The 288,358-nt window shown below is 41.8% G+C and overlaps 2 protein-coding genes across 2 annotated transcripts; one reads left to right on the top strand and one right to left on the bottom strand.

The window, feature by feature from the left end:
• Window positions 1-91,424: 91,424 nt before the first annotated feature.
• On the top strand, window positions 91,425-117,416 carry ENO4 (enolase 4). The gene is made up of 14 exons (XM_061162742.1): window positions 91,425-91,591; window positions 96,366-96,494; window positions 97,372-97,562; window positions 99,750-99,895; window positions 102,056-102,225; window positions 102,331-102,462; window positions 104,130-104,183; window positions 107,910-107,966; window positions 109,207-109,374; window positions 111,450-111,575; window positions 112,913-113,108; window positions 114,506-114,573; window positions 115,127-115,244; window positions 117,295-117,416. The coding sequence occupies exons 1-14, from the start codon at window positions 91,427-91,429 to the stop codon at window positions 117,414-117,416; spliced, it is 1,842 nt and encodes a 613-aa protein (XP_061018725.1). The 5' UTR covers window positions 91,425-91,426.
• Window positions 117,417-120,272: 2,856 nt separating this feature from the next.
• SHTN1 (shootin 1) lies at window positions 120,273-223,589 on the bottom strand. The gene is made up of 17 exons (XM_061162740.1): window positions 223,317-223,589; window positions 206,318-206,370; window positions 194,115-194,175; window positions 186,933-187,027; window positions 181,671-181,839; window positions 179,565-179,662; window positions 177,546-177,627; window positions 174,126-174,220; window positions 167,929-168,075; window positions 164,976-165,129; window positions 163,090-163,192; window positions 158,560-158,642; window positions 151,701-151,810; window positions 148,373-148,426; window positions 142,915-143,035; window positions 138,383-138,575; window positions 120,273-122,341 (listed from the first exon to the last, which is right to left on the bottom strand). The coding sequence occupies exons 1-17, from the start codon at window positions 223,372-223,374 to the stop codon at window positions 122,131-122,133; spliced, it is 1,887 nt and encodes a 628-aa protein (XP_061018723.1). The 5' UTR covers window positions 223,375-223,589; the 3' UTR covers window positions 120,273-122,130.
• Window positions 223,590-288,358: the final 64,769 nt, after the last annotated feature.

Below are 288,358 nucleotides of genomic sequence, written 5' to 3' on the forward strand. Positions count from 1 at the left end.
TAGTTAACCTCTCAGAGCCTCAGTATTTTTATCTGTGAAATGGGTATGGCAGGAGAACCCACTTCCTAAGACTGAAGAGGACTAGATGAGATGATGCATTTAATATGTTTCACTTGGAGTCTGGCACATGATAAGCAGTCCAGTAAATATTAGATATTATTAAATCAGAAGATTTTTAAAAAGTGGACAATGGCCAGTTGGGCAGGGCAGTGGGCAGTTAGGAGCATACGGAAGGGGGCTCCCAGAGTAGAGACCAGTGTCTTCCCCCAGAGAACTCTCTCCCTACCAAGGTAGCTTGCTTGCTGAGACTATGCCCCACTAGCTCAGAGGCAGACCCAAGAGATGATCTGGAGGCCAGGAGTATGTAGCACCCAAATGCGGGCAAGAGGAAGGGTTGAGGCAGCTGTTAGGGTGATAACCTGGACAATCAGGCTCAGGATGAAGAGTGGAAGGGCTGCCACTGGCCCTGCATCTTCCCCTTTAGACTCATATGTCCCCTTTTCACAAAGGTGGCCAGGCTGAGTCTCCTTGAGTTAGAATACGAGAGGGCAAGGGCAGCCCCCAGCCCTCTGTCCACTGAACATCAGTGTCACATGGACACATGCCTGTGTAGTGATGCCAGAAAGAGCTTTCTATTAAACAGGGTTCTGACTGAGGCTCTCTTGTGCTCAAAATCATGCTGGGCTCCCCTCTTCTATAGGAAAAAAACCCTAACTCTTGAGAGAGACATTCAACACCTTTCACCATAGGGAGCCCAAACTTCCCCTTCAGTAGCCTCTTTCCCAAAAGACTTTCCTCCACCAGCCTTCCTCGGCCATGGTCACAAGCTGCCTCTATCTCTATGTTTGGTACCCCTTTCACTTCCCTCCTCCACCTGCACGTATCCAGACATCCTTCAAGGTCCCAGTCCAAAGCCATCAGTCCAAGGAAAGCTAGGACACTGCCCCCATCCCCAGGCTCCCGTGGTATTCTACATACGCACACCTCTCCTTTTTCTCCTCCATCTACACTGTCTGCTGGGCTTCCCCGGTCACTCAGTGGTAAAGAATCCGCTTGCAATGCAGGAGACTCAGATTTGATCCCTCAGTCAGAAAGATCCCCTGGAGAAGGAAATGGCAACCCACTCCAGTATTCTTGCCTAGGAAATCTCATGGACAGAGGAGCCTGGCGGGCTACAGTCTATGGGGTCGCAGAGTCCGACACTGTCCGCTGCCCACGAAGCTCAGCACTCAGGAGGCTCCTCTGTTTACCTCCTGACTCCCACCTCCACACACAGGGCTGCACCTTCCTCCAGGGTTCCAGACCTCCTGAGGGTCTCCCCAGGGTGTCTCCAGGCCCTTCCCACTCAACCAAAGCCCAACTCATCCTCTGCTGCCTCCCTCCCGGGTGCTGGGGCTCAGTAAAGGCAGCACCACCCACCAGTCGCCAAGCCACACACCTGGGCATCAGTTTTCACGGCTCCCTCTGCATCCAGCCAAGTCTGTTTGGTCTCCAAGTCAAGTGTTGCCTAGTTGACCTCGGAAATCTCCTCTCTGTCCTCATGGCCACCTCCTAGTCCAGGACCCATCATTTCTCACTGTCTATGGGCCTGCAGGGCCCCCTCGCTGGTCGGAACCCTAGCTCCTGTCCTGCTCCCTCAGTCCATTCTGCAGGAATCCGGTTTGCCCTGCTCACCTCTCCAGCTCCATTTTTTCTCCTGTGACTTCTTTCAATCCCTCCCACTCACCCCTGCCTCTCTTATGCTAGGATTTTCTTGTTGTTCAGTTGCTAAGTCGTGTCCGACTCTTTGTGACCCCAGGAAGTGCAGCACGCCAGGCTTCCCTGCCCTTCACTATCTCCTAGAGTTTGCTCAAACCCATGCCCTTTGAGTCGGTGATGCCATCTCATCCCCTGTCACCTCCTTCTCCTGCCTTCAATCCTTCCCAGCATCAGGGTCTTTTCCAATGAGCAACCTGTCTGAACCCAGAGAGCACCCTCTCTTTATTAAAGCAGCTTGTTTGCTGAGACAACGACCTGTCAGAAGCAGCGGGCAGCCCCCAGTTCCCAGCCTCCTGTCACCTGCTGTGGAAAGGCCTTGGGCGCCATCTGCCCTCTCTGCTGACCCCCAGCTGCAGTGACAGCTGTGAGGAAGATGGCCGATGACATGCAGGCCCACGCTGTGTGCAGAGAGCGGACTGTTTTGATTTTCAGGGAGCGTGAAAGGCAAGGCACACGCTGCCTTGGGCTTGCCCTCGTGGCTTTAATAATCATCACGGTAATCAGGAATCGCCCTGGTGAGCCCACTTAGCAAGCCAGGTGCTGGGCTGGTCTACATGCACCACCTCACCTAACCGTGGAGGTGGCCCTCGCCGTTTTCCAGGAGGACATGGAAGCATACAAAGGCTGAAGCACCTGCTCGGCTTCCTCAGGCCGTGAGCAGAAAAGCTGGATTCAAGGCCAAGTCCGGCTTTTTTTTTTTTTTTTTTATGTGAACCATTTTAAAAGTCTTTATTGAACTTGTTACAATACTGCTTTATGTTGTGGTTGTTTTGGCCCTGAGGCATGTGGGCTCTTTGCTCCCCAGCCAGGGATGGAACCTGCACCCCCTGCATTGGAAGGTGAAGTCTTAACCACTGGACCACCAGGTCCATCTCTTGTCACCGGACACCAGGAAGGTCTCCCTCTGTCCTCCCTTGACGCCCATGGTCTCTTCCCCAACAGCTGCCAGAACGAGAGCCATCACCCTTCTGTTGCCACTAGAGCCGACAGGAACTGACCTCCCAACACCTCTTGACTCTCACTCCTTCAGCTCTCTCTTCCCTCAAACCAAAACACACACGCCACCCATCTGAACACCCCAAATCTGGCCCCCCCTCAGGGCCTCTGCTCTCCTTGGTCACATTCCCCAAGAGAGTCACAGGCCCTGCTCCCTCAGTGACTTTGGGGGAACTGCCACCTTCCCAGCCCATTCCATGTAAGCAGCTGCCTCCTCCCGACTAGGAGGGAAGGCAGCTCCATGAAGACAGGATGTTGAACCGAGGTGCTCACCTCTGTATCCCAGTGCCCAGAGCAGGGCCTGGCGTGGTGAGCACTCAACAAATTCTCGACGGTAGATGGACTGACTCAGTCAGTGAAGCCAGGCGGAGCCTGGCTGGAAGGACCAAGCCCACCTTTGGGATGTTACGCTGACTCCTGGGGGCTTTCCCAGACATTTCAGAGCATGTCCAGATTTATGAGAGGTTACTTGGCTGCATGGAGCCCCTTGGACTGCAAGGAGATCAAACCAGTCCATCCTAAAGGAAATCAACCCTGAATATTCACTGGAAGGACTGATGCTGAAGCTGAAACTCCAATACTCTGGTCACCTGACTCGAAGAGTTGACTCATTGGAAAAGACCCTGATGCTGGGAAAGACTGAGGGCAGGAACATAAGGGTGTGACAGAGGATGAGACGGTGGGATGGCATCAGTAACTCAATGAACATGAGTTTGAGCAAATTCTGGGAGACAGTGAAGGGCAGGGAAGCCTGGTGTGCTGCAGTTCATGGGGTTGCAAAGAGTCAGACACAACTTAGTGACTAAACAATAACAATAACTCGGCAGCAAGTCCCATCCAGCTCCCCTCCCACAGCAGCCTCCATATGATTTATTCTCTACCCTCTGGGCCACTGGGGCAGTGATGATGCCCCCATTCTACCAATATCAATTTCAGGTCTCAGTTGTATACTTGAGTCCCAAAAAGAGACCCTGGCCAGAGCCAAGTTACCGCCTTCCAGCACCCTCATGCTGGTCACTCCAGCCATGTGGATCTGTCCTCAGATTTCCAAAAAGCCAATGTCTCCACCGGGAGCCCATTCTCCACTCATTTTGCTAGGCAAACCCCTCTCCTCCTCCAGGTCTCAGCTTAGATGTCACTTCTTCCAGGAAGCCTTCCAAGACAGCATGAGGCCCTCCCCTGTCTTCTGCACCTGAATCCCCAAGCCTTCCTATCCTCACACTTGTCACAACTCAGGGCTCAGTATTATTGACTCATTGTATAGATGACAAAACCAAGGCCCAGAAAGGGCACCTCATTAAGAAGCTCCTGAGCTGAGACTATAACTCTGAGAGGAGAATTCAGGTTTTTCCAACTTCAGGCTGCCCATTTCCCCCTCCAGCTGCGGCAACCCAAGGCTATGTGGGTCATGCCTACTATTGGGGATAGGCCTTGTATCCCTCAGACTCTAGCATAGCGCCTGGAACAGACACTTCAAGACAGTTGAATCTTGAAGAAAAACAGCCTCAACTTCAGGCCCTCACCTTTCTCATCCTCTCCAAGATCCTTTTCACTCACCAACCCACAGACACCTCACACCCATAGCCTCCTTCTTTGTTCTTTGACTCAAACAAAGACATACCCTCCCTCCTTTAATATTAACTCATGCAAGTAGAAGCCGGAGCCCAGGGGCCCACCTAGCTAACCACTCCACCGGGCAGTCAGAATACCCTGTTTGCCACCTGCACCCACCACCCACTGTGAAAAGGACGTGACACGTGGGAAGGTGTGGTGTGGGTGGCTGAGGGTGGTGGCTGAGTGCTCCAGGCCCACCCAGCTGAGATAGGACTACAAAACATTTGCTGATGGATCCTGTCACAGAGGGTGCCGGTCCTATGGGCTTATGGGGATCCAGGACAGAGGATGTACAACTGGAGGAAGCAGAGTGGAGAAGAGCATTGTTCATAGGGGTCAGCCAGACCAGGGTCCAAATGTGGGCTGAGCCTCTCCCTGCCCACTTCAGGTGATCTGGGGACACACCTCCCTAAGTCTGTTTCTTCATCTGTAAAAATGCTGATAATCATCGGTAGGATAATTATGGGAGATAATACATGTAAAACATTCAGCATAGGTCCAGGCTACATCTGTTGCAGTCAATAGGAATTCTCATTATTTAATCTGCAAAGCTGAACTACAAAAAATGCCTCTTCTTTGTGTATCATAAATTATAGAATGGATCTAAGCAAAATTTTCTTGGCTTGCAAAGACATACAGAAGATTCGGGGGTGAGTGGCTTTTTTTTTTTTTTTTTTTAATGTTTATCCGAAAAAAAACAAAAAATTTTTTAAAGTTTGAGAAACACTGACACTCATCCAAATCTGAGCTTTTATGTGGGAAGTTTCCAGTAAAAAGCTGCTTTGGATTTTATGATATGCCACCAGAATTTTGTCTACAAGCTAAATATCCTAAAAGTGACTCCTTTATAACAAGAGCAAGAGTCAGATGAGCTAAGGCAACATAGAAACCCACAGGGAAAGCCTGGACATGTGTCAGGTTCTTGACCTCTGACCTTTAGTACATTTTAAAAATCCAGCCTCATAGTCGAATCACCATGTACAGTTTATACATCCTTTTCCCTTGGATTTCCATCCCATCTGGTGTGAATCAGTGCCTCCATTAACATTCCAAAACATACTTCACGTATACAATGTGGGCCGCTGCAAGACTCTTGCAGGAGAGAAATTCAAGGGCCAGAGGAAATGATTTCTCAAGATATTACAGTCACTCAAACCTGCAATGTAAACTTTAGAAATGCCAGCTCAGGTAATGAAGGGTTATCCAAATATTTTGGGTAAGTATTTTAAACAGGAGAACAAATGTCTGTGGTTACTCTCTCAGCAACATTCTCAGAACCGCTCAAACCCTGGTCCTGCAAACTCCTGGTTCATAATAAAATGGAACATTCGGGAAGACACATCCCAAGGGGGACAATGCACGGTGAAACAAGGCTCAGGGAAGGGAAATTGAAATGATGGCATGGCCAGGAGAGCTTTTGCAAGAGCTGCAAGGAAATATAGACTATTAGGGCCAGGTTTCCTGTTACAGAGAAAAACTACTTCTTTCATCTTCTCTAGCTCACATTCTAGTGCCTGGCTCACAGTAGGTGTACAACAAATATTTGTTGAAGAAATAAATAAATGGTCAAGTAAATAAAAAATGGAGTGGAAACTGGGGCTCTGAGATGCTAAATCTCTGGTTCAAAGTCACACAATTAGAGACAGAGCTGGGGCCAGACTCCAGCCCCCTGCCTCCAAGCTCAGCTCAACTGCCACCCCAACCTCGCCACCCCACCCTGGGTTCCCCTCTACAAAAGGCCCAGGGAATTCTCTGGTAGTCCAGTGGCTAACCACTGCACTTCCAATGCAAGGGGCCTGGGTTCAGTCCCTGGTGAGGAAACTAGATCCCACATGCCGCAAATAAGAGTTCACATGCTGCAAATAAAAGATCCTGCATGCCCCGACGAAGACTTGGTGCACCCAAATAAATAAATAAATTTTAAAAAGGCCCAGCAGGAAATGGTTCACTCTGATTGATTGGTCATGACGGACTGGGACTGTGGTAGAGGCACCAAGGCCCTTTCTGCTGCTGCTGCTGCTGCTGCTAAGTCGCTTCAGTCGTGTCCGACTCTGTGCGACCCCATAGACGGCACCCCACCGGGCTTCCCCGTCCCTGGGATTCTCCAGGCAAGAACACTGGAGTGGGTTGCCATTTCCTTCTCCAATGCAGGAAAGTGAAAAGTGAAAGTGAAGTCGCTCAGTCGTGTCCAACTCTTAGCGACACCGTGGACTGCAGCCCACCAGGCTCCTCCATCCATGGGATTTTCCAGGCAAGAGTACTGGAGTGGGGTGCCATTGCCTTCTCCTGAGGCCCTTTCTAGCTCTGTGCAAAGGAGTTCGGTAATGATTAACAGTGTCTGTCAGTGTGGATGATGATATCCATGCTTTGGTACCTTGACCCCAAGGATCCTGCCTCTCTAACTTTCTAGAATCCTGTAACAACGGGCAAAGAGCACTCTGCACAGTGCAAAGATAAATCTGAGCGCATCCAGCCACCTACAGTCTCAAATGCCAGGAAGAGCCCTGGAATAACCAAGTCTCCACTAATCATGGTGCTGCCTGGTCACCCACGATCCAGCAGCCGCCTATCCAGATGGCTCAACTCCATCCCAGGAGCATTTGCACTAGATAGAGGCAGGCTGGTGTGCCCCCTGGGTCTGCACAATCGTGCATTTTCTCCCTGGTGGCAGACTCATCATCACAGTATTTGCCTGGAAAAGGGACCTGAGAAGCACTGGGCTGAGAGGAAAGGAGATTCATCTTTGGTTCACCAAGTCCCTGAGCCGAGCCTCGATTTTCTCACCAGTGAAGTGGGGAGGTTATATTAGGTGACTTTTAAGTCTTTCCCAATAACCCTTGAGAAGATATCCTTCAGTTCTCAAAGCCGTGAAAATGTTAAGTCATTCAGGCATCTCCGACTCTTTGAGACCCCATGGACTGTAGCCTGCCAGCCTTCTCTCTCCATGGAATTCTCCAAGCAAGAATACTGGAGTGGATAGCCATCCAGGGGATCTTCCCAACCCAGGGATTGAACTGGGATCTCCTGCATTGCAGGAGGATTCTTTACCATCTAAGCCACCAGGGAGGCCCTCTGAAAGCCATAGACCTTCATTTACTCATTTCATAAATATTGATTGAGGTTTTACCACGTACCAGGTACTGTTTTAGGCCTGGAGAAAACACAACAGCCAAAATGTATACTCTTGGCCAGCGAGCGAGTCTCTTATCTTTATTTGGGTGAAAGGGTGCCACAAAACCCTTTTGGGAGAGTTGTGTCCCCAGAACCATGCCCAAATATTCACCCACACCCCTACCCTCATACAGCTTCAGGGTCTCAGCACCTTGAAGCTCAGCCAAGGTCCCTAGATGTCAGGTTAATAGCCAAACTCCAAAGCCTCTGCTGCCTAGCAACGAAACAAAACGGCAGCTCTTCTACAAGTGGGCTGTGTGGAGGAGGCTGCCTTGTCCGGGAAGCAGCCTGTGATGCCACTGGCTGGTGAGGGCTCTGGCATCAGACCAGCCTGGGTGATCCTGGGAAAGTTAGACCTTCTCAGAGCTTCCACCCCTCCCTGTAAAATGTAGACAGTGATGGCACCTCACATGGCAGGAAGATTGTTGGAGAGAGTGCAGTTGGGGACTCAAACAGTGCCTGGCTCAGAGCCAACATGCCCACCCCCCTCACACACCACCACCATCTCCAGGCAGCAGCTGGGGCTGACACAAGTGAAGCCATTGCTCCAACGCTGGCCCTTCCACCTGCACCTCCCTCTAGTCCCAGCTTCTGAGATTTGTTCATCCCCACTCCTTTCATTGGAGAATTCCAGATCCACATGGTTGAGATGGAATTTCGATCTGGACAAAGCTCCAGGCCAAGTGGGAACTGAGCACAGGTATCCTGACCCAAGTGAGGAGATGGAGAACAGGGAGGTGGTTGAGGCCTTTGGGGGTTCACAAAGAAACAAGCTGTGGCTATCAACTGTCTTAAGCCCTGTCTTCTTCTCCACATCTCCCTTCGGTTTTTACTTTCCCTTGGCCATTTTCCTGGTTAACAAGTGAGTGATGAGCGTCACTGCTCTGCACGGCCAGCATCAGCACACTGGCACAGACCACCTCTTTCCTCTCTCATCAGCTTTGGTCCCCCAGCCCTCCAGCCACTACTCTTGTGCTCCCTTCTGTTCATCTTCCTGAAGCCGTCTGACAGATGGCTGGGAAGTTTGTAGAGATCCACTTCTCGTCTGGCTGTATCCTCCCGCAAAGGGCTTCCCATTGGAATTATGGTCAAACCCAAACCTGTTTCCCGGGTATATGAGGCCCTGCAGATATGGCCTCACCCACCCTGCCAGCCTCATCTTGGTCACAGTCCTGTCCCATTCTCCCGTTCCTGGGCCTCTAAGCCCAGATGACACATTTGTGACAATTGGAACAAGGAGCCTCTTTCTCAAGACACTTGACTTCCAACTGCCGGAAAACCGGCATAATATCCTGACTTGGTCAAAATAACACACTTGTTTCATGTGCTGAAAAATACAGGGAAGAAAACATGCAGATCCACAACGTCTAGGATGTCCCTGGGATTTTTGATCTGGTCACAACCTGCCCAGCCTCCTGTGACCCTTTCAGCAGGCCTAGCTCTTCCTGCCTCACCCTCTGCTGACCTCTGCCCTCTCTCTGCCCCTGTTTTACATCATCTTACTGACTCGCCTTAAAGTTCAGCTCCTTGGAGAGGCCCTCCCTGGCCTCATCTGTTGCTCCATGTCTTATCACTCCACACCATTTCTCCCCAGCACACATATACTTTAAAGTCATTGTTTATTATGAGCCTGCTCCACTAGGCTATAATCACACTGTGGGCTGTAGTAATAATAAACATTTATTAAGCACTTGTTTTGTGCTAGACCCTGCCAGGCACTTTACTTCTATAGCCCCATTCAAACTTCACCGTAATGCAGAAGAAGGAACTATACTATGATTGTCCCCATTTTACAAACATGGAAACTGAGGCATACCCTGTTACCCAGGGGTAAGTAGCAGAGTCAGAATTCGTACCTGAGCAGACTGAGCTCAGTACAATACCAGGGTCTATCCTGAATCCCATGGAAAGTTGAACAGGGCAGTGTCCCCACACCTTGCCTGGCACCTGGCACCTAGCAGAGTTTCAAGAAATGCTGAATGAATGAACAAATCATCAAATGTGGAAGGCAGAATTATAGTTTACAAAGTACCCTCATATCTCGCTTGAATCATAAAGCACTCAGAAGGAGGCATCACTATTCTCAACATTTTTAAGATGAAAAAATTGATGGCCTGGTGAGATCAGGAGTAGCCTTCGCTGAGATTGTAATTCTAAGGGGCTGCTTTAAGCCATTCCTTTATTTTTGTGTTTTATTTTAAAACTGCATGTACACTTTGCATTCTATTCAATGATACATCTGCATTTGTTTTCTAAACAAAACTAAAATCTCAAATTTCTATTACTTGTTTTTAAAATGTCTTATTTCAAGCATCAACACAAGTAGAGAGACTGTTATAATGAACCCCCAAGTACCTATCACCCAAATTACTTAATTTTTAAAAATGAGCTCTTTGAGTGAAATGGACTGTCCCAGGAAGAAATCACAGTAGCTGTCATTTACAGTTTTATATAAACATGCTCATTTAATGTTCTCAGCCCTCCCGCTAAGAAGTATAAATTAACATCAGCCTCTATTTACAGATGGGGACATTGAGGGAAGTCAAGTCACGTGCCAAAAGTCTTGGAGCTAGAAGGGGCAGAGCCAGGAGTCACCCAGAACTGCCTAGCATTGCTTGGCAGTAAAGTACACGCTCTAAAACAAGTCAAGGAAATGGGTCCATCCCCTCTTTCTTTTAAAGTGTCCATTAAAACCTCACCATTTCCAAAAACATCCCACTGCCAATCAGTGAAGACACCTGGCTATCCATTTCTTTTCCTGCCTTCTTTCCTATTCGTTCTCTAGTTCCATCAGACACGTGCAGACCCCTCACGTGCTGGGATGCAAAGTCCAGCCAGACATGGACCCAGCCCTCTAGGAGCTCCGAGTATCAGTGGAAAGGAGAGAAACAGATAGGCACAACCAAAATTTAAGCAGACCTTGACTGGTACACAGGCATGCAAAATTTATCAGGAATATGCTCTGGGCCTCATCTACCCTCTGTCTCCTCCATCAGGGAGCAGGGCTCTGGAAGGCAGTGGGCAGAGAGCAGAGTGGTTAAGGGGTGTGGATTTGGGAGCTGGATTAATTCCTTGGACAGAGGAGTCTGGCAGGCTACAGTCCAAAGGGTTGCAAAGAGTCAGACATGACTGAGCACGCCCACATGCACTGGTTTGACTCCAGCTCCATCCTTTCCTAGCTGTGTGGCCCTGGGTAAGTCACCTATCCTCTCTAAGCAACTTGTAAAAGAGAATTGAAAAAACCACATACTCTTAAGCCACTGGAGCATGCATTAGATAATACTTAACCCAGTTTCTTCAACAAAGGAAGCTTTCCATCAATGTTGGCCATTACAACTGGCTTTTACTTAGAACCAGTTCCCAGTCATGAGTCACACCTTGCCTGAATGAGGCATCTTTCTAAAAGAGTATACACAGTTCCCAGTAGAATTTTTTTTTTTTTTTTAATCAGCCTCTCCTCAGAAAGTCTGCATATTTGGAAAATTAAAAAAAAAAAACAAAAAACTTCTCAGCCTTCCCTACTCAGCTGGCCAAGGATGTCAACCACTTGTGAGAAGAACAATCTGGTGGTCAGTGGAGCAAGGACAAGGATGCTGTGATGTTTCCCAGCCCAGCAATGGCCCACATCCGTGAATCCACAAGCAAACCTATGACCAGCAGGCCTGGGTGTCCAGAGCCAAAACCTCAGACTCAGGCCATCCTGGGTCCCATCCAGCCTCTCTCCAGGATCTCCTCCTTGGTTGATAAGGACCAAGAAGACTCCAGGATACCAGACACACGGTATGCACTTTGCCAGCAGAGGTCGTCACCATGAGACATGCGTCACCATGTCGCAATGAGACAGCACCAGACCTGGTCTCCGGACCCCCAGCTCCAAGAACCAGGGGCTGCACATATTTCCTGTGTGGCTTTGGGCAGGTCACCAAGCTCTCTGATATCCAGTCTCCCCAATTGTACAGCACATAAAAATCATCACTTCTATCTCATCCTGCCTGCCACAGACCTGGAATGGAATCCCAGTTTTGCCACTTCTGTGACCTTTGTTGCTCGAAGCCTTACTTTCACCATCTGTGAAATGGGTATAATGACTGCATCCACTCCTAGTGCTGCTGAGAAGATTAAATGAGGGCATGTGTGTAGAATGCTTGGCCCAGGGGCCGTGTGTGTGTGTGTGTGTGTGCTCAGTCCTCTGACTCTTTGCAACCCCATGGACTCTAGCCTGTCTACCATGGCAGAACGTATGTCCATCTCCATGAAATGTTCCAGGCAGGTATACTGGAGTGGATTGCCATTTCCTCCTCCAGGGGATCTTCCCGACCCAGGGGTCGAACCCGGGACTCCTGCACCTCCTGCATCGGCAGGCGAATTCTTTAGCTCTGTGTCACATGCGGGGGCTGCCACATAGGAAAAGTTTGGTGATAGAGAATGGATGCTCCAAGGTAAGGAATGCCTACCACACCGAGTTTCCCCATCACTTCCTTTGTGTGTTTGCTTATTTTACGCTGAGCACCAAGCCAACCATTTGGCTTGTGATACTTCATTTCACCTTCACAGGACAGCGGGCCTCATGCATAGGACTGGAACAGCCTTCCCGGGCAACACAGTGAGTCCACAGGTCAGCCTCTTTCTGCCACACCCCTACATGGGTCAGCTACATGCCATTCAGTCCCCACTGGCTACAGAGCCAGGGCTTAAAACTGTCTCACCGAAGGCCCTCCCAAGCTGGCAGGAGGTAGAAGGCAGAGAAGGAAGTAGGCTCCTCCCATAACAAGTCTGTCCCTGGATAGTCTCCACCCATAAAGTGAGGAGAAAATGTGCTGTCTTGAATCCCTAACTCTCCCTGAGGATGGAAAGTGCTAAGGTCTGAGTAAAAGTAAGAAGGTATTATCTATTTTACCTTCTAAAGAGTCTGTTATTTTCTTCATTTTCCATTTTGTCTTGTGTCCTGATAAGCTTCTATGTTCAGAGCAAGAGAAGAAGTTAAAGGAAAAAAAAACAAAAAACAAAACATCAAACCTAAAAAATTGTTTCTGCTTTTCAGAAACAAAACAAAGTGAGGTTAGTAGGGAAAAAAAGATGAGGAAATAGTTGGCATTACATGTGATCTAATAGGAGAGTCAGTGTGTATGATTATTAAAGTCCGAGAACTAAATATGCAAATATCACCAAGACATATCCCCAAGGAGAAAGCAAACAGCTAAACACATGGAAAGTTATCAATCTCATCAGTCATTTATACATGTATGTATATGGTTAAGGGCTTCCCAGGTGGTGCTAGTGGTAAAGAACGCTACTGCCAATGCAGGAGACATAAGAGACGCTGGTGCAATCCCTGGATGGGGAAGATCCCCTGGAGGAGGGCATAGCAACCCACTCCAGTATTCTTGCCTGGAGAGTCCCATGGACAGAGAGCCTGGGAGGCTGCAGTCCAAGGGGTCACAAAGACTCAGACACAACTGAACGACTCAGCATGCATGCATGTATATAGTTAAACACTTACTAAACATGGGGTAAATTATAAAACTGTGAACGAATAATATATATATATATATACACACACACACACACAATGATGAGATTATGTTAAAATCTATACTTTCATACAAACATACATACATAGTACCATCGTACACCAAGTAGGTTCATACTTTAGAAAATTATTATGGTAACATTAAAAACACTTCAATCAATTAATCTTCATAGAAATGTATTCTTCATCAAAAGAAAATAACTACTTTATCAACGCTCAGTCGCTCAGTCGTGTCCGACTCTTTGAAACCCCCTGGACTGTAGCCCGCCAGGCTCCTCTGTTTCATAGGATTTTCCAGGCAAGAATACTGGAGCAGGTTGCCATTTCCTCCTCCATGGGATCTTCCCAACCTAGGGATCCAGTCTGCATCTCCTGCAGCTCCTGCATTGGCAGGTGGATTCTTTATCACTGAACCACCTGGAAAACCCATATTTATCCGTGTATTTTTAAATTAAAGGAGTATAATTGAATGTATTTTTCATGCAAGGAGTACAATTGAATAAGATTACAAATATAAGGTGTAGCAACGTGGGACAATGTCACAATATAATATTAAGTGAAAAAGAGCATATATACGTAATGATTATAACCACTAAAATGATTCCTGAAAACAGACAGATCCTGGCATGCAGAAAAATCAAGCACTTTTATTAAGTGAATGGGTAGTGAGGGAGGCGTTAGTCCTTTTCAGATGTCCTTTATGGCTTTACCCTTCTTTCCTATCTCCCTCTTTCTCTAAATTCTGCCCTGAGACAGCCCTCCCTTCCTGGGAGGGGCGAGGAACCACACCCTGCCTCCATCTCTGCTCCAACCCTCGCCATTTGATTTGGTTCCTAAATAGTGTTGCTGTTTCTTGAAACTGCAGTTCTCAAAACAAGCTGACCGGAGGGTGTGTGAGTTCAGACAGCAAACAAGCTCCAGCAAATACTTCATTAGAGCCAACACATTCAACCTTGTGCTGGGGCCAAGGAATTTCACATCTGGACACGAAATGTCAGTTCGCACAAAAGGCCCTCTGAGGCCCCAGGAGTGAGCTCAGAATGCTGCCCTTCCCCGGCTCGCTGGCCGTGGTGCTGGAGGCCCCCAGGCAAGGGCCCTGCAGAGTGGGGGTTACTCTCCTCTGGCCCAAGGCTTATGGCCACCTCTCAGCTCGTTTTGAGTCACATGCCCCATTGGGAATCTGCTAAATGTTCAGAGTTTGCTAATCATTTTGAATTGTTCATAGATTTATATGTTGGGGGTTTATTCACTCATTCATTCACCCATTTGTGAACTAAAACAAGCATATATCGAAGACCTAGTATGTACCAGGCCTTGAGGATCCATACAACAGTGGGAAAACCTAGTCCCTGCCCTGGAGGAATCACAGTGTCTACAAGTAGATAGACAACAAGAAAATGCAATTTCTAATGAATATAGGTTGGGATAGCCTGGGTATAAAGTTATGCTAATATCAAAAGCTAATATTTACTAAGTGCTTATGAATGAGTTTCCAGGCTTGGTTCTAGACTCTCTATATTATTATTATTGGGGGTTATGTGGATTATTGTGGGTTATATGGATTATGTGCGTTATTGTGAATTATGTTTAATTCACTTACTCTCCCAGAAACCCTAGAGGAAGATACCAATATTATCTTATTACAAATGAGTACACTGGGGCACAAGAAAAATGCAATAACTTGTTCTAGGCTGTTTAAGACCTGGGACCCCAACAGTGCTCAGGCTGATAACCAAGCAGCCCCTGTCACTCTCTGATTCACTCCGGCGCAGAAGGGGCTGATCAGCCAATGGAAGGAGGTCCACAGGACTCCTCGGGCTCCTCCTGTGAGCAGATGCCTTGGGGTCCTGGATTACGCCTCGTTCCTGAGCTGGGTTAATAGTTGGAGCCTCCCTGGGAGAAGAAGTCCCCTGGGAGGAGGGCTGACCCTTCCGGGTTCTGAGTGGTGGGGAGAGGACCAGGCCCCAGACAGGAAACTTCTCACCTAGGGTCATGCTGAGTGCACCTGTGTGGACAGCCAGGCTCCTCTCCCTGGGGTGACCTGACCTCCCTCCAAACACCCCTTCTCTTCCACAGCACAGGGTGACTCCAGAATGAGACTCAGCAAGTCCACACATGCTGGATGAAGCTGTATAAATACACAGGTCACGTTAAGAGACAGAATGTTCTTTAGGCTGAAACTAGGAAGAAAGAATAGCAGCTAATAGAGGTCACAGGTTAAAACAGAGGCCTGAAGACCTCCCTGGTGATCCAATGATTAAGGCTTTGCCTTCTAGTGCGGGGGGTACAGGTTCAATCCCTGGTCAGGGAGCTAAGATTCCCACATACCTCTTGGCCAAAAAACAAAAGGAAAACAATATTGTAAAAAATTCAACAGGGACTTTACAAATGTTCCACATCAAAGAAAAAACTTAGAGAAATTTTTTAAAAAAGAGGCCTGGGTTAGGTACCTTACAGTGTGATTTTGGCATTTCTTGACATCTCAGATTCTACATCTCTAAAAGAAGGATAATAACCTGCTTTGTAGGAATGGTGTGAAGATTGAATGAGTTAATATACGTGCATAGAACAGGTGACTGGCACGCAGTAAGTGTCAACAAATGTCAGTTGCTATTGATTACAGATTGAATGGTCATGCTAGCATATCCACATATCCAGATAAATACAAATAATATAGGTCTACTCTCTCTACAACAACTACATGTGCATTGAAATCACTGGAAGAAAAAACACATTACTAGTGGTGATCTCTACATGCTGATTATGAGTGGTTTTTTTTTTCACATACATCTCCCACATTTTCAGCAGATAATATCTTTTTCTTTTAGAATCAGAATTAAATTAATAGATGACTCTTTAAAACTGAATCAGTAGAAGTGGGATAGGTGGGTTAGAAACAGAGGATGGGTTGGAAAAGCATGTCTCAGCGCTGGGTGCCTAACATGGCTCAACATGGTTCAAAATCGGCTCAAAATGACTAGATAAATGATATTAAATTGTAAGTGTGTATTGTCTTCCCCTCTCCTTGCTTTTAAAAGGATGCTTCTGTGTATGTACTTGGTATTGACGTTCTACGGTATTAATGGAGATAAAGGATAAATCATACACACACACATACACACAAAACTTGAGAAGCCAGAGACAAGCTGATGCATGTAGGAAAGAAAACTATAAATCTCACTGGAGTTAAAAAGAAAAAGAAGGGACTTCCCTGGTGGTCCAGTAGTTAAGAATCCACCTGCCAATGCAGGGAACACAGGTTTGATCCCTGGTCCAGGAACTGAGATCACACATGCTGCAGGGCAACTAAGCCTGTGCCACAACTACTGAGCCCACACCCTCGAGCCCATACTCTGAAACAAAAGAAGCCACAGCAATGAGAAGCCCACACAGTAGCCCCTGATCACTGCAACTCGAGAAAGCCTGCACACAGTAATGAGACGCAGCACAGCCAAAACGAAATAAATAATGAATAAATAAATACTTTTTTTAAGAAAAGGAAAGGAAAAAAACAGCCCCAATCTAAAAGGTAAAAGTGGAAAAAGAAAAAGAACAGACTCTAAGAAGGAAGTTTGCAGATCTGGAAAGGGAGGAGAGAAGATGTTGGAGGCGGCTGCCATGCATATGAGAAAATAAGAGTGGAGAGAGGCAGGCAAATATAACTGACCTTCTCTATATGCCAGACACTGCCGCTGGGCTCTGAATACACAAGCTCAGCTCTCTCTCTGAGTTTGTGATGCAGGATAAGCAACTGGCCCTTGCCCCGCCCCACTTTTCCATGCTGGGGGTCACCAGACCCCCAGAGATGCCCACATTCACTCCCCTTCAGCACCTCCTCAGGTCAGGCCCTTGCCATCTCTCTGGGGATTAAACTCTGTCAATGGGCTTCCAGCCTCTAGTCCCAATCCCTCCCTTGAAATCCATTTTCTATGCGACTGCCAAAATGTTTTTATTTCCCAAAATGCAAACCTGATCATGACTTGCCTCTATTTTAAATCTTTAAATCTTGATTTCCTCTTTACCCCTTACAGCAGAAGTCATAAGGCACTCGGGATCTGACCCCTCTTCCTCTACATCCTCTGCATCTCATATTCTCAAATGTTCACACTGTCTGAAAGACCCACCAGAGTCCTTTTTTTTTTCATTCTTATTTATTTATTTATTTTTTCCAGTGGGTTTTGTCATACATCAGAGTCCTCTTTTAAACTCAGCTGGCCCTCACCCTTCTTCCCTGGGTATCGCTCACCTTGCCCCCAACTCAGACAAAGCTAAGCCTTCCCTCTCTAGGGCATTTCTCTCTTTACATTCAGTGATTTGTGTGCATTTGCGCCTCATACTCAAATGCCACCAACTTAGGGACAGTAATGTATCCTGGTCACCTTTAGCATAGCTCTAGGCATGGGGTGGAGGCATAAAGAAGCTTTGTTGCTGATGGTGACAGAGATGACAGGGGACAGAAAGACACATCCTGCTGTTAGGAGGGGTGGCACTGCCAATTTAGTAATTCCACTTGAATTTATGCATGGTGGAAACTTGCTGATTTGAATGGATCTATTTTTTTCTATCTCATGGCATATGTGGACCAAGAAAAGTTAATGACCTTTCAGCAAATGAAATGTCCTCAAATGACACAATGAAACATTTTCCAACAAAATCACCATAAAGAAGAAAATCAAAATCTCCTGGAACACACCACCTAGAAGTAACCACTACTGACATTCCTCCAGTGGGCTCTTCAGAACTCTTTCCAAGTGTGTGTTACATATGTCTGTGTAGTGTTTTATGATCCAGTCTTTCCCTGCCCAAAGTACCCCAGCTTCCCAGAACCTGGGTGGAACTTCCCCCAGTTGAGTGGGGCCAAGGGACCTTCCATTTGGGGCTTTGGCCCTGGGCAAAGACATAGCTGGCCCCAGTCCCAACTTGGGGCCACCTCCAGGCCAGCACAAAAGGGGCATTTTTCTTTCCCTCGTGTACAGAGTGTGCTCCAGACTGAAAGCTTTTCTGGGTTATGAGATTCAACTCAATTAGAAAAGATCATTTGAGGTCTCCCAAGAAAGTCAGATGTAAAGACCGCACAGACTGAAGTTTTATTTTTGTCCAAAATAATCATGAATTATGAAAGCTGGGGGAACAGCTGCCTTTTGTGGAAGGAAAAAAAGAGTATGGGTAAGATCTACCCACTGATGGGACCATGAAAATGACTCTGAAAGGACCATTGAACTTTGGGAGGGACTCAGCAATGAGTCTCTCTCACTTCCTGGTATCCCCCAGTGGGGTGTTCATACAAGGAAATCTACGACTGGAGGATATGTGTGAGTTAATGTTAGGATTTGCTCAATGCCATGGCTGAGTCCCACAAGACTCATCAGATGTCCTCTGTTATGGCTGCCAAGGAAGTGATGAATTCCATTATAACCTACTTTGGGGGAAATCCATCAGTTGGCACCACCCTATGGAAGCCATAACTACATATGGATTTATAACTTGACCAAGTAATCTCACATCTAGGAATCTACCTACACAGATGAAACAATGACATAAAATTTGCAATTGGTATTATTTGCAATTGCAAAATAATGAAAACAACACAAATGATCTTCCTAGATTAGCTGAATAGAAACTATGGTAATCCATTGAAAGAAATTCTGTGCAGCCATAAAAATGAATGAAGAAAATACCTTTGAATTGACATGGAGCAATTTCCAGCATACATAGCATTAAGTAAAACAAGTAAAAGGGGTGTGCCAACTAAGCTTATTAGAGTAATTACTTCACATAAAAACATTAAATTATGTTGTACACCTTAAACATACACAATGTTATATGCTAATTATACCTCAATAAAGCTGTATGATGTTAGTCACTCAGTTGTGTCCGACTCTTTGTGACCCCATGGATTGTAGCCTGCCAGGCTCCTCTGTCCATGGGATTCTCCAGGCAAGAATACTGGAGTGGGTTGCCATGCCCTCCTCCAGGGGATCTTCCCGACCTAGGGATCAAATCTCGATCTCCCTCATGGCAGGCAGATTCTTCACCATCTGAACTACCAGGGAAGCCCCCAGACAGTGAGGTGCTTATGAGCAGTGCGGCTCCTGCCGTGACTCAGATCAGGAAACACCTCAATAAAACTGGGGGGGAAAAGATATTCAAATTTTATAAAAGTTGAAAGGGAAAAAGAAACATGCATGAAGAGAAGGACGTGTTAGCCAGATGTTAGCAAATGGGTCAGGAGATCCCCAGTAGCCAGTTTTTCCCAGATAGGTGATAGCGCCCCCTAGAGGACGGCCTTACAAGATAAAGTCTTCGTGTTCTCCAGGGTTAACAGTTGTTATAAGAGAGACTATTAGTGTCCCTGGAGAAGGCAATGGCACCCCACTCCAGGACTCTTGCCTGGAAAATCCCATGGACGGAGGAGCCTGGTAGGCTGCAGTCCATGGGGTCGCTAAGAGTCGGACACGACTGAGCGTCTTCACTTTCACTTTTCACTTTCATGCATTGGAGAAGGAAATGGCAACCCACTCCAGTGTTCTTGCCTGGAGAATCTCAGGGACTGCGGAGCCTGGTAGGCTGCCTGCCGGCTGTGGGGTCACACAGAGTCGGACACGACTGAAGTGACTTAGCAGCAGCAGCATTAGTGTCTCTACAGACAACCACATACACATGTATCTTCTCCATTTTCTCACCCAGTGGGAATACACTATACCCTGTTATGCACCTTTGGTTTTTTCTTCCTGCAACACAGTACTTGGATGTTGTTCCATGGCCTATAGAACGGCTGTGTTCCTTTTGGCAGCTGCTTGTCATTCCATTGCATGAACAGACCATAATTCACACAACCAGGTCCTGTATGAAGGGCACACACTCTGTCTCACGCTTTGGCTGTGTCCATCTCTCTTCTTTTCCCACCGTTCACCTCCTTACCTCCTTGCTCCACCCCTTGTCCACACCCAGAGTTGGGCTTGATCACTAATGTCCACTCTGAACATGTAAGGTGACCAACTTGTCCTGGTTTGCCTGGGACTGTCCTGGTTTGAAAAGCAAAGTCTTGCATCCCAGGAATTCCCCGTCCTGGGTAGACCAGGGTGGTCATTCACTCTACCTGGCAGCAAACTGGCTGCTGGTCTCAGGAGAAGGCAAACCGTGCTCCCGGCTAGAATTCACCCCACTCCATAAAACTCCTCCAGACACCTCTGTTGAGGCCCCAGCATCTAAAGACCTGTTAGTGAGAAAGGAACGCTTTCTGCCAGTCTACGTCTCCAGACAAGGCTGCCCTATCCCTGAGCCCCTCACCATGACTGCTCGACCCCCTTTCAGAGGCGTTCACATAAAAGTCCAAAGCTCCCCCAGAGGTTTGAATGCCTGGAAACGGCATAACAAATTAACCCAGATTGTCATTTCCTCCCTGAGATTCAATCAGCTTGGCCTGGCTCAGGGGAATCCCCTTGTTTTAATCATGTTTCTCTTCAAAATCATTCTTGCTAGGAGCAAGGGACACCATTCACGTATCTTTGGTTGAAATCATCTCTCACCTAGTCTTTCCTTGTAATTTAATAAGCTAGTAATTTTATTGTGTGACTCACTTTAAATAATATGCCAGAGACTTAAAAAGGAAAAGCAAATGTTGGCAAATGTGGGTCCCCAGGGAAATGCTAGGTTTGCCTCCACCAGTCATCCCCAGAAAGATCCATCAGGCTGACAGCCAACAGTGTACTGGGTGGGGAGTGAAGAGCAGCAGTGCCCCCAGGGACACCTGCCAAGATCTGCTCCAGATCTGTGACCCTGAGATGGACTTGGGTGGGGAGCAGGGGGCTGCCAGCCTCTGGGGCTGGGGGTGGTGCCCTGCCCAATGTGTCTGCTCCAGAGCCATCTCCTCATCTCATGATTGACCTGGAGGGAAAACGGGCCCAGGAGACAGGTCCTTGGAAGGAGGCTGCAGAGACAAGCAGAGGACAGGGGCCTGGGACCAGGTGGACCTCACAGGCTGGAAGGGGCTGGAGGGCTGCAGGGGAGGAGGCTGATGCTCTGACTGCTCCCTCACCCATGGTCCAGGTCCCGTGTCAGCATGCTTTCCCCACCAATGATGGCGGAAATCTGCCCCCAGGGGAGGGCTGACGGGCACTGCTCTTCCTGTCACCCTTATGTCCCAGGGCTCTGTGCCAGCCTGGGCTCAAGTCTGTTAAGGAAGTTGTGCTCAGCCAGCTCAAGGTTATTTCCTTCTCCTTCTGCCCTGTCCTGGGACAGCTTCTCTTGGCTTCATTTTCCTTGTTATCATTCTTCAGTCGCTAAGTCATGTCCGACTCTTTGCGACCCCAAGAACCGCAGCACGCCAGGCTTCCCTGTCCTTCTCCATCTCCCAGAGTTTGCACAAACTCATGCTCATTGAGTCAGTGACATTATCCAACCATCTCATCTTCTGCTGCCCTCTTCTCCTCTTGCCCTCAATCTTTCCCAGCATCTGGGTCTCTTCCAATGAGCCGGCTCTTCGCATCAGGTGGCCAGAGTGTTGGAGCTTCAGTTCAGCATCAGTCCTTCCAATGAATATTCAGGGTTGGTTTCCTTTAGGATGGACTGGTTTGATCTCTTTGCTGTCCCAGGGACTCTCAAGAGTCTTCTCTAGCACCACAATTGGAAATTTTCCTTAATCACCCGCTTTCAATAGGGGGTGACGACCTCTTCTAAACTCTTTTAACCCCAGTATCTGACAAGCGGTCCTGGGACAGTTTGGCAGTTCCTTAAAAAGTTAAGCTGAGAATTATCAAATGACCCAGCAGGCCTGCTTCTAGACGTACACTAAAAACGCATTTTCACACAATGAGTAGCATAGGAATGTTCATAGCAGCCCTACTCACAATAGTCAAGAGGTGAAAACAACCCAAATTCCATCAGTTGATGAATGGATAAATAAGATGTAGTTTATCTGTACAGTGGAATGTTATTCAGGAATAAAAAGGAATGAAGCCTGACATGAGCTACAGCATGTAGCTTGAAAATATATGCTAAGTGAAAGAAGCCAGACACCAAAGGATAAATATTGCATGATTCCATTTACATGAAATGCCCAGAGTAGGCAAATCCTTAGGAGAGAAAGCAGATTAATGACTGCCTGGAGCTGGGGGAGGGGCATAGGACTGGCTGCTAATAGATACCAGGTTTCTCTTCAGGATGATGGAAAGAAATGTTCTGGAATTAGACAGTGGTAATAACTGCACCACACAGAGAAAATTCTGAAATCCCACTGAACTGTATTACTTAAAACTGGTGAACTTTATGTTTTGTGAATTATGCCTGAATTTTCTTTAAGATTTGTTATTGCTTTTTTTGGCTGTGGTGGGTGTTTGCTGCTGCACATGGCCTTTCTCTAGTTGTGACGAGCAGGAGTTATTCTCTAGTCTCGGTACCCGGGCTTCTCATTGCAGCGCCTTCTCTAGTGTTGGAGCGCGGGTTCTAGAGCACAGGCTCAGTAGTTGTGGCACAAGAGTTTAGTTGCTCCCAAGCATGACGGATCTTCCTGGACCAGGGGGTCGAACTGAAGTCCCCTACATGGCAAGGCAGATTCTCAACCACTGGACCACCAGAAGTCCTCAATTTTTTTTTTTTTTTAAAGAAAGCAGTGCTCTGGGGTCACCCTGACTTTGACCCTTGCACTGCTCCATATTCCTGGCAAGCTTGTTCCTCTAAATGGTCTTGAAAGTCCCTGCACTGCCCTCTGCTTCCCACATGCAGGCTCTCCTCTGCACTGGCCCAACCTACAGATGTTGCCTAGTTCCTCCCTGCCCCAAACACCCCTGCTGCTGGGGAGCAGACAGATTTGGGGAGAATGAGAGGGTGACATCCAGCAGAGTGCAGAGACAAATCAGACCACACCACGTCTCTATCCCTGGAAGTCTCTTGGCCCAGCCTCCAGCAGGGCCTCCCCTCTCCCCAGACATCACTCCAGCCGCCCCCCAGCCCGCCTTTCTCCAGCCACCAATCTTCATAAAGGGCAGGCCCTCCATGCGGGACCATGAGGTGTAAGGTGTGGCCTCAGGGGTCACTTCTTTTAAAAGATCTTTTCTTCCTTCCCTGCTACAGCATTATCATCGGTCCCTTGCTCTGGCCCACGAAGCGGAGACTTTGAGGAAGTCAAGTCACCCAGCTACCAAAAGTAGGTATGAGTCTCCAGCATAGATACCTGGGGCCTCCCATGGTGGGGGCTGGGGCTTACAGGGGCCAAAGCACCAGGAACTTGCCCTCAGGAGCCATGTCTCCAGTCTGGCTGTTACTTATACTTGGAATGATGCTCTGGGTAAGATCTGTCCACCTTCCTCCCTTCTTCACTGATTTGCCTGGCTCGGGCCAGCTTCGAAATCAATCCTCCCATCTAAGCCCAAGACTTGGAAGCAATTCGTGGCGCTGAAACATGCTAATTAGGTTTAGGCAATAGAGCTCGATAAATTAGAGCAAAACAGCTATTGATTCAGTTATCGACTCTGCCAGAGATGCACAAAGCAGGGCTCCAAAGACAAAAGGAAGAGACACAAAGAAATCACCTAAGAAGCCCATTTACTCCCCAAAGGTTTGGTTTCATAGCAAATTTTTTAAAGAAAATGTTCTCTGGGGGAAGAAACAAACACAGGCCTCAGCTCCTTGATTTAAAATTCCTTCCATCTCAACTAGTCCCAACAGTGCCAGCTCACGGGGAGAAAGGCAAGGGAGAGAGTGGCCGCAGAGTCCTGAGGTCATTCAAGCCATTCCTCTGCCTCAGAGAGATGCTGAACTCAGACCTCCACCCCATCTCATTCAGAAAGAGGTGAACAAACAGGGAGGAGCCACTGCTTTTATTGTGTGGTTCTGTGCAGGTACTCAATCCTCAAAAGAGGCTGATGAACAAGGTGTGCGGTTATCCCCTCTTTGTGAAGGAGGAAACTGAGGCTCAGAGAGGTCAGTGACTAGTCCATGGTCACACGGCTGCCAAAAACCAAGTGAGGACCCCTGGCTCTCACATGGCTATTAAGAGTTTGGCTTACGTGGGCCCCGGTGAGCCCTCCTGGCGAAGCTCAAAGTACAACCTAGGATGAAGAGCTGCCTGCAGTACTGTCAACACAGGCAGCAGGAGCAGGTGGGACTGGGGTGGGGGGCGGTGAGTCCTGTCAAGAGACCACCCTGTGTGCCCGTGACAGCCAGCTCCCCGTGGACAGCCCTGGCTGGACCAGTCACAGGCCCTCTCCGGGTTTGTGAATTCATGAAGGAGGCAGAATGGCTCAAAGCCACGAGGCCCATGGCTGGGGGCGGGGTGGGGCGGCCGCAGGCAAGGGGGAGGGTGGAACAGGTGCCTGGGGCCAGGTGGGAGGAGCAGGTGGCAGAGAGAGATGGTGAGACCCCCCCGGGGCCCACCTCGGAGCCACAGTTGGCATGTTGGAGGGTCCCATTTTCCTAAAGGCCCGCCTGGCCCGCCCGGGTGTCGCCAGGTTTCTCCCCCTCCCCCTCGCTCTGTGTGCCCACTCCCCACCAGCCTCTGTTTTCCAGAACAAGCAGCGCTGCTCTGGCAACTGCCCTTCTCACCAACCTTCCCTGAATCTTCTTCAAACATCCCAGCAGCCTGAAAGCCTTTTCTAAGGACACTCAGGAATCTCTCTGGGTGAGATTTGCATTTTTAAAGGGAAGAACGCTCCCTCTCTGCACAGGCTCTGTGTATACTGGGAGAGGGGGCAGCTGAAAGCAGACCGGGGCCTTCTCAAGTGTGGTCAAGGGGCCTGTAAGCCAACCCAGGGCTCCTGGAAAGCAGGGCGTGCAAGGGGGAGTGGCGGGTGGATGCAGGCTCGGGACAGGTGGTCCAGGCTTGGGACAACCCAGAGACGCCCTTTCCTACAGGTCAAAGGCTACTGAAATTTGTCCCCCCAGGGGACCTGGCTGGGCCGCCCCACTGATATATTCTCAGCCGAGGCAGATTCATAGAGAAAATAAAACTAGATGCTCACTCGGAAGGCCTGCTCATCCAAGCAGGGGGGCAGGGTGGACAGAAGCCCTGATGGCCGTTTGGGACAGAGGCCCAGACCGGAAACTAGGGATGAGCCCTGCCGTCAGGTCAGTGTCAGGCCTGGTGGGGCCGGCATCCTCTGGAAGCTGAAATGGGAACTGATGGAAGAAAAAGGGTTTTAAGCTACGTGGGTCCCCGGCACAAAGTGTAGTCTGAATCATTTCCAGGGCCTAGACAGAGGGGCCACCAAGGGTATTTCCAGAAGGAGTGAATCCACAGGGGTGGGGCTGCAGTTTTGAAATCCGGGCACGGGGAATCCCGGCCGGCCCCACATGTTTGATGGGGGCTCTGGGGGAGGAATCCAATCGCGGGGAATCCCAGCCCGCCCAGCGTGTTTGACGGGGGTTCTGGGGGAGGGAGGAGAGAAGGAGACAGGCAGTTTCCCTCTGCAGTGGACGGTGGGCCCCTCCCAGTCAACGGAGCTTGTCACAGGGTCTGGGCCCCCAGGTTGGGAGGGTGATGATAGTGAAGGGAGACTGTCCCCGGGAGCCTGGGGGCCAGAAACACAGAGTTGAGAGGCCTGTGAGAACGGGGTGGTCCCTTCACATACACACTGATGCCAGCACTAGTCCAGGCAGCCGTTCCAGAGGCTGCAGCCCCACCCCCCGGCCATGCCCGTCATGCAGTTCCAGCTGCTTCTGTTGACTCCACGAGCTGTGAACCCACCCCCGTGGGCCCTCCGTCCTTCTCTCCTTTTCCTCTGCAGAGCCAACTCTCAGCAAGGCAACAGCAGAGCCACCCGGGCCCAGGGTATTTCCCCCACCTCTCTCAAGGCCAGGACAAACTCCTGGGCTCTATGTGAGGCCTTGCCAAGGCACGGAAGTTCATTCAGCTGAGCAGCTGCAGTGGTACAGAAGCAGGCCTCGCACACAAACAGCAAACAGCATGTTACTTCTCAAAACCTCAGCTCTGGCCGAGACACCCCCCCACCCCCATCCGGGCAAAACTAGCCCAGCAGGCCTGTGAAGGGTAGGAGACCTGGACACTGAGCCTTGTTCAGAGTCAGCCTGCATGCCTGCATTCTGGGCTCAGGCGTAGCTGACTCTTTGCGACCCCATGGACTGTAGCCTGCCAGGCTCCTCTGTCCATGGGATTTCCCAGGCAAGAATACGGGAGTGGGTTGTCAAGTCCTCCTCCAGAGGATCTTCCCGACCCAGGGATAGAACCTGCATCTCCTGCATTGGCAGGCAAATTCTTTACCATTGAGCCACTAGGGAAGCCCCTCAGAGCCAGTCTGGTAAGTGAGAGTTGCTTTCTCTGCTCCCAGTGGGTTCCTAGGAAGGGAGCTGGGACACCTCTCTCTGTCACTTCTAAACCTCGCCTTTGCTCCCTGTCCCTGCTTATAATAAATAAGTAAACCAAAAACCAACTCTGACCCACCTCCTTACACCCCATCTGAGCCCTCAGAGGGTACCTCAGCCAACAGTCATTAATTACAGCCTGAGAAATTGGTTCTTACTGACCCACTCTAGGAAGGAATTCAACTCAGCTAACAGTGATTAAGCTCTATCTGGACTCAGGCCCTGGATAAGGGCAAAGCTGCAAAACGGGCCAGCCTCAGGAATTTACAGTGCAAGGGATGAGGGTCACTATCATGGTGAAAGAGCAGAGGGCCAGGTTCTGGCAGACCTAACTGCAAAAGATGACTCTACCACCATTCAGCTGTGTGACCTTGGGCAGACGACTTACCCTCTCTGATCTGAGTGTCATTAGCTATGAAGTGGGGTGGGGGTGAGTGTGCAGAGAGAATGCTATGAGGATCCCAGAAGATACTGGCCCAAGACCTAGGTCAGTGGTTCTCAAAATGTGGTCCCAGCAGCATAAACATCACTTGGGAACTTACTAGAAATGCAAGCTTTGGCCCCACTGTATACCTACAGAACCAGAAACTCTGAGTGAGTCTCAGTCACTGTGCTTTCATCAGCTCCTGTCACAGCCTGAGACCCTGTGGGACAGGAAACATCAATGGTACCCTCCTTGGTCTCTCCTTGTTGGGATTTGCCTTTTGAAGCAGGGTCTTAGCAGGAAGATACTGGAGAGTGGGAATTAAGACGGAGATCTCTGTGTCCTCAGCCCCTGCCACCAGAAAACCCGGCGGAGGCCCCCATCTAATAAGCTCCTCCCTGGGGTCGGAGTCTCACCCACGTGGCACTGGTCTGGTTCCACGGGGCAGTTCACTCAGGCCTTGAGCTCCTTCTCCCCACTCCTCCAGCCCTGCCTCCTGGCCTGCTGCTTGGAGGCACTGCCCATGACCCAGGTCACTCTGATGCCCTGTCCTTCTCGCCTTCCTTCCCCAGGGGTCTCGGGTGACCCCACCCCCTTAGCCAGCTTTCCACCACTGATCCCCTCCAGGCTCCTCTCTCTTAACAGTTTCCTATCACCTACCAGCCACTCTGCCCACCCATGCTCCTTTTTTGGAGGACTCCAGCATTCCCCGCCCCCTTCCTCCCATCCTGTGGACTGATTGAGTGCTGATTCACCCTTCATCCATGTCCTCCAGAAAGTCTGGCAATGGTCCCCTAAGGGGCTGGGCCAGAAGCCAATAACAGTAATTGCTGCCATCAACAGTGTACTCATCACGGCCAAGAATGTGAAAGTCCTTCACATCAATATCTCCATGATCATCAAACCTGCAAAGGGCCCTTATGACCCCATTTTACAGATGAGTGAACTGAGGCTCAGAAGGGAAGTGACATCCCCAGGGACGCACAGTGTCACACAGCAAGCAAGAGGGAGGCGTAGGATTTGAACTCCCACCTATATTCCTAGAGAGACTCTCTATGGCTGAACTAAGCAGTTTATCGGAGAAGGAAATGGCAACCCATTCCAGTGTTCTTGCCTAGAGAATCCTGTGGACAGAGGAGCCTGGTGGGCTGCCGTCTATGGGGTCGCACAGAGTCCGACATAACTTAGCAGCAGCAGCGGCAGCAAGCAGTACATGTTCCAGAAATGGGAAATCTAACACTGACCGAGAAGCTGCTTCCTGTCTGTTTTGTATTAATTCACCCCTGCCCAGACCTTCAGGACAAGTCTGCTCCCCCAGTAGCCTCTTGACCTTGGACTTCCAGAGCGCCTGATGAGAGGTGCCAGCCTTCTGATCCCACCCTGGGCCACCTTGGGGATCCCCAGAGTCCCTCGGATGAGCCTTGACTCCCCTCCTATCTCACGATGGCCCCGGGCCATTTCCTTTGATTGTTCAGGGAAAGGCTGAGCCCTGAAGGCCAAAGCCCCGGGGGACACCAGGGTTCAGATTTCAATCCCTTCCTAGCCAGTCACTGACTGAGCAAAAAGCCTGGCCTTTCTGTAGCCTCATGGCCTCGTGTGGAGGGCAGAGCTGCGCGGCATGCGCCTCCTGGGCGGGTGGCTGTGTCTTTACCATGGTCCCTTCACAGAACCCTGAAGACAGACAGGCCTGGGGCACACTCCTCGTGTGCTGACTCTACCGAGGGCTGCAGGGTGGTCAGCCGGTGCCCTAGAGGACGTGGATGCGGCCTTAGGATAGTGCGGGGAGGGGCTGCGGGTGCACCCGCTGTCCTTGGGGTCCTCTCTGGCCTCCAGTGAGCTGTGCCATCCCACTATCCCTGTCCACCTGGCCTTTGAGTGCCCCCAGCACCCTCAGCTGCTAACCTGGGGCTCTGCTGCTGCTCCTGGCTCCCGAGTCCCCGTTCACGGTCCACCTGGCCCCTCCAGCCTCTGCCTGTCCCCCGTCATCCTCTCAGCATCTCTGTCCCTCCAGAGACACCTGAAGGCCCGAGCCTTCTGTAGGAGACACGCTGGTCTCAGGTGTGCACACCTGGGGCACCGCCTCGGGTTCATCTATTCAGATGCCTCTCCTCACCTCCGGGTTCTCTCAGAGCTCCTGAGTCTTGCTCCCCATCCCCAGGGGGGGAATTCCCACGCTGTATCTCAACCCGAGACCTCTCCTGGGCAGGGCACAATACTCTTCTCCTTGGCCTTCCTGTCCTCAGAGAGCTTCACTTTCATCGTATCCTGAATTCTTTCTATTTGTGGCTCATAGTGAAACCCTGTGATCAAAGCTCCTTGGAGATACTGATGCTTCATATTTAGAGGGAAGCTCTGGAATTTAGAAAATCTTTTTATCTCTTAACAAAGCCCAGCTTTCGAGACTATTGTTTTGCCAAGGAGGCAACACAAAATAAAAAAGTCGTCTTCGATTGTCAAAGCTGAGCGATGAATTTATCACTCTAGCAGAAACCTATCCGTTCCCCAAAGCACTTAAACTCATTGATTCAATGGATGCCACAGAGCATCAGGATTTAAGGGCAATTAAAAATATATCCGTTTTATTCCTTAAAATTATCTCCGAATACTATGTTTACAACTCTACAAATTCATACAACATGGACTTAATGTAATCTTATTAGTTAGAATTATAAACGATATTTAGTAATATATATATTTTTAACAGGTATCTTTAAGTGCGATGCAAGTGTAGCAATTTGGGGGTGCAATGCATAATATAAATTGCTTAATGACTGTAATAGGAACCTGGACTGGATTCAAGAATGGGAGATGTGGACAGCGTGGACTCGGTTCAAGTTTCCTTTCAATTTTATTTACTCCCAAAGCATCAAAGAAGCAATGCAAGGGATAAATGGAAGCCAAGAAAGCATCTGGGGGGATCACTGCCTGTCACATCATCTCCTCTAGTTGCCCTGTGACAGCCCAGCAGTGGTAGCCGCCCACCAGGCTTGGGTAGCCAGGGGCTGGGAGCTGCAGACCAGCTTTCACTTCGGTGGTCACCACGTGGCTGCCAAAGCCCTGCCGTGCGGCACTGCGCATGCTCCGCACTTCTAGGCCAGCACAGCAGTCTTTTCCATTTAAGCGGCCCCGGGCGCACTTTCTAGGGGCAGGTCCAGACAGGCCTGCCACCCTGACAAGTGGTCAAAAAGATCTGTATAGTAATAAAAGAAATAACTTGAAATCGTTGAATTAAAATAGTTCTTGCCTCTCTTTTCCAAACCCTCCATTTGGCAAACATTTAGAAGGTGTCCTCAGGTGGCCAGAGCCGCGGTGCAGGGGGTCTGTCCCTCCCCCATCCCTCTAATGCCCCACCATCACACCCTTCCTGGGAGCCCACCGCTCGGCTTCCGCCAGCCCAGTCCCGAAGGGGACACTTGCGGTCGGAGGGGATGCGCCCCCAAGCCAGCTGTCTCAAGGCTGATGTGCGGAGTGTGCAGATTCCCGCGCTGTAAAGACCCCACCTGGCCCAGTTAGCTGCCAACGTGATGTCACCGAGCGGTGGAGCTGGGAAAAGATGTGCGGTGATACAGTATTTCCATCACACAAGATACCTCCATAACATCAGCGCATGCGTGCGGACTAAGCCACTTCAGTCACGACTGATTCTTTGCGACCCTATGGACTGTAGCCCGCCAGGCTCCCCTGTCCATGGGGTTCTCCAGGCAAGGGCACTGGAGAGGGTTGTCATGCCCTCCTCCAAGGAATCTTCCTGACCCAGGGATGGAACCCGCGTCTCCTGAGGCTCCTGCCTGGCAGGCGGATTCTTTACCGCTGAGCCACCGGGGAAGTAAAGTAATTCCTATGGGCTGAACTCGTCTACCCTACTTTTGGCTCGACTAGAATCTATTCAGTTGTAATACTCTATCACTTATTTTTTAATAATAGCTGTTTCTCACAGCTGACCCCAAAAAATTCCTGAAAATGTAGCAGTCAACTCTCAGGAGCTGCTACGAGACGGCTCACCGGGCTGCCGCGGGCGTCACAGCAGGTTGGAAAGAAGGACGGGGCCCTGAGAGGAGACACAAGATGGTTCCTTGATATTTTCAAACCTTATAGCCTTAAATACGCACTTAATTTCACTAATGCAGAGAAGGATCTCCCCTCCAACCACCCCCGCCCCCTCGCCGCTCCAAGCACGCTCGCTAATGCGCGCGCGCGCACACACACACACACACACACACACTCATTCACATGCACTGACTCTTGTGCAAGGCAGTTAATTCCCAGAAGGATGACTGGACGTTGATGGACTAGTCTCACCAAAGCCTCTAGGCGGCGCTCTAATAGCAGCCCTTAGATGGCTCAGAGAAGGCTCTAGTTCTTCAAAGGCCTAGCACCCTCCAGAAACCAGTCAAAAGAAGCCGCACTCTGAAGTTTTGCGCTGTCATGTCAACATATGGACGAAAGAGTCTCCTGTATCGCCAATAATCCCCATAATGCAAGCCTGGCTTCAGCCAAAACTCACAGCAGAGTGGAAGGGTCCTTGGGCTCTTGGGTCACAGAGGTGCTGCATACGGATGGAGGTCAGTTCACTCCCTTCAAGTTCGGCCGCAAATCAGCCTTGTTAAAATGCTCAAACCAGCCACCGTCACTCGCGGTGGTTCATGGTTTCAGAGCCATTTCAGAGCCTTCCCTGCTGTTGCTTCTCTTTGCAACATCGCAATCACCAGCTCATGGATGAACCTCTGGGGGCTTACACACACCGGTGCCAGAGCAGCACACGTAGGTCTGCAGCACAGATACTTGGGGAGCGGGAGTAAGCTTGAGAAAACGTGGGCGAGAGAGACACCCTATTCCTGGAGCACATAGACAAGGGCTAGCCTGCCCTCCCGAACCTAGTCTACTGAGAGAAGCCAGACTCCTAATTAGAGAAGAGCAGGACCCAGAGTGAGCAGAAAGCACCAATTGGTTTTCACCCAAAGGGCCGGGATCCACGTCACCACAGGCCTGCGAAGCCTGGAGCACCGGGAAGAACAGGAATTCTTGCATGTCTGCAAAGCTATCACTCCATCTCCCCCACCCTCCCCACACACTTAACTTGTCTGAGAACGTGAAATTCGGCAGCTGACCTGTGGGAGGACAGTCTTCACCCCAGAGTCTCATTTTCAACCTTCCCTGTTTCATGGATCCTTTAGTTATCTGGGGAAACCTATGGATCCCTCCTCAGAATCTTGTTTTTAAATACATAAAATACATCACATAGGATTACAAAGAAATCAGTATTTGTCAGTATGATTATCAAAGGGACTTTCCTGGTGATTCAAACAGTAAAGAATTCGCATGCAATGCAGGAGACCAGGGTTCGATCCCTGGGTTGGGGAGATCCCCTGGAAAAGGGAATCCAATCCCCTCCAGTATTCATGCCTGGAGAATTCCATGGACAGAGAAGCCTGGCGGGCTACAGTCCATGGGGTCACAAACAGTCAGACAGGACTGAGCAGCTAACACTTTCACTTTTCACACATGATTATCAAAAGACATTTTAAAATGTTGTCATAGTAATTAGTATATGTGCTTCTTCATTAACATATTAACTACCAAAGACTTAGTAGATGTTTATAACAACTACCATCTTGAAGCAGATGTTTCAAATTATGTACAAAAAAAGTAACATGATGTAAACATACCTGTGATTTTTATGAGTGACAAGCCCCAGGCATTACTAGCACTGTTCGGTTTGTTGCCTGTGCTAAATTTCAGCTAGTGAAATGAAAGTCGCTCAGCCGTGTCTGACTCTTTGTGACTTCAGGGACTGTAGCCTGCCAAGGCTTCATGGAATTCTCCAGGCCAGAATACTGAGCAGGTAGCCCTTCCCTTCTCCAGGGGATCTTCCCAAACCAGGGATCAAACCCAGATCTCCCACACTGCAGGCAGATTCTTTACCAGCTGACACAAGGGAAGCCCAAGAATACTGGTTGGGAAGCCTATCCCTTCTCCAGCAGACCTTCCTGACCCAGGAATTGAACTGGGGTCTCCCACATTGCAGGCGGATTCTTTACCAACTGAGCTATGAGGTTAGTGAAAACGAGAGCATACATTTTTGTTGCCATCCCAATTCACTGACGCCTTGGCTTGTAGCCTCGTTAAGACCTCCTGCTCTGGGCTGCCCTGTGGCCCACTCTCTCCACTGCCCAGTCAGCGCCTCCGTGTCCCCATCAATTATTATTATGAAGGCTGAGCAGTCAGCCCTGAGTGACTTCACACGCACACGCTCAGATGCCCTCCTCACTCTGTAGTTTACCCTTCCTGGGAAAAAGATGCCTGTCGCTATGAAATGTCCCAGTAAAGGCTGACAGGGTGGCAGCAGGGATCACGTGGCAAGGGGGCCAAGGGGAGGCCAAGGGGACAGGCCTTCCCGTAGCCAGAGCCAGTGTTTGTCCTCAGGAAGTCCTTTCCTCGGCCCATTCATGGCGATTGCTCAATAGTTGCTGAAAGGATCAAATTCAAAGCACTCAGCTTCTCTCTGTCTTCCCCTCGCACCTCATCCGGGCTTTAATCAGCCTCCCTGCTGCCAGCCACACCGAGTGCCTCTGGGGCTGCCCCGGGCTCTGCCTCTCCAGGGGCTGCTTATGAGTCCTTGTCAAATCCAACTCAACAGAGAAAGGATTTCTTAAAACTCAAAATGTGCAAATCAGAAAAGAATCTCAACATATCACTATGATAAAATTAAGAACAGAACATTCATCAAAAGACACCATAGAGATGGAGAAGGCAGGCCACAGACAGGGAGACGGTATTTGTTTCACCTATGACTGCCAAAGGACTGGAAGCCAGGATGAATGAAATGCCTACAAATCAATTTTAAAGAGACGAAGCACTAAAAAAAAAAAAAAGAAAGAAATGGGGAATAACTGACTGGGCACTTCCCAAACCAGTCCACACAAAGGGTAAAGAGAGACATTTGCAGGGATGCTCAAGCCCAGACATAACTTGCAAATTATGGCAAAGCAAGGCCGTAATGAGATGCCAGGAGGTACCCTGACATCTTCCCTGTTTATTTATGGTTTATTGTCTTCCTCCTCCTATAGGAGTGTAGGTACCACTATAGCAGTAACTCCGTCTGCTTGTTCATTTCTGTTTCCAGTACCCAGAGTGGAGCCTGGACGCTGCAAGTGCTCAGTTAAGATTTGTTGAATAAATGGATGGATGAATGAATGACTGTCTAGCAGATATGCCTGGGGAGTCAGGTGTGGCTTGTGGCTGACGCCACTAAGGGTGTCCACCCAGCGCCCCTTTTAGCAGGAAATACCCCTCCCTCCACAAGGCTGCCCTTCGAGTCACCATATCCTTAGAACAGGGCCTATGTCTCTTGTCCTGGCTGATCAGCTGAGGAATGAGTCCCTGACTGAGCTGGGCCAGCACGTTCCTTCCTGGGACCTTTGAGTCAAAAAAAGGAGATAAACAGACGTCAACAGAGATGGACTCTCTCAGGTGCAGCTGAATCTGTCATGTCACAAAGGGTCAGGGGATGACACAGCCCCCAGAGCAGAGACCCAGGGAGGCCTGGGCCCTGGTGCTGTCCTCTCCAGGGCATCACGGAGCCCTTCTACCCTAATTACGTGTCCCCTGTCTCCTTACACTGATTTGAGAAGGGTTTGTTATAATCAGGAGCATCCTGGCCAATCCAGGACCACCAGCCAGTACCAGGCTCTGGATGCTGAATTCAGAGTAGGCATTTCCTGGCCTTTGAGAGATGTGTCCTGAAAACCCCTCTCCCTTGAACCCAGGCTCCGAGTACTGACTGGTAGCTCCCTGAAGAGTCTGCGCTCATATGTCCGTGGCTTTTATCTCAACAGAAGACAGCTCCCTCTCACCGTCAGTGCTTTCCCATCCCCACTGCCAGCTCTGGCTCAGCCCTGAGGCTCAGCTCAGTATCTGACCCCAGGAGACCCCAACGTGCCCCCAGCTGAGTCACCTGTACCCACCTCTGCACCGTGTCACCCCCATCCTCAGAGTCCCCATCACACGGCACAGCCTTCTGAGGGCAGGCACATTGGGAATTCCCACAAAGTCCATAAAGGTCCCCTTCCAGGGGGGTCTGGGCATGCCCCATACAGAAAGTAAAAGTGTTAGTCACTCAGTTGTGTCCGACTCTTTGTGACCCCCGTGGATTGTAGTCCGCCAGGCTCCTCTGTCCATGGAATTCTCCAGGAAAGAATACTGGAATAGGTAGTTATTCCCTTCTCCAGAGGATCTTCCTGACCCAGGGATTGAACCTGCATCTCCCGCCTCACATGGAGGACTGGGTTTTTCTGCAGGAGGACAGAGGGGATTCTGGAGCAGAGACTTGTAGCTGGTGGGGCACAAAGTTGGGTGCAGGTGTTGCTTCAGGTAGAAGACTCAAGGCCTGGGCACCATGGGGGGGGCGGCTGAGGAAGGACTGGAAGGACGATTCTAGACCTGGCCCTTAACCTGGGGCTGAGGAGGAGTCCCAGCGCCTGTGATCACCTGAACTGAGGCCAACAGACATGCACATTTTTTCTGGATAGAGAATCCAGTGCTTTTGTCAGAATCTCAAAGGGTTTGAGATCTAAGAAAGACCTAAATCACTGTTCTCAAAGGAAAATGCCCACCCTTATTTATAATTAAAGAAATGCACGTTTAAAACAATGAGATATTGTTCACCTATCATGGTGGCTTTCCTCCCTGCCTGCCCATTAAAATCTCCTGGGGAATTCTGTGCCAGTGCCCAGTCATCTGCTCCTGCCCACAAGGGTCCCCCCAACCTCAGACCGACACAAAACTGTCTGATTTGGATTTAATCGGTCTGGGATACAGCGCAGGCACTGGCATTTTAAGAAAGCTCCCCAGGTAACTCTGATCACAGTCAAGACTGAGAACCAGTGACCTGGCAGATTAGCCAAAGGCTCTCAATCAGGGATTGTAGCCCATGCATTGTGTGGGAGTCTCGACCAGTGCAAAAGGTCTTCGGAGAACAATCTGGCAATGAATGTGAACTTGACCAGTACCTGCACCCTCTGACCGGCCCGTTCCACTTTTAGGAATTGAGTCTACGGTAGATCTTGCTCCTGAGCTTACAGCTGTCCATACTAAACCATCACTGCCTGCAGCTCCTGAGAATAAAAGATTGGCAAGAGCCCAAACGTCCGCTAAGAGGGGCAGTTCCATCAAGCAGGGTGCATCCAGGCAATAGAATACTCTGCAGCCAGTGTGAAATACTCTGCAGCGCGCTGTGAACTGATGTGGGAGGATTTCCATCATTGCTGGTGAAAGCAAACCAGAAGCCAAGCTGGGGGTGTGGTTTGTGAACGCGGTCCACGCACATTTTCCATTTGCACAGGCACCCAGGCTGTCTGGGAGGGCGTACATTGCTAAAACCTCCTAGCAGTTACAGGGGAGAAAACCGGGCAGCTAGGATGGACGGAGGGGACACTTGGTTTTCACCTGCTTCCCCTCTTGTATTGTTTGAATTTTTGTCATGAATATGTACTGCTTTAAAAATATTTAGAAGGTGAAAGAGAGAAGGGAGGAGAAGGAGGGAAAAGAAAAAGAGGCAGCTGCTTGGCACGCAGACTAAGACGCCGGTGGCGCTGGTCAGAAAACGGGTGAGGGGGTGGCAGGCCCCCAGCTCCACATCAGCCTCAGCGTGTCCGTGTGGGTGCAGGTTCGGGGCGGGGGACCCTAAATCCCCCAGGCTGAAGTCAGGCCCTGGAGGCAGACATAGGGTAGGCCGGGGTGGATGTGGGGGGATTGACGGGGTAGAAGGGCTGTGGGGACGGCTTGGAGGGCGGTGCCACGATGATCTCTCCCTCGTGTGCCACCTCCACGCAACCCCGTTAAAGGAAAAATGGGTATCGTGGCGCAAACTGGAAGTCCCAGGACATACAGCTCATCTCTGCTCTGGTCACAGAGATGACATCCTGCAAAATTCTAGCGAGCAGCGGGAGGCGGCCATGCGCAAATGGTCTGCAAACACCGCCCTCTGGTGGTGTAGCCGATGAACTGCGATCAGGTCTACAATCGTGCGGCCTATGTGTTCCAAACTGGAGAAGGGAAAAAAGCACATGGAGAAGGGAAAAAAGCACAATTTAATTAAGTGAAAAGAAGTACTCAAAGAGAGAAGTACAGAACCAACCAACCAAACAAACAAACAAAACTCATGTTTTAAGCATAGTGCATGAACCAGCTACCAGTGAACTCTTCCCAAATATAAAATAGCTCCCCCAGCCAACAAATATATATTCAAATCTGCACAGCAATAATACTGTAAAGCCTTAAGGAGAAGAAACACTTGCAATCATTAGGTTGTGACCAATAACTCCTGTTAGCATTTTAGTGAGCATCTCTCCACGCTGTATGTAAATATACTCACACAGAGACATCCAAATTTACAACAATGGAAGGATGCAATAAATATTATTTTGTAGCCTGATTTTTTTCTCTCCACAATACATAGTGGACACCACAATAAATACAGGCACCTGATGCGAAGAACTGACTCATTGGAAAAGACCCTGATGCTGGGAAAGATTGAAGGCAGGAGGAGAAGGGGACGGCAGAGGATGAGATGGTTGGATGGCATCGCTGATTTGATGGACATGAATTTGAGCAAGCCCCTGGAGCTGGTGATGGACAGGGAAGCCTGGCGTCAGACACGACTCAGTGACTGAACTGAATCACCACTTTTAATGTTTTCAATTGTACACATTGAAAAAGTATACCCAGAAAGTATCACAAATGAAATATATGTGTATATATATTTATATATGAATCTTTTAATAATAGACTGAGTGAATTATGGTATATCCATCAGTGGAATACTATGCAGCTATTAATATAGTGTACTGATGTGGCTATGTGTCAAAGACAGTTCATATAATGAAATAAAGTTATATTGTAAGATAATATTTACAGAATTATTTGAATATTTATAAAATTTATGGAATAGCTACAGAACTACTTTAGTTTCAAAGAATATGTAGATATATGAATCTATAGCTATATTTCTATCTATCTCTATGTATATGTATATGACTATATCTGGCTTCCCTGGTGGCTCAGATGGTAACGAATCTGCCTGCAATGCAGAAGACCTGGGTTCAATCCCTAGGTCAGGAAAATCCCCTGGGATCTTCTCCAGTATTCTTTCCTGGAGAAGTCCATGGACAGAGGAGCCTGGCGGGCTACCATCCATAGGGTCCTACCCCTGAGGAGGAAATGTTGCTTGAAGGATACTATAGAAACAATCTTAGGAAATATGATTGGGAAGACAAAGGAGCTGTGAAATTTCTATCCTTCACTTTGTCTCTTCTGTATCGTATGATTTTAAAATATATTATCATCTTGATGATATTAGCCTGAATGCACCATGACTTATTTATATAATCCCCTATTGATGGACCTTTAGGTCCATGGTTTCCTACAAGGAACCATCCTGCGTATGAGGTACTCATTGTGCATTTCTCTGATTATTCCTCTGGGCCAATTCCTGGGTGTGGGGCTGCCTGGTCAGGTTTTAAACAAGTATCACTCCTGATATTTACTATCAACACATCACAGAGCAAATTTGACATGGCTGTCCTTGGCCTGATTGGGATTTTAAAGGCATGGTTCTCTGGCTACACTCTGTATCTCCAGAGGGTCTATTTTGCCAGACTATGGGTCAGGTTCACTGGCTTTTTTAGGCCCAGATGTCCCTCTTGATGCCCTGACTCCATATTTTGCTACAGCTCCACACCTTCTGTCATCCTTGTTCCCCTTTCCCCACAGCTGCCAGGGTGAGCCTTTCCTAGCAGACCCTGCTGTCATCCCCCAGGACTTTACTCCACACTGGCAATTAACCAAGGTTTGTACCATGGCCCCCGAGTGGCCCCTCTACCATATGACCCTTCCAACCTCATGTCTACCTCCTCCTCCTGTCCTTACTCTGCTCGGACTACACTGGCTGGCTTGCAGTCCCTGACGCCTCAAGCATACAGCAGCCCCAGGGCCTTTGCACTTGCTATTCCCACCGCTTGCTATAGCCATTTCCTAAATACCTTCAAGCCTCTCCCTCAATTTATTTATGTCTCAACTCACAGGTTGCCTTCTCAGAGAAGCCTTCCCAACTACCCTGCTTTAAAAGGCACCTCTCCCTTCCCTCCTTTGTCAGTTTTTTTTTTTCTTCCTAGCCCTGAGACTGTATTAGACATCTACCTGTTCACTTGCCTTTGGTGTTTCTGCTTCACTAAGTTATAAGCTGCGTGAGAGCAAGGAGCTGTCTTGCTATGTTCCCAGTACCCAGGACAGCACCAGGCCCATGTAGCTTCAGTGAGGATGTGTCATTTGAATAACGTATGCATGCATGCTAAGCTGCTTCAGTTGTGTCCAACTCTTTGTGACCTTATGGACTACACCCCACCAGGCTCCTCTGTCCCTGGGGATTCTCCAGGCAACAATACTGGAGTGGGTTGCCACGCCCTCGTCCAGGGAATCTTCCCCACCCAGAGTTCCAACCTGCGTCCCTTATGTCTCCTGCATTGGCAGACAAATTCTTTACCATAAGCACCACCTGGGAAGCCTGAGGTGAATGAATGAGAAGCTGATAACATGGAAAAGTGAAGTTTGAATAGCCTAGAGATGCCACCTCTCTCAACTGCTCCAGAATGAGGTCAGGTGTGTTTAAATCATCCTTTCAATCTCTGTAGAGCTTTATTAGGAAAATCTGACAGAACCTTTTTAGTGCAACCATTTGGGAGAAAAATTGCAAATGGGTTATTATTCAGGAAAAATACTTTCCCTCCAAACCAGAGCAGCACAGCTACCCCCACATACTTGCTCCTTCAGAGAAAAATAGAAAGGTTAATATTGCCCCATCAGAGGAAAGGAGCCAATTAGCTAGACTGTGATTCAGAAGAAGAATAGAGGTTAATTGCTTGGAGTCCACATGTCTCAAATGCCTAATGCTATATCATTATTTTTTAGCTACATATTATTCATTTCATACACTTAAGTATTCCACCTTATTACTAATTAGTAATTCCTTATCCTTAAATTTTACCCAATTCAGGCTGTCATCATAGAGCCCCCCGTTTTGCCCCAAGGTGTAACAAAATTGTGGAGAAAAAGCTGGCACCTCCTATTCATTCCCTGCCACCTCAGACTCCCACCAGTGTCCCCCACATTCCCCTCTCCTCTTTCACCACCCACTGGATCTCCTATCTCAGCTTCGGTTGGACCCCAGGTGTTCCTCTGCATCTTCCACATCCCCAGCACTGTTGTAAGCTATTGGGCAAGAGATATAAATTTTCACAGTTCAAGTGACCTTGTTCTTTCAGAAAGACCCACAACTTGGCACCTTGGAGATGTTAACTGATTGCTATTTCCTGGGACTGTAATAATAAAAGCAGCAATTATAATAATGATGAGAGGTATAAAATGCTTTTTGAACATTTTTATGTTGCCAGTGCTGTGCCGATGGATTTTATATGTGTGATTTTAATCCCTATGAAGCAATGTACATCCGTATACATGGGTCATCTGAGCAAATGAATGGACCAACCCCAACCCAGTTTCAGTTCTGCAGCTGCTCAGCCTGGGAGGGTGTGTGAGAATGTCCTCTTCTCTTTCAGTTTTCCTTTCTGTCACACGGGCTGTCTGAGGCCCCCACTCTCCTGTCCACTGTCCTGTTCCTGTCTCAGGTCTAGTCCCAGGTGCCTAGGGAGCCTTGAGAGCATCCCTCTCCCTTTCGACTAGTTTATCTGAGATTGCAACCATGCTCTTCCCATTTCCTTGTTGAACAGACATGGTTGATAACACACAGGATGAAAAATAAGCCACAGTCCCAGTCCAAACTTGGACTTGTTAGGTGGCAGAAATGCTGCTTTAGGAAATGACACCATTTCAGGGCTTGTTCCTGGAAGCAGAGCAGCATGATGAGGCATATGATGCGGGTGTCCTTTGTGGGGTAAAGATGCTTCTGATGAAATGAACTGGGGCATGGTCTCTCTTTTTCCCACACTGTTAGACTACAAGTCAATCAAGCTTACTAAAGGAAAAAAAAAAAAAAAAAAACAAGCAGGGAAAATGCACAGAAAACAGGAAGAACCATAGAGATTTGGAAAAGAACCAAACAGAATTTCTAGAACTGAAAGTTATTAGTTAGAACTTCTTGGATAAGAGAATCTTTAGTTAGATCTGAGGAAGCTATCCATTCAGAATACAGACCTGAAGAAATTATCCATGGAAGGACAAGAAATGGGAAAATATGAAAGGAGATTAAGAGACAGGGAGTATAGGATAAGAAGTTCTATAAGGAAAAGAGAGTGTGCAGAGGCAGCGTAAGAAGAGATAAGGGCTGAGAACATTGCAGCACAGATAAACACAGCCATCCCCTGGGTTCACAAAGCCCAGTAAAATCAAAGCAGGAAAAGCTAAAAGAAACCCATGCCCTGACACACCATAGGGAAACTGCTGAATACCAAAGACAAAAGGCAGATCTTAAATGCAGTCAGAAGGGAAACACAGAAGGTTTTCAAGAGAAAAACAGACCGAGGATTGATTGACTCCTTATCAGCACAAATGGGTTAGGAGAATGAAGTGATACATTCCATGTGCTGGGAGAAAGACAAGTGTCAACCTAGAATTCTATACCCACTGAAACTACATTTTAAGAACAAGGTGAAATATACACATTTCAAACCAACAAAAAACTAAGAGAATGTGCCACCCACAAAACTTAGTAAAGGAAACTCTAAAGAATGAATTTCAGGCAGAAGCAAAGTGATTCCAGTTTGAAGATCTAAGATGTAAGACGGAATGAAATGCAGAGAAATTTAAATGAATATTGACTGTATAACACAACAATGATAAAGTCTTGTGAAACTAAAGAAAAACAAATGGAATTAAAAGATACTACAACTCTAGTATGTAAATGAGGAGATGAGACAGGGACCAGGGAGGGTGAAATTAAAATGTCTTGAGCCTCTCTGTGTGGCACAGAGGGAAAGTAAAACTATTCATTATCTTTAGATTCTGATAAATTAAGTTGGCATATTGTAATTTCCAGGGTAACCCCTGATCTAATGGAAACAGTACATAACTTCCAACCTAGTAGAGGGGGAAAGCAAAATGAGAAAAAATACTTCAAAAGATAACAAGAAAAAGAGAGGAAAAGAAAAACAGCATAGAATGAGATGGTAGGTACAAATCCTAATGTATAATGACCACATTAAATGTAAAAGGGCCAGTGTTCATGGTAAAAGATAAAGATTCTTCAAAATTCAACCATTTGCTATTGGTTAACAGCAATATTCAACAAATATTGAGTCTCACAACAGAACTTAAAGGGAGAGATAGGGAGGAAGTAAAAGAGTGGGAAAAGATATACACGGTGAACAAACAGAACACTAGCAGAAACAATATATATTTGGGGCATAAAGCAAGTCCTAAAAAATTATAAAGGATTGAAAACATGCGGGTCACATCTGTTCAAAACTCTGATCTCAATTTACAACTCTGATCACAATTTGTAAACCAGAAATCAATAAAAAGATAAATATTTTTAAAAATCCACATGTTTGGTATTAAAAAACATATTTCTAAACAGCCTTTTCAGAGACTTCCCTGGTGGTCCAGTGGTTAAGACTCTGCCTACCATTGCAGGTTTGATCCCTTCAGAGAACTAAGATCCCATGGGCAGCAGGGTATGGCCAAAAAGTAAAAATAATTATAATAACCCTTTCTTTAAAGAAAAGATGATGATCAAAATTAAGAAAATATTTACAAACTAAACAATAAAGAAAATACTCCGTATCAAAACTTATGGGATATAGCTAGAGCAGTAAAGAAATTTATAGCCTTAAATAGCTCATACATTTTTTAAAAAAGAAGAAAGGCTGAAGACTAATGTACTAAGCATCCATTTTAGACACTGGGTGAAGAAAAGCAAAATAAACCCAATCATTCCTAAAGAAAGTCTCTATGGAGTACAGTCCACCCTCAAATCCAAAAATGCAAAATGGGCTTTATTCACCCATGGCTCCCTCCCACCCCCTCAGGGTCCTTTCCTCTAATGTAGTATTTCCCCAAACATGTTACACTTTCTGCTGGTGGTATGGAAGATGATTTTTTATAATATTCAGGCATATAGTTATTTCAGTTTTTTAGCATAGTTTCCTCCTACTTAAGAACATGTAGTGTAGATTTCCATTTATAGTAGGAAAATAAGATTTCTTTAAAAAATATATTCATTTAGTAAGAGGATTAAATTCAAAAGATAATGTTAAATAAATAATAGAATAATGTTATTTAGCAAAAAAAATCTCATTTCTAAAATGGGAATAATAATAGTTTCTGTTTTATCACATTGTTATGAGGATTAAATAAGTTATATACAATATAATACTTCAGGAATTAATATATCATTGTAAAGCTTTCTAGGGCTTCCCAGGTAGCGCAGTGCTATAGAATCTGCCTGCCAGTGCAGGAGACACAGGAGACTTGGGTCCCATGCCTGGGTGGGGAAGATCCCCTGAAGGAGGAAATGGCAACCCATTCTAGTATTCTTGCCTGAAAAATTCAACAGACACAGGAGCCTGGCAGGCTACGGTCCATGGGGTCACAAAGAGTCAGACAAAACTGAGCGTGCATGCATGCCAAAGCTTTCTAACAGTTGCTGGTACTTAATGAAAACTGTGTAAATATTAGTTATCATCATAATATTTATAGTAATTACTACTTGAATGATGAGAATCTGAAAACCATTAATCCCAGTGGCTCACTGGTAAAGAATCCACCTGCAATACAGGAGATGCAGGTTTGACTGGGTGGGGGAGATTCCTAGGAGAAGGAAATAGCAACCCACTCCAGTATTCTTGCCTGGGAAAGCCCATGAACAGAGGAGCCTGGCAGGCTACAGTCCGTGCGTTCACAAAAAGTTGGACATGACCTAGCGACTAAATAACAACGATCTGATAAGGCTCCAAAAGCCAACCTTGGACCAGTGACAAACTCTGCAGGGCAAAACAGAAAGTGAAGAACGCTGGTTTTCACAGTAACCCTGCCTCCTTCCAGGCCTCCCTGGTGCCTCAGATGGTAAATGATCTGCCCTTCAATGCGGGAGACCCGGGTTCGATCCCCTGGAGAATGGAGTGGCTACCCACTCCAGTATTCTTGCCCAGAAAATCCCACGGAGAGAGGAACCTGGTGGGGTGGCAACGAGTCGGACCCTCTCTCCCTGGCAGCGCTGGCCCCTGCTCTCACCATCCGCAGCAAAACCAAGGTGGCAGGAATGCTGACATTCACACCACGGGACTCAGGATGTTCCTCCTTGCCTAAAATCTTTGTGTACAGGAGTGAAAGCCTTTATCATGGGGAGGTAGAAAAGTCCAGCTATGGCCTTGCAGCATCCCAGTTGAGGATAAGGACAGATTTGGGGGTGGGCCTCCCCATCTCGGGGCATCTCCTAGAGGGACACCTTCAGCCCAGCCAACCTTCTGCCTGGGGTGGAGAACAGGGTCCCAGAGCCAAGGGCAATTGGCCTTCATGATTTGATGAGTGTGATGTCTTTGGGTGTTTGAGGGCTTTCTGCACCAGGAGAACTTCCCGACTGTTCTTTTCAAAATAACTGTATCGTTTCCCCTCCCTCTTCAAAGATGATTTGCAGAGATACCTGAGGCTTCTCCACTGCAATGATTTTATTTTCCCTGAACGACTGCTTCTGCAGCTTGGGGCCTATTCTTGAGGTCTAGGAAGGAAACCCCAGAGATGCGAAAGCCACTAGGGCAACTTGTATTCTATTTCCTATTTCCTCCCACAGGAGCAGGCTGACAGCACTGACTCTCCGAAGCCACCAGGGGGAGCTCCAGCTTTCTCGTTGGAGCCCAGGACCCCGCTGTCTGGCGTTCCTCGCTGTTCAGTAAGCAGAATGATTTGTGAGTAAGTGAAAGTCGCTCACCGTGTCCAGCTCTTTGCGACCCCATGGACTGTAGCCCGCCAGGCTCCTCTGTCCATGGAATTCTCCAGGCAAGGATACTGGAGTGGGTCACCTTTCCCTTCTCCAGGGAATCTTCCCAACCCAGGGATCGAATCCAGGTTTCCCGCATTGCAGGCAGATTCTTTAACAGCTGAGCCACAAGGGAAGCCCAAATGGCTTGTGGTACCCTAATAAACACAGGGGACGTGTCTGTGTCAACCCTATCTACTTCTACTTCTTGACTGTGCACAGAGCTGCCAGACCCTCGTTGAGGGATGCTACCTCGTTCGGGGCCCCTTAGGTGGTGGCCCCAAGGCCTTACAGTCTGATGGGGTTGGGGGTGGGTAGCGGAAGGATCCATGGAACCGGGGGTCGGGGTCGTTTGCGGAACCGAACCTGTGCTGTGAACTCTGCATTTGCATTTTGGGTAAGTGGCCAGTGTCACAGGGACACATACACCACATCACCCAGTGGAGGCGCTAAGGAAGGAAATCATCATCTCCCTGAAAGGGCTGGACCAGGGGAAAGCTTCCCAGAGGACCAACCAGCTAGAAGCCCAGGCAGAGGACACCCCAGCAGAGGGCACAGTCTATGCAGACATGGTGTTTGCGACTTAGAGCTGTTTTGATGTTTCTGGAGCGACAGTGGAAGAGGCAGGGGAGATAGGCTGGGCCTTCTAAGAGGCTAGAAACCTTGGCTGTCATGCGGTGGTGGTGAACCTTCCAGGGCTTTCTGCAGGGGAATGACGTGATCAGGCCACTCCTCTGCAGAGTGGAGGAGGAAGGGTCGGGGTGGGGGGACGCGGGCACTGGCAAGGGGAGGAGAGAAGAGGCAGGAAGCCTGGTATGGAGGCCACTGCAATGATTCAAAAGCTCGACTAATTTTTTTATGACACCAGGGTGACCAACCAGCCTGGCTGACGCAGAACTGAGGGGGTTTCCAGGGTTCCAGATTTCCCGTTTAAAGGTCCAGAAAGTCCTGGGTTAACTGGGACAAACTGGTCACCCCATTAGTCACTAGCCACTAATCAGCTGTCTCCCTCCCTCTTCTCACTTGTGATCACAGTCCAGACTGGCAAATCTCAGATGAGTTTTAGTAACAGAGCACCATCATTAGGGCTCCCCAGGTGGTGCTGGTGGTAAAGAACTCGCCTGCCAATGCAGAAGACGCGAGAAACTGGGTTTGATCCCTCTGGAGGGTAGCATGGCAACCTACTCCAGTATTTTTGCCTCGAGAATCCCATGATCAGAGGAGCCTGGCAGGCACAGTCCATGGGGTCACACAGTGTCGGAGTCGGACGTGGCTGAAGTAACTCAGCACACACACATGCACCATCTTTAAACAGAACCTCACATGGAATTCAGTATAGGAAATAGTGAAAGGCGGAGCCACTTGCGGTGAAGTGGGGGATGGGACTGGAGGGTGATTAGGGACCTGCCTGCCCTTTTCATCCAGGCCTGACTCACCTCCGCAAACCACAGCCTCAGGCCATCACTGACCTCCACATCAGAGGCGCCCCCCACCCCCACCCCCAGCTTTCTGACTCTACATTCATGTACTGAACTCAAAGCCCAACTGATCTCAGATCAGTGTTTTGATTCACTTGCAGACTCTACTGAAGACTAAAATTTAAACCTACTCTGAAACTGGTTAATCTCTTTGAACCGGAATGAAATCCATATTGTTTCCCTAGTTATTGTCATGGAATAAAATCCAGTCTGCTCATGAACTGACCTTTACCCAAACAGTCACATCCTTCTGCTTGAGTCCCAGCCGGACTCGTCCACGACCATCCTCTCCGGCCTGGACCTCGCTGGGCCTCATGCCACCCTGGGAGCCTGACTGCTCCCCCCCACAGCCTGATCACGGCCCTCACCTGTCTCCAAAGCTCCGTCTTCTCCCCCATCCTTACCCCACCCCCGCCAGAGTATCTAGGATGTCTCATTGTCCTGAATGTGAAGGCATCTGCCATTCCTGGCCACGGACTGGGCTGGGTTTGCCGTGACCCTCAGCCCAGGCCCTGGGGCACCTCGGAGGCTTGATGGGCCTTCATTCCTGACACAGCTCTCGATACCTCCTCCGCTCACCTCCCAACTGGCTCAGGGCCATCCCTTGAAAGCCAGGGCTTCTGTTGGCTCATCTACTAGACAGCATCTTTGGACCCAGCTGGCGGATTGAACATTGCATTTGGAAGCAGGAGATGTGAGTTCTGATTCTAGCTTCCCGTGTAATGCTGGATGGCCTGAGCAAACACACACACTCACACACATGCACTCATACCATGGGGTCTTTCCTCTCTTCTTACAAGGCCCGACTAAACGAAAAGGGGTCTAGAAACTCATTAGAGAGAACATCAAACCACTTAGCTTCCGGAAACCTCGTAACGCACTGCCCCACTCCCCAGAGGTGGCCTTGCCAAGCCCATACCCGCATAGTAATGATCTCTTCACTTCATTGTCTCTTCTCTAGACAGCAGACTCCATGAGGGCAAGGACTGACTTTTTCTCTCTGCCTCCAAGTGCTAAAAATGGAGTAAGTGTCCAGCACGTGTTTAATGAATGACTCTCTTTCATTCAGAACTATGTAATGAGAATTTATTATGGGCTGGGCACTGGTTTTAGGTGTCAGAAATACAACGGTGAACAGACAGTAAAAAAAAAAAAAAATCTCTCCCGACACAGCACTTAGATATCTCATGGGCAAATGGATATGTGGGTCGTGAAGGTTTCTTGTTGCTGTGGTTTTGTTTGCTTTGCTTTTTTTCTTCCCAACAGTATCCGTTAGGAAAACTGCTTCCTCCTACACTAATTCCATGCCTCCTTTCTAATACCCGCAATGGAAGAGGATGAAATAAGAACCCACTCCTCCTAGAAAATGAAAGCATGGGAGCTGATATCTGTGGGCGACTGGATTTTTGCTAACAGAGGGCTCCAGGGTAGAGCTATGTGTGGCTCTGGTTTGGTAGTAGCCAAGTACATTCTGCCAGCAACAAGCTGGTTTTAAAGGGAAAAAGTGTCTGTGGAAGCCCCAGCCCTCCCGCCCACTCACCCCCAGCTCTGAGAGCTGGTGACCCCCTCCCCTGCTCAGCCTGCTCCATCAGGGGGCTGCTCACTGACACTCGAGGGGATGTCACCCAGTTACAGGCCACCATCACAAAAGGGTTAGACTGGGCAAGTTCTACAGTCCTCTCCAGCTCCTAAGACCCCTCTGTGTCCTGAGAGCAGGGATCTTGGCTCAGCAGGAAGGCCTTGGGCTGACTCACGGGAACTGAGGTCAACTTTTAGGGAGGGAAGAGGAAGTTGTGAACTTCCCAGCACTGCCCAGCTTTGCAACAACCCCTCCTGCACCCCAGAGCCTTTCTCAATGTCTTTACTGCCAGCCGAGATCGAGAAATTCAAAAACGCCTTTGCAGTCCACCTCCAGGCCTGATTTCTTAGCTGGAGGTAATTCACAGAGGAAATTTACAAGTGCTTGGCACCTCGCCCCACACTCCAGGCTGCCCTGAATTAAGTGATGCCCAGCACCTACTAGGTCACACATTTGCTCCATTACTTCCTCTATTCAAATGGAAGCCCCCATGAAGACCCTGTTTGGAGACACAAGGCAAGACCACCATCAAAATATTCAGCCTTGAAAAATTCTCTTTTCGCTCCTAATGCACCAGAGCTGCAATGGTGGGTGAGGTGAAGAGGGGCATGACCAGAGCACAGATGCTTCCAAAGTCACATGCCCTTGCCTGGGACACTGCCCACCTACCATTTGCTCTGACTGTCTTTTTGTCTGTTTCAGAGAAAGACGAATCATGGTGAAACTCTACCAAATAAACAAGCTGTGTTTTAAAGTTTCTGTAAAATCTACAATTTTAGAAAGGCTTGATGTGGTTGACACTAAATTGATTTCAACACATGCTATTTCCGGTCTAATGTTGGGTTCTTTTCATCAAGAGCAAACGTCCTCAATAATGGCTTGATTCTAAGTGAATGGACTCTGTATAAATACATAGGAAGCACAGGCACTCACATTAATTTTCTTCCTTTTTTAAATAAAATGAGATGGCATGTTTTACTTCCCCGAAATTAATTTCCCATAGTTTTCTTATAAACTCATTAAAGGTTTTCAGAGCCGAATAATCACCTTGTAAACTGAAAATCCTCTTTGAGGCTTCCATTTTAGCTAGCAGCAGAAGCCTGGTGTTTGCCAAGGTCAGGAGGTCATCCTGGGAGTCAGAGTCCCTGTCCTGAGAGTGTTTGAGGGAAAGCTGGGTTGGGTAAAGTGAATTCCTAGCATCTGGTCACCTCACATTGAAAACTGGACAGCCTGCTTGCACTGGATCTAGATTCAAACATTCCCACCATCATAGTAACTCAAAAGAAGGATGGAACAACCACAAAAATAAATTGCACAGAGGAAAAAGTTTTCTTTCTTATAAACAAACCTAATATTAATATATGTTCGGTTTAAAATGTCTGTGGCAAATCTGTGTGTGTGTATGTGTGTGTGTGTGTACTCAGTAACTTGGTCATGTCTGAGTCTTTGTAACCCCATGGACTGTAGCCGGTCAGGCTCCTCTGTCCATTGGATTTCCCAGGCAAAAATACTGGAGCAGCTTGCCATTTCCTCCTCTTAGGAATCTTCCAAACCCAGAGGTCAAACCCAAGTCTCCTGCATCTCCCGCACTGGCAGGCAGATTATTTACCACTGGGCCACCTGCAAAGCCCAGCAAATCTATATATGAGATCAAATTTCATAAAACTATTCACCAAAAGAAAAAAAAAGGTGATGTAAAAACTGGTGAAATCCTAACAAGTCTTAGTTAATAGTATTGTACCAATGTCAATTTCATACTTCTGATAACTGACTATATACTATGGCTATGTAAGAGGCTATCTTTAGGGAAACTGGGTGAAGGGTATGCTGATCATACCAATTTTGTGCCAAAAAAAAAAAAAAGTACAATGAGTGGTTATACTATGTTGGCAATTTCTATGTCAAAACTAAAGCTTTTTAAAAATACATGGGCTGGGCAGAGTGGAACAGACACTTAGCCACACTGGTGACAGTGTACATAGTCTTCCAGAGAAGAATCTGGAAGAGTCCATCAGAATGCAAAATCTACTAACCTAGCAATGCCACTTCAAAGAATCCAACCTACAAAACTACTTGTACATGTTAATATAGAACATTCTTTGCAGCACTGTTGTAAAAAAAAGGGGGGGGGGAATTAAATCTCTGTGCAAACATAAAAAGAATAAGGCATCTTAACACAGAAATATCTACGGAGCACTGCTAAGTGCATGCAAAATTGTTTTAACCTTATAGCACAGAGATATCTGCAGTGACCACAAAAATGTGGTCCACAAAAATGTGGAAAATGTGAAAAATGTGACCACAAAATCATAGATATGGATAGAAAGATCCTGTTTACCTAAAATCTTATTTATGTGTGTATACACATTCTGGTTGTACAAGTATGGAGAATGTCTGAAATGATACACTCTAAACAGTTCACAGCGGTTGCTTCTGGGATGGAAAATTCTTCACTGGAATGGCAAGAGTCACCTTCACTTTGTTGGAAGTATTGGGTTGGCCAAATAAGTTTGTTCAGGTTTTTCTGTACTATCTTATAGAAAAACCCAAACGAAATTTTTTGGCCAACCCAATACATTACAAGGAAAGTGTGTTGCTTTTAGAATTGGAACAACAACAATAGAAACATAAAAGAAACAAATAAAATGGAGGCAAATTGGGAGGCCAGTGAAAGAGTACAAAAGCCTGAGTCTAGGAAAGGCTGACTTCAAAAGCCACAAGAAAGTGGTGGCTTAGCAAGAGTGACTGTAGCCCACCAGGCTCCTCTGTCCGTGAGATTCTCCAGGCAAGAACACTGGAGTAGGTTTCCATGCCCTCCTCCAAGGGATTTTCCCAACCCAGGGATCAAACCTGCATCTTTTGTCTCCTGCATTGGCAGCTGGGTTCTTTACCACTAGCTCCACCTGGGAAGCCCAGCCAAGGTGCTATGTACGCCCAAATTCTAACTACCTCTTTGAGTCACTCATCTCAAAGTTTCTCCTGAGTGAGGTGCTGCACACAATACTGTTTTTTCTTTTGTTAATCTTTTGTTGAGCTGCCTTGGGGGCTCAGTGGTAAAGAACCCACCCTGCCAATGCAAGAGATGTGGGTTCGATCCTTGGGTCGGGGAGATCCCCTGGAGAAGGAACTGGCAACCCGCTCCAGTATTCTTGCCTGGAGAACCCATGGACAGAGGAGCCTGGTGGGCTACCGTCCATGGAGTCGCAAAGAGTCGGACATGACTTAGCAACTGAACAACCAATCTTCCGTTGATCTAATTTAACGGGGCCCCAGATGGAGAACCTAGGAGGAATGAAGCAAAAGGTTTTTTTCCCTCCAATGCAATATCATCTCTTGGGAAGACAATGATCACACATGCAAAGATACAGGTACGCTTGCTCGGAGTTCATGGGGCAACGCAGTGCAGTGAGGAGAGTCTGCCACTGGCGATGGGAGGAGGCCCTTCAAGAAAGAGGATCCCACAGGCGTGTCTCAGCTATGCTTTTCTGGGTCAGCGTCTGATGCCCACACACACAAACAGGCCTGAGGGCACTCTAATGAAGCAGGAAAGCTGCCAGCAACAGTTCAATCACCCTCTGCTTTAGACCAAGGGTTCCAAGAAAACACCCACCACCTGCGGTGCCTCTTGTTGCTGGGACGTGTACTGTCTGTCCTGTGGGAGAGCCGTTCTCTGATGATACATCCCGTGTCAGCTGGAGATGACCGGAGTCTGAACCGTATTTCCGGAAACCAGCGGTTACCCGCTTTGAACAAAGCACATCTTTGTGCAAAAGGCATTCTCTTAAAGGAGCCAAAGGGGTGTGAGCTGGAAGGAGGGTGTCAACACCAAGTTTTCCCCTCGCCGCTTCTTTTCTCGGGTGACCAAGGCTCATTCCTAACCTGCTTCTTCCGAAGACGTCCCTTGTAAGTTTCTTCTCCAAGTCTGGGACATTTCTGCTTAAATCTTATGCCCTCCCCTTTTTGAGAATGACACAAGTAAGCCAGGATTAGGTTTCCTCGGTAAAAGACTCAGATCCCTAAGGACATCAAGCAAAGTGTGGAAGTCCCTGGACCACACACCTCCACCCTCTCCCTGGTGATTCACACGCTTGTGCAACCTCTTGTGCCTTCACTCCCGAAAAGAGACACACCAGCCTTCACCCATGCTTGGTTTCCCTCCCTCCCCCTTCCCTCTTTTCCTTCCTCTTCTCCACAGAAATGGGAAGCATGCATATTTCTTTTAAACCACGTATGACTCTTTTCTCCTCCAAACCATTCCCAGGACTGGCTTCCTGAAGATTTCCATTTCTTTGCTTGTCTGTTCATTGGTTTTGGCTATCATGGATGCTAGACTCATAAAACACCCGTGTGTTGAGTTCTGTCAGAGGTCCCAGGGGTAAGGAGGACTGAGGCTGGGTTTGCAGGAAGTTACTCAAGTCAGCCTGGGGCAGAAGGGGCACCGGACTGCTCCATCCTGGGATTTGAAGGGTTGAGCCTTGGAAGACCAAAGCTCAGGGGTGTCTGTATGCCCCGAATTTCCAGAAGGGGCTGGAGAGCCCATATCCTGCATGGGATCTGTTCTCCCCGAGTCTCTGCGATTCCCAGCTGACTGTACTGTGGTCTCACTACCCTCATCGCCCCGCTAGGGCTCCCCATTCCCCTCCCCACCTGCCCCTGCCCAGGTCCCAGCAAGACCCCTCCGCTGAGGCATCAGGCATGTTTGTGGGAAGAAATGTTCCCGAGTGTTCCCATGCAACCAAATCAAGTGTGTGTGTAGGTGTTCTGTGTTTTTACAAACTCTCCTCCTTGGTTGTTATAAGATTAAAACAATTTTCTCCTTCAGTAAATGCTTCCCTTCAAAATCACTGGAAGTACATAATTCACCAGCCCATTTGTGGCTTCTATTTTCTTGAGGCTGGGAGGAAATCATGATTGCAGACCCTGTTTCCTTCTAAGAGGCTAGGGCTGAGCAGGTGATGGACAGGAAGAAGTAATGTTTCAATGACAGCTCTGATCAATGTTTCATTTATTTTTGAAGTTCAGAAAAGATAGGTGAGCATCGCAGGTCTTCTGGGAAGGCAGGGATAGTAGGTTTGGAGGTAAATTACTCTCTTATCCTCAGTAAATTTAATGGACACTTTCATTAAAACTGCAGGGAATTTTAAGGTAGTTCTATTCCTATTTTAAAACTATAGTTGAGGATTTTTTTTTTTAATGCTTGGATCGTTTTTTGCTGCTGAGAAATCTAAACATTTTAGAGATAGGGTGCATTTTATTTTCTTTCACAGTGATGGGGAATCCACGCACACCTGAGGACACAGAAATATTACTTAAAATCATAATGGATTTCAAGGAAAAACATACACAAAGGGAGAAAATGAAAAAGCTGGCCCAGCAGATGTCAGGGGGCAGATACCAACTTGGGTTTGTCCTTGAAAAAAAATTCACCTGTCAATGATCAACGGTGCCAGTTTTGCCAGTGTGCGATTGAAAAAGCATTCCTGCTGACTGTAAAGGGCTCCTTTTACGTGACTGTTTACATAATTACACAGTGAAACATTGCAATCTTTCGGATTTAATACATGTTTTAACAAGCCCTTCAACTATGGTGTAGGCTTCTATAATCAAATCAAGTCTTTTCAATTAAAACACAATTAGAAAAGGTGTCATGGAGTCACTGTTACACTTTGCTGCATGAAAAGACTCAAGAATAGCTTGGCTGGAAATCTGAGCTGAGTTATTAAAGATGCCTGAGCTTAAAGGCCACGGTGGACCAGCAGGGAGGGCACCCTGGCTATGGGCCTTCAGTCCTGCAGAACAGACGCAGGTCCTCAGCCTTGGGCCTCTACTTTGTCATTAACTGATGGACTGTGGTGACCTAGAGAGCTTGTGGATGTCTGTGGCTCTGAGCTTGATGCCCAGGTGCCAGCAAGCATGTCATGGGCAGGAGGGAGATACCTCCTGCATGTCACAGGGTTACCAGAGAGATACCCACCTCACCCTGGCATTAGCTGCAGCATCATGGGATTCTAGAGGTAGAAATTATTCCGTTGCTGTTGTTTAGTCGCTAAGTGGTGTCCAACTCTTTTATGACCCCATGGACTGTAGCCTGCCAGGCTTCTCTGTCCATGGGACTTTCCAGGCAAGAATATTGGGGTGAGTTGCCATTTCCTACTCCAGGGGCCCCATGGACTGTAGCCTGCAAGGCTTCTCTGTCCATGGGACTTTCCGGGCAAGAATACTGGAGTGAGTTGCCATTTCCTCCTCCAGGGATCGAACCCGCGTCTCCTGCATTGGCCGGCAGATTCTCTACCATTGAGCCAAAGAAGTTATTTTAGGCATCACTTAATCTCACTGCTTCATGTAAAACAGGCTCTCAGAAGATCCAGACAGCCCTCGGTATCTATGAGTTCCACATCTGCAGATTCAACCGACCATATTTTCGCAATATGGAAAATATTTAGAAAAAAAATTTCAGAAAGCTCCAAAAAGCAAAATTTGAATTTGCTGCACAATAGCAACTACTTACATAGCATTTGCATTGTATTTACAACTATTTACATAGCATTTACATTGTATCAGGCATTATAAGTAATCTAGAGATGATTTAAAGTGTACATGAGCATGTACTTACTACACCATATTAGATAAGGGGCTTGAGCGTCTGCAAAGGTTGGTATCCTTAGGAGGGGGGTCTTGGAACCAACTCCCCCATGGATGCTAAGGGATGAATGGACATGATCTGTGCAAGGCCATAATGTTAGTCACTCTGTGAAACAAGGTAAGACTGTGCACCCTCCCCACCACCCCCCACTTAAGGATCATTATCTAGTTAGAGCAGATATGCAAAGGAGCTCACAGAGCTTAAGGGTAGCCTTCAGGAGAGATGGTTCAGTTCCAAACTGACCACTGGGTAACAGAAGTCAAGGTTGGTATGGTGGGTTGAATGGTGACCTGCCCCCCTCCCCCCACACACAGATACATATACATCAAATCCCTGGAACCTGTGAATGTTACCATATTCTGATAAAAGTGTCTTTGCAGATGAAGTTACAGATTGTGAGATGAGACCATCCTCAATTAACTGGGTGAGTCCTCATCCGATGATTTTGTTGTTCAATCTGACTCTTTGCAACCCTTTGGACTGCAGCACGCTTAATCCAATGACAAGTGTCTTTACAAGAGACGCATACAGGAGACACACAAGGAAAGACGATACGAAGACGGAGATAGGGATTGAAGTGATGCAGACATAAACCAAGGAACATCTGGAGCCACAGGAAGCCAAACAGGCAAGGAAGGATTCCTCCTGGAGCCTCTGGGGGTCCTGCAGACCTGCACACACCTCATGAGCTGGCAGTGCCCTCAACTCGCTGGTCACAGTTCCTCTCAGAGCAGCCCTCCCCAAGGGACTCTGGGTCCCAGGACTGGCTCCATCCTCACCCTGCAGGTGGAGGCCTGTCTAAGCCTGGCTGCTACTAGCCTTGCATGTATGTGTGCTCAGCTGCTTCCGTCATGTCTGACTCTTTGCGATCCTGTGGACTGTAGCCCCCCAGGCTCCTCTGTCCATGGGATCCCTTAGGCAAGAACACTGGAGTGGGTTGCCATTCCCTCCTCCAGGGGGTCTTCCTGACCCAGGGATCGAACCCAGGTCTCCTGCATTGCAGGTCGATTCTTTACCCGCTGAGCCACCCAGGAAACCCTAAAACTCTGCTCCTACCTTTGCAAACAGTCCCTTTATCAAAATGCCTTCAAGTTAATCAAGGTGAGCATGCTCTGTGTGCTACCAAGACCTTGTTTAATATGGTCTGTGGAAGCAGTGATACTTCTACATCCTTAGCAGTACAGTTATATAGGTCAGTGGATGATTACCATTCCTTTATGACACAGGGGTGGTGGGTGTGACTGTGCCACTCTGCCCGTGAGGCTCACAGAGATAAACTTAATTCATGACGGTTATGATACCAACGACAAATCTGCATGTCATGGTCATGAGCTGTTTCTTCTAGCATCACAATGGGCTTCTTTTGTTTTGTTTTCCCCCTGGTTTGGACTCTCACTTCCCTCATTAATTGTGAATCTCTCGGTTTACTCTCTAAGGTGAGGATTAAATGCTGAGCTCGTGGGAAGCACTCTTGAAATCTCTTGGCTAAAGCACCTGCTGCACTTCAAGCATTGTTCCCAGCAACCCACTCAGGCCCTCGCCCTGGTCTGCCTGCACCTCCGTGTACCTGACCTTTTGCCATTATAAACAGTATAAACACTATCAGTAGGTGTTAACCCTTCCTGATTGAGAAAGGGTTTGTTTTTGTTTTTTATCCTTCTATTGCCTCCCCTCCCCTTTTACGTCTGAAAGTAATGTTTCAAAACATCTCTTGCATTTATACATACTGTTTTTATAAGTACAACACTTTTTATAAGTACAACACTCTTACATTCATTATTTCAATTTGATAAAAATTAACAATGAGTGCCTCAGGGGACCTGAGGCAGAAGAATCAAATCCAGTGGTTCTCAAAGTGGGGCCTCCTGATCAACAACATCAACATTACATGAGTAATACAAAATTTCTCCAGACCGTCACAGTTCTTCAGGCACCCTACTAGATCTAATCTCTTGAATCCATTCATCACCTCCACTGTATAATCATAAGGGATTTAAGTCATACCTGAAAGGCCTAGTGGTTTTGCCTACTTTCTTCAATTTAAGCCTGAATTTTGCAATAAGGAGCTCATGGTCCGAGCCACAGTCAGCTCCCAGTCTTGTTTTTGCTGAATGTCTAGAGCTTCTCCGTCTTTGGCTGCAAGGAATACAATTAGTATGATTTTGGTATTGACCATCTGGTGATGTCCACGTGCCCAGCTGCTCTTGTGTTGTTGGAAAGGGTGTTTGTTATGACCAGTGCATTCTCTTGACGAAACCCTGTTAGTCTTTGCCCTGCTTCATTTTGTACTCCAAGGCCAAACTTGACTGTTACTCCAAGCATCTCTTGGTTTCCTACTTTTGCATTCCAATCCCCTATGATGAAAAAGACATCTTTTTTGGTGTTAGTTCCAGAAGGTCTTGTAGGTCTTCATAGAACCATTCAACTTCAGCTTCTCTGGCATTAGTGGTTGGGGCACAGACTTGGATTACTGTGATATTTAATGGTTTTCCTTGGACATGAACAGAGACCATTCTGTCATTTTTGAGACTGCATCCAAGTACTGTATTTTGAACTCTTGTTGAGTATGAGGGCTACTCCATTTCTTCTAAGGGATTCTTGCTCACAGTAATAGATATAATGATCATCTAAACTAAATTCACCCATTCCAGTCCATTTTAGTTCACTGATGCCTTAAATGTCGATGTTCAATCTTGCCATCTCCTGTTTGACCACATCTAATTTACCTTGATTCATGGACTCAACATTCCAGGTTTCCAGGCAATATTTTTCTTCACAGCATCAGACCTTCCTTTCACCACCAGACACATCCACCACTGAGCATTGTTTCTGCTTGGCTCAGCCTCTTCATTCCTTCTGGAGCTATTTCTCTGCTCTTCCCCAGTAGCATATTGGACACCTTCCAACCTGAGGGGCTCATCTTCTAGTGTCATATCTTTTTGCCCTTTTATACTGTTCAAGGGGTTCTTGTGGAAAGAATACTGGAGTGGTTTGCCATTCCCTTTTCCAGTGGACCGCATTTTATCAGAACTTTCCACCATGACCTGCCCATCTTGGGTGGCCTTGCATGGCATGGCTCATAGCTTCATTGAGTTCCTCAAGCCCCTTCACCATGACAAGGCTGTGAGCCATGGAGGAGATAAGTACAGGACTCTTACATTCATTATTTCAATTTGATAGAGTTAAAGATAGATACCTCAGGGACCTGGTTCTCAAAGTGGGGTCCCCTGGCCAGTAACATCAACATTATATTACTAATGCAAAATTCTTCATAGCTCCTGAGATTCTGGGCGTGAGGCTAGTTCTCTGTTTCTATAAGCTTTCCAGATTATCCTGAGACATGCTCAAGCTTGAGAACCACTACGCTAATCAAATTTCCTCTACAGCGGCTCCCTACTTAGATTTTAAAACTGAGACCCATGGTAATACAGTCAAAGTCATTCACTTACTCATTCAACAAGTATTCAACACTTATAAGGATTAGGGGTGCATAATAAAAAAGGCAAATGTGGCCCTGCCTCCATGGAGTTTACTTTCTATAAAGAACGAACAATGAAGATCACGATAGGTTGTGGTTAGTGCTGTGAGGAAAGCAAACATGGGGATAAGACTGAGGTTAACTGAGGAAAAGTTACACTGGATGAGGTGTTCAGGGAAGGCTTCCTGGAGGAGGTGATATTTGAGCTGAATTTTTAAGAATGAGCAGGAGGTGGCCACGGCAACAGAAGGAGGAGGCAACAGCTGACGCAGAAAGCTTGGAGTGAGAAAGTGTTTGGTCTCTTCCAGAAACAGAAACCCAGGTTTGGCTACAGCTTGGTGAGTGAGGAGAGGGGCTGATGAGGGGCCAGGCAGTGGATGCTACAAAGAGGCAGAGAAACAAGCAGAGCTTCGGTTGGCTTTATGAGAATGGAGGGACAGAAAGGGAGGGATCTGTGGGGGCCCGGTTTCTTCTGGAGAAGCAGGACAGATAAGTTAACCCAACACACTTCTCCCCTTGGAGACCCTTGCCAGCTTCTGAAACTGACAGAGGAGGCTGGAAAGCTAAAGCAGGAAGCTCTGAGATGCTGAGTGGAGTCTTGGGATGCCAAGACAATGAAGATTAAAGTGAAGGTCCTGCCATAGAGGAGGGGCCCTGGTGAATACCCTGGGCTCAGGTGTAGGGCTCCTAAAAGGCATCTGATTTACCAACAGGTAAACAGAGCAAGTCCCTAACAGGATTATAGCAACCAGCTTCCACTTTATTTGCCACAAAGAAAAGGGGCCCATCTGGAGAGTCTTCACATTTTTTTTTTTTTTTTTTTGTCTTCACGTTTGTATACATAATGTCTGCTATTCAATTAGAAATTACTGGAAATGTCTATTAACAGAAGCAAATGACCAAAATCTTAAAAAAACAAAACAAAACAATAGAAGCAGATCCTCAGGTAATCTAGGCACTGGAATTAGCAGACAAGGACTTTACAATGGTTACACTAGATATATTCAAGAACACAGATGAAAAAATGGAGGAAACAGGTGAAAAGATGGAGAATTTCATCAGAAAATTAAAATTTATTTTTAAAAGAATTAAATAGACATTGTAGAACTGAAAAAGACAGTAACTAAAATTTCCTAGCAATCCAACAGTTCAGACTCTGCACTTCCACTGCAGGGGGCATAGATTCAATCCCTGGTGGGGGAACAAAGCTCTCCTTTGCCTCATGATACACCTGTCCCCACAAAAAATAAATCAGTAGATGACTTGAAGGGTAGATTAGAGTCATCAGAAGAGAAGATCATGGATCTGAACATGTCAGTGGAAAATATTCAGACAGAAGGACAGAGGGGAAAATATTGGGAAATCCAAAAAAGATGATAAGAGACATATGGAAACACATAAAAAGGTCTAACAAAAAAGTGGAGTTCCCAAGATAGAAGGAAGCTATCCACTGGTGAGAGTCGATCTGGGGGACCCTTCCTTCTGTCCACTTGGCCTGGAGCCCTGCCTCCCAGTATCACCCTATCTTTGCCTCATAGCTCAGCAAGTAAAAGGGCACACTTCCTGTCTATAAGCACCTGCAAACAAAGATGAACTTTTTCCCATTTGATTTTGTACTAAACTCTGGCTAATATGGGCTTCAAAATGCTTGCTAGCTGGTACAGATCTCTGCTGGCAGAGACCCTGCACCCATCCAGATGACTCCCAGCTGTATCCTAATGGAAGGGCCAGACCAAGCTTTGGAATAACTGCTTAGTGTCAGTAGGGGAAGGACAGCTGGTCTACCACCAGATAGGGATGGCTGAGAGTACCATAAACCAGGGGTCCCCAGACTCTGGGATCTAATGCCTGATGACCTGAGATGGAGCTAATGTAATAATAATAGAAAAAAATTACACAAAAAATTTAATGTACTGAATCATCACAAAACCATCCCACCCCATGCCCCAGGTCCGTGGAAAAACTGTCTTCCACAAAACCAGTCCCTGGTGCCAAAAAATGTCGGGGACCACTGCCAAATTGGTATCCTAACTTTTGCCACCTTTGCTTTCCTGTTGAAATCTAATTCTCCTGTTCTCTACTGAGAAAAGGTGATTGGGTTACATATTTGCTTCTTGAGACTACATTATAGAGAGAGGGGAACAAATCGACCTCATCCAGAGCTGGGACTTAATTTCCTAAAACCCATCAGATGGAGAAGAAGCCTGTAAGGGATAGTCTTGCCTTCTCAATAAACCATGAAAAACTCTAAATTCCTTTCACAGTCCCTTGTCCTGAGAATATGCAGTTTCTTTATGCAGCTGGCTTTTGAACCCAAGTACAAGGCTTTAAGGAGCTTCCCAGGTGGCTCAGTAGTAAAGAAATCCACCTGTCAATGAAAGAGACGAAGGTTCGATCCCCGGGTCAGGAAGATCCCCTGAAGAAGGAAATGGCAACCCACTCCAGTATTCTTACCTGGGAAATCCCACGGACAGAGTAGCCTGATGGGCTACAGTCTATAGGGCCTCAAGAGTCAGATATGACCAAGCGACTAAACAGCAGCAGTGACACAGGTCTTTAAATGTTTCCCTATTCTGTTTTAATTATTAGCAGTTTCAACTTAAAAAAAAACAACACTATTTATTTATTTACTTGGCTGCATCGGGTCTTGATTTTGGCACGTAAGATCTTTGATTTTCACCACACAGGATCTTCAGTTGCCGCATGTGGGATCTAGTTCCCTGACCAGGATTCGAACCCAGGCCCCCCTGCATTAGGAGTACAAAGTCTTAGCCCTTGGACCACCAGGTAAGTCCCAGTAGTTTCAACTCTTTTCAGACTTTTGGGACCCTTGTGAACCCAGTAGCCAATGAATTAGCCATCCTCTGCCAACTCTGGGTCACCTGTAAATCTGGCCAGAGTAAGGGATTTCCCCCGCTTCAGATACAAAATACAAAAATAAAACAAACAAGCCATCAAACAAAAACCCTAGGAGAGGACTGGAAGATCAGCTTTATACAAGCTGAGTCAGTTGTCCAAAATAATGAAGGCATGGTCAGAATCTGCCATTTTCCTTTGGACAGCTCCCTTTGGACATAACCCTAAAGCTGCCAGTGATGAATTCTAACTTTTCAATTGTTCTGCCTGCTGCTCACCGTCTCCTGTGGACAATGCTGAAAACCAGAAAGCTCGTTTGTGGTTGGAAGGACTGCATTCCTAAGCGGTGCATGCATCTGACAAAGTTAACCCCATAGGATTCTCATTTTTGCTCCAGCTCTTCATTTCTACACTCTCCACAATGAAGGAGCTGGGCAATTTATATTAACAAATATTTATCAAGTATTTACCGTGTGCCAGGCACTGTGCTGGGCTCCTTAGGTTTATCATCTCGATCAAGCCTCTTATCCTCTTGGGTGGATATTGTTTTTTCATTTTAGGAAGGAGGAAACAGGGGTTTACAGAAGTTCAGTAACTTACATGCTGGTGACAGAGGCAGTGAGTGGCATGTCCAAAACTTGACTGCCATCTGACTGCACGGTCCTCATGCTTAACTCCATTGGTTTAACTTGCCTAGATGATCCCTGAAGCCCCTTCCAGCCCCAAGCATCTTTTCTGAAACCTCTGTATCTTCGGGTGCCCAAGAGAGGAAGAGCTCACTGTAAGACTGACTGTAAAATCCCCGAAACCATTGTTCTCCCTGTTTAGCTGGCATCTCCAGACACAGGAGGTGCCTGGCCCATCTCAGGCATCCCCGCTCTCGAAGTAGGGAATGTTGGCCACATGCCAGGCCAAACAATGCTCCAAATTACAGTTTGATCCATGCCCTCTTCACCTTTTCTCAGAGGCCTAGAGATTTCAGTAGCACTCAAATCATTTCCCTGAAGGAGCAAACAGAGGAAGCTTTTCTGCCAGCCTCCTGACTCAGGAGTGCACAGCTGATTTACCTGGAGTAATCAGAAGCATAAAAGGTAACATCTTGCTCCCATGAGAAAACTCTGATACCTGATTCAAATGGCCTGTGTGGTCAAGGTCTTCAGGAAAATCTGCTGCTCACAGAAATATTAAGTGGAGGGTCTCCCTTACTTTCCTGGTGATAAGTCTTTTTAATGAGAAATACCCAGCTTAAGGTTGCCTCAAGTCTTCAACAGAATTTTTGGTACATGGCTTAAAAGACTCCCGCTGATGCTGGAGCTTACAAAATACTTCCAACTACCCATTTGCTCAGTTTCTTTACTGTGACTGAGTTTTTGGTTTTTTATTTTTTCTAACGGCTGCTTTAAAACAATTCTCAAATGGGTCAGTGAGGGGAAAAAAATCCAGTCACCTGAAGAAAGCAGAATTGAATACTATTTCAGCCATTCAAGTCATGGCATCCATGTCTAATACCACTCCTCCATGTAAATATATTAGAAAAGGAAGTGACAACCCACTCCAGTATTCTTGCCTGGGAAATCAAGGAAGAAGAAGCCTGGTGGGCTATAATCCATGGGTGCAAAGAGCTGGACATGACTTAGTGACTAAACAACAAACAACATACATATATATGGCATCCCTATTTAAGATTGCTCCTCCATATGTATATGTAGAAGGAAATGACAATCCACTCCAGTATTCTAGATACATATAAATGTATGTATATCTCAACTGTACTGTAACATTGAAAATGAAAGCTATAGTTTGCCAGAATCATCTGGATTGCTAACTCTAAGCTGCATTCCAGAGTCAGGCAGGAATAAATAATTACTGGAAGCCATTCCCTGCCCCCACCACCCAGATCTGTTTATTTTATATTTAATATTTTTTTTTAAGAATTAACAAGGGAGAACTGCCATCTGTCATTACTGCCTAGGGATCTGGAATTGAAACCTCCATTGCTAATGGCTTGTGATTTCCCCCAGCTCTCTAAAAGCTTCAGAGATCTAATTTTTTCTAACGGAGGCTTTGTCTATAGTGAATGAAACCCTGGCTACGAAGTCGGCTCGGTTAAAACAATGGGAGTTACACAGACAATAGGAAAGAAGGTGCTGGCTTAGTGTGCTGAGTGGTAACCCCCACACAGTCGTCTGCGGTGATCTGAGCCCAGCTGCTCCTGACGCCGTCAAGTTCAGGGACAAGCTGGTCTTCTATTCACTGCTTCCGTGGCTCCAGCAGAGGAAATCCAGTGGGGGATATGGCATCCTCGTATCTACACGTAACAATTCTCTGTTTAAGATTTCTCTGGGCTCCACACTAACAATGTCAGGCTGCCAACAGAATGAAGAGAGGGGAAGAGTCGAAACCAGTGCGTGAATATTTCAGGCTCGTTTTCCCCTCCCTCTGCACCTCCTCCCCGCAAAAAAACTCCTGCCTCAAAAGTGTGAGTCATTCATGATAATCTGCAGAATATGAAGATGGTGCAAGATTGTCTCACCATTTTCCCTGGGGGAGTTGAAAGCAGTGGCATCAATTTCATCGCCCAGGTCAGACACCTGAAAGTCATCCTGACTTTCACAGCACATCCAATCAGGCACCGATTCCTGTTGTCCAACCTCCACAATGACCTTCTCATCTCCAGCTTCCTCTTCCCGCCCAGTGTCCCTGCCCTGGGCCTGGTTCTCACCGCCTCTCCCCTGAGCTACTGCATCAGCTCCATCTGGCCTCCCTGCCTCACCACATGCTGCCATGGTGGTGGTGATGGTTTAGTCACTAAGTCGGATCCAACTCTTGCAACCCTACGGACTGTAGCCCACCAGGCTCCTCTGTCCGTGGGATTTCCCAGGCAAGAATACTGGAGTGGGTTGCCATTTCCTTCTCCAGGGGATCTTCCCAACTCAGGGATCAAACCCAGGTCTCTGGCATTGCAGGTGGATTCTTTACTGACTTAGCCCCCAGGCAAGCCCCAAGCACTGCCATGGGTTTCTCTAAACATAAACAAACCCGATCACATCTGTCTTCTTAAGAGCTTGGGTGGTTCTCCCTGATCTATGGAATAAAGTCTCAACTCCTTGCCCTGGCAGATGAGCCCCATCCTGGTTGGGAATCTATGAGCTTTGCTGTCCCTCCTGGCCCCTTGAGGATTGAGAAATAGATGAGGGTCTGGGTTGAGGCAGGCCCACCTCTCAGGGGAAGCCCAGCTCATCCACTCAATCTTTACCCTGCTCAGCTGCTCGACACCAACCGTAACCGCAGTGACGTCAGGAAGAGGGACACAGACACATCTCCCAACGCTGCCCCGCTCCAAGGGGATGCCGCAGCCTGCCCCAGAACACAGAAAGGCCTGATGTTCCAGAGGGAAACAGCATCTGTCAGAGACGGGAAATGTCAGAGCAGGGAACCTGGCGGTTTGTGGTCTGTAAATCATGTTCATGGAGGGAATGTGAAAATCAAATTTCTCTTGATAGAAATTAAAAACAAAGAAAAATAATGGATGCCGAATGGTGGAGAGATTATTCCACCACATCCCAGAGCACTTCCCAGGAGGAGAATCACACCTGCCGGCACTCTGGGGTCTGCACCCTGCCCTGGTCTGTTAACCCTTTGCAGCCCTCAGCGCCCGGGGGTGCTCCCTTCCTGTCTCTGGGCCTCTCCAGTGCTCACAGCTTTCTGGAACAGAGTCACATAAAGGACCGCCCCTACCACCCGCCCGACTCAGGGACCCCTGATTTTTCCTCTTCTTAACAGCTGCAATTTGGGCAGCCCAGACCCTGCATCCTGAGTCTCTACGCTGCCAACAATGGCTATTCACTGGCTCCAATTTCACTTGCGCTTCCCAGCTCCAGATGGTAAAGAATCTGTCTGCAAAGCCAGAGACCCAGGTCTGATCCCTGGGTTGGGAAGATCCCCTGGAGAAGGCCCTGGGAACCCACTCCAGTATCTCCGCCTGGAGAATCCCATGGACTGAGGAGCTTGACAGGCTACAGTCCATGGGCTCACAAAGAGTCAGACATGACTGAGTGACTACCACCACCCGCAAATGTCTTTCATCCACCAGGGACCCTCCGACCTCCTCCTATGTACATGGCTCCACTTCCTCCTGGACATACCCATCTCCCGTCCCCAGCACACAGCGCAGAACCAATTCCCATCATGTGTGACCTACGATGTGAAGGGTGATCCAGAGAACAGTGACAACATGGGGGACATCATCATCTTAAATAATATATGTGTAGGAAATGTACCTCCTAAGGGAATTTGTATGTGATCAAACATGTTTAGGAATGATGAATATGTGTTTAAGTGGAAGAAATAGGTTGAACTGGATCAGTCATATTAAAATTAATCAAGTATGTGCAAGTTAGCAAAATGCAGAAAACTGAGGAAAATCAATACCGTTTCTGAATTTTGACAAACATCTTAGCACAGGAATATCAAAGAAGAAGAAACTCGTTTTGCCATTTTAGGGACCACAATAGAGACGGGAGGACCAGGGTGGAGCTGAGACGAGCCCAGAGGACAGTCGCTGGGATCACCTGGGGAGGGATGCAGCCTGCATCTCACCCTGCCCATCGTCTCCATCACTGCCATGGCCACGAAGACCACGAGTACACATCAGTTCTCAGTGCTCATCAGTCATGGCCAATCAGCACCACTTGCCATGGCGGCCTCTCCTCCTCCTAGGAGACCTTCATCATTCAGCTTCCAGGGCCCAAGCTTTTCCTCTCCTTCACTCGCACAGCATCTCCGACTTTTCCATTTCTTCTTTCTCTTCTCCACAAGCTCCAAATGTGGGAGTACCCAAGGCTTTAATCGGCAGACATGTCTTTTCCATCAACACTCCTTCTTTGAGGAAGTGTCTTCCATCTTGTTTTTTTCAGCCGTGCCACACAGTCTGTGAGATCTTAGCTCCCTGACCAAGGATCAAACCCATATCCCTTGCAGTGGAAGCGAAAAGTCCTAACCACTGGACCGCCAGGGAATTCCCTCTTCTATTTTCTCGGCTTTAACCCCCATCAATGTGTGAAAGCTCCCACCTTGATATTTCTAGCCCAAGGCCCCCCCCCCTCCACTTGCACGTGCAATAGGTAACTCTGACAAACAGGCCCCCTCCCCTTCCTCCAGTCATCTGGACCTCAGTAACTGCTAACTTCATCTTTCCAATTGATTGAATAAAAAATGCTGGCATCTTTTTTACTCATCTCTTTCACATCCTACATCCGGTTGCCAGAATCCCCAGATCTTACATTTCCCACTTCTCACCACCTCCACCCTGTTGTACTGACCCAAACCAGCACCGTCTCCCATCTATACCTCGAGACGGCTTCCTAACTGGTCTCACTGCCTAGCCTACTCCCCATCAAAGTCTCTTCTCAGCACAACCATTGGGATCCTTTAAAAACGTAAGTTAGATCATGCCATTCTACCACTCAAAACCCTTACTTCCTGTCTCAGAGGTCAAGCTGGCATCCCAGACCGTGCCCTGCGAGGCCCTCCCTGGCCTCACCTCCTAGCTATGAGGAGGCCTCACCTCCCTGCTGGACCTCTAACACTCAAGGCAACACCTACCTCAGGACCGTTGCACTAGCTGTTCCATCCACCCAGGATGCACCTCCCTCAGATATCCACATGGCTTGCTCACCCACCCTCCTCAGGTTGCTGCAAGTGTCCCCTTCTCTGTGAGGCCTCCATGGACTCCCTATTTTCACCTTGAACCCCATCATTCCCTACCTTCCATTCAGCTTTTTAAATTTTTTTAAATTTATTTAAAATTTTTATTTATTTATTTGGCTGAGCTAGGTCTTAGTTGTGGCACACGGGATCTCTGGTCTTCATTGTGGCAGGCAGGATCTTTTAGTGGTGCCATGAAAACTCTTAGTTTCAGCATGTGGGATCAAGTTCTCTGACCAGGGACCAAATCCACGCCCCCTGCATTGGGAGCATGAAGTCTTAGCCACTGGACCAACAGGGAAGTCCCTCCCCCCATTCATCTTTATTTTTCCTCTGTACCATTTATCATCTGATGTATTTGTCAAGATTTGTAAGCACACAAACAGACAGACACACACACACACCAGAATGTAGGCTCCACAAGGACAGGAATTTCCATGTCTTATTCACTGCTATATTTTCATGTCTAGGACAGATGCTAAATAAATATCTGTTGGCTGCTTTGCAGTTACACATTGGTTCATCTGTGTCACTTGCCATCTTGCCCACATAGGACCTCAGGGGACAGGATGACAAGTCACATCCTGCCATAGTACCCACAGTGGGACTTGATGGCACTGGACTGACCTGTCCACCTTTTCTGTGTCTGTTATATCTCAGGATTTCCAGAGCCTACCTGTGTGTGTGTAAGTCACCTCGTTATGTCCGACTCTTTGCAACCCCATGGACTATAGCCCGCCAGTCTCCTCTGTCCATGGAATTCTCCAGGCAAGAATACTGGACTGCATGGCCATTCCCTTTTCCAGGGGATCTTCCTGACCCAGGAATCAAACCTGGGTCTCCCGCATTGCAGGCAGATTCTTTACCATCTGAGCCACCAGGGAAGCCCCTAGTTTTCTGGGGCCTGGAAAAAAAAATGTGAGTAAAGGCTTATCGAATTAGTGAAATCCAGATAATTCAGCTCAAAGAGGAACCTGAATTAAATAAAATAACAAGAAACCACAGATGTGGGTTAAAAGATCCCTATTCATGTTCTTCCCATCCACTGGTGTTTGCTCAGGCAACTGCATCACTATGTCTAGCACACAGCAGCAGTATTTCACTGTGGGTACAGGAAGCTGTCCACCTAAGTTTACCAAGGATGTGGAGCTCCTGAGTTTCTGTCCACATTCACACTGGCTCCCACCACCATCCACACATGAACTTTCTCCATCATGAGCGGAGGGGGCTCAGGATAAGTTATCATATGCCTTGAGTTCTAGTCTTCCCTCCACACTTACCAGACTTAAGTATGACTTTACTCTCTGTGATTCTCTATTTCTTCATCTGAAGTTAATTCTTTTACAATAAGAATAACTGGCTTGTGAGTTTGGGAGAAAAGATTCAGGATTAGCCGTTAAAGGAGACGTATGGTCTATGAACATGTAGAAAGCCAAGATCACTAGGACCCACAGTGGACTCCTAGAGGGAAAGCTCTGTCAGATAAAACTGTTCCCTTCTTTGAAGGGATTATTAGACTGTACAAAAATGCAGCAGATCAAAGATTTATGAATTCAGTTGATAAGTTCAGGGGAGGCTGACCAGTGGATTGAATGCAAGACTACTGAGCCAGGTGTAAGGAAGTTGTTTCTACAATATATAAAGAGCACTTACAAATAAATAATAAAAAGATAACCCTCTGCTAAAATGGGCAGAGGATAAGAATAGGCGTTTTTCCAAAGAAATTTTATAAATGACCAATTAGCAAATGAGAAGATGCTATCATTAAGCATCCATGAAAAGCAAATCAAAACACAATGAAATATCACTTTACACACGGGAGAAAGACTATAATCAAAAAGACAGATTAACGGCTGTTGGCCAGGTTGTGGAGGAATAAGAACCCTCATACACTGCTGATTGAGATATAAAATGGTGCAGTGGCTTTGGGAAACAATCTGGCAGTATCTCAAAAAGTTAAACACAGAGTTACCATGACCCAGAAATTCCACTCTGAGGTATATACTCAAAGAAAGTAAAAAATGCATCTCCACAAAAACATGTATGTAAATGTTCACGTCAGCATCATTCACAACAACCAATAAGTGGAAACAACTCAAATGTCCATCAACTGACTAATGAATAAGCAAACTGTGGCTTCTCCATACAATGCAACACTACTGAGCAACAAAATGTAGTCAAGTACTGGCATATGCTATAATGTGGATGAACCTTAAAAACACTGCACTAAATGAAAAAAAAAAAAACGACAGCTACAAGATGCCACATTCTGTATGATTGCATTTATATGAAGTATCCAGAATAGGCAACTCTTAGCATCAGAAAACAGTTAGTGTTTCCCATCGTGGAGGTTTGGGGAGGGGGAATGGAGGAATGACTGCTATGGGAAAAGGAGATTCCTTTTGGGGTAATAAAAACGTTTTAAAATTGATCTGGTGATGGCTGTACAATTCCATGACACATTAAAAATCATTGAACTGTACCCTTTAAATGACAGAATTGTACGGTATGTGAATTGTAGCTCAATAAAATTTCTATTAAAGCAGGGGGCATATCAACAAACTGGATCTCAGAATGACAAAGGCTTAAAAATCACATTCCAGGAAGAAAAGCTGAAGACACTGGGGATAAAACAGAAGATGCTACAGTCAAATATTTAAGGGCTCAACGTGGAAAGGGAATTAGGTGCTCGGTGTGGTCTCCAAGCAGACTCTGCGCCTCCTTCTGGACTGTTCACTGCCTTCCCACCCCCAATATCTCCTACACATTTACAAGTCTCAGCCTAACTGTCACCTCCAAGGGACATTCCCCCAACTCTCCTCCCCCAATCATCTTTGCTGTGCACACCTGCTCATCACATGTTTATTTAACTACAGGGTTACAATCTGAAGAACTCACTGAATTACCAGCTCTATGAAGGGAGCATCTAGACTTCCAATCACCTTCATCTCCCCAGAATTTATCACTGTGCCTGGCATAGATTAATGCTTAATATGTGTTTATTAAATGGACAAACGAACAAGAAATATAACTATCAGAGACTACAAACAGACAGTCTGAGAGTCTGAGTTGAGAGAGTTGAGTCTAAAATTGATCTGGTGATGGCTGTACAATTCCATGATACACTAAAAATCATTGAACTGTACACTTTAAATGCGTGAATTGTGTGGTATGTGAGTTGTAGCTCAATAATATCATTATTAAAGTGGGGGGCATATCAACAAACTGGATCTCAGAATGACAAAAGACTGTAAAACCACATTTCAGGAAGAGAAGCTGAAGACACTGGGGGTAAAACAGAAGACGCTGCAGTCAAGGGAGAGTGGAGAGAGAGGGAGAACCTTCTGAAAGTCAGAGTTGCCAGCAGACTGGATAAGTTGCCCTAAGCACCTCTGCACCTCCCTTCATGGGAACTAGTCAAGCACGTGGGGGAGAGGCGTCAGGGAACAGAGTAATGCTCCAAAGAGATGGTTAGCTGGGATCTCCTTCCCTGCTGTTGGAAATCTCATACATAGTTCATGTGCTCCAGAAAGGTCATGAAAGGCAGATATGTGCATGCTTAGTCACTCAGTCGTGTCCAACTCTTTGTGATCCTATGGACTGCAGCCCACCAGGCTTCTCTGTCCATGAGGATTCTCCAGGCAAGAATACTGGAGTGGGTTGCCATGCCCTCCTCCAGGGGATCTTTCCATTCCAGGAATCAAACCAGGGTCTCCTGCTTTGCAGGAAGATTCTTTACCAGCTAAGCTACCAGAAAGAAAGTGAAGTCGCCCAGTTGTGTCCGACTCTTTGTAACCCCATGGACTGTAGCCTACTAGGCTTCTCTGTCCATGGGATTTTCCAGGCAAGAGTACTGGAGTGGGTTGCCATTTCCTTCTCCTGGGGATCTTCCCAACCTAGATTGAACCCAGGTCTCCCGCACTGCAGGCAGACACTTTACCATCTGAGCCACCAGGGAAGTCACTAAGCTACCAGGGAAAAAAGCTACCAGGGAAAGGCAGATAACAGAAGTAATTTGTCAGTTCAATCACCCATAAACTCTCTATCAAGCAGCAGCCACAGATAACAGTGCATCCTTCTAGATGGTGGTAATGCAGCATTTCACATGGACAAATACTGCTTTAGTTAATGAGAGATGATGAACATCTCACAACCTCTCACATAGCTCATGCTTATTGGATGCTTAATGGGTGTCGGGCACTCTGCTAAAAATTTCATGTGCATCTGATTCTCTTCAAACCCACTGAGGCAAATAGGTAGTATCATTCATAGTTCATGTCACAGATGGAGAAACTGGGGTGTAGAGAATCAGGTAACCTTCTCAAGATCACAGAACAGCACATGGCAAAGCCCATTCAGATCCCCTGGAACCTGAGTCCAGACTCCAGCAAAGATTCCACTGATGCCTGCTGAATGAACCACTGGATGAATGAATGAATGAGGGCTCAGCTTCCACCTGAGGAAGAACTGAGCTTTTCTTAACCAAGTGCTTTGTTCTTATCTCACACATGTTCTATATATATCTTAACATCACTCATCTCTATCTGGATCGCCCTATTCTAAGGCTAAAAATGAGGTCATTTAACAGCATTTCTTTGGCTCCAATTCCCACCTGCCACTGGAGGAGTCTTCCTCCAACTGAACTGAACTGAAGTCGCTCAGTCGTGTCTGATTCTTTGTGACCCCGTGGACTATAGCCTACCAGGCTTCTCCGTCTATGGAGTTTTCCAGGCAAGAGTACTGGAGTAGGTAGCCATTTCCTTCTCCAGGGGATCTTCCCAAACCAGGAATCGAACCCAGGTCTCCCGCATTGCAGGCAGACACTTTATCATCGGAGTCACCTGGGGAAGCCCCTAAGTCTTCCTCCAGGGGAGCCTCAAATACCTCCTTGGATGGGCCTCCTCGCTGTCTCCCAGGCTTCTGTCTCTCATGGAGCCGCTGCAGGGCCCTCACCACGGGAGGCAGAGCCACTCTGGGCCGCGGCCAGCCACGCCCCGCCCCTTGGCTGAAGCTGACCGGGCCCTGCGGCCGCGGCGATGCTGCTGCGTGCACTTGGGAGGTGTGGTGCCGCCTCCTGCTGGTACAGGCGCCGCGCGTGCTGATGCCACCGCCACCGCCAGTGCTGGTGCCACCGCCCCCACGCAAGTGCCACCAACACTGCCAGCGCCGGGCTCACCGCCTCTGCCGCCGCCGCCGCGTCACTGGAGCCGCCGCCGCCGCGTCGCCGGGTCATCACCGCGAGGAGCTGGCCCGGCGCCCCCCTGCTCTCAGAACGGGAGGTACACGGGACAGCGAGGGGCTTCTGTCGTCGTTCGCGCAAGCCTACAGGCAGGGCTATAGGCAGGTGAGGGACAGACTGCGTGACATCAAAGAAAAGAAAGTGAAGTCGCTCAGTCGTGTCTGACTCTTTGCAACCCCATGGACTGAAGCCCACCAGGCTCCTCCATCCATGGAATTTTCCAAGCAAGAGTACTGGAGTGGGTTGTCCTGTCCTTCTCCAGGGGGTCTTCCCGGGCCAGGGTCTCCTGTATTGCAGGCAGACGCTTTGCCGTCTGAGCCACCAGGGAAGCCCGAGTGACATCACGACAGACTCACAATGACCCTGTCCTCTGAGAGAGCATCACTCTGCCTGGGAGACGACCGGTTCCTCATGCAAACAGTTTCCTGGAAAACCCAACTCATGTTCCTGGTATCTCTGCATCCCACGGGGGAACAGTGGAAGCCAAGCTGGGACCTGCTGCAACCCCCTCCCCCTCCAGCTGCTGCGCAGAGGCTGAGACAAACGTTTGTGGCTCATCTTTCAAAATCCACAGGACCTCATTGGTATGCATCTGTGACCTCACTTTACCCTTGACTTGGCCCTGGTTCCCTTTCAGTCCTTTTTCTCGGGTGTATCATTCTTATTATTGTATTACACGTATGTCTAAAAAAGTCCCTTTTCAAGACAGGAGAGATTACAGAAGTGAAAAGAAATCAAATGAAGAGCAGGCATGAGAACTTGCATGCACATATTTGTAAAAGGAAAGCCCATTTCTAACTGTGGAGTGCTTCAGTGGGGAGTTCTTCCTGAAGAGTTCAAACAAGCAGAAACTCTTGGCCAAATGAATTTGTGCATGCATGTTCATTCACTCAGTCATGTCCAACTCTTTGTGACCCCATGGACCCCAGAGGCCCGCCAGGGTCCTCTGTCCATGGGATTTTCCAGGAAAGAATACTGGAGTGGGCTGCCATGCCCTCCTCCAGGGGATCTTCCCCATCCGGGGATCAAACCCGCAATTCCTGCATCTCCTTCATTGCAGGAAGATTCTCTATTGCTGAGTCACTGCAGAAGCCCAAATGACCTGGTAGTTCCATGTGAAAAACAGGGCTCTCTCAGGAAGCCTTACTGAACATGAAATACAGAACAATTGTTCATACCTTGTCCTCTGGAGACAGATATGAAGAACACTGCTGTGTGTGGCTGATCCCGGGCAAAGTTGGCCTTCAGGGCCCCAACCTCCTTGACCTTACAACACCTTCAGCCTAGAACTCTTTCCCTAAAAGAGCACCGAGGCTCTCGTTAAGCCCTGGGTAGACCACAAGAGACAATTCACGTCCCTGCCACGTGCTGGCCCTATGCTAAGTGCCACAACATCAGGTGATTTAATAAGAGTGTCACCACCCTCCAGGGCCTCAACATCCAGAGAGGAGAAAACTGAAACCACACACCCAGGCTTATCAGCATGGTGGCTACTTATAATGGGAGGCAGCGTAGATGGGTGGTTCTAGGTCAAGGGTGGGTAATGCGTGTGCTCCAGTCACACTGGCGGGACTGCTCCAGTCCTCTTTCAAGGCGTGTGACCTCAAACATGCACCTTGAGTGTCCTCATCAGTAGTGAGCACCCACCTACAACCGCAAAAGCACTTACACTTAGCTGGCAAACAGAAGGCCCTCAATAAAAGGGAACTTTTACCATGATTATACTACGAATGTGAGACTCTGCAGGGGGATACAAAAGAGAGAAAGGTCAGTCTAACATGGGGGTGTCAGGAGAAGCTTGATGGAGGAGGTGGCACGAGGAGTAGGTGGTTTGACAGGCAAACAAGAGGGAGAAAGGCATTCTAAGGATAAAGAAGAATCTGTTCAAAGGCCCTGAGGCATGCAACATCCTGAAATATCGATAGAACTGCCAGTACATCAGGACGACCAGAGTAAGGGTTTAAGGTCAAAGAAAACAATGGAAAAAAAAAAAATCAGATTTGCCTTTCAGAAAGGCTTAGGTAATATCTGTGCATGCTAAGTTGCTTCAGTTGTGTCTGACTCTCTGCAACCCCTTGGAGTGTAGCGCACCAGGCTCCTCTGTTCATGGGCAAGAATACTGGAGTGTGTTGCCATTTCCTTTTCCAGGGGATCTTCCTGACCCAGGGACTGAACTTGCATCTCTTATGTCTCCTGCATTGGCAGGTGGGTTCTTTACCACTAGTGCCACCTGGGAAGCCCCAGATACAGCTGAACATAATTCCAGTTTTCCAGGGTCACCACTGTAATGATCAGCTATCATGCATACAGTCGGGGGGGACTGTATGCCAGAGGACTTCTTGTAATTCACACGTTCTTTCCTCTATTGGCAAGTTCTCAAAAGTGTTTTCTCTGTTTCAGTTTTAGTAACTAATTGGCTTATTTTTCCATGCTGGTTTAGTTGCCTCAGAAGGTTTTCTTTACCATTAATATCCAACAGAATGATTTTTAAATGCTCATCTTCCTAACCACAAGGCCAGTCTTAAGTGGCCACCTCCTGAGCATTGGTAAGAGCCAGAGAGCAATCATTTGCCCTCAGAGTACACACCCAGCTGCAGCGGTCTTGCAGATCAGGACTTGAGACAGACGCAGATGCGGGAGGCAAAGCAGTGACAAGGGTCAGTACTGGGGCCAGAAGCAGAACCACACCCCAGGACAGAAGCGGTTCAAGCAAACACAGGAAGCTGCTGAAGAAGAGGAAAAAGAGCACGTGCTGTGGCACAAAATGGACAGACAAGATGCAAAGTGGGTTTTTAAGGGAATTTAGTGACAAAGGGGGCTTCCCTGATGGCTCAGATGGAAGAGAATTCACCTACAACGCAGGACACCCGGCTTTGATCCCTAGGTCGGGAAGATCCCCTGGAGGACGGCATGGCAACCCCCTCCAGTATTCTTGCCTGGAGAATTCCATGAACAGAGGAGCCTGGCAGGCTACAGTCCATGGAGGTTGCAGAGAGTCAGACATGACTGAGCGACTAACACTTTCACTTTTCCTTTTTTCAGTGACAAAGGTGGTCCCTGGAGGGGAAGTGTGAGACGTGCAACTAAACTGGTTGAAAACGTCTAGATTCATCTGCTCATTCACCATTCATGAGGTCAGCCTATTAGTCAAGTCTATTAATTCTCTTTGTTCAAATATGTCCTGGGTATTGAGAAAATAACTTGACACCACAGAACAGCATATGGTCTCCAACCAAAAAGAACCTGGGACAGCGGGAAGGGAGCTCAGTGCCATCCGGCACCTGATATATGCCAGATATCACCCACGGTGTGCTCGGTACACTGTCTCCTTTATTTTCACAACACTCCTTGATAAAACCAATAGACAGTCTGTTTTCTCTGGCCCTACTTTTCACTGTCCCACATTAGAGAAAACAGGGGCAGCAGGTGGAAAAGGCATCATTGTGTGAAGAAAGGAAGCTGTGAAATTAAAGTTTCAGACACCCATCACCTGAATCTCCCATCTCCTTCTTAGAACTGCAATCCTAGGGTCTGGGCTTTGATTTTCATAAGCATGGCTTTTTTCAGTTCACGTTTTTCCCTTTAACACAGCGCTGCTCCCAAAACCCCATCGTCTACCAGGTCTGCTAATAGGCTCAGTTAATGTGTGTGTGTGTGTGTGTGTGTGTGTGTGTGCACGCGCGTGCACACACGCTCAAGTGCTAGTAGGTCGAATTCAGGCACAAATCGGCCAGGGTGTCAACTCCAAACTCTAGACACTGATGTCCTATTACTGTTACTGGACTGCTTTTTTGTGTCATAGTTGCTGTAGCCCAGGGCTCCAGCACCAGTGGTATTTTGCTTGATTTAAGTTGTTAAAAAAAAAAAAAAAGAAAGAAAGAAAAAACAAAAAATAAGATAATCATATCACCCCATCATGTGGTATATCAACTTAGCACGTATTTCACGGTCAACTGAGAAATTCAAAGAGCACTGTAGAAACAATGAAAGTAAGCATGAGAAATAGCAGTATCTCTATCAGTCACTCTTTGCTTCTCAGTGATTTTTCACCTGAAAAATCAAACAATAAATTATTTATTCAGCTCCTACTATGTGCCAGGTTCTCTATATCCAGTGGAACATGTTAGGATTTTTCACTGTTGTCTTTTCTTCAGTGAAAGATTAAAGGCATTGATTAAAGCACTGATGCTTTAGCTGTTTTCTCCTCGAGGAATTTTATTATTACGAATGTCTTCAGAAGCTTAATGCTTTGATGGCTATGCAGAGCTTTCTGGGTCTTTTTCACTTTGTTTTCTCCTACTATTGTTTTTCACCTAAAACTTTTCTTTCCCTACCCTCCGATTTTTTAGGGAGAAAAAAAATCTAGCATCTGGGGTCTGAGACCACTTGAAATGTCTGGGCTGGGGATTGCTAATGACCTCCCAGAGATAACCCAAACTGCTGATTTAGCAAAGCCCATTCTTGACCTTGACACAAGACAAGACAGGCAAAGGGGAAGGACTTGGGAGGGAGCCCTGAAAGAAAAAGGATCATAGAAGCGCTCAAATCTCGCCAGGCCCCCTCCCCCATTCAGCAAACACCTGGCTGAGTTGGAAAACATGACCGGCCCAACCTTCCTATTGGCATCAATTGAAGCTGTCAGCTCTCGGCTTGTCACCAGTTGCACTGGGAGGCCCCGGGCAGCCACAAGAGCCCTAATTAGGCAGAAATGACACTTCTACAACTGACCTGCCAGGACCTTTGGCAAACCATTTAACATCATTAGTTAACATTTTTTAAAAGTGTGAATGTAAATGAACAGCCAGCAGCTTTCAATGGAGTTTGTCGGTGGCATCTCTCCCCCCTTCCCTGCTCACTCTTTCTCTTGTTACATGAATAGTCTGCTTGTTTTCTTCAGAATTGGGTGGGGTAGGGGGGGGTGTACTGGGGAAGAAGGAAGAAGAGGACCAGTCCTCTGAGAGGAGAGACGTGTTAAAGCATAAACAAGCTTGGATGAGGGGACAGACCATCTCTTCCTGCCTTAGCCTGGTGCTTGGAGAGCAGGGGGCCGGCATACACCAGGCAGGCCACATGGATGCCAAGTTCTGCTCCACAAGCCATGCTTGTGAGCGTGGACCCCGACCACCCTGGGCTTCGGGTAGGTGGGAAATGACTTCATGAGCCGGGTGCCTGAGATCCTCTTTCTCTCACACCTCTCACCACATGTTGGAATTCTGAACAAGCCACTCTGAGCAAGCCACGATTTAGCAAATACCTTAGGACGATGTGTGCACAGATGTACGAGTACCTCGTCCCTCTCTAAAGGAATGGCGTCCTGGGGGTGACCACTTCAGACGCGTTTGATACTTACACACATCAGCTCATTTCCTACCTGAAGCAGTCATCTCCCACCTGGAATCACACTTCATTTTGTTCTTTGCTGTACACCCACAGAATCTGTACACGCCAACACTCTCCATCTGTAGGAGGGGGAAGAGAGTTACACTGTGAACACATCACTTCCGGTGCCTCTAGGCTGCTCTCAAACTGTGCGCTCAGGGGGGCAGACAGGCTGAGAGGCAGCCCAGGGTAGAAGGGAAGCCACAGTTTGGGGGGGGGGGGACAGTTGCTGTGGGCCTTTGACTTACCACCTATTCCTTGTGTGGCCCTGGGCAAGGTGCTTTGCCCTGAATCTCAGATGTTTTCATCTGTAAGATAGAGATAAGGCCTTACTACTTCAAGTGAGGGGGAAAAAAACAACAACATGGAAATATCATGAGAACTGGAAAGTGGTGGGTGAAAGTAAGGAGTTCGGACGCTTAGGAGCTGCCAAAATCGAGGTTCTCATCTACCATTTATCTTGGAGATTTGAAATTGCCAGTCTGTCCTCTCGACTTCCAAGGCAGGTTCCACAAAGCCACAGCACCACCAGCTCCTCCCAGGTCTCTCCCTACCCCACCTCCACTCCTGCCTATTTTCAAAAGGGCTGCAAGTATCCAGTTAGCCCCAAAGTTATTGATTTTTTCCTTAAGACGTTATGGAAAAATCCCAACCAACTTTTGGGCCAACCCAGTACTACACAGAAAAGTGCATGGGTGCAAAACAAATGCGGCTATGTTAGCCACTTCCTCTCTCTGCTGGATCCTTAAACAGTACAAGAAGGGGAGCACGGTCTTGTTCATGTCTGGGTTTCCGAGGGCCCCAAGGACAGTGGTAGGTTCACAGTTGTTTGCTGTTTACTTCATCAAGTCGAGTCCAACTCTTTTGTCATCCCCGTGGACTGGGGCCTGCCAGGCTCCTCTGTCCATGGGACATGGCAGGCAAGAATACTGGAGTGGATTGCCATTTCCTCCTCCAGGGGATCTTCCTGACCGGGGGATCGAACCCACATTTCACCTCCTGCACTGAAGGCAGATTCTTGACGGCGAAGCCCTCTGGGAAGGTACTCAGAAGATGCACAAAAACCGTCTGCTAAGTTAAAACGCAATTGCCCTGTCCAGACCTGTGCTTAGGGCAGCCAGGATGCGTAAGCACAGCCAGGATGCGTGCGCTTTAGGAAAGCAGCAGAGACCTTCAGTGTGGAGAGCTTTACTTGTCCCTGAATTAAAGACGAGTAAAATCAAGCGGGCAGCAGGAGCGTGTGGTGGAGAATGCCTGTAAGTAGTCATGAGAGAGGAGCGAAAGAAAACAATCTTAGTTTTGGGGCGGAAAGCGAGAGAAAATATGGGGGGGAAATGTCCTTAATAACAGTAAATGGGAAAGGGAGAGAGCAGCTCGTCGTGATGGAGCATTTAGTGCTTTTAAGCTAAATACCTCAGCATATTAAGCAAATAGAGAAAAGCCGGCTAGTGGATGTCAGCAAATTGAACCGACGGGTGCGCAGGAAGCCAATAGGAGGTGGCTGGCGGTGACCCCTTTCCCCATCACGTGCCTGCTCCGCGCCGGCTTGTTTGGTGTTGCTTCGTCCCTCCAGCTGCGGAGCTTATTGAAAAGCTCTCGCTCCCTGCCTGGTTTTGGCACATTTTCTGCAGGTGCCTCCTACTGCGGCCACAATGGGCTGCTAGGGAGGTTTAGACCTGTCAACAGCGACCGGGGAGGGGGCGCGGGGGGTGGGGGTGGGGGGAAGCACGGCCATTGTCTTAAAGGGCCAGCGACATTGTGCGCCGCCGCTGCGGAGCCCGCAGCCCCGCACCTGCTAATGAGACGAGTCCTTTTCTCCCCGCTCTCTCTTTCTCTCTTTAATGATTTAACTTGATCGCTTTGGTTCCTTTATGGAAGGGGAATTGCTCCATTGATCATATAAAGTAATTGCCCGTAAAACATGGCTCTGCAACGACTGCTACTTCCCTGGCTGAAAATGTCACGGCAATTGAAAAGCTCTTAGCCCAGTTCAAGAATGGGGTTGCTCAAGAGAACAATCTTTGCATAGGTTCCCGCCCCCCCCGCCGCGCTGGCCTGTTGCGAAAGTTACAAGTTTTGGGTGCGCTAGGTGGATCTGTAGGACAATTTCCCTTCCCTGTAGCGAAGCATGATTTTGCCTGAGACTGTGGGACACGACCCAAACTGAGCTGAAATCAGCCTCACCCTGAATATTGGATGCATTCGTTCAAGCCCAAGAAACTGTTTTTCTGATTCACCCCTGGCTTTCTTTTTTCAGAAACCCTGAATTCCCGCGCGGGGGGGCGGGGTGGGGGGCACCGGGGGGTGTGATGCCCACGTGGGTCAAGCTGACTGAGGAGAGCATTCTTCCTCAGTTCCTGTCACCTAAGAAGACAATCTCTGTGTCTAGGGGTAGCAGGGGCCTTCGTTTGCAAAGAGGAATCGATTCTCTAATTGCTTAAGATTTGCTGATTTTTTCCAGAACTGTCACTTGGCGGCAGCAGTGACACATGTGGGAACGGGGACCACACACTTAAGGAGTTTTCATAAATAACTTTGTTAGTCATTGCCGCACCAATGTGAGGGAGTAATTCACCTGGGGAAAAATTACTTTGTCGTAGGCATGAAGCTGCCAGCGAAATAAACAGTGGTTAGTGATGGTTTCATTTTCCTCTGACAAGCGAAAGCTTAAGTTTATATCTGAATAAGACAGAGAGAGGGTTATTTGCTCCCAGCCACCTCCACCACCACCCCCCCCAGTTGGTGGGAAGCACCACTTGCTAATTTGGGAACCAAGCTTCAGGTGACTCACCTTCCAACTGGATGAGCCACGAATATTTTCTGTAGCTGATGACGGACAGAAGACATGCTTGTTATTGTACTTAAAAAAAAGGCAAAAACATCTGCCTGCTTACTTGAAAGAGTATAGGGAACTCGGCTATAAAAAGGTCATTTTAAAAGTATAAATCTGAAGAAAGTCATAGAACTTTTTACATCTAAACCCTCTAAAAGGTCGTGGTACAAGCTTCATAACTATAAACAACACTTTTTTTCTTGGAATTTTGGATTTTAGACTTTTAAATCTTTTAATATTGTCAGAATATACATGATACCAGGGCAATTACACATATTACACCAAAATACACTATATATATATAATAAAAGGTGTTTTCCCTTTATCTACGCATATGATGAAAATTTTAAAACTCTTTACATTTAAACCCATTAAATAAACTGATTCCTGCATAAGAAGAATTACGTTCAGAATCTTTCACCAGCAACAGGAATTTATTTTTCCTATGTGCTTATTATAAGGGAAGGTCTTTTTCTTTTTGGGGGGAGGGGGTCTGTAAAATGAGGGGGTGGAAGTTCTGCCAGGCTCTGTGATTTACTTATCTGTAAGAATGATTCCTATCATGGCAAATAGTGAGATGAACACTAAACACAATCACAGTTATTTCTAGCTGCTCTGCCTATTAGGCAGTCAAGACAAGAGGAAAAGTGGGTTTAGTTTTAAGTAAGCCCCTGAGGCCAAGACCAGGAGCACCTGAAGCATCAAGGCCAGACCCCAGACACCCTTGTAAAGCATAGCAGGAGCAGAATAGTGCTGGGAGGGTGGCGTTCGTGGTGGGGGCAGTGGGAGGGTGGCTGGCCTGCAGCTGATGCCCCTGCCCCGGTATCCTCTACGTGAACTCCTGGAGTGGGAGCCTGTATGGACACTGTTAACACTGGTTCACCATGTTTCTGGAGGGGGGAAGAGAAAGAATATTTGAAAAGGAAGAAAACAAGCCAAACCAGCGCATCATCAGGGAATGAATATCAAATCTGCCCGAAGCCAGGACTGGTTTCACTTTTGCATCTTCGCTGCAAGAGGTCTGCATAGAATTCCAAAGTTCAGAGACAAGAAAACGGGGCTGCACGTCCTATTACTCATGTAGATCTTCATAGCACATGTTAAACCACCTGACTTTACGAGGTAGAACTTAACCTTGGGATACATGTGTTTGAACTTCATACTAAAGAGAGTTTGTCGAGATGTTTGGCATGTGTTTGTTTGTTTGTTTTGCTTTTTGGTTTGGGGAGGGGTTGTTTCTTTTGTTTTTAGCTGTGCCATGCAGCTTCTGAGATCTTAGTTCCCCAACCAGGGACAGAACCTGGGCTTCTACAGTCAGGATGCAGAGTCCTAACCACTGGACTGCCAGGGAGTTCCCAGACTTGTGTTTAAAAAAAAGAAAAAAGAATGCATTTTAAAGTGCTACATCATCTCTATGTCCATGCACACCTATCCGATGAAAGGAGCACAGCTTACTGTTCTGAAAGGGAAGACCTAACATGCTTCATAATCAGATTCTGTAAACTTACTTTTGCAATGAAAGCCACAGGCTTCTCAGCCTGAGTCCTTTATTTACTCAGTGTTCACGGATTACATCCACTAAAAGTTAACGCACAGGAATGTTAAGACCCTTTGTGCTTGAATAAAAAGTTTACACCAAACAGGTAGGTAACAGTATCTGTTGAAATGTTTGTATTCTCTATATAAGGTATGCTTGCTTTCCAGTTAGAAAAGGATGTCAATTTGAAACTTGCTTTGTTGTTCCTGAATTAATATAGAACCATCAGCTAAGGAAAGAAAAAGATTTTACTCTTTTATCCCTTGGTCCAATGCATGGGATCATCCAGACAGACACTTCAGCTGCAGTTTTTCATGACCAAGTCAGACATCACAGAAGCTATACAAGCAGGGACTTCAATCCCCTCCCCCATGAAAAACTCAAGCCTACTTTTCTTGTGCCTTACAATTTCCTTGCTGCAAAGTTTCCTTCCTTTCAAAAGTCAGAAAGCACTAAATGCTCCCATACTGGTTTTCTCCAGTTTGTTTGATACAGGATCATGGCCCCTTTCCTCCCATCATATTCTTTCAGAGTTATAGCTTATTACAAAATATCTACTGGAAATACACACATTAGTCATCAACACAAGTATGATGGACCCACGGGACTAGTTCATTAAAAAAAAACAAAACTAAAATTTTATCTATGCATTTTGTCAAAAATGGATGAGATAGGATGGGGTGAGCTGTACAGTCCTAAAGTCTAAATTTGGAGAGCAAGGTGAGTTGCTCATAAACATAAAAATCATGTAGGCTGACTCAGAGGTGGCAGCTGAGCCTTTACCCCAGAGGGTACAGGCATGAGTGTGTGTGTGTGATGGTCTCTGGTCCACCAGCCAGGGTCTGGTTTTATGTCAAGTAGGGTAGTGTGTTTTTATCTTAGCATCAAGGCTGGGAAAAGAGTGTGAAAAGTTCGAGGCATCCCCTGGTGAGTCACAATCAAACCCAGGCAACGGACACAGGGGAAGGTAAAGTGGTTATCCTTCTAGTTAAGAGAAAAAACACACATGGTGATTCCTTTCGTTCTCATAGGACAAATAATACTTGGAGACAAAAAGTCTATTGCAAATATAAATGAAAAGAGAGCTTACACTTTTGAATCCTTCATTTTGATTGCATCTTTGCTTTTTTTAGGTTTGTAATTATCCCAAAAAAAGAAAACTAATTTTCTAACATTAGGCTTATGAGATATATACTGAAAAAATATTACTTGGATATCTGTATGTTTATATTTTTCTATCGATAGTCTTAGTTAAGAATTCAAAATGACTCTATTTTCAGTAAAGTAATACATGATACATAGGACAGTATTTATTCTAAGCTTATAAACTGATAAATACTTTACCTATTTCAAATATCATACATTAAAAGCTTTATTTTTGTTCTTATGCTATAAAACATACTCTTTGATTCTTACCCTACAAAAGACAGCCTTTGATTTTGTATGCTCAAAACCAGCACAGAAATTCTATTTTTCCCTTATATCCTATCGGCTTGGCTATAAAGAAAAGAAAGCAGTGATGATTAGGCAACCAAAGTTCAGGTCAAATCCACAAGTGAATAAAAATTCCAGTAAGTGCTGACATGGAATAATTTTACACCCAAAAAAAGGAAATCTGGTACTAGTTCTCTCAAACAGGGACTCTAATTTTAAAACTTTAGAGGTAGAAAAATTCCTTAGAAGGTGCAGACACCTACAGTTAACCGAGATGGCTCTTCTCTGTGAAATTCTCTGCCTCGTGAGTTCATTTCACAATCTTCTTCATTTTCAAATTCCCATAGAAGTCATACAAATATATGGCCATGAACTTTGGGAGAGACGGTTCCTTAGACAAGTTCAGGGACATATTAAGTCACTCTCTTGGTCATAAATCAACTCACATTCTTACAACAGTCTAACAGAAGCCTTTGAACAAGTGCAGCTCCTTCTGGGAGCCGAGGAGAGGGTGGACCCCGGATTACTCCCGATCCTGCTTTTGGCCGCATCTCTGCACACAAAAAGAAATGGACACCAGTGGGCACCCCGATACTTCTATTCCAAACCTTACTTTTGCCTCAACTACTTATTTCAAATGCAAATACCATCATACAAAATCACCCTAATACACCTCAGCTCTTTATTTCTGAGAATTACTGTGTTAGATTTTCTTGCATGTTTCTTTTCCTTCTTTCCCCGATTGTATAGCATTTAAAATAGACTTATGCTGACTATAGCCCAAGACAAAGATAGGCATCACTAATGATGTATTAAAATTCCTTCCATTTTAGAAATAATATTTTAATTTTTCACCATACTACGTCTCTCCTTCAAGTATTAATGGAAACAGTATTTGCTTTTCTGAAAAACTGATTCTGATGATTACTACTTTCCTTTCTATAATATCCTCCTAAGGTATTGAATGCACAATCACAAAATGTAATAATTGTATTACTTAATTAAAAATAGGATCCATTATCCTTTGCTAATAGACAACACAATTACATATTTTAAAAAAAAAAACTGTACAGGAATTTAACACATTAGATCTGCATTAGAGTCATTTGCAAGTGTCTCCTTAAATAACTTTGGAGACCAATGATAAAAATTTACATATGATTGTCATATATGAAAGAGATGTACTTACACCAACATTGAGGAATTTGCCTATTTTGTTCACTAAAAATTCATGGGAATTTACTCCCTCAAGTCACAATTCTTCAAGAAATAATTCTCATTGCATCTGTGCCGGTATTTTTTTTTTTTTAATATTCAAAGAACTTCTCAAATATGAGAAAAAAGGCAAATCAAGGAATAAAAAGAGAAAACAACATGAACAACAAACAATCCTACATTTTGCCAATAATAAATATAAAGAGTCAAATCCTAAATTTTTGATAAGTGAATTTTTCAGATCTCCCAAATAATTTTTTGAAGGTTTAACATTACCGTAAGACTCATGACCAGGCCTGTAGAAATCATCAATTACAAAGGAACAGACAGTCTTTTGATTTTGCTACTATGAAGTAATTCCTTTGAAGCAGATTAAAGTACATTTTCTAGGAAGCAAAAATTCCCTTCAGTTGGGTTCTTATGTTTAATTACAAAAGTCAAACAATTTATTAATATTAGCTCTCACTCAAGTGCAACAACAAAATAGGCAGGCTTACAACTCTGAGGAGCCAAGAGACAAACCCAATCAATATTTATGCCAGTAATAAGAGAAAACATTTTTAGCTATAATTTGATAAAACATCTAGCTGGTCCTCTTAACCAGGATTCCTCTCTTCTTTGCTGCCCTCTATGTGGAAAATACATTTAACTTTTTCTTTGTTCATAATAAATGCAATTACTATATTTATTTTGCCCCTTTCATATTAAGAAAAGTACAACTTAGAAAACCTGGCCTTTGTTGAATATTTTATATGCATTCATTTTGCTTTATGAGCCCCGTAATTATGTCACAAAAATACTCTTTAAGTTGTATCTATTTCTATAAAGTTAAAAAGTATCTATTTAAAAATGGCAAAATAGCTTGCTTAAAAGAATTTCTTTTGCCTGATTTTTTCCTTTTCTCCTTACAGTCTGAACTCTCTGGATTAATTGCCCTGTTTCCAGTTTCATTCTGCCTGTACAGAAATCATGTGTCTACACCCGGAAAAATACCAATTAAACTGCCGGCAGCAGCATCTCCAACAGGATCTTTTGGTCTTGTGTCAAAGCCCTTTGAACAAATGACCAGAAGGCTGAATCGAGAACAGCCTTTGACAGGATGCCAGTTTTGAACACTCACTTTATGACTATGACTCCCAGCTTCCTGCTACACTTGGGAAGCAAGAGAGAAATAACACATCAACTTTATAATTTTGTGAAAATGGTTAAGGTTTAAAGGCCACTAATATTGTTCTAATGCGGGGCGGGGGGGTCCCCTTATCATTTAATTCAATTCCATCTGAATTCCTGTACAAAGCTAATTGTAGGTTTTCAGACAATAGCACCAAACTGCAAAAAATGCTACATTTTCCTTTTCCTTAGTTTCTTTGGTAATAATGACATCATTTACTATGATTGGGGCACAGCAGGAAGATGGTCACATGGATTTTTAAATTTAAATCATAGCAATTCTGAAGAAATGACAATACTTGTCAATGGGGGGAAAAATGGGCTCAGAGAGGTTAAGTAACTTGTACAATGTCACACAGCTGGGAACTGGAAGAACCAGGACTTGAATCCATGGGGTCTGATTCAAGACCCACTACTTCCAGATCATCTTGACAGCATCCACTATCAACCTATTCCTGGGTTAAGCTGTAGTCATTCTCTTCATGACACAATCCATGAAGAAATCTTTTAGAGCAATGGTTCTCAACCTTGGCTGCACATTAATATCACATAAAAAAAAAATACCCATGCTTGGGTCCCATCGCTGGAGATTCCATTTTAAGGACCCAGGCATCAGTATTTTTCAATACTATAGCAGTGAATAAAACAGGTAATCCTTCTTGTGATACTTAATTCTAATGGTGCTAAAATTCTAGTAGAATCGAGTAGAATCCCTCGGTAATTCTAGTGGATAGCCCTGACTGAGAACCAGTGATCAAGAGATTACCACCTTTACCCAGGCTCCTTTCTCTAAGCTCAGTGAGAGGAACCCAACTGGCTTCTCTAGAGAGGATGGCTAAGAGTCTTGCAAAAGATGACATGAGGCATCAGAATCTGCCGGAAGGTTCTAGATTTGAGAGGCAGTAGAGCACAGTAAGAAATGTGTGGCACTGGTGTCAGCCAGACCTTGGTTCAAATTCCATCTCTACTCTTTATTCACTGTATACTCTTTATTAACTGTGTAACCTTGGGCCAATAACTTACCTTTCGTGACTGTTCTGCAGATTCAATGGGATGATACAAGGAAAGACCCAGGCATATAAAAGTGATCCATCAATGATAGTTGCTGTTGGTTTCTGTGGGTTTTGTTGTAGTTAGTACTATTACACTAGAAATGGCTATTGCCAGGAGGCATCAGTAATGAAAAAATTGAGTTAGGAAAAACATTTTTTATTAGTCAAATCATTCCTACTTTTATTACTTAGCATTTCATTTACAGCTATTTATATTGCAATTAGCTTGGCAATCATATTTCTCATTTATGACAACTGGGTGAGGAAGGGTTACATTATTACTCCCATTTTCTAGATGAGGAAAATGCAACATCTCCATCTATTCTGTCTCCAGCTCCTATGATTCTATGATTAAAGGCACCTGCAATCATGTTCATTAGTTCCCTATGAAAAATGATATTCCACACAGATGGGAACTGCAGGAAAGAAGAATTAACAAGCACTTGATAGCAACCCTGAAATAACATCTAAATAATCACTTTTGAAGATTAAAGTCATGGCAAACAGGTTCTAATTTATATAAAGGTGTTGGAAAGGACTAAGGAAAAATGAACAAATACATCTTTATTCATCCCCATTCATTTAAGAGATGTCTGACATAGCTTAGAAAATCTTTTTGAAATGCAGACTGAAAAATGGTTCCTCTACAAAGGATCTTCAATTAGCAGATAGGAACAGACTAACAAGTCCTGGTATTTTATCTTGACTCAGAGCTACACAAGTAGTACAGATCTGAGATGAAGAGAGCCAGTTCAGTGCTTCTCAATCAAGGTCCATAAGAAACCCGTGGACGTGGGCAAGTGGCCTGTAATTCCAAACGCACACCACCACCCCCCAACACTGAAGAATGGCTTGCCTGTAAATGTATTTTTGTCATATGTACAAAATTTCCATGAATGAGATACAAATGCCTCTAGAGGGACCACTGAATTCATAGACACTATGGCAATCACAGCCATTGTTACATGGGTTGTGGAGGAGGAGAGAGAGGGGGCTGTCTCAATTTGTTGTTGTTGTTTAAAAGGAGTCTTCATAATGAAAAAGGTTAGGAAACACTGATTTAGTTCAACCCTCTCATTTCATTCATGAGGTCCCAGAAGATCGTGGAGATTGCTGGGACTCCAACCTGAGTTTTCTAAATCATCCTTGTCCCACACTGTCCATCCTTTCCAATGAGGAAAATGTAACAATGGGGCAGTCGCCCCATTCTCTAAAAGAGGAGAGTATAGTTCTACCCTCTCTTGCTGGATATGTTCCAGAACGTTCTATATCACCTGAGCTTTTCCTTCCCTTCATTTCCCTCCCCTCATGTATTCCCCAGTTTACATCTTTAGGGTGAGCCGCACTCAATCTTTTTCAAGTTCTGATGCTCTCTAAGTGCCCTTGGACATTTAGTCTCAAGATGAAATGGAAATACAGTCACCAAGGAACTGACACAAGATGTGTTAAGTCTATAACATATGTATATGCATAAATGTATTTTACAGCTATAACCCTAATATTTCTAATATCTACGGAAAAGAAGAAAATTGGAATATTAATGAATAATAATTGTATTTACTCTGGATCTGTCAACACCAATAGGCTATTAAACCCTCAGCATACCAACTTTTCAAAATGCTTTCACATCTATTATTATTTCAGTTCAGTTTCCCAATGGTTCACTAGGATGTAAGGGCTACTGAAGTGCCAAGAGAACTTAAGTGGCACGAAGAGAAGAAATGTTACCCATTTTATTCACTGTGTTTCCCCCAGGGCCTAGAACAGTGCCTGACACATGGTAAGCATTAAATAAATATCAGCTGATTGAGTGAATGAGGGAAGCAAATAAGGAGGTAGATTTACTTACTTATTAAGCCTGCCTGTAGTTTTTATTTGAGAAGATGGAATGATCCATAAGGGAAGAACTGAATTCCTAAAAGGATCTTTAGTCTTCAATTCTCCTACAACATTTGATCTAATATCTTTCTCTCACATATTTTTAATGTAACGCCTCAAAGTGACAGAAGTGATACACTTATTTCAGGGAAATCAGATACTACCAATATATAAAAGAAAATAAAAGACCCCATCACCTAAGGATGACACAATTAACATGCAAATATATATGTTTTTAGTCTTTAACCCGTGCATATGTACACACACATCTAACAGAGTCCCCAGATTTTCGGCACTAGACTCTGGGATGTGCACCTTTTTCTTCTTTTTTGTTTTTCTCTAAGTCTTTTTCATTTGTTCCCCCTGTCCTAGATAACTTTATTCCTGAATATTTAGGTCCTGAGTTCAAGATGATTGGTTTCTCTTTTCCTTCCAGAGGATTTATCTATTCTTATTAAACTGTAAATTCTTTGCGGATGCCTTATCTGCATCATCAGTCCTCCATTTCCTCTGGAATACCCCAAGCTCCATACAGCTAAAACCAAATGCACCATGTTCCCTTCATCAAAACTAGATCACTCTCTCACTTACCACATTTCTGTCGACCAAAAAAGAATTCTACATGTTATCCTCTGGAGTCATCTTTGGTGCCCCAATCTTACATCCAACCACCCAGTGATTTTCATCCTCCCTTCCTATTACCTATCTCATCCTTCTCTTCCATTGCTACCATCACTGTTTAGGCTCTTACATCTATGTTTTTTGTTTTTTTTTTAATAACCACTCACCAAGCCTACCCACTGCTGCCAGTTAACCTCCTCCAACACCACTTCCATCTTGCCCAGTCTATATTTACAAGGTTGGGGGTCCTCCCCACTCTTACAGAATGGTATTCCAGTTTCTTCATGATCTCACCTCAGACTACTTTTCCATTCTTATTTCTCATTGTTCCTGAAAATAGAGGCTTTGCTCAAGCCAGCCTGGTGTACTCATTACTCACCCATTAACCACAAAACCTTTATGAGTTAAGTGTTTATTATGTGTAAAATACATCCATTCATTCAACACATTTACTGAGTATCTACCATGTCAGATAAAGTACTGACGCTGGAAATGCAATGGTGAACAATACAAAACAAGTCCCTGTCCTCAAAAAATTAATAGGCCAGTAGGTCATAGAGGGAAGGCTCTGAGACATCATGGTCCCAGCCCAGGATGCTTCCAATCTTCCAGTGAGACATCACACGAGTCAAGACATCCCTGAGGGCTGAACCCTGTGGCTCACACTGCAAGCAGGGAAGGAGTTCAGAAGGAAGGAAGGGCTGGCCACAGTGAGAGCTAAAGTGTGGGGCATGGCTGTTTTGAAGATGTGGGACTCAACAGGAATTAAAGGATGGGTGCATGAGAGAAGGGGGAGGCTTCCATCTAAAGAGATACGGGGAAAGGTGCATGGAGGAATGGGAACAGCAGCAACAGCAATAGCTTATCTGAATAAAAGTTCCCTCAACACCTATTCATGTTCTGTCCCTGTGGGAGGCCCAGGCTCTGCTGTACTTGTGAAGATGACTCAGACCTGGCTCCACCATGGAGGAATTTCCATCTACCAAGGACAAGGTAGGCCCATGATGATCAATCACAACCCAGAAAGTGAGATGTTCCATTAGCAGCAGTCCCCAACCTTTTTGCACCAGGGAGGGGTTTTGTGGAAGACAATTTTTTCAAGGACTGGAGGTGGGGGGGTGGTTTTGGGGTGATTCAAGCACATTACATTTATTGTGCACTTTGTTTCAATTATTACTATCTCAGCTCCACCCCAGATCATCAGGCATTAGATCCCAGAGGTTGAAGACTCCTGCATTAGAGAACTGGAGAAAACACCCACAGAATTCAGAAGGAGGTACACCTCTGGGTTCCTTAACAGTATTTATAGAATTTTTATATAAATTTATTTTTGTACAAATACCGACCTCTATTGAAAATAACTATCTTGTTTCAAAGTGTTTTCTCACTTTCTCATTTTATTCTGACTTGTGAGTTAGAATAGTTAAGATTAGTTAGTAGTTAGTAGCAGAGTAGTTAAGATTGTTTTCCAGATGAGCAAAAGTGCAGCATGAATGTTTTAAATGGTCCGCTTAGGCCAGGAACAAGGACAGAGGGGAACAAGGACATCGGGTCCATCTGAGCCCTTATCTGCAGCAGAAGAATCTAGAGCAAAGGACGCACATTAAGAAGCTGTGTAAGTGCACGGGACACCTGGCAGGTGTAATGAAGCCAAGCAGGCAGTCTGGATTTAAAAGGTGCAAGACGCAGGCAGCCTCTGAAGAAGGTTCTGAAGAAGGAACGTGACCCAATGACAGTTCTCCCTTCCTGCTTCTCCTACTCAAGACTTGCCTGTTAACACCTCCACCCTAGGCCGGCCCTTAAGTACATCCCAAATTGCGGGGGGGGGGGGGGGGGGGACGCACATTGTTCTTCCTTCTACGGTAAAATTTCACCCCACTAGTCTCCCAGAGGAGGGCGAGTAGCCGGATCTCTCCTGGAGATCGCGGTATCCACAGCCAGCACACTGCACGGCTCAGGGCAGGTAAACATCAGCCTAACGAATGAACTGCGCGGAGTCCTCCACAGCTTAGGGAAGGACACCCAGCGTTCTTACAACCTCCCCAGGAGACGGGGCCGGCACCCGCCGCCGCCCGGAGGAGCTCCCTGATCGCGAGGAACTTGGGAAAGTGGGGAAGGCCTGATGGCCCGAGTCCCAGGGCCACCTGAGAACTGGCGCTACCCAGGGTTCGAGTCCCCAGCTGGGAGCGGAGGGGCTAACCCTCTCTCACGTCTCCACAAAAAGCGCTTCGTGAGAGTGTTAACCGTTTAACCATCTGAAAACCGTCAAGGAAACACGTCCTGGAAAACCACGCCAGGAGGGCGCTTGTCTCAAGAGTAAATAAGCCCCAAACCCGGGGGGGGGGGGGTCAAAGCCTCAGGGAGAGGGAGGGAGGAGGGCGGAGGAGCCATTCGCGTCAGCCGCAAGCGGGAAGAACCCAAGGCAGGAAGCCTCGCGAGATCTGAGGTCGGGAATCTCGCTGCGTTGCCTAGCGACAGGGAGGACGCTCGCGGGCCCCCAGGCTAACCCCCGCTTGTAGTCTTAAATCTCCTACCATGGGGGAAGAAGGCGGCGGCCGCAGCTGTGGGACCACTAGGGAGCTGCAGAAGCTGAAGCAGCAGGCGATGGAGTATTACCGCGAGAACGACGTTCCGCGCAGGCTGGAAGAGCTGCTCAACTCCACCTTCTACCTCCAGCCTGCCGACGTCTACGGGCACCTGGTAGGGACCTGGGACCAGAACCCTCTTTCCTCCAGCCCCTCTCCCCCCGCCCCGCGCTGCGGCAACGCGGGGCGCTTGCGCCGCAGACTCGCGCACGCGCGCCGCCGCTGGGTCCCGGCTGGGTTGACGCGGCTCCGGAACCCTGAAGGAAAGAAGCGGAGCGGAAACCTGGCTAAAGGAATCTCGAGAGAGAAAGTGGTGGACTGGAAATTGCTGGAGGAAAGAGGGCTCTGGGCGGATTTGTTGCTACGGCGCGACAGCTCAGGGGCTGGCAGGCATCCTCACTACCTCTGGGCGGCTGCCAGTTATCTCCTTTAATCACAGCCCTTCATACCTCGTAGCTCAGTTTACCAACCTTCAGCGGCCTCCTTTTGACCACGGAGCGAACGCCTTTGGCTTTCGCTACAGCGTAGTCTTCAGCCCACCCTGGGGCCTCGTAACCAGCAGGCTCCCATCGCTGCCAAGTTTTTGTCGATTTCAAACCTCGGCTCCTTGGCTTGTGTGCCCTGCGTGCGCTCCGGGGATGCCTGTCCCACCTGACTACCTCGCACCTACACTTCAAATTCAGATCAAAGTCTTGCCCACTTCGCCCTGGACTGATCGTCCTGCAGCGGCCTTATAGCACCCCCTATTTTGTGTCGAAACCCTCCCCAGGCGGCTTGTGAGCTCCTGTGGAGAGGGGTGGGGTGGGGGTTCGCCTTCTCACATAGCTCCTCTGCTCAGCGCACCATCTGGCGCATATTTAGTCTTAAAGCCGTGGGCAGTTGAAACAAAGGCAGGCGTTTTCTCACTTCCAGACCCGTAAGTACAACCAACACCCACCTTCTGAAAGGTATGGTTGGAACTGGTAGGGATTCGCACTACAGTGAGGCAGAATGACATCACCAAGCAGAGTATGTAAGTGCAGTGAGGAAGCAATGTGTCTACAGGGTCCAAAATCACATCTTGTCGGGGCAGTTAATATAGGGGATGTTCCACAAATATTTGTTTTTATCGGTCTTGGCCGATACATCAACTCGGGGGAGGGGGGAGGAGAGGTGTTTATTGACGCACCTTGTGTTATGTGGTTCCTGTAATATCACTTCATCCCTAGGACCACGGTGAAGTAAACCTTGTGATTCCGTATTACAAATAAAGGAACCGTGGCCCGGTGAATTTAGATGGTTTCTCAAGGAACATTGTGAATGACAGAAATCAAACCAGGTCTGTGTCCCTAGTACCTAGCAGAGTCCATAGTGGACACTCACGATGAATGAGTGAATGCAACTCCCAATTCCATTCTCTTTCCACAGTCTCTTGCCAGGGGAATTCTTGAAAGTTAACTAGTCTAACTTCCTCATTTTAGGAAGACCCCAAGCTGTTGTCTCACAATGAATTAGTGCAGAAATTAAAACTGGAAACTTGGACTCTTGCCCCCAGTGTAATGCTCTTCCCAGTCTATTAGGCAACTAGGACTTCGGTTGGCACAGCTCTTTGGGAACTTATACGTCAGTTAGGGACAAGGGCCACTGATACATAAAATAACTGGAGTAATAGATAGGGTAATACAGAATTGTGTGCCAGACTGAGGAATAGATCACTGTGTGTTTGTTAAAGAAACTCAGGGGTGGGTAAGATCCCTGTGGGCTGTAGCATCTGGGAGTTTTGGCCTGGGCTTTGACGAATGTTCAGCAGTTGACATAAAGGCACCTCCATTTTCTCAATTGCTGCCCCAGTTCTGGCCCTCTTTATTCTCAGCTAGTCTCTCCCCCTCCCCCATCAAGTTCACCCCACTAATGCTGCCAGAGTAGTGTTCCTCATCCCATATCTGGCCATCATTCTCTCACTCAGAACTCCCTGTGGTTCCCTCTTGCACGCTTAGTAAGATCCAACACATTCCAGTGTGTGTGACTCACAGCACTCGCCCCTACCTTGGTACACAGGCTTATCTACGCTTCCTTCCCCTGCTCCTCTACATGGGCCCGCTGACTTTTTTTAAAATGTGAAGTTTCCCAATTCCCTCCCCTTTGCTTATCCTATTCCCCCTACCTAAAGTATCTACCCCTGTTGTCTGCCTGTTGAAATACTACACAACCTCCTGTGTCCAGCTCAAATGCCATTTCTTCCATGCTTCTCTTACATATTAGAGGAATTCAGGGATAGGAGAGATCCCTGTGGGCAATAGCAATACTATTTGCTCCTTCATAAAACTTATTAAGAGTTTGTGATTGGGAATCGGGCAGATTGGATTTGATCCTTAGCTCTGCTGCTTTGTAGCAGTAATGAACTGTTAAACTGATGGTCCCCAATGAACCACACCACCGGAATGAACAGTCTTATGGAAGTCCCTCCTATATTGACTGGGGTTGTGGCCTTATGACTTGCTTTGATCCATAGGACCTTGGCAAGTATGATGCAAACAGAGGTTTGGTAAGGGCTGGCATGATGTATTCTTGGAATACTCCCTCTTGGAAGTTAGTCATGCTGAAAGGAAATCCGATTGCCATGCTAGAGAGAGCAAAAGAGAGAGAGATCAGATCGTGTAGAGAGAGGTCCTAGCAGATGTGAGAGACCTCCCAGATATGCTGTGAGAAAGACAGATGGCCTGCCAGGCCCTGGATGTTCCAACCATCCTGGCTGAGACACTGCACATAAGAATGAAAGCATTTTGAGTACTCTGAACTGAGTCAAGCCTACAGATGACAATCTGTATAGGAGACCCCAGGCAAGATTAATCAAAGAATTGCCCAGTTAAACCCAGCCTAGATTGCAGAATCATGAGCAAGTAAATGGCTTGAGCCACTAAGTCTGTTACAAAGCAGTAAACATCGGTTATTTTAAGACATTGGTTAGTGAAGACATTGGTTATTTTATCTTGGACAGGTTTCCCTCTGGAATTCAGTATGCTCATCTGTGGAACTGAGGTGATACCACCTTGTAGAGTTGTTTTGAGAAGTTAATAATATAATGTATACAATGAGCCCAAGGTTGTGTTAGACAGGTTGTGTCTGGCCTTTATTAATGCATGCAGGATTCAAATTTTGTTCTTGTTCAGTTGCTAAGTCATTTCTAACTCTTTGCAGCCCCAAGGACTGCAGCATGCCAGGCTTCCCTGTCCTTCACCATCTCTTAGAGTTTGCCTAGACTCATGTCCATTGAGTCAGTGATGCCATCCAACCATCTCATCCTCTGTCACCCCCTTCTCCTCCTGCCCTCAATCTTTCCCAGCATCATGGTCTTTTCCAATGAGTCAACTTATGAAATCCCAAATATACCAGGCACTGTGGAATGTGATACAGTGATAAACAAGACCAAGTCACTCCTTTAAGGTACATATTAAACATTTTTTAAAAGTTCCATTTCCCTCCTTACACAAATATGTGGTACATTGTAGGTGCTCATTACTTGTTGAATTGAACTCACCAATACACAAAAGTTAAACTAGATAATATTTTTCTTCTCTGATTCTATTAACTTCATTTTGATACTTACTGTATACCTGGGCTTCCGAGGTGGCTCAGTGGTAAAGAATCTGCCTGCCACTGCCAGAGACTCAGGAGACTCCGGTTCGATCCTTGGGTCAGGAAGATTCCCCTGGAGGAGGAAATGGCAACCCACTGCAGTATTTCTGCCTGGGGAATCCCATGGGCAGAGAAGTCTCACAGGTACAGTCCATGGGGTGGCAAAGAGTTGGACACACTTAGCAACTGAGCACACATGCACACACAGGAATATACAAACTATCATCCTTAAAATGCATGGATGCTTGAAAATTGGCTTTTGCTTTAGTTCTGCTGGGCACCATCTCTGTGCCGGCACATTGCCGACGGATGTGAGATGACCAGTTAGGTAGGTTGTGGTCATTGGATGTTGAACTGAAAGATCAGAGGCCTGGTCTGCTATGTGGAAATAAAGAGTGAATACTGTCTGAAAAGAGGGTGAAGGGTGGGCCTTCTCTCACCCCTCTTCCTTCTCTCCCAGCCCTCTGCACAGGGGCACAGTCATGAATCTTTTAATTTTTATTTGTGTATCTATTTGGCTGCGCTGGGTCTTTGTGGTGGCATGTGGAATCTTTTTTTAGTTGCAGCATGTGGGATCTAGTTCCCTGACCAGGGATGCAACCTGTAGTACCTCCTGCATTGGGAGCTCAGAGTCTTAGCCCCTGGATCAGCAGGGAAGTCCCTTGAATCTTTTTACTCAGGCTCCTTGGGAGGATTTTCTCCCTCAGCTTCATTCTCTTTCTTCTGTTTCTTCTGTTTCTTGGATCAACTTCCAAATGACCTCTGCTCTTCCACATCAATGAAACCACTGTCACTTAGGTTCCAACAGTCCTCTTTGAACATGTAGTTCTATGCATGAACTGATGGTAAATGAAGTACAGCCTATGTATAAGTCTTCACCTTTTAAACTATTAGGTGCCTTGTTGGGAGGAATAATAATGAACCCACTTAAGGCTTCTTGGGTTTGAATGCATCGCAGTTTTCTAGAAGTCAATTGACTTCAGCATCTTGGATGGAAGGATAGGTTAGGGCTCATAAAGAATGAACCAGGACCTTTAAATAAAGACATGCCTGTGAGTTTCCGGTGAGAGTTCAATAGACAAATTACCCCATGTACCAGAGGCTAAATCCAAGTCTCTTTCTGTTTCCACAGAGCTGCTAGACTAATCCCAGAATGAGGACATTCACAGAGAGGTTTAGTAGAAACTAGAGTAAATGTGAAGGACCTTTCAGAGATAAATTAGATGTGGTATTTTTGTGTTTTTTTTTTTTTTTTATGTGTGTGTGTGTTGAAGGCAAACTGCTTTTCTAAACTTGCAAAACCTCCCACCATATGCAAAGTCGTGGGGAAAAATGTGCTGGATGGACTTGGGCTTCCAACGCTCCAAGTGGAAATATTCTGCACCATTCAAAATTTTCCCAAGGTAGGAAGCAACTTAAACCTGTTCTCTGTCTTGGCTCCACTGCATTTATTAGCATTTACTGTCTAAATAGTGGAAAATTAATGTTTCAAAATTCAGTGTCTGTGAACTACACATACAGTATTTGTAGGCAGTTATGAACACAAAGCATGAATCATACAATCTGCCATCATGGTTTATTATGTGCAGTGTTTGTACAGACCTGAAGGTGATGTGAAGATGGGGCAAAAATAGTTTTAAAACTCTGACACTGCTAATGTCATGAGCTCTATAATCTGCAGATAGGGTTATAGATTCATGTATAAAGATTTACGTAGATTTGGTGGCTCAGATGGTGAAAAATCTGCCTGCAGTGCAGGAGACATGGGTTGATTTCTGGGTTGGAAAGATCCCCTGGAGAAGGGAATGGCTACCCACTCCAGTATTCTGGCCTGGAGAATTCCATGGACAGAGGAGCCTGGCAGGCTACAGTCCATGGGTTTGCAGAGTCGGACACGACTAAGTGACTTTCACTCACTCACATAGAATTATACATATGTAGACTGACCTACATGAAGAAAAATTCATTGTTATCCATGAAAATAATTATGATTAAATCTGTATCCTTTTTGCTATTTTTGGGAGAGGGAGTGATAAAAATGAAGTTCATTGTAAGGTTTTTATAAGAGTATTTTAACAAGGTAATAATTTTAAACATTCCTTGAAGTCAGGTTCCACCATGTTTCGATAGCTATAAAAATATCTCAAAGAAAATTATAGATTCTCATTTTCTCTTTAAAATTGGTGATAAAATATCATGTACCTTAAAGTTGGATACATTCAATTTCCTATTTCCTGTGAAAGGCAGGGAAAATGTAGAGCACATTTATATTGTTTTCAGAACATATGTTCTGTGGTGATCTCAACTCACTTTGAAGTCCACGAGAACGCTTCACCTGAGCTAGCTGAAGCCAAGGAATTGGAAAGGTTGGATGCTGTCAGCACCGCAGTGCAGTGGGTCAACGAAACCATCACTGAGGAGCTCCAGGGCCTAGTGCCCTCCAACCAGGCTGAGGTGGATCAGGTGCTCAGGTAAGTATGAAACTTGGAAACATAAGTGCCCAGTATAATTATGTACCTATTTTCTTTCCATTTCACCTGCCAGTGAAACAGGTGTGTCCTATCTACAGGGTACAGTTGGGAAGTCAATTAGGGAACATATGCTAAAGCATCAACATGTAGCATAAAATCTTGTTTTTCTTCTGAAAACCCTGCTATTAAACTTTTAGTGTGTAAGGCCATATAAGGCCTTTTGGCCTCTTTTTATGCATAGGGCTTTCCTAGGATTCAGTGAAAGTTCCTCTGGAAAAGGATGAAGAATTCAGACATCGTCTATTCCCCCCTGTACATCCTCATGTGTGTCATCCCCATGAGCCTCTCTTATCCTTTTATATGACCCAGTGGGCAGTGCTTATGTTCTGATCTCCAAACACAGTCAAATATTCCAGGCCTTGCCCACAGGTTGACTCTAAAATGTGCAAACCAAGGAAGTATGGCTATGTGAGCATAGTTCACATAGCTAACCCAACCACGTGTGGGTTACCATTACTTTTCCTTTTGTGTGGATCAGTGCCACAATCCTCATGGCCAAAGAAGGTCAACTGGATTCTCTCTCTTTAAGTTTTATCATTTGCTTAATTGCGTGTAACTTCACATTTTAGTTTGCATCAGAGTTGTATCATGACCTTATAAAAAAACTTTTTTTGAATAGCTTTTTACAGGTTTTGAATGCTGTATAATTTTGTGTAACTTCTAGTTATGTCTTTTATAAATGGCATATGTGCGTGCATGTGCATGCACATGTATGTGCTCAGTTGTGTCTGACTCTTTATAACCCTATGGATTATAGCCCTCCAGTTTTTGAATGCTATTCCACTTCTTTGTGTGTGTTATTTGCTATTGACAGATCCTTAATTGTTTTCCTAATCTCTCAGTCATACCTTCTATTTCATTACATTCCTTTTTTTCCCGGAATTTTCCCTCCCAAATCTCCCAACTTGAGTTGTTCCTCTCTAGACCTACTACAGAGATGCCATAAGATATCCCTTCATTGTTCTCCTGTTTCCTGGATCCCATATCTTCCGCTTTCTTGAATTGTTGGATTACATCCTGTAAAAGTAAGGATGAAGGCTTCTCTCGTGGTACAGTGGATAAGAGTCCTCCTACCAATGCAGGAGAACACAAGTTTGATCCCTGGTCAGGGAAGATTCTACATGCTGCCGAGCAACTAAGTCCTGAGTCCAGGCCTGAGAGCCAAAACTAGTGAAGCCTGCCTGCCTAGAGCCTGTGCTCTGCAACAAGAGAAGCTACCGCAAGAAGCCCACACACTGCAACAAAGAATCACCCTCGCTTGCTGCAGCTAGAGAAAACACTGACCCAGGAATGAAGACCCAGCACAGCCAAAATAAATATATAATTTTTTTTTAAGTAAGGATGAGAAAAAAGTATTTGGGATATAAATTTTTGTAAGGGTATTCTTACATGTGTGAAAATGTTAGCATTTTGCCTTCATGTTTGACTGTTTAGCTGAGTATGGAATTATCCTTTGAAATCTGTTTCTTTCAGTACTTTATTTATTATTATTATTTTTTTATTATTATTTCTTTCAGTACTTTAAAGGCACAGCCCCACCAGCATCTGATGCAAATTTGATTCCCATATCTTTTTTTTTTTTTTTGGCTTGTAGTTTTTTTGCCTCTGGAAATTTTTAGCCTCTTTTTATTCCAGGGAGTTGAAATTTTATTTAGAGGTACCTAAGTTGGGGTTCTCAAAAATTTTTTAGCTGTTCATTTTAAGCACCCACCTCAAATTAAAAAAAAAAAGTCCTGCATATAGTGCTATATATTTCACTGTCTATCCTTGTCTCATTTTTTTGTCTGATGGTCATTTATTCAAAAAGAAAATCCAGTAGCCCTTAATCAAATTGTTTCTTCAAATTTTACCTTAAAAATAATAAACAGGGCTCAGATAATTTTTAAAATGAGCACCCGAAATCTTTAAACATTTATTTCCAGGCCAAAATGATTTTCAGTTCTTGAACACAGTTTTATAACAGTGTCATTTTTCAGTCCTGGAAATTGAAGCAGATTTGTTCTTAGGTAGCTTAAAAAGCAGAGTTAGCTACTGAAATATTTTAGGGTCAGCACTAAAACGTGACCAAAGTTACAAGCGATATTCCTAAATAATCTCATTATAAATCCATACTTTCTTGCCATTAAGGACATTCTTTGAAAATAAAGTACAAGAAGATAAGGAGAGAAAAGAATTGGAAAAGAACCTAAAAGACTCAACAGTGCTTTCACCCCAGCCACCACCACCCCCACCTCCTCCTCCACCTCCATCCAAGAAAAAAGGACAAAAGCAAGGTCAGTGGCTTATCATCTTGTAGAACCAACCATAAGTAACAAAGGTGGGGGAAGAAAGGCTGAAGCTTGGACTATCTTTTCAAGTTCAAGTCTCTCTGCTGCACACCTAGATTGGGTTCCCACCAGGTACCATCCATCCATCCTCCATGCCATTTCCTTGCTTGAAGCTACAATGTTAGGTCAGCACGGTTTTACCCCATCTTGCCCTCCATTTTTATTTGTAAGATAAAAAATTTTTTTTTTTTTAGGCTTAAAATGTTTATTTTAAAGGGCTTAATACAGACTCAAGGTTTTTTAATAAAACACACTGTATAATTTCAGTAAAGGAATATGAATTTATAAGGAATGCCAAATTTGTCATCCTGCTGCTCCACCTGTAGACCAACAGTGTTAGAATGGCAGGAGTTGAGGTGCATAAGTAGGTAGACATAAGAACTCTTCACTCATATATTATCTTTCATAACAGAAATATGTTTATAAGAATATGCAGTTGTCAAGAATACATTCAGGAATATATCATTTATGAAAATGTTGCTAATGATGATTTTCTTTTTTTTTTTAAATTTATTTATTTTTTCAGTGGGTTTTGTCATACATTGACATGACTCAGCAATAGATTTACATGTCGTAAGATAAAAAATATTTTTTACCCAGATGTAAGCACTTAGTAAACAAAGTACTCTGAACCGTACTTTGAACAGAGTACTCTGAACAGAGTATTCTGAACAGTACTCTCTGCCCAAGGCAGAGAGGGTGGGGAGTAACATGGAGACCTTGAACTGCTTCTCAAATTTCCCATTAGCTCATCAGAAAGCCACTCCATATTTTAAAAATTAATGGTGTCCTTTGATATGCATAACCAACATTTCTGCAGTCCCACATAACATATTAATGGAAACTGTCTTTGGAAGACCTTGCCATTTTAAGGCATATAATTGAAGTTATCATGGCCCTTTGCTCCATGCCTTCCAACATACTGTTCACCTCCGTTCCTCTAATATGTTAATTCCAGAGCTGCTGCTTGTGTTGTAACAGTGTTTTGTATGTCCATCCAGTTACAACATGCTCCTTGAAGGCATGAATCATACCTCATTCAATTTAGAACTGCCAGCTCCTAGCATGATGCTGGGAATAGACTAAATACCAGATGAGTGTGGATTCCATTGAGTAAAAAGCACCAGAACCATGGACCAAAGAGATCATGAAGACAAGGTCTCTTATTTCATAGATTCAGATGCTGAGGCCCAGACAGAGGAGGAGAGTTGCCCAAGGCAGAAGAATCATGTTAGACCAATCTTCTGGAAGGTGGGGATGGCCACTGCTGAATCATAGGTAGAGACCACCAGTGGATGTTCATTTGGTGGTTTCTTTTGACTAATAGAACTTGGAATGTAAGAAGGGAAGGAGTAGGAGGGAACCATAATTTGCTAAACATTTAATGTATGCTGGGTGCTTATACACCTGACTCCACTTACCTTACGTACCTGACTTAGGTCAGCAGCTGTGGAAATGCAGCGAACAGGAGGGGAACGAGAGATTTATTATGGACACTCTGGTGCCATAATTAGTCTGACTAATTATGACTAAGTGGCTGAGAATATATGAGGGTGAAAGATGGATGGGGATTCTGAGTGGATGGTTAGATCTGGAAGGAATTCCTCATAGAAAAAGGCATCTGCTTGGGGTTGGCAAGCAAGGTAACCAGTTAGATATACACATGAGATGTTCAACACAAAGGTGGGTATGCAGGAGCAATGGTGGAACACAGAAAAACAAAGGCTTTGGAATTCACAAGACTGTTCAGATGCTATCCTTAAATTCACGTTCTGCTGAATGTGGGGCAAGTCTTTGAGCCTAAGCCCTCATTTAGATGAGATAACAGTTTCTACCCTACATGACTGTGGAAGGAGTTAATACTGAATATTCTAAAATTTCTTCAGCAAAATCCATGGCTGAGGACATTTTGGATGTTAGAGAGTAGTGACATCAGACAGAAACTTCTCAGGGGTGGAAGTGGTGAATACATTCTTCCCAGCCTCAGTTTTTCATCCTTTCTTTATGCTTGGCCTTTGTAAGTAAAACATTGAAAAATACAGTTTTATCATAGTCACAATTTTGCTTTCTGGAAAGCAATCTTTTATCAATATTTTTTTTCTTCAGGAAGGATGGAGACTGCTGCAGAAAAACCAGTTATACCTGCAGAACCTCCTGAGGCTGTCCTCTGTGGCAGCATGGCCATAGGGGCTGTGTCACTGGCTGTTGCCAAAACCAGTGCCGTGCTGGACAATAATCCTCTCTACCTGAACATTGCATTATTGAAGCACCACCAGGTTAGTGCCCATTACACACCTTTACAAGAACCATGAGTGTCTCAATACGAATGAACCATGTTCCTCATTTCCTCTTGCTTCCCCTGCCCCACCGCCCCATTTTAGGAACAGCCAGAAAAGCTAACTATACCTCTTCTGATGGTGTCGCTGGTCAGCTGTGGGAAGTCATCACCTGGGAAGCTGAATTTGATGAAAGAAGTGATCTGTATACCCCATCCTGGATTAACAGCTAAACAAGTACCTTACATTATCTCAAACTACCTTTTCTTTAAAAAAAAAAAAATTCATCATTAGTGAGTTTTTAGTGGATGCCCCCAAGGCTTATGATACCAAGGGAAAAGGAATTAAATTAAAAATGAGAAAAAATATTTAGGAAATTAGGGAAGTGGGAAGAAAACAAGACCGCAAATGAAAGGGGACCACATTTAGACTACTTTGGATCTCTGACTCTTTATAACCTTGACTCATGCTAGAGGCTCACAGTTGAGTTTGGGCAAGCTCTGGGAGTTGGTGATGGACAGAGAAGCCTGGCGTGCTGCAGTCCATGGGGTCGCAAAGTGTTGGACACAACTGAGTGACTGAACTGAACTGAACTGAGAGGCTCACAGAGAAGCCTTGAGAGTGCTAGAAGGATGTTCTTTGGGACAACTGAGATATCTTTATTTACTAGTCTATGCACAATGGCGGCAACAAGAGGAAGCTGGCACTTTCCTAGGAGCCCTTCTGTTAAGTAGGAACTGCAGAGCCTAGCAGATTGCCTGGCATGCAAGAGAGGTTTAGTGCACGTTTATGGAATATGGAAGGAAGGAATCCTAAGTGGCATGTTTACTACTCAGAAGCCTGTTAATGTCTAACTGTTCTTCAGTGGCATAAATGAGTCAATATGCCTCTTTATATCTTCATGAAATATTCTGCCAATTAGGCATTAGGGAGAACTAAGCATTCGTGTTCTGTAGTGGATGTTTACAGGAAAAGGACAGGAAGCTCCGTCTCCTCTGGGCAACATAGTGACTGATATTTTATCCAACCTAGTGAAAATCATTTTTTTAAAAAATCTCAAGATGATTTCTTTATGATAAAGAATTCTTTTTATTTTTTTAAGGGGAATAGGCATTACCTCGCTTTTATCAGTTTTGAAAGACTCGGATTTATATCTGGCACACCATCTGTCAGATCCCGTGCAGATCGTGGCGCCAGGATCTTTCCTTCAGTTAATATCTGTTGTGCTATTTGGGTACCAGAGCATTTGGCATGCCATTCTTCATCTGTCTCTGTATGCAGATCCCACCGTCAGCAGAATACATCCTCCTCCTTTCTAAGTGACAGTGGATTTATACTAATTCAAACACTGCCATGCAGAAGCCCTTGATGACCTGTGACATGTGTTGCAAGAAGGTTGGTCAGGAGACCGTGAAAGAGAGTGAAGTTAACGTGACCCAACCAACTAAACCAGCCAGTTCTGAACAGTGAAGAGAGGATAACAAGGAAGAGCCTCTCATTCATTTTCACCCAAATAAAAATGGAGAGTTGAAGATTAGCATTTAATCCTCTGATATTGTAGGCCATATGTAATTCACTACCCAGGATGTCTTATCAATGACCCTACAAATATTCTGAGTCAGAAATATTCATGTGTGGTATAAGTGTTTATATTTAAAATTCTAGACTGCAGTTGTGGAGTGAAATGTGAAGTGAAAGTCGCTCAGTCATGTCCCACTCTTTGCAACCCCATGGAGTACAACAGCCCATGGAATTCTCCAGGCCAGAATACTGGAGTGGGTAGCCTTTCTCTAGGGGATCTTCCCAACCCAGGGATGGAACCCAGGTCTCCCACATTGTAGGCAGATTCTTTACCAGCTGAGCTATCAGGCAGTTGTGGAAGATCACAGTTCTTCTGCTTACAGGGTGTGGAGATGCTTCTGGAAATTCAGAAACACATCAACAAAGCAATTGAAATGGTATGTAAAGAGGATATATGGTATCTAATAACTGATGCTTATATACCTTTTGGTGTCAAAATTATAGTTCATTTTGCAATGTGATCAATATTGTTGCTACAGATAGGAAAACATACTCATTTTCTTTGGGTTTCCCCTATGATCCAAGCTCATATGTTCCCTCATTGGCTATGGGGCCAGTTTCTAATGGAACTTAATCATCTCATTTTGATCTCTGAGGCAGCTGGCTCTGTGCAAAGATTATGAGGGAAGGATCTGGCCCCTCGGATCGTGAGAGGCCGCGTGGTATGATGGTGCAGGCACAGTCACTTGTGCCTGCTCAGAATCCCAGTGCTGGGCAAACAAGTACCCTTGACCGAGAAGCCCGTGAGGGGGATGTCATAGAGGCTGGATGGGGGCAGCTATAGAGGCACCAAGTTATTCCATCATATTCTTTATTATTAATTTAAATTGGAAGACAATTGCTTTACAATGTTGTGTTGTGCCATTCAACAATGTGAATTAGCCGTAAGTATACATGTATTCCCTCCCTCTTGAGCCTCCCTCCCACCCCACCCTTCTAGGTTGTCACAGAGCGCCGGGTTGAGCTACCTGTGGTACACAGCAGCTTCCTATTAGCTATCTTACATATGGTCGTGTATATGTTTCAATGCTACCCTCCCAATTCGTTCCACCCTCTCCCTCCACTATGTCCACAAAGTGCCTCTCTCTCCATGGATGTATCAGGAATACATGTTCAGATGCAGGAGTGTTCTGACCAGGGTCATGCCCAGTGAGGTGGTGGGCTGAGGGTCCCGATCCTTGTCTTTCACTTTGGAATAATACTGCATTTATAGAGAAGCTGCAGAGTCAGTACAGAGAGTTCCCAAATACCTCCTCACCCCAGTTCCCCCCAGGGTTAACAGGATACATCACCGAAGCACATTTATCACAACTAGGAAACCAAAAGGCTAAGTTACTACTAACTGAACTCCAGACTTTATTCAAATTTCACTTGTTTTTCCACTAATGTCCTTCTGTTCCAGGACTCAATCCTGAGCCACAGTTACATAGTGCGAGGCTTCTAAACTACATGATTAGGAAGCACTGGCTGATCCTCTTGCAGGATGGGGGCCAAGATGCCATCTCAGTATGATGTGAAGGAACTTTGGCTCCAATGCGATCTTGCCAGCACTGAATCAGTAATGGGGGCAGGTGGCTGGGCCCATGCTCTGCAGTTGATCAGAATTGCTTTAAGCACCTGGCTGTCCACTCCAGTATCCTTGCCTGGAGAATCCCATGGTCAGAAGAGCCTGGCGGGCTGCAGTCCATGGGGGTCACAAAGAGTCGGACACCACTGAGTGACTAGCACTTTCACACATTCATACTGGAGCCAGTTTCCGGGGTGCTTTTCAGGAGGCCAACTTCCTTATGGGTGACCAGCCTACAGAGACTCAGACTTGATAAGTTAACCCTCACCTTGCCTTTTGCGTTGCCCCTTTACTAGCTGTGTGCCCTTGTGCCAATTATATAACCTCTCTGCCTCAGGCTCCTCGTCCACAAAATGGAAATGATACATTGTGAGGAGTAAACAAGCTGAATATAGGCAGTATGCTCAGAGTTGACACCGCCATGAGCAATGCGTAGAGGTGGTGGTTGTCAGAGGAGGTGGAGGAAATCCAACTTAGAATATTAGAAATTCAGGATATTTGAGCTTTCTGCAGTCACCCTGACTTTCAAATTTTTAATTATACAATTTTAATTATACAGTTTATTTTTAATTATACAAGTAGCTCATGAATGTTATAAAAATTCAAATACTGGTAGAGCTAGTACCCCCCACCCCACCCCTGTGCTAACTCCACCTACGTGGACCCCACACTCACTACCACCCTCAGTTCCAGTTCCATCTCTAGAGCTGACTACTGTTAAAAATTGAGTGTGGTCTTCTAGTCTTTGTTTTGTATTTGTACACACAGACACCACACATACAAGTATATAGCATGATTTATGTTTAAAATCATGTAAAATTCTGCACAAATCTCTGCAGATTGCTTTATTTCTTTACCCTTTTTATTTGTATTTATCTTTACTGATAATCTGGGAATTCTTTCTGTAATAAAGGCTTCAGTCCTTTCTACATGTGACATTAATACCTAATTTCTTCTACCACGTTGCCTGCCTTTTTAATTGTATTTTATGAAACCATAGAGATATTTTTCTTTTTCAGTTTTGACAAAGTAAAATGTATCACTGTGTTCTTCTAAGGCAGTGCTTCTTAGTGGGGAATGATTTTGCCCAAAGGGCAAAACGTTCTGGGTTGTCCCAGTTTGAGGCTCTCCTGGCATCTAGAACGCTGAGATCAGGGATGCTGGTACATATCCGACAGAGGATAGGCAGCCCTTCAAGCAGAGGATCACCCAGCCAAAGTATCAAGAGTGCCACAGCTGCAAAACGCTGCTTTACGACTTTTGTCCTTGCTCAGCTCTGGGCCACGGATATGCTGCTCTTTACCTGGCAGGTTTGGCACTCCCACATTCCCCCCCTCCCACCAGGTATCAGCTTCTTCCAGGTTCCCTTCCCCGACTTGCACAGGGAAGTCCCCTAGCTCTGCACTCCGCATCACACCGCCTTCCTCCTGGCTGTTACCTGCATCTCACCTGTCTGCCATCACTGGATCACAGCTTCCTGAGGCAGTGCCGTGTGTGTTTCACTGTCTCTTTTCTCTTGGCACATCACTTCGCTTCCTATATTATTTTTATTAATATCAACGGATAGAAAGTTCAGCTGACTCCATAGTGAAAGGAAGCAGGATAACTTCTGTCTTTGTGTATAACTGAGTATGAACCTTGTTGATTCTTGACAAACTTGCCCCCGCTTATAGAGCCAATAACTGCTGGGCATTAAAGTGTGTCATCTTTTTGTGGGGACGGCTGTGCTGGGTCTTTGTTCATTTTGCACGGGCTTTCTCTTGTGCTGAAGCTGAAGCTCCAATACTTTGGCCACCTGATGCAAAGAACTGACTCATTAGAAAAGACTAATGCTGGGAAATATTGAAGGCAGGAGGAGAAGGGGATGACGGAGGATGAGATGGTTCGATGGCATCACTGACTCATTGGACATGAGTTTGAGTAAGCTCTGGGAGTTGGTGATGGACAGGGAAGCCTGGCGTGCTGCAGTCCATGGGGTCGCAATGAGTCAGACACGACTGAGCAACTGAACTGAACTGAACTTGTTGTGGAGCACAGGTTCTAGCACATGGACTTCAGTAGTTATAGCATTTGGGCTCAGTAGTTCTGGCATATATGGGCTTAGCCATTTCATGTGAAATCTTACTGGACCAGGGATCGAGCCCATGTCCCCTGCATTGGCAGACAGGTTTCTGTCCTCTGCACCACCAGGGAAGTCCTAAAGTGCATCCTATGTCAATACTGTAAACCGTGGGAGCATCTCATTGGTAATTAGCTTTGCTTTTAATGTCACATGACATTACATACATCAGATCCAGCATGTACCTGATTTTGAGAGATTGTTTTAGGTTTATGAAGTTAAAGAGTGATTGGCATCACCCCTTCCCTGACTTACACAGTGTGTGTGTGAGCAGGAGAGAGAGAGAGAGAGAGAGACTCGCAGCGTGACCAGCTTGGCCCCAGAGCAGTCACCAGGTCAGAGGACCAAAAGCTCTGCTTGCTGCCACAGACGTGTCTGAAAATCCCCAGTGACATATCTTTATCTTCTGTCCCGCAGTCCCCTCCTCCAAAGCCAGAGATGAAAAAAAGTCATGATGGAGGCAAAAGAGGCCAAGTAAGTAAATGCATTTCCCACACTATATGACAGGTCATTTATTCCCCGCCCCCTCCCCTCTCCCACAGTCACTCTGTTCCAGGACCAGGCCTCACATAAACAGAAATTGCATGGTGATATGCCTTCAAAGGGACAATCTAGGCAGCCAGCCCCCAGAGCTGGAATATCATTCCGTCCCTGCCTCTCTGGCAACAGGCTGCCAGGCCACCACTGCCCGCAATCGTCTGGCCCACTGAAATCTCAGACTTTGACCTTTCCCCAAGGTCATCTGGGTCATCACACCTTCTTCCGCTGTTGTGCATCCTCTGTGCTGTGTCCTTTCAGCTGGAGTCTCCTGTCCTTTTTAAAATAAAACCTTTCTTGAAGAAGAGTTACATTTTTTTAACGGACATTTTTACAGTTGTGTGGCACTGTGCTTAGTCGGTCGTGTCCAACTCTTTGAGACCCCATGGACTAGCCTGCCAGGCTTCTCTGTCCATGCTGATTCTCCAGGCAAGAATACTGGAGTGAGTTGCCCTGCCCTCCTCCAGGGGATCTTCCCAACCCAGCAATTGAACCCAGGTCTCCTGCACTGCAGGTGGATTCTTTACTGTGTGAACCACCATAGAAGCCCTTTTAACAGTTCAGTTCAGTCATGTCTGACTCTTTGCAACCCCATGGACTGCAGCACGCCAGGATTCCCTGTCCATCATCAACTCCCGGACCCTACTCAAACTCATGTCCATTGCATTGGTGATGCCATCCAACCATCTCCCAGCATCAGGGTCTTTTCCAATGAGTCAGTTCTTCGCATCATGTGGCCTTTTAGCAGTTATATCCTTCTAAAGGAAAATGGACACAGGAAAGAGCAGGTCTAGAGGAAGAAGGCAGAGTCAGGGACAGGCAAGACAGACACTTATAGGGCCAGACTGAAGAGTCACCAGCCTGGTGGTCATGGCTCAGGTCAGCCCGTGTTCAATAGTAGAGCCGACAGAGAGAGGACATGGGCAACTAAAGAGAGAGGAGTGTGTTCCCAGGTCAAACTTGAAGACCTCGGGAGTAAGAAAACTATTCCGATACTGCAGAACACTCATCTGCCCAGAGGTCATGCAGACATGAGCGGGAACTAGGGACAGGGTGAATGGAGAGTCAGAGGACCTTGTGTTTGGAGAGCTGTGTCTGGTTATTAACTGCCAACCACCAGAAGCTCCAAGAGCCTTAGCGTGCTGTATTTACATGCGTGGTTTTCTTGATCCTGCAGCAGCAGATCACCGGCAAGATCTCCCATCTTGGCTGTTTAACCATTAATTACGACACTATAGAGCAGCCACTGCTCCTCATACAAGGAATCTGTGCAAACCTGGGGCTAGAATTGGGAACAAACCTGCATCTAGCCATCAACTGTGCTGCACATGAGCTGATGGACTATGTAAGTTTCCACTCCAGAGTTTGTGCCTTTTGTTTCGGTCCCATTATTTTTAAATTAGAACTCAAAAGAGGAACCTATCTGTTTATATTTCCAAACAAATTCTATTTTTTCAAGTAATATCATGGAAGGGTCCAAATATAAATGGAGTTGGGAAAGCCAAGTTAGCTAATGACCAGACAATGTGTTATGCTGTATTTAGTCACTTAGTTGCATCCAACTCTGTGGAGCCCCATGGACTGTAGCCCGCCAGGCTCCTCTGTCCATGGGGTTTCGCCTGGCAAGAACACTGGAGTGGGTTGCCATACCCTTCTCCAGGGGATCTTCACAACCCAGGGATCAAACCCAGGTCTCCCACATTGCAGGTGGATTCATTACCATCTAAGCCATAAGGGAAGCCTATAGTCTTTTTCTGACAGACAATAACATAGCCATATAACTTTAAATATTAACAGAAAATGTCATAATAATTAGAGAAATTCTGTAATAAAAGTGACTAAAATGGATTACTTATATTGAAATAAGAACTGCTGAAAAATAATTTAACAAATTGGTATGTTCTGCTGAGTACATTCATTTGGTTGATGAATGCTGAATTGGTCAAGCATAAAAAGTGAGTCAGTTGTAACTATGACTTGACAAGCTCTTCTAGACACATGGTTCTTGGAGTTTCTGCTGGTGACTCACTTTTTAAATGTAAAAAGTATTTTCAAGTTATTGAAGTTTTTGGAGAATAATTAGTAATGGTAATTAATGTCAAATTCAGGAGACATGACCAAATAGGATTCCACTTTAATTTGCAATTCTAATTTTTAACTTCAAAGGAAATCTTGAATAGTATATTAGAAACCTAAGTATCAGCTGACTTCTAAACTTTTTAGTTTGCTAAGGAAACTAAGCACAGAAAAGGATGTTTAACGTAATTTTCTATTCTTCACATAATGATTGGTTCCTAGGCATACCATTAAGAAAAATAATTGCATGTTTTCATCTACAACGTATACCATGAACTATGAATATACTGACTGCTAGCGCTAACTAGACTGGATATTTGTTGCATATATTCGGTAAAATGCATTAGCTAGATAGCAGATAATTCTTCTTATGTTAGTTCAAAGTCATTGAAAAAGTTAGTTCAAAGCATTTCCTCTCTGACAAGACAAGATTGTGTAAGTTTTGCAGTATAGAAACTAAGAGTTCTTAACCACTTTTTAACGTGAAAAAAGTACAGAATCTTTTCAATGATGAACTTCTTAGGAACCTGCTTAATTCTAAGGGAATCCATTCTGTTAGCAGCCACAGGAAGGCATTAGTATACCAGAGTCATTCTGGTGCACTCCACCTCCCTCCCCGTACCTAAAGGCCCCAGGTGCCACTGCTGGACACAGATTTGGACTGGACATAAGGGTGCTGTGTTTGCAGGCATCATACTAAATTCTCCTGGTCCGTTCACTCCTGTACTTAAGTACCTGGGGGCATTCCAGACTTCAGATGAACAGGCTACACTAGAATTCCACTTCCAAAACAATAGTTACTGCTAGAACATGCCTGCTTGCTTTCACTTAAGTCTCTTTACATTTCATATTGACTGTTCATATCTCAAAAGCCTAGCCCTGCTTTCAAATTTAAAATATTCACAGTAAAGGAAGTAAGCTAAATTCATTCACTGTGAGCTGAACAATGGTAGGTCTATTGAGTAGGCGGGTTTGCACTGCTATTCTGTTTATGAATTTATGTGACTGCCCATCTTCCAAGCTGCCAGGTATCTGGCATCACATCCTAAAACTGAAGTAAGGAATTACTCCTCCCCTACCCTGCAGGCAGTTGTTTTGTGCAGGTTTCATCTGAAGTCCGTGGGAAGAGATGTATGGGGCATCCAGAGAAATGCGGACTTGATTTTCTCAGGTGATATTTCACAGATATTTAAAGTAAACGGCACAGTTTTCTCGTGTGAGGGTGACCTGAAAACAACCCGAAGTCTTTTATATGAAATGAATGAAGATGAAGTTGAATTGCATCTTTAATGTTTGAAGAACTCATCATTTAGCCTATTTCAATATCTTCCTTACATTTATCAGAGTAAAGGAAAATATGAAGTGATGATGGGGACCTACAAAAATGCAGCTGAGATGGTTGACCTGTATGTGGATCTGATCAACAAGTTCCCTTCAATTATTGCCTTAATTGACCCTTTCAGGAAGGAGGTAACAGGATTCACCTTGAATTTTATAATAGAACAAAGTCTCATTCTTTTGGCTCTGTAGATTTGAAATGTAATTTGGGCTGGGATATTTTATTTGGACATTTATGAGAAAAGGCACTTACCAGGCAAATGACTAGCAGAAACAGAATTACCTAGGAGTGTGCCTATCTATGGAATAAAACATGTATCCCCCAGCACCTCAGAGTACCTGTGTGTTTACCAGCAGCCTAACTGATGCCTGCTGTGCTAACTGGTGCTTCAGTAGGTTAATCACACATCATTTCCAAGTGCTCATGGAAACGGAACTTCAACTCGGCCAAATGTTTTTTAACCTAAATTCAGTTAATACACATGTACAGAAGTTAAAAAAAAAAAAAAAACATATTTTTTTAAAAGATTTGAGATACTGGGGTTTTCTGACCTGTTTGCACTAGTGCATCTGACAAGGATTGTCTATGTGCCTACAACTGTCTTTTTTCCTAACCCACTTAAACTTCAAAACTTACATTTTTGATTTTATGAACTTGAAAAGCCATTAGATACAGTGAGCAGCTGTTCTCTTTAAGATAACTCAGCTATTACAATTTGAGGGACAGAAAGAGAGCTGGATCTTACTGGAGCCCCAGGATCTCTCAGTCCCATCTTTCCTTTCACAGCCTGGCTACATCCCAGCACTTGTGGAAGATGCTGAGCCCAGGTCTTTCATCCCACCAGACATATCTTCTGCTTCTTGTCCCCAGGCTCTGGCCATAGCTCTTTTTTTAATGTGATAAGATGCACCTGTATTGTCTGTCCTAGTGGGACAGGTGGACATCTAGTACAAGGGCTGGGAAGACTGTATATTACTATTTAGATGAGTATTTCATTTCATTTGGTGGTCTCACCAATTAAAAATAAGGGTGTTGGGAATGAGGGTCTACAGCCCTGCAGGCTCATTTCTTTCCATTGTCTTTTTCCCAGAAATAACATTAACATCCTCCAACCAGCCAGTCTTTAGCAGCATCGTGGATAACACAGTGGGTGGGAAGAGCCTGTGTTTGAGGGATGTCAGAATCAACGTGAAGAAGAGCATTTAATGTGTATTAACATTTTACTCACTAGATCTTTAAGCTCAAATTTAATCACTTTAGGTTTCTGTTCCACAAAGCCTATTAACTTGTGTGGCTGTGGTACAGGCAGCATTCAGCTGAAAAATGCAAAAAAACCAAAACTCCCCCTAAACCCCTAGCTTGTGTATCTCATAACGGTGTCTAACTTTGATTATCTACTGTATAATTCCTGTTGTTTTGTGATGCTGCTGCATACACTGTAATGACCAATTCTTAAATATCCACCCAGGACTCTGAACAGTGGGACAGCATCTATAATGCTCTTGGTTCCAGGTGTTACATAATTGCGGGCACCGCATCCCAAAGCATCTCTAAGCTGCTGGAGGAGGGCAACGTCAGCATCCTCAAATACAGTGGGCTGATCATAAGACACACCAACCAAACCACCATGTCGGACCTGGTGGAAATAACCAGCCTCATCCACGGTGAGTGGGAGCGCAGATCTGAAAGACTCACGGTGAACTTAAATACGCAGTGTATCAGGTGCTCAAAAGCCTGGAATCCATCTTGGAAGGAAAAACACCCCAGGCATTTGCGAGTGATTTGGTGCTCAACAGCAAAATGCATCTGACTAATGATTTAGTTCATAATGTTCTAACAACAGCCCCACCCAGGAGGTCGCCCCTTTCAGGGAGGGCTACCACAAACACGTGGCTGAGGCCGCTGTTCTCTCAGCTTCACAGGACACCACAGTGATTTTTTTTTTTTTTTTCAATCATTAGCCCACACTGGTTTTTTTTTTCAGTTCCTCAAAAGTTTCAACTGTAGTACTAACCACAGCTTGCTCAGTCGGGTTTGACTCTTTGTGATCCCAGGTTTCCCTGTCCTCCACTATCTCCCAGACATCAAACATGATGCCATCCATTGAGTCGATGATGCCGTCCAACCGTCTCATCCTGTTTCCCCCTTTTCCAGGGCATTCTCAGGAGTCTCGTTCACTTATGCGCAGGGCCTGAAACATGAGTATCGTGAGTGGATCTCAGGAACTATGCAGAAGGCTAGTCTCAGAGCTGGTGCAAGACTCAGAGGGAGACTGGGAGCCAGAGGCCTGGGCTCGTGGCAGAAGATGGAATGAAATGCATGTGGTCCCTTCACCTGCAGGCTTCCCCGGTCTAGGACCCAGGCAGGGTAGCTTGCAGGTGGTGGGAGAGACGCCCCAGGCCTGGCTTTTCCTCCTGGGCCTGGCACTCAGCAGACATTCTGTCCCATACTAGATCACTGCTGTAACTCCTGCCTGTAAGACACAAGACTGTCACCACAGGAAGAACTCTGGATTGCAGTCTTTGTAGGTTTTGGCAAATTTTAAGGGGTTTTGAGATCTTTAAAAGTGATTGATTAAGTACTATTAACACTGCTCTTCTAATAAGTCAACATTTAGAATGACAGTTTTCCTTTGAACAAAATTTTACATGAATTGTGAAATCTGTTATTTAGGCATATGATGCCCTTGTACTTACCATTTATTTTGACTCTAAGATGCATGTTTTTCTACATTGAACATGGATGATTTTGTCTTACAGCTGTGGTCTGAGAAATGTATCAATCTAACTTGAGCATTTTTCCTTTTTAGTGGTAATAATGGTGCCCCTTACAATCGAGGGCATCTTATATTTGATGAAACATAGAATTCAATTAGTATTTATCTACACAGATAAAATCAGGGTACTAGAAATGCAAATGTATGGGTTAGAATTCTCAGATGGTCAACAAATTGACTCTTCAGTTTTAAACCTCTGGCAAACTTTAAAGTTTTATTCTGGAGGCTTGTATCTGCTGATTAGATTCATACCATCTAAAATGAAAAGAATTCCTCTGCTTACAGGTAGGAAGCACATCGCTGTCTTTGGAAGCACAGAAGGAGAGTCGTCTGATGACAGCCTTGTCGATTTGGTAAGTGCTGAAAACTGGCCCGTTGCAGAATTGCCAAAACACTGCTTTTATCACAAAATGGCGTCTCAGAGAACGGTGGACTTTGGCAGACAAAGTCATGTAACCTTTTATGAAAGACTTGCTTCCTCCCAGACAGCTACCTTTTGCAAAGAGCTAATCTTTGAACTTGTAAAAAGAAGAAAAATTGAAGTCCTGGGAAAATGATGAGCATACTGAAATGACTGGGGTGTGCACTTGCAATCTTACCTCTTAAAATGAAGTGAGAAAGGCCAGAGTGTTCTTATATAAAAGTCAGCATGCTCACATGACTAGGAGAGCGTCTGATGTATAGTCACACTATCTCTGTACCTCTGACTCTTCTCGGCTTGTAAGCAGGCCGCTTTACTGATGTAAGAAGAGAAATTAACTTCAAGGCCGCTTTACACATATAAGATGAGAAACTGACTTGAGAGTAAACCAAAACAGCACACAGGGGCAGTGTCCCTTCTCCCTGAAGAGTTTACTTGAGCAAAATATGACTCGATTTAAAATAAGCTGTTCCCCATCCCTTTAGGCTGTTGGACTTGGCGTCCGGTTTATCAAGTTGGGAGGTCTTTCTCGTGGTGAACGGGTGACTAAGTACAACCGCCTCATTACTATAGAGGAAGAACTTGGCCAGAATGGAACACTGGGTATGTGCTGCTTTCTGCTTTGTTTTCCTTTAGCGATGAATAAGAGAACAAAGATTGGGAGAGGGAGGAATAGAAGTCTCTCAGCAGGAGGGCAGGGGAATCCAAGGACTATAAATAAGTGCTGACAAAACCAGGATGGCATTTGCCACAATGTGCATTGTTTTCTTAATGGATTATCTATTTACCTGAATGTTTAAAATTCTCGCCCTTTTTTTGATGGATAGGCTGTGTGATGCTTTTCAATACTTAATTGATTGGAATTTCCAAGCCTACCTTTTGTTATGGTCCAAATTATACTTAAGGTTTCTCTGCACAGCTCAGGAAAGTTAAAGACAGATGTTTCCCTGGTGGTTCTTGGCAACAATTTGTCCTACTTAAGTAGACAGCATGTTAATTTAATGTAGCTTGGAAAGACTACAGTCTCAAGAGAAATGAACCAGTCATTTATGACATAGAACTTTGTAAATCTGCATGGATAGAAGCAGCTTATGTACCAGCTACCTGGAGAGAAAACCCCCAACATGCGTTTTTACTGTTTATGTATTACTGTGATAGCCAAAAGCAAGCATGCAAAGATGTCTAAAGAGACCAATACCTGTCTTTGCAAAATTCTAAAACTATTGTATTTTAAAATGGAATTGCCAGACTGCAAAAAGGGATGTTATTTAAGTAGTGCTGACATACTTGTATACCATAAATCAGGGGTCCCCAACTTGCAGGATCTAATGTCTGATGATCTGAGGTGGATCTGATGTAATTAATAACGAAGTGCACAATAAATGTAATGCACTTGAATCATCCCAAAGCCATCCCCTCACCACCCTCCCCCCGGTTCATGGAAAAATTGTCCTCCATGAAACCAATCCCTGGTGCCAAAAAGGCTGCGGACTGACCACTGCCATAAATGTAACTCTGGATGAGATATATTATAGGGAGCATTGTGTAGTAGCAAGGAAGTCCTGCTTTGTGACTCAATATAGGCACTTTTTTCAGGGACCAACAGAAATAGTAACTATAAATGTGTCACATTATGTAATGACCTTGACACACATCCTAAGATTTATAGAAAAAAAAGATATAAGGGGGAGACTATGTCTCAGTCATGTAAGGACAGTCCAAAGTTTGTATTATTTAGTGTGTAACGTGAGGGCTTTTCTTTTTTTTTTCAAATGGGTAAAATTGTATGGCTCCTACCTATTGTCTGATTAATTTCTGTCATCCGGACTCGTGGAAGCTCTAGATTCCCTAAATGACCGATCACATTTCCAACCAGACTTCACCACAAGGGGAACAGCTGCTTCGGGGCATCAAAAAGAACTCTAGTGACCGGAGGCCCAGCTCCTCCCTGGTGACAGTGCCGGCCCGAGCATTCTGGAATGGATTAACAGATTAATGAGGATTTTGCTAACATTGACAGTGGTCAATACACGTGAAGGGGGACAAAAAAAACTGGAAAAGCAAACCACTCCACTGAGAGGTTGTGTAGGAAATCTTGGCAAAAGCCCAGCCGTTAAAACACTGTTCCTGCCTATGGGGACCTGACTGCAACAGTCTGAGTCGACAGAGGTTGACGTTGGCATAGTTAGTTGGCAAAGGTTTGTCTCGTGCAGAGCACTGGCCTTCCCTCCAGTTCATCTTCCTCTTATCCTGTGCTGCTCAGCTTCTGCCCAAAGTCCGCTGTACACCAAACATTCCAGAATGTTGTCTAAGGATACAGTGCAAACTGAACAGAACAAGTGTATTGCAGCTAATGTATAACCAATGACAGGCCCACTTTTTGGCAGGTCTAGAATCCTTTCTAATGGTGGTGTGACACCTCTGGACAGTTCTGAAGCTGGTCTCCTCTAAATCCTGTAACAAAGAGAAAAACTGGAACCAGGGGCTTCCCTGCTGGTCCACTGGTTAAGACCCTGTGCTTCCAACGCAGGGGGCATGGGTCTGATCCCTGGTCAGGGAACTAAGATCCCACATGTCACATAACCAAAAAAAAAAAAAAAAAAAAAATCAGAGCCACTGAATTAGTAAACTTTATTGTTGTCATTTTTAACAGGCTTCAATGAAGAACACACATTTTTCTACTGGAATGAGGAAGCTGAAAAGGCTGGTGAGCTGCCCGAGGTCCCTGAGCCCATCTTCCCCACAGAAGTTGCAGAGGAACTTGCCAAACTTTGAGCGTCTGCCCACCAGGGTTGCATGCACCCCAGCTGACAGCCACACCACTCAGACTATTACACTGATAGACCTGGAGGATAGCTTCATTCTGCTTTTGCTCCAAAAACGTCACTAATTTGTGTGCTTTTTCTTCCTTTACGTTCACTGTTTGGTGAAAAACAGAGTATTTTGCTGGAAATTATACCTGCGAACCTGTCTTCCAGCTGTCACATTTCTGTGGGGACCCTGTTTGTACATGCTCATGCTCCGGTTCATGGAAAAACTGTCTTGCACATGTTTGTATATGTCCATTTGAGGGGGAGGGGTCAGGACCCAGTACAACAGTCCAATATTTTTGCTACCAACTCCACACTCAGTTCAAACATCTCATACTTCACTAGTCAGAACATCTCTAAAAACAAACATCTTTTACACTGGGAGCTTCCTCTGGTAGGAAGAGGTATACATCTTCTCTTTTTATCTTAAATATCCATGCTGGAAAGCATGCACACAGTTTTATAGCCAACTTGGGCAAAACTATGAGAGTTTCACGTATTGTTTTAAGAGCCAAACAGCTTCCTGTAACTTTCCTATACTCAAATCCCTTTTCTCTGATTCCCACCTCTTTCTAAATTTTAATTTTTCATCTATCATTTATATCTCTGGGGCATCTCCTTAGAGCCTTTTTGGAATGAGTATGAGTAAGTAAATGAGTATAAATTCAGTACACTGAATTTATTCATTCAGTGGATGAATACTCTTAAAGCCATTAAATGCATAATTATTTTTACTATAGCATCTAGTAGGTGATTAAAAATGATGCAGCTTATACATTGTCTTTTTTGAAAGCTGGTATTGGGGTGATAGAAGAGAGCCAAAACCAACCATATTCAAACACATGCCTGTAAACATAATAATATCCAATGGCTTTATAAGATTTAAATTCTTTGTTCAGTTACCTTGTTTTTCCTCAAAACTACATAAATTGCTATATACTGACCTGCGAGAAAGTTGGCTAAGTTTAGATTTCTGGTGTATTCTCTAAGTTTTTCTAAGCACACTGAGGACCTCTCCTTTTGAAGAGTACTAAGAGGGAGATGTCATGGTCTTACGGCAGAGCCAAGGCCTTACTCTAAAAGCAGTGACTTAAAATAGGCTCCATGGCAGATTCTTTCAAAGCACAAGGCAGGAGGATTGGTTGGTATCCCTCTTAAGTTGAGAGAGCTGTGTCACAGTGTGTGATTGTTGTTGCCTTTCCTGATTCTTAGCAATAAGCGATGGGTAAGTGTTCACATAGCCTCTGCACATGTACCCACACACACACACATACACACACACACATGAAATATGGGAGATCATGTGAGAGTATGCCCTGAAACTGTGATACAAATTATAACCGAATAAAGCCACAACAAAAATGTACAACTAAGTTAGTAACTGAATAACTAAATTAACCAAAGAGGTGATTTATTACCTCAACCAAGTCAACACTAATTTCAGTGCCAAGCACTGCCTATTCTCCTTTAACTCACTTGAGGACTGGGGTCACCAAATGGACATTAGCATTTCAAGCTTCTGAAAGTGATAAGCACTGTTTCTATTTATATATTTTCTCTCTCTCTACACACCTTACAGGACATATAAAAGATACAAAACATATATAAGATGTTGCATATAAAGAGATGAAAGAAAGTCATCATACCCCTTATAAGAAATGGCAGGGGGACTTGGGAATGCTAGTGCCCGGAAGAAACTTCAAATCCAAGTAAGGGCTGCTTGATGACCTTCCTAAGGTCAGTGATGATGATGAGATGTTTATCCATTATCCACAACTTATTGCCACATAAGCTGAAGCTGTTCCATGATGAAAATGATTAAATATGTATTGGAGTGGGTTGCCATTCCCTTCTCCAGGGGATCTTCCCAACCCAGGGATCAAACCTCATGCACTGCAGGCAGATTCTTACTATCCAGCCACCAGGGAATCCCCTAAACATGTATGGTGTGCATTTATAAAAATCATCCAAGCCTTGTTTTTAACATTCTGTGCTACAGACTATCATTTACCTGACAAATATCCTAAAAAATGGCCTGGAAGGATAACCAACAGTAATCTTTACCTGCCCTACTCCATTTCTAGCAGACATTTTACTGTTAACAAAAAGGTAAGGAAGGAGGAATTACTGGTGAGTAGTCTGAAGACAGTAAAGAATCTCCCTGCAATGTGGGAGACCTAGGTTTGATCCCTGAGTTGGGAACATCCTCTGGAGAAGGAAATGGCAACCCACTCCATTATTCTTGCCTGGGAAATCTCATGGACAGAGGAGCCTGGCAGGCTACAAGTCCACAGGGGTTGCAAAGAGTCAGACACAACAGAAGCTACCAACACAGAGAGTCAGAGCCAAAACGTCCACTGTTTTCACTCAGGCCAATCAAGGTTGCGTGGTTTTAGCCGTTAACGCCATAGGAATTTGCACAGGAATGAGCAAGTGCTGAAACCAGTGGAGGTGAGGAGTTTATGAGAGACTAGCTCAGCTACAGAAAGGTACTAGGATTAATTTTATCACAGTAACTTTAAATACTCTGTGATCATGGTGAAGGAATAAGCAGCTCAGAAAATGTAAGAACACTTTCAGAATACCAGTGACTAAATGTTGCCTGGTCCAGCTAACACATTTCACCAGATGGTTGACTCTTTACCCTGGAAAGGGGGTGTGATGAAAGATGGAATTACAAATGTACAGAATTTTATATTTCTAAATACCTTTAAGACACATGCTAGCAGACAATATACACAGGAATGGGAAAAGCAGGAAGAAACATAGCATAAAATTCCTCAAAAGAAATCATTTTGTGGATTATTAAAAACTACTAAACTTATCAAGTCTTATACAATTATTTTATTAAAGGATGTCAAGTGTGGGGAACTAAACCAAAAATATCAATAGCCACAAGTGACCTTTAGTGGGAAACTATTGGTGCTTTTTAATAAATGTGCTGAGGAGAGTTCAAATCACAGCATAACAGACCTTATTTTCAGTGAATTAATGCAGTTTGTAGTTTGTATATCATACAGCAGTATTGTTCAATCAGGGGAAGTCACAGTTGAAAAACATTACATTTTAATTCCCTATGAGTGAACGGGTAAGTAACTGTAAAAACATCACTGGAAGAAACATGGAAACAGCCAAGCCTAACGAACCTACAGAAAGATAATTATCTCCAAATTTAGGAACTACATTTACCTGCCTAACCACCTTTTCAAGCCTATGTTTAGCATACGTGCAAAAATAAAATACAACTACTGCAATTATTACTATCATTTTCTTCCGCCCTTAGGTGAGAAGCACCTGACAGCTTCATGCTGAGCTATGCTAACAAAACTAACCCTTTCACTTTAATAGTAAAATTACCATTACTGAATCATTGTCATAAGAAAATGCATTCAAGTACCTTACCACTTATTTTAAATAAACACCAATTTTGAAACAATCAACTTTGAAAAGCTGCATAAGTCTTTTTTTTAAAATCCCTGATTACATTTCTTTATTCACTGTGGTAGACTGAAGCATTGTATTTAATTTAGAGACTAACTACCACCTAATTTCCTTAAAAATAAAACAAAACAAAACAACAAACTTGTGTAATGTAAAACAGCAGTGAAGCAAGAAATTGTATGCTTGTCACTTATCTTCACTGTATATAAGAACTGTGATAAAATATGGTACTTGTGCCGCACGAGTACATGAGAAAACACAATTGACTCATAGCACTGAACACACTGTTTACCAAGATAATACTCTATTAAATTCAAGCTTTGGACTTCACCTCAATTCTGCATTCAGGTCACTAGAGCATTCCCTCCAAAGTCTTCGGGAGGCTTTGAACACAATCATCCCATAGTTAATAATGTGTGTAATTAACACTGAGTATGGGGCTTCCCTGGTGGCTCAGACGGTAAAGCGTCTGCCTGCAATGCAGGAGACCCAAGTTCGATCCCTGGGTCGGGAAGATCCCCTGGAGAAGGAAATGGCAACCCACTCTAGTACTCTTGCCTGGAAAATCCCATGGACAGAGGGGCCTGGTGGCCTACAGTCCATGGGGTTGCAAAGAGTCAGACATGACTGAGCGACTTCACTTCAGTGGGGCCAGATGCCTTGATGGGACTGCTAGCCTGACATTAGCTCCTGAAATTTTAAGCTTATCTCAGTATATCCTAGAAAGTAATTTGTATACCACAGTGCCTAACAATTTCCATGCTACTGAAGTTTCTCCATCAAAAAAAAAAAAAAAAAAAAAAGGGATCAGATATGCAAAACAAAAGCTTCTCTGGGTTTTTTTAAAAATCACCTTATTAAGCTAGTCAGTTCTGTTTATCCAATTATACACAAGTGCTGCAACCTTTCATCATTACATTTGATTAGCGGTACACACATTACCTAAGAAGATAACATCTGAATTTTTTGTTATCTTCTAAAAGAAGTCACATTTAATACAGTAATTAGAAAAAAATCTTATCCCTATGAACAAAAAAAAGCTACAAAGAATGTGTATTTTGCTAAATAGCTTACTTATATTTATAGGTGAACTACTTACAAAAGTGACATCAGAAAAGAACCTATATTCTGAATACAGTGACAAGAACAGAGTGTCTATAGCCCTTGCCAATACACCAAAACTAATCATGTGCTCATTGCAAAAGGACTTCCGAACATGCCAGCCTTCAGTTTATGGATCAGCAATTGGAGCTGTTGGTATCTCTCACTTTCTGTTTGTATCCTGGTTTAGTTTCACCTTCATCATCCTTGTGTTGAGCTGGATCTTTTTCAGCGACCTGGTCTTTGGTTTGGGGTTCGTGTGTGGAAACAGGATCTAAAACTACAACTGGTTTGGCTTGTTTTCCACTGCCAATGTATTGTTTCCTGTATCCAGTGTTACTGGGAGGCCTAGGGGGTGAACAGTTAAACAAACAAACAAAAAATTAAAAGCAGAGAGAGAAAACATTTATCTTTCCGTATTCCTGGATTTAGAGGAGCAAAAAACCCCAAAACATTCTAAGTCTAATCAACATGCAAAAAGTGGTCTTTGAGGTGCCAGCCATTTAAAAAAAAAAAGCTGTTAGATTACATATTAGGAACACAAGGCCAGAAGAAAGGCGGAAAAAGTCAGAGCAATTAACTGCGGAAGTGTTAAAAAGCCGAAGGCACCTACCTGCTTAATCGCACACTCTTCTCACAGAAGCTCAAAGCTCCCAGGTGCTCTGCACACCCCCCACTGCCCGCTGCCCCGGCTCCTGCCCCACCCTTGCTTAGCTGGAAGGAGGCAGGGAGCTCTTCCCTTGTGCCCAGGGTACTGGGGGTGCAGATTAGCTCTGAGGAGACGGCGTGGAGGACGGAAATAAATCACCACCAACCCCCATGGGCAGCTGAGAGATGTGCCAGCTGCTGCCATTTGCTGGCAGGAACGACTCTGGGCAGACCTGAGGAGGAATGAGGGAAGGAACCAGGGTGGATGGGAGAATCTAGAGAGTCAGTTGAAATGCCGAGTTACCACTTTTTCTAAAAAGGAGAGTCATATATGAGAAATTTCTTATTGAATTTCAAATGCAGTTTCTTTTTCCACTGCGGTTTCCTCTCTTCTCTTCTGATGTAAGAAGCTACTGATTCTCCAGCTAAATAGGCAATAATTTCCTTGTGGAAATGGAGATGTCCTGCAACGCTCTTCTCTTGCCACGTGTCAGGAGATTAGGCTGCGGGCACCTAGTCCTCTCAGAAGATAGGATAGGAGCAACCATCTGAAGGGGCTGGACTGCTGATCTGATGCCTGGAGGTTGAGGGGTGTGTTGCAGGCAAGGCAGAGGCTATTCAGACTTAGCTGGTCTTCCCGGTGGTTGCTAGAACGTTAACCATGACCCAGCACACCCCTGACCCGTGTCCACCTCTGGATGTCAGGATAAGTACTGACGAACTGCTGGCCAGGCCTCCCCACTGCTCTACTAGTCCCCCTGATGAGTTGATGTCTATTATTCCCTGACCCGTAGGTCAGACCTGCTGGTTGACACTCCCTTACTGCCTCATACTGCTCCCTTGTTGGACTTACCACAGTCACAGTTAAATAACCAGTTGTTAAATGTCTGTCTCTTTAAGTAAAATGTAAGCATCCACGAGTTGGACTGTTTAGCTTTGTTCATAGTTAAACGCCAGCACCCAGAGCAGACCCATTTGTGGAGCAAACAAATGAGAGAATACTAATGAACTACTGTGCGTGAAAGGCTCAGAATGAATGCTCAGAAACCAAGGCCTCTGTGTGAGCAGGTCTGGATACCTCTGTTGTACAACAAAAGCAAACAAGAACAAATGACCAACTGTTGAGACAAAGTGGCCTGCACGATACAGCCACAGGTAACAAAACTCCAACCCAGGGACCACAGTTTTACAACCTAGCACTATGAGATCTGTCCAAATGCTTGAAAACCGCTATAGGGCTTTCTAGTTATACTGTGTGACTTGATTATCATCAATAAGTAACTAGCATATAACTGTCTTCTTTGGAGGAGTAAAAGCAGAGAGATGACCAGGGGCCTGAGAGGAACGTTACACTGTAGTGAGGACAGATTCCTTTATTTTTGCCTGAATCTGGCAACACTCTTTTCATTAGCAGACACCTCTGACACTGCCCACCTACTCTGGCCAAAGATCCACTTCTTAAGATATCTGTGTTTTGGCAATCACCGTGGGATGAATTTATCCCAGTGGTATCTGGCTTGACCTTCTCTGACTCAGGGAACACCTGAAAGACCGAATCCACGGTCAGAGAAGCAGAACCACCGTGAATGGCATAAGGATTCATTATAGGTTAGACCTCAGGCAATGGAGAGAGCCAGTCAGGCAGTCTATGTGAGTCTGTGTATGATGCTGGGCCTGAAATCAGCAGGTTGTGCAGATGAGCAGCAGCAAGAAGCTGAGGATAAACAAGAGCCCCATCTCTCACAATCCCCAATCCTGATGATGCAGGTGAGCTTCAGGGTAAACCTGGAGCCCTTCCACATGGAATCACACATGCATCTGGCCCAAGATTTGGGGAAGCTAGAAGGGGAGAGGGAGGCAGCTGTGCCACATGCCAACTAGGTGACAATGTGCATGAGCAGTAAAAACACCTGCCCCACACACACTTTCAGAGCATTAAAAAAAAAAAAAAGACTATTAGTCACTTCCACTTTCTAAAGCTCGTGCCAATTTCTCTTGTGGCAAAGCCTAATCTAGAAACAAATGGGTAAGAGAATTCAAGGGAATTCTAGAAAAAGAAGTTTCAGTCTAGCTAAACTGTTATAGTCAAAGTCACATAAAATCTGCCAGTCAAGTCCCCAGTCTGGTTCCATGACACTGGGTCTAAGCCCATTGCAGATAAGCCAGACAGTCTGCTCGACACATGCAATGGAGGTATCCATCTCATTTCAGGTGAGCAATTTCCATCAATCCACACTGACCTTCATTCATCACTTTTGTAGAACTACCATGGGTGTTTTCATGCCCACGTGTGTCTGCAGGTGAAGGGGTGATGAACATACCCTAAAAATCCTTTCTTCATCAGCTGGAGGCTGAAAATTTCCAGGAAGTGCTCTTGGGACTCCACAACAGCAACAAATGATGTTGACTCAACTGGAAGCTCAGAAATTCTGTATGGACAGGCTGCAATTTTCCTGGAATTGTCTCAGTCGAGAGAACTGCTGTTCTTTCCTGAAGTAGGCTTCTTTCTCAATGACAGATTAATCTATTATTAAGTCACCTGTAGACTCCAATTTGAGAACTCCTTTGGTTATCACTGAACTTGGCACAGTGGAAAACTTCTCTGAATCTATGTGTTGAGAATCAGAATTAACTAGTTTCTGAAAGATAATGAACACTGGCTTGGAATTCCAAAGGGCTGAAGCTAAAAGGGACTATGGCAATCATCTAGTCCAACTGTTTCTTTTACAGATAAGGAAAAGGAGGTTTGGAGAGGGGAGGAGCAAGACCTAAAATTACACAGCTTATCGGTGGCAGAGCTAGGACAAGAATCAGAAGTTCCTATCTCTCCCAGTTTCTGATTCTCCCACAACATCACATAACTTTTTACCAAAGGCATCTTCTAGAAACACGATGATGATGCCACAGGCTAATTCTGATACGTTTACAGATTTTTTCTGAATCCTTGTTTTCATCTGCATCTTTCAGATCGATAAATATAAAATTCATCCCTTGGAGCTATCCCTTGTTTTGTTTTTTTCCTTTGTGACTTAAACCTAGCTCTTCCTGGTGTGACATCATTAAGTCTATCCCTGGTTCCCATGGGGGAGCTGCCCAGGGTTCCTTCTGGAATGAGGGGCCTCATTGTACCTCCAATCCCATCTTATGGAAAGAGCCAGAAAGCCCCCCTAGTGATGGTGCCCAGAACCCAGGCTCCTACTCTAGGCAGCAACAGTGGCAGGTTCTAGAAGGTTAAATCTGAGGCTTCTCCCCAAGGTGAAAAATCCCAGGTGCTCAAACACAATAATCCAATAGGAACTGCAGTATACCACTGTTTGGTTCAGTTTTCCTACTTTAATTTGTCTAAGAGCAATGATCCCAAATAAGGAATTAAAAGTCGGTATTCATAAAAAGTATGGCAGACCTTCTGTAAGATGCAAAATCTCCAAGCAAAGCTTAAATTTTAGAGCTGACATGAAGACTGGAATCATGGACTGTTCAGGCTGAGAGGGATTACTGACATGAACTAGTCCATCCTTCTCATTTATCAGGGGAAGACACCAAAGAATAGTGAGTTAAATGCTTGTGTGAGCACACAATTTGTTAATAGCAGATAAGGATTAACATTGTGGCATCTTGACTTCCTGTCAATTTTTTCTTTCTTACCACAACAAAGTAGCAGTGATTTTTTGATCCATTCAAATAGGTGTTTTTGTGAGTCATTTTCAATCATGTAAGTGCTATTCCAAGACAAAAAGAAAAACCAAAAAGCAAAATAAAAGCTAGGAGAAAATATACTAATCTATGCCACTCCATGAAGCCTAATGCCTAAGTATTGGGCAGGCCAAAAAATTCATTCGGGTTTTCCCATAACATCTTACAGAAAAACCCAAATGAATTTTTTGGCCAACTCAACACAACTTGGTCGCCCTTTCAGAAAGCAGTTACTTTTCCCCACCTGCAAGAGGGCCAGAAGGTGAGAACGGGGCAGATGGGGCCACTTGCTAGTAAAACGAAAAACCTGACTCCAGCTGATACCGGTACCAGAAGAATCAGAACAATTGCAAACGGTAATGCCCAAAATTGAACTTTATAATAAAGGGACTCTGATTTCTCAGACTGTGTTACAAGAGATGAAAGTGCAGCTTTCTAATTCTTAAAAAAGCACATCATTGTTTGCATTCAATGAAATTCCATTCAAAATCAACTTTCCATGTTCCAATTATATTCAACAACATTCTAGCTAACATTTCGGCTGCAATTCAAATTAACTAATGCCCCCAAAGAGCCCTAATAGACATGGTTCTGAGCTCAATTGAATACAATCAAAGCTCATGAAATGAAGGGGGGAAAATGCTTATTTCATGCAAATTTTGCATATCACTCAAGCTTAATTTTACTGATAATATAAAGGTGGGACATTTTGAACATTACAGTGAACGAAACTTTTAAGCGGTGAGAGTTATTTTATAAAATGCCACCTCTGAAAAGCTGATTGCCAAACAGTATAAAAACGGTTTGAGGCATAAATGCCAAGTTCATTTCTATTTCACTTCTGAGGTAACTATCTTTCAAATCGCAACAGCTGGACTATTTAACACAATCTGGTGAATCAAAGTATAGTTCTTCTCTGGTCTCCCAGTGGGACGCCTGCATTAGCTGGTGGCAGCCATCCAACAGATGACGCACAGCCGGACGGTCTGAACTCTGCTTCATTTACAATAAAAATGGATAAAGCCACAATCATATTTACCACCTTCAAGGACAGAAAACGGAAAGATTTAAATGTGTCTTTATAAAGTAGTTTCCTGGGAAAACTCCAAAGAGGAAGTCAGTTTTATATTTTCCCTTGTGTAAAAATAAGAAGTCTTGCTGCCCACCCGCCCCCCCCAAAGCCCAGCCCATCCCCAAGCCCTTTAATGAGTTGCTACAGCAGTCAACAGCAGTGGCATTGGAGCCAGAGGTAGTTTTGTTTCTCTTAGACGTCCTGTTTTTCAGGACATTTTAACACACTTGTTCAAAATTTCCCCAAATCGAGTTTCAAACAAGAGATGAAACTTTCTATATTATTGCTCATTCTACAACTTTTACATATCGTGAAGGTAGAATGAAACTAATTCCTTTTGGCTTTGTGTACTTTTTGAAACTGCATTTAAGCTCAAAGAATAAATTAGTTGGCCAATTTGGGTCAGCTTCTGTTTGAGGGGAAAATAGATACAGTTTTAAATTATGAAAAATAAATACTGTTAAGCAGCGGAATACCGCCATGCACGGTTGAAAATCTGCCATCACCTTCTGGATGCTGATTTGCCACCAGGATTAACAAGAATCCCTTTTTAACAGAGGTTAACAATGCCTGGGCAAAGACTTCTGTGTCCACGTTGAGCCACAGTTTCTTTGGTGGAGTAACTGCAGCATAGCTTCTCAACGCACAGGTTACCTCCCAGACCACAGTGAAAGCTATGAAGCCTTGTTCCAGTTCTTTTACTCCTCCAGTGTAAGCTGGGCTCTGCACATTTATGGATTCCAAATACACTGGCCCAGAGAGCCCAGGAAACCGGACCATTCTCACCAGCAAAATCAATGATAAAGCATGAGCTAAGACTGATTGTAGCTCAGGCAAAGATTCTTTTTTTAAATGTGTATGGTACTTTTGGGGGCTACTTATAAAGATTTTTGTAATTCTGTACAACTTTTAAGTCACCATGGAAAATTCACTGAGATCTCATCTATGAAATGTGAATGCTATCTAAAAAAGAAATTTTAAAGGACATAAAGTCTTCCACCAGAGTCACCATCTATAACATGGGCACCTCAAGAAAGCTGTCATGCACAAAATGTTTGTATTTTCATTCATGATTTTCAGAAAAATATTTTTAAATTTTAAGAGATTTTTCTTTAAATTTACTATATTAAATACTTTAAACTCTCTTTTAAGATGGTAAGTTGTGAAGAATTCAGTGTGCTACTTTTCATATAGTTATATGACATAATATATTTCAGATGAAAAGCATTTATTGGGTTTCAGAAGTTAAATCAATTTATCCTCAGATCTGAAACTACACTTAACTTTTAGCCAGAACTTCTATTTGGATAAATTTTAAGTCCCCACTACTCCACTATACAAAAATAAAAGGAAACACAAATACTGCAGAGACTACTGAAAGATGTTTAAAAAAAATGACAAAGCACCAAAAGCAATTTGGTTCTCCATGCCGAAAGGATATATTTTATGCTAAGTCTCTAAAAATCATAGGTGTTGGCAACTGGAGGCAAATGTTACAAGGCAATTCATTCTTTGAAAGAACTGAGAATTGCTCAGCAGCGTTTTTAACAGCTATTCTGAGATTTACTCAACAGAATTTTAACACTGGGTATAACAGAGCCTCAACAATTAATCTGGAAGCATTTGCTGTCTGTGGAGCAACCCAGAACACCTGTGAGACAAAACCAACAGGCGGGTCTTCTGGGCAGCCCACAGGAAAACTCCTACGGAGGGGGTTGGAAAAAGAGACTAAGTGAGGCAATCTCAACTTCCAGAACATCCAGTTGTTCTGCTAATTTTGTTGTTAAAACTTAATTGTCCATGCGCAGGCACACACGGAGAACCTTTGTCGCGGTGCTTAGCCGAGCAGAGCCGTTTCCTGCAGTGTCCGTACACAATTCAGGGGTACTAAGATTACAGTGGAGAGCACAGCAAATCCTTTAATTGTATAAGAGCATCAGATTAGGCAGTAACGTCCATGCAGTTCATTCTGCTAGCTAGTCTTCTCTTCTCAGAAACAAACATTTACTAAGTACACGGAAGGTGCCCTCCTTTCTCTGCTCCGCACCACACAAGCAAACACATGCACACTCACATACACAAAAGGAAAGAAAAGAGGTGGGCGGGAGGCGGATGGGAGTAACAGGAAAAAAAACAAACGCACTCTGTCCACCCCAAGGACTAAAAGAACTTGGCTCTATTCTATCTGAACAAAATGTTGACTCGAAAGAAATAGCTGTATAACCAACCAAGCTAAATTCCAGGTGAGATTTGAGACAATTTTATGCCAAGCTTCCCTAAAAGTAAGTTGAGAATCTTAATTTCTATTTGGCAACATATTTCAAAAGCTCAAATCTGCAGCTCCAATGCAAAAGAGCGATTTCATTTTTCTAAATCAGTTTCACACTGGAAATAATGGGGAAAAACCTGAAGAGAGACTACTTAAAAGCCAATCAATCTTTTAATTCAAACCCAGAAATGGTAATTAGATTTTCTTTTTCTTTCATAGAAACATTTGACTGATTATACTAACCATGAGACATCTAAAATTTATCTTTTATCAACTATACTTCGGTAGTCAGTTAATGGCTCAAACAAGATGAACTCTCACAAAAATAAATCTGTGTGGGGCCAAAAGTCACATGTATTTAGAGACACCATAGATCTAGAAATTAAATGCAAATTGAAATAAAAATGGCTTCACTGGAAACGGTCATTTTTCTATTGAAATTGAAGTCCTGTAATTGCTACATTGGTTTTTGTTTTTTTAAATTCTTCTATGGGGCACAATGTGACCTGTTTTGACCTCCCAAACAAAAAAGACAAGCTAGCTGCCTGTCTGATGGTTAAAAAGGAAATTTTAAAAAGCCTGATAAAGCTTAGAGTTCGGGGGAGATCTCGGGCTGAAGAGAAGCATGATGAATTAGAGAAATGTTAACTGGAAGGGTCTCTAGCAATTGTGGCTTAAAAGCATCTTTGAGAATGTCCAAGAGATGAGGATACAGCTACGACATCACTGCAAATCACAACAGTTACAACGGAAACTGGGTTCTCCCCTGTGAAACAAGGTTTTAGATATAACTGGATGAAATGAAAAATCATCCGTGAGGTTGACCACTTTGTTTAGTTGTAACTGTCAGGAGGATATTCACCTTTCTAGAAGAAATGAATAGAAAAAGTGAATACAGATGAATAAAGCTCAGTACAGACAAGTAAGGCCACTTCCAAGACTGTTCAGAGACAAAAAGGCAAGTTGGCGAGAATACAAGAAACTCCTGGGCCTCTGCCTGATTGTGCTGCAGAACTCTTGTAAGATCTGCTTACTTCTTTCTCCACGCTGCTGGTCCATTTGTCCAGGCTTTCTTTATAACCGCCCATCTTTCTATATGTAAGAGATGTCCTAAAATATGACGACTAATGGACACTACAGCCCAAACTCAAAGGGGCTAATGGGGAACTGATCAAAGGTGGAGTTGACTCACAGGGGTACAGCATGAAGTGGCTACAACAATGAAATTTATTTGGGGCTGTAGAATGTATGTTTTGAAAAAACAGTATTCACAGGGATTCATCTTTATATTGTCACATTATCATTTAGTAAAACATCTTTCTAATCCAATGGTTACAGTCAGATACGTTCAAGGTACTTGACTTCTGGGAATGAACTAACCTTCAGCATGCTTGAAATGTCAATAAAATAAAAAATTCGTAAATGAAACTTGGGCTTCCCTAGTGGTTCAGTGATAAAGAATCCTCCTGCCAGTGCAGGAGACACAGGTTCAATCTCTGGGTCAGGAAGATCCCCTGGAGGAGGAAATGGTAATCTACTCCAGTATTCTTGCCCAGAAAATCCCACGGTCGCAGGAGCCTGGCGGGTTACAGTTCATAGGGTCACAAAAGACCTGGACACAACTTAGGGACTAAACAACAACAAATGAAATTTATGCCAAAGACTAAAGGAGCTAAGGCTGGTATTCTAATGTATTAATTTCCCAAGTTTATTTGTGAAGCACGCTCCTTTACTGGACGTTTGACATGAAAAACATTAAAACAATTTCTTTCCAAATTCCTTTCCAGCTACTCTTTCAAGTCTTCTTGCTAATTAAGATAGACTCTGCTTTTCAGAATTCTTGGTTTTACTGGGTAACATTTTCTTCCCATGGCAAAAGATATTTTAATTGTTTAGGTTAGCCTTAGAACGAGGAAAGATAAAAGAGATTACACCACCTAAGAATATGCAGGGTCAGAGGAGCAGGATGTGAGTAACATAGGCCAAATGAACTACATTGCTTCCTATAGGGGAAACCTTATAGTCATTTTCTTCACTTCCATTCCTAGAGCTCTGAATATGCTCAATGAATATACTGTCATTCAAAAGCATGGGCTTTGAAGTTAGAATGAAAAAGGTTCAAATAAAATCTGACCCAACTATGGATTAGGAATAGAATTTTGGGCAAATTGTTTATGTCACTAAATCTCAGTTTTCTCATCTGTAAAATGGAGATAATGTCCAATCTTCCAATCTGTACCTTTGGGAGAATCAAAGTAACACATGAAACTACTGGCTTAATAAATGTTAGTGAAACATGAGTAACAACAACAAAACATCACAGAAGCAAATTCCAAAACTCTGAACCTCCAAATCGGAAACTGGCACCATTACTCACAGCCTCCATCGGACATCTTATGCTGCACTAAGCAGCTTCAGTTGTGTCGGACTCTCTCCAACCCTGTGGACTGTAGCCCACCAGGATCCTCTGTCTGTGGGATTCTCCAGGCAAGAATACTGGAGTGGCTTATCACGCCCTCCTCCAGGGGATTTTCCGCACGCAGGGATTGAACCTGTGTCTCTTTGTCTCCTGCATTGGCAGGTGGGTTCTTTACCACTAGTGCCACCTGGAAAAGTCCATCAGAGATCTTGCCTACAGCAATTTAAGCACACTTCCTCTCAGGTGAATGCTGCTATAATATGGATACATATTAATATATATTGATGAAGAATAATAGAAAACATTAACTTAAAAACAGGTGAAACATATACAATGGAAGGTTATAAGCTTTCATTCCCAAATGTTTTCCCAATTCACTTCACTTATATCAATCAAGAACATCAGGCTTTCCCATTCTGTCTCACGGGATAAAATGGAAGACAGCTTTACCCATACCTAGGTACCATACTGCATTTTCTCACTTATTGCTCAATTTGTTTGCTACTGAAATATTAATTTCCTAGCTACCCTTTAATCAATGCCCCAGATTATGTAAATTTGGAACCAGTCAACCTAACTGGAGTTAAAGAAACACCCTTTGATTTGCCTGTATTGCACAGTACTTTTCTGTACATGTGGTTGGATGTCATGGGTCTGAGTCATATTTTTTAAAATGCATTTGTAATGGTGGCAAACTGATGGCTATTTCCAAATATTGAATCAGCTTGCAAAAGTCATTTGGGAACATGTTGAACATGCAGTGGTGGTTAAAATGGATCATATAGTTTTTTTTAACCAAAATGAACCATGACACTGATTCTCTTACAGGATTCACTGCGTGGCTCTAAAGCACTCTACTTCTCATCTACTTTTTCTACTCCAAATTAAATGGATAGGAAAGACCTTCCAATTTACTTCCTCTGTGGTCAGATATCTCTAATCCAAGTAGGTCTAAAGGCATTTGGAGCAATAGTGACAGAGTTGGAATGAGTATTCTGGCCCTGAAGGATAACAATCATTTCAATTTGGATTTGTAAGTTCCCCTGATATAGTTTGAAAATTAAAATTTTTCAAGAAATTATTTCACATTTCTAGGCTTGTGTGTGTTTCTGTAAATCTATGTTTAGAGACATATTAGGAGTAGAAAATATGTGCTTAACTCTTTTCTTAACTGTGAACATCTTTATCAAGCAACCACATTTGTGAGGGATTATTGGGCTTTCCTGGTGACTAAGATGGTAAAGAATCTGCCTGCAATGCAGGAGACCCAGGTTCAATCCCTGGGTCTGGAAGATCCCCTAGAGAAGGGAATGGCTACCCACTCCAGTATTCTTGCCTGGAGAATCCCATGGACAGAGGAGCCTGGCAGGCTACATCAGTCCATGGGGTCGTGAAGAATCAAACATGACTGAGCGACTAACACTTTCACTTACTGGGGTTCTAGATTTGAAAGAAAATCTAGAGAATACCTCAACTATTTGCCTCAATTTTAAACAAGAAAAACAAAAACAAAAAAAACACAGAATAAAAGTTACATGATTTTCCCAAGGAAACCTGGTCCAGTCAATAACCAGGTGTTCAGTATCTAAGCTTTCAACTCTAACTTTTGTCTCTGATCATCCAGTAATGGCCCAGCATTATAATTACAATAGAAAAGGAATCTGTTGAAATACCTTTCATTATTATTTAATTTACATGACGACCCTACAAGGTTACCCTCATCATCCACATGAGGAACCAGTCAATGGTTAAATAACTTGCCTGAGGCCATAAAGATAATATAGCTAGCAAACCCAAGATATCACCGTAGAGCTGGCATTCTGGAAATGATCTGAAGCTACTTGCCACCCTGAGCATATGTGGGAAAACACTGGTTTATAAACCTGACCACACTGCTTCCCTGTTACTCCTTGCCCACTCTACAGGCTTTTACTGATGAAAAGACAACTCATTCCTGTTCATTTGACCCTGTGTAACACTCAGTTTATTTCCAGGTACTGTGGCTATCAAAAAGTAATGAAAGTTATCTTTTTAAAACTCTGTGATTTGGAATTTTCTCTATTTTATATTGACCAACATGGCCACTGATTAGCTTGAATCAATGAGTCTTACTCTATCTAACACGGTCAGTTTACTCTGGATCAGCTGCAGAGAGCATGAGAGCAAAAATAAAGCTTATACTCTTCATTTGCTTGGCCAGCTTTTTACCTCTCATAGTACAAAGGGAGGTTATAAACATAATTCCTGTCTGAACAATTACTAATCAGAATTAATGAAATTCAAATTCACTGTTAGATTTAAGATATTATTACCAGGTAGTACACACTTATTGGGCTTCCCAGGTGGTGCTAGTGGTAAAGAACCTGCCTGCCAATGCAGGAAACATTTCAGGTTTGGTCCCTGGGTTGAGAAGATTTCCTGAAAGAGGACATAGCAACCCACTCCAGTATTCCTGCCTGGAGAATCTCATGGACAGAGGAGCCTAGAGGGCTACAGTCCACAGCGTCACAAAGAGCTGGACATGACTGAAGTGACTTGGCGCGCGCACACACACACACACATATACTTATTAGAAATAATTAAAAGAGGACACAACTATTCCTAAAGCTATTATTAAAGGACAAATAGAAACAATTAGGTTTCTCCAAGTCCTGATTATCTTCGTTTTCATTTTTGTTCAAAAAAACCTTGTTTGCTCAGGCTGGTGACAAGAATGTTAATTAATCCTTACAATGAAGTATCAAAGGTGTCTCCTGCCATTTCCTAAGTCCCTAAGAAATAAACCCATGTACCTCTGTCTCTACAATTTACCAAACAGGACTTACTCAGTTATTTGGAACACACACATATGATAATTTTTAGGGATTTATTAAAAGGAAAATAAACTTTCTTGGAAGAGCTTGATGCTATTTAATTTTCTGGATAAGTGAAGATCTTATGCAGAAAATATCTATGTTTCTTTCTTCACTTTAAAAGGTTTCTTAGTAGGTACCAAACTTTCCTGTCCACTTGAGGTCAATCAAATGAGCACAGGTGAAACATTCTTTTACAACTGGGCATTCTGTGGTCTCTGCTTACTCTTATCTTGTGTAGCTACAAAGATGCAGAAGACATGCACACCTGTGCTCAATGTAAATGACTGGGGCATTTTCAAAAGATTTAAAAAACCAAAAAAGCACCCAAACAAACCAAAATATCTAAAATTTGGGTATACATATATCTGTATATGTGTGACTGTTGAATAATGGGGTAATGTAGGTTAACTGAGCATTCTAATTAATTGATATTCTGTTTCACTAATAAAAAAAGTGTATTCATTCATTCATTTAGTCAGGAAGTGTTTCCTGAGAGCCTACTATAAGGCAGAAATTTCTCCAGGTGTTTGAGATATATGAGTAACAAAAAATTTCCTATCCTCATGGAGTTTACATTCTAGGAGGGGAAGAGAAAAAAATAAGCATATATATATATATATACACACATACATATACATATATATATAAAGTATATAGTATGTTGAAGGTAACAGTTTTGGGGAAAATGGAGTAGGATAAGGGTTTTAAACTGCAAATAAGAATTGCAGTTTAGAGGAGCAGAGTTACAGTTTTAAATAGATGGTTAAAGTAGGTCTCACTGAAAAGTTGACATGTGAGCAAAGAAATGATGGAGGTGACACAGTGCAGCGACTGGAGGAAGGGCATCCCAGACAAAGGGAAGGAAAAGCAAAGAACTGGGGTAGAAGGAACGACATCAGGGCAGAGAGGCCCAAGTGGGGCTCGGAAGGGAGCATAAGAGTGGCAGGGACTTGTGTGTGTGTGTGCATGCATGCATACATGTGCACAAAAAATAATGTTATGTATTAGAGGCTACTGTGATTGGTATCCTCCCTTGACCTTGACACTGCTGAGTGACTAACACTTTCACTTGACCTTGATTACCTGTCAAGAGACAATAAAGCCACTCATCTGAAATACACTATGATGGTGTTGCCACAGCTCAAGATAATGGTGCCATTGTTTTTTTGTTTTTCAGTTGCTAAGTCGCGTCTGACTCTTTTGTGACCCCATGGACCGTAGCCTGCCAGGCTCCTCTGCCCAGGCAAGAATACTGGAGTGTATTGCCATTTCCTCCTCCTGATCTTCCTGACCCAGGGATCGAACCTGCTTCTCCTGCATGTCCTGAATTGCAGGTGGGTTCTTTATAGCTGAGCCACCAGGGAAGTCCTTTAACTGCTGATCTCACTTCAAAGTGACAATTCAGATCTACGAGGTAAGACATGTGGTTGCCTCTACCTTATGGCTAGTATAACAGAGTGAACCTATATAACAAAGTGAACCTATTGGTCAAAAGCCAGCCAGAAATAATCCAGGAAATAACCTTTCTCATTCCCTGTAGCTAAACCACTTTCAGGAGATCCTGAGAAATCACATGAGTTTTTTACTTTTCAAGCTCACATCCAACTACACTAAGTTAAACTTCTTTTACTCATTAAAAAGCTAGGTTTAAACACAAAATGATTTGAAGTGCATCTGTTTGGGAAGTGAATAATTACCATGGACATACACAAGATACTTGGATTGATTTGGATGACTGTACTTAAGAAACATTTTTCAGAAAGCCATTCTTCTTTGCTAAATGGCTGTCAATATGAAAATGCATGGCGTTGGTTATTTCAGCTAAAGCATGTCAAGAACTGAATAATCAAGCGTTAGGTTACAAAGTTTAAAAGTTAATACAGCAGCACAAAGTATTTGTATTAGTGCTTTAAGTAGATAAATTAAATTGAAATGTGTCTCTTAAGCAGTCATTGAACAAGCAAGATGAGAAATAAATTGAGCTTCACATAGGCCTTTATGGTGTCTAACAACTGTGTCTGTCAACACATGGATCCTTTTCACTGTCAATTCAGCACACATTTTGCAGACCTTGGGCCTGCAATTATTTCATTTCCTTTCTTGGAAATGTAATTTCCACTTACTTTTGGAGAATAAAAGGCAGACAAAAGGGGGAAGGAGTTGCAGTATTTTCTGATTAAGATTATCTGTGTAAAATGGTAAAGGAAAAAAAAATCTATACACACACACACACTGAAGCATTTCTCAGAAACTAACTTGTCTCAGCCAAATTGCTTTTGTGTCTGGATATTGGTTCAAATGTAGCCAGACTGCTGATGTCAAATTAGGTGCTAAACAAATGTAATAGGAAAGATGAAGAATGAATATAGATCATCTTTCTGTTAGAACTGTTCAAATGACTCCCATCAAAAGAAAGAAATGCATGACTGCAGGAGAAAATATACTTTTAAACATAATGAAATTAGATAAAACTGTAAATCAGCGAAGAAGGTCATTCATTCCAAAAGAAGGGGAAAAAAAGTTAATAGTACCAATAAGAGAAATACAAGACTGGAAGAAAATACCCGTTGGCAAAAATAGATCTAAACTGAATTTCAACTTCATTTGTCCAGGCTTCACCTTAAAACTAAGACAGGTAGAGTTACCAAAAAAAAAAGGATTCTTTCTTTCCTGATAGAACAGGAAATCAGAGGTTTAATTAACCGTGATTACAATATTCGCTGATCTGATTTGTCTCACCTCTTCCTTTTCTTTGTGTGACAAACCAGCTGACATCCTGGCAAGAGAACTAAAGCAAAACTAGACTAATTTCAAAAAGAGCTTGCCATTGTTATAAAACAAATTGATCCTCCACCAGAACTGTCTGAAACACATTCAATAGCAGGATTAACTCTTTAACAATCAAAGTCCCACTTTTCAAGCCAGGTAACTCTTTACATAGCATGTCTTCAATCTCAGGACAGAGCAATATTAAAGTACATTTTAATTGAGAATCAGAAAATAAGGTTGTAAAAACGTACCCTTCAAAGTAAGTTGGAAGACCTAGTATCTTCTGAAAGATCTAGTATCTTCTTTGGCCACTCATGAACCATTAAGAGGAATGATCTAAGTATTTAATCTTGAAAGAATGATTAAATGTCTTCTGATGCTGAATAAGGATCATCCAAGTCAATTCTTTGTGTAGAAGAAGAATCAGATTACCAAACCAGTTAGGGATGGAATTCTCTTTATACATATCTGCTTTGCATCAGCATTAGACCTCTAAAGCTAGGAGCCTGGAATCAAAAGTTGGCTCATCAAACAGAGGAAGAAGAGTATCTATTGGCTAACCAAATCAAAAGCTCTCTAAAAGATAAACAAAGCAAAGTAGCACACAAATTAGTCATCACAGATTTTTTCTACATACTACTTAGTAAAGAGCATCATTACTTACTGAAATGTAACCTTGGAACTTGAGCATCCTTCCCATTTACACGACCCTTCACCTGGCTCAGGTGTTGGGGGGGGCGGGCTGTTGAATTCTGCCTCCAGAGTTTTCTTGTTCAAGGCTGTTTTTGTTACACTGGATACAGAACCCAACACGGGCATGGATTTGGACTCTGAGGTGGCTAATATTCCAGTTGGACCTTAAAACCAAACACATACCTCAAGTTTAATAATTCTGTTCGATGCTTATTAATATGGAACTGAAAAACAGATTAGCTGAAAACCCCGCAGGAAGAGAAGAGGCCAAGACTTGCTAAAATTTCAAGAGCATGCTGGAAAATCTTCCTATTAGAAAACTGCTCTGCTTGGCTGGCACCAATGCTTTTCAGGGCAGCAGGACCATGCTGAGAAACTGTGTACAGACTTTTAAGCAACTATAAAACCCCAGGCCATGGTTCGCTCAACTGATCAGAGTCCTTGGTAACACTGGAATTGTCAAGTCTTTACTTCTCACAGAATATGGCTTTCTGGCAGCCCTACTTGAATCATTTGGCCTCTCAAGAGTTAATTCTTCCCCAAACTCAGCTCTGATTTTAAAGAAAAAAAATGGACCGATGTCAAAAAGCTGTTTTTAAGAAGCTCATGAAGGCTTCCTGAGCATTAAACAGCTTTTATGAACATTTTCATTTTAATGTGATTGAGAAGTAAGTGAATTTACTTCCTGTTAAAATACAGACACAGGATTATAAAAATTAAGTGGCAAAGAGTTTAGCTGTTTACCTTTTGGACTTTTCTACTCTTTAGATAGGATCAGAAAACTGTAATAGGGCTTGTTACTACAATTATTGGCATGTCAATCTGAAACTTCTGGCACTGAAGCTAAACTCCATCATTACTTTTTTTCTATCTTCTGTTAGGAAGATGCTTGCTATCCTAGACAACTTTTTCAAAGCAAGATTCTAATATGTCTTTCCTGAAACTTCAGAAGGAATCCTTAGGTATTCTTTTAACACAAAATAATTTATAAAATGTCACAGAGGTACAAATAAAATTAGAACTTCTAAAAAATTAAGCTAAAGAACAAACGTGAAAGGTGCCACTAAGAAGAAAACAAAACTTGGGAGTCTCTGATTCTTAAACAACGTCAGATCGTCTCCTAAAATGGAAAAGTACTGGTGGGTACAATCCAAAATGTTGCCTAATCCTTGATCACTAATATTAAGCTCTGGAATTTTATTCTTATATTTGCATATAAATGTGTCATGTATTACAGCAGTATAACATATGAACTCCAAAAATGAAGTTCTAATTTGAAAAACTTGTATAAGAGAGGCTAGAAAATTGTTCAGCCGTTCTGTGACTGCAGCTCCTTTAGACTTAATCCCCCTGGTCTGGTGGAAAGCCTCAGCTCACAGAGCATCACTGTCTGCCTCTCTCATTGATTTCTCTATACCATCGAAGCAGACAAATTTGTGACATTATAGAATATTCTGGGTCAAAAGGCCTCTCTCTCCTGCCTGTGGCAAGCCTCATGCTGCATGGCAATGAGGGAGTAAAGAGAAAAGGGCAGAAAGATCAAGAAAGTCCATTCCAAAAAGTATAACATCTGAAGGTGAGCTCAAGATTTGCTTCAGAGCAGCTCTATTCTGCTCTTGGGTAACTGCTGACTGAAACACCCAGTAGCTTTAAACAATCTGTCCCTGTAGAAAAGCAAGATCTAGTTTCTGAATATACACCAACGCCTGCTGCTTGTTCTGCAACTAAGCCAATTAAAAAGTGGGGAGGGTGGTTGAGCTGAGCCAGAACTCATGTTTTCGTTACATACAAAAGAAAAATATGAAGAAAAATGCTTAATGTTTAAGATGATGATGATGTTTAATATTATTATTATTATTGCATCCTGTTTAAGCTGTCCAAATATTTTCTGAGGGGCACTTGGAGCTCTTTGAAATGTCCGTTTTGTAGGCCACAAATCTAGGTAAATCAAGGAAGTACCAGTTAACCCCATTAAAAAAAGTCTAAAGGAAGAGGTGCTTCTCTGGCTGTTGGCAGAGATACTGACAAACCTGAGATGTGAGTTCAGCCAAGCTCAGGCGGCCTCTGCCTTTCAGGATGCTTCCTCTCTACATTCTGTGACCTCACCTTTAGCCTTCCCATAAGCCTTTGTGTGCAGCCCACAAGCCTTTGTGTGCCAAGGAAAAAACCTCAGAGACTCAAATGCACCCGAGGAACAAACTTAACAAACTCATCTTTGTAATCTGCTCCCACCATGCAGCTGTGCTACTTCAGCTCCTTATTTGTTCCCCTGGAATTTCACTTTCTCATTCCGTGACCTTTATAAAAAGATTTACATAGTAAATACCTCTGCGAACTTGATCCTTTGAAAACAGTCGAGCTATGTTTAAAAAAAATGGTATGATTTCTTTTACTAGGTGATAGAGATTGAAGTTTGTTTCCTCTCGCCTTTTTTTTTCTTTTTTGCTTTAGCTACTCAAAAGAACATTTCTGCTCACCTACAAGCCACTCACTTTAGTATGCTTCCTCTTTACCCTGCCAATTACACAGTTCTTATTTCTCTACCTAAATGTTAATGATTCTACTGAATCTCTTATTATAACTTGCCTCAAATGATACCTTGAATATCTGTATGCTGGTGGAATGTAATCAATAAAACAAAAGATTCTCACCATGCCTATAAAATATGTTCCTACCTTTCTCCACATTTGAAATATTCAGCTTTCCATACTGACTAAAATGAAAATGTTTCCTCATTTCTCCCATGGAAAACTAACTCTGAAATAGCGAGTGCTGCATGTTTGACCAAGATATTGAAGTAAGAATGTTTCTGGAGGAACATAAAGGTCAGGGGCAAAATAGAAAATGTAAATGACAGACCACTAGAATGGCATTCACAAAGTCCTAAAAATGAATGACGACTACGAATGACGACTACTTGAATACTTTCAGGATGAAATGCTGGAAAAGTCATAGCACTGATTAAGTCGCAAATGAATAATAATTCATTGTGGAGGCTGGTAAAAGCTTGTAAAGCACATGTCAAGACAAAAACTCTTCTTCGGTATCCTTTCTTTTTTCCTGAGAGGTGGTTATTTTTTCTAGGGGTGGGGGTTGTTAATTCTTATAGGATATTAACAGAATTTCTAATCCAAACTAAAAACTGGACGGCTAATTTTTTTTAAGGAAGACTCAAAGGTTTCACTTTTTTATTAAAAAAAAAAAAAAAAAAAAAGTTTGGCTGGTATTATGCTGCTTCTGGTTCAAGGAACCAATTTACTCAATTGAGTAAATCCCTATATGCAAACTGGGCTTCCCTTGTGACTCAGCTGGTAAAGAATCTGCCTGCAATGAGGGAGACCTGGGTTTGATCCTTGGGTTGGGAAGATCCCCTGGAGAAGGGAAAAGCTACCCACTCCTGTATTCTGGCCCGGAAAATTCCATGGACTATACAGTCCATGGGGTCGCAAAGAGTTGGATACAATGGAGCAACTTTCACTTTCACTTTCTATATGCAAACTAGAACTTGATTAGCAAAACCCCAAATCCTTCATATTCTAGCAATTTAAACCTGATAGACATGATGGCAATGCAAATGTAAACTGTTGTGATAGACTAATTGGAGTTGATTTAACACAGTCTAAAAGATTCAGTCCATTAGCTATGGTCACTGTTAATGCTAGTTTATCGTGTTTTTCAAAACTAGCCTCCTGGCAACAAGGGGGAAAACCTCACAAAGGTTCCTGCTACTTCCCATGACCAAGCTGATGGAAAAAAAACTGTAGACATACAAAGTGAGTTCTGGAACACATGATGACATACATGTATGTCATGACAGCAATGCAAACTGTGACCTCAAGATGCTCAGACGGTCATTTATAGTGGGTGATAGAGCTGGACTTTCTCATTCACTTGGTTCACAGGCAGAGGCAATAAACTAAATGGATATGAAAAATAAAGACTATCTCTCTACATTTGTAACTGATTTGTAATTACTACTGTTATTACTAGCTATTATGTGCTTTGTCCCAGGCATTGTGCTAAGCACTGTTTATATATATTGAAACATAATAACTTGATCTTTGAAATAAGTCTATGAGGTAGTGCTTTTATTATTCTCATTTTATAGATGAAGAAACTGAGGCACAGAGAGAGGTTGAGCAATTTGCTTGTAGGGCAAGCAGTGAATTAAACTCATGCCCTCTGGTTAGGGAGCCTTCCCTCAACATTGTTACCAAAGCCCTTCCTGAATGTTTTTAACCACAGGACATCCTGCATTCAGCAAGGCAGATCCATAAGACCCTGATTCCCTACAAATAACTAAACAAACATGCCACTAAATAAAAATACATAAGAGCTTTTATGAGATATCCCTAAGTACCTTTGCCCATCCAATACTTCTCATTCACATCAAAAAAAGTTTATTAATAATTTTAGAAAGATCATTTTCTGTTAAAAAAGAGACTGAAAGGAAGATGCTTAAGAGAGGAAGAGTAGAACTGCGGAGAATTCAAATCAGCTTACTACTGCTATCTGCTTCTGTTGTCAACTTTCTGCGGCGCAAAATCCTTTCTAACTCAGTTTCACTGTTTTCAGTGTGAAGGGATTTTAAGCTTCTTGAACTAGTGGATGTGTTAAGTGTCCCCTAAAGTGAAAACAAAACAAAAACAAAAAGGTTAATGTCTTAATACAATACACAAAAGAATATAAAAGTCAAACCACCAAAACATTACCAGAATTTGAATGGAATTAGGAACTAAAAATGAATTTGCTCTATACGTATTTTTAATGTACACATCTTTAACAACACATAGTGTTGGATCATTTAAGAAGACGCTACTGATGATGTAAGATGTCGAGCTTTCGTAGCAAAAGAACGGCACAAGAACACCTCTCGATGGACTAGCTGTATGACATTCAGCGGTGGGAAGGTACTTGCACATTGATGACTAAGATTCTGATGTGTGTTGATCAACCACGTGGAGAAGAGAACGGATATACTGAACTCACCTGAGAAGGTTATCTTGATATGGCAGCCACGAGTTACTGAACCCATGTCCTTGCGGCACTGAAATATGTGGCTGATTCTTCAGAGAGAATGAGCCTGGCTGCACCTGGCGGTAATGGTGTCGCGCTGCCAAAGGAGGCACAGAGTGCTCTCCCGTGGCTTACCCAAAGAAGCGCTGTACTGAACACACCTCGACTTCATTGTGAAAGAGGAAGGGTTATAACCACACAGGGAGGCAAGGAAGGGCCGGCACCGCCATCCCACACTGCTGAACGGAGGAGGCAGGGACTGTATTAGTTAGGACCCAGAAGACGCTGCAGGAAAAACAAGAGACGCTGGGCTCCTGCTGAAAGCAGTGCTGACTTTCAAGAGGCCTGAGAGAGACCCAGGGAGTGCTTCCTGGCCTGGCTCCTCCGGGAAGTACATTAAGGAGGGAGAGCTATGGTTTCCTGGCTCCATGACTGATCAAGTGTTTGTACAGAACACTGGGTGATGCGCTTCTTCTCAGATTTAAGGGGTAAGGATTCAGCATCCCACCATTACAAGTGGTTCATTTTCTTTTCTAAGAAATGCCCACTATTTCTTCGAAATAGCCCTCCTCAGCTGTGCCACAGGCTTGTGGGGGAGCAGGGATTAAAAAAAAAAAAAACCCAGTTGAACCACAATCTTCTGATCAGAGAAAATCAGAACCTCAAGTCAGGTATAACTTGCCAGACTTCATGGCAGAGTTGGAAGGCAGCCTTTGTCCACCAAGGCTAACAAACAGGCCAGCCTTTGTCATCTCAGCTCACTGTGGGTTTGCCTTAATCCTGCTCCCTGCCCCCTGCCAACTTCCTGAAGGATTCTAAGAATCCTACTGACTAAAATGGTAACTCATATTTCTTCTTTAGCCTATAAAACAAAAAAAGTAGCTTGTAAAATTAGGTAGTTGCAAATCTCACATGATATAGGTTATTTACTATGCTGTTTTGTTTACAAAGGTGTTCTTCTCCACCTAACAGCACAAAGTTACAGAAAAGCAGTCTGTTGTCAGAAAACTGACTGATAAGATTAGGAGATAATAGTCTTCTGCTGTTAGCTAGCTAACCAAAACTGATGTGTAAAATACATAAGGCTCACATTTTAATCAGGTATCCAACATTTTCCCTCTGGAAGAACCTCTTTCTCCTCTTGATTTATTGCAAAAATTCATAAAATACATTAAAGGAAAGTCATATTACATGTAACACTATAATTATTTTATAATTTTTAAAAATCAGATAGTTTTATTTATTTAACAGTTAATGAGAATCTATACCCACTCATCAAAGAGTTATACAGTAAGGCAGGATTGACACTGATAAGGTAATGAAAACAGAACTAAAACCAACTTAGATAAAATTTTTTTAATGTATTAGAAAAAATATTCCCAAATCATTTGTGCTGATGATTCTTAAAAAGTTGTACCATTTGTAAACAGAAAAACTCATGGCCATTACTATTAAAATCACTCATAAAACTATGAGTGATATCCAATTTGATATTCAAATTATTTGAATACCAAGCATATTCTGCATGCTATTTCTAATGGCTGGAGTTAATTCAAGAAAAAGTTATGTGTTTGTGTATATGTGTATGTACACATACATACCCATACACCATCCAGGGACATCTTTTATTGAAGAATTTATCTTTTACAATATTCTCTATTTTTGTTTGGATAAAAGCATTATTTCCCCAAACTCCTGACTGTGGCGAGCTACCCTCTCATCACACCAGATACTTGAAGGAATCCATTTTCCAAGTTCTAATCCCTGAATCCCCAACTTCTTTCTCCATTCACTGACTGAGATGATTGATTCAGTTAGTATCTGAGCAAACTTTAAATATGGAGGCAATTCTGGAGGAAAGGTTTCTGCACTGATCTCAACCGACATGACCCAGGAGCTCAGCTAATAAAGTACTGAGATTGTCTTAATTATCTATTTATATTATAATCATAAAATTAGAGAATCAGAAATTACCATGTGGTACATACAATTCCTTCACTTCACAGAGAAGAGAATCCCTAGGAGTTTGGGGCCAAGTCCCACAATAAGTGGGTAATAGGGCTGAACCTTGAACTTGGCTTTTCTAATTTCTAGAACAGTACTCTGTTTCTACTTCAAGCCACTTTCATCATTTACCAGTTTTAACATATTACTGACCGGGAGATTTTGCAAAAATTAATGCCAGTGGCCAGTGATTTGTTATGTAAGTGAATACTGAAACGTCTCTGGTCAATAAATTGTTAATCTTCATGTTAGTTAAGTGTTCATAAAACTGACAAATCTAATTGTCAGGGAGTAATTTGACAAAAACTCAAAACGTTCAAAAAGACCTAAAAGAGAATTTTTAAAAAGCTGGTTTTGTCTCTTTGATTTAGAGGCAACTGAACTTGAGACTTTCAGATTAATTTCTACTGATTCATTCTTTGGAAATCATCATCTTCACTTAAGAGTGTCTTTTAAATGGCTGGGGTGTCTCCAGAGATTTCCAAAACCCTTGTGTGGCTATGAGAAGTGAACTGTGTACATTTCTATCCACAGACTACACAACTTTAAAAATTAAGTGCAAATAGACTTGGAAAAGTAAGTTCAGTCAACACTGAGACTTTTAAAAGTTGACCTGAAAAGTGTACGAAAGAGTGAGGTTTTCCAACTCCCCAAAACACGAGATGTGTTTTCTACCCATGTGCTAAGTTTCAGCGGTAGGCTTACAACTCAGGTCACTTTCATTTCAGCAAAAACACCTGTACACCGAGCTCATTCCTGGCTTCTGTTCAGGAACAGAACTGAACCCAGTGCTTCTTGGTATCTCTTGGTACCAGTGCTCATACCCCACTTCAGTACACAATCGGCAGACTTTTCCTGTTCTTTTCATGTTTGTTTCTCAAAGGCCATGACTGTGAGGTTGGTGGCATGTGCTTTGCTTGGTACTAACTCCTAATAGTCTGAACTCCAGCAGGAAGCACCAACAGAGCCCCATCTAATGGGGGGGGGGGGGGGGGGCGTTGCTTCGTTTCTGTCCTAAAAGAAGTTGTATGGTGTCTTGGCTCAAGGTGACTAGGAACTCCAAGTGATCCATCAGCCCTCAAAGGCAACTTCTGTAGTGGTAGTGCAAAGCTGCCATTTGGGCAGAGGAAACTAGGGGAGGGCATCTTGAGTTCCACTTCTTAAAAATGTAAGGAAAAGAATAACAGCTGTCAGTGATTCACATTAATCCCACGTAAGGAAGGGAAATCTAATGATATACCCAGGGCAAAAGAGGATGGGGTTAGGGTTAGGGTTTCTTTTCTACAGAAAAGAAAGACGTTTTAACAGTTTTTATAATTTGCAAATTATTCTACAAAAACCTGTTCATGAATTTCTCTCCTTGAAGTGGCACAAAACTATACTGAGTATGAGTGTCTAGTGAACATGACCTTTAAAAGCAATGCTGTGATTCAGTAAACTTGCTACCATCCAGCATTATCAGGAAGTGGGATAGCTTGGGTAATCAAATATCACATGTGTCTCATGTTGATGACTGATTTTTTAAACCTAATTTTAACAACAAACTGAGTGCAGTTTACCTTTTCATTGAGGATCAGAACTATAACCGTAGAACCTCAGAATACCCTGAGGGCATCTTTACGAACAAGAATTAACAGTATAATGTAGAGACAACAAAGAAGACTGTCACAGGGCATCTTCCTTACCAGAACACTGGATAACAAAATTTTCTCCCCAAAGAAACCATTAGACAATAACCACCTATTTTTTTCAATGATTTTAATACTTTATTCTGTAGGGAGGCCACCACTGTTAGCCAGTATTGCATACCTCTCATAAGTACTAATTCCACTCACCTAAAAACTACAGCAAACTAATTAAGCCATTCTGAGTTAAGTCACTGTTTCATGCTTGATGAAAATAATTTTGTTTACCACAATTATGTGGATGTCTGCATGCAATGCATAATTAGCGCAGTAACAACAAACATGGGAATATTAGCTCTGTACCTCCGCCCCCATGTTTGTTGACTTACTGTGCATAATAACTGGTATTGAGACTGTAACAGGATCTGAGAATAGAGCTCTTAGCATCTGAAACATTTTCTAAGTGAGGCGTTTGTCTCTGACAGAAACTGTTGGACAGGACAGTATTCATTTATTCTGTTGGCAAAAGCTCAGACTTTGGAAAGAAGAAATATGACTAGAGATGGGCATTAAGCATGTTCTCCAATGGATGTGAATTACTTTCAGAAAATGAAATTAGTAACATAAAGAAAGGAACTTTTATTTTATTCTCCAATTTACGATCAAATGACTTTTTTTAAACTGTGAGGAAAGCAGACTGTGACTCTGATGCTAACACATTTGGGTAGAAGCTCAGATTTATATTTAGGTGCCAAGAATTCTGCTTTCATTCTCCAAAGTTAAGCAACACTCATATGAGATACTACTATTCAATATACTGTTATTATCTACTATATTTATTGTAGATTTACTTATAAATAAATCTACTGTCATCTATATAGAGATTTACTTATAAGATTATCTACTATATTTATATCTATCTACTATATGTATAATATATATACTATATTTCTGGTATCAACAAGCATGTGCTGATTCTCACATCTGGCCAGACACTTTATCTTCATGCTGCAATGCAAGGATTGGAGGACAAGAACAGGAGACAATGATTTGGGGGGAAGTGTACCCATTCTTTTAGAATAGAAACAGCAGAGTACTGACATATTATTAACACAACCAATGCAGGAGTCCACAGCACAATCGAGTAAACTATCACAAATAATGAGGCTTATTGTAAATGGAACAAAAATATATTAAAATATATAAATATATATCAAATATATATATATCAAAATATATAAAATCATCAAAGTAGAATTTAAAAATATTCTTCCATTTTCCCATTAACTAAGTAATAAACTGAGATCTATTCTTACCAGCATTCCTTTTAGTTCATTCACTGCACTTTCAGAGCCTTTTGCAGATTCTGGCTACAATTTTAAAAAGAAGAAAAACAACTGAGTAATTCGGTTTTAAAATACCAAACAAAGATTTTTACATGGCAAAGTGTTGGTAACTTATATTATATTGACTATGTGTTTTAATAATTAGGTCGATGTCTAACAGGAAAAAAAATTAGACATGTTAGTGCTCAGATGGGGGCAGTTAAACAGAAAATTAGAGGTGCTAGTCAAAGCAAAAGGATTCGAGCCACTATTCGTCTACATGTTTTGTTACTTCTTGCTATTATCGTATGTAGAAAAGATTAAATTTCAAATATTTAATTCCAAATAATTTAGAACATTTTACAACAAACTTTTCTCCACTCTCATTGCTGGACTTGAGCCAGCAAGTGAGGACCAGGAAAGTAGCAATGCAGAGCAGAAAGCAAGCGACAGAGCAGAAAACCTCTCTCAGCTCCATCAGTTCCGGGCGAAGGCCAGCTCACAGAGGCCTGGGAGGTCTCATCTCATGAATTTCATAACAGGGATCAGCAAAGAACCCGCATTATAGGAGAACGTTAGCACCACTGGCTTTCAAGGCAGTAAAAGACCTCAGAGGGTGTGTAGTCCAAGCACTTCATCTTTTTTTTAAAAAATATTTATTTATTTATTTGGCTGTGCCAGGTCTTAGCGTAGCATGTGGGATCTCGTTCCCTGACCAGGGATCGAACCCAGGCCCCCTGCATTGGGCGTGTGGAGTCTTAGCCACAGACCACCAGGGAAGTCCCCACTTCATCTTATTTATGAGGAATTCTGTATTTGAGGCCGGTGTCTTGATGACAAGTCCAGCTCTCATCTGGCGACACCATGAATAAAATCATTTGAAATGAAGTTCTGGGTAACACTTGCCTGCCCCACCATACCTAACAGTTTCTGTGGACCCCCCAACTGATTTAAGAGAAGGAAAATTTGGCATGAGGCCCTCAATGAAAAGACAACTGTAAAAAAAGAAAAAGAAATCTCTGGTTTTCCTTATACCACTTCCTTTCACAAAGGATAGAGGTAAAGAGAAAACCTGCAAGTCACAGTGAAAGGAATGCCTCAGGCCTCTCATTCTTAGAAAAGAGGCCAGGCTAATCTTGCATCAAGAAATGGGAGGTGATTCATTGCAACCTATGATCCTTTCCTCTCAAAAGGTAATAAAAGAATAAGATCCTATTCCGATTTTTTTTTAATTGTACAGTCAGAAAAAGAGAGAGAGAGAGAGGTTTGCTGCTCATGTACAAATTAGACTAAGGCATCTGATTTCCAGAGCCTCAGTTTTCTGTGATATATACATGCCATCGGTGCCAGTCAAAAGTTCTAACACACTAATTTTAACCACACCAGCACCACCAAGAGCATCAAGGAATTCAGTAATATGCAGTTAAATGAGTACCTTCAAGGCAGGCCTGACTTTTGCAGGTAAGCTGTTTGGTGAGAAGTTACGACTTTGGAACAAAGGCCCTGGCTACAGGCTTACTCAAAGGTGCTGCTATGCCACTCAAGTTGCCCTCTGACTGCACAAGCTTTTTCAAGCTTGGACTGCATACTCGCACAACTGGTGACATATCAGGAAAGCGCTGATGGTACTGGGGCAAGAAGTGTGGACTGCAGCATGCGGTGACCATTTGTTTTAAAGGTTACTGACCAGGTCATTCAGCACTATATCTACATAGTTTAATGATTACCAGCAGGAAAAAAAAAACAACAGTTGTCCATTGATCCTTGTTCAGGTGTTTTCCAGGTTTTGAATTGACATTAAATAATGTGTAACTGCTGAAAGAGCCACGGCATGAAAGAAAAAGGACACAGTGATATTCTGAAAATGAAAGTACACACAGAACACTGATTGCTTACGGTTTAAGAAGTTTTCAACATTTTTCTTTCTAAACTAATTTTGTTTCTTTTATGACACTGCATTTTTCCTCTAGTAATAATTTGGTTTTGCTATTCTTTCCCAAATAGTTGTGACATGAAAGCCATAAAAATGTATTCTCTTTCTAAGGTTCTACTTAGACCCTGCATTTTAAAGTGTTTTCACATTTTATTCCACTTGACCTTGATGACAACTGTGAGAGTCACAGATGGTATTCTATGGAGAAGAAGCCTGGGAAGCTGGGTGACCACATGCAAGTACCCAACTCCAACAACAGTGCCCTTCACTCACTAGACACTGGCACTGCGTGTTCACACACTCAGCTTCTCGTCAAGATGCACATTCTGTCTGCTTTCAGAGCACTAGCATAGGACTGAATTATTCCCCATAGCTGGCTGAAGCTGCACTAGATGTAAATCCTCTCTTGGAACAAAATATTCATTCCCTCTGCTCAGCCCCCTCTCTGTGGACCGCCCACACCATGGCTATTTCTGCCCTGCCCAGCGATCTTGTCTGCCGGTGACAAAGAGGCAACTTTATAAGCCCAGCAGAATTTCTAATGAACAGTCATGACACGTGAGAACACCAAAGCAGCTGAAGAGGGGGCATCCTTGAGAGTGAGAAAGAACCATAAAGTTCAGTTTAAAAGAAGAGGAAGAGGAAAGAGAAATTTGCTAATACCTTATTTGGTTGAGGAAAGAAAAAAACATGTTTCAAGAAAAATGTCAAAAGCTCTATGATTGGATCTATTTAAGTAGGACAGACATACAGGGGAAGGGAAAAGTTCTGAATCAGAGGCTGGGTGCTTCCACAGTCCTGGAGCTCTCTGTGGTCTAGTTTAGAAGATATAGATATATAACGAGTTTCTCCTTGAAGTGACCTGGAGTGGGTTTGTGAAATTAATGAGGTTAATCATATAAACCTCACTATTTTTCAAAAGCTGCCTAAGGTTTGTTCTGGTATGATTATCCTCGACACATGGAAAAGAAGCCCCAGGAAGGCAAGAATCTTTGTCTCTTGTTCACTGCTTTATTCCCAGGGCCTAAGATAGTACTTGGCACATAGCAGATACTCAATAAATGTTTGTTGAATTATACTGTCTCTCTCAAGTAGACGGCACCCAATCACAGGACTTTGGGGCCGGCCAAAAGTTCATCCGGGTTTCCCGTGAGAGCTTATAGGAAACCCAAACAAACTTTCTGGCCAAACCTATACTTCCTGGAGTGTCTGAGGTTTACCATGAGTCAAAGAGTCTTCCTGAAACGTGCTTTCATGGAAGCAAAGGTTTTTATGACACGTTGTCCTTAACCTCAGATTTGACAGTCAATTCTAATGTAGCTTTCATCAAATTTTACATTTGAAAAAAGAAACATCAAGGGGGAAAAGCATCTAGTCATTCCATACCTTTGCATTGGGCCTAGCTGTCTGATTAACCGGCCTGAGATGAACTCCCTTTTTAATTCTGTCCATCATCTCTTCAACTGCTTGCCGCTTCAGGTCTGTGACTTCTTCAGCTATTCAAAACACACACACGTAAATCATCTTATGTTACAAGAAAACAATTACTTCCTACTTCTGGTGACTTGGAAAGATTGCACTATGTAATTAACCACAGTCATTTTTCAGAGAGAGTCACAAAACACCAATAATTTACTAAGGTTAACAGCTCCCAGGTAGCAGTATTTTTTCAATAAAAAACCTTTTAATAAGAGGTTTGCTTTGAGAAATAAGAGTTATAAAACTTAAGGTCTAATTTTTAGCCTGGAAATCAATATTGGCTCATCTACATTAAACAAAATAGATTTTGTTCCGTTTGTCAACATAATAAAAGACCTGGATCTCTCCAGGTCCTCAAAAATCCAATTTTGTACCTAACTCCAAATAATCATTCACCTTTGCCTCAGAGATGTTTTTGTAATTTGTAGTATAACCTATGTAAAAGAAATTAGCCCAAAGCAGGAATAATCATCGAAAAGCCCATTAGAAAATAAAAGATCAAAGAGATCTTTTTACCTGTTGGAAGAAATCCACAGTCAGAAGACTAGCAGCACATAAATAAAATCTATTTTTAAATTGTCATCTTTTGTTTAAGAATCACATGGGAAGGAAACACTTAAGCAAACCTTTTTCAAGTCTTTTAAAACTGTCAATGTCGAAAGAAAACATACATACAAAAATGACTACAATTAAGTAATCAAACTTGATAAAAATAATTCAAGGTCTATAGTTTAATCTTTACACTCTTTTGCTGGAAAAACAATAAAACTGTGGAAAAATGTATCAAATAGATGTATACAACTGAGATGAACTAAGACTTGTTGGTCAGAATAGTGAAATTTGTCTCTTGCAGGACAGCTTGATCAAAATCACTGAATCATTTTGGAACATTTATCACTATTTACGCAGCCCTAGATTTTGTATTTATCTCCAGCTAAATCATTGCATCCACTACGTTTAAGTTTAAATATCTCACAAAGACCCTCCGATTAGCAACTTTAATGGACTCCACACTGTGGGGCAGTCATATGTTGGACACTCAGCAAGTACCTACCTATTGACTGACCTGCTAAAAGTTCAGGCTTCAAATGGCTATCCATAGTTTTATTATTTGAGCAGAAATAATTAAACCTCAAAAAGATGGCTTCTAGATGTAGGCAATCACAATTACTTATAAATCCCTCAGCTAATTCACAGTGGTGTCAGGCTTTGCGCCAAGGAGGCCTAAACCATGGCTTCTTTTACTGCTACACGGCAGACTTGACTCTAACTCAGAGAAGCTGCTCCTCTCATGCATGCTGGGGGAGAGGGAGTGGGATCGACACAGGGAATGCAGAAGGATCCACCATCCTCCACTCTGCAACATCACAGTGATTGGATCACTGCTACATCCACCACCATGACCTAGGTTTTCTCACACAGTCCTGATTTCAAATAGTTTTTGTGCACCCTCATAAGCCACTGAAAAGCTGGGAATTCAAATTTCTCAGTATCCAAGCAGCATTTTACAGTTCTAGAAGTTAAAAAAAGTATCTCTTGCCAGACAACATGGGATTCATGGCACCAAAGTGAGAACGCACCCACCAACAGATGGATGACAAAACTGTAGAAGGATCAACGACGCGCCCTCAGGCAGTATATTCTAGGGCCACCTCTGCTCACGAACATCAACAAGAGGACAGACAAGAAAATTACCATGAACAGAAATTCATTCACTCACTCACTCATTCACCAACTCACTCATTCAATATTTAATACCTACTGCACACCACACAGTGCTTTTGCCGACCCTTTTCAGAATGAGAGGAAGTAAGACCCATATCTGTCATTCAAGCACCTGGTGAGGGTATGGAATTTATTCCTGGGAATTAAAAAAAAAATCTTCAGAAAATATTTGATATTCAGAAAGGCTGCCATTTTGAGTAAGACTTGGGAAGAGCCGCACGGCAACGGGAACACCGCCTACAAACAGATTAGCACTCTGTAAGGAATGATTGAAACCCAATTAAATGCACCATACAAAAACTAATTAAGGCAGACAGATGGAGAATTATGGTCAACACCATTCAGATCTGCTGCAGCATCTAACATAGCAGGAATTTAAAGTAGTTTCTTATTTTTGCTTGCCAGAATCATAGTGATAATTCAGAGAAGTGCCACTATCTGCATTGTGTACAGATGATAAACCAGGCTTTAATGTCTCAGGCTTTTTCAAATGTAAAGGCTTAATTGGTCTTAAGGAAAAGAAATCACTCTGACCAGATTCCCTACTCAGGCACAATACGAGGCTTGGTTAGCTACACAAGCTCTCTCTCTCACCAACCCTGTTTCTGAACTAGCAAAAAGCAATCTACACGAACTTCTGAACTATTAAGCAGTTCTAATAAATCTGCAAGAATCACCTACAGAGAGCTCATGGTATGTTTTGTAATTCTTTTCTGCAATCACGCAGTTGGTAATTGTCTCACAAAAGCATGTAATCAGGGGGACAATAGAAATATGCAGGCTACTGGAGATTAAAGAAAAGGGACCAACGAAGACAAGGGGTGTAATGTTATTGAACTGCCACAGGAAAATAAAATCAAATGTTCTTTGAGTTAGTGCTTCAAGGTCAGTCTTGGATCAGAAAGCTACATGTAATTAATTGAGGCTTAAATTTTAAGACCCACTTGAAAAATAAGTTAGCTCTTCAAAAAAAAAAAAAAAAAAAGACTCACAGACAAAACCACTACATTATTGCTCAGTAAAACCTTTTGTTACTACCTAGAGGAAACGAAAATGAATTTCTAAATTTCACCGGTTTACTTTTCACTTTCGATAACATTTTTTTTTTTTTTCGGTAACATTTTTTAAAGGCATTTAAAAAACTTATGTCATCATGAGGTACAACATTTCTAAAGAACACGTCATGGTTGAATAAGTTTGGATTTGATCTAAGATCATAAAGTTAAGAACATTTCCTTAATGACAATGATCACAAGAGTCTGCCAAATGAGGACTTCTGCCCTTCACGGTGGTTGGTACCATGTCTGTATTTTTCTACTGAACATTTTGCGTATTTTCTATGTCTGGGCACTACTCTAAATACTTTACCTGTGGTGAGACTCGTAATTCTCAGAACAATCCCATGAAATAGGAACTATTAGTCCCATTCTACAGATTAGCAAACTGAGGTAAGACAATATCAACAAATTAAGTGACCTAAATATCAAATACGATAAAGAGCAAGCATACCTCTCAAATCTCAGAAGCTATTCAATAAATGCACTCATCAAAATTAGAGTTACTAACTGCAAAGGATGTAATGCTTTCTTGTATTGAGATCTTACGACTACTTCTAAAATATTTCAAAGGCCTTCCCTACAATCAAGCTTTTGAAGAGTCATAACCTAGCAAGAAACGCTTCTCCACTGCAAAACTGAAAAGCAGACCAACTGAACAGTAAGAGCCATAATATGATGCTAATGCAGGAAAACACTGTGACAGCAGGCCTGGTTCCTACGTCATAAGTGCAAACTCCAAAGTGTCTCAGCTGACCCCAGTGTGTGACGCTCTACGTCCATTCATCATGCATTTACTCACTGTCCATTCAATGACAATTTTTAGTGCAAATGATTAACAAGATGCTATAGACAACCACCTTGCCAGACAAAGTATGGATATGGTACCTATCATTAAGGCAGTATGATTTTAGGATGGCTCCAGTCTAAAAGTCTCCTGAGCAATGCCTTAGATGTCAGTAACTACTTAGATTCCCTAAGTAACAAGTCAATAGCTCAAGGATGAGGGAGAAAATGCTGCCATATTTCATGAATTGTAAATGAAATATCATTTGCTTTAGGAAAACTGCATGGTTTCTAATACTCGGAGTTAATAAGTTTCAGAACACTTTTATTTTCAATTTAAGGATGCTGCTGAGGTTCATCAGTTCAGTTCAGTCACTCCGTCATGTCCGACTCTTGGTGACCCCATGGACTGCAGCACGCCAGGCTTCCCTGTCCATCAACAGCTCCCGGAGCTTGCTCAAACTCATGTCCATCAAGTTGGGGATGTCATTCAACCATCTCCTCCTCTGTCGTCCCCTTCTCCTCCTGCCTTCAATCTTTCCCAGCATCAGGGTCTTTTCTAATGAGTCAGTTCTTCACATCAGGTGGCCAAATTATTAAAGCTTCAGCTTCAGCATCAGTCCTTCCAATGAATATTCAGAACTGATTTCCTTTACGATTGACTGGTTTGATCTGCTAATTTGATAAGCTAATACTCAATTTATTGAGATGGGGAATTTATTTTATTCTGACTGCTTTCCTGACCCTGTAAGACTTAACCAGTTTTCCCAAAATGAGATTGAAACAAACAAAATTTTAATCTTAATTACAAGTGTCAGGGAAGACTTACAGTCAGTAATCAGTAATCCAAGAGCAGGGCTGCCCTGCAGATCACAGAAACCAGGACTTCTAAATCCTGCAATGCCCTGGCAAAGCAGAATTTACCTTTTAGAGGCATTACAATTGGCTGCAGGAGGCAAACCAAAAAAGTCAGTCCACACAGATACAATCAAACAGCTTTTGTCTGTAATGGTGCTGCAAGGTGCTTGCTAAGAAGAAAAGACTAAGTCTGAACTTTGATTCAATCAATATGCATGAAAGCTGCGGATGGCTGCAGAGAGGAGTGAACCTTCAAACAGTCTGCAATCTGCTCAGGGGGAGAGATGTAGAAATAATTCCAACACCTGGAGCAGAGTCTTGGAGTGGGACATTAAATCCTTATGGGAACAAAATTTGAAGCCAACTGCTATAGCAACACACAGTAATGGGGCAATTCATTCTGGATTATTAATACTAATAAATAAGAGAAAAGGAGGAAGGGCCAAGGAACCCACCAAAACAATATGCCTGGAATCTGATGGGAGACATGGAATTAGGACAGCAGCTTGGTAGAGGGAGGGCAGGAGGACAATTGTGGGATGAGGAAAGACAGGAACGAATGCACGGGGAACTTATAGGCAAGGGCCAGTCACATGGTAAAGTACATGTAATAAGAAATGGGAGTGAAAGTGTTGCTCATTCAGGCACGTGCAACTCTTTGCGACCCCATGGACTATAGCCCGCCAGAATCCTCGGTCCATGGGATTCTCCAGGCAGGAACACTGGAGTGGGTAGCCACTCCCTTCACCAGAGGATCTTCCTGACCCAGGGATCAGAACTGGGTCTCCTGCACTGCAGGTGGATTCCTTACCACCTGAGCCACCCAGAAAGCCCTGTGAGAAATGAGGCTACACAGTAAAGGCAGAAACCATCCTTAAGCAGACCACAGGGCTCCGCATTCTCTTCTGCTCAGAGGGCAGCAGAGAAATGTGGTAAGACGAAGGACAACTCTGTTAGACCCAGGATCCGAGAACACTGCACTGCAGAGGTATGAAGATGGCTGGAGAGGGGCTAGGAGACCCAGAGGCAGGAAAAGGGAGCCAAGAAGTGTCCGCTCATCTGGGCCTGAACCAGGCAAACCCACCAGGCTCTGTAAGTAACGGGGGTTGAGCAAACATTGCGGAGTTTAATTTGGGTCCTACAGTTCTCAGGCATAAAGGGCCAACACTTGGCCCTAGCATTTCAAGCTTTTGATTTCAACGTGGCCACACATCAAACTACCCACGGCTCTGAGCACTGACTTGGCACCTACCCACCTGGTGCCTTGGCTCAACAGGAAAGCTCTTCTCTCTCCATTCCCATCTCTCCCTATCCTCAACTTCTCTCTCTCCAAAGAATCAGAGAACTGTGAATGTCACCTCCCTGAACAGCTCCTGAATTTATCCATTTCTTTCTCTCTCTGCTACCACCCTCATCTCAGCCCATCAACGTTTGTCCGAATAAGTGCAAGAGTCTCCCCTCACCCGCTGTCACTCCTGTAGTCTTTTCTCTGTTCTCTCCTGTAGCCAGTGTGATGTTTCACAAAAGATGCATCTCATGGTACCCTCCTACTTAAACGTCTACTGTCCTTAGAGTAAGTACCAAAATCTTGATCACCGCCTCCAGAATCTGGCTCCTGCCTACCTAGCAGACTTCTCTTGCACCCATGTTCTAATAATATCAACTTCTTTCTTCAGTTTCCTAATATGCCAAGCTCCTTGCCCACTCCGGACCTTTGAATTGTTGCCCTTCTGTGTGATCTATTATACTTTACCTTAAATACCCTGACCATCTAAATCCACAACTGATCCAGCTGAAACATCACTTGCTGACACCCAGCAGTCTACCTCTATAACCTCTTAAATCAGTACCAATAGTCAGTCCTCCACAGTACTGATTCCAAAACGTATTTAAATAATTATATACTGAATTGGTAATTATTGGTCTACTTCATGCTTCCCTCACTCAAATGTGACTCTACATCTTGTATCTCCAGTACACAGCCCTCGAGGGTTCAGAGTAAATACTTGACAAAGTCTCAGTTCACTTGCTACCAACTGTAAAAAGCCTTTTCCCAAATCCCTCATCTGGAATTACACCCCAAAGTACCTCATCCCTTAGTGAAAACACATTTCCAGTGTCCCTCACATTACAGTGACATGTGTTCATCTGCTCCAGATGGTAAGCTACATGAAGGCAATGGCTGTTCTTTTTCTTAACAACTATTCTTGTAGTTGTTGAGTTCAAATTTCTCCCCAACAATCTCTTCATAGTCAAAGAGCTCAACAAGTACATCTCTTGCTGAAAAACTGTATATCATCAACACCTTAAAAAGTGAACCCAGGGGGGTGGGTTAGAATTACTTGTTTCTGGTTGAGCCGCCTTTTCTTTCTTGGCACCACCACTGCTGGAGTGGGATCGCTTCCGGATCATGGACATGAGGGATCTTCGGGAGAAAGAAAAAAGATTGACAGGAGATTAGCGGATGCCTTAAGAGCTAAGAAATAGAAGGTACAGGTTGCAAATAATCAGCAAAAATCCAACTCTTCTCTAAGTATGTGAATATAGAACTAGCATTTAAGTATCCTACTATTTGATAGTGGTACAGTAGTATAAGTAGCCTACTTACACTTTCAATAAATTGTTAAATTTTTCATCACTGTAAGAAACAGAAAGATGTCCCATCCCTTTCCTGTGTAAAACCAAACTAATTACTGGAAGGAGGCTGCTAACATTATTATTAATATGATGCAGAGACATCTATAAAGCAAAATAGATACAGAAAACCTTTCAGTATCCATATTTAAAATTTAGAAACAGCTAACAGACTGGGTAAGTATTTAAAGTAGTTTAGGGATATATACGTAGGCAAAAAAAAAAAAAAAAAAAACCTTTAAGAAAATGAAAGGAAAGGACTCAAGAGGAGGAAGGAAATAATGTAAAATTTACTTTTTTCCATTCTGTCAACTAAAAGGCAGGAGAATACAGGATCTACTTGTTAACATTCCAAAGCAGGGTAGGGTGCATGGAGGCGGAGCCTGTCACTAGTCCGAGGCCACTCTTTAATCTCTCAAAACACAGTAACCACCCCACCTCTGCTTCTGAGAGGAAGTTTTGGGAATGTGTATTACTGTACAAAAAGATTACAGAGCAAGAAGTTATTTGTACTGCTCAGAACAGTTGTATATATTTACGTAAGTGAACGAGAATAGATGTCCTTCCTTGTAAACCACCTAAGTGGATGAGAGAAAGTGTGAGCTTTACATGTTCTGAAGTACAAGTTGAAGACTGATGTGGTGTCCACAGGAAAGTCATCTGTACTATTATAAAGAGCTATCTGACAAGCTGGTGCTAAGACTAAAGAGAAAATAGCGTGGGTTTCACAGGACAGATGAGAAGACCAGGACAAGACATCTGAGACTAGTCAGTCAAATCTCTGGCAAAAATTGCCAGAGATTTTCATCTTGAAATTGTTCTAGTGTTCTTCACACCCGCTTTGATGGTTAATTTTGTGAGTCAACTGGACTGGGTCATAGGGTACTCAGAGAGAGGTGTGTGTGTGTGTGCGCACGCGTGTGTGCATGTGCACATGTGTGCATGCGCTCAATCGTGCCCAACTCTTAGTCACCCCATGGACTGTAGCCCACCAGGCATCTCTGTCCATGGGGTTCTCCAGGCAAGAATACTGGAGCGGGTTGCCGTGTTCTCCTCCAGGGGAATCTTCCCAACCCAGGAATTGAGGATGGGTCTCCTACACAGCAGGCAGAGTCTTTATCATCTGAGCCACCGGGGAAGCCCACTCAGATATATGGTCAAACAGTATTCTGGGTGTTTCTCTGAGGGTTCTGGATGAGATTAACATCTAAACTGGTAGCCTGGGGACTTCCCTGGTGCTCTGCTGATTAAGACTTCACCTTCCAAGGCAAGGGTGTGGGATCCCACATGCCTCTCGGCCAAAAAACCAGAACACAAGAGCAGAAGCCATATTATAACAAATTCAATAAAGACTAAAACATGGTTCATATATGTTAAAATCTTTAAAAAAAATAAATTGGTAGCCTGAGTAAAGTGGAATGTCCTCCCTAAAGAGGGATGGGCCCCAGTCAGTTGGTCAAAGGCTTGAATACAACCAAAGGGTGAGCCTCCCCCAAGTAAAGGGGACTCCCAGGTGGTGCTAGCGGTAAAGAACTCGCCTGCCAATGAAGGAGATGAAAGAGACGTGGGTTGGATCCCTGGGTCGGGAAGATCCCCTGGAGGAGGGCATCTTGAAACCCACTCCAGTATTCATGCCTGGAGAATCCCATGGACAGAGGAGCCTGGTGGGCTATGGTCCACAGGGTCGTAAAGAGACAGACACGACTGAAGCTACTTGGCATGCACCCCTAAGTAAGATAAAAATTCTCCTGCGTTGAAACTAGGACATCTGCTCTCTCTTGCCTTCCAAGTCACGAAAACTGAAACACTTCCCCTTCCCAGGTCTCCAGCCTGCCGATCTTCAGACTGAAACTACACTGCAGGCTCTCCTTGGTCTCCAGCTTGCTGATTTATCCTGCAGATCCTGGGACTGGTCAGCCTCCATAGTCACGTGAACCAATTACTTGGGCTACCTTCTCTTTCTATGTATACGATGTATATGTACACGTGTACGCCATCCCCCCATTGCTTCTGTTCCTCTGGAGAACCCTATAACCCTCCACACTCACACACCCTACTCTTTCCCCACGAGCCTGTCCTTTCGTTTGGCTACTACAAAAGGACCGAGGTATGCTTCCTTCCTCTCTTATCTGTCTCCCATCCATCCTCCTGGTCAAATGAGCAGAAAGTGGGACCGGGGGAGGAGGGGCCCAATAAAGCCCCTGAAAGAGGCCACAGGCCCTAGTCTTTTTTTCCCACTTTCACTTCTATCCAGGACCTACACCACAGTAAAACAAACAGCTCAGGAACAACATTGGAAAACCTTGTGAAACTCAATACATATGCAAATATATTTCTTTGACAAGAAAGTACTCCTTATCAAAAAATGAAAATCTCTTTCTACTGAGAAATTATGTCTTTGTCTTATACTATTTAAATTCATCTTAAAAGAAAAATCATTCATGTTATTCAATAAAAATTTTCTGTAATGGGCCTTACAAGAGTTCATGTTTTAGACATATATACTCTGCATTCTAGTTTCATTTCTCAGTATAACTGTAGGGTGCTCTTTGAGAAAATACTCTATTAAGGTTAGTTTACTTTTAATTTGAAGGGCTCTCAAGATTTCAGAGACTAAAACTTAAAGGCCAACAGCAGGATTATAATTGGTTTTTATTTTTATTTATTTTTTTAATAATTGGTTTTTAATAGTTCCCTCTCCCCACAGACACAAGTGACCTTTCTTATCAAACCCAAAATTCTAGACCTTAGCAAAAGATCAAAGTGATGAATTTCCTGTTTTAAATGTCAAATTCAGACTATCTCCTACAGCTTTAGCGACCCAGGAGAGAAAGAATTTAAAATACCTGAAATTCTTTCAATTGACTCTTAGATCGATCACGTGTAAAAATTATTTTGCCTTAACTACTTCAATGGCTTAAAGTGGATTATGTCATACCCTACTCAGTAAGGAAAACTAATGAGAATCTTTTTAAAAGGCAGAGTTCCATTTTCATGGTCGTGTGGGAGGACCATGCTACTCATTCTATTGAGATGGATCCGCAAAGGTGCAAAGTACGAATAAATGGCCTCTCTGTGTGAACGGATTAAACAAATCATATGAGTTAATGAAAGGTAAAACTCTATCAAAGCTTTAAATTTCATTTGATCAAGAATAAATTACACACAAGTGGTTAACATCATAAAATGAGGAGGTAAACTGTCACACAGCAGGTAGGTTATCTTATGTACACGGATGGTAGACTGAAGAACCACAAAAAAGGCAGAATTTGACTGAAGATGTCCTGGGGTGTTTTGTGCTTAACTCAAGCTCCCTGGCATCATCAAGTCACCTTTGGCTCAGAAAAAGCAAATTTTTGTCCGGATGTGTGATTTCCTGTTGCAAGAATTTAAACATAATTTCTTCTTATGGAATGTAACTCAGTCAGCATTATTAAAGGTTTAAATATGAGGTTAAGGAGTTAAAAATAATTATACTTTTACTTTAATTACTAGTTTACAACAATAAGAGCTGTAAGGTTTTTATTAGTTCAGTATTTTTATTTTTTTGAATAACTGAACAAACCGTAGCTTTTCAAATTAGTGAGAGAAAAACATGAAAACATTCTGGAGAAGCTCAAAACTCCTTGATCTTCTGGTTAAAGGGTAAAAGAAAATCCTAATGACAAGGACTGAAAGTTTAAAACTGAAGTATCAAAAAAAGTTTTTTATGTCTAGCTCCTCAGCTTGGAACATCCACATGAAACCGGAATATCTATAAGAAGAACACTGTAGGCAACAAGATGTCTTTGACAGGTATTTAAGACCATAAACATACTACAAGAGATGGGCTTCCCTGGTGGCTCAGTGGTAAAAAAAATCCACCTGCAATGCAGGAGATGCTGGTTTGATCCCTGGGTTGGGAAGATCCCCTGGAGGAGGAAATGGTAACCTACTCTAGTTTTCTTGCCTGGGAAATTCCATGAACAGAGGAGCCTAGAGGGCTACAGTCCATGGGGTTGCAAAGGGTCAGACAAGACTTAGCAGCTAAATAACAATATATTATAAGAAGGGAATGATACACTGGGCTTCAGAAAATTCTCTGAAACACCTGCTGATATCTTTCAAACGTTTTATACCCCTGTCTAATGATGCATTCTAAGCCAGTATTCTTTAAAAAGGATATCAATAACACAAACTTCAGTTTCTCGGACAAGGACTAACATTTGACGCAGAGCGGTCTTCCTGGATGTGCTTACCGGATAGGATTGGGGGGAGGAGGGGGAGGAGGCGGTGGGGGAGGAGGCGGTGGTGGAGGCACTGAATTCTCAGACTGGTTCACCCGCTTTTGGAGTTCATCAACTGCACAGAGAGCAAGCATTCAGAAAAAAAAGGTGAAATAAGCAACTTAGCACCTTATATACATGTGAGTACAATCACATGCTTTTACTAGGGCAAAGTTAGAAATTCCAGTATGAAGCTGCAGAGCCTTTTAAACTTTTTATCATCAGTGAGAGAGACCTTATATACATTACCAAGAAATTACCATCTTTTTGCTATATGTACAAACTATGGAAAAGGAAAAAAAAATTAAGACAATGGCTGGATGGGTGGGAAGTAAGGACTGAGTAGGCTGAAGAAATATTTAAGAATGGAATATGCCACCCAAACACTAAGAAATTGTTAATATTTGACTTTTAAAGTGTATAGACCAAGAATTGAATTAATTTTAAAGATGACATTTAGTAATGAATTTTAATAGCATACTTTCCTCCTCCACTTAATCTCCTTCAGAGCTGCAAATCCTAGAGTTCATCATTTTAACCAGACTCAGACTCTCAAATGTCTAACTCAGAAACTTTTTGCTCTTTTGAAGAGCATTCTGGAAATACAATTTATTCATTCAGTTCATTCAAGCCATTAATAAAACAAGTACTGACTAAGCTCCAACAATGTGAAAAGAGCCTGTGCTAGGTGCTATTTAAGACACAGTTCCTGACTGCCAGAAAACTCAATTTAAATTTATAGCACAGATGTGAATGCCTCTAATTGAGCTCTCATGGGCTACAGGTACTGTTCTCAGGAAAAGCTCTCCCTCTATGCAGTCATTCTCTTTTCCATGACTAATTGTACCCCAATGACCTGTCCATTTGTTTTTATTGCCAGCACTTAAATAAGCAGGCCAGGCTAGGTTCTCCAACACCAAGTATTCTCTAGTTATTTTATACACATGTGTCTATTTCCCTAAAGGGAATGAGATCCTCATGGACAAAAAAGCATGGTTTCTTTTCTTCTGTATTTCTTATAGCAACCCAGGGCACTGGGTATAGCTGAGTATATACACAGCAGACAAAAAGAATGAACTACTTCTTAATTTTAGATAAATTAAAAAAAAGTAAATTTTCATTGTGGATTAGAAAGCACTGAATATTTTTCAGAGGAAAAAAAAGCCTACTTGATTCTTCTGTACAGATTTCAAAATTCTAGTATAAAATTAACCAAAAATATCTGAAGTGAATATTGAAGCTGTTATAAAGGGAACAACCTGACTCCTTAAATTACTTACTTTCCAATAGAAACTTATTATTTATCCCTGTGTAGTAATCTAACTCACACATTCCTATTAAGCCTTCTAGAACTGAATGAATACATCATTTAAGTATCCCCTGGTGTTTTAAAGGTTTTTCCATTCAATATATGTATTGTTGCCCATTTTATTGATAGGTGTGATATTGAAGGCAGTATTTCATGTGTATAATAGACATCGAAGATGAAGGTAGTATGAACCTGAAAAGTTACTTTTTAAAAATACACCCTAAAATGAACAAAATAAGTACTTAATGAACACTCATCTCTGAAACCCTGAGAAATGCTGAAGTTTTGGTCTTCCTGTATTAATTGTATCTCTGTCTTTTAATTCTGTATGTGATTCTCACAAAAGCTCTGAGTCCAAAAAGTCAGTCTAAATATTTGTGAATCATCTGATTACAGTGATCATTCTACTGAACTGCAATAGTCAGAAATGAGAGAATTTAAAAGAACGCTTGGAATTTTTCTATAGAATTCAGAGCATTCAGTAAATGTACCAGCCATGAAAGAGTCACATATTAATACTAAGACATAATAGCCTACTCAATGTTTTTACCAGAATGCTTTAAATTTCTAGCTTTCTCCTCAGAATTCTGATATTTCAGTTCCAGTTCTTTTTTATCTTCTTCAAGAAGCTCCAGTTGTTGTTTGAGACTGTGAATCTCCTTGTGGAGAGTTTCGTTCTGTAGCTGCTCTTCTAGTTCTTTGACCTATAAATTATAAATAGACTTTTATACAGTGACAACAGTGTTTCCTTTGTCAAGGAAAACAAGGGGAAAAACAAATATTTCGCTTTTACTTTGCGTTTCAGAGCAAAGAGATTTCAATTCATCTTTAAAAAATCACACAAATCCTGGGACACAGATAATACTGGGCCTTCCCTGATGGCTCATTGGTAAAGAATCTGCCCACAATGTAGGAGACTGCCCAATGTAGGAGGCACGGGTTCGATCCCTCGGTCAGGAAGATTCCCTGGAAAAGGAAATGGCAATCCACTCTAGAATTCTTGCCTGAGAAAGTCCACAGATAGAGGAACCTGGCAGGCTACAGTCCATGGAGTCCCAAGAGTTAGACATGACTTAGAAAGTAAACCATCACCATTACCACCACAGATAATACTTATATTACCAGTAACGTGATTCATATAAATTTATTAGAGACTTACATCCCAGAAAATTCAGTTTTCAATATTCATATGAGTAAATAAAACAGATTAACACTTCTATGCCCATTTTCAAAAGAAAAACTCAGGTAATATTAAAGAGAGTCCTGGTGGGACAATTTGGTAACAAATAACAAAAACCATAAAAAAAAAGAACAAGGAAGGAAAGCCCCTTTGATTCAGTAATATTACTTCTAGAATTTGTTTTAGAGAAGTAGACAGGTGTTCAAATACATTCATTAGAGCATTCTCTCCAACAAGGAAATTTTGGAAATAAGCTACAATGTCCACCAATATTATTGATTTAATAAATTATAGTGTTCATTAAGTGAAATATCAATACTATGCAAAAATTTAAAATCACATACCTCACTATACAAGGACATAGGAAGATATTAATATATTACCAATGGAAAAAAATCAGGTTATAGAACAATATGCTTGCAATGATCCCATTTAAACTATATTCATAAAACTATATACTTACATAAAGTTTGGATATGCACCAAAATATGGAAGTTTTAATTAATCTTAGTTTTCTGCTTTAGCTTTTTCTATATTTTTAAGATTTCCTTATTATAATAATAAAAAACAACACAGTTGTGTTTTAAAGATTGCTGAATTTGCAAGGGAACTTATAGACAGGTAAGAAATATTTTCAACCACAAACCTGAAAGATTATCCAGAATAACAGTACAGTAAAATATATTTAGAAGTATTGATTGCTCTAATTTCATTTATAACTTATATATACTCTTCAGTACCCTACCCCAACAAGGTATACACCCAATAATTTAGTCCCATCCTCAATATAATTTACTAGGTTCTCGGCACACATTATTTAATGAGGTAACTACATGCAGAAGAGGGCTTCCCGGGTGGCTCAGCAGTAGAGTCCACCTGCAATGCAGGAGGCTTGGGTTCAGTCTCGGGGTCAGGAAGATCCTCCGAAGGAAATGGCAACCCAAACCCACTCCAGTATCCTTGCCTGGGAAATCCCATGGACAGAGGAGCCTGGCGTGCTACAGTTCATGGGGTTACAAACAGTCAGACATGACTTAGCAACTAAAACAACAGGTAGTAGATCTTTTTTCGAATCAGAAAATTCTAGTAGTAAGCTAAATAGAAACAAACATTCTTTCATTCTCTTTATTTGAATAGGTAATTCCTGCATATGGGGACAAAAAAAAAAAATGTCCCTTCCATCCTATCCCCCAGGGCACTTTCCCGGGGCCAAGCACTATTACCATGTATTCATTTAGAGCTTCCCTATATATATATACCAACATTTCTTATTGAAGAAAAAAAAATTTAACTCTACCTTACAGCCAACTTGGTAAAAACTCCGGGAACATCCAAGGACTAAATGTCAACAGTGTTGCTTAAAGAGACTTCCACAGGTGCCAGCAAATGGCAGCTAACAGCCTTTCCCTCACCAAGTAGGGACACTCTAAGTAGCATGAATATTGATGCAGTTTGTCTTAAGTGGTTTCTTTAATTTGAAAGGATTTGTTCCACCTGTTTGCCTCTCCTCCTCTCCGCCTCTCCGCCTCTCCTCCTCACCCACCACGACGACTATCCTTTCTGCTGAGCACACAGAGGCAGGCTGTGTCAGCTGGAGTAACTCTACTCAAACAAATTGAAATAACCACTTAGGAAGCCTTTAAACATATACATTTGTGCAAGTTTACACAATTAGAAATTTTCTCTAGGCAAACAATTACTACTAACACAGACTTTTCCTTCCTCTTTGAATAAAACCTATGCCCTCCAACAAGTTCTCTGGGACCAATCACAACACACTCTCCTAGTATATGCACTCTCCAAAAACACAATTGACTCATGGATTTCCAAACTGCATTATCCAAGCTCTTTTTGAGTTGTCTCTCTCTACCTCCCTTCTTCTGATCCTTTGGACGGTTTAAAAATCACTATAAACCCTACTAGTGGCTCAGTGGTAAAGAGTCCATCTGCCAACACACGAGATGTGGGTTTGATCCCTGGGTCAGAAGATCCCCTAGAGAAGGAAATGGCAACCCATTCCAGTATTCTTGCCTGGGAAATCCCATCCCATGGACAGAAGGAACCTGGTGGTCTACAGTCCACGAGTTCATAAAGGAGTCAGACATGACTTAGCAACTAAACAACAACAACAGTAGAGCCTACAACAGGGCACTATAAATTTTAGATGGGTACTATAAGTTCATTTGGTAGTTTTTTTCCTAAAAGGTGAAAACACAGGAAAGACTTAGTAACTCAAGCAAAATAAGGAACTATGAGCTTCTGGACCAACTCCTCTCAGTTTAAGGATGTGTGTGCATTAAAAACCCAGAAGAAAATCTGTTACCTTTTGTTGATGCTGAATTCTCTCTTTTTCAAGGAGCTGGACGAGTTTTGCATTTTCATCTAATGCGTTCAAAAGCTGCCGGTCAGGAGCAGAGCTCTGTAGTAGAAGGTGGCTTTGTCTCTTTAGCTTGTTCTGTTCGATAAACATCTACAAAAGTTAATTATAAAAATGTACATACCAATCATGCTCACAAGCCTCAACGGAAACTTAAGCAAAAAGAAAGGTGGAGTTTTCATTAAAAAGGTAAACGCGATTTCTGAAGGGTAGCATGATGATTTTAGAAGTAATGAGTACTATGATAAGTTTTCATTCATAACTTTTATATAACCTTTAGAACCTTTACCTTTGTCTCAGCACAGTATATATACAGTAGTTTAGTCCTATACTGCAGTTTTTAATATTTTATTATTGCTTTAAAATATATTAATACTAGCAGTAGCAGCTAATATATATCAAGAACTTATGCCAGATATTCTACTAAATATGTTCTACACATTATTTTAATCCTTTACATCAATCCCTGTGAGGTGAATGCATCTGCTATAAGAAGCTAAAACATATTCAAGACTATGGGATAGGTGTGGCAGCAATCATTTTACACGCAGTTTATCACCTAATCCTTAGAACACCACTGTCAAGTAGACACTATTATTATCCCACTTTTACTAACAAGATAACCAAGGCTCTGAGGAGTTAAGCAGCCTTCCCAAAGACACTAGTGAGTGGCAAAACCCAGGATTTAAACCCAGATCTGTCTGATTTACAGGCCCATGCTCTTCACCATCTGGCTAATCTTTCTCTGTTATTTACTAGACCTAAGATTTTTGTCTTAAACCAATCAGCTTTTCCCCAGTGACAAAAGTAGTTAACAGCAGGAGGGTAAAGAGGAGAAGGAAAAAGGTGTATTAATTAAACTAAGCATTTTATTACACAATTTACATATACTCTTAACCTAATCTTCACAACTTTTCATGGTTGAAAGCAACATTATTTCCTATTTACCTATTACTTCTTTTCCTTAATATGCTACACAAGTCAGCCAGTTGGGTGAGTCTGAACACAAAGTACTTTACAAATTCTGAAATCAGGCCCATTTTATACTAGAGCAACATTTGCAAGTGAAATTTACATTCTTCTTCCATCTGATGGCTGTGTAAGAATAGGAACAGAGGATGAGTAAGTATCCATGAGTGCACAAGTGCTGGGCTGGAGAAAACTGAGACGGGGGCATCCACGCACGAGGGAAGCATAAGCAACATTCCATCACAGTGTCCTAAAGTTGAGGCCAATGGTCTAATTGAAATGATTTGTTTCAGGTTACTACTGAATAATAATATTACAGCAATTTATTTTTTATACATTTTCCCCTCTTAAAACTTAACTGGTTGGAGTCTTATGTTGGTACCTTGGAAAATATCTCACAGTCAATGTGAAAGGCCAAGAAATGCAACCAAAACAACTGAGATTCTCTGGCTCCCCAGCAAGTGAGGCCTTTCACCAAGGGTGCTCCGATCCGGGAGCAGACAGAGAGGAAGCAGTCAGCAGGGCTGACCAGGGCAGAGGCGAAGGGCCCCGCAGTCAGACAATGCAGGGCACAAGGACCCCCGAGGCCAGGGGTGGCTTTATGGCTCGCCCTGCACCACCTCTCTGTACTCTGGTTCTCTCTAGGGAAAAGGTATAGCTCTCAGGAAAACTTGCTTAACATACATGATTATAAATTGTTTCAACTGTTATTTTAGAGAGAAAAGAATAAAGACTGTGTCTTAGGGATGTTAATAATATGAATTTCTTTTGCAAAGCCCTGTAACAATCCCTAAATTGCAATATAAGATGAAAAGAACATACAGAAAAGAATTTCCTTTCAATAACAATGGCAACTTGAAAAAAATTAGTCTTTAGACCACCTTTTCTAGACTTTAAAGTACTAAAATAAAACACTACATAATGCCTTTTCTAAAGATGTATTTAAAGAAAATTCAGTTACCGAACACTAATGAATTTGGCTTTTAGCTATGGAAAGAACTTCTTGGTTACAGTTATTAACCTTATCCTTTGTTAGAGTTATTAACCTTGGTCCCTTATCAGACAAATAATGACATTGGTATCAGAATTTCAGAGAAATTTTCCTACATCTCTTCAAAGAATGAGAAGATAATGTAGTATCATTAATATATAATTCATTCTTTCAAAAATAACATTAAAATATTATCATCTCAGTTGTCTGAAAACAAAACTTATTATGTAACATTCCCTCAGTATATTAGGACTACATGTTGAAAAGGTATTCACATCTTTAAAAAGAGGAAAGAAAAACCACACTAAACAGCAAAAAATATATGTTCAAAAAGTACAGGAAAGGTTTCAAGAGTTGAAATTATGTTGAAGAAATACAAACACTTAACATAGTTATGAGGACAACTGGCTGTTCCCTCCTTGTAAATGATCATGTTTTTGGTTTTTTAATTGGACAAATGTAGAAGTAAGGAAGAAACATTCAATTTTGAATTTACACATTTGAGAATTGTTTGCATGTTTACAGGGCATAATATCTTCCTTTTGCAGTTAAAAAAGGTGACCTACATTAAGTTTAAAAAGTGATTTCTATGGCTCTGCACTATATACTCCACCAGGGCAGGAGTCGTATTTGCCTTCTTCACCATAATTTCCACTACCCACACAGTGTCTGGCTTGAAAGATATTTGCTGAATGCACTAAGAACAAAATACAAAAAACCTTGAATAGCCAAAGTAATCTTGAGAAAGAAGAATGGAACTGGAGGAATCAACCTGCCTGACTTCAGACTCTACTACAAAGCCACAGTCATCAAGACAGTATGGTACTGGCACAAAGACAGAAATATAGATCAATGGAACAGAATAGAAAGCCCAGAGATAAATCCACGAACCTATGGACACCTTATCTTTGACAAAGGAGGCAAGGATATACAATGGAAAAAAGACAACCTCTTTAACAAGTGGTGCTGGGAAAACTGGTCAACCACTTGTAAAAGAATGAAACTAGAACACTTTCTAACACCATACACAAAAATAAACTCAAAATGGATTAAAGATCTAAATGTAAGACCAGAAACTATAAAACTCCTAGAGGAGAACATAGGCAAAACACTCTCCGACATAAATCACAATAAGATCCTCTATGACCCACCTCCCAGAATACTGGAAATAAAAGCAAAAATAAACAAATGGGACCTAATGAAACTTGAAAGCTTTTGCACTACAAAGGAAACTATAAGTAAGGTGAAAAGACAGCCCTCAGATTGGGAGAAAATAATAGCAAATGAAGAAACAGACAAAGGATTAATCTCAAAAATATACAAGCAACTCCTGCAGCTCAATTCCAGAAAAATAAATGACCCAATCAAAAAATGGGCCAAAGAACTAAACAGACATTTCTCCAAAGAAGACATACAGATGGCTAACAAACACATGAAAAGATGCTCAACATCACTCATTATCAGAGAAATGCAAATCAAAACCACAATGAGGTACCATTACATGCCAGTCAGGATGGCTGCTATCCAAAAGTCTACAAGCAATAAATGCTGGAGAGGGTGTGGAGAAAAGGGAACCCTCTTACACTGTTGGTGGGAATGCAAACTAGTACAGCCGCTATGGAAAACAGTGTGGAGATTCCTTAAAAAACTGGAAATAGAACTGCCATAGGACCCAGCAATCCCACTTCTGGGCATACACACTGAGGAAACCAGATCTGAAAGAGACACGTGCACCCCAATGTCCATCACAGCACTGTTTATAATAGCCAGGACATGGAAGCAACCTAGATGCCCATCAGCAGATGAATGGATAAGGAAGCTGTGGTACATATACACCATGGAATATTACTCAGCCGTTAAAAAGAATTCATTTGAACCAGTCCTAATGAGATGGATGAAACTGGAGCCCCTTATACAGAGTGAAGTAAGCCAGAAAGATAAAGAACATTACAGCATACTAACACATATATATGGAATTTAGAAAGATGGTAACGATAACCCTATATGCAAAACAGAAAAAGAGACACAGATGTACAGAACAGACTTTTGAACTCTATGGGAGAATGTGAGGGTGGGATATTTCAAAAGAACAGCATGTATACTATCTATGGTGAAACAGATCACCAGCCCAGGTGGGATGCATGAGACAAGTGCTTGGGCCTGGTGCACTGGGTGGAGAGGGAGGTGGGAGGTGGGGATCGGGATGGGGAATACGTGTAAATCTATGGCTGATTCATATCAATGTATGACAAAACCCACTGAAATGTTGTGAAGTAATTAGCCTCCAACTAAAAAAAAAAAAAAAAAAGATAATAATTAAAAAAAAAAGAACAAAATGCAAAAGTGGTATTTCTCTAGTTAAGTCAAGTTAGATACCTTTTAACAGCAGTTGTCTGTTGAAAACCTGAGAATCTATAAACCATGTAAAAGGGAAGATATACCAGTTCTAATTCAGTTTTGTCTTTTCTTCTTACAGATACTGTAAAATCATCGAGCACTGTTGCAAATACTTATGCTACCAGCAGTGTGGAGTAGGAAATGGCAACCCACTCCAGTATTCCTGCCTGGAAAATCCCATGGACAGAGGAGCCTGGCGGGCTACAGTTCATGGGGTCGCAAAGAGTCGGACATGACTGAGAGACTTAGCGCTCGCGCACACACACACACACCAGAAGGCTAAGTACCACTGCTCTCGCTTTCCTTCCTCAAACATTTCTCTCCTCATTCTGGATTAACCTGTCAGCAACTGTTTGCACCAATCGCTACGGGTTGCATGGCAGAATGAATCATTCATCTTTATATTCTTAAAGGAATCTTACTTCTTCCATCTATCCTCTCTGTTACTGCATGGCCTTCAAGTTTTTCTCTGAGCTGTTTTGTATTCTAACATCATTCTGCAAACAAGAAATGGAAACTGAAAATGTCTCTCAAAATTAAGACCCTTGCAAGCAGGTCAAAATCAGCCAACATTTTCAGTTTTGCAATGGAGGCATTTTCACATTCTCTCTACTCTTGCCTCCCCTCAGCCATTTCTTTAGCTCCATTATTTATACACTGTAGATTTTTCCAAAGGGCTCTAACACACTTCAATTCTTTTTTCCTCTTTTCAAGAAATAAGAGAATAAATATTCACTCACCTTTCATTAAACTCTCTGAATAAACTGAATCATAATATTTCAAATTAGATCTTCTCAGACTAAACTTTTCTTCTCAGACTAAACCACAGTTACCTTCAAGTATGGAAAAACTCCTGCACAAAACCATCATCTGATCTTCAAATGTCATTCCCATAACCCTGCACTTTGTCTTCCTTCTAAACCTTGGATACTTCCACCTAAGAATGCTTACATTTCCTTAGCTACCTTCCTTGAACCCACAGTATGCACACAGATTCAAAATGTTTATACATGATGGAGAAGATCTCATGTAGATCATATCATAAGCTGTTAACACATAACACATCATAAGCTGTTACAACTCAGCCAACTGATGCCTCATCATTTCCCTGGAAACCAGTCACAGAGCCATGGAATACCCAACCAGCACATGTCAACAAAGTTAACCCAGAGCATGAGAAGCTCAAAGCTTATCTCTAACATGAGAGGAAAGGCTCAGATAATGGATATGTAACATGTGTAACAATGTTCCACAGCAAGTGGCAGAATCAAGGCACATAATGAGAGCACTGAACCAAGATGTTGTTCTTTCAGATGGTATACTGGGATGTAACCTAGTTTCTTAAGGCTTTTGGAAATATACAGAAGTCCTCTACTCAAACCGGACTTTCCATGTGATGGGATGGGTATCCCTAAATACAATTTATTTTCCCAGTATAGCATTGTCTAGTTTGTAAAATTCTTACGAAGACTCATGCCATTTGATTTTACAATACACTTAGTGAGGTTGGTATCATCACCCATTTTACAGATGGTGAAAATGAAGCCCAAAGAGGTTAAGAGCTGCTAGTAACAAACAACTACTACCCGAATGGCATGGCAAAATGTAAACCCAATCTCTGACACCAAGTTCAGTGAACTTGATATTATTCCATAGCTCCCTAGATCAGATGATCTTTATTCAGAGTGACAAGTGTTTGTTCAACCTCAAAAAATGTTTTCATATATCATCTGCAAAGCTCTTTAAAATATAAAACTAAAAAATGAGGTCTCTGCAAGACATTTACCTCTTGTGCAAACGACTCTGCTTTCTTTCGAAGGTCCTTCTCCAGCTCCAAGTTCACCTGCATTTCCTCATATTCTTCTACTGCTAGCATGGACACTTAAGAAGACAAGGAAAAGAAAATGGACAATAGGCCACACAGATTATCAGGCAAATGGATGAAAAAACAGCATCAAAAAGATTCCTTATTCAGGCATACAAACACCCACATTCATTGCTGGCTGGAATATAAATTAGATAACACCTTTTCAGAGAGCAACCTGGCAATGTGTATCAAAAATCTGAAACTATTCATACCTTTTGACTCAACAATTCCACTTTTAGAAATGTATTTATTCTCCTAAAAGAATGAATCATGAACCTACAAAGATCTAATTGTAAAGGTGCTCTCTGCATCATTGCTGAAAATAATGAAACAATCTAGATGACCTAACATCGAGGGGTCAGTAAGTAAAGAAATATACAAGAAATATTCTGCCAATGGGATTATGTTGTACTGAGTGAGTTGCAGTGAGATGGATGAACCTAGAGCCTCTTATACAGAGTGCAGTCAGAGAAAAACAAATATTGTGCATTAATGCATAGATAACGGAATCCAGAAAAGCAGTACTGATGAACATATTTTCAGGGGAAGAATGGAGATGCAGACATAGAGAACAGATGATTGGACACAGCAGGGGAAGGAGAGTGTCGGATGAACTGAGAAGGTAGTGTTGACTTATATACACTACCATGTGTAAAACAGATAACTATTGGGAAGTCGCTGGACAGCACAGGGAGGCCAGCCTGGTGCTCTGTGATGACCCACAGGAGTGGGATGGGAGTGGAAAGGGAAGCTCAAGAGGGAAAGGCTATATATAATGATTGATTTGCACTGTTGTGCACTGTTGTATGGTAGAAACCAACATAACAACATAAAAAATTATATTGTAGAGGCATATTTTCTAAATGGGAAAGACCTTCATGATATATCTTTAAAATGAGCTCATTTCTGTTTCTTAAAAGCCACATGCAAAACACATCAATAAAAGTTTCACAGAGGAGGATATATGTAAAAGGCCAACAAACATCTTTATCAGTAACCAAGGAGATGGAAAGTAAAACCATAGCTATCTTTTTATACTCACCAAAGAGGTGACGGCCAAAAATTTTAAAGTATAGCTATATCAAGTTTAGAGAGGGCACAGAACAATGAAAACACACACACTGTTAACAGGTATATAAACTGACAGATCTACTTTAAAAGTAACCTGGCATTATGTAGTGAAATTGATGATAAAATATTACATTTGGGGTGTACATTAGTGAAACTCTTTGATATTTGCACCAGAAGACATGTGTAAGAATTCTTATAACAGGATGACTTGGCATAGCAAAATACTGGAAAGCACTCAAACATCCACCAACTGGATACTGGATGAACAAATTTTGGTATAGACATCAAATGAAGTATTATACAGCAGTGAAAAGAAACCACAGTAAAACCCTTTAATATGGATGAACCTCACAAACGCAAAAAGCTGCAGAAGGACACAGGCAAAATGACAGCATATATATCAAGTTCATGCAAAATTAAATAATATGCTGTTCAGAGATATATACATAGCTGAAAAACTACAAATAAAAACTATGATAAAAATTCAATTTAGAAATACAAGTAGACATTGATGTTCAAGGGCTTGTAAAGTACCAATGGATAAAAAGACTATCTCTTAAAAAAAAAAAAAAGACTATCTCTTTTGTTGGTATTTTATTTATACTCCATATACATTATAGACATATTTAACAAACAATTTAAACTGTATATATAGGCTTTTTGGTTGCAATATAGTTGATGCACAAAATTTTGTTACAGGTGTACAGTATAGTGATTCACAATTTTTAAAGGTTATGCTCCATTTATAGTTATAAAATACTGGCTATATTCTCTGTATTGTACAACATATCCTTGTAACTTATCTTATACATAATACTTTGTACCTCTTACTCCCCTACCTGTAAATTGTCCCTCCCCTCCTTTCCTCTCCTGGAAGAATAAACACTAAAATGTTAACAGTGCTTATACCTGGACTATAAAAGTTGAGATTTTTTTTTTCCCTTTTCCAATATGCATTTATACTTCCCACCAAAAAAAGTGTGCTACCTGAATAAAAAGAAAGAAAAATGTGTGTGTGTGTGTGTGTGTGTGTGTGTATGTATTAGTTGTTTCAAAGTGTTATCCATATTTATAAAGAAAAGAAACAGCCTTAGATCTGTAGAGGCCCAGAGTCAGAGCTTTGAATTAAAAGAATCCCTGTGGGCAGAAACCTTCAAAGGGAATATCCTGTCAAATAGGAGCAACATGAATTCTTTCCTACTTTTTGACATTTTGTTAAATAATGATATAGATGGGACAGAGGGAGTGATGGCATCATCACCAACTAGGTACCACATGGGTGGACAGTACATTGATCTCTCCATCAGATTCTGGCCAGGCACTCTCAACTCTGAGCTGAGTCATAGCAATAAAAAGCTTTAAAAGGGCTCTCTTAATGGCTGCTTTCACAAGCTGTTCCTCCAGGGCACTTCAGTCTTAACTGACTAAGGACTGGTTTGCTGTGTAATGACATAGAATTTCAAACTTTGTACTCGGTCAACCTACCGCCTCCTCAGAGGAAAGACTAACAGTCTTGCTCAAGTGAAGCAATGTAAGTGGTGGTTTGTGATGTGAATTATAGGTCCCTGAGAGCTAAATGATTCTCAAACCTATTTTTAAAAAGAAACTCTGCAAAGAAAACAAGATTATGACTATCTGAAGCCCTGGGCAAGATAATTGACTTTCTTTCCTATGACCAGAACACTATGATAAAAAGTGAATTTTCACATGTCCTGGTCCTCTTAGATTCTGAAAGAAATTGGATTGGTCCTAGTCATGTATTTATTTACATAACCTCTCTCTCTTCCTAGATAGGGGGCTCCCTGAAGGCAAGGGCCATCATACTAACCTTTGTAGAACTCTGTTTCTAGCATAGTGTATCACGACGGAAAATTCTTCTACACCATTTCTATCTTCATAAACGCACAAAGAGCAAAAGAAATGTTACAACCTAGTGCATCTCCCACACTTACTGAATAACTCTACCAGATACATAAATACCAATATGGCCATGGTTCCAGGATACATGTAGGACAAAAGAGGATTTAGGCCTGAAGTTTCAAAATGAGTGGGCTGTGAATTCCTTAAGCAGAAGCACTTTTAAATTTCTTCTAAGGCTCTAACTTAGGTGATAAAAGAACAAGAAATAAGACTCGTTGCTAGACGTTAAGAAGACACAATATAGAAAACATTTGCTACAACACTCTTTAGACACAGGTCTAAAACAATACAAAATATATATAAACAAAGAAAGTTATAGATTTGAAAGAAAAGACTAGAAACACATACCTCTATTGCATTTTTCTAAGACTTTTCTCTGTTCAAGAACTTCCGAGTTTAAAACATCTTTTTCTTGTTTAACTTTATTTACCTAAATGTGATATTGTGAGAGGAGAAAACATCCAAACTTGTAAAACATGACACGATGATGGGTGACTTACACTGCTGTTCAATTTTCAACACGATGCTACATTAAAGCAATAACTGCCTTCACTGTGTTAGGCTTTTATTAAAGCATTTTTATAGCCTCAAAGTAGCTATTTAATTTAGGATATATATCTGGAACTTCTTTACATATTCCAAATAACATTAGCATTGCTCCTTAAATATGGCAATGTTCTAGTCATCCAATGTAAATGATTGACATTTTAAAAGGAAAAATCCAACTAGACTGCACCCAAAAAATACCTGAATCATTTAATCAGAGATACAATATTAAATTTTGGCATTCATTTTACACTTTGATGACATTTGGCTTACGTAAAACATACATAGATTTTTTAAAAATAAAAAATACTTTGACCTTTGACTTAAATAAAATACATATGAAAACCTCCCCTCAAAAAGACTTCAATTTCTGAAATAATTTTTGGCATCACAGGAAAAGAGAGTATCATAGTTCTAAAAAAAAGAATGTAAAGTTATATATAGCAAGTGGATAGATCTCAAAAGCATTATGATGAATTTAAGAAGCAGGTTTATATAGTTAAAAACATTCAAAATACTAGTCATTGTAGCAGATATGTAAATATAATCACTGAAATCTTAAAAACCAAGTTCAGGATAATGGTTGTTTAGAGAAACAGGGCAGGGAGTCAGGAAAATGCACTCAGGGAGAGAGACACACGGGTTTCAATAATATGTTAATGTTTTATGTACTGAACTGCGCAGTCAGCATATGGAGATTCATTACTTTGTTTTTTATACTTTTCAGATGTCTGAAATAATCTTAAAAATACTAACTTCTGAAATGGCTTCCAATAATATCTCTAAGTGGGAAGGAAGAGAATCATCAATAAATAATTAAAACTGAGAAATGGAATGCATCAAAATGTCTTTCTCTCCTATGATAACACTCAAGAAACAAGCTAAGATGATGGTCCTGAAAGGGCCCCTGAACCCATCAGCACTTCCAGAAAGTCTGTGAACTGGTCTTTTTCAGTACAAGGTATACTACTGCTTTCCGTTTAAATTAGTAACTGGTATACCCTGCTCAGTGCTTCCAAAACATCATTCTCCTTCCCACTCACCTTACTGCCACAATATGTAAACAGTAACTGAGGCTGGGAGGGAGATGGGCACTGCTTCCCAAACTTTTTCATATTCTGGTCCTTAAGAATATGTGCATGGGAACTGGATGAGGCTGCTCACTGAAGTGACAAATACCCTGGGACACTTGATATCACTGGCAAGATATCAAGGTGCTGTAACACATCAGCTGGGAAACCCTGGGCTACAGACTCTGAGAACCACTGACACAAGTTAAATCGAGTCTGCAAAGGCAGATTCTTGAAGCCACGTGCAAAGAAGGCTAAGTACGTGCTCTTGCTTTTACAGACAATTCAGAGGAAAAAACAAAAAGATTCTCCAAACACCCACTTGAACCCATTCTATTATCTACCATATATGCCTGTGTTGGGAGGTACAGAGGAGGAGAGCCTTTCTCTACTGAGTTAGCCCTCGACTTGAGAAGTAAAATCATTCTTCACCAGCAGCAACAGTGAGTGATTTCAGATGCAGGTATCTTTGTCACAGATCTACAAACAGTGAAACATGTGGGATAACAGGAAACACTTCAAGGCTATTTTAGTACATTATTTCCTGTGCTCCAGAGTGGGCGCATGAATGTTTATGATCTTACTTTCTATACCTTTTTGTAGGTCTGGAAGAGTAGAAACAAGAGAAGATTAAAATTGCTACATGGTTCTCATATCAGAAATTAGCTTCCAACAGCAAGTTTTTGATGCAGCCCGTCCCCAAGCATCTTAAAACACTAAAGGTCCTGCCTTTCGGGCCTAAGATACATACTTCTTCTGTTACTTCTACAAGTCGGCTCTTGAGATTTTCCAGTTCGATGGCTAATATCTTCTTTTCCTCCTGAACGGATACAATTTGATCTCGAAGTTCTGCATTTTTAAAGAAAAAATAAAGCCTTGTTTTTAAAAGAAGAAATCAATCTTGTCAGAAGAATTGAAAATACCAGTCCATGAGCAGTTTACTGTCAAAGGTTTTCAACAATTAGATGGAAAATGAAGCAGCAAAAGACAATGGAAATTTCACTTGTTCCCCTCCCCTAATATAGCTATGTTTCTTAAATTTTCTATCAGGCATTCTCACTATGTTAAATGTACTAGATTATGTTTTCTTTGCATTGTATCAAACCTATATTCTAGAAACTGTCTGGCATTTTAGCAGTAGAATTTTTTAAGCTTTTAGCAAAACAAATTAAGGCATTGTACTAATTTCTTTTTTATTTTATAATGGCCATGGGCTCTTGTCACAATGCAATACAAACAAACGGGGCAGCTAACAATTTGGAGATTTTGATTTAAAGAAAAAAGTCCTGACGTGCTGCCAATTTATAGCCCTTAAACATTATTTGAACTGACTCAAAATATAACCTATTTGAAAAAGGGTTAATTCTAATAATTTTCTCTCCAGAGTTGTGGGTGTTTTGTTTCTTAATTTATTTCATATTTCATATTATTGATATTAACTGAAAACTGTGTTACTAGAATGAAAATATTAGGCACTATAAGTGCAAAAGCTTCTGGTGTTATATTAAAGTTACTTCTACCACTCAAATGTTAAGAAAAAAAAATACATGGACCAGCACAGTACTTAAATTTATACCCAGTCCCACATAGCTTTGCCACTTAGCTTTTAAGTGCTTTTAATTTCTTACCCTTCTCCAAGGATAATAAGAAATGCTCTATGTGGTTATTTACTAATAAATTAAATCAAACTTTTTACATGAACCCAGATTAATGAAGGGGCTCTCAAGAGACTTATTTCAAAACCACTTTCTCTACTGCCGGACTAATCTTGAAAAAGAATCAGAGACCGTACCATCCAAGATCTAATAGAAGGGAGAAAGAGAAACAAAAGGAAAGCCTTTAAACCTCCTCTCCCTTCCTGCCAACATAAAGACAATTTCTTCTCAGGTGAGAGGGTAAGAGGGGCTTTCCAGGTGGCTCAGTGGTTAAGGAATCTCCCTGCCAAGGCAGGAGATGCAGGAGACGCAGGTTTGATTACAGGGTCAGGAAGATCCCCTGGAGGAGGAAATGGCAACCCACTCCAGTCTTCTTCCCTGGGAAAGCCCGTGGACAGAGGAGCCTGGCGGCCTGTGGTCAGCCCATGGCATCACAAAGAGTTGAATACGACTTCGCAGCTGAGCACACACGGGGTTAAAATGGCTTTCTTTTTACTTTCTTCTTTATATTTCCAACTGAAGTTTTATCTACCAAACCAACAAATATTATTCTTGACAGGTACGGTTAAGTTAAAATGCTCCAATAATTACCAAGCCCCAGACTGTTTTCCTACATCCTAAACTATATGTGTAGTTAAAAAACTTATATTAAAAAACTCAATGTGTACTTCACAGATGTACTGTGTGGTTTCGCCTTATAGAACTATTTGGGGACCAACACAGTTGCTTCATACTACATATTGCTTCTAGCTCATTGTTTGAATCTTAGGAGAAGTTCTTGGAGGGCAGAGACAAAGCAATTTTGGGAGGTTGGAGCAATTTCCAAAGATTTCAACAGAGAAATCAGACTAATAGAAGGTGTTGGCCAAATAAATTTTTATTCATTCTTTCATTTAACAAAAATATCTTAATACACAGTCCTATTCTGAAGACATGTATAGGTTAACTGACTGTTCCCTGTCAAGATGGCGTTTTCAAAAGTACCTAATCCCAAACAAGAAAGTAGCTCATAAAGCTACAGTCATCATGATTCTCAACTAGACTACCCTCTGGGACAAATAATCAGAATTTTTTTCCAAAGAAGGACCCAGGCATCAGTATTTATTGAAATCCCTGTGCAATTTCAATGTGCAACCAGGGTTGAGAAGCATTATCCTAATAGGAGTCAAAACCACATTCAATAATTAAGCCAGGAATCCTACCTTTGCTCTGCTTCTGACACTCTACTGAGACACAAGTCTTGGCAACATCCTCTGGGTCCATCGCTGAATCTTCATCGTCAATGTTGATCTCCTCAGTTATTACATCTGGCCCCAGCTTGGCCATGTATAACATGCTGATTCTTTTCAATGCTTTATTTTCTTTATTTAACTAAGGCAAATATAAAGACAGTTATTTTAAGAGCAAATGAGTGTCTTGGATTTTTATACAATAGTCAAATTAAGCGTCTCTTTGTCTACACATTCATCAACATTCACAGCATGAAACAGAAGTCACTAAATATTATCTTATTTATACTTTTTAACATTAAACTAATTAAGAAAGACCTATGCCTTACAGCATGTGAAAATGCTTGTTATGACTGATAAATACAAGAAGAATTAAGATAAAACATCAGAATAGATTATATCAAATTTCAATGTATCCAGTCATTAATAGTCCTAATTTAAGACACTTTATTTGCTTTGATGCTGTGCTGTGAACACCTTTTATATGTTTGTTTGTCCCGCTCTCCCTGTTTTCTGGACACTGCCACTGCCTCTTCATGTTCCACATAATTTCTGGAACAGCCAAGTTCTCTCAGAGCAACTCGTGTTCTCCTGGACGGGAACTCCTGTCCCTATGTCTGGACTACAGTAGCTACTGGCAACCACATCACACTACTCAACTGAGGAATAGAGAAAGGCAGTCTGCAGCAAAGCAAAAACGGAGCCAATGTGCAGACAGACAGAGAAAGGCAACAGACACTGGCTTTCCCACGGGGTTCCAGTCCATTCCTAAAATGCTACCGGCTCATGGATTCTATGGGATTCTCCAATATCCCTCTGAACAAACTCCTACTTTTTTTTCCCCTTTTCTTGCTTAAACTAATTCATAATGTGCTTCTGTCTATCCCTAGAATTCTAATAATACACAATAGGAGAAAGTTCAAGATATGTTTCTATTATCTCTATGTCATTGCAGATAAAGCAAACCTAATTCACTGATGTATTTAGTACGCCCTTTATGTAAAAAATGAGTTGGTTATTAATTATCATTACCTTCTTCAGCTCCTGTATTTATGTGCATGTAAATGTTAGTACAAAGCACACGCAAAGACTAAACTTGATCCAAAGTCCACTGAAGCAAAGTATGATTTTTCTTTATTCCCAAGACTATAATATGAAAGATCTTCTCTTATTTAAGTAGGAAGTGTTTAGTAGATTGCTTTCTCTAGTATCAAATGTAAGATACAGAAATGTGCTTGCATTTGGTAAGGGCTGTTGGCCATCAAAACAAGTTCTGAATTTAATAACTGACATTGAATATAAATATAAATATGAATAGAAAAAATTCACTGGAAAGCTAAAGGCCCTTCTCTATGTAAAGCTTGCACCAGAATAAGATGTTTAGTATGGCACTTGTCTGGCTTTGGTCCTTCATTTGTTGTCATGATTAGGACCCCTCAGGATTTCTCTCAGGGAAAGCTCAGCCCATATCACTTGGGGAGATCTGATTCTTATCCAAGTAATATGGAGGCTAAATATATCCAAGTAGCAAGGTCTGGAACACCAGAGGGTTCACTGACCTCTCTGGGGAATCAGGAAGGATCACTCAGGAACGGCTATGAACCCTTCCCTGGATTCTTCCTGGGGAGGCTGGCGAGATCCATTCAAGGAATCAGGCACAGACTTTTACTCCCAGTCCCCAGACACAGTTCCAGCTTCTAGCTCTCCATATTACAGGAGAGGATCAGAGATACGATAGAAGTCCCATGATTTCCCAATCCCTCTTCCTTCAGATGGACAATTCCAGTAAGCACTGGTGTGGCTTCTTTGAACCATGAATGCTAGGGCACAGCACTAGAGGTTCAAGGATCACTGGCAGTTCTCAAAGGGTGACATCTTTTCAGAATGCAGGGAAAAAGAACCATTTAAGAAAAGAGTGGAAAAACTCAAGAGCTAATTTGTAATTCTGCCTCCTAATAAACAAATGGTTCCCAACCCAGCACATTACAATCTGTAGAGTTAAAAAAAAAAAAAGAAAAAAAATTCCAATATGCAGGCCCTCCTCACCAGGCCAAAAATCTCTGGCAATAGAGTCCAGCGCAGTACTTCTTCAGGGCTTCCCAGATGATTCAAACATACTTCAATACTGAGAATAATTGACATGGAGGAATGCAGTACTTGGGCATATATTTCTATACAATTAGCAGCAGCAGTACTACAGCAGAGCTGAGAACACAGCTCTGCAATCAAATTCTGTCTCTACCTCTAGAATACCCTTTCAGTGTTAGTTTTTCTCATTAGCTAACTAAGGATTAAAATAGTCTCCCTCCCACAATATGCAGATTAAGTGACATATTCTATATAAAGCATTTAACATAGTAAGTGACTGACAATAAAAATTCAGCAAATATTGCTAATAGTAACAAAAGAGATTTATTCTGTGTCTAATTTTCCTCCAGAAATCATTTATAAGCTAGTATTCTTCAACCAAGGCATTTATCTATACAACGTTCCTTTCCCCAGGATTCATGAAAAACTGAAAATACTCATTTTTGCCATCTGATGCTTAATATATTACTTCCCAGGCCATCATCAAAGTAACATTTGATAACCTAACTGTTAACAGTTCTGCCCTCAAAAGAGTTTAATGCTCCTATCAAACCAGGCACCAATATCTACCAGCTATTTGGCTGTAATACAATTACTCTATTCAACAGAGTTACTTTCTCAAGAAAAAAGCCAAACATAATTTCAAAAGTCTTCTCTGGAAACATCATTTTCATATTCTGAAAGAAGAAAATATAAGATATATACAGATAAAATCTTATGGCCATATGAAGTAGAAATTTTTGAGAACTCTGAATTCACAAATTGAAGCTAAGCAATGTCACTGCAGTTATTAGCCATCAGGTTATACAGGTTAATGCACGCTACTTCTGTTTCAGAACTCTTCTAAGTTAGAAGGCAAAAATAAACCTTTCATAACACTGCAGGAACAGAATCTTAGGCTATATTCAAATTTAAACAGGGTTTTTATATAGAGCACAGTTTAATGGATATTTAAAACACAAAATAAGCATGTTAAATAGACTTGGATCATACGATTTAAATAACTGGTCTATATCTTATGGGTTTAACTTTCACATTTCAGCAAAGCAAAGTATCCACACTTGCTTCTAAGGAAACGATGTAAATTGCATCATAAGAATTAAACATTCCATTTGTCCTTAATTTGAGAGCAAAGACTTAGAAAAATAAGAACTTACAGAAACTTTGTTGTTTAGAAAATGAAAACTATTCCCAAAAAGGACAATTAATACTTAAATCAGGATGTGTTACTTTCATTTATTGATCACACATATAATGAGGCTTCCAAACTTTGTATTCAAAGCTATAGCTTCTTTCACATCTAACGAGCATAGACAGCATTTAATCGAATAGATTTTTTTGGTTTTTTATTCTCATGTCCACGTACACTGTATTCTAGAGTACACTGTAGCCTCAAAAACAAACCATTTGTCCATTTTCAAAAGGGCTTCTTAAAGAAGAGAAGACACACTCTACGTTAAGGGTCCTATTATCAACACTAAACTGTAAAAATGATCCCAGAGATTAGTAACTGTCATAACCAGGGATGACTATACAGTCACCTGGCAACTTTTTCAACATTCACATGCCTGGGCCATGCTGCTAGAGTAGTGGGTCTGGGTATTCTTAAGAAATCAATCCTGGTCTACCTTGAAAATTATGACATGATAATCGCAGGTTAGATGTGTGAATTCTTCCGCTCAAAATCAACTGTTAAATACAAAAGGGGGGAAAACAATAAAATAATTTTTAAGGGGACCAATGACTAAAGTCACCTTAAACAAAGTCTGTCCCATTCTCACTTTAGTCCTAATTCAAGGTTATCCTGTCATTTAAGATGAGACAACAGCCACCTAGGGAACAGAATTAACCTGGTCAAAGTCCCATATGTCCAAAATTATATAACTGGTAATAAAACCTGTATATACTGCCTCCCAAACCATTGTTTTCCATAAACTGCCAGTCCTGAGAGATAGTCAGAGTTCTCACTTTGGATGTACTATACCAGCAGGAATACTTGTTAAAAACAAGAGAAAATACAGAAACTATCCTTAGCCGCTACAAGATTTAGAACAGCTAGTATGCTCCAAATACATTTTTCCTACCTGAAAAATGAAAGAAAAGGAAATAAAAAGAAATTCAAACAGTATTATGAACCTGTGAACACTAGTGATATATAGAATAGAGGCTCCATGTTATCATTCCTTTTAAAGCAATGGCCTCTATTGCTATAGATTCTTCGGACAAATAATGGAAGAGAAGCTATATACACACATTAATATACTTATTTAGGTTCTGCCTGCATATCTTATGAATTCTAATGTAGTGTCGTTATGCAAACAATTAAGCTAATACCCCCTCTAGCAAGCACAATGCTAATGCACATAGATTAAATTGACTGATTGACTGTCTGATGTATAGAATTTCAGGTGCATCCAAAGAAACACTATGGAGGTAGGTGACAGTGGAGAGGGGAAAGAAACAAAACCAGCATCACTAATGAAATTTGGCTGAAAATTGCTGTAATCCATTTTCTGATGAAGTGGTTCAGATGCATTTTGCCCAACCCAAAATACGTAAGACAGAGATAAAAATATTCCTTAATAATAATGTACTTCTGATGAGATAGAATATAGAAAATTACACACTTGGTAAATTCATCAGCTAGAAGCAATCAGCGGCGTACTGGAGGTCACCTTTAGCATGCCCTCACTCTGCTTTCAAAAATAATCACCTGAAATGTACAGTCTGAGGCTGACTTTTTCATCTGATTCAAACAGGAAACACTCATTGCTCTTTTATGTCACTTTCGGTTAGTTTTAAACTTGGTTAGCATTTTAACCAAATGCACAGACATCTGGAAAGTCGAGTTCAACAGACCACTCTGGGACCATTTTCACAGGCACACACACACACACACACACATACACACACACACAAATACTGAGATACACATATACAAACACTTCTTTTTTTATAATCAAAATAATCTTGGCATTAAGACAGATATTTACATAATCACATTTCAGGATTCTGAGACCTCTGATGAGGATCAGAATCAACTGATTAGGGAACTAGAAAAGCAGAAGAAAATAGATGTCACTATGCAGAAAAGCCAAGTTGAATTTTAAAAGCTCAGGTAGAATTCCTTTATATGAAATGTCTCACCTTTGTTGCCAAAGCTTCAGCACTTTCTCGACAAGTCTTCTCTATTTCAAGATGGTTCTGCATAAAATTCACTTCCTCTATAACCATGTGAGAAACTAGGAATGAGGGGGAAAAAGTCTTAGCATTCAGAGATTAGTCAGCTATTCCAGAAGCCCACACATCTTGTCCCATGATTAAGAATAATGTAATTCTTTAGCTGGCAAGACCTTTAGCTATCATGGAAAAAAAAAGTGTTGAAGATGCTGCTCTGATTAAATCTTAGCTAAAATTTGAATGTAGAAGGAAAAAAGACAACAAAGAACTTTTATGGCTATTACACATATTTTAGGAAAGCTATTGAGAATTTTTTGAGTCTCTTTTCTATGTAGCGGTCTATATAACTATAGACATGTCTGCTAATTTAAACAAAAGAACCTCTCATAAATTAAAAGTGACAAATATAATTTCCTTTTCTTAGCAGAATATAACTTATGCATCTCCTAAGGAAAACTAGCTAAAGAGAAATGTTTAAAAATAAATCTTACATATTGATAGAATCTTACATATTGATAGAATAACAACGTCACAGCTTAACTAAGTTGAGTATTTCAATAGTAGTCTTTATTACTGACAAAGTATTTCATAAACTCCAGGGCAGAAAACTATAGCAACAAGATTTTTGCGCTAAGTGATAATAAAAGTTGATGGTAACAAATTGCTTCTCACATCACAGACTGTCAGGAAGATTAAAAAAAAATAAACTTGACGTTTAACCAATGTTTCAAAAACAGCAATTCTCAGACTTTTTGGTAGCTGGTTTATATAAATGAGATTCAAAAGTACAAAATTACTGAGAACTTGAGTTATACTTTGAAGATCAAGTAAGAAAAATGCCAAATCCTTTCACCCATACTTCTAGTTGAAAAGAAAATGCTCAGAACCTCAAACTTAACTGTAGACATGTATATTTATTGATATTTGTTTGGCTTAAAAAAAAAAAAAGCAAAATTAAGGGCACCGAAATGTGAAACCCAACAAAGTTAGGCAAAAAGCACTGGGCTCACATAACACAAAGAGAGATTACTTTTGCTTCATTTAAGCTTAATTAACCTGCAATTATGATTAAACTCAGGGGAAAAAATTTCTCTCCAAATTAAATACAAAAATGTATTACTTCCTAAGTCCATCCAAAGTTCTTATTATGTTAATATTCAAATTCATAAAGCAGCACTAAATGGCCAGAAACATCTCTAACCTTGACATTTTTTCAGGGGTAATAATGATCCGCAGCAAATGCAGGCCAACCAAAAACCACTTAACTAATTAGTAGTTGCAGTCACCGAGAAAAACATGAATCAACACTGTTATTACAAGTGGCACATTTGAGTGGCATCTAATTATGACTTGATGAGCACGATACTTGCATTATCAACATTACTACTGCATCCCATCAGGGCCTAAAAGCTGCTGATGGCATTGACTTCGAGAAACTCCCACTCAATGGTACAGCAGCACCCAACAATCGGCTTGGCAGGGGCCCCCCTCACTAAATGACACGTTAAGCGTAATTACTGGTAGACATTGTAAATAAACAGGATTGGAAGTGAAAATTGTACCAAGTGCATAAGACACAATCTGACACATTGGAAGTGGCAGCCTTAATTGAGAGTTTCTTTGACTGCTCAAGATCATTTCAACTGCATTTCTCAGAGGACAGTGATTATAACTGTGGAGACAGACGGCATAATGGTATCAGCACTGCTGACAGAGCACTGAATTAAATTGTATCTGCTGCTGTGTGAAAGCCTTGATGAGAGGTACAGATGCCGTAGTGGTCTTATCATTATAACACAATGGTCATGTTGTCATCAACCTTTCTGGCTCCAATTGAAAAGAAATGATTGTGTGTTGAAGCTCTCCCCCACCCCCCCACAGCACCCCCCCTTCTCCTCTTCTATCTCTTGTTCTGAATAGAACCAATTTTCAGAGAGCTATGAAATCACGCAATAGGTCCTAAAATGCAGCTGCTTGGCATACAAACGGGTCCCCATTAAACTGGAATCACACACAATATGTGTTTATGCCAGAAGAACAAATAGAAGCTGAACACAGGCCAAGTTTATTCACACACACAAAGACCATGTAGCTCTTCATCAATATAATTGCCTTTTATATTGTAGTTTAAATAATAGGCTCTATTATTTCCTTAAAGTCCTAATATTCCTGGCATTTTATCACTATGTTTACAAGGTAGGTTCTTCAAAACTGTGAAGGAAAGAGAAAAGAAACCCACACAATTTTTACAACATCAAATATTACTTCAAATTTTTAGCCTTAACTACTTGACACCTTCTACCACAATCTGGTATTTCTAACTATCATAACAAAAACATAAACACTCTGCATTTTTCATAAGAATTTGACTTTTTATTCAATAATATTCTTGCTCATGGAAGAGTAAGAAAAATCATTCCACACTAGAAAGGTTTAGCCCCAGTAAAGAGAGAGAGAAAACAACAACAACAACACTTATTTTCTAAACATTTTGTAAAAAGTTGCCCTGTAATTTAACTTGATAAACTTAGCTGGGCAACGCTAGTCCACATTTTCTCCAGTTCTGACACAGTATACTCCATCAGGTAAGTTTTTATTTCTTCTTATAAGTGGGAACAGTGGAAAATTGAAACTGTGCTTTAATTTTCAGTTTAAAAAATTATCCCAATGCTAAGCTGACACCAGAGAAACCTACTTACAAACTTTTTAAATCCAAAAGAAAGGAGCATATTTCAAAGGGCATCTATATCTGTACAAAGGATGATCCAATTTTCAAAACCAAAAGTCAGGTCACCTGACATAAAACAATTTTTTTTTTTTTTTGGTGGCACTGCGTGGCATGTGGAATCCTGGTTCCTCAACCAGGGATCAAACCAGTGCCCCCTGCAGTGGAAGTAAGGAGTCTTAACCAATGGACTCCCAGAGAAGTCCCAGAAAATTTTTTTTAATATATAAGTTTATTTACTTTCAAATGATAAAGATTTTTTAAAACTTTAATTGTTCATTTAATGATTTGCCTACAGCCCTAAATTCAGGCTTTCCTCATAATATCCACAATCCATGACCAGTTCTGTACCTAAAACACCTATAATTTGGATGACAAGGTTTAAAAAAGAAAAAAGATGAACTTCAAATAAAGTGACCCTACTGCAGTTATGTTTTTAAAAAATCCTAGTATTTTAGAAATACATATTGAAATATTTACAGACCAAATGATATGATGACTGGAATTAGTTTCAAAATAATCTGAGGTCAGTGAGAACAGGTATATGGATGTACAGAAGAAGGAAGACTGGACACAAACTGACAACTTTTGAAGCTGTGTGGTAGGTACATGGCGGGGGTCGGTTCATTATATATTTTTTACTTTTGTACAAGCTTGACATTTTCCATAATAAACATTTTTCTTAATGACTCTGAGAATTTGGAAGTATAACCTAAAAGAGTATCAACTGCGGCTTCTACCAGTCTAGTCGAATTAGCGAAGTCTGTCTCTCGCGTTCTATGACCCCAAAACATTCTCATATACTTGCCATCATAGAATGTATCACACTGTAGGGGCACTGGGGTTCTTTTAATTTGCTTTGTCTTCTACTGAGTGAGCATCAGGGCAGAAAAATTCTTCATTCATGGCTGACTCTCTTGCACCCAGCACAATGCTATGTACAAAGTAGGTATTCATGTCTGTGTGTGTCTGATGGCTGAAAAACTGTCTCAGGCCTAAGTTCACATGTGAACACCCCTTTCATAGGGATGTTCCCTGTAGCACAGAATGGCTTAGGAAACAACCACTATCACCGTTTATTGGGCCAACAATGTGTCTATTGTGTGCTGAGCCCCTCACATGTGTCCAAAGATCCTCACGACAATCTTACAAGGTGGGTATTACCATAGCAGTTTTGTATTGGAGAACACCGAGGCCTGGAGAAGTTAAGGAACATATCCCAGATTACGGAGTTCTAACTGGTAAAGGCCAGCCAAAGCGATGTCTAGAGGACTCCAAATTTCTATGTAGAAATTTCTTTTCTAATTGCTTATATTTAAAAGTGCCATCCCACCCAGGGTGCTGCTTCCTAAGCAAAACTCCTCTCCATTCAGCCCATTCTTAGCAATCTTTAGATGCAGGGTATCTCTAATGTATACGTGGCAAACATACCATAAATTCTCCTGCAGTATCAGATTACTTGGAAAGGTTTTCATGTAGTGAGAAAACAATCATGAAAACTAGAGGTGTGCAGGAAAATTGGTAGGCCCTAAAAGAGAGCAAAGGATCTAATGCAGAGTGGCCTAAAAGACGTGAAGGAACTTCACTTTTACTTTCATCTGCTTTCCGGGGAACACTGCTTTGCGCAGCAGTGCTGTACTTTGTCCAGAAAGACAAGGGAGACTCAGGAAGGGCTGGCAGAGGGCCAAGAATCACAGGGAAATATGGGCAAAACCAGCTAGGAAAAGTATGCCAGGCTAGGAAGAGTCGATCCTGACAGTCTAACAAAGCTTTTCCTCACCCTCTTTTGGCTGTTCTTCCTACACTAAGGGAACTAGAACTAGTATGGAAACATTAGAGGGAGGCAGATTCCAATTTTGTACCAATGTGGACACTATGTCCCGAAACTAACTCATGGAGGGTAAATGATATGAACTCTTAGTACTGAAGGGCAGTCAAGCCCTGGATGGCACAGTAAATGAGATGATGGTAGGAGCAACAACTACTATTTGTTGAGTGCAGTGCCAGGCACTGTGTTCAGCACTTTTTACATGGGTTATCTCATTTAATCCTCAAACAGCCTACAAGGTACGGTCATTTATTTCACTTTTACTAGTGCAGAAATTAATTGCTCGGGGCATACAGGGATTCACAGCAAATGATGCTTTTCACTGGTGAAAACTGCCTCACTGCCTTCCAAATCTGAACTGCTACCCTCTGTTCTAAAGTCATGAACCATTTACCTCAGGCACAGTTTTTTAACAGATAAAGTTTTCTTAGTTTTCATTTTCTGTTCTTTTGAAACTGAGTGAAGAGTCAACACTGTTTTCCTGCCATCCAAACTTAAACCAGGCTGATGCAGTAAAGGTAAAAATTGAATGAATACAATATAAAAAGGTGAATTCTTTCAGGCTCTGAGTTGTTCATAAAGAGAAATGCAAATTTTTAAAACTATCAGAGATATTTAGAGGAAGAGAAAGGGAAAAGAGAAATTGTAGATGAAAGCAAAGTTTACATGTTACTCTAAAGGTAATTATTTTCTTTTTAGATTCTACATGTAAGGATGTCATACAATATCTTTCCTTCTTTGTCTAAAAAAAGAAAAAGATACAAATGAACTTACTTACAAAACAAAAACAGACTCTCACAGACTTAGACAAGGAGCTTTGCCAGGGAGGGAATAGTTTGCCAGGGAGTTTGGGATGGACATGTACACACTGCTATATTTAAACAGATAATCAACAAGGACCTACTGTATAGCATGTGGAACTCTGTTCAACGTTACGTGGCAGCCTGGATACAAGGGGAGTTGGGGGAGAATGGACATATATATGTATATGGTTGTGTCCCTTTGCTATTCACCTGAAACTATCACAACTGTTAATCAGTTATACTCCAACACAATAACAATGCAATAAATAAAGTTTAAAATAAAAAGGTTTTTACAAGATAGAACTTAAGATTTCTTTAAGGAAAAAAAAAAGGAAGTTAATTTGGTAGAAATTTGTTTCCATTTTTGCATAACACAAACGGCAAAATCTCTACTACCTACCTGGACCAAAACATTTTATGATAACTCCAATCATAAGAACTTGAACTATTCCCACTGCACACAGTAGGCCAACCCAATATCAATAACTAATTCAAATATATTAACTTTCAAAAATGTCAATGGTATAATTCCTTCAGCTGTAACTCAGTGTCAGTTTGAGTGTAAGAAATTCCCATTAATCCTCTATTAGGGAAGGAGAAAGTCCTAAACAATTGCCATTCACACATTCACAGATAAAAAAATGTTTTCACCTATGGCATACTATGACAATAAGCCAACCATAGCATATTGGCCACCAAAACCAGGTTATTATCAACAATATCCCCTTTAGGTTTTCCTTGTTACAGCCAGACACCTGAAATAAACTAGCTACTTTACCTCCAGCAAGAATAAATGTTGAAATGTTTTGTAGTGTAGTTACCAAGTCAACGCTTTATGATATAATCAAACCACCTGACTAACGTGGCATCTGAGAAGGACGGAGAGAGGCCTTGCTTCCAAGTGGGAGGGTCACTTTTCCGGCTAAAGTCTGGCTTTCCTGGGACATATTTCCTTCTGAACCTTCTGAGCATGATCAGAATTTTAGGGGAATAAAGTAATAACAGATTTACATCACATAAAAAAATAACACAGCAAAAATTAAGAAATTATAGCTTTTGTGAGACTATCACTTTCCTCGGTGAAAGAGCTATTTCAACCATTCAAACTCCTAAAATGTGTAAGTTCTGTAAACCTAGAATTCCCTTTCTATGAATTAACCTAAGGAACTAATCAGACCATTGTAAAGATGTATGAATTAGAATTCTTATCATGGCATTACAGATAATTCCTAAAAACCAGAAATAATCCATCTATCACTGAAGAACTGTTTAAATAAATTATGGTACTATTCTATGATAGAATACTATGGGTAACACTAAAAACTGATATATTTCTCTACTAACATGCAAAGATGACCATGATATACTATTTACTGAAAAGAGTAGGCTGCAAAACTGAGTGCAAAACTTGACTGCATTTTTTTGTTGATATATTTTGCAGATAAAAGAGCAGGAAAGAAAGACTATAATACACTAATGTTGGCTCTTATCAGAGTCAAAGTAACAATTTTTGCTCTCTTTTAACTGGTATGCATAGTAAAAATTTTCATAACAAATACAAACTGTACTTTATATATATATAAATAATATACTTATGAAATGATAATGCTCAACACATTTCTTTAAAAATCACAATAATGTCAGAGCATTTTTTTTTTGGCAAATGGGAAGACAATTCTTCCTTTCTTGGCTGTCCATTGCATCAGGAACTAAACACAGAGTACATGCCTACCCACATAACCCCAAAGCACAACTGCATGTGTTAGAACAATTCCACCGAAATGCTTACATACTTTTCTGAAATTCCTCCAGTTTTTTAACTGCTTCATCTCGTTCTTGCCTAATTTTGTCACACTGAAATGAAAACAAAACAAAAATGTTAAGTTTGTATCATAAGTTTGGAAAGACAAGAAAGGGTAAATTTATAAACAGTTTTAGGAAAAGAAACAGAAATTAAAAATCTTTAACAAGCATTAATGATATACCCAGAAAAGATGAAGACTCTAATTCAAAAAGATCCATGCACCCCAGTGCTCACAGGAGCACTATCTACAATAGTTAAGACAAGGAGGCAACCTTAAGTGTCCATCAACAGATGAATGGATATAGAAGGTATGTGATATATATATATATATATATATACACACACACACACACATATATATCTATATATATATATATATATGAAAACTATGACAAACCTAGACAACATATTAAAAAGCAGAGACATTACTTTGCTGACATAGGTCTGTCTAGTCAAAGTTGTGGTTTTTCCAGTAGTCATGTATGGATGTGAGAGTTGGACCATAAAGAAAGCTGAGCACCGAAGAATTGATGCTTTTGAACTGCGGTGCTGGAGAAGACTCTTGAGAGTCCCTTGGATTGCAAGGAGATCAAACCAGTCCATACTAAAGGAAATCAGTCCTGAATATTCATCGGAAGGACTGATGCTGATGCTGAAGCTCTAATACTTTGGCCACCTGATGCAAAGAACTGACTCATTGGAAAAGACCCTGATGCTGGGCAAGACTGAAGGCAGGAGGAGAAGGTGATGACAGAGGATGAAATGGTTAGATGGCATCATCAACTCGATAGACATGAGTCTGAGCAAGGTCCAGGAGTTGGTGTTGAACAGGGAAGCCTGGCGCGCTGCAGTCCATGGGTTTGCAAAGAGTCAGACACGACTGGGCGACTGAACTGAACTGATATATATATGACCGTGTGAATATAGCACAACTTTACATTTTAATTCTACCATGTCAGATAAACATATCTGGGATATGCTTTGGGGGGTTTCATACCTCTGGATATACCCACAGTAAGGGAATATTACTCAACCATAAAAAAGAAATAGTCCCATTACAGCAGTATGGATGGACCTAGAGACTACCATACTAAGTAGGTCAGACAGAGATAAATATATCACTTATATGTGCAATCTGGGCTTTTCAGGTGCCACTAGTGGTAAAGAACCCATCTGCCAATGCAGGAAACATAAGAGACACAGGTTTGGGTTTCCTGGGTCAGGAAAATCCCCTGGAGGAGGGCATGGCAATCCACTCCAGTATTCTTGCCTGGAGAATCCCATGGACGGGGGAGGGTGGGGAGCTACACAGTCTATAGGGTTGCAGAGTCAGACACAACTGAAGTGACTTAACACACACACACACACCAACACACACACACAGAATCTAAAAAATAATACAAATTGATTTATTTACAAAACAGAAACAGACACACAGACATAGAAAACAAACAACGATGGTTACCAAAATAGAGAAGGAGAGAGATAAATTAGCAGTTTGGGATTAAACAGATACACATCATGGCTTCCCTGGTAACTCAACTGGTAAAGAATCTGCATGCAATGCGGGAGACCTGGGTTCAATCCCTGGGTTGGGAAGATCCCCTGGAGGAGGACATGGCAACCCACTCCAGTATTCTTGCCTGGGAAATCCCCATGGACAGAGGAGTCTGGTGGGCTACAACCCATGGGATCACAAAGAGTCAGACACAACTGAGTGACTAAGCACAGCACAGCATATATAAAATAGATAAACAACAAGGATTTATTGTTTAGCACAGGGAATTATGGGCTTCCCTGGTAGCTCAGTGGTAAAAGAATTTGCCTGCAACCCAGGAGACACAGGAGATGTGAGTTCGATTCCTAGGTCAGGAAGAATCCTCTCGAGACGGAAATGACAACCCATTCCAATATTCTTGCCTGGGAAATCCCATGGACTGAGGAGCCTGGCAGGCTATAGTCCATAAGGTCACAAAGATTCGGACACGACTTAGCAACTAAACCATTTCAGCAACCAAACTACAACAATCACAACAGGGAATTACATTCAGTATCTTGTAATAATCTATACTGGGAAAGAAGACAGAGAGAATAACGGAATCACTCTGCTCTGTACATGAAATTAACATAATACTATAAATCAACTATAGTTCAATAAAAAAAGAAAACATATTTTTAAAACGAAAAAAAAATATGAAGGAAAAAGAGGCATTAATGGCCACATGGTATTTATAACCGCTCACCAGCATGATACTTGTACCATTTGTATCTGGCCAATTTTCTCAGACCTTCTAAGATAATGAGTCACCTTCCTGCTTATTATCTCCTCAGTAACAGACCAATTTAACATCCTTGAGTTAAAATGCATTCATTCTTTAAGAGAATATTTGTGCCTCTTCTCAAGCAGGTATTTTGCTGGCATAGTAAAAGCCCCACTCATTCACAGGGCAGATTCCTGAAACTGGGTAGTTTCAACTATCCAGAACCCTGGGGAATATAGGAAGTGGTCACTACCTGGAGATAAACTCCTGCTCAATGTCCTATGCCTTCTGTCACTCAAGAAGAAACCATCCTTGTATCCTTACAATTCTGAATAGAAGGAGGTATAGCAAATTAAAATTAAAACTAAAATCATGGCATCCAGTCCCATCACTTCATGGCAAATAGATGGGAAAACCATGGAAACAATGACAGACTTTATTTTCTTGGGCTCCAAAATCACTGCACATGGTGACTGCCACCATGAAATTAAAAGACACTTGCTCCTTGGAAGAAAAGCTATGACCAATCTAGACAGCATATTAAAAAGCAGAGACATTACTTTGCCAACAAAGCTCCATCTAGTCAAAGCTGTGGTTTTTCTGGTAGTCATGTATGGATGTGAGAGTTGAACTATAAAGTAGGCTGAGCACTGAAGGATTGATGCTTTTGTACTGTGGTGTTGGAGAAGACTCTTGAGAGTCCCTTGGACTACAAGGAGATACAACCAGTCCATCTTAAAGGAAATCAGTCCTGAATATTCACTGGAAGGACTGATGCTGACACTGAAGCTTAAATATTTTGGCCACCTGATGTGAAAAACTGACTCATTGGAAAATGAGTGGAATGTTAGGTTTTTTAAAAATTCATTAATACCTTCAGGGCCAGTTTAGACATGTCCATTGAGTCAGTGATGCTATCTAGCCATCTCATCCTATGTCATCCCCTTCTCCTCCTGCTTTCAATCTTTCCCAGCATCATTCATTATGAGCACTGAATTCAATTCACCCTGAATTTCACAAAATAGGAAGTATATAACACATTTTAGGAAGATTTTCATCAAAAATGTCTAAAACTTTAAAAAGTGATTTTAGCTCTTAGAATGATAATTAAAATTTTAGTTGTGTGAGAATACTATTACACTATATATAATATAACACAACTTTATATTTTAATTCTACCATGTCAGATAAACATATCTGGGATATGTTTTGGGGGATTTCATACCTTTGGCTATTTTTACTTTCAAATGTCATTGGCTAAAAATTATGATGCCACTGACAATCTGGAAAAACCAAATTAAAATAATGAGATCTTCTGACCTAACAGCCTGGCAAAAACTGAAAAGGTCTGGTACCAGGAGTCGGAAACTCTCACATACTGCAGGTGGAAATGTCAACTGGCACATCTACTTTAGAAATAAACTAGCAAAATTGGAATTGCAGGGACTTCCCTGGTGGTTCAGTGGTTAAGACTCTACGCTTCCAATGCAATAGGCATGGGTTTGATCCCTGGTCAGGGAACTAAGATCCCACAGGCCTTACGGCAAGAAAAAAAATTGGAATTGCATATACCCTATGACTCAGCAACTACACTTCTAGATTCCATCACTAGAATCTCTAGTAATGTGTACAAGATGACCTATACAAACATGTTCTGCATTTATAACAACAATACACCATGGTATATCCATATAATACACTATAAATAAAGATGAATGAACTAATGTTTTATGTATCAATGTTTTATAATGTTTCACATCTATCAATATATATAAACCAGATTCTCAAAAATCATAATGCTGAGTAAAAGGAGTTATAGCATATACATATCAAATGATACCTTAAACACACAAAAGTACTTCATATATTTATACTGCATCTATATATTTCCTGATACATATGGTATATATATAAAAACATGGAACAGAAGGATACATATAAAATATATGAGCGTAGTTGCCCCTTAAAAGCCAGGGAGAGGAAGGGTCAAGGGTTGGGTGACACTGGGGACCTTCAATTTTACTTTTAAATTTCAAAAGGTAAGCTAATTCTGTGACATGTATATGTGTCATAATATTCTCTGCCCTTTTCTATGCTTTTAAAATATTTTTAAAATAAAAAAATTAAGCTATTGTTCAGTTTTGTCTGTTAGTCTATCAAGAACTGAAACTTTTTAAAAGTTTTAGTTTTAAAAACCTCCGTCTATTTGGATAAACCCATTCTGGCTAGCATACACAAAATGAGTACACAGTGCTAAACTAGCAAAGCTATTTACTTAAATCCTGACTCAGACCCTCCATAAGAGAGATCATGCAGGACCATTTTCTAAAGGAAAAGGAATATCCTTTCATTAAAGCTTTCTTGTGGGAATTTAACTTCTGCTAAAAAAAATAAAGTAATTCTAATACAGTTTCTAGTCCCAACTTAGTGTGTAAACCAAATTCATTGTCTTTTGGTGTTTCAAGTTCCAAGCACTGGACTCCTGGATTCTCAACTAAGTTTAGGAGATCCTTCCCCCACCAGATAGTGTAACACCTTGCTTTAGGAGCGCGCTAGCCAGTGGACTCGGGAATGCTCCTCTCGTTGTCCTGAATGTGGCACCTGTTTGCTTTGCACTTCCCCACCAGTCTGCCAATCTGCCCACCCAAGCTCTCCCCTCATAAGGCCCAGAAAGACATGCTTTGGTTAATTACAGGTCTTAGCAATCACAGTCTCATCCCTACATTCAGGTAACGCGTTTCTACAGTCCACCTATACATTTTCACACTAACTCTACAGCTATCACCAGCAGCTTCAAAGCGGTCTCCCAACACACCAGCTGTGTTCTATCAGAGGTCTTCATGTTGCTTTCTATTTTCTGCAACCATATTATGATAGAACTGGCAGCCACAGAATTTACCATCTGCTATGGATACTGAAAGGGGTTGTGGGGGTGGGGAGGGGGAGAGATTTACACATGCTGCAAAAGCAACTTATTTATTCCAAACCAGAGATGAGCAAAATATGGAGGATACATCCGTTTACTAAGCAGAAATCCAAACATCTACTTATTTCATCATTTTAGGTGAACCCAGAAATACATCTTGTAATCTTTATCTCGTTCCACCAACAGGAAGAAATGAGCAAAGATTCTGGAAGGATGTTACCTCTTTATGTCCCACAGAAGCCCCTCACCCATCCCACCCCGTCCTCTCTCCTGCTTGCGCAGCTGCACCAATTGCAGAAACTGCTTCTTTTTGTGTGAGAATTGCTCGTGAAGACTCTGCAATAGCAACAGATGTTCTTGGGCCCACATCACTTAATTATGATGCTCAACGATTCTCTGCAGCTCAAGGCTGGGGTAGAACCCAGCAGCACGAGTGCTGGCTGGCTGAAGCAAGCTGGGTAACATTACATCTATTCTAGAGTCTCTATTCTGGCTCTTCGTGAAGTGGCGAATTGGCCGGTGGTTACCCTTGCTGGTTTTGAAAGCTCTTAATATTAGAAGCCCTGGCTGTTGTCCAGAACTCTTCCTTGAGGCTCATCCAGGCAGATACCTGGCTTCGGAAACTACACCAGCATTTCAAAGCACGGGTAGGCTGACTTACAGAGGAAAGTCTTTCTAGAGTGAACTGTGCTCCCTTCTCCTCCACCAAAATGGGCAGCTCTGTTCTTTCTGCCTCACATATTATCCAACTCCAGTTTATACTAAAATGTCTGCTCACTGGGGCTCAGCAGAAGTATAGATAACTGATTTAGACACTAAGATAGCTTTATATTTTGCTGTGTGTATGTTTTATGCAAGAAAACCTCTGGTGTTCTGAATTGCGTCTAACTTCCACTAACATAAACATTCATTTTTATCTCCATGATGCCCAAATTTAACCAAGAGTTGTGAGCCTATAGAAACCCCAGTTTGGAGCCCAAGAAGCGCACACATGCACTGCCTACACGGGACAACAGAGTAGATGATCTGGACAAAGACCACTCTACCTTACAGTTGACTGAATTAGACTTCTAAGCAGGTATCTACTGTAATCACTGAAAGTCTTTATTTCCTTCCTCCAAGTACCGAACAAATTATTCATACAGGCACTGAGTTAAGCAGGAAAAAAATACAGTGAGAAACATATCAGGCAAAGTGCTCTCATAAAAGTTATGATCAACCAAGAAAGATCAACAATGAAATGAGCAATTTATAACAACACTTGCTATAATGAGAGAAATACTGTACTACAGGAACACACAGCGGAGGCTACAACATCGAGTGTGAAGAGGTCTCAGCCCTACACCATTTTTTACTTATTTTTCTTAAACTTCATTCCTTTTTTGTCCAGTTACAATATTTAAAAGTTTAAACAGGCAGAGCGTTCGAATTGTGCATATCTACCTGTTTTACCATCTTTGGTGATGCAGTTCAAAAACCATCAAATCATTTTTAACATAAATCAACAATTCTATTGTTCTACCTCTGTAAGTCTGGCTAGAACTCAGCTGAGCTTATCTTTAAAGAACAGAGTAAATTAAATCATTCCCACTAGGACAGAATTCTTTTCACTCTCTCTTTTGCTGGTGTTCTTTCTTCCAATTCAAAGTTCTTTCCCTCCAATTTTCACAGGCAATAAAGTAGTAGCTGCCCCCTAAAGCTGTCTTACAGCATTCTCCAAATTCTAGGTATTGTGTGTTAGATGGAAACACATGTCATCAGAACAGAGATCCTTGCTCTTTGTTTCTGGATAGATTGCTGTTAATAAGAGACTCATTTTCACTTTCAAACTGCTAAGTAATTACTTTTTCTCTGGCACAACCACTTGCCCCTCTGTTCTAAAGAAACTGCATGTATGTGAATGTATTATGCATGAACAGTTAGCATAATGGGTGCATATCTTGCTCTTTAGAGTGGCTTCTTTATTGATTTCTTAAAAATAAAATACTTTGGGACCTTCACCTCTGAAATTTACACAAGATGAAGAAATTTTAACAATAGACAACTAAGCCAAGATGCAAACAGTATCATCTATCTTGCTTCTTGAAACCTAAGTCTTGGAAAGTGTCTGTCTCTTTCCCTTTTCATTCATTGTTCCTGGCAAGCTGACAGAACCGCCTGATGCAGGGTTACAGTAGCTCACCCAAACGACTTCTAATCAGCCACTTAAATATTTATTCATTTCAAAACTCGATCTCAGAACATAGTATTAAACATAAATACTTACTGTTCAAAGGCAGACATTCTTCTATTCTACAGATTTCTTTCTTTTTATGCACACTCCACACACACCCCCACCACCCTGAGAAATGTGAAAGCTATTCCATTAAAAGCTCAAAGAAGCTTTGCCCCCCCCCACCTCCGTATATAGGAAAAAACCACAAAGGACTATGACAAAGATCCTGAATGAGTCATAAAGGATGCCCTTCAATTGTAGAAGCATGACTAACACATTTAAATATGATAACTGCTTCACAAGCAGAGCGAAACTTCATTTGGTTGACTTCAAAATATATAGTCCTCTATTTTTCTTTTACCCCCAAAATAATTTGGAAGGGTTATTGAAATCAATGTGATTTGATTTCAGTTTCTAACACATTGTTGATAATGCTACTTAGGCAAAAAATAGTGGAAAGTAACAACCATTCCATCATCTACACTTGTAATGATGTCTTAAAAAAAAAACAAACACTAATCCAACCCATACAACTTACCTGTGCCCTATAAAATACTTTGATAATGAATTTTGGTTGATAAGATGTGATAAGTACATAAGAAATATACAGGTGTTTCATTACAAAGAAGCAACAATCTTGCTTGTGAGAGACTTTGAAAAAAATATTTAAGTGATATTTAAGCCAAGCATTAAGAGATAATAAGTTTGTCACTTGGAATTGGGTAGGCATCTTGTCTCTGTTCTTTTTCCCATCCTACCCCCAAATTCTAAGCATTCATGGATACACACAATTCATCACAGTCATTTTTTAACTTGCCTGTATCCCTCATTAGAGTAGTTTTATACTTAAGAGTGGGATATTTGCACATTTTTCTTTACATCCCTGTGCTCAGAAGGCATTCAGCAAAAAAGTTTTCCTTTCAATACAAGGTTTCCTCATCAACTCAGATCCTGATTCCATCCTCAAAAAAACTGATAAAAACCACAAGATGATCGTGTTACACTGTTCTTAAAAAGGGAGAACTGCAAAGGGAAAGACCATTAAGACATTGGCCCACCATCCCAAATCTCCTACTCTGACCGTTGGATTGCACTGTGTCAGAAACTATACACACGCACGCACAGGCGGGCACACATGTGCAGATGCACACAGAAACACACACACGTGAGAGTTTTTCTAATGTAAGATTGATCTGACATGTAACTTTCAGTTTTTAAATACAAACCAATATAAGGTAAAGAAGAACTATTGAGTCTGATCATTTCTGGTGGAAAATCCCTGAGCTAACAATAAAAAATAAAGAATAAAACCAAGACTTTTGTGGGAAAAGTCAATTAGCTCCCCTAAGTTTACCTGCTTCAAAATGAGTATTTGTAGTCAGGATACCTATGTCTGAATCTAGACTCTGTTAAGCCCTGAAAAGGAGGTTGTGAAAGTGCTACTTGCTCAGTCATGTCTGACTCTCTGTTACCCCATGGACTGTAGCCCACCAGGCTCCTCTGTCCATAGGATTCTCCCAGGCAAGAATACTAGAGTGGGTTGCCATTCTCTTCTCCAGGGGATCTTCCCAACCCAGGGACCGAACCCAGGTCTCCTACATTGCAGGCAGATTCTTTACCTTCCATGTCACCAGGGAAGCCCATGCTGAGCCCTGAGGTCCTTATTCCTGTGAAACAAAGCTGGCACAGGTTTGTTGGGAGCATCAGATAACGAAGATAAGGGAATGTACATGACCTGCAGTAGCTTCTTTAAAAAACAGTCTCTTCAGCAACTTCTGAGCAATTTCTGAGGAAATTCACATCCTACCACTTGTCTCAACAGAGGAGATTCCAAACAGGGTATAAAAAGATCTACCCAAGGGAATCATACCCACTGTCTCTTCCCACTGATAAGGTTTGTGACCAGACAACACAGACGGTTAAACTTAATGTGGACACGTGGAAGGAAAAAACTTGCTGTTTATTTTTCTGGTCCCTTCCATGTCTGCAAAATTTGCCCACACTGAATTAACTACGGCAAAAGGAGTCTTACTTTAGACTCCTATCCTGGATGAATTTAACTGAACTTGTTCGGGGTCACGAAGTAAGAATAGCCATGAATATCTGCTGATGTGGACTGCACAAAGCTCACACAGCCAGGCAGGAGAAAGTGCTTTGCCAGAGAAAATGGTATTCTCCATTTACCACCTCCAGAACTAAAGCTGCTTTTACTCGTTCTGTGCTGTATAAAAAGGCTTTTATTATAGGCTTCCCTCCTTTGTCATACAGCCCCCTTTGGGGGAAAAATCTGCAGTAATAAGCCTGCTAGTCTTTTAACACAAGATAAACAAGAGTGTGGTAAACTTAAAACCATCCTATTTTGTTTTACCCGATCACACAACATTCCATATCGCTTTCATGTCTTTTATTCCCATTTCTGTTAATAGTTATTTTTAAAGAATGAGTACAGGAGCAGGTCAGTAGAGATGTTACAAAACTTTCTGGACACACTCTGTGTAGAGAAACATGTAAACAGGTAAAAGGCCAAGTTAATTTTTAATCCTTCTTTTGCCAAATGCATTTTACCTGCCATTCACTTGTATTACAGACGGTTCACTTAAAAACTTGCTGCACAGGGTGGGATGTTTTGAAAGAACAGCATGTATACTATCTATGGTGAAACAGATCACCAGCCCAGGTGGGATGCATGAGACAAGTGCTCGGGCCTGGTGCACTGGGAAGACCCAGAGGAATCGGGTGGAGAGGGAGGTGGGAGGGGGGATCGGGATGGGGAATACGTGTAAATCTATGGCTGATTCATATCAATGTATGACAAAACCCACTGAAAAATAAATAAATAAATAAAGGGGAAAAAACAGAAAACAATAAAAAAAAAAAAAACTTGCTGCACAAAGTGGCTCGCCGTTAAACAACCTTCATCATCACTAACAACAGATGTTTATAGAACATCTACTATTTTTAGGGCAATGCTAGGTCTACAAATAAGCAGGGGTTAAAGAAGGATAAGAAAAAAAACCAAAAAAACTTGTTCCTCTTATGTTATTCATGTTCTCCTAAATCCTTCCTTCTCTGTCATATGGAGACATGTTTGCTTTCCCTAGCCCTATTTTCTACGTAAATCAGAGTTCTCCTGAATTAACTCTTCCTACTTGATTTGCTCTTTCACTCTTGGACCAGAAACATCTATGGAGGAGACTCAATTGCTAAATCTTGGCTCTTTCTCCCCAAGCTGGAAGATGGTTGGGTATCTTAAGGAAAGAGGCTCAAGCTATCTGGCTTAAGCATCACCAATCAGCTTTGCTTTGAAATTATGGGGCATCAGGGACCCAGGATCTAGGCACACACTCCCCACCTGTTGGCAGACTTGGGACATTTGTGGTTTTGTTGTCTAATAACTGAGAACTAGAAAACCTGTCAAACTTTCTTCTGTGACCTTCTTACCATATGAGATGCATGTACCAGCCATCTTCTATCACAAATATTCTTATTACCCACCTACCATTTCCTGTACTGCCTAGTAAAAGGAAGAGAAGATACTTAAAATTTTATAGAACACCAAAGGTTTATTTAAAAATGAGCAAAGGGGCAAGAAATCTGAGTGAAAAATAACGATTTAAAAATCCATTATAATGTGCTTTGAACTAGAGTATTTACCATTAATACTAACACACCAACATCTATATAGGTGGCAAATTAACATGAGTTAAAAAGTTGAATGTTAAGAGCTTAATATTAAAAGTTGATTCTTAAGAACTCAATAAATACCCCCCAAATATGCCACAATTTATTATTTTACCCCTCCAAAATATTTAGCTCTCTGCCAATTTTCATTACATCTCTTACTCTGAAATTTTCAAGACAAGGTTGCATAATTTGTGGCAATGATGAGCACCTACTTTAATAACCACAAAGAACCTGTTTCATTAATTTTCCACCACGGATGTTATGCTTTGAAATATTTGGTCTATCAAATTTCTAAAAATAGAAATTTTTAATTTCTAAAATAAACTTAATTTATATCTAAATAACAATAATATAATAATGAACAGCTCTCTCTCTCTCTCTCCTCCTCTTTATTCTCTACTTAGTCCCTGTACTTCTTAAAACTTAGCCTTCCCTCCTATTTGTCCCTTCCCTAAACTTATAGGGAAAAGAAGACATATGCTAAAAAACAAAAAAAAAAAACTCATGAATCTTAAATGGGTATGTTCAGAGACATAAAGGTAAGTAGAATTCAATTATTTAACAATTAAAAAATAAAACTGCCAGAGCCTAGGAAAATATTCACCGGGCTCTACCATCTTCACATTGGGTGTTTTTCAATTTTCAACATATTATTCACATATTTAGAGGAAGCAAACATACAAAGGGTTTATGGAGACATTTGAGCTAAATGCCAATGGACTAATTCCAAAGAGTTCCATCCAGATCTAAGATGCTTAAACCCCAAAGGTAAATGTCTCAGGAGTTCAATGCCATCACTAGAATCCCAAATCTGACTGTTGGAAAAAGTACACTTCTTGGGGGCCTGAGTTCCTTGGCCTGGTGCCTTGCTGCACATTTAGCTGTGTAGTTAATCTCCCAGAGCAGCGCCCACTGTGGCATGCCTGCTTTTCTTTACCATCTGGAGCCTGGAGTTGATATTAGCCTGAACCACACATGCAGGAGAAAAGAAATTTTAAAAAGACAACTCTCATTCGCATTTAACTGAAATTGGTGGCAGAACAATGCGCCATGCTGTCTAGGCTTTTTACACATGTAAGAGAGGAAAGAAAGGGTAAAATACAAACCTTCTCCTTTGTCTTCTGGTTCTCTGCTCTAAGGTCTTCATATTCACCTATCGCTAAAAGAAAAAAAAAGGAAAGAAATGTCACAATGCTATCAAAAGTTTACTGTGGAAAAACCTGGGAACCCAACTAACCTTTACTGTCTATTTACTAGATTGGGGGTGGGGTGGAGAAGAGGCTACAGAAGATGGGCTCCTGCTTTAAAGAAAAAGGAAGAAAGAGAGACCAGAGCGGATGTGAGTCCCCTGAGCCAAATTTCAGTTCTCCTGGGTCACTAGGAAGACTTATGAGCCATAAATGCCCACGACAAGTCACGTCTCATCTCTGATGTTCAGCAATTGTGAAAGGAGACAGGTGGGTGTTCCTTGAAGTTCCTTCCAGCATGATCAGGCTGCAGTACTGTAATCAGAGGTGTATTTTTGAAAACTGGCCTCCAGAAAATAAACTCAGTGTCACATATCTGCTCCACCCACAGACGAAAGTTTAGGCTATGAGCATTCAGCTAAGAACAACTATTTTCAGGCACTGCAAGATCAACCACCAAGGTATGACCAGATCCTAGCCAGATTCATTCCTCTAAGTTGCAAGAATATGGGAGTTGTTTGCAAATATACCCAACTATGTGGGGAAAGGATCAGTTTTCTACTTAAAATCCTCTACTGCCAGAAAAATGATCAGAACCCCCGCATTCAACTTTTAGCTAAAGCGCCATTTTTAGATATCCTCACAGTTGAGAATGTGATGTTCAGAGTTTATGGTGGGAAGAAAGAGAATGATCTAGGATTAATGATGGAGCAGAATGTCTAAGGTGGGCCCAGGAGAACTGCTGTCCACTCCCAGACCAGCACCATTTTGACTGGTACGAGAGAGCCAGGCAATAACCAAGCTTGGATTTTTATACTTTGACTTAAAAAATTTAATTGGTGTTTATCTTCAAAAGCTCAGTTTTGGTCTTCCTGGTGGCTCCATGGTAAAGAATCCATCTGCCAATGCAGGAGACACAGGTTCAATCCCTGGTCCTGGAGGATCCCACATGTCATGGAGCAACTAAGCCTGTGGGCCACAACTACTGAGCCTGTGCTCTAGAGCCCAGGCTCCGCAACTACTGAAGCCCACGTGTCTAGAGCCTGTGTTCTGCAAAGAGAAGCCACTGCAATGAGAAGCCCATGCATGGCAACTAGAGAATAGCCCCAGCTCCCTGCAACTAGAGAATAGCCCACACAACAATGAAGATCCAGCACAGCCAAAAATAAATTAATTAACTTAAAAGCTCAGCTTTTCCTTAAAAAAAAAAAAAAAAGACAGAGCTCTCTAAATCTATGAAGAAGCTGAAGGCAGAAACAAAAAAATCTGAAACCTGTAGTTTTAAGGACATTCCAAATAATCCAGTCATTAATGCTAGAGTGTATGATTCTAACCACTGGAGCAGACACCCCCAAAACAATTCATATAGTAAAGTACATGTCTGAAGGGTAGTTACTATGATGGCAGGACTGAAATCTTAAAATCCAATCAAATAAACAAATATTTATGGGATTATACCATCAATGCCCAGAAGTTTTACCAACATTTCATCTAAATAAGAACTAATAGACAATTTTTATCAAAGCCACACCCAAAAAGAATCTTTGAAAATTAGCCCATAGATAGCTTAATGCATACATGTAAAGATATACCCCTTTTAAAAATAGTTTCAACAGAAGAGATTTGATTAATCACAGACTGAAGCTCACCAGCTCCTTATCAGCTGCCATCACACAAACTCAACCAATGAGTATGAACTAAATTGTTCTCGGGTCTGAAAATTCAATAAAATGTCCCGTCCCTCCTTTTTAACAAAAAGAAACAAGAACTAAGAGATTCTAAGACATATGCACTTACATCACTGGGTAGTCTATGGTCATGGTCCCAAATCTTATTACTACATCTAATATTGTTTCAAAAAAGAAATAAATATTTTACTGAGAGACTTTGCTTCAGTTTACTTGACATTCAAGTATTCTTAGATAAAGTTGAAAAATCAAAACTGATTTACTGCTCTATTCTTGATGACCTACATTACAGATATACAAAAAAAAAAAAAAGCAATAAAGGATTATAAAACCATGATCTCACACTGGCCTTAAGAAATTTTTTTTCCTATTTAAAACATTAGATAATGGCTTTAAAGGCCTTTTCAAAAAAACTGATACTGTTCTTCCATTCCACTGCCAATAGAGTCCAGGCTCCCAATTACTGGGTCTTTATGAAAAGCATTAATTATGAACCCTTCACCTATCATATCTTAATGGAAACCATAGAAAATATGTTTTACATGACTGAATACAATTAAAAAAAAAAAATGACACCAGGTACCTTCCCAGGGGTAGAAAAAGTATGGGAAGAATTCAACCATTTAGTAGTGGGAAGGGGCACTTGGGGAATAGGACATAGAAACATTTACTCATATATTTCTATTTCTTTGAAATTAAAAAACCAAGTTCACTGCCCTAAACAATAGTCACATACACATATATCATAGTGGATACATATGCAACCCCATTTTAAGCAAAACTTTTAAACACTGTTCAGCTACTTCTTTTTTGGCAATGCCAAAGCATCACAGAGTAAGCCTTATCATTTCACACCTGGCTCACAGCTTGAAAAACTTTTACCATGAATTGCACAACTCAAGTGATTTGATGAGAGAAATCTTCCAAATGTTGAATTAATCAGCAAAAAAGAAGAAATTATTTTGACCAGCTCTTTCATGGGAAAGATACCTGCAGTTTGGGAAGACGTCATCCCTTAAAGTATATTTCACTATAAAGTCACATGGCAGAGTAATTTAAAAGTGCAATCCAAGCACTTCACTTATCCACGGGCGTTGGGCAAATTGGTTTTCCTCTGAGTCTCAGATTCCTCATCTGGCATATAGGAATAACAATTGTACATCTCTCATAGTATTGTTACTAAGAGTAGGTGGACTAGTATGTAAGATACAAGGACACTTGGGCATAGTAAATGTTCAACTGTTGCGACTTCCCTGGAGGTCTAGTGGCTAAGACTCCATGCTCCCAAGGCAGGAGGTCCAGGTTTGATCCCTGCTCAGGGAAGGAGATCCCACGTGTCACAACTGAGCATTCACATACCTTAACTAAAGGACCCCATTTGTCACAAGTAAGATCAAAGATCCTGAGTTTTTGTTAAACCTATTACTGTTACATCAAGGTATGTCAATCCTTACAAAAGGTATGTGTATAACAAGAGGTTAGGCTGCTCCCTAACACCTTTCAGTCTCAGACTAACTTCTGTCATACGTGACCTGAGAGATGGCAAAATTTCTGAAATGCTAAGTACTATTACCCTCCACCAAATAAAAGGAGCAGGGGAGGGGTGCTAAATATCAATTGTAGTTTGTGCAGTAAAAAAACAGAAGGTGCCAAAGAAGTGTGGGCATGTCTGAAGCTGTACTTTTCAATCCTGGCTGCACGATAGAATCACCTGAGGAGCTTTTAAATCCTACAGCTGCCTAATGCCCTCTCCACCCACCCCCAACCCAAGATTCTGATTTAACTAGGTGGTCCTTGAACAGCCATATTTTTTTATAAGAAGTAAGCACCCCAGGTGATTCTAATGTGCAGCCAAAGAACAGACTCACTACAGAGGAGAACAGAATGGAAGAAAAAGGAAGACGTGGAGAAAACAAGGAGAATATCAGGCAAAGCACGTGTTTCAAGAATCATGCTGGTTTTCTATTTTCTAACCCCCTAATGCCAAGAAAGGGAATTTTCTTTCCAAGCTGCAGACCATGCCATAGCCATTCCAGGAAGCAGCTGAGGAGACTTAGTTGCTTGAGAAACATGACAACTGAAGTCATAATTACAGGCCACTAACACCTCTGGCTAGGATGAACCACAATCAGTTTGCCTGGACCTTTTCCAGTTTTAGCATTTGAGAGTCCAGTGCCCCTCTCAGTCCCAGGAAACCTAACCACCCCATCCCAGCCTTAGCTCCAGATCAGTATTTCCAACCATTATGAAAGACCTGCACTGTCAAATCTGGTAGCCACTGGCCACGTGTGGCTACTTATATTTAAGTTAACCAAAATGAAATAAAATTTAAAATTCAGCTTTCCAGCTGCTTAATAGCTACACGTGGCTAGTGGCTGCCACTGTGGACAGTGAACACAGAACACTTCCATCACAACTGGAAGTTCTACTGGACAGTATTTCTGGACACCTCTGCCCAGATACAAGCACCTCAAACTCAACATGTTAGAAAGGGAACTCATCAATTAAATTTTGCCCAAACACCCTACTTCCTGTATGCATGACCATCATCTACCTAGTTCTTAAGCTAGTATCACAGCACCGCCCTGATTCCCCACCTCCCCCTCACCACCAAAGGATCTTCGAACTGCTCAGATCTCAAAACGTCTTTCCAATCTGCCCTATCCTCTGTAGCCAGTGCCTCTTTCGAACTGTGATGCTGGAGAAGACTCTTGAGAGTCCCTTCGACAGCAAGGACTGCAATTGACAGCAATTGACAATCCAGTCAATCCTAAAGGAAATCAACCCTGAATATTCATTGAAGAACTGATGCTGAAACTGAAGCTCCAATATTCTGGCCACCTGATGTGAAGAGCCTATGCACTGGAAAGGACCCTGCGGCTGGGAAAGATTGAGGCAGGAGAAGGAGGTGACAGAGGACGAGATGGTTGGAGGCATCACCAACTCAATGAACATGAGCTTGAGCAAACTCCAGAAGACAAGAAAGGATAGGGGAGCCTGGTCTGCTGCAGACCATGGGGTCACAATGAGTCAGACATGACTTAGCGACTGAACAACAACAACTCCTCTAGCTTCTAGCCTCCATATATACCAAGTTCATTCTTTACAAAATAGTTAGCATTGTAACAAAGCAATCTGGTTATTTCATTCTCTTATTTAAAAGCTACCAAAGATGTTAGCTTCACATCTGGGACCCCCACTTTCCCCTCCTCTCTCCACTCAGAGACCACAACTCACTCAATCACCCCCAAACCTCCAACACTTCCCTAAACCCTCTAAGACCTTTCATATGCTAGTGTCTTTACAAATATTTTCCCCTCTGTCTACAAGGTCTTCCCTTCCCCATCTTCCCTACATCCTCCTTTTCAATGCAGTTCAACTGTCATTTCTTCTAAGAAACTCTCCCCATATACCATGGGCAAAAATCAGCATTTATAGTGACTTCCAGGTGGCTCAGATGGTAAAGAATCTGCCTGCAATGCAAGAGACCCAGGTTCAATCCCTGGATCAGAAAGATCCCCTGGAGAAGGGCATAGCAATCCACTCCAGTGTTCTTGCCTAGGAGAATCCCATGGACAAAGGAACCTGGCAGGCTATCGTTCATGGGGTCGCACAGAGTCAGACACAGCTGAGTGAGTAACACTTTCACTTTCACCAGTGTATACTGTTCACATCTCTCTACTGGAGCATCTACATGCAACATTAATAAGTTGTCTGAAAATAGGTCTGTTTTCTTGCCTTTTCTCCCACTCAATTCATTGCTGTAAACCTTACACTCAGCTGAATACCAAGCCAGAGTCCATACCTATATTGAATGAATGGTTGGTTCACATAAATCTATGATGTAGAGCAATTAAGCCAAATATTAACATCTGCTTTTTAAATGTGAAGATACAAATGCATAAAAAGTCAACCCCCATGGTAAGGATTGGTGGAAGCAGAACCAGTTTACTGATTCACAAAATCAGCCATGCAAAAACCATTTCTGAGCATTACTGTGTGTGATGTGCGCTGTGCTTAGCTGCTCAGTCACGTCTGACTCTTGGTGACCCCATGGGCTGTGCCCGCCAGGCTCCTGTCCATGGGGATTCTCCAGGCAAGAATCCTGGAGTGGATTGCCATTTCCTTCTCCAGGGGATCTTCCCTACCCAGGGATTGAAGCCAGGTCTCCCCCATTGCAGGTGGATTCTTTACCATCTGAGCCACCAGGGAAGCCCAAGCACTAGACAAGAAATAATCCTCTGGGGTGAAGACTGTGTCTTTATCCATCCATTGTGCCCTCTTCTAGCACAATGCCTGACATATAGTAGGCACTTGATAAGTGAGTGAGTGAAAGTCACTCAGTTGTATCCGACTCTTTGTGACCCCATGGACCATACAGTCCCTGGAATTCTCCAGGCCAGAATACTGGAGTGGGTAGCCTTTCCCTTCTCCAGGGGATCTTCCCAACCCAGGGATCAAACCCAGGTCTCCCGCATTGCGGGCGGATTCTTTACCAGCTGAGCCATAAGGGAAGCTCAAGAATACTGGAGAGGGTAGCCTATCCCTTCTCCAGCAACTTCCCGACCCAAGAATCGAACCACGGTCTCCTGCACTGCAGGTGGATTCTCTACCACCTGAGCTATCAGGCACTTGATAAATGTGTGCTAAATTCAGGAAGAAGGACGAACGGACCTAGGTCTTTACATGAACAACTTATGCAAGAGCACATACTTTCCTCCCCAAACTAAAAGGGCCTCTTGCATCATATGTTACAACAAGATACTTTAGAAAAATGAAGCTTTAAAAAGCCATTAAATATAACCAAAAGGAAAAAAACAAAACACTGCCTCATGAGATCATCTAATATATACTCTCATCTGTTGAGTCTGCATCTCTGAAACCCACGGAGCCTTGAAACATCTCTTACTAATGGGGTATAAGGACATGAGTCAAAAGAGATAATGTTCAATTAGGACATTATTCCCTTCTCCACACATCCCAATAGGTCCTGCTCTTAAAGGCAGAATAGAAAGAGAAGTCATTTATACCTCAGTTGTCAATGAAAGCATTAGAAGAGCCAGGGAAAACACTGCTGGAAAACCTAATCAAAAGCAAAGGTGAGACATTTCATGTCTGAAAAGAAGTCACAGCAAACCTGAAATTCAATCTTTACCTGATAGAACACACACTACAGCGCTAAGGATTTAATGGTGCTTAAGAAGTAATCTCAATAAACTATATTAAGGACTTCAAGTTAACCACCAAAAAGGAAGGAAACTGGGTAACTTTAAAGTACATTTATTAGCCTGGTTTCTGGTCTGGCATTTAAGGAGCTTGTAAGCTGACACTGCGGTTCTCACAACAACAACAAAAACAGCTGAATAAGCAAAATCAACAACTCTTCTTAGATCCATGAGAGAACCGAAGACACGGGGCAAACTGCTACTCTAAAAATCAGAGATACACTCAGGGAGATACAGAGGATCACAGCCTAGTGGAGAAGCAGCCAAGGTACAAAATCCCCTCCTGGGCCAAGCCAGGGGAAGAAAAATCAAACTGTAACTGACAAACTGCTAGAGGTTCAGTTGGAACAAGTTTGAAAGTTAAAAACTCCAGCTGAGGGCCAGTGTTAGGAAGCCCTGACACTTCTGTGAGTTCTACCTCCAGGTATGCTACCAGGACCTCACAGTGAATACTGAGAAAAATTCCCTACTGGTTTTGGCAGGGGACAGGAAAAGTATCCATGATGAAATACGCCCAGAGCCTTCTGCTCTTCTTAACAAGGCCTTCCCTCAAGGGAAATTCTTTTATCAGAGCCTAACATATTGAAGAGACTGTAATAACCACTTCCAACCCTTTGTAGTCTTGTCTCACCGACAGGGTAAACTAAAACTAGAAGCACTTATGAAAGTCACAGCCCGGGGCGTAGCTCACCGAAACACGGAGACCCTATACCAGGACTCTCCCCTTCCCCCTACCTCAACACCACATGAATGTTTACAGCCGCTTTATTCATAACTGCCAGAACTCAGAAGCAAACATCATGCTCATCAACAAGTGAATGGAGAAACTGACAATGGTACACCCATACAATGGGGTATTATTCAGTGATAAAGAGAAATAAATGAGCTCTCAAGCACAAAAGACACATAGGAAGCCTACAGGCACATTGCTAAGTGGAAGAAGCCAATCGGAAAATGCTACATTCTGTACAATTTCAAATATATAACAGGACAGAAAAAGCAAAACTAACGGAGCCAGTAAAAAGATGGCTGGCTGCCAGGATTTCCAGGGTGACATAAGAGGAATGAACAGGTAGAACAGAGGAAGTTTTTGGAGCAGTGAAATTATTCTGTTTGATAAATGTTATGATGGGTACATGTCATACATTTGTCTAAATCCCTAGAATGTGCAACATAAAAAAAAAAACCCTAATGCAAACTATGGACTTTAGTTAATAATAATGTATCAATACTGGCTCATCGATTCTAAGAACTGTAGTATAGTTCTGTAGTACAATTATCTGTACTACACTAACATAAAATGATAATGATATAAAAAAGTGGGGGGAGATAAGGGATTATGCGGGGATTCTCTGTACTTTCTGTTCCATTTTTTCTATAATCTAAAACTGCTCCCCAAAGTCTTATGTAAAAAAACAACAAATACATATATATATATGTGTGTGTGTATGTATGTGTGTGTATCAGTCTCAGAATCACACCCTGAATTACACCATAAAGGATCTGAGATAGAATCAAGTAACTAAAAGGATCCTAATGTATTACTGTCCACTGTATCATACAAAAATTTCAAAACTCATGTTTTAATGTTTACAATACTTAGATATTTCAATTAAAAAAAAATAAATGAAACAAAATGCTTAGCCAGCATGAGAAGCAGAGAAAACCAAAAGCAGTGTTCCTTCCACATTTTAAAGCGAAGCTTGGCTGTCTTAACAGCTCTGAATAAAATCTACAGCACAACAAAGTTTAAAATACACAGACTTTGGGGATTTAACAGTTCCACTCCTGAGAATTCTTCCTACAGCTGCACTTACAGCTATATGTGTACAAGGATGTGAGCATTACTGTTTTTAATAAATTTTGATTTTATGAACTTTAGATCCATAGCAAAACTGCCCACATAGTAGAGCTCCCATATACCTTACACTCAATTTCTATTATTAACATCTTACATTATTGTGTTACTTTTCTTTCAATTAATGGACGAATACTGACACACTATTATGAACTAAAGTCCATACCTTATTTCCTTAGTTGTTATCTAGCGCTCCACTTTTGTCCCAGGAGCACTCAGATGCCACAACATATTTAGTTGTCATGTCTCCTTAGACATATCCTGCTGTTGTTCAGTTGCTCCGTCATGTCAGACTCTGCAATCTCATGGCCTGCAGCACACCAGGCTTCCTTGACCTCTCCCAGAGTCTGCTCACACTCATATCCACTGAGAATCTAGGCTGTGACGAATTTCGCAGACTTTCCTTGTTTTCAATAATTTTGACCGTTTTGAGGACCATTGATCAGATATTTTGTAGGACGTTCCTTAACGTGGGATGTTGTCCTCAACTGACTTGGACTACAAGTTCTTAGGAGAGGATTACAGATGAAGTATAACTCTTATTAGAGGTACATACATATGATCCTGAGTGAATGCTTAGTCATGTTCAACTCTGTGAGCCCTTGGGCTGCAGCCCGCCAGGCTCCTCTGTTCATGGGATTTCCCAGGCAAGAATACCGGAGTGGACTGCCATTTCCTCCTCCAGGGGATCTTCCTGAACCAGGGATAGAACCTGTGTCTCTTGCGTCTCCTGCACAAGAAGGTGGATTCTTAACCCCTGTGCCACCTGGAAACCCTCACTCCCACAAAAAAAAAAAAAAAAAAAGACTCCTTTGGAGAATATAATAAAGACTGGGAAACAATGAGTTAGAAGGAGTAGGTAATTGTACTTTTCAGTCCATATGCTTTTTTTCTTCTATAAGCATATGTTTACTCTTACATCTAACAACAACAACAACAAAAAAGTAAGACTGATCTACCTAATTGCAGAGTTAAGATGGGAATACCAGACCACCTTACCTGTCTCCTGAGAAATCTGTATGCAGGTCAAAAAGCAACAGTCAGAACCAGACATGGAACAATGGCCTGGTTGGGAAAGGAGTACGTCAAGGCTGTATATTGTCACCCTGCTTATTTAACTTACATGCAGACTACATCATGCGAAATGCCGGACTGGATAAAACACAAGCTGGAATTAAGATTGCCAGGAGAAATATCAATAACCTCAAATATGCAGATGACACCCCTGTAATGGCAGAAAGCAAAGAGGAACTAAAGAGCCTCTTGATGAAAGTGAAAGAGAAGAGTGAAAAAGCTGGTTTAAAACTCAACATTTAAAAAATGAAGATCATGGCATCTGGCCCCATCACTTCATGGCAATTAGATGGGGAAACAACAGAAACAGTGACAGACTTTATTTTCTTGGGCTCCAAATCACCACAGATGGTGACTGCAGTCATGAAGTCAAAAGATGCTTCTTCCTTGCAAGAAAAGCTATGATCAACCTAGACAGCATATGAAAAAGCAAAGACATTACTTTGCCAATAAAGGTCCGTCAAGTCAAAGCTTTGGTTTTTCCAGTAGTCATGTACGGATGTGAGAGTTGGACCATAAACAAAACTGAGTGATGAAGAAATGACGTTTTTGAACCGTGGTGTTGGAGAAGACTCTTGAGAGTCCCTTGGACGGCAAGGAGATCAAACCAGTCCATCCTAAAGGAAATCAGTCTTGAATATTCATTGAAAGGACTGATGCTAAAGCTAAAACTCCAATACTTTTGCCACCTGATGCAAAGAACTAACTCATTGGAAAAGACCCTGATGCTGGGAAAGACTGAAGGCAGGAGTAGAAGGGGACAACAGAGGATGAGATGGTTGGATGGCATCACTGACTCAATCGACATGAGTCTGCACAATCTCTGGGAGTTAGTGATAGACAGGGAAGCCTGGTGTGCTGCATTCCATGGGGTCGCAAAGAGTTGGACATGACTGAACAACTGAACTGAACTGAACAGTGAAATTCTGACTAGACCATGTAGTTCTTCAGGCCATGCTGAATGTCCATATCAAGACAAGTAACCGAACTGAGGTCTCTTCAGCAGTGGCTCAAAAACTTTAGGAAAATGCCTTTTCAATAAATACTCTGATTTACAAAAAATTATATGCCCCACAAAGCCTAAAATATTTATCTCTGTCATTTATAGAAAAAGTCTATTGACCCCTGATCTCTAGTATATTAGCTTAAAAAATTTTTTTTGGCTTATTCATACAGTGGATGAGCAATCTATCTTAGGGTTCTGGAGATCAGAAGTACAAACTAGGTTTCACTGAGCTAAAATCCATGTGTCAGCAGAGCTATGTTCCTTCTAGAAGCTCGGGGGGAAAATCCATCTCCTTGCCTTTTCCATTTTGTGGAGCCTGTTCACAGGCGTCCCAGGTGGCTCAGATGGTAAAGAATCTGCCTGTCAATGCACAGGACATGGGTGACGTGGCTCAATCCCTGGGTCAGGAAGATCCTCTGGAGGAGGGCATGGCAACCCACTCCAGTATTCTTGCCTGGGAAATCTCATAGACAGAGGAGTCTGGCGGGCTACAGTCCATGGGGTCACAAAAAGTCAGACATGACTGAGCAACTGAGCACAACACAAACAAATGAACTACAACTATATGCAACAATATTAATAAACATCATACACATAATGAGTAAAAGAAGACAGAAGCAAGCAATGCATACTGTATGTTTCCACTTCTGTAAATTTCGGAAACTTGCAAAACTTATGTTTGGTGGTATTGAATATCTTTGGTTAGAGGAAGCTGTTGGTGTTTGGAGGGGTTATGAGGGGCTTCTGGAAATGTTCTGATTTAAGTGTTGTTAGAAACATATTTGCTTTTTAAAAGTAATTCACTGAGATGCTCATTTCTATTTTGCGGACTTTCCTCAATCTATACTTTGTTGTAAAAGCAAAAAGTTTAAAAATAAATCTTATAAACATGTAACCAGACGAAGAAAAATAAATGTACCAGCCTTTTCACAGACAACTCAGTAAGTACGTATATTCCCTGGCTATTTCAGACACAGTTGGCCCCTGGACCACACTTAGAAAATAGTGGTATAAAGTCAAGTTTGCACTTGACACCAACGCAACCAGTTAGTCCCAAACAGCTTTCTAGGGACTGACTTTGTATGGATCCAAGATTGACAATGCTTCAGTTTTGCACACTAATATGGTAACTGTGGGGACTGAAGACAACAGCTTCAGTCCCTTTTGTCAAAATAATTCTCTAGCTACTTTCTAGCCTAGAAGCCAAAGGAACACTGGAAGAAGCCTCTTTTAATTACTATCTCAGCCTTATGAATAAGCTTGACTAAATTTCCATCTAAACTTTGAGCGCTGGCTCAATAATTTTGGAGAAAATGATACCAGCTCTCAAGGTGAAAGGTTATCCTGCCTTAAAACCAGTTATCTTGCCATTTAAAAGCGTTAGTCCAAGACTAGCCCATAATTTTTATTTATTTGTTGGTGGTGGTCTTATGTCAGAACATCAGTTTTACTAAGTGGCAGTCATTCTCTACAAAATTCCTTCACAAGATCCAAATGATATGGCATTATGATGGTGACAGTTTAGTGGACATCTGCTGTTTGTGTCTGCCCAGCCTGCACGTCCCTCTTCTGGTAGTGGCACATCATTCTATTTTGGACTGTTCCAAACCTTTGGTCTTTGTGGAGGCTGCCAATCAAGATGCCCTGATCTTCCTTGGCCAGAGGATTTTAAATACATGACCCAAATGAGGCCACCATCTCTAGACTAGGAACTTGACGAGCAGGGACAAGGTTTTTTGCATCTCTGATGCCTAGCACAGTGCCTGGCTATGAATATTCAGTGCATGTGGGCTGAATGAAATACAAAGAAAATCATGTACCTTAAACAAATGCTGAGCTAAGTCTATCATTTCCCAGCAGAATTCTGGAAGGGGAGCAAACTGTAACATGTTTTGTAAGAAAAATGTCCACTTTAGTAAGCTAGGAAATATGCATTGGAAATAGTATCCCAAGTTGCCATTTCTCAGTGCATTAAAGATGTCAATCAGTCCAAAAAATAAATAAATAAAGTCCCCCAAAAGACAAAAGGAGAATTACCTCATTACCTCAACATCTGCTTGAACATAAGCAATCGCACAGTGGCTAATTTTTTTTAAAGGGACATAATATAACTTTCTAGAAAGACATAATATAGCTAATTATACCATTCACTAGAAGAGAACATACAATGTTTTGAAGTAATTCAGAAGAGGGTGTGATTTATAAGACATAGAGCTTAGGGAATGGTAAGTATAAATTAGAGATTGTTCATATTATGACAGACTCCGTCATTACATTTCACAACTTTTGTCAAAAGCAACCTTATTCACCACACCACTAAAGGCTTCACGTTAGGGAAGGCTGCTGTCAGCTCTGCCATTCACAGTAGATGAGAACTTTCTTTCTGAACACCCTCCTGAAGAACGGGTGCAAATTTCAGACTTAAAACACAAGGGAAGGAATGATATGATGAAACCTAAATGGTCAATAAACATGTAAAAAAGATTTCAAACCTCACTAATAACCAGATCAAACACATTTTTAAAGGTTTACCATTTTTGTTCATCAGATAGGCAAAAATTAAGCAAACTGTCAAGATGTCAACAAAGACTACATTGGTCATTGTTGACCAACGCGTTGGAAAATGGACAGTGCTAAGGGGAATGTGAACTGGTACAGCCATTTGAGGTGGGCAAGGGGGCATTTCTGCAATGTCTAGCAAAACTTTATGTGTATATGCCCTCTAAGCCAACAAAACAGGTCTAAAAAATCTATCCTAGAACAACAAACTTTTAATTGTACAAACTGATCTATATAATTATTTGATTAATGACTGTCTACTAGACATTAAACTTGTCTGTCTGGTTCACAATCTTCTCTCCCAGTGCCTAGTACATGGGCCTCACATGTGATAGGTACATGGTATTTGTCAAAGGAGTAAATTAATATGTTTACTCAGCATTTAAAAAAAAAAAGCTTTTAATCAATAATGGTTCTTGTTCACACTACTGAGAGGTAGTGGAATTATTCAAAATGTTAACAGGCAGTAAAAAGTACTGTTTACTTTCAAAAATAAATCACATACATCAGCTTACAAAACTGATCACAATATTGGTAAGAGTCCAAACACCTAGATGCCTGTTTTTCCACCTCAAATCCCTAGCTTCCCAAGTTAGTTCTGTAGGTTCAACAGCAACAAAATACTCCTGAAACAAGTCAATTGCTATCGAAATCTATGGTGGGGTGATGTTAAGTCACTCAGTTCATGCCCAACTCTTTGTCCACTGACAAATAAACACCCCCATTTTGAAGCGTATAAAAATTATACTGTGGGCTGTAAAAGAAATCCCAATATCTGTGTAACCAGTCTCAATATCCTTTAAGAAACACAAATTTCAAAGTCCAGCTGTTCTACCCTCTCTGACGTGCCTTAATTGAAGAAATATATCCTCTAAAAATACAATGCACAGATTTCCCAATATAATTGGAAAAAGAACCAGAAACTTAAGAATCATTCCTTTTCCTCAGCTCTCAAATCCAACACAGAGATAGAGATGTGTCCCAAAATCAAATATAAATAACTTGTGGATTAAGTGTATTGTTAAATTACTCTTGAAATTATATATAGAATAAAAAGAAGTGAAATTTTAAATTTTAAAATTATTTGAAAACTGACCTTTCAACAAAAGATCTGATATCCACTGACAGATACCATTGTTAATAAAAGTTTCAACAGTCTAGAATATGAATTGAGACAAATATGTTGGTGGTGCACGTGCGTGTTCAGTTGCTCAATCATGTCCGACTCTTTACGACTCTATGGACTGTAGCATGCCAGGCTCCTCTGTCCATGGGATTTCCCAGGCCAGAACACTGGAAAGGGTTGCAATTTCCTCCTCTGGGGGATCTTCTCGACCCAGAAATCAAACCCACATCTCCTGCATCTCCTACATTGCAGGTGAACTCTTTACCACTGAGCAATAAAGAACCCCTTATGTTGGTGGGGGGTGGTATTATTAGCAATAAAATACTAATAAAATCCAGCCCCTCACTAAAACACTTGAGAAATTCCAGATGAAGGCATTGTGCCCACCCACTAGACTAATCAAGGATGGGAGCTGAAGGTACTAGGAAGGCAAAAGCCATTAACATGTATCCAGCACTTTCCAGATGCTGGACACCACAGAGAAATGTGTTGTGGAGAGGTTAAATAACTTCTGCAATGGAAACAGTGATAACAGTGACAGACTTTATTTTCTTGGGCTCCAAAATCACTGCACACGGTGACTGCCACCATGAAATTAGAAGACACTTGCTCCTTGGAAGAAAAGCTATGACCAACCTAGACAGCATATTAAAAAGCAGAGACATTACTTTGCCAACAAAGGTCCATCTAGTCAAAGCTGTGGCTTTTTCAGTAGTCATGTATGGATGTGAGACTTGGACTATAAAGAATGCTGAGCACTGAAGAATTGATGCTTTTGAACTGTGGTGTTGGAAGAGACTCTTGAGAGTCCCTTGGACTGCAAGGAGATCAAACCAGTCCATCCTAAAGGAAATCAGTCCTGAATATTCATTGGAAGGACTGATGCTGAAGCTCCAATACTTTGGCCAACTAATGTGAAGAACTGACTCAGTGGAAAGGATCCTGATGTAGGGAAAGATTGAAGGCAGGAGGAGAAGGGGACGACAGAAGATGGTTGGATGGCATCACCAACTCGATGGACATGAGTTTGAGCAAGCTCAGGGAGTTGGCAATGGACAGGGAAGCCTGGCGTGCTGCAGTCCATGGGGTCGCAGAGTCGGACACGACTGAGCGACTGAACTGAAATAATTTCCCCAAGGTCACCCAGTTACTAAACAGTCATGATGAGATTTGTTTTCAGGAATGTGGACCCAAGAGGGATCCATTTACCCTACGAACAGCTTGTTTGTGGTCTCAGGGAGCAACAGGTCTTAGCATTGGACAGATCTCGTGACATCATCTGGTTTAGCTCTTGCCTGTAGTCAAGTAAGGCTTGATTAACCATAAGATCCATAAAAGAGAAGTGACTCTCCCAAGTTCACAGAGTTGGTGAGTTGAGTCAAGAGAAGTGAAAAAGCTGGGACTAAATACCAGGATTCACCACAAACCAGGGCCCCTTCCACAACCTGGTCGTGTCAGTAAGTTATTCAGAAAAAAAAGTATATTCCCACACATTTTTACTTCCTAAATTTGTATGGTTCCTCTCTTTCTTGACCTGTATTCTCAGGCCACCTTGGTCAGGGACATAATCATTTTAAGTTGAAAAGGTGTTCCGTTCACTTGCGATCTTAATTTGGCTTTGTTCAGAGGTGTGGTGAAGCGATGAAAATGACTGACTAAAACTGTTACTTACTAGGATATTAAAATAGTTCTGCATCTAGTTACCCGGCAGTGTAGAAATGCAGGTTACAAGGCCTGGCTTTTCTGCGAACCAGAGCCAAGTCCTAAATCAAGAAAGCCCTACACCATCAGAGTGCCGCCTCACTGGCGAATCCACTGCTAGAAATGGGAAGCGCTAAAGCACACCGTGGCCTGCAAATCCCAGCTGGGGAAGGAAAGAGGAACTAGGCCAAACCAGAATGAAAAGCTGGAGAAAGGCTGTCAAACCGCGCGGCAGGCCTCCCAGCGCCAATGTGCAAGGGTGGGGCCGGGGCCGGGGAGCCAGGCCAGCGGAGCTGCCCACACCGCGCCCTCTCCACGACAACCAGCCCCACTCGCCTCTCCCGCGTGGCACGGTGGGGACCGTGGGACCGTGTCCGTGCCGAACCCCCGTCCCTTCCCCTAAACCCCCATCTCCAGCTAAAGCCACCAACCGGGAAGCGCTTCCCGCACGGCCCGGCGCGACCCTCCGGGGCACAGGCACGTTAACCCTCTGTCCCGGGGCTCGCCCAAGCGCGCGGGGCGCGGCGGACGCCTCTCCCCGGGGTGACGGAGCTACTGGGGGTGACGGTGGCGGCTGAGCCCCTCCCGCCCAGCTCCCACCCGCTCCACACCCGGCGCCCCGGAGCCGTCCCCGCCCACGGGCCGCGGCCGCCCGCACCTGGCGGCTACGCGCCCGCCTACCTTGCTCCTTCAGGCTGGAGATGAGCTGCAGCTGCTTCTCCTCTTCCGAGCTGTTCATTTTGGCAGGTGGGGCCGAGAATAAAAGGAAAGGAGGGACAGGAGAGGGGGTGCAGCGGGGGTGTAGAGGGGGAAGAAAAAAGCAAGATGCCGCTGGCGGGCGGCTTCGCTACCCGGAAGTTGGATTTGCTCCCGCTCCTCCTCCTCCTCCTCCTCCTCCTCCTGCAGGCGCGGGGCGCGCGGGTGAGATCATCCCAGCGCACCTACTCCGCGGCCTCGGCGGCTTTACCTGCCGACCGGCGGAGAGGCGGGGAGGGGGGCGGAGACAGGCCGGCAGCCCCGGGGGCAGCGGGGAGGGGTGGGGACGCCGGAGGCACCCTCGGTGATCACCGGACCGTCCACCGTGCTAGCCCGCGGCGGCCGCCGACGCTTGGCTTCCCCCGCAGCCCAGGCCCGCGCCGCAGGATGCGCGGGCGGGAGGGCGTGCGCGGGCCCTGCGTTGAGGTGGCGCTGGCTGGTTCCTGCACGCTCGTCTCCGCCTGCATCCCCCTTGTCCGCCTGCACCCTCCTTTTGGACCCCCACCCCCACCCCCCACCCCGGGCCAGGAGCGTGTTCTGGAGGAAGCCTACCCTGGGTCTGCAGCGTCTATGAGAAGCCCACTTTGAACGCTGTCAAAGGCCTCTCCCCACGAGCTGCCGATAATGTAGATAGCGAGACGTAATGAGCTAATAAACACCCAGATTCTTAGCCAGTTCTTGCATAGTGGACCCTGGGGGTGGGGGCTCCGTGTGGACGAACCTAGGGTCCCCCGCCCCGCTTCTCCCAGGGGCAGGCTGTGTTGTACGTTTGGGACCTTGCAAAGCGTACAGATATTGAAACAGACCAGACGGGTAAGGTACACAGTGAGCCAGGGAGGGCGTGGTAAATTAGTTAACTGCTCCTGGCTCCTGGGCTAGCTTCCTCCAGCTGCATTCGGTTTGAGAAACGGTCACAACTGAACCCTGCAGCCCACGGATCGCCAGGCCCTGCAAATTATGTGGTCTGTGGTGGAAAGATCTCTTCAGGGTAGAGGCCACTGCAGTCCGAATGCCTAAGGTCACACGGCTGCCTGAAAGCAGAGGCTGGTGACGTTTGACTACCTTCTGTTCTGTTTGAACCCAGCTCTGGGTTCGAGCCTGACAAGAAGAGGGGCGGTAGGCCTGCCAGATTTCCAAATGGCTCTCCCCTACCCGCAGTAGCCAGTCCTTGGTCAAGTTTCCTGATCTCTTTGAACTCCATCTGAAAGAAAAATGGGAATAATACGAATATCCACTCTCCCGGAAGAGTTGTTAAGTATTCAACAAGGAGAGGAAGATACACAAAACGCCACATCCATAATTTGACATACACTAGGTGTTGTTTAAAAAAAAAGTGTACAGTTCTGTGAACCAGGCGTTGTGGATGCTAAACTGGGCACAGGCACTTTTACACTAATCATTAAGCATACAAAGTAAATCCAAATTCAATTAGGCTCACTACACATCTTGAGTTTTCTCACTGTCTCAAAGCTCTTCATGTGGGTTCTACACCTGCACAGTGCTTCTGCTCATTCCTCACTTGCTATTATGTAAATACCCAACTCTGTTTACTGAATGGATCTCCATGATGGATGGCGGAATGCTAGAATACAGGTAAAGACTGTAACTAGTATCTGTCTGATACTCCTCCCAAGTTCTAATTCAAAACGAACTGGAAAAAGATGGTAGCACTGCTTCCTCTTTTTCTAAAAAGGCAATATAACATTTTAGCATGAGTGATTTAGTGTTAGAATGATCTAAAAATGGTAGCACAGTATTTTTAAATAGAGTGAATTAAACTTTTGAAACTTTAAAAATAATTTTGGCATGAGGTCTTATTGTTCAGTCCTTTACCTAGTTTTTCATAAGACAGTTTAAGAAATAATAATAACCAAATGGCCTTTGCCTTAAGATTACCCAAGATGGTATCTTAATCCTTGGAATTTAAAGAAGGCCCAGTAAAATCCTCGGAGTTTAAAGAAGACCCTGAATTGCTTTGGACTCAAGTACATGAAACATGAATGAAATGTGCTGCCGCCAGTTATTTTGCATCATGAGAAATAATTTCTTTTCAGAAAAAAAAAAAAAAAGATTTGAGTAACGTATCATGGCCATCTAGCTTTCATACTGAAGCCAGGAAACCTATTATATGAATAACTGATCAGTCACTCTGCTGGATAATGCCAGAGGCCTCCTCCAAATCTAAATAATCAATTATTTTCTTGCATTAAACCAAATACCAGCAGAGTGCCTGCTAAATATTTGGGTTAGTTCACAAGGCTCCATTTTTTAAATGGCTGATTTTTCTACTCCAATTATACAGTAATTTAGGTATTACTTTTGGACTTTAAGAATGAGTTAATTAATTATCAAATCTATGATCAAATTGAGTGCTTTGGTTCCAGTCTGCACCCCCTTGAAATTAATCCTGTTTACCTTCCTTGAAATTAAAATAGCCTCCTGAAATACAATATGGTATTATCTTGAGGGCAGGGAATGAATTATTAGGATGGCTATTAGAGTCAATTATAGGGATTCAGCTCTCCCATTACACTATGGTTTATTTATATGATATGAATATTGATGGAAAGGATAGAAGTGATAATAATTAGTTTTTGTTCTATTTAATAATGCACATAGGGATTTATGTTGCAGGCATCACAATGGACTCATTAACCTCCATAAAATATATAATTAAAAACCTTTAAAAACGTGTTTTTAATATATACTAAAAGAGGGGAAGGAGAGATTTTTCAAAAATGAGTTGAAAGGATATGTACCAAACTCAGGATGATGGCTGCCTCTAGAGGTAGAGGGCTTCCCTGGTGGTTCAGTGTAAAGAACCCGCTGCCGGAGACACAGGAGACATGGGTTTGATCCCTGGGTTGGGAAGATCTCCTGAAGGAGGACATCGCAACCCACTCTGTACTCTTGCCTGAGAAATCCCATGGATAGGGGAGCCAGGCGGGCTACAGTCCATGGGGTCACAAAAGAATTGGACACAACTTAATATCAACATCTAGGGGTAGAAAGTAGAGGAACAGGCCCAGGGGCGAGGAGTGGAGTGGGAGAGAGCAGTGATCAGTAGATTTCCTCTTTAATCTTTGTTTGTGTTGCCAGGAAATTAATGTAAAATCACATTATTTATGTAATCTTTTGAGGTATACAGCCAAATAAGACTGAAATACAGTAGGAAATGAAGGTTCATTTCCTTTTCACTAATTCCATATTAGGTAATCAACCCTAAAAGGCTTTACTACATTATTAATTATGATATAAAAATAATAACATTGGAACACTATTTAACAATAAAAAGAAATAAAAGTATTGATACATGCCACAGCATGGATAAAATTTGAAAACATTAAGTGAAAAAGCCAGTCAGAAAACACCAGACATTGTATGATTCCATTGATCTAGAATGTCCAAAATAGGCAAATCCACAGAGAAAGTTAATCAGTGGTTGTCTAGGACTATAGGTGCTGGGGGAAATGGTAAGTGGCTGCTAGTACGTATGGGATTTTTCTTTGGGGTAGTAAAATTTTTCTAAAATTGATTGTGGTGATGGTTGAACAACTCTGTGAACATATTCAAAACCATTAGGTTGTACACTTCCAGTGTATACTTTGCATGGGAAATTTTGTGGTATGTGAATTTTATCTCAGAAAAGTTATTATTTAAAAAAGGTTTTCAGAGGAAGAAAACTTTTACCTTAATAGACTACTTAAATAACTGTATTAAATTTATAAGCTTTTTGTGTATTTTTCATTTTCAAATATTTATATATATTAATTCTACTTTTTACTAAACATTATGTCATATGTATATTATCTTGCGTCAGTAAAGTCTACACACTTACTCAGTACCACTCCATTATATCAATGAATACTTAGCTATTCTCAATTCTTAGACATTTGACTTGCTACTAGTATTTGCCTCTATAAATAATACCACAGAATTAAGGACCACTCCTAGACATATCATAGTCAAATTGTGAAAAACTAAATATAACAATCAGGTCTTAAAAGCAGTCAAAGAAAAATACATATTACATACATGAGAACAACAATAAAAGTGATAGCAGACTTATTATTTAATGTTGTAATCATTAAAGGATTACAACAAAATTCAACACTCAACAATATGAGATACAGATACATTGAAAGTAAAACAATGAAAAAATATTCCATACAAATAGTAACCGAAAGAGAAATGGGGTGGTATACCAATATCAGAAAAACAGACTTTTAAGTCAAAAATCTATTACAAGAGACAAAGGAGGACATGATATATTCACAAAAGTGTCAATTCATCAAGTATATATAACAATTATAAGCACATATACAGCAAACAGACAACTCCCAAAATATACAAAGCAAACATGACAGAACTGAAGGGAGAAATAGTTTAACAATAATAGTTAGAGATTACAATATCCCACTTTCAATAATGGATACAAAATTTAGGTAGAAGATCAGTAAGGATGGAGAGGACTTAAACAACACTATAAACCAAATAGATATAACAGACATACATAGAACACTCCAAACAGCAGATGATGCACAATTCACATTCTTCTCAAGTGCACATGGGAACATTCTCCAGGACAGATGTTATGTTTGGCCAAGAATTTAGTATCAATAAATTTTAAAAATTTGAAATCATATAATGGTACAAAGTATCTTCTTCAACCATAATGGAATGATACTAGAAAATCAGCAATAGAAGAAAATTCTGGAAAATCCACAAATATAGATATTAAATAACACCCTCTTCAATAAAGGTTCAAAGAGGAAATTACAAGGGAAATCGGAACACAGGATTTAAAACAAAGATATACAAAAACTTATGGGGTACAGTGAAGGCAGGAGAGTGCTCCCAGGGAAATCTATAGCTGTAAATGGCTAACTTTACATGTTGAGAGAAAAGAAAAAGAAGAGTAAAATAAATCCAAAGTGAGCAAAAGGAAAGAAGTAATGAAGATGAGAATGGAGATAAATATAGTAACACAGATGGAAACACAATAAAATCAATGAAATCAGGGTGATGTTGGATCCTATAATGCATGAATCCGTGAGAAATTGTTGTTATACTTTGTGTGAAATCTTAGAGTACTTATACAAAAAAATGCAGGGTTTTGGCTCAATTTGGAAAACACTATGGGGTTGGGTGGCATCACTGACTTGATGGACATGAGTTTAAGAAGCTCCGGGAGATGGTGATGGATAGGGAAGCCTGGTGTGCTGCACTCCATGCGACCGCAAAGAGTTGGACACGCCTGAGCAACTGATCTGAACTGACCTGACCTGAGCTGATGAAGATGTAATAAAACAAAATAAAAGCCACCCACTATAAGACTGAAGAACAGTAATAAGTGAAAGTGACTGTTACTAGCATATTGTCAGTGATATAATGTTGCTGCCCTTTTGATGTCAGAACTGGACCTCTTCTGAATTTATTGTAACACTCATAGAGGGAAATGCATGTTCATTACTAGCACTTAGAGCATCTGGTAAGGTAACCTCTAATTCTGCTTAAATGGAAATCGACAAAGCAGATACATGTTATCCTGGTTTTTGAGAATTAGTCCCCCAGGATGGCTCTTCTGATTTAGCATTCCTGAATTATGTGCCATCCTCAGAATAAGGGATGAACGTTAAATGATATTCAATGGTTCAATCTATGTAAATAAATCTAAGCCATATGAATCTGAAAAAAAAAAAAGTTATTTCTTTGAAAATATCAACAAAATTGACAAATCTTTGGCTAACTTTAATAACGAGAGATGATAAGAATAACTAAAATAAGGAATGAAAGTAGAGACATTACCAACAATACAAAAATAATTATAAGAAAATAATATGAATAATTATATATCAACAAATTAGAAAACCTAGATGAAATGAACAGATTTCTAGAAACATACAAATCATATAGACTGACTTAGGGAAAGAAAATCTCAGTAGACTTCTAACAAGTAAAGAGATTGAATCAGTGATCAAAAACATTCAAGTGAAGAAAAGTCCAGGATAGATGCCTTCACTAGTGAATTCTACCAAGTATTTAAAGTACAATTACCATTTCCTCTAAACTCATTCAAAAAATAGAAAACAAGGGAACACTTCCTAATTCATTCTATGAAGTCAACATTACTGTCATATCAAAGCCAAATAAACACATCACAAGAAAATTTTAGACCAGTAACCCTTGTAAAGACAGATAAAAAGTCCACAACTAAATACTAGCAGCTAATCCAACAGAACATTATAGGGATTATACAACATGACCAAGTATCCCCAGGATATATCATGTTTTTAGCCACAAAATGTAATAAATTTAAGAAGACTAAACCATATCAAGTATCTTTTCCAGTCACTGCTGCTGCTGCTGCTAAGTCACTTCAGTCGTGTCCAACTCTGTGCGACCCCATAGACGGCAGCCCACCAGGCTCCTCTGTCCCTGGGATTCTCCAGGCAAGAACACTGGAGTGGGCTGCCATTTCCTTCTCCAAGGCATGAAAGTGAAAAGTGAAAGTTAAGTTGCTCAGTCGTGTCCGACTCTTCATGACCCCATGGACTGCAGCCTACCAGGCTCCTCTGTCCATGGGATTTTCCAGGCAAGAGTACCGGAGTGGGTTGCCATTGCCTTCTCCTTTCCAGTCACGATGATAGCCATTTTGAAATATACCCAGAGAATTCTGTTATCCTTAACAAGGCCTGTCTTCAGGAGAAACTATTTTACTGAGATTTTATCAAAGCTTAATAACCTAGAGAATGAAAATATCCAACTGAGGCCTGGTCCACTCTCCCAGACAGGAAAGAAAAATACCCAACCCCAGTCCCTTCATGTGGCATAAGGGATTACCTAACTCCAGTCTTCTCATCTACCAGAAGGGGTAAATTACTTTTAAGGTCACAGCCCAGGGGCACAGTTTCACTAAAAGACCAAGGTTCAATCATAGGTCTATAGAATGCATCCCTTCCCCCTTAAACTTTATCATCACATCTGTAGCATTCCTATATAATAATAGGTGATTACAATGGAAAGAATTGCATGTCTAAGATCTTAACTCTTTACAGAAACCCCAAAACACAGAAGAGACAAAACAAGGTCACCAGAGGAAAATTTAGCCCCTGACACCTATAGCTACAGCAAACAGTAAACACAGCTTACTGCCTAGCCAAATAAACATAAAACTTCACAGTAAAGGCCTGTTTACCTCAGTTCTTTTGACCCAGTACATCATGAACAGGTTTAAACAAAAAATTACAAAGCATACTAAAAGATCAAAAACAGCTTAAAGAGACATAGTAGTCTTCAGAACTGGCCTCAGCTTTCTGAGCAAAGCTTTCGAAATTTCAGACCAGGAATTTAAAATGGCTACAAATAACATGCTAAGGGATGGAATAAAATAAGTGGAAAATGTACAAGATGGGCAATGTAAGCACCGAGACAAAAACTCTAAGAAAGATTCAAAATGAAATGTGAGAAATAAATATTTTAACAGAAATGAAGAATGCCTTTGATGGGCCCATGAACAAACTGGAGACAAATGAGGAAAGAAACGTCCCAAACTGAAAAGCAATGAGGAAAAGAAAGCAACACAATATCCAAGAAATGTGGGACAATTACCAAAGGTTTAATATACATATAATTGATCTTCCTGACCCAGGGATTGAACCCTTATGTCTCCTGCATTGGCAGGTAGGTTCTTTACCACTAGCGCCACCTGGGAAGCCCAACTGAAATACCAGGAGAAGAAAGAAAAACATCTAAGAAATATTTTAAGTAATAATGATTGAGAATTTTCCAAAGTTAATAACAAACACCAAACTGCAGACAGAACAGGAAGCTGAGAGAATACCAAACAGAATACAAAAAAATCTACATGTTGGAATGTCATATTAAAAATATCAAGAAAAAAATGGCCAATGAGTCATGAAAAAATGGCCAATTTTACACAGGAAAAGATGTGCAAAATCATTAGTCATTAGGTAAATGCAAATCAGAACCACAATGAAATACCACTTCACACTCACTAAGATGGCTATAATCAATAAGACAGACAATAACAAGTGTTTGAGAATATGTGGAGAAATTGGAACCCTCATACATTGCCAGTGGCAATGTAAAATGCTGTAGCCATTCTGAAAACAATTTGGCAGCCCCTAAAAAAGTTTAAGAGTAACCATATGACCCAGAAATTTCACTCCTATGTATATACCCAAGACAATTAAAACCATATGTTCACACAAAAACTCATATGTGAATGTTAATAGCATTATTTATAACAGTCAAAAAGTAAAGGCACCCCAAATGTCCATCAGTTGGTAAATGGATAAACAAAATGTGGTATGTCCATACAACAGAATGGGAAGATCCCCTGGAAAAGGGAATGGCTACCCACTCCAGTATTCTTGCCTGGAGAATTCCATGGACAGAGGAGCCTGGCAAATTACAGTCTATGGGGTCCCAAAGAGTCGGACACGTCTGAAGGACTAACACTTTCACTTTTTTCATACAGTAGAATAGTATTTGTACAGGAATGAAGTACTGATACATGCTATAAATGGACAACCTTGAAAACATGCTAAGAAGACACATATTGTATGATTCTATTTACACAAAATGTCTAGTAATGGAAAATCGGAGACCAAAATTAGATTAGCGGCTGCCAAGGGCTGGAGGTAGGAGGGAATGAGGAATGGGTATGATGTTTCTTTTGTAGTGATGAAAGTGCTCTGAAATCAGATAGCAATGACATCTGCATTTTTATGACATCTGTTTTTAATATATTAGAAACACTTTAAAACTGTACAATTAAAAAGAGTGATTTTATGCTATGTAAATTGTATCTTAAAAAATTATCTTAAAAATAGAACTTTCTGACTATGTATGGTAATGGATATTAACTAAACTTACTGTGGTGATCATTTTGCAATATATACAAATATTGAATCCTTGTGTTGTATACCTAAAACTAATATATATGTTAATTATATCTCAATTTTTTAAAAATCTAAGGCAATGAATGATACTGTATGATACTAATAACAATGGATACATTTGTCCAAACTCAGAATGTACAACACCAAGAGTAAGCCATAATGAAAACTATGGACTTTGGCTGATTACAATCTGTCAACGTAAATTCATCAATTGTAATAAATATCTCATTTTGGTATAAGATGTTGATAATGGAGGAGTCTATGCATACATTGGCACAGAAGGTACATGAGAAACCTGTGTACCTTCCTTTCAATTTTGCTGTGTACCTGAAACTATTCTAATAAATAGTCTTTAAATACGGGGGGGAAGACTTTTAAAAGAATAATTTACATCATTCAACACTGAGAAATTATTAAACATGGGTCATGTACCAGACACTGTTAGACTTGGGTGATAAGAGAAATGAATATAAAATGACCCTCAAGCTCAAACACACCAATATGTTAATTAAAGCAAATTAAAGTCCATCACCAACTCGATGGACATGAGTTTGAGTAAACTCTGGGAGTTGGTGATGGACAGGGAAGCCTGGCATGCTGCAGTCCATGGGGTCACAAAGAGTCAGACACAACTGAGGGACTGAACTGAAACTGAAACTGAACCTGTTTTCACTTTTATTAAAAGAGGCCAAAAGCAAAAATAGTGTTCAGTGTTTGTTTTGCAGCAAGCCCAAGGGAGCTGCAAGAGTGTCATGCCAAGCTCCGTCCCTGGAAACTCGACTCATCATCAAGTTGCCATAGCTTTGAACTCTGTGAGCATCTCTGCTTTATTTTGATATATTTTGTTCATATGTTAGCAAGATGCATTCTAAGGTAATTGCTTCTTTACCTTATACCATTTCAGCTTAGGAAAGGTTTCAGAAGGATGTTCTACTTTTGAATAGTCATACAAAACCTGTACAGTATGATGGATTTGTGATGGTATCAATATTCAGAGGCAGTAAGTGAGATAAAGGAGGCAATGATTCAATCTCTTTGTTAGAATTAGGACATGCTTTCTTGAGGAATGGAATTTCAAGGCAGATCTTGAAAAATGAATTGCAGTTTGCAGGAGATTTGCAGAGAAAGAAAATCCAGACACTGAAAAAGATTATGCAAATACATGTAGGTTAAAAAAAAAAAAACGACTAAAAGTCAGTTCAATGGTATAGTCTTAACCAACCCACTTTAAACAGAACTGAGTTGCCTTCCTTGAATTAGCTGTCATCATATCAGTGTGAACAATTTCCTGAAGATCAGGTTTCCCTGAGTGGAAATGCTTTTTACAACTATAAAAAGGGCGGGGCACAGTCCAGTGGAAGAGAGGGGAATCATACAAACACCACATGTACAAACAAACCCTAGTAGTAACAACCGTAAACAAAAGTGCACGACAGTAACTCTTGGAATATATAATTAACGTTATGAATAAGATTAAGTGGATCTATGTGCTGAGGTAATGTAAATATCCCCATCAACTCAATCAGACCCAAATAATGACGCTAGCTTAACTTATCTGGGTAAATAAAAGCTCTTATTGTTTTCATATTCTCACAACTAGATAATCAACACTCATTCATAAAGCGAACATAGCTATGATTAAATATAAATTCCAGATAGGAAAGATTCATTTTACAACTTTCCCAGCTGATTAGACACATTGGCACAATCCTGTTACCTACCCCCTTCTCTGAGGCAGACTTCATCAATCTGGAAAATGAAGGCAGGCCATTGATTGGAGGGCAAACCTGAAAAGGATTAAACACTGAGCATGGCATTCTAAAATACTGTAATTACAGTGCAATTAACCACACTGCATATTAAACGTGCAACTCTGAAATGTGTTCAGACTCCCCAATTATAACTAGTTATTCTTCAAAGAATTTTGCCGCCCACATTGAATTTTCTCTAGTGCTTCTTTGTTATAATTCAGGTGTGACAGTCACTAACATATCTAAGAGGACAGGTAATAAAAAGTAGGCATTCTTTACTGTAAACCTAACACATGCATGCCAGGTAATACCCAACCATTACCACTGACAAGAATGTTTCAGACAGGCAGATCTCCTATACAGTTGGACTCTGCCCTCTTTAAAACATACTTAATGGTCAGCTATGAAGAGGCTCTGAGATTGAGGCAAGAGTAAAGGCCTTAGGTGGGAATTTAGAAACTTGTCTACTTTTTTTTTTTAATTTTCCCACTTAGCCTTTCTGAATCAATTTCCTCGTCTGTCAATCGAGGTTTGCAACTGCCCGGCATTTTGGTGAGGATCAAAAGGAGAACTCTTTAAAAGTTGATCATCCCACCCAAATCTAAGGTGCTACTCTGTTATGGGTTCAGAGTGTATTTTAAAAGAATGGTCGATGGAAAGGGGCAGACAGATATATTTGCGCTCATAGTTAGGCCAGGGAAGGAATTCAAAATAATTAACCACAGCCCTAACCAGTCACAAGGAAGTCAGCTTTGGCAACTGATAGAGCCTATAGGGTACAGATCCGTTTTAGATAATTCTAGGTTAAAGAAAACGAGAGACTTTAAAAACAGGGTAAAAAAAAATTGCAGAACTTGTTGGAAAACACAAACACCTAATGGCATTTTAACCTAGCTTGTGTTAATGGCAGTAGATTTCTGTAGCATAGGAGATAGTGAGATAGTAGTCACCCTTGAAATTACTTGTTTAAATAGTTCTCTTCCCTGTCAGACAGAGCAATGAAAAGAGGGAATATGTCCATCTTAATCATCTCTATACTCCTAATAGGCACAATGTCTGGTATAGGAATTCAGTAAATGTTTGTTGAATGAATGAATCAACAAATTAATGAACTAAAAAGGAATGAATAGTCATTCCTGTTCTATTATTCAATAGCCAGACCAATCCAGAATTCTGTTCTAGGTACCATGATTTAAGAGAGTTATAAAGGAGAGGGGCCACAGTTGAGGAAATGAGGGGCTCATTTAGCCTAGGTCCTGAAGACTCTATATGTAATAGGTATCTTAACATTTTTTCTGTATAAAAATACAGCTAATTGAAATATGTGGGACACAGCTAAGATAGTACTGAGAGGGATGTTTATATTGCTAAATGATAACACTAGAAAGAAAAAGTTCTCAACTCAATAATCTAAATAGCTATCTCAAGAAACTACAAAAAGCAGAGCAAGGTAAATCCAAAGCAAGCAGAAGGAACAAAATTAATGAAAGTGAAGATGGGAAAACAAGACAGAATATCAATGAAACAAAAAGCTGCTTCATTTAAAAGATCAATTAAGATTGATAAACCTCTATTCAAGACTGAGAAATAAACAGAAAAGACACAAGTCATCAATTTCAGGAATGAAACAGAGGGTGTTACCACAGCTATTAAAAATAAAATAGGGGGTTAAATAACCAGTAGGTCAAAGAATAAATTACAAGAGTAATTGGAAAATTTTTTAAGATGAACAGAAATGAAAATACAGTATGGGATGTACCAAAAGCAGGGCTCAGAGGGAAATTTATAGCTGTCAATGCCTAGATTAAAAAAGAAGAAAGATCTCAGATTGGTATTCTAACTGTACATCTTAATGAACTAGAAAAAAAGAAGAGCAAATAAAACACAGAGCTAGCAAAAGTTAGGAAATAGTAAAGATTACAGTAGAGATAAAATAGACAACTAGAAAAACAATAGGAAGAAATAGTACAACCTAAAGTTAATTTTTTTAAATCAGCAAAATTGACAAACTTTAGCTAGAATGAAAATGGAAAAGAGAGAACACTTGATTACTAAAATCAGAAATAAAGTGAAGACATTATTACTGAATTCGATTACACAGTGAATTGTTGTATGCCCCAAAACAGACAATGAAAAACCCCCCAAAAAGAAAAAGTATAGAAAACAATTCCATTTATAATGACATCAAAAAGAATAAAATGCTTAGAAATTAATATTAAAATTTCATTACTATTCAAAGCAATCTGGGCTTCCCTGATGGCTCAGCAGGTAAAGAATCCACCTGCGGTGCAGAAGACGCAGGAGACATGGGTTTGATCCCTGGGTCAGGAAGATCCCATGAAGGAGGAAATGGCAACCCACTCCAGTATTCTTACCTGAAAAGTCCCATGGACAGAGGAGCCTGATGGGCTACAGTCCAAAGGGTCGCAAAGAGTTGGACATGACTGAGCATGCATGCAAAAAAATTTACAGATTCAGTACAATCGCTATTAAAATTCCAATCCCAATGATGTTTTTAATAGAAATAGAAAAATTCACCCTAAGGTTTATGTAGCATCTCAAAGGGATCAGAAATAGCCAAAACAACCTTGAAAAAGAACAAAAATGGAGGATTTACACTTCTGATTTCAAAACTTACTGCATAACTCATCATAAAAATGTAGTACAGGCATAAAAACAGACCAATGGAATAGACTTAAGAGGCCAGAAATAAATGCTCACATATACAGACAAATTCTTTTTGACAATAGCATCAAGACCATTCAATGGGAAAGGACAGTCTTTTCAACAAATGGTGCTGGGAAAACAGTAGATTCACTTGCAAAAAGATTCAAGTTAGACCTTTAACTAAAACCATATTCAAAAATCAACTCAAAATGGGGCAAAAGCCTCATGACATTCGATTTGGCAATGATTTCTTAAGTATGGCACCAAAGGAATGGGCAACAAAAGAAAAAAATAGACAAATCAGAGTTTATGAACATTAGAAACTTTTGTGTATCAAAAGACACAATCAATAGAGTGAAAAGGCAGCCCACAGAATGGGAAAAAATACATGCAAGCCATAGTTCTGATGAGGGATTAACATCCAAAATACATAGAGGACTTCTAAAACTCAGTAACAAAAAAGTCCCAATTTTTAACACTAGGAAAATATTTGAACAGACATTTCTCCAAATAAGATACTAAATGACCAATAAGCACATTATTGCTCAATATCACTACCCTTTGGGGAAGTGTAAATAAAACCACAGTGCGATCTCACTTCATATTCATTATAATGACTGCTATAACAACACAAACAGAAACTAGCAAGTATTGGCGAGGATGTGGAGAAATTGGAATCCGTGTCTACTGTTATTGAGAAGGAAAATAGTGCAGCTGCTGTTGAAAATAGTACAGTGGTTCCTCAAAAAAGTAAAAGAAAAATAGAATTATCCAGTAGTTCCATTTCTAGGTATACCCAAAAGAACTGAAAGCAGTGTCTTCAAGACAGATTTATACACCCAAGCTCTTAGAAGCATTATTCACAATAGCTGAATCTGTGCCCCACAGGTTAAAAAACCCATCCTGAAACCATGCCCCATAGGGTCAGCAGAAACTGCTGACTGACAGAAATTCCTGAGCTTGTCTTACAGAACAGCAGGTAAAACAGCTTGTTAAAAATGCCTCTAAGCTCATACAACTCAATACCAGAAAAACAAACAACCCAATCAAAAAGTGGGCAAAAGACCTAAACAGATATTTCTCCAAAGAAGACATGTGTGTGCAAGTCGCTCAATCATGTCCAGCTCTTTGTGACCCCATAGACTGTAGCCCGCCAGGCTCCTCTGTCCATGGGGATTCTCCAGGCAAGAAAACTGGAGTGGAGTGCCATTCCCTTCTCCAGGGACCTTCCCAACCCAAGGATTGAACCTGGATCTCCTGCATTGCAAGTGGATTCTTTACCATCTGAACTACCAGGGAAGCCACAAAGAAGACATACAGACGGCTAATAAAAACATGAAAAGATGCTCAATATCACTGATTATTAGAGAAATGCAAATCAAAACTAAAATGAGATATCACCTCATACTGGTCAGAATGGCCATCATCAAAAAATCCACAACCAATAAATGCTAGAGGTGTGGAGAAAAGAGAACCTTCTTGCACTGCTGCTGAGAATGTAAATTGAAACAGCCACTATGAAAGACAGTATGGAAATTCCTTTAAAAAACCTAGGAATAAAACTACCATATGACCCAGCAATCCCACGACTAGGCATATACCCTGTGGAAACCAAAACTGAAAAAGACCCATGTACCCCAACGTCCACTGCAGCACTATTTTACAATAGCTAGGACATGGAAGCAACCTGGATGTCCATCGAAAGATGAATGGATAAAGAATTTGTGGTATATATATACAATGGGATATTACTCAGCCATAAAGAGGAACGCATTTGAGTCAGTTCTAATGAGATGGATGAATGTATAGCCTATTATACAGAGTGAAGTAACTCAGAAAGAGAAAACAAATATCGTATATTAATGCATATACATGGAATCTAGAAGGATGGTACTGATGAACCTATTTCCAGGGCAGCAATGGATATGCAGACATAGAGAACAGACTTATGGAAATAGGCAGAGGGGAAGAAGGAGAGGGTGGGATGAATGGAGAGAGTAGCATGGGAACATATACACCACCATATGTAAAACAGAATGCTATATGACTCAGTGAAGTCAAACCTGTGCTCTGTAACAACCTAAAGGCTAGGAAAGGGTGGAGGTGGGAGAGAGGTTCAAGAGAGAGGGGTCATATGTATACCTATGGCTGATTCATGTTGATGTATGGCAGGAACCAACACAATACTGTAAAACAATTATCCTTCAATTAAAAATGAATAAATAAATAAAAAATACCTCCCCTTGTAACCTGCCTTTATTGACCAGGCTCACCTTCACTATTTGTTAACTCATTAACCACCTCTATAGATAATGCCTCTGATATATAGGTCACTATAGTAATGGTGGAGATTAAGTTGTTTTCCAGGAACTTGATGTTGGCTCCAAACCTACCAAGACTGGTCATGACCAGACACTAAAACTGGGCCGGCTCAGTTGTCTGATAAAGGCCTGTTGACATCAGAGGCTGCAAAGTCCACCCTCAGATCACACTAAGGGCCTCGATTTTTGAACACACATGAATGAACAAGCATGTAACTCATATACCTGCATAGAACACTGATTACCTTACCTTTTCCCTACCACCAATCACGTTTCCTCATGCCTAAGAACCTGCTTCTTTATCTCATAAATATCTCAAGCCTCTCACCTTTGGGGAGGCAGATTTGAGAACTCTCATGTCCCCTTATGTGGCTGCCTTGTGAATAAATCCTTTCTCTGCTGCAAACCTCGGTGTCTTGGTGTTTTGGCTTGCTGTGCACTGGGCAACTGAACCCAGTTCAATAACAGAAGCAGACCAGGTGTCCACCAACTGACAAATGAATAAACAACCTGTGGCATATACATACAATGGAATATTCAGTTCAGTACAGTTCAGTCGTTCAGTCATGTCCGACTCTTTATGACCCCATGAACTGCAGCACACCAGGCCTCCCTGTCCATCACCAACTCCTGGAGTCCACCCAAACCCATGTCCATCGAGTCGGTGATGCCATCCAACCATTTCATCCTCTGTCATCCCCTTCTCCTCCTGCCCTCAATCTTTCCCAGCATCAGGGTCTTTTCCAGTGAGATAACTCTTTGCATCAGGTGGCCAAAGTACTGGAGTTTCAGCTTCAACATCAGTCCTTCCAATGAATACCCAGGACTGACCTCCTTTAGGATGAACTGGCTGGATCTCCTTGCAGTCCAAGGGACTCTCAAGAGTCTTCTCCAACACCACAGTTCAAAAGCATCAATTCTTCAGTGCTCAGCTTTCTTTAGAGTCCAACTGTCACATCCATACATGACCACTGGAAAAACCATAGCCTTGACTAGACAGACCTTTGTTGACAAAGTAATGTCTCTGCTTTTTAATATGCTGTCTAGGTTGGTCATAACTTTCCTTCCAAGGAGCAAGCATCTTTTAATTTCATGGCTGCAATCACCATCTGCAGTGATTTTGGAGCCCAGAAAAATAAATTCAGCCACTGTTTCCACTGTTTCCCCATCTATTTGCCATGAAGTGATGGGACCAGATGCCATGATCTTAGCTTTCTGAATGTTGAGTTTTAAGCCAACTTTTTCACTCTCCTCTTTCACTTTCATCAAGAGGCTCTTTAGTTCTTCTTCACTTTCTGCCATAAGGGTGGTGTCATCTACATATCTGAGGTTATTGATATTTCTCCTGGCAATCTTGATTCTAGCTTGTGCTTCCTCCAGCCCAACGTTTCTCATGATGTAGTGTGCATATAAGATAAATAAGCAGGATATCATACAGCCTTAAAAAGGAAGGAAATTCTGACATATGGTACAATATTGATGAACCTTGAGGATATGCCAACCGAAATAAACCAATCACTAACACTGTATAATTCCACTTATAAGAGGTACTTACATAATCAGCTTATAGAAGCAAAAAGTAAAATGATGCTTACCAGGGACAAGAAGAGGAAGGAATGGGAGGTTGCTGTTTAATGGGCATAGAGTTTCAATGTGATAAAACAAAAAGAGTTCTAGAGATGAAGTTCATATTGTTAACACCACTGAAATGCATACTTAAAAACTGTAAAGATGGTAAATTTTGTTATATATATTTTTACACAACAAAAAAATTGGGAAAATAAACCCTCCAAAAAAAAAAAAAAATGACAACACCAAGCATTAGCAAGGATTCAGAGAAACCAGATCACTCTAACACTGCTGGAAATGTAAAATGGTACAATAACTCTGGAAAACAGTTACACAATTTCTTATAAAAATAAACATTCAGCTATCATACAATCCAGCAATTGTACTCTCGGCATTTTTATCCTAGAGAACTTGAAATATGTTCACACAAAAACCTATACATAAATGTTCACGGCAGTCATATTTGTGATAGCTAAAAACTGAAAACAATCCACATGTCGTTCAACAAGTGAATGGTTAAATGCTCTGTGATACATCAGTACCATGGAATATTACTCAGCAATGAAAACGAACAAACTCTTGATACACAACGACTTGGATGAATCTGCAGGGAATTATGCTAAGTGAAAAAAGCCAATCCTAAAAGGTTACATGTGTATGATTCCATTTATATAACATCCTTGAAATGACAAAATTACAGAAGTGACTACAGATTAGTGGTTGGAAGGAGTTAGTGGTCAGGGGAGGAGGAATGTGGCTATAAAAGGACAACAGAAGAGAACTCCCAGATGTACAAGCTGGATTTAGAAAAGGCAGAGGAATCAGAGACCAAATTGCCAACATAAGCTATATCATTGAAAAAGCAAGGGAATTCCAAAAAAACACATCTACTTCTGCTTCACTGACTATGCCAAAGCCTTTGACGGCATGGATCACAACAAACTGTGGAATATTCTTAAAGAGATGGGAATACCAGACCACCTGAGCTGCCTCCTGAGAAAGCTGTATGCAGGACAAGAAGCAACAGTTAAAACTGGACATGAAACAACGAACTGGTTTCAAATTGGGAAAGGAGTATGTCAAGGCTGTATGTTGTCACCCTGCTTATTTAACTAATAGTCAGAATACATCATCCGAAATGCTGGGCTGGATAAAGCACAAGCTAGAATCAAGACTGCCAGGAGAAATATCAACAACCTCAGATACACAGATGATATCACTTTAATGGCAGAAGGTAAAGAGGAACCAAAGAGCCTCTTGATGAATGTGAAAAAGGAGAGTGAAAAAAACTGGCTTAAAACTCAATATTTAAAAAACTAAGATCATGGCATCTGGTCCTATCACTTCTTGGCATTTAGATGGGGAAAATGTGGGAAAAGTGTCAGATTTCACTTTCTTGGGCTCCAAAATCAATGCAGATGGTGACTGCAGCCACGAAATTAAAAGCTGCTTGCTCCTTGGAAGAATAACTGTGACAAACCTAGACAGTATATTCAAAAGCAGAGACATCACTTTGCTGACAAAAGTCTGTGTAGTCAAAGCTATGGTTTTTTCCAGTAGTCATGTATGGATGTGAGAGCTGGACCATAAAGAAGGCTGAGTGTTAAAGAATTGATACTTTCAAAATGTGGTATTGGCAATCCTTATCAAGCTACCAAAAGTATTATTCAGAAAACGAGAACAAATAATTTCACAAATTGTATGGAAAAACAAAAAACCTCGAATACCCAAAGCAATCTTGAGAAAGAAGAATGGAACTGGAGGAGTCAACCTGCCTAACTTCAGACTATACTACAAAGCTACAGTCATCAAGACGGCATGGTACTGGCACAAAGACAGAAATATAGATCAATGTAACAAAATAGAAAGCCCAGAGATAAATCCATGCACCTATGGACACCTTATCTTTGACAAAGGAGGCAAGAATATACTATGGAAAAAAGACAATCTCTTTCACAAGTGGTGCTGGGAAAACTGGTCAACCACTTGTAAAAGAATGAAACTAGAACACTTTCTAACACCATACACAAAAATAAACTCAGAATGGATTAAAGATCTACATATAAGAACAGAAACTATAAAACTCCTAGAGGAGAACATAGGCAAAACACTCTCTGACATAAATCACAGAAGGATCCTCTATGACCCACCTCCCAGGGTAATGGAAATAAAAGCAAAAATAAACAAATGGGACCTAATTAAACTTAAAAGCTTTTACACAACAAAGGAAACTCTAAGTAAGGTGAAAAGACAGCCTTCAGAATGGGAGAAAATAATAGCAAATGAAGCAACTGACAAAAAATTAATCTCAAAAATATACAAGCAGCTCCTGCAGCTCAATTCCAGAAAAATAAACAACCCAATCAAAAAATGGGCCAAAGAACTAAACAGACATTTCTCCAAAGAAGACATACAGATGGCTAACAAACACATGAAAAGATGCTCAACATCACTCGTTATCAGAGAAATGCAAATCAAAACCACAATGATGTACCATCTCACGCCGGTCAGAATGGCTGCGATCCAAAAGTCTACAAAGAAAAAATGCTGGAGAGAGTGCAGAGAAAAGGGGACCCTCTTACCCTGTTGGTGGGAATGCAAACTAGAACAGCCACTGGAGAACAGTGGGGAGATTCCTTAAAAAACTGGAAATAGAACTGCCACACGACCTAGCAACCCCACTGCTGGGCATACACACTGAGGAAACCAGAATTCAAAGAGACACGTGTACCCCAGTGTTCATTGCAGCACTGTTTACAACAGCCAGGACATGGAAGCAACCTAGATGTCCATCGGCAGACAAATGGATAGGAAAGCTGTGGTACATATACACCATGGAATATTACTCAGCTATTAAAAAGAATGCATTTGAATCAGTTCTAATGAGGTAGCTGAAACTGGAGCCTATTATACAGAGTGAAGTAAGTCATAAAGAAAAACACCAATACAGTATACTAACACATATATATAGAATTTAGAAAGATGGTAACGACGACCCTATATGCGAGATAGCAAAAGAGACACAAAGAACAGACTTTCGGACTCTGTGGGGAGAAGGCGAGGGTGGGATGATTTGAGGTGGGATGATGAACAGCATTGAGACATGTATATTATCATATGTGAAATAGATCACCAGTCTAGGTTCGATACATGAGACAGGGCGCTCAGGGCTGGTGCACTGGGATGACCCTGAAGGATGGGATGGGGAGGGAGGTGGGAGGGGGGTTAAGGATGAGGAACACATGTACACCTGTGTACATTCATGTCAATGTACAGCAAAAACCACTACAATGTTGTAAAGTAATTAGCCTCCAATTAAAATTAATTAATTAATTTTTTAAAAATGTTGTGTTGGACAAGACTCCGGAGAGTCCCTTGCACCAGGAGATCAAACCAGTCAATCCTAAAGGAAATCAGTCCTGAATACTCATTGCAGGCACTGATGCTGAAGCTCTAATCCACCTGATGCAAAGAGATGACTCACTGGAAAAGACCCTGATGTTGGGGAAAATTGAGGGCAAGAGGAGAAGGGGGCAACAGAGGATGAGATGGTTGGATGGCATCACTGACCCAAAGGACATGAGTTTGAGCAGACTCAAGGAGATGGTGTTGGACAGAGAAGACTGGTGTGCTGCAGTTAACGGGGTCACAAAGAGTTGGACACAACTTAGTGACTGAACAATGACAACAACAAATTGAGAGTCTTCTATATTTTGACTGTATCAATGTCAATATCCTGATTGTGATACTACAGTACAGTTATGCAAGATGTACTATTGAAGGAAACTAGATAACGGATACCTGGGGATTAGGTATCTCAGCATTATTCTCTGCAACTGCATATGAATCTATAATTACCTCAAAATAAAAAATCTGATTAAAAATAGTTATTTTTTCATTTTAAAGTGTTACTTATATTAACACTTGGTGGGTGTGTTATTTTTAATGGAATGAAATAAACATTTTTCAATTTAAGTTTTCATTTCTAATAGAGTAAATGTTAATAAGTATAACGCACTTAACAAAAAGCTCTTTGGGTCCTCAATAATTTTTAAAAATGGACAGTTTTAGAACTGCTCCTGTGCCCTATAGCTAATATTAATAGATTCAGATTTCTCCATTCATGGCAAAGCATGAATAGTGATTTTTTAACTTGGAACTCAGGTGATTTCAAAGATTTAAGAAACAGAGAGTAATTGATATGTAAGGTCTTTCCAACCTTGATTATCTATATAACAGCTGCCAACAGTAAGCCAACCAAGGCAACACACCAGAAGTGTACACAATACGCATGAACTTCACCTTGAGTAGATAACATGGAATTCAAAGGCTAACAAATTTCAACCAGATGATACAGTTTTCGTGATGACTGTATTGCCTTGAGGTTTGTTTCACAGCCTAATAGTTCTTTCAAGAATTAGTGTTACAGAAAGTTGTGATGTTTTGTTTTTTTACTTTCCCTTATAATTGTATTTATTTATTCTTTCATTGCAATATTTTTATTGTCGTAAAATGTATACAACATAAAACTTGCTATTTTTTTTAATTGGAGGAAAATTGCTTTACAATGTTGTGTTGGTTTCTGCAAATCAGCCATGATTATACATATACCCCCTCTCTCTCGAGCTTCCCCCCATCTCCCCATCCTGCCTCTCTAGGTCATCACAGAGCACCAGTCTGGGCTCCCTGTGTTATATAGCAACTTTCCGTATGAGAAGTAAGAGGAAAGGAAGGTTAGGAGTGGTCACGTCTCTAACAAAATCCTGAAGTGATACAGTGCCTAGAACAAAACATCTCTGCTTGAATTATCTGTTAGAGACCTTGACTTCTAATTTTAAAATAGAAGGAGAAGAAGAACTAATATTGAATCTAGCAAAGAATCCAGTTTGGAAGAAACAACATTTTTAAGCAAATTGGTCAAGGTTTTCTGGCACTGTCCGTATGATGTTAATACATTATTATTATTATGGATATTCAAGATGAAATCCACAGTTATTGTACTGCCTGAAACTTTGACATGTATCTGGATAACAGTTATCTTTTCTATGGATTTTGTACAGAAAGGGCAAGTCACTATACTTAAGCTTATGAGAAACCTAACAATCAGTAGCAACCAATTAATCTACTTCTATAAACCAGATTCCAGGCTATGTTTTAAAACAGCACTCCCTTACTAATGTGCACATGGTGTTTCTCTCATCTGAACTTTAGGTAAAATATAATGGTATTTCATGGGTTTTCTTCAGGTTTAAATGAACCCCAAGCATTATTTAGCTTTTACATTGCTACTAACCTCAAAAAAGGGTCAGATGGTATTGAAAAGGAATTTAAGCTCTTCTTCCAGAAGAATTTTTTCCCCCTTCAATCACTGTGGCCTCATCAAAATACTGCAAACTGTTCACACTGGTCTATCTTAATTAAAGTTTGTGTTCTCAACAAAATATGCATATTAAAATCAAACACTGTTGAATATCATTTGTTGAATACCTACTATGTTACAGGACACAGTGTGCGTGAGCAGTCACTCAGTCGTGTCCAACTCTTTGCAACCCCATGGGCCAGCCAGCCAGGCTCTTTCATCCATAGAAATTTTCCAGGCAAGAACACTGGAGCGGGTTTCTATTTCCTACTCCAGGGGATTTTCCCGACCCAGGAATTGAACTGGCAACTCTTGCGTCTCCTACATTGGCAGGCAGATCCTTTACCACTCTGCCACCTGCGAAACCCTACAGCATATTACACTGTCTCATTTAATCCTCACAACAAACCTACAGAGGAGGGGAATAAATCTTATAACATTTCCACTATGAAGAGAACTAATATGACTAATGGGTAAAAGTGAGAAAATTTACCCCACAGTAAAAACAAAAATCAAAAAACTTTCTTGACTATAAATTTGAAGTATCGTTAGTAAAAAAGGTAAGTCTGAGACACTAAAGATCCTGCATGGTGGGTCTCCTGCTCAGCTAACACAGAATTCCCATTGGGAATTTTCTCACCAGTGAGAAGAAACTCACCAGAGAGAAAACTTATATTTGGAGGGTCATAGTGAGGAACTCATCCCAGGTCTAGGGTGGATACTGCACTAGAATCGTAGGAGCACAGACTTTGAGTCAGAAAGTCCTAGTGCAAACACCAGAACAGCCACGTATTAGCTTCATACATTAGCTTCCCTCCTTCAGTCTCTGTCACCTCTACCAAAAAATGGAGATAATAGTGGCCACTTTGTACGTTTGTTGTGAGCATATGTAATGCCCTGTAATGCACTGTAACATACAGATACTTCACAAATGATATCTACTTAGCAGGTCCTTTTGTAGAACTCATAGGTCTCTGTTGGAAAGAGAGTGTATGATCAATAGGCTTTAAGCTAAGCAACTGGGGAATTCACTAGATAATGTGACCCATAAATGGAGATGACTTTGTGAGCCCCAGAAGGGAAGTTGTCATTATTATAATACACAATCCTTCTGCAATTCAGGGATTCTTACCCCTCCTCTCATTTAAAACTTCTACTGACTCACACTCTTACTGTCTCTAATCCATCATTTTCTACTCTTTTGAACACCCACTCTTTTCTACTCTGCTTCACAATGTGGCCAAGAGTTTATAAATTACAGTCTCCTATTAATTTCTACAATAGGACACAATGGGAGGAGAACAGAAGGCAAAAGGTAGGGGGAAAGTTCTCTCTTCTCTTTTCACTGTCTTTCTTCTCTCTCACTCTCCTCTCTCCTGACAGCAAGTTAAGTAGCTCTGTCCTTTGGGGATTGTAGCTCCCACACCAAGGCCCCTACTCCATCCTGCTCCATGGTGCTAACCACCTGCCACATGGCTCCTTTTGGGCACTCCTGGTTTCTACTACCACAGTTCCATGGGGTTGAAACCTCTAACTGTGGTACTAATATCAGGTTATCTCAAAAGAAACCCACAGCTTTTCAGCCCTCCAGTGGGGTGTAACCAATTTCCTTCTGCTGAAACTATAGAAAAGTTTCTGTAAAAGCTCAAAGCCCTTGTTGTGGCCCCGAGATCCTACATGATTGTATCCCTACCTACCTCCCAAGCCTCATCTATTGATCATCTTTCTCTGACTCTCCAAGGCCTTTTAAATCAACTTCTTCAAATACTCCAGTCTCCATCATGCCTCATTATCTTCACCCATACAGTTCCTTCTACCTGAAATATTCTTCCTTACATTGTTCACCTGGGCAATGTTTATTCATCCTTCAGATCTCAGTTTAAACATCACTTTCTCAAAGAGGTCTTTCTTGCGATCCCAAATCAAATCAGATTTTACATTCTTACAGCACTCATGCTCCTCCTTCATAACAATTATGACAATTATGTTTGTATAATCTCTTGTTTACTTATTTGCTCAATATTTGTCTTCCTTTTATCAACTTTAAGGGACACAAGAACAGACTAGGTCTGTTCTCTGCTTTATACTTATTGTGCATCAAATAAAGTAAATATTCAATAAGTCTTTGTTAAATAATAATAAGTATCCTTTACTCATACTTAGAAAATGGTAAACAAAACATCTTCACAGCATTATCTCCTTTGATCTTTACAATAGCTTTGTGAGGTTAAATCAGGCAGATATGAGAAAAGAATGAGCCCCAGTTTCCAAGAGATGGAAGCCAACGTGTAGCTCAGTCAACCTGAAATGACCCAAATCTGACCAGACAGAGCTGTGGAATACTCCAGAATGAAATAAACATAGAGGCCACCGGCACAGTTGAACACTTAAAGAAGAATAAAGAAAGTCTTTTTGTTCAATACTGAGAATCTAAAATGAAGAAGTAGAAACTGCTTGTTGACTACTCCCTACCTCAGGTCTCAGGGGAAAAAATTCTTATGAACCTGGGACTGTTCGCAGTGGACAGTGCATATAATTAAGGACAAGGACCCTTCATCCTTCCTAGATCAGAGCCCAGGTGCTGAGAACTTCCTAAGGTCTCTTCTGGAAAGAGCCAGAAGTGTGGGCCCAGGCTCTCAGGCACCAACAGAAGGCTGTGGTTAGCTCTACAACTAAGTCCCTTACTAACAGAAAGTATCTTTACAAGAGAGCACTTTGCCAGGGTCCTCCCCCCTAGAGTAGTTATATCGAAATCAGAGGCTTCTCTTTTATAGTCTTATTTCCTCCTAAGGTCCAATTAGAATATTTTTCTGCAGGAATCTAACTATTATTACTTCAGCTGCTTCAACTCACTTAGAGGAACAAATTCAATAATTCAAAACACTTCTGATCAAGTTTCTCTTAGTGCCACAAGTATTTCTGATTTATTCAACATTTTAAACCACAACATGGAATATCTGATAGAATCTATAAAGCATCTACTAGAAACAGTGAGTTTAGCAAAGGTTAATATACAAAAATCAATTGTATTCCTATATACTGTCAACAAATCATCAGAAGTTAAAACTTTAAATATACCATTTACAATAGCATCAAAAAATATGAAATATGGATAAACATGGCAAAAGATGAGAAATATCTGTAAACTGAAAACTACTAAATACTGCTAAGAGAAACTAAAGAAGAACTAGATAAATGGAGAAGCATAGCTTGTTCATGGATTAGAAAATCCAATATATTTAGGATGTCAATTCTCCCCAAATTGACCTTCAGTTCAGTTCAGTTCAGTCACTCAGTCGTGTTCAACTCTTTGTGACCCCATGAACCACAGCACGCCAGACCTCCCTGTCCATCACCAATTCCCGGAGTCCACCTAAACCCATGTCCATCGAGTCGGTGATGCCATCCAACTATCTCATCCTCTGTTGTCCCCTTCTCCTCCTGCCCTCAATCTTTCCCAGCATCAGGGTCTTTTCTAATGAGTCAGCTCCTCTCATCAGGTGGCCAAAGTATTGGAGTTTCAGCTTCAACATCAGTCCCTCCAATGAATACCCAGGACTGATCTCCTTTAGGACTGGTTGGATCTCCTTGCAGTCCAAGGGACTCTCAAGAGTCTTCTCTGACACCACAGTTCAAAAGCATCAATTCTTCGGTGCTCAGCTTTCTTTATAGTCCAACTCTCACATCCATTAAGATGGGGTCACACTTGATGGGGGGAAGGGGGCTCTGATGCGATGTGACTGGCATCCTTACAAACAAAGGAGATACAGAAAGAACACCATGCAAAATGGAAGCAGATTAGAGTGATTCATCTACATGTCCAAGAACTTCAAGGGTTACCTACAACACCAAAAACTAAGATAAAGGCATGGAACAGTCTCCCCTGGAGCCTGCAGAGAGAGCATAGCCCTGCTGACACAATCTCCTGGCCCCCAGAACCATTGTTGGCAAAGTAATGTCTCTGCTTTTTAATATGCTGTCTAGGTTGGTCATAACTTTCCTTCCAAGGAGCAAGCATCTTTTAATTTCATGGCTGCAATCACCATCTGCAGTGATTTTGGAGCCCTATGTAGGTTCAAAGTAATCTCAGTTAAAATCGTTACAGAAGTTGACAAGCAGATTCTAAAATTTACATCAAAATGAAAAGTGGAAAAGATCTAGAATGAAAATAAAATGAAAAAGAAAGGAAAAAGACCTAGAATCATCAAAAGAAGAACAAACCTAGAGGGTTAACACTAGCTTTTTTCAAGACTTAAAAAGCTACAGTAATTAAGTCAGTATGATATTCGATGGACATGAGTTTGAGCAAGCTCCAGGAGTTGGTGATGGACAGGGAAACCTGGCGTGCTGCAGTTCATGGGGTCGCAAAGAGTCAGACACGACTGAGCAACTGAACTGAACTGATGATATTGGCATAAAGACAGACAAATTAACCAATAGCACAGAACAGAAATCACCCTTACACATACAAGTAACTGATTTTTGACAAAAGCAGTGTAGAGAAGGATAGACTTTTCCAACAAATAGTTGGAATGACTATTTATTTATTTATAAATAAATAAAAATTATTTATTTATTTGTTTTCTTATTTTCATTGAAGTACAGTTGATTCACAATATTGTATTAGTTTCAGGTGTACGAAACAATGATTCAGGTATATATATACATATACATGTGTATATAGATATATTTTTTCAGATTCTTTTCCATTATAGGTTATTATAAGATACTAAATACAGTTCCCTGGGCTATACTGTAAGTCCTTGTTGCTTATCTATTTTATGTATATTAATTTATGTATATTAACAAATGTTAATCCCATACTCCTAATTTATCCCTTCCTCACCTTCCTTTTCCCTTTGGTGACCATTTTCTATGTTTATGAGTCTGTTTCTATTTTATATATAGATTCATTTGTATTAGTTTTTAGATTCTACATATAAATGATATATATCTGTCTTTCTCTGTTTACTTCACTGAATATGATATTCTCCAGGTCATCCATGTTGCTGCAAATGGAAAAATGTCATTCTTTTCTATGACTGAGTAATATCCTATCATATATATGTTTATGTGTGTGTGTGTATATATATATATACATATTCTTAAACCAATTGTCTGTTGATGGACACTTTGGTTGTCTCCATGTCTTGGCTATTGTATAAGGTGGCTTAATGGAAAGCATCCATCAAACAGCTCTCCACATATCCATAAGAAAAAGGAAAATTAGGAATAGTACAGAAAAAGGTTACACACAAGATCTCATGTCTAACTAATAACAAGACCACAAAGGGTTTGTTTACTTTTGAAAAACATTACCCCTTAGCAAATAAGCTTGTCATTTTCTCTTATCAGTCCTGCAAGTGTATCACCTCAACTTCTATAGCAGTCATTCATTCTTTTTTCCATTATTTCAAGATATATCTGTAGAGTACTTACTACACAGGAATGAACAGGATAGACAGGGTCCCTTGTCACCTTTGGGGAAAGAGAAAGAGGCAAAAGAACAATAAAGAAACAATAAACAGTAATAAGTGCTAGGCAGAGAATGAAAACTAGGATGTGTGATGGGAACCATGTGATTACATTAGACGGTGTGGTTAGGAAATGCCATTCAGAGGAGGTGATATTTATAGTTAAGTCTAAACAACAAAGAATCAACTAGCTGAAAATATTCCAAGGTGAGTGAGTGGTTAGCCCTAAGACAGGAACAAGCATACAAACCATAACCTACATTACCATTTTCCCATGTTTCAACTATTTTCTGAAAATCAACTGAATTTTCTAAGGCCTTGAAGCTAAAGCAATGGCTATCATTTAATACCTACAACACTGAGAAATTAGTGGCATACTAGAAAGAAAGAACTTGGGACTTAGAAGAACCACTGCTTCATGCATTCAACTAAAATTTGAGTATTTGTCTGCTAACAGACACTATGCTTCCCTGGTGGTTCAGATGGTAAAGAATTTGCCCAAAAGGCAGGAGGCCTGGGTTCCATCCCTGGGTTGGGAAGATCCCCTGGAGAAGGAAATGGCAACCCACTCCAGTCTTCTTGCCTGGAGAATTCCGTGGACAGAGGAGCCTGGCGGGCTCCAGTCGATGGAGTCGCAAAGAGTCAGACATGACTGAGCAACTAACACACAAAGACACTATGTTTAACATTTAGACTATAACCACAAATAAAATATCAAATAAGCAGTTAGAAACCTATGGAACAAACGTTACAAAAGGAGTTAAAACTGAGTACCTCCGAGTACTCCAGACATCTGGAGACCGGGTATTCACTTAGGTTTAGGGTGTGAGGGAAGATTTCCCAAAAGCATTGTTTAATCAAAGATGTAAAGACAAGGACTTAAATCAATGTGGAAAGGGTTGGAAGAAGAAATGAAAGAGCATTACAGGTAGAAGGAGCATCACCTGGCCCAAGGTGAAAAAGGGCACAGAATGACTCTATCAGGAGAGAAAGTGGAAATGGAGCTGGAGACATTGGCAAGTGCTGGGTTTTAAAAGCCCTGTATGTTAGAATTTATCCTGAAAACAATAGGAAGCTATTTAAGAACTTTAAGTAGAGGAGTGATATTACCAAATTTACACTTTATAGAAAGATCCCTGGCTGTAATGAAAAGAATATTCGGAGGAGGCAGGACTAGAAATAGGGGGAACATTTGGGAGGCTGTTGCAGAAATCTGGGCGGAAATTATGGCCTAAACTAAGACAGCAGGGAGGATGGAAAGATGGACTGAAAAGATATTTAGGAAATAGAATTGGGACTATTTGGTAACATATTGGACGCAGGAAGGGAATGAGATGAAACCCAAGTTTCTGACATGAACAACTGGGTGGACAAGTAATATCACCTACTAAGAAAGGAGGCCCAAAATGAGGATCAGCTTTTAGGGACAAAGAGTCTGAAATACTTTCGAGGCCTTCAAATGAAAGTATCAAAGATCAGCTGGATACTTGGGTTTATAGCCCCAGAGAGAGGCCTGACTGGCAGGATTAGAAATGGGAACTCACTTAAGAACCATCAATTCTTTTGAAACTGGAGTCAAACAGAGCAACTATAAAAAAGATAACTTTGAGACAATCATAGAAGTTAAGGGAGCACTAGATGACACTAAGTTATTACTGTTAATTCTACTTAGGTATAGAAATGGCGGTTGTTTTTAAAAGCCTTTATGAAACAGATTTGACATATTTACAGGTGAAATGACAACATGCAAAATGTCAGTAACTATTGTAGCTGAGTGAAGGGCCCATGGGCATTAATTAAGCTGTTGTCTCTACTTTTATGTTTGAAAACATCTGTGTTAGTTCAGAGAAAAAAGTCATCTACCTATAGAGGAAACAGTAAGAATCGGGTAATAATTACTCTGGGATGAGAAGCAAAGGGAAGCAAAAGGAGAGTGGGGTGAGTGGACACTGAAATTCTAAGGCATCTCATTATTTAAGAAAAAGCACAGGAAGAGGAATCACTGAAGAGACCTGAAGACTGACAGAGACACGGCAGAAAGTCCAGAGCAGGTGAGGCCCCCGGAGTCAAGGAAGGGCTGCGAGAAGGCAGGAAGAAGCAATGCATCAAACAGCACAGACGACGCAAGCACAGCGACTCAGCCAGGCCGCTGGTTGCACTCAGCGATCAGATAGTTGCAACGCCCTTTACCAAGTCAGTCCAGTACCATGGTGGACGCCAAAGCTGGATTCCAGTGAGCTGGGGAATAAATGAGACATGATGAAATGGTAAAAAGGGTACAGATCGCTCTCAAGCAGCTGAGCTCTGAAGAGACAAAAAGGGAGTGGTAGCTAAAACTTTTGGGGTCTGAGAAAGGGACTGTGGGTCTTTAGATAGAAAAGACTTGAGCCTGCTAAAAGGAAAGAAGAGGTGCCCTCCGTCACTCACTCATCATGAACTTGTACAAGTCATATCTGCAAAATGGGATAATAATTAGGACAACCCTTCAGGATTCAAACAAGGTAACATAAGGGAAGGTCTTCAGTAAACTGTCGAGTGTTATATATGTTACTATTATGAAGTAGGTAGATGACTACTATTAAATTTATAAAGTCCAAGCAGCCTTCCCATTCTGCTTGCTTCCTCTCTGTAAGCAAAGAACATTATATCTTCGCCAGTATAGAGGGAAAGAGAGAGATCACAGCGAAATAGCTAGTGAAGATAATCAGGAAATAATACATGCCATTTTTTTGTTGAGCATGGACGAGGTTATGATTTATTCTGCAAAGCAAATGAATCAGCAACCATTTTCTATTAATGGTAAACAGGAAAAATATTTAAAGCCTAGAAATATGTAGCCAACAGATTGTACATATTACAAAGGCAAATGTTAATAATAAAGGAAGTAGAGTTCTATAAAAATTAAATAATGAAAATGGTATTCAGAAATCCATTAGCAAGAAACTATGATGCAAGGGAAAGTAGCACTTTCAGTGTAAGCAAAGACCTTTGCTTTTAAAATCCTTAATGAAGATGAGTCCAAAAAACAGTACTAAAAGCTATGGGAAAGTCTTGAAAATCAAACTGTAAAAAAAAAAAAAAAAAAAATCCAGGCTGCTGTGTTGATGCCCATAATGGACCCTGAAGTCAATACCACGCATGTTAGTTAAATGGCTGCAAACCACCACTAAATGGATACGTGAAATACATTTTGTGTGTCTATTCTGGGGTTTTTTTCCCCTTGTTTAAATCAAAGCCTATTGCTAGAACTAAAGAATTTCGAAACTTCAGATTCTGGTTTAAAAGTGCAGCCAGTGGAGGTTTGCTCTGAGCTCCCTTTTGACTCTTGCTCTCTGTTCTTCCCTCTGCCAAATGCCTTTCTCTTCTTTCCTTCTCTTTTTTCTCCTCATCTTCTGTATCCCCAGCAAAATTACTGCCAAGAACTTAACTGATTTCAGTCATTTAATTTTCTATCATAAGTGTTAAGTCCTCTTTTCCAAGAAGCACTTGTATAAGGAAGTCTCCATATTCTGGCAAGCAAAAGATTCTCTTTGGGGGAAAGGCAGCTCAAGACCTTGACATTGGGTCCCATGGGCTGCAGCACCCTGAGTGGATGCACAGGTTCAGTCTGGACGTGAAGCTCTCCTCTTGGCTCTCGACTCACCAACCCAGATTTAATAAAATTGAGCATCAGATGCTTTCTTTTTTATGCTAAGGGTCCTCTACGCTGCCAGAAAACCACTGCGGTTGTCTTGAGGTTGAGAACCCTCTTGTCAATCCTTCTGTTGTATATGTCATTGCAAATGTATTCGAGCTAACAGGGAGCTAATAGTATATAAATTCAAATCCCCTGTGGTTTTCTTATGAACAATAATCATTTGTTAGCTTAAATGGAATGCAGACCCTTTCTGAGATTTGCCATCTGTGAAATTAACAGCTAAGACCTTTTTCCTGATAAGAAGTTTGCAATTGATACTTAACCATGAATGCCAAGCCAGGATTTCTTACTGTCAAGTAATCATGACTACAATAAATGAAGACAGCGTTATTTCTAACACACAGGTGATTTTACCTAGCAAGAGAACCAAGAGAGTATCCCAATTAATGAGCTGTTCAATCAATCATTCATCTATTCATTCATTCAGAAAATAACTTATTAAATACCTACTATACCCTAGGCACTGTGCTAAGCCAACAGAGATATAATAATAACAGCTAATATTTACGGAGCACTTTACAGTATAGGAGGCATTTTCTAAGGGCTTTACAAACAACATCTCATTTAATCCTCAAAAGGAAATATTGGCCTATGTCTCTAATATGTGCCAGATTAGAAGCAAGGGTAAAATAGAGGATCCTGGTCAGAGTCCCCACCTGCAGCATATCTTTCACTCCACAAGGAACCTTGCAGCCATCAGTATACACACCCCGGCTCAAACATTTGCGCTGTGCCCATCTTCCCTCTCTGCACACAGCAGATCCTCAGTCACCATAAAATCTCAGCGTGCACACCAGTGACACAGACCAGCTCTGGGAGAATGGGCCTGGGGAAAAGCCCAGTGAGTCCTGGAGGCTTGCTTAGAGCTATTGGGGCAGGGAGTGCTGGGATCTCAAGTATTAAAGTATGGTCTAGAAGAGGCGGACACAGACATGTGCCTTTAGCCTATGAACTGTTTGCCCATGAAGTGGGACACGGCGAGAAGAGAGTCAGAGCAGGATTCTCCAAAGCACTGCCCAGGGCAGGCACCCCAGCTGCCTGGATTTAAAGGATAGTATCAATGTGCAAGGTGGGAGAGTGGCCCTGGCTTTTTTAAGTCTTGGCATTTTGAAAATATTAAAGCACACAGTTTCCCCCTTTAGCTGTCTTCAGCTAATTCTTCTTTTTCTAATTGTACATCCATGTATGTTCACTAAAAAGCTGATGGTATCCAACCACTCTCAGCAACACCAACGGATCCTCTTTTGTAGTCCCTAATAGGCTTTGGGCTGACACAGTATCATAAATTAATAAAGTACATATCAAAGCATGTAATCAAACTCTTATTGGCTACATGTTTTGGAAATATTTCATTTTTAATAACAAATTCATAAGCATAAGAATCTCTGATACCCCTCGCCCCCTGCCCCATGTACCCAAATCTTAGAACTTAGGGGAGGTCTTCAGTAAATATATTCCAGCAGAGGCTCTTAATCCATAGTTTATGAACCTTCTGAAACTGTATGTAAAACTGTTAAGTGTGTATGTGTATATTTCTAGGGAAAGGATCTATACCATTCATCAGGTTCTGAAATAAAACACAACTTCCAAAAACAACTAAGAATTTCTGTATTTCAGTGATACCACCACAAATCTTTGTTCCTCTCTTATACAATTTTGATATGTGTATATCAATTTCTGTGTTGCTTGGGGAAACGACGAGGATTTCATTTTCAGTCATTCATGTCATTTCTACTGGGGATAATTAGAAGAAAAGGGAACTGAGAATAGTGACAGGAAATGCAGTAGCTGGCAAGACAGGAATAGAACTTTTCACAACATCTTGAGGGAAAATAAAGAAGTTCAGGAAAAATAAATCTGCTTTTGCACTGCCCTCCCGTGTCTGTAGGGAGGATGGGCAGACAGTATTGCTACAGCTTGAAATCATCTGGGTCAAAGTTAAGGCTCTCAACTGGAGGATTTGAGAAATACAGACGTCCTCTCTGGGTTCAACTCCTGAACACTTCCAGGACATTTGGGGTTGAAAAATGAAGGTCTTATGAACAAAAAAACTTTCTGTATTTTCTAAAATAAAACAATATAGGCATAATTAACTGAATTTTACACATTTTAAGTTAGTAGAAATGGACACTGTTCTATTATTTTTCATCTACCTTTTTCCTGATTGGTAAGGAACATTTCTATGATCTCCTTTCCTCAGAATTTCAACACAATATTCAGAAATCTGCATTGCTTCCTTGGAGATGCTCTGCATCCTGAGAGTCACTATTTCACAAGCCACATAGAGGCGTTTCAGGTGTGGCGATGAGTCAGAGCTGTCCATTTCTGACCCAAGTTCCATTTCCTGGGTCTTACAGTGATGTGAAGAGCCGACTCATTGGAAAAGACCCTGACGCTAGGAAGGATTGAAGACAAAATGAAAAGAGGGTGGCAGAGGATAAAGTGGTTAGATAACATCACCAACTTAATAGACATGAACTTGAGCAAACTCCAGGAGATAGTGGAGGACAGGGAAAGCTGGTGTGCTGCAGTCCATGGGGTCGCAAAGAGTCGGACATGACTTAGCAACTGAACAACAACACAGTGATCTCCGTACAAATCACAGAATATCCTGTGCACTTGAGATGGTAATGACTCTGGGTCAGCCTGTCACATAAATTACAGCTCCGGCATTCATCCACTATTTCCCAAATAAATCCTGGGCACCTTTTAATGTCATGCATTCTGCTAAGCATTGAGAATGCAACAGTGACCAAGACAAGCATGGCCTCATCCCTCACAGACTTTCCTATCTAGCGAGAGATATAAACTAATCATTAGAAGCAATTATCACAAAAGGAAAAGGGGGCAGCAGAGGATGAGATGGTTAGACAGCATCATCGACTCAATGGACATGAATCTGAGCAAACTCTGAGAGATGGTGAAGGCCAGGGAAGGCTGGTGTGCTGCAGTCCATGGAGTTGCAAAGAGTTGGACACGACTTAGCGACTGAACAACACAACAACAAAATAGAAAAGAATGGGTCAGAGAAGAGTTGGAAGCACGTGACAAACACCACTTAGAGCAACAATAATAATAATCAGTATTACTAGAATAATCTTGTAAGGGAGATACGGTAGACAGAGGGCCAGAGCAGTACATCTGTGTAAGTCATGTTTAAAACCTGCAACTTTTTCTTGAGAGCAATAGAGAGGTGTTGAAAGACTTCAAGCAAGAGCCTGACAGGATGATTTGTATTTTAGGAAGATAACTTTGGGTATCTTGGAAACATAAAATGGGCCAAGACTAAAGACAGAGAAACCAGTTACAAAGACAAAGGGAAGTAATGGCTGTCTAACTAAGGAAAGTGACAGGAGGGGTAGGAAGAAGAGAACTGATTTGCTGCAGAGTTACATCCTTCCATTGCTGATCTAAGGCCCAAGTTTTCTTGGCTTCAACTTTCTCTTTATTAGGAGTTTACTGGGAAGAATGCCACTCCTTCTCCAACATTTATTCACCTCTCTTCTCCATTCCCAAACCCATGATCAACCAACACTGGAATAGAAATTCTCAAGCTCGCCCCCAAAACACTGTGCAGAAATAAATATATTGCAAACCATGATTTCATATAAGGAGACAAATAACTAAGTTTACTGGAGTCATACTGGATAGGAGAGATGAAAGCCACCAAGCGATTTCATCATTTCAAGCATCCAAAGTTATTCTGAAAATAAAGCTCTGACTCAAAGCTCAGAATTCTAAGGAAAAGTCAGTATTAATTTCAAAAATCATTGAATGTGAAAAACATTTAACTTCTGGGAAGGAAAAAAATATCCCTCACTAATTTGCCAAAGGTCATATAGAAGTCTTGAATATGCACATTAGCTGTACTAAAGTGAAAAAGATTTACAAGATTCTGAAGAAAAGAGTGGCAAATAGAATATAACTGCATAGTATCTGTTATTATTAATATAAGATACATAAAATTTCCTTGGTGTTGTGTTTAGTGTGCTGACTTTATTGCTTTATTTTAGTGGAAGAAAAGTTTAAGGGCTTTCATTGTTATGCTCACATCTCAGTATCTCTCATTTTATTTTTTCATATTATATTTTGAGCTTCTCTAGCACAAAAGCCTTTACAGAAGTTGAAGAAGGAATGCAGTTACAAAGCTAAAATGCCTCACCTCTAGGAATGCTTTCTTAATTGGCAAAGGAGTTATGAGTTTTGAAAGGATTTTCTCCAAGCAGAAAGTGGGGAAGGATGTCAGTTTTTCCCTAATGACTGATCAGAAACAGGTATTAAAGGAAGTAAGATTCTAAAGAGTATGCATTAAACAGAAGACAATGGCGTTAAAGTGGAAAGACTTGGAATGTCATGTAATTTCTGATCTTATTGGTAGTATGTGTGTAAAGAACAGCTCCATCTGTGTACTTAAGGAAAATGAGTTTTTCATTGGCAAGTCTGTCCCTGGGAGAGAGGAAAACTAGGAATTTGGAGCACTCAAGCACTAGAAAGCAATCATGGAAATCTTTAAAATTATGATTTAGGTGGACAAGCTTCCACTTTGAAGGAATCATCAACTGTATTTATTTGATCACTAACTCTGCATGACCAAAAGAAGAAAAGAACCGGTGGCAAAAGAATAAAGTCCAAATCATTTTCTTCTTAAACATGAAACACTTCATTCAAAAAGACTAACTATATTAAAATAATATCGATGCAAGAGGAGTTTATTTTTAACTAAATAAAAGTTAATGTATTCAGTTGCATACGGAAGAAGTACAGTTCATAAAATAAACCAAAAGCCAGAGTTTTAAAATCAAATTCTTAAACATAGAACTGAAGTTGCTATATAACACGGGGAGCTCAGCCCAGTGCTCTGTGACAACTTAGAGGGGTGGGATGGAGTCGGGGGGTGGGATGGAGGGGACACATGCATACTTAGCGCTGATTCATGTTGTTGTATGGTAGAAACCAACACAACATTGTAAAGCAGTTATCCTCCAATTGAAAATAGAGCAAAAAATGTTTAAGTCATTGGAAAAAATACAGGTCAGCAATTTTACAGTCAATTTCATATTTCCATGAAAGCTCTACTTGAGAAGGCAAAAAGGAATCTCTAACTACATCTTCCTCAAATGACTTCAGTTGGTTATCATTATGAGGGAACAAAGTACGAAGGGAGAGAAGAAAACATTATTGAGTATGCTCCATGAATGAAAGGCATTATTTCCTTGAATTTCTCCAAAAGATGGATAAGAGAGATAAGAATATAACCATTTTATATAATAAATGAGGAGACAGGCTCAGAAAGATTATGTAATTTATCAAAGTGATATACCTAGTAACTGGTAAAGATCTGTACTTTGAAATCTTAACTAAAAAAGAAAGTCTTTGAGGAAAAACTGACAAGAGGGATGAAGACAGATATCAAGTCCCTCATTAGCCAGGTTGGGAGGCTTATCGCTGTTGTTGTTATTTAGTCACTAAGTCGTGTCTGACTCTCTTGTGACCCCATGGACTGTAGTCTGCCATGTTTCTCTCTGTCCATGGGATTTTCCAGGCAAGAATACTTGAGTCAGTTGCCATTTCCTTCTTCAGGGGATTTTCTAGACCCAGGGATTGAACCCGGGTCTCCTGCATTGGCAGGCAGATTCTTTACAACTGAGCCACCAGGGAAGCCTTTGTTTATAGACTCTAAGAAATGTCAGCCCTTTCACAGTAGGTCCACATTCATGTAACACTATTTCTAAAGACAAGGCTCCTTAAATAGTCAGAAAGTTACATATTTTAAGACCCTTCTGGAAAACTCACAAGTCACATTAGTATATTAAAAGAGATCAGAAGTCCCACATTAAAGAAACCTGTTGTACATGTATCCCAGCAGGAAACAGACATCACATCCAAACAGAGTAACTAAAGAAAGTTTAGTGAAGGACTGTTGACAAAGCTTAGGCAGAGTTCAGGGAACCAATATGGTACAAGGAATCACCCTGGGACTAGCAAGAGTGGGAAGCCGTTACAACCCCTGGGTCTGAAACGGCACAGGATAGAAACAAAGACCAAGAGGCTGATTCCAGAGAAGAGAGAACTGTGCAGAAGTCAGCTGATGTTCTGTAGCCTTTTCCCCCATGAAGTATTTGCCATATCTAGGTTCATGGAAAGAAGCTGTAATGTACAGAGCAAAAGACTTTGCCTTGGTGGAGAGAAACTACTAAAGAATTGATGGATTCTCAACTATGAAAACCAGAAGCCAAAAACTATGAACAGAAGACTATCAAATGATTTTTAAAGTGCTGAAGTAAATAACTGCCATCCTAGAATTCTATACCCAGTAAAAGTACTCTTCAAAAACAAACCTGAAATATGTATATCTCCAGAAAAGCAAAATGTTGGGAGAAGCAGTCTGCCACATGTCCTGAAGATATCGGCACACCTTTGCTGTGTGTGTCAAACTGCAAGAGCAAACCATCATCTTGTCCTGAGTTATTTCAGCAGCCAGTCACAGGCAATTAAGTAGGACACATAACCATAGCATGACTAACATGCAACTGATCACTTCCTGGGAAAGAGGACTGGCTTGCTTATTGCTTATTACAAAAGATGCCGAGCCTCTGGGCTTCTGTTCTTCCACTGCTGCAAAAGGCATTGTGTGTATAGCCACTATCTTGATCCACTAGAGGATTCAAGGGCAGATAAACCTCTACGATTAGTTGTATGATGTAGAAGTATTTTTGTTGCTACTGTTGTTGCTCATGCTTTGCTGTCATATCCAAAAAGTCACTGCCAAGGCCACTGTGAAGAAAATTTTCCCTATGTTTTCTTCTAGAAGTTTTATAACATAGGTCTTATATTTAAGTCTTTAAGCCATTTTGAGTTAATATTTGTGCACAGTGTAAAACAGGGGTCCAATTACATTCTTTTGCAAGTAAATATCCAGTTTTCCCGTGCCATTAATTGAAGAAACTGTCTTTCCCCCATAGAGTATTCTCGGTCCACTTTTGAACTGTGGAAGTGTGAATTTATTTCTGGACTTTGTTTCTGTGGTCTATGTGTCTGTTTTTATGCTGATATCAATACCATATTGTTTTAATTACTATAGCTTGTAATGTGGCTTGAAATCATAAAGTATGATGCCTCCAGCTTTGCTCTTTTTTCTCAAGAATACTTTGGCTATTTGGGGTCTTCTGTGGCTCCATGTAAACTTCGGGATTTTTTTCTATTTCTGTGAAAAATGCAATTGAAATTTTGAGAGAAGCTATATCAAATCTATAGATCACTTTGGTAGTATTTATATTTTAATAATATTAATTCTTCCTATCCATGAATGTGTGATGTTTCTCCATTTAGCTGTGTTTTCTTCAATTTCTTTCATAAGTATCTGATAATTTTCAACCTACAGATCTTTCATCTCCTTGATTAAATTTATTTATATTTCATTATTTTTATGCTATTATTAATAGAATTATTTCTTTTTCAGGTAGTTTGTCATTAGTATAGATAAATATGTTTAATTTTTGTTTATTTTGTATCCTGCAAATTTACTGAATTCATTGATTATTTCTAATAGTTTTTGGTGGCATCTTTAGGATTTTCTATATTTAAGATTATGTCATCTGCAAACAAAGACAATTTACTTCTTCCTCTATGATTTGAATGACTTTTATTTCTTTTTTTAGGGGGCTAAATGCTCTGGCTAGGGTTTATAGTACTATGCTGAATGGGAGTGATGAGAGTAGATCAAATGAAAGTCGCTCAGTCGTGTCCAACTCTTTGTGACCCCGTGGACTATACAGTCCATGGACATCCCCAGGCCAGAATATTAGAGTGGGTAGCCTTTACCTTCTCCAGGGGATCTTCCCAACCCAGTGACCAAATCCAGGTCTCCTGCATTGCAAGCGGATTCTTTACCAGCTGAGCAACAAGGTGATAGTGGGTAACTTTATCTTATTGTTGAATTTAGAGAAGAAGCCTTCAACCTTTCATCATTAAGTATGGGACTTCCCAGGTGGTCCAGTGGTAATGAACCCGCCTGCCAAGAAGGAGATGCAAGTTCGACCCCTGGGTCGGGAAGATCCCCTGGAGAAGGAAATGGCAATCCACTCCCGTACTCTTGCCTGGGAAATCCCATGAACAGAGGAGTCTGGTGGGCTACAGTCCATGGGGTCACAAAAGAATTGAACATGACTTAGTGGCTAAATAACAACAACATGGGTTTGTCATATATGGCCTTTACTATATGAGGTGTGCTCCTTTTACACCCAGTTTATCAAGTTTTTAATCATAAAAGGGTATTGAATTTTGTCAAATGTTTTTTCTGTATCAAAAAAATCATGATTTTTATCCTTCATTCAATTGATGTGATGTATCAAGTTTACTGACATGCATATGTTGAACCATCCTTGCACATCAAGGGTAAACCCTACTTTTTCACACTGTATGATCCTTTTAATGTGCTGCTGAATTTGGTTTGCTAGTATTTTGTCGAGAAATTTTGCATCTATAACCCTCAGAGATATTGGCCTGTAGTCTTCTTTTCTTGAAGTGTTCTTATTTAACTTTGACATTAAGGTAATGGTGCCCTTTTAGGGGAGGGCTTCTTTTTTTAATTTTTAAAATTTATGTATTTTTAATTGAAGGATAATTGCTTTACAGTATTGTGTTGGTTTCTGCCAAACATCACTATGAATCAGTCATAGGTATACTTATGTAGGGGAGGACTGCTTAAATGACTATATAGAGCGTCCACTACAGAAAACACAAAGACAAAGTACTCACATAAAAAAAGATAAAATATAAGAATATGCAAGGTACCAAAAAAGAAACACACCTGGCAAATGAACAAATGATAGAGATGCTCAGTCTTACTAGAATCAGAGAAATGAGAGTCAAGACCACATAAGAAATAATTTTATACTTTTTTTGTTGGCAAAAGTAAAAAACTGACACTATTGAGTGTTGGAGTACAGTCAGATCTGCCATAATATTTGTCATGAAAAGCTGAATCTGTTCCAATGCAATTAATATATTAATGAACAATTTGAGCATAACATGAATTTTGTATTTCACTATGCACAATTTCATCCTGACAGATGCAGAAAACTGTATCCAGCTGAACCAAAACATGCAGGAATATACTTTACACACACACCTCTATTAATAATATCTATCAATACCTCAGTTCACCTTGGATTATGAGCCATACCCATCCACATTTGGTGCTACAGCATTCCATCCAATTTCAGATAACTTTCTTTCCATCACTACACAATAACTCACAAACTCCCTTCCAAAATCCACTTCCACGAGCAAACTTCAGGTCTTTTTCAAGGTAAAGGGCTATATTTATTATAATATTTATATATTTCTCAAGTATGTAATGTGTATAAAACTCTGCGACTGTTTTGAAATGCCACTGACAAAATTTTCGAGCATTTCCCCCAACTCCATTTTCCCCCATAAGCCCTGTGGTGTTTATTAGGTAATTATGAACAGCATGGTAACTTCTAGGACATAAGTGTTGTCTCATAGCAGAACTGACAATAGATGAATAATGGACTCACGTGGGTGCCAGCGTGTGTGTGTGCTCAGTTGCTTCAGCTGCATCAGACTCTTTGCAACCCTATAGACTGGGGCCCACCAGGCTCCTCTGTGCATGGGATTCTCCAGGCAAGAATACTGGAGTGGGTTGCCATGCCCTTCTCCAGGCCATATTCCTGACCCAGGGATTGACTCCATGTCTTCTGCATTATAGGCAGATTCTTTACCCCTGAGCCACTGGGGAAGCCCTATACATGGGGACACAATTTAAACAGCCATAATCACTTTGGAAAATAATTTGATGGTAACTTGCAAAACTGAACATTGACATAGCTTATGATTCAACAATTCTACTCCTATATATACAGCTGAAAGTACTGCAATGTGTTATCAGTAGACATGTTCAAAAATATTCATAGCATCAACATTCATAATAGCAAAGATCTGGGAAGAACACAATCAACAAGATAACAGATAAAATGTGACATAGTCACAGAATAGAATATTATATGGCAATAAAAATAAATGAAGTCGAAATGGAATAGAAAAAAGCAAATTCCAGAAGACTGTATGATGTACCATTTCATAAAGTTCAAATATCTGCAAGACTACTGTTTAGGCAAATATACATTTATTGCTTATACAAATACATTGTTCATATCTCACAACTTAAAAGTATGGTAATGATAAACAAAAAATTTAGGATTGTGTAAAAACATAAAATTTCTACCTCTGAAAAAGAGGTGAAAATGGAATAAGAAAGAACACATAGACAGTGGTAATTAGGTTTTACTACTAATTTTTAGTTCTCAAGCTAACTTCATAGAAATTCATATTATTAATCTAATTTTGTTTACTTAAAGTCTAAATACAAAATTTTAAAAAAACATGTTATTTGAGAAACAAACAGCATATTCTAATGCTTTCTGATGAAACTAACATTTGCTTTTAACAATTATGGACAAAAGTATTTAAAAGAAATGAAAATTTTCATTTATCACAGCAAAACAGTAGCATTTATTTACAGTCTAGAAATGATTCAAGTCTAGAAATGTTCTACTATAAAACAGTGATTAAATCTTAATATTGATTAAGTTACTTCACCTAAAAACTATTTTTCAAATTACACCTCCTAACTTCTCTATTTCCTTTTAAGGAAATTTTCAGGCCATAAAGGTTAGAAATAAGCAGGCAAAAAAAATCAATGTGTCCATTAGAAAAAGAAACTGAAATTATAGCTTAAAGGGAACAGGCTGAGTCATTTCAGTAGAATGATGAAACACAAGCTTTCAAAGATGAAATTTCCCTTCCTCCTCCTAATTTGTCAATTTCATGGTTGTCCATTAAGAAGTCAAAACGTCTATACTCAGCAAGACCTCCAATACAGGTGTGCAGACGGCAGCACCTGTAATGGGTAGGCTGTTTATTTTTCTAGAATTTTGTCATTGGCATTGCTGGCTGTGTCTCTGAAGAGTCTTTGATCAAATTCACTCAGGTGTTGACTTGCCTTAGGTCTGCCACTAAACATAGTTGTCTAAAGTCACTTTTAGAAACATTTCTTGGACCACACACACACACACACACACACATCAGGGACCTTATCTGGGGCACTTTCAGTGAAGCATACTTAAGTAGCTCCCAATAGATCATGAACATCTCACATGTAAAGAAACACAAACCATTCCTCTATGGATCCTTTTGACCTGACACATTATTGATGAGTTCTGGCTGTAAAGGCAAAATGAAATCTTATATCTGGCACATAAACAGAGCTCTACAGACCCACCAACCCAGGTAAGCCCAGTGCCTAATTTAGAATTAGGTGGGTCAAATACCAGGTGGTTGGGCTTCATCTTCATCTTAGTGTCCCTGTAAGTCCTCTTCCAGCTCTAAGATTCCAGGATTCAATGAGTTAATCTTACTGATTTTATCAGTTCCTATTAACTGATAAATCAACAAACATAGAAAAGTACCTTTAGCAGGTATTGTGCTAGACACTGGGTGACACTAAAAGATGTGGACATACTTTCTGTATCCAAAGAGCAGCTCAGGATTCCAGAATTTACATGGAAGCGCAAAGGATCTAGCCAATACAATTTTGAAAAATAAAAAAGTGGGAAGATTTACACCACCTGACTTCAAGGCAATACAAAGCTATATAGCAATCAAAACACTGGAGTACTGGTTTAACAACAGACATACATAAACTAACGTAACACAAGAGAGTCTAGAGAAAGACCATGTATACATCAACTGATTTTCAACAAAGGTGCAAAGGTAATTCAATGAGTAAAAGACAGTCTTTTCAAGAAATATTACTGGAACAACTGGATAATCAGATGCAAAGAAAAGAACCTCTCAGTCCTTCATACCATATAACAAAATTAATTCAAAATGGAAACAGACCTAAATTTAAGAACTAAATTTATAAAATTTCTAAAAGAAAACACAAAATTTTTATGATCTTGAGATACATAAAAATTTTAGAACACAAAAAGGGCAAGCCATAAAGAAAAGGTTGATAAATTAAACTTCGTCAAAATTTAAAAAGTTCCACTTTGAATGACATTATTAAGAAAATGAGAAGGATTTGAGGAAGATGGAGAAGTAGAAGCACCAGAAATCTGTCTCCCCACATAGAAAATAATCACACTGGCAGAATCTGTATGATGGAATTGTTTTGGAACTCCAGAGTCTATTGTAGGTTACAACTTCCAGCAGGACTGGACTGTGAATTGAGACAGTTTTAACCAATTTCAGTTTTTAGCCCAGTAGCAGCCACTGATCTCCCACCCCAGCCATGTGGCAGGCAGCCATGCACTAGGAGCAGATTGCATACTGTCTGACTCTCAGCACAGAGACCATGACCAAGTGAGATTTGTTCCCGCAATTCAGGGATGGTTCAACATACAAAAACCAATCAATATTATATACCACACTAACAGAATGAAGAAACAAACAAAAACCTACATGGTCATCTCAATTGGTGTAGAAAAAGCATTTGACAGGTTATAATGAAAACTACAAGATACTGCTTGAAAGAAATTAAATAAGATTTATATAAATGGAAACCAATCCTATTATCATAGATTGGAAGACTTAATAGTATTAAAATGTTAATACTTCCCAAAATGATCTACAAATTCAATGTAGTCCTATTGAGAATCTCAAGGGACCCCCAAAAGTCAAAATAATCTTGAAAAAGAACAAAACCGGGAGGATTCACACTTCCTGATTTCAAATTATTACAAATCTCCAGCAATCAAAAGAGAGTGGTACTGGCATAAAGACAGACATACAGAACAGTGAAACAGAACAGAAAGCTCAGAAATAAACTCTTACATATATTCAAATGATTTTTGACAAGGGTGCCAAGACTGTTCAATGAGGAAAGGACAGTCTTTTCAACAAATGGTGCTGGAAAAATTGGACATCCACATGTAGAAGAATGAAGTTGGACTCTCACCTAACACTATATACAAAAATCAACTCAAAATGGATCAGAGACCTAGGGACTTCCCTGGTGATCCATTGGTTAAGACTCTGTGCTTCCATTGCAGGGGGTACAGGTTCAATCCCTGGTTGGAGACTAAGATCCCACATGCCTGCATGGCACAGTCAAAAAACTTGAAAAAAATGAACCAGAGACCTAAATGTAAGGCCTGAAACTCTAAAATTTTTAGAAATCATAACAAAAGCCTTACAACATTGGGTTTGGCAATGACTTCTTGGATATGATGTGAAAGGCGTAGGTAACAAAAGAAAAAACAGACAAAAATTTTGTGGATCAACCACATAAAAGACAAACCACACAGTCGGAGAAAGTATGTGAAAATCTGATATCTGAGATTAACGTCCAATATAAAAAACACCTGAAACTCAACAACGAAATCAAACATCTTAATTCAAAAATTCCCAAAAGATCTGAATAGACATTTCTCCAGAGAAGATATGCAAATAGCCAGTAAATACCTGAAAAGATGCTCAATATCACTAATCATTAGGGAAATGCAAATCAAAACTACAAGGAGATACCACCTGTCATTAGGATGGTTACTACCCTCCCCACCCCCCACCAAAAAAAACCCAGAAGACAAATATTGGCAAGGATGAGGAGAAACTGGAATCCCTGTGCATTACAATAGGAATATAATCGGCATAGTTACCGAGTATGAGTATGGGAGTTCCAAAAATACTTTGAAATAGAATTACCATATGATCTAGCAATTCCGAGTATATATGCAAAAGAATCGAGAAGATGGTCTCATAAGGATATCTGTACACACATGTTCACAGCCTTATTCACAATAGCCAAAAGGTAGAAGCAATACAAATGCCTAAAAGGATAAATGAATAAACAAAAGGTGGTATATAAATACAATGAAGTAGTATTCAATCTTAGGAAATTCTGACACATTCTACAATATGGATGAAACTTGAGGACACCATGAAATAAGCCATTCACAAAAGTACAGATACTGTATGATTCCTCTTGTATGCAGTACCTACAATGGTCAAATTCACTGAGACAGAAAGTAGCATGATAGTTATCAGAGCTCAGAGGAGGAGACAATGGGAGTTATTTAATGGGTGTAGAGTTTCAGTTTTGCAAGATGAAAATTCTAGAGATTGGCAGCACAACAATATGAATATCCTTAATACTATTGAGTTGTACACTTAAAGATGATCATAATGATAAGTGTTTATGTTCTGTGTATTTTGTTGTTGTTTTAGTTGCTAAGTCATGTCTGACTCTTTTGCAGCCCGGTGGACTATAGCCCACCAGGCTCCTCTGTCCATGGGATTTCCCAGACATTCCCCATTTCCCATTCTCTTCTCCAGGGGATCTTCCCGATCCAGGGATTGAACCATTGTCTCCTGCATTCCCTGAGCCACTAGGGAAGCCCTCTGTGTATTTTATCACGATTAAAAATAAAACAAAACAATGACCACTAAAAGAGCTCAGATAATTCAAAATGGGATGAGGGCTGTCTCAGATGGTTGTGCAAGGTGTCTTGGACAAGGGCACCTAGCCATGGGTTTGAAATCCAACCAATATCGTTCTCAAAGTCAAGCAACCTAATTTGTAAAGAAGGAAGGGTAAAGGGAAGGGGAAGGAGGAAAGAGGAAGAAATTGAGAGACAGTAAGAAAGGGGGGATGGAGGAAGAGAAAAAAGAGGGAGCCAGGCAAGCACAGAGGAGGAGGCAAGAGTGGAGGAAAGGAGAAGGTTCTGCCCAGTGGGGTGGGTTTGTTCTCAGGGCTTCTGTTTTAAAAGCTTCTCATTCTGTGAGAGAACCGCACCGGGTGGCTTGGAATTACTATTTAGGATTTGTGTTTCCCTTTCAAACTACAGAATGAGCAGCAGCACTCAATTTTCCCCTAGAACATACGAGTGAGAGAACTGGATCACCTTTTTCTAATTCTCTCACTGACCTCTGTTTCCAGGCAAATGATTATGCTGAAAAATCCCACCATTTCCCTCAATTAAATGCTGCCTCCTTCTGAATGGAAATATTCTGGGAGTAGTTAACATATCAATATTAACATTTATTGAGCTTTTTCTTTGTTCTAGGGACTGTTCCAAGCACTTTACATATAATACTATATCACTGAATCCTGCAAAATCCCTGATGAAGTAAATACTATTTCTACACAATTTTTAATTTTATAGATGAAGAATCTGAGATACCGGTTGCTGTTGTTGTTTAGTCACTCAGTCCTGTCTGACTCTTGGCAACCCCACGGACTGCAGCACGCCAGGCTTCCCTGTCCTTCACCACTTTCTGGAATTTGCCCAAATGCATGTCCATTGAGTTGGTGATGCCATCCAACCATCTCATCCTCTGTCATCCCCTTCTCCTCCTGCCTTCAGTCTCTCCCAGGACCAGGGTCTTTTCCAATAAGTCAGCTCTTTGCATCAGGTAACCAAAGTATTGGAGCTTCAGCATCAGTCCTTCCAATGAATATTCAGGGTTGATTTCCTTCAGGGTTGACTGGTTTGATCTCCTTGCTGTGAAGAACCTGGCAGAGCTGAAATTCTTCAACAACTCCAAGGGCTTCTCAGTAAGCTTCTTAATTAGCAACAAAACCAGCTAATTATTTATATAGCACTTACTATGTTTCAAATTCTGTGCCATGAGCATTAAGTAAGATAATGTGCATTAAAAAAAAAAAAAAGCACAGTGCCTGGGACTGAGCTCTACTTCAATAAATGTCAGTAGTTATCATTATGTCTATTATAATTAACATTACCACCCTCAGTTCACCTACTCCTCCCAACAACACAAGAGGTATATATCTTTATCATCCCCATATTACAGATGAGGAACTAATTAACCTTAGGCAGGTGAGATAACAACCTCACAATTAGAAATTGAGCACACAATTAGAAAACAACGTGGGGTGGGGAGCACGGCATAGCACGAGGCAGGCAAGCCCTAGAGGGCAGAAGGTACTGGTATAGTAGCAACGGTGTGTGTGTGCATGTATGTGCTAAGTTGTGCATGACTCTTTGCAACCGCTTGGACTGTAGCCCATCAGGCTCCTCTGTCCGTGGAATAGTCCAGGCAAGATGAATGGAGTGGGTTGCCATTTTCTTCTCCAGGGGATATTCCGGACCAAGGGATTGAACCCTCCTCTTTTGCACCTCCTGCATTGACAGGTGGATTCTTTACTACTGTGCCACCTGGGAAGCCTGGTAGCAATAGTAACCACTATTTCTACTGCAGCTACTATAGGTGATCCTGTGCTGAGCACATCACAGTCATCCTCTTCAAACCTCACACCAACCCTGCAAGGCATTATTGTACCTTATAAATATGAGGAAACTGAAGCTCAGAAAAGTCAAACCCAAGGTCTCATAGCTAGTGAGAAACAGGCCAAATTTAAACTGAGACCTACCTGACCCCAAAGGCTATACACTTTTCCATGACACTGGGCTTCTTTGGCCATAAGTTGTGTTGTAATGCATTCCCTAGGAAACCACTATGGACACTGTATTGGGCCACCCACACACTGGGCAATCACCAAGCGGACTGCGTGTGTGCATGCTCGGTTGTTCAGTCATGCCCTACTCATTGCGACCCCATGGACTGTAGGCTCCTCTGTCCATGGGATCTCCTAGGCAAGAATACTGGAGAGGGTTGCCATTTCCTTCTCCAAGGGATCTTCCCAACCCAGGGATCCAACCTGCATCTCCTGTGTCCCCTGCATTGGCAGGCAGGTTCTTTACCGCTCAGCCACCGGGAAGCCCAAAGTATCTGCACTTTGCAGATACCGTTGTGAAGACAGCACAGGGGAAGAAGCCACGTACTGGGCTTCCCTGGTGGCTCAGCTGGTAAAGAATCCGCCTGCAATGCAGGAGACCCCGGTTCAATTCCTGATAAGCTACTCACTCCAGTATTCTTGGGCTTCCTTTGTGGCTCAGCTGGTAAAGAATCCACCTGCAATGCGGGAGACCTGAACCCTGGGTTGGGAAGATCCCCTGGAGAAGAGAACGCCTACCCATTCCAGTATTCTGGCCTGGAGAATTCCATAGGCTGTATAGTCTATGGGGTCACAAAGAGTCGGACACGACTTTCACTTTCTTTCATTAATGACTCCAAGTTCAAAAACTAACGCTTCCAGTCAAGGACATTTGTGTACTCAAGTGACAAAACTGGATAATAAAAGGGAAAGAAAAAACCACGGGGCTTTCCTAGGAAAATTGGATGGGGAGAGGCTAACTTTTCAAAGACATTATTTTTGGAATTCAAGTTTGATACAAATTAACTAAATGTGGAACTGAAGATAAGTGGGCTTCCCCTACTCAAAAGCTTCACAGACAATAAACAAGCCACAGAATATCTCTTCTCCAATACACAGCTGTGTTCCACAGCCACTATGGCAGGCATCACATTGCTCAGATGGGAAAAAATAAAAGAACTGCCCAAAAGAGACCTAGAATATGTTAAAAGGAGCAGAAACTACAGCTTCTGCCTTGACTTATGTTGGTGTCATAGATGTTGCTGCAGAGTACAAACTATATGATGATATTTGCTGATTACAAAGTTATATACTTCAGTTTGGACTGACGTATCATCAGTTATGTCCCTGGAGGAGAACATGGCAACCCACTACAGTATTCTTGCCTGGGCTGCAGTTCATGGAGCTGCAAAGAGTCGGATATAGCTGAGCGACTAGGCACAGCACAGTATATCATCAGTTCTGTAGTTCTGTAGGAAACTACGGATCTTACCTTGTAAAAAAAAAATTTTTTTTTTAATTTCAGTCCAATTTGTCAGTTCTTCCTAGGGTTTCACCTCTCCCAGTTTTCCCCTCCTCAGGAAAAAAAAAACTTTAAAACCATTTCATAGATAAAAATAGGTTTGGAGTTTCACCAGTAAAACCTTGTAATTTTGTGCTTCTGGGTTATTACTATGTGTTCCTTTAGAACACTTGGGTCAGTTGTCTAATTTGAAAAACTCTAACACCCTAAAGAACTTGTTCTCTTGCTACTTAATATACACATAAGAAGTTTCGTAGAAGATAAGCAAACTTTGACATTCGTTTCCCTGGTTTGAACTCAAAAAAGAAATGTAAATATATATTATCATTAAGTGAGTTGTGATTTTTAATCACTGAAAAATGTTATTCTGGTAGGGATGATTCCAAGGGTAATAAAGATAAAAGCTGTCAAAATTAATTAAGTACATATTCATTAAACCCAAGGCAGCTTCGGTTTCTTTACTGCACAAATATAATTAACAGTTAATCTGAATCTCGATAAGTTACATAATCATGTGACTCAAAATAAAGGGAGGCTACAACCTTGGCCTTCTCCGTTTTACATGGGAAAACATTAATGACGCTGACATCGGAGACAATTAGACAGTGTCAGCCAATTGTTTTTAGCCAGCTTTCTCTCACATCTGTGGTGTCTACAAGCAAGAAGGCTCATTGTTTTCACAGGCCTCCTTGGGGCCTTGCCTTTTTGTGTAAACCGTCAATCTTTTGGCGAATATCAAAGCCGTGAGGAAATTAGAACAGACCAGCTCCGCTGCCCCACACTAAAGCTTAGCAGGGTGCATCCACTATGCTACTAATTAGGCAGTGACCAACAAAATAACCTGTCAATGTCCGCTAGCCATTTCCCACACACCTGCATTTCATACCCTAACAAGCATACAGCAAGAGAGGAAAAGGGATAACTGCTGAAGTGTGAAAAATGAACAAAATATAACAATGTTTCCATCCCCACCTATACTTCTGGCAATTACCATTTAACATTAGGGGGACTCAACACGTCTGAAGACTCACAATACAGTATCTGAAACTAAAACCCAGGGGGGAAGCCACACACTGAGACTGTATTAAGGTTTGCTTCGAAAATATCACACTAAGAAGAATCTAGAGTTATGTATAAAACCCAGGAAACTGAAAATGACCATAATTTAGATTAGGGACCAAGAGCCTGACTCTTTAAAAACATTTTCCATTCAAGCCGTTGAAAACGAAATGCATACTATTTTCTCAATCGTTTCCCTCCATAAAACAAAAATATATCGCAGGACAGGAAGTAGGTTGTCACATTTTTCCTACATTCCAGGCTCACTCAATAAATGTGTGATCACCATCATTCTTTTGACCAACCACATATTAATTTCTTTTCCAGGTCTCTATTTCTTCCCATGGATTCCCACTGTAGGCTCTGAAAGCAGCATTTTATTTTCTAGCATTTTCAATCATAGAAAAAGCTACATGCCCCGGCAGCAGTTGAGGAAGCGAGAGGGTGCAGTTTTAAATGGTTTGAAAGTACTCCTCCTTTACCTCGGATCTTTAAGATATATTTTAAAAACTCTCATCACCCAGGTGTATAAACAGGTTCCATTACATCTTTAACAACATTATCCTTAATCCATTCCAACTGGATTTCTATTTAAGATGGTTTCCACTTAGTTAGGTCATAAAATCTCTAACTCTATTATCTCCATTGATTCCGGTATTTCTGAACTCAAAAGTACATGCAATCTCAAAAAAAAAGTTTTTAAGAGAAAAAAATAAAAAGTGTAACAACGTGGTTATGGCGATTAGAGCAAAAACAAAACTAACTGGACCCCTCTCAAATTGAAGGGTTAATAAACAAACAAACTTTGCACAATGGCTCTCTCCACTTTATTTTGCCCTAAACAAAGATTTTGTAGTACAGGTATCCATACGATAGATGTATCATGAAAAGGCCACTGGCTTTTAAGACCATATATCCATTGGAGCAGCTCCTTTTTGTGCCCAGGGATCCAGCTGAACTTTTTTTAAACAGAGAACAAGAGAAATGTAAGGACAAAATCGTTATGTGAAGAAACATCACTCCAGCTCAATATGTGCCAAGAAATAGGCTATATTGTGAGAGCATCCTTGATAGAATCACGTACAATATAGACCAACATTCAAATGGTATTTGTTAGATACTTCTGAGCACTACTTTTCTTTTCACGAGACTTTATCCAAAAACAGCATTTTCAATGATAAATAAAAACTTTCTCCACCTCTTCCTACTTGAACTCAAGTACAGAAGGCCCCTATTTAAAATGCAGCCCCGGAGCCGCCACCAGCCTGCCTGTTCAGCTGCCAGTGGCTTTTGTGTACAAAGATGTTAATTGGTCCTAATCCCCTCCTAGAAGCTGTTTTGGTAGCCTGACCTGGCACCCTGAAGAAGGACACCTTGGTGTGAAAAACTAAAGGGTCCATTGAGGAGGTAGTGAAAGGCAGCCAAGCATTCCAACACATTTTAATTTCAGGAATTAAAAAAGAGGAACATCATCATGGAAATCCTAGAGAAATCTTTTACAAAGCTTTAATAACAGTGAAGTAAGCCCTACAAACACCCAAGCTACACACACCACACACACACACACACACACACACACACACACGCAGAATGAAGCCCCAGAACAGGGGCAAAAGGATATTCATATTCTCAAATTATAAACTTCTTCAGCTTATCAACTCATTCTCTGAAATTCAAAGACTGAACTTGACTAGTTGAGGCACTTATTTTTTTTTCTATCTTAATTTACCAAATTGATATGCTTATGAAAATCAGATTCCCACTCTGTTCAACCTACCCAAAACTTCTGCTAGACTACATGGTCTTATTTGGTCGAAGTATAGTATCCGTCTCAGTGACTCCATTTATATTGTAACTCACAATATAATATAAAACTCACAGTTTCTAGAAGAAAACATGAAGAGAAGAAGAGCAGAAATTCTTATAGCAAACTTTTAATTCACTCTATTGCATGTCAAATAAACAATCTTCTCTTATCACACTATAAAATACCATCTATATTATATATCAGTTCAAGAAATTTACACCCTGGGTGGCAAATTACGCTAATAGATGCATGATCTACAACTGTAGGGTTTTGAATTTTTCGACAGAGCTCACAGATCAACTTCATGGGTCAAAGGAGTTTGACTTGCATCTGATAAAAGAAGAAAAATATGAAGGTTATGGATTATTAAAATTGCACCAAATACCGAATAGTCAACCATGACCTACTTTATATTTTAATATCCCACACTGGTTTCTGAAGGTTGTCTTTTCTCCCATTAGTACATCAGGGACAGACAGGGCAAGCGAGTCCAAGAGCTGCCTCTAGCGAGAGTATCTGCAAGGTACATCGTTTAAAATGGAGTTGAATGCCCTCAAAAGTACCGAAAAGTCACAGAAAGGGAATGGACAGTTTTTCCGGCAGTGAATGGTCATTCTAGGAGCAGAAGGTATTCTAGTGTGCTTTTAGGACTGAAATTTGAGATGCTCTAGCCCACGGAATGGGCTTGCCCTACAGCTCAGAGGTAACAAATCCACCTGCAATGCAGGAGATGTAGGTTCAATCCTTGGGTCAGGAAGATCATCTGAAGGCAGAAATGGCAACCCACTCCAGTATTCTTGCCGGGAAATCCCATGACCAACAACAACCACCTACCAATATCTCTTCATTTGTTTCTTCTCAGGATGCTTATAATAGAACTTAAATAACTTACCCAAAATCAAAGAGCTGTTAAGTAGTAGAATTTGAGTCATGTTTGATTCCAAAAATCACTTTCTTTTACACCACACCATGACACCATATGCCTCTCCAAATTATTTTAAAATCTCACTAGGTGATTAGAGAGAAGATAAATATAAAGATGCTAGTTTTTCAAATGTCGAGCACTACCATAATCATATGGTAGGTGCTCAATATATATTTGTTGAATTAAACACAAATGAATTTATTTACAAAACAGAAACAGACTCACAGGCTTAGAGAATGAAGTTATGGTCACCAGCTGGGGGCGGATCGGCAGAAGAAACAGTCAGGGAGTTTGCAGTGGACATGTACACACTGCTATATTTAAAATGGATGACCAACAAAGTCCTATAGTATAGCACAGGGAACTCTGCTCAATGTTATGTGGGAGCCTGGATGGGAGTTTAGGGGAGAATGGATACGTGTGTATGTATGGCTGAGTCCCTTGGCTGTCCACCTGAAACCATCACAACATTGTTAGTTGACTATACTCCAGTACAATATAAAATGTTTTTTAAAAGTTATTAGATATTTTCTTTCTCTTATCTTTGAAGCCCAGGTTCTAAGGTTAGAATCTTACTTCTTTGTTTTTCTAAGCTGGGTGGCTCTAGACAAGCTACTTCACCTCTGTGAGCCTGTAAAATAAATAAACAACTGCCTATCAGATTGTCATAAAGAGTACATACATACAAAGCGCCGGCACACACTAGTTCGGGGCCTGGGAAACAATCACTGGTCGTCTACCATCACCTGTTTCGTCACTGTCACGTTCTGCTGGAACACTGCCACACACATTTGTTAATGTACTATCTATGGTTGGTTTCAGGCCATAACAGCCAAGCTGAGTTCAATAGAGACTGCATGGCCCACGAAGCCTAAAATGTTTACTGTCTGGCCCTTTATGGGATAAGTCTGCCAAAACCTGAAGTAGGTAATGACTAAATCTGTTTCCTTTCCTTTACTGAGTGAGGTCACTTCAAGTTGAATGAACTACATTTTTTTTTTTAAGTTTTTTAAACCCAAGTATGTTGCCATCAGCACCCATGCCTACATATTCAGCCTACATAACATAAGACCTACATGTAAAACATATCAGTGGAAGGAACCACAGAAGAGCTGAGCACACCTCTGAAGCGAAGGCTGGAGGGCTGGGTTGTGCTCATCTCCAGGACATGGGACTCGGTTTGCCTGCCATTCATTTAGCCAGGGCGTTTCTTCCAGGTTACAGAAGAGCTTCTTGAAGAAATCATATCTGAGCTGAAATCTAGAGATTATCAGCTAGGCAAAAATGGAGGGGATAAGCATTTGAGTAAGTAGAAACAGCCTATCAAAGATTTTGAGGTGGGACAAATCTTATGAAACAGCTAGTGTGACTGAAGCAGAGTGAACAATGTAGAAAAAGGTAAAAATGAGGTGAGGGAGGCAGGTAGTCAGGGCGGAGTCCCATCTTGGAAGACTTTGTAGGTCTCAGTAAAAACTTTGGATTTTAGCCTAAGATCTAAGTGGGTTAAGAAAACATTGAAGGATGTTAAGTGATATCATCCAATGTATATTTCAAGATCACTTTGGTATTTGCATATTGATTAAATGAGTAGATGGGAAAGAGTTTAATAGGAAGCCTCTATGACTGAGAACAGGCTAAAATCCAGAGAACAGGCTAAAATCCAGGTCTCCTAACTTTCAGTTAATTTTATTTTTCACTACAGTGGGTTGTTTTAGAGAAAGCAGCTCATACAACATCTGGGTCTTTTCCAAGCTTTGATTCCTCTGGAAGGGGCTTCAGGGACAGGCAGCTACATGGGCGTCAAGACTTAAAGGACAAGGTGATAGACAAAAACTCTTCTGTCACAAACCTCAGGAAATTAGCCCAATTGGAGAAATATGGCTCAGCTGCTGTTAAATAAGAGAACAGCTATAGAATGAAGAATCAGAACCCTGGCCTAAAAAACCAACATATGATTGCATATAGGATGAAAAAGGCAGGCCAAGAAAACATCTGAATTCTTAATTCTGAGAAACAAGTGAAGAAATTTTAAGTTGCAGACAGAACTAATATATTCTCTATGGTCCCAAGAGGATAAAGCAGGGCCCATGGGTTAAAAAAAAAAAAAAAAAAAAAAAACTAATGGAAGACATGTTTTCATAGCATGATGAGGCAGAACTTTCTAACATAAAGTTGCCCAAAGGGAGAGACATCTCTTCCTGACGAGCTGATTCAAGTCACTTCCTCACTGGTATACCATACTAAGTACTACAGTCAGTTCCCCATCACTGAATGCTTTTGGACTATTTGGCTGAACCAGGGGACTATAAAAGTCCCTTCCAGCAGCAGCTTGGGCGGTTGCCACAAAACTTGAAAGTGCCCCTGTGTTAAAGTACTCTGTTGCTGCTCAGTCAGTAAGTCATGTTTGACTCTTTGTGACTCAACGGACTGCAGCATCCCAAGCTTCCTTGTCCTTCACTATCTCCCGGAATTTGCTCAAACTCACATCCACTGAGTCAGTGACGTGTTGGAAGCATTTGCTGTGTGCTATGCTGGGCTCAGTCACTTCAGTCCTGTCCGACTCTTCATGAGCCGGTGGACTGTAGCCCGCCAGGGTCCTCCGTTCATGGAATTTCCCAGGCAAGAATACTGGAGTGGGTTGTCATGCCTTCCTCCAGGAGATCTTCCCCCAACCCAGGGATCGAACCCCGGTCTCTTACCTCTCCTGCATTGGGTGGTTTGTTACCACTAGTCCCACCTGGGAAACCCGTGTTAAACATACCTTTCTTCTACTTCCAGCTGGACTTCCCTGATGGCTCAGACAATAGGGAAACCGTATGCAATGCAGGAAATCTGGGTTCGATCCCTGAGTCAGGAAGATCCCCTGGAGAAGGGAATGGCTAGCCTCTCCTGTTATTCTTCCCTGGAGAATCGCATGGACAGAGGAGCCTGACAGGCTACAGTCCATGGAGTTGCAAAGAGTCAGACTCAACTGAGTGACTAATACACTGCTCCCAATTATAAAACAACAACTATTTTTAAATGAAAGAAGTAAAGCCATCAGTAAAGTTGAAACTTTGTCCCTTTTCACAGTGAAAACATTTTCTGGAAAAACGACCTGTCTACATAGCAAGACTGGGATGCTGACTTTCTCATCTCCAGCTAAGGCATACTCACTGCTGTATCCTAAGAAACAGGATGACTTGCTGTTTGCTGTAATCAGAGCACCCAGTGTGACAGAGGAACAACCAGGGAGGCTTACATCTCCAACAGGACAGTAATACAACTGTCCTTTGAGATTCCTCTGATCAAATCTCAGAGACTGAGGTATTTCGAATACTTTTCTTGAGTCTTGGGCAGAGAGTAAGATTAATTCTTTATTAGGCGCCACAAAGACCTGGGCATCACTCCTCAAATCTTACAAGCTGAAATTAATTCAGTCCAAATGTTCCAGGACTTATTTTCCTCTCACTTCAAATACCTGAGGAAATGGGCTGCCACTGAAAAGCCTTGCATTGTTAGAAAATCCGAACCACGACATGCTTCCTGGGATCTGAAAATTAGCAGGAGCTCGCCCTCCAGCTTCCTGCCCTAGTGTTTTCTTGCCTTTTTCCCTCAAACAAGTGGATCTAGTTACATTTGTTTCACCTCTCAGATATTTCGGCAATCCTCCTTTTTGAACAGAAGAATTCAGTTCCTTTCTTCACAAACAGTCCAAGCAGGAAAGGCAGGTGAAAAAGTTAACTGAAAAAAACTAACAGTGCCGGTACCATAATTACCCAAGGAATATAAAGCTCTATTCTCTCAGTGATGAAAAAGGGGAATTACACATGTAACTTCCATTAACATTAATGGGACTTACCTACATAAATCCCTTAAGCATCAGTGGGAAGAATGGACTCAGCATAACTATTGGCCCGGCTCCTTCACTCTTTCAGTCATTTCTATTATACGATTAAAAGGCAAAGAGATGGGTGCTCTGGAAACCAGAACCAGACGAAGTTTCACTCCACAGAATTCATCATCACCTGTTTCTTCAGGGCCACTTCACTAGAATGGTTATAAAAACTGAGGCTTTTATTTCATTTTCTTCCCTTTTTTCATATTTGACCTGATAGAAACCGAACCTAATATGCCACATACAGTTTTTCACATGAGTTTTCCCTTGGCGGTTATGGGTTTTAGAGTTAAGATTTCTGCCCCCAAATGCAATTATCAGCAAACCATGATGGAAAACAATGCTTAGCTAGATATACTGCTGAGCAATGGCTTAGTGGAAGAAGACACGCTTGTACCCAAATCATTAAGACACAAAGCAGAGATGAGGACTAGTCCTGTGCAAGCAGAAATTTAAAATGCAGAGGGCATCCCTGCTGGCTCAGTGGTTAAAAGAATCTGTGTATCAAAGCAGGAGACACAGGTTCAATCCCTGGTCTGGGAAGATCCCACATGCCACGGAGCAACTAAGCCCCTGGACCACAACTATCGAGCCTGTGTTCTAGAGCCCAGGAGCTGCAACTTCTGAACCCTCTGCGCCCTGGAGCCTGAGCTCCAAACCAAGAGAAGCCACTGTAATGCGAAGCCTGAGCACCACAACTAGAGAGTAGCCCCCACTCGTTACGAGAGAAAACCCCACATAGCAACAAAGACCCAACACAGCCAAAAATAAATAAAAATTTTAAAAAATTAAATGTTGAGGAAAAAAAACACACTTTAATGAGGATGAAGGGGAAATGTTATGAAACAGGTGGTATTTGAACTGGGCCTTGGAAGGACCGTGACTAGGGCTTCCCTGATAGCTCAGTTAGTAAAGAATCCGCCTGCAATGCAGGAGACCCTGGTTCGATTCCTGGGTCAGGAAGATCCGCTGGAGAAGGGATAGGCTACCCACTCCAGTATTCTTGGGCATCCCTTGTGGCTCAGCTGGTAAAGAATCTGTCCGCAATGCGGGAGACGTGGATTCCATCCCTGGGTTGGGAAGATCCCCTGGAGAAGGGAAATGCTACCCACTCCAGTATTCTGGCTTGGAGAATTCCATGGACTGTATAGCCCATGGGGTCGCAAAGAGTCAGACACAACTGAGTGACTTTCACTTGGAAGGCCAAGTAAAATAATCTCTAACACCTCAAACCAGACACAGATACAGGAAGCACTTAAAGAATAGATAAGGAGGCATAAAATAATAGTAAAGATAATGGATTTAGTGCCAGATAAACTGGGTCTGACTTTAGGTTTCACTAGCTGTGTGACCACACCAAGCCTCAGTTCCCTCATCTACAAAATGTGGATAATGACACCTATTTCATAAGGTTGCTGAGAGAAGCAAGTGAGGCAATTGTGGAGTTTACTGGAAACCTCAACCCTACATCTGGTAGTATGAATTCAGCATTCATTTCTTACTATTACCATTACAATTACTTGTCTTGAAGAGCTTCCAAATTATTTTAGCATCAATAGGTTCCATAGTAAAACTCTGATATGTCTGAATATCCCTGGGATAAGAATTCTATTTCTCATTTATACATGAAGTACCCAAGTCCAGTTACTTCCTAGTGGCTTAGTGGTAAAGAATCCACCTGCCAATACAGGAGCCTCGAGTTCGATCCCTGGGTCAGGAAGATCCCCTGGAGAAGGGAATGGCAACCCACTCCAGTATTCTTGCCTGGGAAATTCCATAGACAGTGAAGCCTGCCAAGCTATAGGCCATGGGGTTGCAGAAGAGTCGGATATGACTTAGCAACTGAACAACAACAGTCAAATCCAGAAAGGTCAAATGACTTGCCCATAGTCACGTAGCTAGTTTCTGGCAGAGCTGGGACAAGGATCTCAGTCTTCTGTGTACCAGTCCCATTTCTCATAAGCACAGGACTTTAGTTCAACTTAGTCCAGGAATGAACCAACCATGAATTATAGCATATTTTTTTAAACAAGGTAAGAACAATCACACATGTGATTGTTTTCAGGTTTTTTTAATTTGGATTTATGACCCTAAAATGACCCTGGTTTTAAACTACCAAATCAACTAAATTAAATAACAAAAAGTTCTAATGATGTCCTACATTGAGACCAGAACCAGTGAGGGACAGTAGAAACCCAGCCGTCCCTAGGACTCTACGCCTTGTGCAACCTTCCTGGGCACAAACCTTTAGGATCAACAAACAGGGGAGACAGCTGGGGATAGAAGTTGAACATTCAGCTGCTATAGGGTATAATTCAGGCTCCCTAGCCTGACATTTAAAATCAAAGAAAAGTTCCCAACTACCTTTCAAACCTCACTTCTACTACTCCCTTACTTACAGTTGTGGGGGAAGGGGGTGTGAGTCAAGAGATTAAAGAATTATATATATTGCCACAGATACAATCTATTAAATTAGTGGACATTAGAAAAGTAACACTAATAGGGTGAGGGAAGTATAGAGGTAAGATACACTTGATCTTGTATAGATAGACCTGGGCTCATATTCGAGCTGCACAAATTTTTCACTGTAGTATACTTTGGGTGTGGGCTTCCCAAGTGGCTCAAGTGGTAAAGAATCTGCCTGCCAAGCCAGGAGATGCAAGAGACATGCATTTGATCCCTGGGGTGGGAAGATCCCCTGGAAGAGGAAATGGCAGCCCATTCCAGTACTCTTGCCTGGAGAATCCCATGGAGAGAGGAGCCTGAGGGGCATCAGTCCATGGGATCGCGAAGTCTGACATGACTGAGTGTGTGAACACATGCATACCTTGGGCAAATTATTTAACACGAGCCTCATTTTTCTCATCTGTATGTGTATGCAGTCTCCCTCAGAGACTGTCAAAGTGGTCCCTGGACCAACAGTGTCAGCACCACCTAGGACCTTGACAGAGATATAAAATCTCAGACTATACTGAAAGACCAGAAGAATAAGAACTCTAGAATGAGAACTCAATACTCTGGTGGTGGGCCAGCAATGTGTTTTTACAAGCTCTCCTGGTGCTACTGAGGCACACCAAAGTACGAGAACCAATGTCTACCAATGTCTACCATGTTTACCTTACAGCAAATTTTTAGCCTTGACTGTACATTGTAATCATCTAGACAGCCTTTTACTTTGCTAACAAAGGTCCGTCTCATCAAGGCTATGGTTTTTCCAGTGGTCATGTATGGATGTGAGAGTTGGACTACAAAGAAAGCTGAGTGCTGAGGAATTGATGCTTTTGAACTGTGGTGTTGGAAAAGACTCTTTAGAGTCCCTTGGACTGCAAGGAGATCCAACCAGTCCATCCTAAAGGAGATCAGTCCTGGGTGTTCACTGGAAGGACTGATGTTGAAGCTGAAACTCCAATATTTTGGCCACCTGATGTGAAGAGCTGACTCATTGGAAAAGACCCTGATGTTGGGAAAGATTGAAGGCAGGAAGAGAAAGGGATGGCAGAGGATGAGATGGTTGGATGGCATCACTGAGTTAATGGAGATGAGTTTGAGTAAACTCCAGGAGCTGGTGATGGACAGGGAGGCCTGGTGTGCTGTGGTCCATGGGTTCGTGAAGAGTTGGACACAACTGAGCGACTGAGCAACTGAACTGAACTGAAATGAACTGAAGACAGCCTTTTAAAAATACCGATGCCTTGTTCCCACCCCCAGAGATTCTGATGTAGTTTCTGAGGCATGAGTCTCCTATTTCTAAAGACCACCCCCACCCACTGCTCCAGTGACTTTAATGTGTAGTCAAGGTTAAGAATCCTTGCCTTAGAGAGTTGCTATAAGGATTAACTGATTTAAAACATTTTCAGCAATTAGCACAATGCCTTGCACACAGTAAATACACAGTACATGCTAGCTGCCCTCAATAGAAAATATCCATTTCACAGTGATTTTGTAAAAATTTTAGATCAGAAGGAAATACACCAAAACATTAACAGTAATCTTCCCTGAGTGATGGCAGTATGGGTGACTTCTTAAAATTTTCTTTTATACACTTTTCCAAATTTTCCAAAAGAATTAACATGTATTATATTTACATTATATTACATAATAAAATTAATGAATTTATTGTTGTTGTTGTTGTTTTTGTTTGGTTTACTTGCTAAGTTGTGCCCAATTCTTTTGCAACCCCATGGACTGTAGCCCACCAAGTTCCTCTGTCCATGGGATTTTCCATTCAAGAATACTGGAGTGGGTTTCCATTTCCTCCTCCAGGGGATCTTCCTGACCCAGGAATCAAATGTGCGTCTCTTGCATCTCCTGCTTGGCAGTTGGATTCTTTACCACTGAGACTCCTGGGAAGCCCCAAAATTAATGAAGCTAAATTTTAAAAGAGGAAAGAATCCTTCTTATGAGGCTCTTATAAACATGATCCTACAGTTATCCTGTCTCTGTCAGTTAATCAGTGGGGAAATTACATTATTTTCACTTTACAGTTGGAAAAACTAAATCAGAGAAGTGGAGTCTACCTGAGTTTACACAGGATTCTGATGATAGTTAAGGTCAAAATAGTTAATATTGATGATCACAATAAATTCCTCATTTCTTGAACATCCTCACATCCCTCAGAGAATAGTACTGTCTCTTGGACATCAGCGCTGACCCTGCTCAAGTTCCTTTGATCCCTTAGAACTACCTTGAGTCTCCACCAACACTTCCAACCTGTTCATGTAAACCACTCCAACTTAAAAAACAATCCCAGTACTGCTCTCACACTCTGCTGCCACAATCAAAGAGATGACTACTGCTATGCAACTAGGATTTGTAAGGACCACTGCAAAACATGAGATCATGGAAAAGTCAGCCAGGAAATCTGACTGTTTTGTAGTCCTAGCTCTCAGATACGAAAAGCAAAGTAGCAACAAATACTATTTATGCTATGTCCCAGGGACGAGGTCCAGCGTTTCACAAGCATTTACAAAGTGAGTCTAGATTCAAGTGGTGGATCTCAAACTTTAGAGTGTTTTAAAATCACCTGGAGGGTTTGTTAAAACACAGATTACTAAACCTTAGCCCCAGGGTTTCTGATTCAGCAGGTTCGGGATAAGACCTAAGAATCTGCATCTCTAACAAGTCTCCTGGTGATGCTGATGCTACAACTTGACCACACTTTGAGGACTATTGGATTAGATCATCTGCAGGGTACTGTCCAGCTCTGATATTGGGTTTGAACTCAAACTCCAATTCGTATTCTAAGTCCCCACACTAAGACATAGTATTGAACCCTTATCTATGAGACAGAATCACAGATGTAGAGAATAGACTTGTGGTTGCCAAGGGGGGAAGGGATTGCAGGAGGGATAGAGTGGGAGGTTGGGCTTAGCACATGTCAGTTATTATAGAATGGAAAAATAACAAGGTCCTACTGAACTGCGCACGGAACTATATTCAATATCCTATGTTAGCCATAATGGAAAAGGATATTTAGAACAGAATGTTTTGATATATATTTTCCATATATATATGCATGTATCAGTTCAGTCGCTCAGTCACGTCCAATTCTTTGCGACCCACGGACTGCAGCACACCACGCTTCCCTGTCCTTCACCATCTCCCAGAGTTTGTTCAAAGTCATGTCCATCGAGTTGGTGATGCCGTCCAACCATCTCATCCTTTGTTCTCCCCTTCTCCTCCCACCTTCAATCTTCCCCAGCATCAGGGTTTTTTCTAACAAGTCAGTTCTTTGCATCAGGTGGCCAAAGTACTGGAGCTTCAGCTTCAGCATCAGTCCTACCAATGAATATTCAGGACTGATTTCCTTTAGGATTGACTGGTTGGATCTCCTTGCAGTCGAAGGGACTCTCAAGAGTTTTCTGCAACACCACATTTCTTTTTTTTAAATTTTTTTTTATTTTTAAACTTTATTTATTTATGGTCACACTGGATCTTCGTTGCTGCTCACGGACTTTTTCCTTTTTTCTATTTTTTAAAATTTATTTATTTTAACTGGAGGCTAATTACTTTACAATATTGTAGTCGTTTTTGCCATACATTGACATGAACCAGCCATGGGTGTACATGTGTTCCCAACCTGAACCCCCCTCCCACCTCCCTCCCCATCCCATCCCTCTGGGTCATCCCAGTGCACCAGCCCTGAGCACCCTGCCTCATGCATCCAACCTGGACTGGCAATCTGTTTCACATATGATAATATACATGTTTCAACGCTATTCTCTCAAATCATCCCACCCTTGCCTTCTCCCACAGAGTCCAAAAGTCTGTTCTGTGTCTCTTTTGCTGTCTCACATATAGGGTCATCGTTACCATCTTTCTAAATTCCATATATATGCGTTAGTATACTATATCGGTGTTTTTCCTTCTGCCTCAACTTCACTCTGTATAATAGGCTCCAGTTTCATCCATTTCATTAGAACTGATTCAAATGCATTCTTTTTAATGGCTGAGTAATATTCCATTACGTATATGTATCACAGCTTCCTTATCCATTCGTCTGCTGATGGGCATCTAGGTTGCTTCCATGTCCTGGCTATTGTGAACAGTGCTGCGATGGACATTGGGGTGCACGTGTCTCTTTCAATTCTGGTTTCCTCAGTGTGTATGCCCAGCAGTGGGATTGCTGGGTCATATGGCAGTTCTATTTCCAGTTTTTTAAGGAATCTCCACACTGTTCTCCATAGTGGCTGTACTAGTTTGCATTCCCACCAACAGTGTAAGAGGGTTCCCTTTTCTCCACACCCTCTCCAGCATGTATTGTTTGTAGACTTTTGGATAGCAGCCATTCTGACCAGTGTGAGATGGTACCTCATTGTGGTGTTGATTTGCATTTTTCTGATAATGAGTGATGTTGAGCATCTTTTCATGTGTTTGTTAGCCATCTGTATGTCTTCTTTGGAGAAATGTCTGTTTAGTTCTTTGGCCCATCTTTTGATTGGGTTGTTTATTTTTCTGGAATTGAGCTGCAGGAGCTGCTTGTTCTTTGGTGCTCAGCGTTCTTTATGGTTGAACTCTCACATCCATCCATGACTACTGGAAAAACCATAGCTTTGACTAGACAGACATTTGTCGGCAAAGTAATGTCTCTATTTCTTAATACGCTGTCTAGGTTGGTCAAAGTTTTCTTCCAAGAGGCAAGCATCTTTCAATTCATGGCTGCAGTCACCATCTGCAGTGATTTTGGAGCCCAAGAAAATAGTCTGCCACTGTTTCCATTGTTCCCCTATCTATTTACCATGAAGTGATGGGACCAGATGCCATGATCTTAGTTTTCTGAACGTTGAGTTTTAAGTCAGCTTTTTCACTCACCTCTTGCACTTTCATCAAGAGGCTCTTCACTTTCTGCCTTAAGTGTGGTGTCACCTGCATATCTCAGGCTATTGATATTTTTCCTGGCAATCTTGATTCCAGCTTGTGATTCATCCAGCCCAGCGTTTTGCATGATGTATTCTGCATAGAAGTTAAATAAGCAGGATGACAATATACAGTCCTGATGTACTCCTTTCCAAATCTGGAACCAGTCTGGTTCTGACTGTTGCTTCTTGATCTGCATACAGGTTCCTCAGGAGGCAGGTAAGGTGGTCTGGTATTCCCATCTCTTGAAGAATTTTCCAGTTTGTTGTGATCCACACAGTCAAAGGCTTCAGCATAGTCAATGAAGCATAAGTAGATGGTTTTCTGGAATTCTCTTGCTTTTTCTATGATCCAGCATATGTTGGCAATTTGATCTCTGGTTCCTTAGCCTT

This window comes from Dama dama, chromosome 15, assembly GCF_033118175.1.
Source record: "Dama dama isolate Ldn47 chromosome 15, ASM3311817v1, whole genome shotgun sequence".
In the NCBI taxonomy this organism is placed as follows: Eukaryota; Metazoa; Chordata; class Mammalia; order Artiodactyla; family Cervidae; genus Dama; species Dama dama.

What these genes read in the sequence shown, in the direction of transcription:
- ENO4 (XM_061162742.1), top strand. Translation starts at nt 91,427, where the DNA reads ATGGGGGAAGAAGGCGGCGGCCGCAGCTGTGGGACCACTAGGGAGCTG. An exon ending in CCATTCAAAATTTTCCCAAG is followed by an intron (nt 96,495 to 97,371) that starts GTAGGAAGCAAC and finishes TATTGTTTTCAG; the next exon opens with AACATATGTTCTGTGGTGAT. An exon ending in TTGACCCTTTCAGGAAGGAG is followed by an intron (nt 111,576 to 112,912) that starts GTAACAGGATTC and finishes ATATCCACCCAG; the next exon opens with GACTCTGAACAGTGGGACAG.
- SHTN1 (XM_061162740.1), bottom strand. Translation starts at nt 223,374, where the DNA reads ATGAACAGCTCGGAAGAGGAGAAGCAGCTGCAGCTCATCTCCAGCCTG. An exon ending in CTTAGAAAAATGCAATAGAG is followed by an intron (nt 174,221 to 177,545) that starts GTATGTGTTTCT and finishes TGTCTTCTTAAG; the next exon opens with TGTCCATGCTAGCAGTAGAA. An exon ending in TAGAAATTTAAAGCATTCTG is followed by an intron (nt 163,193 to 164,975) that starts GTAAAAACATTG and finishes CTCTCTGTGCAG; the next exon opens with TTGATGAACTCCAAAAGCGG.